The 233,387-nt window shown below is 41.7% G+C and overlaps 4 protein-coding genes across 17 annotated transcripts; all 4 read right to left on the minus strand.

The window, feature by feature from the left end:
* Positions 1–6,553: 6,553 nt before the first annotated feature.
* On the minus strand, positions 6,554–16,633 carry LOC141732307 (coagulation factor X-like). Its single transcript, XM_074561090.1, has 5 exons — positions 14,789–16,633; positions 12,085–12,216; positions 9,663–9,838; positions 8,838–8,958; positions 6,554–7,781 (listed from the first exon to the last, which is right to left on the minus strand). Exons 1-5 carry the CDS (start codon positions 14,862–14,864, stop codon positions 7,234–7,236), a joined length of 1,053 nt encoding a protein of 350 aa, XP_074417191.1. The 5' UTR covers positions 14,865–16,633; the 3' UTR covers positions 6,554–7,233.
* A 3,235-nt stretch (positions 16,634–19,868) lies between these two features.
* Positions 19,869–31,675, minus strand: F10 (coagulation factor X). 2 transcript variants are annotated; one of them, XM_074561101.1, is made up of 8 exons: positions 31,365–31,675; positions 28,682–28,842; positions 27,008–27,032; positions 24,453–24,566; positions 23,947–24,087; positions 22,957–23,207; positions 22,052–22,169; positions 19,869–21,245 (listed from the first exon to the last, which is right to left on the minus strand). In XM_074561101.1, exons 1-8 carry the CDS (start codon positions 31,432–31,434, stop codon positions 20,698–20,700), a joined length of 1,428 nt encoding a protein of 475 aa, XP_074417202.1. In that variant the 5' UTR covers positions 31,435–31,675; the 3' UTR covers positions 19,869–20,697. The 2 variants fall into 2 exon arrangements, with proteins under 2 accessions (XP_074417202.1, XP_074417211.1); XM_074561110.1 differs by having other exon boundaries at positions 28,682–28,770; positions 31,365–31,545.
* A 1,825-nt stretch (positions 31,676–33,500) lies between these two features.
* F7 (coagulation factor VII) lies at positions 33,501–51,169 on the minus strand. 2 transcript variants are annotated; one of them, XM_074561239.1, is made up of 8 exons: positions 51,047–51,169; positions 39,811–39,971; positions 39,212–39,236; positions 39,005–39,118; positions 37,996–38,136; positions 35,746–35,852; positions 35,100–35,220; positions 33,501–34,887 (listed from the first exon to the last, which is right to left on the minus strand). In XM_074561239.1, exons 1-8 carry the CDS (start codon positions 51,051–51,053, stop codon positions 34,349–34,351), a joined length of 1,215 nt encoding a protein of 404 aa, XP_074417340.1. In that variant the 5' UTR covers positions 51,054–51,169; the 3' UTR covers positions 33,501–34,348. The 2 variants fall into 2 exon arrangements, with proteins under 2 accessions (XP_074417340.1, XP_074417331.1); XM_074561230.1 differs by lacking the exon at positions 51,047–51,169 and adding an exon at positions 42,201–48,077.
* MCF2L (MCF.2 cell line derived transforming sequence like) lies at positions 48,894–220,994 on the minus strand. 12 transcript variants are annotated; one of them, XM_074561206.1, is made up of 34 exons: positions 219,879–220,994; positions 208,705–208,903; positions 120,817–120,900; positions 111,136–111,250; positions 93,026–93,116; positions 81,952–82,071; positions 81,358–81,474; positions 80,695–80,844; positions 79,861–79,985; positions 77,970–78,084; positions 76,836–76,955; positions 75,802–75,993; positions 75,393–75,584; positions 74,542–74,701; positions 74,323–74,393; positions 73,189–73,265; positions 72,087–72,153; positions 66,216–66,331; positions 65,189–65,258; positions 63,904–63,996; positions 63,669–63,761; positions 62,182–62,307; positions 61,179–61,400; positions 59,933–60,025; positions 59,319–59,397; positions 59,098–59,164; positions 57,664–57,779; positions 57,026–57,112; positions 56,144–56,203; positions 55,716–55,790; positions 52,257–52,384; positions 51,527–51,639; positions 51,297–51,400; positions 48,894–51,171 (listed from the first exon to the last, which is right to left on the minus strand). In XM_074561206.1, the coding sequence occupies exons 2-34, from the start codon at positions 208,880–208,882 to the stop codon at positions 51,077–51,079; spliced, it is 3,711 nt and encodes a 1,236-aa protein (XP_074417307.1). In that variant the 5' UTR covers positions 208,883–208,903; positions 219,879–220,994; the 3' UTR covers positions 48,894–51,076. The 12 variants fall into 12 exon arrangements, 11 of the variants coding, with proteins under 11 accessions (XP_074417307.1, XP_074417242.1, XP_074417223.1 ...); XM_074561141.1 differs by lacking the exons at positions 56,144–56,203; positions 57,026–57,112 and having other exon boundaries at positions 48,894–50,612; positions 51,047–51,171; XM_074561122.1 differs by lacking the exons at positions 56,144–56,203; positions 57,026–57,112 and having other exon boundaries at positions 219,879–220,993.
* Positions 220,995–233,387: the final 12,393 nt, after the last annotated feature.

A 233,387-nucleotide genomic window follows, 5' to 3' on the forward strand; every position in this document is an offset into this window, starting at 1 on the left:
AATATCGCCCCATGCACACACAGTACCGCAAGTCTGGCTCCCTTCGGCATGAAAAATACGCCACCACTTGATGTCAGCACAGGACTTTGCAGAACACAGCACAAAAATGCAGATCTACAGATTTTTAATTTTTTTTTTTTTTAAACAAGCTGTTTACTTATTGCAGAGCTATGTCGATTAAAGAACGCTTGTAGGTATATGATAATTATTCAAATTAGGTTAATAATAACAACACAGATCTTCAGAAGCTGTATTCTCACCAGACCTTCACTTTTCTTACCGTGTTTGTTTTAAACAAAGTGTTCCTTGACTGAGCAGCTGTGTCCTTGGGGATGGGCCACAGTATACTCAGTATGTTATGGCACTGACTTGGCTTTTTCTGTATCAATATTATTGCAACAGGCTTTACATTTTAATTTTCATATTACTATGGAAAATGGCATAAATAGAAGGTTTCAAAAGGGCAGTCCTTTCCTCACATCTTTGTTTATGAAGAGTTACTGGGATTTCTCTTTCCACTCCTTTAATTATCGCAGTGAGCACCTGGAGATGTGTTTCATTAAGGAGCCCCGCAACCTGTTTCCTGCAGCCCTGGTTAAGGATTGCCTCCTGCCTGAAGGGTCACACTTTCCAGCCTGAAGCCAGGGCATGGTGTCAGATAGGAAATCTGCAGTTCCTCGGGCTGGAGTAACTGAGTGAGTTAGTTGGTCCTGCTTTGGCAACTGCTTCCCATGGAAGTCCCCCCTGGCCAGCATTGCGGTAAGCCGGGGGAAGCTGGTTTCCAGTGATGGGCCAGTGATGGGGACGTGCCACCTCATGTTGTGTCCCCTGGCTAGCCATCAGCCCTGCTGCAGCGAGGGCAGCCGGGGGCAGCTGTTCTGAGTAAGTCTGTCACCGTCACACGCTTTTGGGAAATGCACACCTCAGCTGGCGAAAGGGGACAGCAATTATTTTCCAGAAAACGTCACCCCAGCACTAAGCAAATAATACAAGCCGATGGCTGGGCTTGCAGCCATGTTCCTCCCTGGGGGTGTCCTCCTGACGCGCAGCGTGTGGGCACTGCGGTTAGTTGTGTGTCGTGGACACTGAAGGTGGTTCAAGGTGAAGGGGACCATGGTGCGCCCACCCCATGGCAGGAGGTGCAGGCTCACAGGAGGACCTTCAGCCTCCCCCCTCCTCCACCTCACTTCTTTGTCTGTGTCAGTCCTCGACAGGGATCTGGGGGCCCTGGGATGAGGGAGAGCCCACAGCTGCTTGCTGCTGCAAGTCAGGGGGCAGGAGGAGGGATGGGGACTGGACCCGCAAGGAGCAGACCCTTACAGTGTTGTCTTGTGCCGTGAATGCCAGCCCACTCCTGTGTGCCTGTCGCCAGAGCCCAGCTCTGGGTGCGCAGGGGCAGAAGAAAGCGGGTGGCTGTGTTTTCTCTGACATGCTCAGAGATGCGTAGGTTGGTGGTTAGTGGATCAGCACTGCTCAACTCACTGGAAGTGAGGCGCTAGCAGGGACCCCTCCAAGCCCTTCTGCTCTGAGCCATGTGTGCTGCAGGTGGGCCTGGCGAGTTTCTTACCTCTGCCTCCTCCCCTGCCCCATTTTGCATCTGGCACGGTCCTCAAAACCCCACTGGCTTCCTCTGTGCTCTCTCCTGGCTCCAGCTTACTGTCGTGGTTTAACCCCAGATGGCAACCGGGACCATACAGCCGTTCACTCGCTCCACCCCCGGCCCCAGTAGGGTAGGGAGAAGAGGGAGAAAAAGGAGAAAAAAACCCAAACCTCGTGGGTTGAGATAAAGACAGTTTAATATAACAGTAACAGAAGTGAAAAATAATGGTAAAAGAACACACAAAATAAAGCGATGCAATACCAAGTGCTCTCACCGCCCAGTGATCGGTTGCCCAGCCTGTCCCGAGCACAGTCCATGGATCCCTGCCCCCCGGCCAACCCCCATTTATACACCGAGCGTGACGTCTGTGGTATGGAACATTCCCTTGGCCAGCTTGTCCTGTCTGTGCTCCCTCCCAGCTTCTGTGGGAAGCTGAAAAAGTCCTTGACTTAGTATAAGCGTTACTTAGCAACAACTGAAACAATCATCTGTGTTATCAGCATTTTTCTCATACTAAATCCAAAACACAGCAGCTACTGGGAAGAAAGTTAACTGTATCCCAGCTGAAATCTGGGCAGTTACCCAGAGCCCCAGCTGGCAGGGCAAGGAGGTAGGACCGTGAATCACTGATGTACTTGCAGCCCCGCTACAGCCTCTCCCTCCCCATAGGGAAGAGCCCTGGAGAAGCTGGAAGTAGATCACAGCAATCACTGCCAGCTCCAAGAGATGGAGAGGGCAGAGGACAGGTTTTACTGTAGCTTAAGGTAGCAATTCCTCTGTCAGAGGGCTAATATATTCATAGAATCATAGAATCATTTAGGTTGGAAAAGACCCTTGGGATCATCGAGTCCAACCATCAACTCCATTCTACAAAGTTCTCCCTTACACCATATCCCTTAACACCACATCTAAACGACTCTTGAACACATTCAGGGATGGTGACTCAACCACCTCCCTGGGCAGCCTATTCCAGTGTCTAACCACTCTTTCTGTGAAGAATTTTTTCCTAATGTCCAGCCTAATGTCCAACCTACCCTGTTGCAGCTTGAAGCCATTCCCTCTTGTTCTATCACTAATTACCTGTGAGAAGAGACCAGCACCAACCTCTCTACAGTGTCCTTTCAAGTAGTTGTAGAGAGTGATGAGGTCTCCCCTCAGCCTCCTCTTCCTCAAACTAAACAGTCCCAGCTCCTTCCATCGCTCCTCATAAGATTTATCCTCCAGGCCCTTCACCAGCTTCGTTGCCCTCCTCTGCACTCGCTCCAGCACCTCGATATCTCAATATTGTGGAGCTTTAGGTTATTCTTAGCATAGAGAATATGGAAATGGAAACAGCAGATTGAGGAACAAGGGAGAGCTTTTTCAAATTAAAGAGGAAACACTCCCTTGCAGACAGCTGTTTACGAACAAAAAAAATGGGAGTGCATCCCTCAGCCCTGACTAGACATCAGCTGGTCCAAAACAGGTGACCGTGGTCATGTGTAGTTTTGGTCAAGAGCTAGCAACGAGTGACACAAGCTAATTCCATTTACATTCCACTGTACACTCTGCTCATATGAAACACTGTTATCAGCATCCATGCTTATAAGCAGCACTGGTCTTTATGTGTACAGAAGATGATCAGAGGGCTGGAGCACTTCTCTTACAAAGACAGGCTGAGAGAGTTGGGGTTGTTCAGCCTGGAGAAGAGAAGGCTCTAGTGAGACCTTACAGCAGCCTTCCAGTACCTAAAGGGGGCCTACAGGAGAGACAGGGAGAGACTCCTTATCAGGGAGTGGAGCAATAGAATGAGAGGTAATGGTTTTAAGCTGAAAGAGGGGAGATTTAGATTAGATATTAGGAAGAAATTCTTTCCTGTGAGGGTGGTGAGGCACTGGAACAGGTTGCCCAGAGAAGCTGTGGATGCCTCATCCCTGGAAGTGTTCAAGGCCAGGCTGGATGGGGCTTTGCGCAGCCTGGTCTAGTGGGAGGTGTCCCTGCCCATGGCAGGGGGTTGGAACTAGATGGTCTTTAAGGTCCCTTCCAACTCTAACCATTCTGTGAGTCTGTGATTCTAAGCTACAAAAATGTCAGCTGAACTTTGCCCGGCCAGCAGAGAGGGTTAATCCTTGGTGGGCATAACATGGGTTATAATAACATGGGTTATATATGAACACTTGGGCTGTTGTCAGTCAGTTCTGTTCACCACTTGCAGAAAAAAAAAAAAAAGAAAAGAAGTTTTTCTTGCCAAATCCAAAGTGCATCACCATTCCTAAAAGCTGGAGGAACTTGCAGCTGTTTCAGAGTGTCAGCACTGCCCTTCTGGTGTGGTTACAAGATTGCAGGAAATCCTGGGGAAGTGGGCAGGACGAAGAATGTGACTCCGGGAAGCTTTGATTCTCTCACGTGGATGCTGCACCCACAACAAGGACTTGAGCCCAGCCACAAGGTTTGTGCAAGTCTCCTGACAGACTGGTAGCAAAAAACAAAGCCACTTTGGAATTACTCTGACATCTGCCCCATCCCTGGAAGTGTTCAAGGCCAGGCTGGATGGGGCTTTGAGCAGCCTGGTCTAGTGGGAGGTGTCCCTGCCCAGGGCAGGGGGTTGGAACTAGATGGTCTTTGAAGGTCCCTTCCAACCCAAACTCTTCTATGGTTCTGTGATCTCTCTAGATGCAAGCTTTGACATCTTCTACTTCTGTGCATACACTGCTAAAAATAGCAATTGTTGTTAACAGTTCATTTATTAAAATACATTCTTTCTTTACTTCCACCTTTGTGTTTCTTTACCTTTTTTTTCCCCCTGCTTTTAACCCCTTTTCCCTACCAAAACTGCAACCAATATAACTGTGTATGGAACAGCCAGAGGATGGCAAAGCACATGCACAGTCGATGCCATATCACTTAAGCTCCTAGATGCAGCTTCAGTGATGGATGAGGGGGTTTAGTAATGTTGTTAATTTTGCCTGAGATGAGTGGTAACCTGATCCCCTGGGAAAAATGCAGAAAAATCACTTTGGAGTCTGTGCCATTCGGATAAGAATTTCGTGATTTTTTTCTCCCATTTTCTCTGATAATGTCTTCCCATTGCTCTAACCTGGACTTCAGGATAAAAATGGTTAAGAAGGGCTCACAGAGAAACCTAAACAGAGGATTTGCAGGCAAACTCCTGGAACACAGTCTGAAGTGGGCAATGAGGAGATAAGAAAGTGTTTGGAGTTACCTGGAATTCAGACTTTTTAATGCTGCTTCCTGTTCCCCTCTCTTTCTGCCTGATTCCCTCCCCTGTGGTTGTGGGGCAGCAGCTCTGCCGCTGTGTCCAGATGTGATTTAAGGTGGTCCTGTGACCAGCCGGCCACATCCTCAGCAGCAGATTCAGCAGGAGAGAAGCCCTGACCTGACCTCAGCAGTGCCACTGCAAAGCCAGCGCCTGAGAGCTTCCACTCACAGCCCAGACAGACGTAACTGGGTGCTGGATGTGGCTCCTGCCATAAACCTGACTCCCAAGCCACGGGAGACATGGACTCTGTGGACTTGTGCAGCTGCTACACTGCTTCATTGCATTTGGAAGTCAACTTCTGCATTTATGTCAGGGAAAAAAATAATCCATCCGTATTGAAAAATGATGGCAAAAAAGCTTATTCAAGTTTCAAAGTAAGTCTTCCAGGATGGCTTGAGTTAAAACTCTATCTTCTCTATGACAACTCAAATAGCATTTAGGCAGAGCACAGATGATGATGATGTGTGCCTTGGTATGTGTCTCCGGTGAGAATCGCAATTCTCTGTGCAATTAAGCGGCTGGGATAAGTGTCCCTGCAGACGGAATTCGTTCTTATCTGGTACTGAACATCTGAGTAGGTTGACGATGGTGTTTCATGCCTGGCAATGCAAACCGGGAGATGAGGAAGGAGAAGCTCAGATGACTGATTCCTCTGAATGTACGTTGAGCTAAAGACGGCGATCAAAGCCTGTTGAAGGTTTCTGTCCTTTTGTAATCAGTTATGAATAAACTAGGAGTGCTGCAGAGCCGGGACAAGCGGTAATGCAGGGCTGCGTAGGAGGAGAGATGGATGGCAATGAGGGGATGGGTCAGCAAGTGCAAGCCCCATGCAATGGCCTCCCCATAGTCCCTGGGACACGTCTGCGCATGGCCCACAGTTCCATATATCAGGTTTGGCTCTCTCAATATATTGTTTAGGGCTGAACTATAATCAGAGGTTGCAACCGAGGTTCTTGTATGGGAAGTCAAGCAGGGGTAAATCCTTTGGAGCAGTGATGTCAGGGGGTTGCATATGCAGCCATCAGGGGCTGAACTTCTTTCTGTGGCTTGAATGCCACGACCTGTGATGTGCTGTTGCTCCAGCGTTGAGTTCATTTAGCAGTCATGAAGTTCAGGAGATGTGTCAGAGAAAAATGGGGGGAAATAATACAAATGGAACGGACTCCAGCATGATTTTTCTGATTTTTTTTTGTAGGGGAACAGGACAGTGGTCATCGCAGGACAAATTTAACCACCTTGTTCCTTTCAAACTGATCAGCACAATCCATGTTAAAAATTACACCGAAATGGTGACTTTAACACTTGCAAACCACATATTGTGAAGCCAGGGAATGAGAAAAATATTGCACATTTTATACCACAATATCATTTGTAACATCCTTCTTTTCCCTCTCTTCCAAAATGTGTACCGACACACTTTTTAAAGTACATCACAGAATACTTAATTTTTCTGTAGACACTCAAAGACCTTAATATCTAGTTCACCATTTTTATGTACCACTGAGCTGGCTGAAAAAACAAGTCTTTTTTTCCTTCTGGATTGGAATAAGGCAGACAGAGGGTGTCAGGTTCATCTGATTAGAGAGCCAGGCTTTTCTTAGTCTTGAAAGATTATTTATCCTTGTAGATACAAAAACTCTTCAGTTGTGAATAATTTAAATAATGCTTTATATAAATGACGACATACGACAATATTGTAATTTGTAGGGTATGCAACGCGTTCACTTTATTATAGCCAAAATCATGACATCAAAAACACTGGTGAAGAAAATAACAGAATACCAGTGATTTTGGTAATGATAAGCAAGCCTTTACAATTCAATGAACTTAATCTAACAAGTCATTTGATTCAGTGACATGCACAGTTTATTAGACTTGTATAGATACATGGGTGGGTTTTGCATTTTCTAGCTTTTTCTGTGTACACGTATATAAATCTAGAAAACTAGGTAGCTTTTCCAGAGGCTTTTAAAATGCTGTCCTACTCTGGTACTGTCTTACTAGTCTGGTTTGTTTCTATAACGCAGGCACTGCCACAGAAATGTTGAGTTAGTTCCAACTTGCCTTGCAAAGGCAGGGGTCTTACCAGCACAGGCAAAGCCTCCAATAGACAAATTTAGATTATCACAGCAAGAGCAGAAGTTGTTCCTAAACCATCTGAAGAAGTTTCGTTATTGTCCAAAACCAGTAAGCTCTGTTTGAAGTCCAACCCCACCTTCTGAAAACCAGGCATTAGCTCATGAAGCAATAGATGGGTTCTCTTAAGGGAAGCACAAACTATTAGAACTTTAGCATGCATGATAAAAGGAGGAAAATATTAGTTAGGGATCAGGTCTGATCGCTAAGACAATTGGGTTTATTAAATGTCAAACTGTTAAGAGTTTTCTGCCAAAACACTTCTTATCCAGGGTAGGAACTTTGACAAGTTGGTGTAAACTCCATATTTCCCTTGCCTTCCACACCCTTCTCCCCAGCTGATGATACCAGTAACAAAATAAGTGCCATCGTACTGAGTTACGTGGGGGCCTCCTCCATCTCCTTGGCAGACATCTTTTCCATCTTTGTCATATCCAGCGCAGAACATGTTTTCTGTGACCGGGTTATAAAGGGCAAGTTTGCAAGTGTCCCTGTCCACATAAGGGATTTGAAGCACTTTCATTCTTTTGACTGTCTCCGCACGTTCAAACCTCCTTCCAAAGCCACTGACAATTCCAAATGTTTGGTTCATCAGGACGTTGTTAGCAAAGTCTTCTTCTGGAAGGCATGCTGGGACAACATCCTCAGAAAATGTGATAGGTTCTTCTAATTTGAGAAGGGCTATATCGTTGTTGTAAGTTTCTGCATCAAATTCAGCATGTGCAATTATTTTTTCCACTCTGTGCATTGCTCTGCTTGGCTCTTCATTGTCTTTGTCCACCATCCCTGTGTCAGATTATTAAAGTAGTTGTTAATAAGACAATACCAACAAGTCTAAACTGCATCTCAATAAAAGAAGGGTCCAAAGTTCCTTGCACTTTGTGTAGGCATTGTACTGTACAAATAAAATAGACCAGTCCTGTATCTTGATGCTGTAGCCTTTTATACCCATTTTGGAGGGGGTTTGGAGGGCTGCCAAAATGCCAAGCAAGGAGAAAAGCAGAACTTTGCTGTCAGAATAATGGTCTCAATGAAAGCTTTGGGCTTTATTACAATATTCCCAATTGCACTCTTACAATATACAACCAAAAGCCTCAACACAGAAGAGGAGGATCTCGCCCCTGTCATGTAGAGAGCAACACAGCCAAACAGACTTAAACAGGAAATAGATATTAATTGTCTTTTAAAACTTCAACATTCTGCATACAAAAATTTATGAGTTTATATATTTAGTCTTTCTCAATTTGTATGAAGTCTCTTTGGGAATTAAACGGACAGACAATTGGAGCTTAGGCAAGCAATTTTTGCTTTACTGTTGTATGCTGATTACAATTTCTGTGACTCAGAACACAATTTTTCAGTGCCTAGAACTTGTGATAAACTACTTTGTCATAAATGACAGTAATAAATAACAAATTTCAGGTTTCAGGTATCGAACAGTCCCAGACTAGTATCTACATACTGTCAAAACAGGTATGGCTAACATCTGAATGAGGCACCTGCAATTCTTCAAGGTTTGGCCAACACAGGAAATTGCACAAAGGTGTAATGCTAGACCAATTTAACTACATCAGCTCAACCTTACTTGCCTGCATACCTTCCCAGTTTACACTTGGCTTCTGTCGTATACAACCTACACTAGGCCAAGCCAAGCTTAAAGAAACTGTTCAGTCAACAAAGGTGAACGTGTATTTCACTGTTAGTCAAGGGACAAGATGAGGCAGTGAGAAATAACAAGAAGGCAGGAAAAACTCTGGCAGAGTTCAGTGTCTTGCACAGGGAGACTAGAACACAGGTCAGTTTCTTATTTTTGTAGTAAAGGGCAAAATGAGAAGAACTCACCAACAAGAACCCATAAATCTTTATACTGGTTAACGCAATGAGCTCCAGAAAGTATAAAATACTCATTCAGAATTGTCCCCCCACAAAACCATTCACCATACTCATCTCCTAGTAGAACAGCCTGCAAAGACAGAGAAGAAAGATAAAGCACAAAAACATGAGTACAGAGAAATCCTGAGCAGCTAGCTGAGATTCAAGCGGCTTTTCTTAAAGTAGGCATTTTCGTATGTATTTTCTGTCAAAGGCAGCCTTCATTCAGAGGCAGTGAGAGTTACACTGAGGTGTAGCCACCACAGCGGGAAACTTGTCAAGACAGACCTTCTTCCTGTCTCAAAGCAGAGTTTGTGCATTCAGTTTTTTTACCAACACTTTTCGGTTGCTATTTTTTTTAAGAAATTTAGACGATATTGTAATAGCACTGTTCCTACTTGGGTCTTTTGTTTCACTTTAGTCTTGGCTACAACAGGAACTCAGGCTATTCTTCTGATGCCACAACCCGAGTAACAGGGTGGCTGGCAAGGAAGGGGCAAGGTGGCTCACCCAGCTCTACGTCCCGTATCTGCAACCCTAATCATTCCTGGCCTCCCCCTTTCAGCTTTTGGTTGATGCTGAAATGAAGGCAAAATGTCATTCATGGTAGGAGACCTGTGGAGAAACGCAGTACTCAGGAAAGTGGAACTAGCACCCTAAATGTCAACACCAGGGAAGTTTGTCTCAAATCAAGGTCCCCTTGTCAAGTGGGGATGAGTATGATGAAGAGTGAATGGCTGCCGGTCCTGGTGAGCGGGATCAGGTGTTGAACATCTCAGGACGAGGGTGTCTTACCTGCCATGGGCACACACTGGGTAAACTGCCAGCCTCCCCGGTGACCTCTGAATGGCTGCTCGGGGCCTCAGTGGTTCCCTCATCTTCAGGATGAGCATCTGGACTCACTGTGGTTCCTGTGACTTTCTCTTGACTGGATTCCTGATTTTTCTGAAGCTTACCACACGGGAACTTGACTGCAAAGACAAAACCAAAATGCTAATGCTTGATGTCTGGATGGTACTGGGATTTTGAGGCACATGTTGCATGCTGAGAGCAAGAGGTTTCTGTGCATAAGGATCTGGACCTGTTGGAACGGATCCAGAGGAGGGTCACAAAGATGATCAGAGGGCTGGAGCACCTCTCCTAAGAAGACAGGCTGAGAGAGTTGGGATTGTTCAGCCTGGAGAAGAGAAGGCTCTGGGGAGACCTTACAGCAGCCTTCCAGTACATAAAGGGGGCCTACAGGAAGGATGGGGAGGGACTCTTTATCAGGGAATGGAGCGATAGGACGAGGGGTAACAGTTTTAAACTGAAAGAGGGGAGATTTAGATTACATTAGGAAGATTAGATATTAGGAAGAAATTCTTTCCTGTGAGGGTGGTGAGACACTGGAACAGGTTGCCCAGGGAAGCTGTGGCTGCCCCATCCCTGGAAGTGTTCAAGCCAGGCTGGATGGGGCTTTGAGCAGCCTGGTCTAGTGGGAGGTGTCCCTGCCTATGGCAGGGGGTTGGAACTAGATGGTCTTTATGGTCCCTTCCAACCCCAACCATTCTATGATTCCATGATTCCGTAACAGGCTCAGCTGCTGTTACCAGCCTTCACTGTAGCTCAGAGCTATATTTCTTGCCAATTTAAGCCAATATATAGGATGTGGAGGACCATGGTCTTCCATCTCTGTGGGGGATGGTGCCTGTGCTGTCCCTGAGGCCCTGAGCCAAGTGACATGCAAGGGACAGTAACCTCCAGCAGAGCAGAAGGGCAGACAGTTGCTGTTGAAAACAATTTCTGTCACTGAAGTGCCATTCAACAGAATTTGTCTGACAGAACCCTTGGTATAAGGGACAGTTTCATGGTCAGAAAAGTAAATCTAGCTTCCAGTGCCCCTTGTGTTGTTCGGCGTCACAAGAAATTAATCAAACCTGCTGTAACATGTGTCTTGCAGCCAAAAGCAGCCTTTAGAGACAGCTGCCTATAGTGAAGGAAAATGGTTTGCAGGGAAACAGGTCACTTTAAGGGAATCAACTCTTCATGAAAATGAGAGAAAACTTGCCTAGCAGTTCAAGAAAAACTCCTTGAGAGTAGCATTTTGCAATCTACTTAGGTATGCAGGTATCCTCATCAGGGATGGATCTGCTAGATTTTTTCACGACATTAAAAAAACTTTGCGAATGCAAAAGGACCAGAGTGGTTGAAAAATGAAAATAATTTTCTCCACTTCTAAAACTTCCCCCTTTTGAGCAAGTGGGCAAATGGTTCAGCATTTTCAAAGTATTTAAAAGTTAAACATCTTCCATTATTGTCATCACTATTTTCATATACCTGCTGGTATTAAATTATTTGTAATTGTGAAACTGAGCCAAGTAGTCTATGTTACGAACTATAAACTCATGACAGCAATTTAGGATTAAATTACAAAGGACATTATAATAAATATCCTCTGACAGTCAGAAGAATAGGCTAATAATTGTTAATATTCACTTTGAATGAAGGTAAAACTGATGGATTTAAATTCAATGTCAGTAGTTATTAATGTATTTGAGTTACTATATGTTAACTGCAGAAAACCTGTTTATAGAAGAAATTAGAAAGGCAGGTTGTATTCCTTTAAAAAGGTGATATTTGAGGGGAAACAAGTGAGATGATATAAATGCAATCACATTATGCCATTACTGCTAAAATTATGAGTCCTTGTGAACTCTACATTGTAAAGAGAGAAGTTTCTTGGGTTCCTACTGGTTTGGATCTGTAGCTGTCCTACACAAGCTGGAGGCCTTGAAAACAGACAACGGTTCTCACCAATAAGAAATCTAACCCGGTCCTTTTTAACAAAATCTCCTGAAGCATGAGATCTGTTTCAACCAGTGAGAGAAATCAGAGCCCCAGTGTAACCACCGGTTTCCCATATGGCTTTGTACCTGCTGGAACATAGGTTTTGCAGTCTGCTCCGAGAATGCACCCACTTACACAGAACACTTCCATGCATTATTTTTGCCACTGCACATCGCTCACAGTTGCACAATTTGATGTTACTTAAATTATGACCTTTGGCTAAGATCTTATTAACTTTGTTGGCAACACCTCAAGCAAGTGATGCGAAAGGCATGACCAGTTAACATGATTCCTTCTGCTACAATGGCGCTGCAACACACCAGCACTTCCTAAACGGGGTGAAGATGTGATGTGCGTCCCATAGAAGGACACTGTAAGTGTGGCTTCATACCTACAGGAATGCAGGTTTTGTTGTCATTGCCCAGGGCATAGCCGGCAGCACAGGAACATACAACTCGGTCATCTTCAGCTTTGCAGAACTGCTCACAGTTCCCGTTGTTGACTTTGCACGCATTTGGCACGACTGCAAAGGAGACAAATTTATAGGTAGGTTACAAATTCATGGTCCTTTAATAAAAGCACAAGCAGCTCATAAAACCTCTCTTGCAAGCATTAGTCAACCTCCCCACCATTTGGGGAAATTCTGTACAATTCCTGCCAAAGCCCGTAGCAATAACAATTGCAACTACCATTATTTAGAAAACGGCAAGTTGTCAACATTAGGTAGGCCACTATTATTTTACATCGTATCCTGTGTTTCCCAGCGATGACTGACAACTCTTTGAGGTCAAAGGAAGAGATAATCCATACTCACCAGTACAGCCATTGTTCTAAGGCAAAGATGAACACGGGCATGGGTAAGAGGCTAACACTAGCAACAGCCAAAGAATCGGTAATAAATGAAGTACTGGGCTTTTGGTAGACCCTTGCAATATTCCTTTTCCATCTGTATATGGCTCATACTACTCACCTTAGCTCGGTCCCCGGCGCTGCAAGATCACAGGCAGAATGGGAGAGCTCTTCCTGCCACTAACAGTGTGAGAGCAAGGAGAAGTAAACAGCTGCAGTTTAACCTGTTCCTACAGGTTCACGATGAGATTCCACAGCTCACCCACGCAGCCTAATCTGTTCCTTAACTAGTCTTATAATGTCTAAAAAGTGTTTCCTAATATTGAACCTGAGTGTCCCTCAGTGTGGTGTGATGCCATTACTTCTTGTCCTAGCTGTTCGTCCTCATGAAAATGGAGATTTCTTGGTTTTATTATGTTTTATAAATTTCCAAATTTCCTTGGTTGTGTATTGTGGGACTGAGGGTGCAATTTTGTTTTTGTTTTTACTGAATTGCCTTCTATTTCTGTTGGACAACTGTTCCAGTTTCACAAGGTTGTCTTGAACTCTCATCCCAACTTATGCTAGTCCTTCCAGTCTGGAATGAGCTATAAATTCAGTAAGTAAACACTTTCTTCCATCTTACATGTTCATGTGGAAAATACCAAGTACCCAAGGTCCTGTGCGGAGCCCTGCACTCCGTATAATCTTTCAATCGATTAGCACAGTTTCTCCATCAGATGTTCACCAAACTTACAGTAGTTTCATCCAGGCCATGTTTCTCTTTCTGTTACAATAAAAGCATTATATAAAATGATGTTAGAAGCCTCCATGAACGAAGAGACCTGACACGTACTGCGTCTTTTGCAGCCACCCACCCTGTTACCCTGTCCTTGGAGGAGATTGATGTGATTTGTTCCTAACTAGTGCAACTCAGCAGTTTCTTTTCTCCTTGTTGGACACAAATAATCTGGTACCTTAAGAAATAAAGATTTTCTTGTCCATTGGGAACGGACTAACATTCTTCTTGGTCTCTCTTCCAATACCTATATACTTAGATCAGCTCTTGACTTTCACATCGTGTTTATCTTATTCTATTTATTCCTTAGCTTTTCTGGTTTTATGCCAGGATGTTTGCAATTCTTTTATACAGATCTAGATTTTTCTATACTTCCTTCTGGAGGGTTGGGTCATGAAGGCGCTCATGATTTTAATTAATCCTCCTGTCCTTCCCTGACCTTGGCATAGTTTGGACACATGCCTTAAACACTTTGTGGGTTTGTGGTTTTTTTTAGAAGCAGCCAGATCTTTCTTTTAAAAGATACATTAATTTTATTCTCTTGTTTTTCTTTACTTCCTTCATGAGCTCTGTCATTTTACAGAGCTCTTTTTTTTTACAGCTCTTTTTACAGCTACTTTTATTAAACTAATCTTTTGTCTTTGTATTGTCAGCCACCTCTGGTCTATTGATTAAAATCAAACATAGACGAGTGCACTCAAAACTGCTTTCTACATGCTTGTATGGGAAAATTTCCCTTGAAACATCCTGAAGACTCTCAGGGCACCTTCCGTCCTACTAAGTACCTTTTCCACCTCATCTCTGGGATGTCAAAATCTCCCTCTTACTTCCAGCTCTTGTAATGTTGGTGACTCAGATGTTTGCTCAGCTGTGTCCAACCAGTCCTCTGTAATCACCAAATGACTTTTACAGCAAAAGTAAACAAGAAAGCATGTCTGCAGTATGATTCACACACTTTACTCTGTAGAGAAGCATCTCAGGCTCCAACCTCAAAGACAGGTGGGACGCTTCCTCGAGTGGAGATGTGATGTTTGTGTTGAGAGTTAGACAAGCACAGTGGGCGATGGTGTGGGGTTCTCGTTCCCCTCTGCACTGTTAGACCTTGTGGAGGTCATTTTGTCACCCAATAGCTTATGAATGGATAGTAAGGATTATTTAATTATCACATCTCTTGAGGGCATGAAGAATAGCACATTGTGCTGCCAGTTTGAAAGCCCTGCGTATTGACATATTAACTCAGTATTTTACACTGACACAATTATTTCAGTCCAAAATGTTATTCCCTTAGTGATTCAGCCCTGGATATTATTGCACTGCAGCAGACAAATTGGAGCAAGGTGGGTGAGAGAGAAAAGCTACCAGGTTTTCACTCATGTCGCCCCGGTCCACAAAGCACAAATAATGGCAAATAATTACCTGTGCGGTTTAGGCAAAGCAGCACAAAGCCAAGTTAAAGCAAGGGTTCTACCTGTCTGCACCATCTGAAGGAAAAGGAGGACAAGAGGAAGAAGCCACATTGTCCCGCGATGACCTGCCATTGCCATCCTCCGAGCTCACTGTGTGTCTCCCATCGGTTTCTCTGCAGGGCTCTGGGGCAGCTGATAAATGAGAAACACTACAGTGCAAAGGTCATTAACGCATGAGAAAACAAAACCTCTAAGAGCAAAGCCTGGGCTCAACGTCACCGTGGGACAACATTAGACCAGAAAAAAGCCACTGTGCTGCAGCAGTGCCACCCTGATAGCTTGTGGGTGCCTTGTGTCGGCAAAGCCCCTCTCTCCTGCATGGGGAGCGCAGAGATGGGTTTGCCACCGAGGCTGACACCTGTGCATTTCAGACTCCTCAGGAAGAGGGGAGTCCATAAACCAGGCCAGGTTCTGCCTCAGCAGAATAACATGTGGTCACATGGTTGAACTTCATTACGCCTCCTTCACGGAAAAGATTGTCAAGCATTGGAATAGGCTGCCCAGGGAAGTGGTTGAGTCACCATATCATGATATACCATGAGGTATTTAAAAGACGTGTAGATGCAGTGCTGAGTGACATGGTTTAGTGGTGGACTTGGCAGTGCTAGGTTTAGAGTTGGACTCAATAATCTTAAAAGTCTTTTCCAACCTAAATGATTCTATGCTGCCAAAACTCAGATACCAGGCTGCCACTCGGTGATTTCCTCTGCAGCACCATGGTCTATGGCTGTTCCCTTTCCCCCTGTCTGGTGTGGGTGGCTCTACATCTTCAGGAAATACAGATGAAGCCTCCCTAAAAGAGCTTTACTAGCCAGGCAGCAGGAGCTAGAGTAAATGATCTGGCTGTTGCTCATGCTCCAAGGAAGGCAGAACAACCAGACCTTTGTGCCTCCTGAAGGTTGGACAGAAGCAGGAAAGGGGCTCAGAAGTGAGAAGTAGCTCAGGGCACTAACTCTGCAGAGCTCAGTAAGCATTTTGCAAAGATGTTGCCTCCCAGCTCTGGTAGTGCCTTAGGAAGCAAGCGTAAGCATGGAGCTAATCAGAACAAGAAAAAACAAGAGGGAAAATTCAGGCTTGTTTCTGGGTTAGGCCTATAAGGTATTGCACAAGGGTTTGGCCCCTTTTATTTCAAACCACTGTAGTTTGAAGTGCCTTAAGAAGGGTGAAATTGATGGTCATGCTCACAGGTGAAGCCTTTGAATCCAGTGGAGGTGGTGAGTAGGTAACCTCTACAGATGCTGGATGGGACCTCTGGGACACGCAGAATCCAGTCTCTGTCACAAGTGCCAGATCAGACCATACTTTCACAAATTCATCAATTTCCACCTTATTCTGGATGGATTTTTTTTTTTCCTTTTTGGCTCACACCACTCCATGGGGACAGCTGTTGGCAGGGCCTCGTGGTCTGTGCATATAGAAGACAATCCTGTCAGGTGAGTCACCTGTGTCAGGGAGCAATGAAGAGGAAGGAAAACCTTGCTTGGTATTACTGTGCTACCACAGGTCACAACTGCACGACTGTAACAGCGACCCTTTGCTTGTGTTGCTCACCTGGAAGCACAGAAAACAGGGTCTGGAAAGACCTCCAGGATCACCCAGCCCAGCTCACTGAGCCAACAAGGGATCAAGTTTACCTCTGCTATTCTTGGCATGTTGGCCAAGGCTCCAGCAAAGGCTCCTTCTGTGAAATTGGTTCCAGTTGGACACCGCACCTGCAAAAGTGTGTTCTCCTGCCGTACTGTAGTACACCATAACGAAGGCCAGCTTGTCCACCTTTGTTCCATAGGGCTGCCCCCATATGCTGCACTCCTGACAGCCACTTACCTCTCTTGCTCTGAAAGACTACCAACTTGGAGACTTCACTGCCCCCAGACAAAAATCTATTGGAGGGCTTTCCTAGTCACAGCCTTAGAAGGTTTTCCCTGAGATCTCCCTGAACCTTTCTTGCTGCAGCTGAGATGTTTTATCTTCATCACAGCCATGAAGATCTGATTAGTACCCACATCTCTGCAGCAGCCTTTTGCACACATGAAGGCTATTGCTATGCTTCTCCTCAGGCCTTCTCTGTTTTAGTCTCAAGAACCCTCACTTTTTCAAAGCCCAGTGCCTCACACACAGTCTCTTGCCCAGACACATCATCTTGGACTAGGCCTGGGCAATGTCCTACCTTTTCTACTCCTCATATTAGTTCTTTCCAAAGCCTCAAAGTGATTGCACTCTTTCTTTAATTACCATTCTTCCTTTCTTCTTGTTCTTCTCAGGACTGGCTTTTCTTTGAAGGCTGAGGAAACCTGAGCACTAGGGGGTAGTTTAGAGCTTCTCCTTCCACCATCCTTGGTAAATGTCAGCTCTTGCCTAAACCAGCAGGGCTTGCTTATCAAGAGGAGTTCTGGTATTTTAAAACCCACCAGTTTACACAGCAGCAGTGTGCTGTACCTCTTGCCTGGATTTTACAATATGTTCAAATTTTGTTGTGTGAAATTACCCCAAAACGATTAGGGTACAAAAAAAAGGGTGTTTAAATTCGTTCTTTTCTTGCAGGCCCTAGAGTTGGTTGTGGGCTTTGGTAGGAGGCCAAGATGCAAGCAGATGTTTCACTCATGTCCTCTCAGTATGGCAGGGACACTTACTGAATGAGCAACAAATATAAAGCCCTTGAGCCTCAGGCACTATAGGTGCCATGGTGCAGGATGAAAAGCTCTCTAGGGACCAGTTTCATTTGTGAAAGACATACTCTGATTGCAAAGCACAAGGACAAAGTCTCTCATACTCTTCAAAGTAATGACACTTCTCTTCTAAACACAGTCGTGTTGCATGCAAACATGGACTTTTATCACCCTCTTGCATGTTTGTCTGTTAAACCAACTCTGTGCCTGCTTTCAAGGTGCTCTCAAGGTCCTTGGCTTGACAAGGCCGAATATACACAGCAGCTAGTAAAACCCAGCTACTGCTGCCATTGCCAGAGGGAGGTCCTCCCCTCAGCCACCTCAACACCTTCTACAGTCCAGTCTGAGTTTCACTTCAGCCCTCAGGCTTCACTGAAGCAGAAGAATGCCCTTTGCACAGGCACATAAATAGGATTTGGGTAGCACCAAGGCCTGAGGTTGTCCCTTTGGAGAAGGGTGTTCCAGCCTGATGGAGCACAGGGCAGGCTACCAGTGGGACGAGGGATTAGAACAGGAATCCAGAGGACAGAAGTAGTCAGGGAATAAACATTGCTGAGCAAAAACTGAAGTAGGCCCACTGAGGGTTTATACAGGTGGGGACCATCAAGCTGGGGTAACGGACCTGCAGTCCTTCCTGCCTGCATTTACTGCTGACTGCAGCAATACCTCGCTGCTCTCCAGAGCTGTTATTTCTAGTTTTTCAACCTGGTTTGCTCACAGCACCTGCTACACAAAACTAGCCAGTACCAGCTCAAACCCTAAGAGATAATTAGCAGGCGTCTGGTGAAGTTCCGTGCACCTCAGACAACAGGGGAGCATAACAGATTGGAGGAGCCTTGGAAAGGCCATCAGGAAGGTCAGGAGCCTACAGCACATGATGTACAATAAAAAGCGGAGGGGTCTGGGTTTGTTCAGCCAGGGAGAGCTGGGGGATCTAACTGCAGTCTTCCACTGCGTCAATGGGGATTACAGTGAAGACAGGGCCAACCAGTCTATAAAGAAGATGAGGCAGCAGTGTCGTGGTTTTGGCCGGATTGGCCAGTCAGAATGACAGATGGCTCTTCCCCACCTCTCTCCGCAGAGAGGAGAGGAAGAGATAAGGAGATTTATGAGTTTAGAAAAAGAACTAAACTACTTTAATGAAAATAATAAATAAGGAAATAAGAAATAATAATAATTTTTTTTTTTAAAAGTACACAATATGTACAAAACCGTATCCAACTCCCAGGATGACGATCGCGTCACCAGCAGGCACAGGAAAAGTCCCAGACTGGAGTCAGCAACGGACAGGAGCTGAATTACAGAACTAGAGTCAGGAATGCTCGGATCGGGATCAAAGGCAGAGGAACAGACAGGGTCCTCCTCAGACGTCGGCCATTGAAGAAAGAGAGCGAGCCAGAGCAGCCTTGCCCCTTTGATCCCTCAGCTTTTATACTGGGCGTGATGCAGATGGGATGGAATACCCTGCTGGTCAGTTTTGGGTCACCTGTCCCATCCGCTCCTCCCTGCAGGTGGGACCCCTCTACGCTTCTCCGCTTCCGACCCTCTAACGGGGCAAACAGCGAAGTTAGCTGACCTTGGCTGTTATAGCAGTAGGCGTAAGCAAGGGCCTGTGTGCATACCGTTCCTTGGTATAATCAGGTCTTATCACTCTGAGAGTGAACAGTGTCTGAACAATACGCTGTTAATTTCAGACTTTAGTCAGTTAGAAGAGGCCCAGCTAAAAAGTAAAATTACAAATCAGAAAATCGGTTCCCTTTTACCTCAAACCAGGACAAGCAATCAGAGGTTGCAACAAGGAAAATTCCAATTGGACATGAGAAATTTTATCCAGGAGAGTGCTAAAGCACAGGAAGAGATTGCCCAGAGGGTAGTGAAATCTCTGCCTCTTTAAGTTTTTCCAAACAACCTGCTCTAACTTTCATGTTAGACCTGCTTTGAGCATGGGGCTGGGCCAGATTACTTCCATCTGTCCCTTCCAATGGAAATTTTGCCATGATTTCTGTAACTAGGACTGAAGCTGAGAAGGTTTAATGAATAATATATGAAAGAACACTACTCCACATATAAAAAACCATCAGAATGCGGAGCTTCTGCTTGGAAACCTTACAGCACAGATGAGATCATAGTACCTGAACAGACTATGTGTGGGAAATCATTGTTTGAGTTTGCTTCTTTCTAAAAAAAATAGTATCTTGGCATCTAACTTGCCATTTATGAACGTCTAGGCCAGTGAAAGTTAATTTTAATTAGCCCCCTCCATTCTCTACCTCCTCATCAGCCTTGACATACGGTGGGTGAAAAAATTTGTCACACATATTTGTTTAGGGCCATTCACTCTTTTTTCACTCTCAAATGAGATTTTGTCTTTATATATTTGTAAGCTGACTAGAGAGAATAAATAAATAAAAAAAAGAACAAAAAAGAAAGAATATTTTATTTCAAATGCTGGTGTACATCCATATTGCACCTTACAGAAGAAACATCTGGAACAAGTACACACGCAAGGAGCTTTCCGATCCTCAGCCATACACAATCCAGAACATGATACAGAAGACAGTGAATGTGCACATTTATTTTTTTTTCTGATGAGCAGAACAGAAGTGTTCAAGTTAAACTAAAGTGAAGTACAACCCATATAAAGCAAAACCCCATTTTAATTAGCTGCTGCGACCTAAGCAGGCAATTTTGTGGAACGTGGTTATTTAGCATCACACGTTGAATACTTATTTGCGTCTCAGCTTTTACCAAGCAAACTTCCCTGCTTCCTTCATCTTCTAAATGCATCTGCAGGTAGAAGCTGAACAGCTCTAGTAATAACAAACTCCCTACTGAGCCAGCTGGCTGCAATATGAGGATTAACTGAAGTCCTGTCCATCCCACTTTCATCATGATTAGTGGAGGCTCATATTATCTCCAGGAGCCTCTGGCAGAAGCACTTGGGCAAACAGACAGGAACCAAAATGGCAATAAAAAAATAACCAACCAACCAACCAACCAATCAAAAGACTCCACTGCGCAGCCATTTTGTTTAGGGAAAGCCCCTCACTGTACAAATTCAAAACACCACCAGCAGTCCACATATACATGCTTAAAGCCAGGAATAAAACAAAAAGAAGCAGCACCATAGCTTCAAGGAATTGGCTCTCAAAACAAGTTTAGCAGATGTGTCTAAGAAAAAGAATACAGTTTCCATTACAGAAACTGCACCTTGTTAGCTAATAGAAGGATCCAGAGCCACACCACTAAAACTTTTGTCTCATGACTGTTTTTACCCAGCGTAAGAACCTGGACAGTTTGGTATAGATACCGTATTTGCCTTTCCTTGCACATCCTTCTCCCCAGCTAACAATTCCAGTAACAAAATAAGTATCCTTATATCTGGTTACATGGGGACCTCCACTGTCTCCTTGGCAAGCATCTTTTTGCTCTGTTTCATAACCAGCACAGAACATGTTTTCTGTTACTGCAAAGTTAGTGGATTGCTTGCAAGTGTTCCTATCAACATAGGGGACTTCAAGCACTTTCAGTTTTTTGGATAGTCGGCCACCTTCAAATTCACGCCCAAAGCCACTAACCATCCCAGATCTTTGGTTCATCAGAACTTCATTAGCAAAGTCTGCTTCAGGGAGGCACGCTGCGATAACATACTCAGAAAACGTTATAGGTTCCTTCAGCTTCATTAAGGCTATGTCATTATCGTAAGTCTCAGCAATGTATTTAGAGTGAACAAATATTTTGTCCACAGTATGCATCGATTCAGACTGTTCTTTCTTTTCTCTGTCCACTTCACCTGTACAAGATTATTAAAAGGGTTGTTAATATGGACATAGTATAAGAAATTAAGAACAACCTTGATACAAGAGGGGAGTAGTATACTCATTCCTAACTCTTTGTCTAAGCCTTTACACCTTACAGGTAAACTGTAAAAATGTGTTGCAATATTTATTAGCAGCACCTGGATCAGCTCCAGTTCCCAGCTTTTGTCTGTGGAGGTTTTTGTACCAGTTTACAGAAAGGCATAAACCGATTCAGCTAAACTAATGCAACTTTGGGTGGAAGCTCTTACAGGAGCTTGAGCCTGGCTTCTATCAGGGAAGAGAAACTGGTCTGCATCAAGACAAAACGAGTGCAAATATAAAGTTATGTTGATCTAGTGTCATGCCTGAGAAGTGAGGCAGTCATAATTTGAGTTTGTTTCTTCTTCGTCTAGTCAACGTGTCACAGCTTTCCTGAGTGCTCCTGCAGAAACAAATCTGTATGCTTCAGATGTGCCAGGAATGATAAGGTTTCTGAAGAAGCACTACTCTGATGAACACAATGCTAGCCAACACTTCTAGAACATTTGTTCTTAACACTTCCAACTATCTGGCAAAGAAGAAAGGGATGCACCATTATCACCTTCCACATCAGCTGCCCCTGTTATTACAAAGCAGGATTCCCACAGTAACAGTACATTATAAAAAGCAAAGCAAAACCAAAAAAGTAACAAACCATACCAAATAAACACAAGTACATCTCACATGAGATTTAGAGCACAGGGGATTAGTCTGCAACACATGCTCAAACATCACAGGAGTAAAATAAATAACCACTTACCAACAACAACTTTGATTTCTTTAGATTGGTTCATGCAATGAGCTGCAGTAAGTATAAAATTTTCATTCAAAATAGTTCCACCGCAAAACTCTTCATTTTCCTCGTTTAACAGAACAGCCTGCAAACCAAAAAAGGGAAGTGCAGAATCAAGAAGAGCAGTTTAACTTCAGTGAACTATAAATAGGTAATTGATTTCTCAACACACTACATGTATGCTTATTACTACCACATGTACTACTCTGCGAGGGTCTCCTAATATTGCATACACATATGAGTACGCTACAGATTGGTGTGTACTGCTACAGAGTCTCAACTGGCTTTAAGTGATGTTGACGTTCGGCTTCCACGTCACCTCGCTCACGGTGCTTACTAATGCCTTTTAGGAACAAGACACTGACTGACTGACTGAGCAGGGAGAGTGCAGCCCCCAACTCACCTCATCCCTTGGACTTACCACCCCAGAGAATTCCTGTTCAAGTTCTGTTCCCATTTGATCCCTCCCTTAGTGTCCTGAACGCAGAAACTTATTTTGGCTAGTCCAAACTCAAGAGAAAAACTTAGATATGAAAGGGTATTTGTGAAGCAAATGTGTTTTATCTGACATGTTCTCAGGTGTACTACCTAAACGGACAGACAACTGGACTATAACCTGCAAAAATGGTAGGCCAGCATGACCCAAAAGCCCTCTCTGGTGACAGGTTAAGCAGCACCATCTAAAATTGTACAAGGCCTTTCATTCTGACATTTTAAGGCCGCAGTTTGCAGAACAGCATATCTAAGTGCCTAGGTACCTCCAGCGTCCTACATGGATAACATTCAGAAGGCAACCGGCTTAAATGGACAATTGCACACTTTCCCTCTGAAACACGTCGTGCTTACACGCAGAGCACAAGCACCAGATTTACCTGCCATGGACATTCGCCAAGACGACACTCATTGCCACCTACTATCCTGGTATCGACATATGGAGTCTTGCTACTTGTGCCATTGCCAGGAAGGACAGTTGGGCTTTCTGTGGTAGTAACAATGTCCTCCTCCAAACTTGTTCCATTTGTGAGAGGGCCATCTTGATCACTAGTTACATTGCTATTATCAGCAGGTAAAATAACCGACCTTTTTTTTCTTTTCACAAGAACTTTTCCACAAGGATACTTTTCTGTAAAAACAAGAATGTTACAATTAAAGATGGACAGAAACACCAGCACAAGAGGAAGCTCCTTGACAACACCATCCTACACTAAACCAGTTAATGCAACTGTCCTGTTTTCAAAACACTAGCAAAACCTTGGCAGATGCAGCAAAGGAGGAAGACAAGAGGCTCCTAAAACTTGTCCATAGGTTCAGTCTCTGGACAGTGTTTTCAAAGCATTTAAAATTTAAAACATCATCTTTAATCGTTTACATTCCTATATTAACGTACTTGCTCTTACTAGAACCATCTTAATTAGGAACTGAGTGAAGTGTTTTATTTTAGGAATAATATGGCCCATGACAGCAATTTATTATGAGTTATAAAGGATATAAAACCGACATCATGAGTATATGATTGACTTATCCCTCCCCCCAGGTTAACTGAAATCTATAGCAGAGATGTTTTTGGGAGCTGCTATTTTAGACAGAGTGTAGGTTTAAGCAAATGAGATGTAACTGCAATCACTTTTCTCCTGTCAACAGCAGAGTTTACTCAGGTAATTCTGTGAGAGGCACCTTGCAAAGCGCTCCAAATCAGCTAGATTTTGATAAGTCCATCACATCACCTCACACATGGAAAGCTTTGGAAATATAAATCAGTGTTAAATCTATGTCATGTAGAACACTGGTGGTTCAAAAGACGTTCTTTAAGTGTGAAACAGCTCTCACCACCATTGCTATTAGTTTATTACGTGACTTTGTACCTGTTGAAACACAGCGTTTGCCATCCTCTGCTAGAGTATATCCTTTTGCACAGGAACACAAGACATTCTTCTGTACACTTTTTTTGATGCTGCAGAAGTGCTCACAGTCACCATTGTTTATTTTGCAGTACTTTGGTATGACTACAAAAGAGAGAAGTTTGGAGAAAAACTGTAAATAAACACTGAATTCACAGAACATCTCGAAGTTCACCAAATTAAACTTCTCTCTTTAAACAGGATCTGTATCTCCACCTGTAAAACATCTGAAGCACATCTTAGAAACAACATGAGTGGCTAACATCAGCTTATGCCTTACAAAGCGCTCACATCCACTGCATGAAACATGCTTGCCAAGTGCAAGTGGGCCCAGTCCAACAACTCATTGCTGACTGCCATCCTAGCCTATGTTTTGCCAATAGGCAAATGTCTGTTAAGAAAGGCTTAACTCTCCACGTTTCAGGTCCCTGCGAAATTCACTGCCACAGCTCTCTAAAGCAGAAACCTACCAAATTCACAGTTCTTGCCTTGATAACCATCCAAGCACGAGCAAGTGTAGGAACCAATTCCATCTTTACATTGTCCACCATAGTGACAAGGATTTGAGCTGCACTGGTTCCCATCTACAAAAAAACAAATGAAAAAACCAAATTACTGTCAGAGCGCAAGCATTTTTCAGTGAACTCTGAAGGGGTGTTAGCTTAAAAGGAATCTTTCATCTTTCCATTTATAATGTATGTCCTGTGTGTTGCCACATTCCAGATAGAACAAGGAGTATAAATGCAATCATCCCGTATCAGCAATGATTCACATACATATCCTCAGTTTTGCAATCTGTTTTTGGTGGCTACTGTATGACAGCACATATGCGAGCCTTTTCTTGTAGGACGATAAAGCAATACTTCATGGTCAGAGTATATACATCATTTACAGCGAAGGCTGTAAATGCAGACAGGATATTTCCATGTTGCAACTGCTGACTGAAGACATTAATCTTTTGGCCTCGTGCATTTTCCTACAGTTTCCACATAATAACGACAGCCTTTATTTCCTTAAAGGTCATCTCATCCCTTGTGCATGTCTTTTGCCTGCAGCGCAGTTCATTTAAAGAAACAGACATCAGCATATTAATCCGAAGATTAAAAAAAACCAACCAAACAAAATGCTTTAAAAGCCCTGCTAAATCCGTGTGTGCAGGCCAAATTCCTGTTTTGTGCTGTTTACAGTAACAAAATTGCCCCACTGTATCCATTGAGGTAAGAGCTTGGACTTCAAAAAATCAGCTCTTACCTCATACTCCCCACATCTACGCTGGGATCTCCCACATTTGAAAGGTAGTTCTTCAGCCTTTCTTCCTTTCCACAACCTGGGCACAACTGGCTGACCTGACTCCAGGGCCCCAGCCACATGTATATATATATATATACCTCACAAACTCAAGTTACACATAGGACAGTGAGGCTGCACTGTATTTGGAGACATGTTCCACATAGCAGCTCTTTCTCCCACCCCCACAAAGGTATCTCATGCCGGCATCGATGCTCACTGCCATGGTCACTCCCATCTAGTGGCCCGCTGTACCAAATGCATTCCCCCACCGCATGACCTTGCTGGGCTCTTCTGTGCCGTTTGATAAGAAAAGCAGGATATCCGGAGAAGTGGCGCTTGCTTAATAATAATTTGTTGCTTTAGATACATGTTGTTCACATTTTTGTGTTTTACCACCTGCTCTGCCCCTGTTTGGAGCAGCTGGAAGAACAGCAACGCCCACAGAGGAGGCAAGATGCAAGAAGCTGCTCATCATAAGGATCCAGCTTGCCACCTGCATGGTGTCTCTGGCCTGTGACCTCATCTGCTGCAGCTTTATCTGTCACAGGGAATATCTGCTGGGCTTTGTGTACTGCCCCCGTGTCTCAACACCCCTTCTGTACCAACACTGGCCAAAACCAACAGCGCTCCAAATGCTGCGTCTGCACGGTCCACCACTTAAATGCTGTGGCCAACACAAAGTTATTAAACTGTATTGCACGGTCGCTTGCCAGCTTGATGTCACCTTCTATGCTGGAGTGTTGTTGATTCCTGTATTATAGAGCATTTTGTGGGATGCATTTTCTACAGAACTGTTTGACATTCAACGAGGACTTGCCAATAGATTAGCAGATACTGGCTATCAGTCTTTTCTGTTTTTTTCTAAAGGTCTGAGTTGTATTTATTAGGGTTCTAGTGTTCATAATCACTATGCAGGGACAGATTTTTAATGTATTAGTGTTTGGTAATATGTTCTCCTGAAAGTATGTGTCCAGCTTGCGTGTTAGGAGGAGTACCTAAAAAATGTTGACCAAAGACAGCTCAGCTTTGTCTTTTGGAGTCTGCAGAAAATTGAAGACAGTTGTCACAAAGAAGCTGCAGACTTTCACAATCCTCTAAGTGGGGGATGAACTCTGCAACCTACAGGCTGAAATTTCAAGCAAAGCCTACGTCAGTATTGCAGTGAACAGGAGTGGAAAATTTCAAACCATTTTCTCATGAGAATACAGAAACAGTTCTGTAGAAATTGCATCCCACAAAATGCTCTATAATACAGGAATCAACAACACTCCGGCATAGAAGGTGACATCAAACTGGCAAGCGACTGTGCAATACAGTTTAATAACTTTGTGTTGGCCACAGCATTTTAGTGCCATCCTCGTCTATGACTCTTTTGCATCTTAAATTCCTCCATCCGGGGCTGCCCTTCTGGAGGACAACTGACTGGCAGAGTCACACACCCAGTTTCTGCTTCTCACTGTCCTTTGCGTGCAAAGGCCCACTATTCTTTTTTTGAGAGGACAAAGATCATCCCAACAATTGGAGGCAGCTGAACCTTGCCTTTGAATTAAACGACTGGGTTCAAGCAACAGCAAGGCAGTAAATCAGATTCCTTCTTCAAAGGAAACACAACGTGAGGGTGTCCCACGGTGGAGAGGAAACAAGGGAGCAGGAAATGGTTACTTAAGAGGTGCATCCTTTTTAACTTTGCAATAAGGAAGCTTAATTCTCTAAACAAACACGGAGTGTTTCTTACCTACATAGATGTTCCAGAATTCCTCCTACAGGTAGGTGTGAGAAAAGGGGAATAAAAGGAGACAAAAAGAGTTAGATGAGAATTACTGAACTCTTCAGAAGACTATTAGAGCTTTCATACAGAGCATACTTGCAGCTAACAATTGTTAAAACAAATATTTAAGTTGTGTCTTGCAGCCTGCTATTACCATTTAAGAAACTAAAACCATATGATCCATCTGTAGTGCCCAGCTCTACAGAAACAAGTCTCATGCATTTTTCAGAAATATCTAAAGCTCCTTAGAGATTTCCCAATGCGACTCACTCAACATAAGGCATTTGACTTGCATAACTGTATCCTTCCATCAGTTTTGAATGAATTTACTTACACTCCTGTAGCGCCAAGTTCTCAGTCTCCTTCCCCCCCTGTGCCCCCATCAATCAGGACACCACAAATCCTGAGATTTTAAAATATTTTGTCCGATTTGTGTGCTTCTTTCCCTCTGCACTGAGGACACCAGGTATGCTGTCTGTCCAAGACAGTCCTTTCCAATGACATCTGATAACCAGGCAGAACAGGCTGTGCTGGTTCTGCTATAGATCAGCCAACCTTTATGCTCTGAAGTACCCTGGCGATGCATCCATGACTCTCCACCCAGGTCAACTCAGGGCCACCTCAAGAAACAGAATCACAGAATGGTAAGGGTTGGAAGCGACCTTCGGAGATCATCTAGTCCAAACTCCCTGCTAAAGCAGGTTCACCTAGAGCAGATTGCACAGGAATGCGTCCAGGTGGGTTTTTAATATCTCCAGAGAAGGAGACTCCCACCACCTCTCTGGGCAGCCTGTTCCAGTGCTGTGTCACCCTTGTTCTGGCCATCAAGTAATGCTAAAGTGAAATGAATCTGGCCTTAACTCCAGTTTAAGGGCTGTTCTTAACAGCCACATTGCTACAGCCGACATTCCCAGTTCTCCTCCACTACCAAGTCACTTCTAGTTTTCAAACATTGCCTTTTCTACTGACCCCAGTTGCCCCATCTCTTTAACTCTCCCTTGAGCTTGGGAACAGACTGCATTTCTGTCTAAAGTTAAGCAGCCACCAGGGTAAGGAAGGTGACACAAGAGTCACGTGTACAAACTTCATTCCATGTGGGCAATTTAACATTAAGGCATATAGCGGCTGTCCACAGTATACCTTCTGTCAACTCAGGTAGTGAAAAAGAGAGCCACAAAATGATAAGCACTGCAAAGCTGCTTCAGATAAGTTCAGCAAAATTCTCCCACGAAGTTCCATGTCAGCATTTGCCTTCTCAACCTTCCTGTGGACTCTCCACTTAAGAACTCTTGAACGTAGTCATGATACTCAGCTCTGCCACCCAGACAGGATGAACATATTTCTAACACGGGTAATATCAAATCATTTAAAGGCCAAATATCTCTCAATGGCAATTAAACAGATCAGAACCGGTAAAAGAATGCAGGCTTTAACATGGGCTGGCCTTGCAAGAGCTAAATTAAGACTGTTATTGTATGTTTCGGCCTTAGCAATTCCAACCACCGTCAAAACCACTATTTATTCTTTGTGTTAAGTGATCGAAAGCAACTTGGAAGTTCTGATGCTCAGTTGAAAAGACCTTAATACTATTTTGTAAACATGAAATATATAGATCTATGTTTCATATTAGTTCATCCTTACAGTTTTCTCCAGGTCTTCAAAGGCTTCTCTTGCTTCTTCTTTTGAGCAGCGCTCCTCATTGCATTCTCTTTCAATATTCCCTTTTTTCACTTCCTCAAAAAAAGAGTTAGCACGTTTTGGTCTTTTCAAGAACTTGTCGGCGTTTTCTTTCTCGATGAATACTAGACAATAGAGAAAATGATACAGGTGGCAGGTAACATTTGGTGGTGGTAAAGAGTCGTTAGAAATAAGTGAAGTGGAAAAAAAACCAAAAGAGACTCTCACCACTCTACTCGTAAGCAACGTTATCTGTGAGGTCAGTCCTCGCACAGACTGATAAATCTCAGGATCTCTCAGAGCAGTCTCTCTCTGAGAATCAGTGACTCCAGGACAAAGCACAGGCGCCAAAATTTTTCTCCTACTGTTTTTAGTCTTGAAAATAAAACACACAGGCTGCTGCTGAGGGCTTACATTTCTGTTGCTCCTGCGGAAGACTCCAGTCTTAATCAGAATGACTCTCCCTGAAGGCCTGAAGGCCAGGGAGACTGCATTCCTTGATTTGGTTTTAAAGCTGACAAACACGCAACACTGCCTACTCCAGGGGCTTGTGGCACAGAAACTAAATGCCACACGGACTCAAGATGCAGTAACGTATCTACTGATAGGAAAAGCTGTTTCACGGTCCAGGCCACGTATGAGTTCTACTCCCCTTCACCACCCCAAACACCATCGTACTGCCCTGGGGTCTTCCTTCCCACTTAACAACGCTTCCTAATTGCCTGTAGTAATCATAGAACCATAGAATGGTTTGGGTTGGAAGGGACCCTAAAGATCATCTAGTTCCAACCCCCCCCCGCCATGGGCAGGGACACCTCCCACTAGATCAGGTTGCTCAAAGCCCCATCCAGCCTTACCGATATGTGTGCAGGTAAACCTAAGGCAGCTGCATTCTAAGATTTAACAAAGAGCAGAAGTAAATGAATGTCAGCTTTAGGACGAAAGTACAGCCTGAGGTCAGTTTGATGGGTTGTTTTATTTTTTAAAAGCTTGGTGTCAAAGCGGCATGAGATCTTCTGCCTTCAAGATGCAGGTAACTGTTGATTTAAACTGAAGGATCAGAGGCATTAAACTCAGCTCAGCCACTTGGCTGCGTGAACAATAGCGTTACTCTCCAGTCACTTGTGCACACATTGCCGGATAGGAAAAACGGAAGCAACACAAGAGTAAATAAATTGCCAATTACCCTGTAAAAAGCATACACTCTAGGAAAGTTTGCAGAGTCTGGAAGCTGGCATTTAATTATGTTCTGAATACCTGGAATTTAAAGGGAAAACACACTTTCCAGTCACAGACTGGAGTGTGGAAGACAGTGCTGCAGATGGGACTTCAAGGCCAATGGCTCATGCTCAGTGGGCAACTTGCACATACCCTTCTGGCACATTCTTCATGCAGGTCAATTGAGCAATAAATAAACTAGCTGATCAGTAATCATAAACCTTAATATCCTCTAAGCAAACACAGAGGGCACTTCCTCTGCTTTCACTCAAATGGGTGGATCAGCGACAGGGAGCCAAATTCTGCCAGTGCTATTTATATTAGTACACAGTACTAATATACAAGTATATTAGTACTTTGTATATTAGTATATTAGTACTTATATACAAGTACTTTGGAGCCCCGCTTATTCTGAAAAGGCTCCTTGCAAGGAAGGCTTACAGAAAGTGCTTGTAGCTTGTGGCTCAGCAACTGTTAGTTCATTCACCCACTATCTTATTTGCCCTTAAATCCCTCTCTGCAGTGACAGAAAAGTGACAGGACGCAGCTGGTGGGGTCATCGCCTCTATATTCCTTTGCCTCCACATCACCCACATAAGAGGATGTTTTTGTAAACTTCAACTAGCTGATTAGTCTTCTGCGGCTGGCTGTTCTCTTTCCCAAGCTTTCCTTCAGGCTTGCCTCTTTGGAGACCTCAAGGAGCAACAGGCGCTGGTCAACTGAAGCAGGACGTTCCAGAAACGTGCAGAGGAACCTCAATTTAAAGCCCAAGCGGGCTGACTCACTGAAGGAAGAGTTAACAACTTTTGAAAAGCTACTTGCTGGTGCTGCCCTGGGCTTTGGTGTTGACCTGAGCAGCACAGAGGGCAGTGGGACGCGTTCCCCCTCCATGGCCAAATGCACCCAACCGAGCCTCAGCCAGGCTTGAGCACCGCAAGATGCCAGGCCAGCTGCCCTCAGGCTGTAAATAGCGGGGAGGGCCAGCGGTCCCGTTTTCCAAGGGGGATCGAGGAAGGGACAGCAGCCTGGGAAAGGCCGCAGGGGCCCGCAGGGGCTCGGTCACCCCCAGGTTCCCCCCTGGCAGTCCCTGCCCCCGAAGCGGGGGGCGGGGGGGCGGGGGGCGCAGGTGCAGACAAGCCCCTCGGCCGCTTTGGAGACAGAGCTCCCCGGGGAAGGCGAGCCCTGCGGTGCTCGCTCCCGTCCCACGGCCGCTTCCTAGGGGCCGCGTCTCCCCGCGCTGACAGGGTCCCCTCCCCCGGCGGGGACCGGAGGGTTGTGTTCCCCCTCACCCACCGCGGGGTCCCAAACCCCGTCCCGCCGCAGCCACCCGCCGCCTCCTCATGCCTTCCCCCCGGCAGCCCCCCCCCCCAAAGGCTGTGAGGAGAGGGATACCCCCCTCCAAAGAAAAATAAAGAAGGTGCCGCCTTACCGCCTCCTTCAGCCCGCAGCTCGCCCGCCAGCGCGGCGCAGAGCAGGAGGAGCAGCAGGCGGCCGGCCATGGTGGCGCGGAGCCCCCCCCCCCCGCCTCCCCGCTGCTGCCGGGCCGCGCCGCCGACCGACGGGACGGGACGGGACGGGACGGGACGGGACGGGATCCGAAGCCTTCACCCCCTCGGGTCGGGGAGAGACTGAAGCGGCGTTGCTTCACCCTGCCCAGAAATAGCGGAAGCGGCGGGGAAGGGGGAAACCCGCCGCGGGATGTCTCAGCCCGATGTGGGGAGTGTGTGTGTGTGTGTGTGTGTGTGATGATGAGCCTCTTATTACTTTTGTTGTTGTTTTTAAACCCAAGGAAGCCGGCTTTTTTTTTTTTTTTTTTTTTTTTAAATAGTACCTTTTATTTGAGGGGGAAGGGAAGTGATCCGTCACTTTCCGTCAGCAAAGCCCCGGCCCGGTGCTGGCAGGTGTGGGGGCCGAGCCAGGGGCAAAGCTGGGCTGGCAACCCCAAAACCTGCCATCCTCGGCGGCTCCCACCTGCCTCTCCCACATCCCGACCCTGTCACCTGCTGGCTTTTCACGCCCGCAGCCTGGTGGCCTTGGGCTGCCGGGAGCTGGCTGCCATCTCCCTTTTTTTTTTTTGCGGGGGTGTGTGTGTGTTCCCTCGGTTATGCCCACGGAGGCCTCTGCAAGCTTGTGGAGGACACGTCTTTGGTGTGGTGCTTCCAGAGCCTGCCGTCAGGTTGCCTTCATCTTCTTGGCTCGGTGAAGCAGGCTGTTATATTGATAATGTACCTAAATGCCAGCTTTGTTTTGAAAAAGTCACTCCCTGCAGTCATTAGTAGTGGTTGTTTTCTTTCAGCATTTTACCCCTTTTCTGCAAAATGATGATTTGTTCATAATGTCAATATTTACACTGGAATCTTACAGGGAAGAAATCATCCTATGGAGCGTGGAAAATCACAGAACGGTTAGAGTTGGAGGGGACCTTAAAGATCATCTAGTTTCAACCCCCTGCCATGGGCAGGGGCACCTCCCACTAGACCAGGCTGCTCAAAGCCCCATCCAGCCTGGCCTTGAACACTTCCAGGGATGGGGCATCCACAGCTTCCCTGGGCAACCTGTGCCAGTGTCTCACCACCCTCACAGGAAAGAATTTCTTCCTAATATCTAACCTAAATCTCCCCTCTTTCAGTTTAAAACCGTTACCCCTCATCCTATCACTACCCTCCCTGATAAAGAGTCCCTCCCCATCTTTTCTGTAGGCCCCTTTAGGTACTGGCAGGCTGCTATAAGGTTTCCCTGGAGCCTTGCCTTCTCCAGGCTGAACAACCCCAACTCTCTCAGCCTGTCTTCACAGGAGAGGTGCTCCAGCCCTCTGATCATCTTTGTGACCCTCCTCTGGACCCGTTCCAACAGGTCCGTGTCCTTCCTATGTTGGGGGCCCCGGAGCTGGACTCAGTACTCCAGGTGGGGTCTCACGAGAGTGGAGTAGAGGGGCAGAATCACCTCCCTTGACCTGCTGGCCATGCTTCTTTTGATACAGCCCAGGATGCAAAACCCCAAACTATTCTCGCTTGAGGGGTCTGGAGGGATGTTTTTATACTGTAAAACGTCTTGTTTCTCAGGTCTTTGTGATTTGCTGCTTTTCCCAATTCAGTTCACTACTTAATGAGGAGTGTACCATTTTTTCTGTCAGTAAAGCAGGTTATAGGATGTTCAGTATTGCATGGTATAGGTACCATACAATGTCAAAGTTTTCCCCTAATAATAAAGCATGCTCAACTGTAAACATCCTACTTGCTGACAAGCTTTTTTGATTGAGCTGATATTCAGCATGATTTGAATGAATCCAAAGTGTAAGTTTTGCACAAGACACACTGTTTTCTAATCTCCTAGTCGTTTTTATCTATGCTCTCCCTCACCTTGTCACTGTTTTCATGCTTAGATTAGAAGGTACATTTTTTAATGGTATAGTGGATGGTGTTTTCAGAGCTCCTCAGGCTCTACCATTTATGCATTAAGGCTTTAGAGAATGGTCTTTGGCCAGCGTTTTGCAGATGGTCAGACAATTATCTTATTCTGGTTTTGGATCTCAGGACAGAGAGTACAACTTAGATCACACTGGACAACAAATTAAACATTCCCTTTCATTTGCCCTCTTCTGTATCAACAAGCATAATACCAATGCAAAGATAAGATTACATCAGCGGTGTTCTTCACCGCTTATAAATGTAGGGTTAAATATTACACTTACTAGCCTTACTCCAATAATGCTTGGTGCAAGAAGACTAAAATCAAGTTTTTGTAGCAGACCTGTAAATATGGAATTTTTCCCAGCTTTCTTGTCCTGGAGATTCTCTACAGTTTCTCCCCCTCAAATCTACCTGTTGCCACTGCAACTGTTGGAGAATGCTACTTTAACATAAGCTAAAAGAAACACTTTTTCTATTTCTTCTGTTGCATCATTACATTACAGGACCCATCAGCACAGGAAGTTGTGAAAGCCAGAAGCATAAATGTGTTGAAAAGAGATTGCACGCATTTTGGGACAACAGGTTCATTCATGACCATTCAACCTAATGCAACTTCTGGCTCAGGAAGTCTGTACATCACTGATTACCAGAAGTTGAAAGGGTAGCTGGAGGAAGAATCATGGTACGCCTGACAGTAGTTCTCTCAGCATCGAGCTCTGTCCTTTAGCAGAAAATGGATGCAGAATGAGAGGGAGTCTTGAGTCCGATTTGTTACAGCCGTTCTGTGCCCACTTGACGAGACATGCAAGTTTACAAAGAATACTGATAGGGAAGTTATTTTATATATTCAAGTAGGCATTAGGCTCATTTTAAATCATTAATAGTGGTGTGGGTATCACATCTATCGCATATCTAAGATAATGAAGGAATGCTTCAATAGGGAAATGGCACAGAGGGATTGAGGGGCAACACCACAATCTGGAAATGCTCTGGTTCAACACCATTAATCCATGTGCTTCTTCAACCAGTCGATGTATTTGGATACCCTTGTGTAAACCCCATAGCTACCTTTAACAGCACAGCCCTTTCCCCAACTGACAATCCCAGTCAGAAACCAAGTGTTCTTGTACTTTGTAGCGTGAGGTCCACCACTGTCTCCCTTACAGGAGTCTTTAACGCCAGTCAGGTCTCCCGCACAGAACATATTCTCTGTAATATTTAAATCGGTCTCCTTTTCACATTCTTGTGTCTTCACACGTGGCAAATCAACTCTCATCAGAACAGAAGAGGTGGCACCTCCATCTAGTAGGCGTCCCCATCCGCTCACTGTGGAGAACTTGATGGAGGACAGTTCATACACCGCAAACCGTTTTTCAGGCAAACATATTGGCACCACGTAATCGGTGAGATTCACAGGTGTTTCCAGGCTCAGGAGGGCAATATCGTTATTGACTTGTCCATTTGTGTATCCTTCATGAACGATTATCCTGGCAACTCTACTTTCTTGCTCAGTTTTCTCATCATAATTTATTGCGTGTTCACCTGGAAAAGTTATTAATCACAGGTCATGTCAGGCAGCTCCTTGATTCCTCAGAAGTTTGTGGAGATAAGAGGGTTTCTAGTCTGACAGTTCTTAAGGACAATTCCCTTATTTTACCAAAGCCTGCACTTTTTGTCTTTTATTCTGGTTTGTCAGAATGAGAAGTTGGCACCACAACTACAGCTCAATAACATGAGGAGGGGAAGATACATACCCAGTCTCACCAGAAGCTGTTTAGGATGAGTGTAGTCCAAACAGTGAGCTGCAGTGACCACCCACTCTGGGGAAAGCAGGGTCCCGCCGCACTTCTCTTTCTGATCCTGTATTATAAGGGCCTGCCAACATCAAACAAATGTCTTTATGTCTTTACGTCTTACATCAAATGTGCACTTGACCTGAATCTCAGTAGTCAGGTTTTATACTGCTTCTGTGTCTCACTGCTGCAACTGTGTTTGAGAATATTGGAGAATACTGGTGTCTGGAGAATTTAGGAGGGGAAGTTGACAGTGACATTTTCCTCATCTTGTGGTATGGGCCTTGCCTATTATGGCCAAGAGCTTATCCCTCCAAGCTGCAGCCAAAATTCTTGCTGGTAGTAAGATTAAGGATGAAGGGGTAGGAGCTAGAGGAGGTTGTATTACGGCTCCACTCCTACGAAAGCAGGCACTCCAGAAGAAGGCTAAGATGCAGGATTGAAACAGGTGGGTCTGCTGGCTATGAGTGAACAGGGAATTTGGTTATCCAGACCTGGCACTTTTTATGGATTTTTAACAGAACAGATGTCAAACAATGAATTTAAAATAGTGGTTTCATAAGGAAAACAAAAAAAAAAAGGCAATGGAAGATTTCTGAAGACTCACTTGCCATGGACATTCACCTGGAGGACAAATTAAACCACCTACTATTCTCCCCTGTGCAGTTGTATTTTTTTTGGCCAGCACTGGTATTCTTCCACATGGGTATTTCACTGGAAAAACAAACAAACAAACAAACAAACAAACAAACAAAAACAAACAAAGGGCAACAAGTGTGATTTTATTGCACTGAAGTCACAGGAAAATGTGCAAGGTCTTCAGTGAAGTTCTGTGAGCTGAAAAACTGGTTCCTAGTCAGGGAGCATGGGTTCTCAAAAGTAATTTAAAGCAGCTCAGCAGATAGGTAGTCTTTTTGTTTGGAAACAGCCAGAAATGCTTTTACAAATGGAGTGCAGGCCCATTCGGTATCATTGATGTATATTGACCCACCACAGGAGCTTGCAAACAATATACCGGCTTAAGTTATATGTCAATACAGTAAAGTAGGCTGCAGGCTGGAGAGCAGAATTGACTCCGTCAAGCTTTGTAGTCTACATATTTTCAGCAACCCTGCTGACTTTAACTCAGTTGTACTAAGTGCACAGCATCCACGGCATGGTGAGACACAGGCTCAAGTGTGGGACGTGCAGCTTGCTATCCCTTGTTTGGGTGGACCCAAAGATCTCCTAAGAGCAGACACTATGTCTTCTGGTGTGGCTCCTGGCAGGCTGAGCCTAGTTTGCTCGGGTCCGGAGCATCCTTGATTCTTCTGGACTGCACACCTCAGTCTAAGGCCCATTTTTAGCCTGAGCAAGCACATGAAGGTTGGCCATAAGAGAATCAAATCTCGATGACTGAACCTGCGACTGAGCTGCAGTGCAAAGGAAGCCTTGGTGTTTTCAGTACATCCTTCAACGAACAGAGTTTTCCTTTCAAGAAGAAGAAGGTCTATCTTTGGGGGTTTTTGTGTGCTGTGCGGCTGTGTTGTAACTGAGCACACCATCCCTTACATCCAGCAGTCACTCTGCCATAACACAGTGAGAACAAGTGCTTTCCCTCTTTTAATTTGGGAGCCAGGGCCCTATGGTCTATGCTGAGATGAATCCGACGTCCCCAGGGACCTGTAATAGACTGAACGTGCTGATTACTTCGCCTGATGCAAAGAGAGCATCAGGCTTTTACAGGAACAAGCAAGGTATGGACTGGCTCTTTGGTGGCAGGTGGTGGAAGGTCAGCATAGACCTAACACAAACCCATATCCTCTAATGCAAGTTTGGGCATTTGAAAGGGACATTGTGAGAGATGACAGAAGGACAGTGAAGGCACTGGCAGTTACACAGTTTTGTCTCCTTGCAACACACGGACAGTGCTAGGGGTATTTTTGTCCCCAAGAAGCAAGCAGTGACAAATACATCTTCCTCTCGCAGGGGAAGACATGCTGAAAAGCCCGTGGGGAATATCAAATTCCTTGTTGTCAACTTTTAACAAAAGCAGCTTCCCCATCACGTGATATTGCAGAATCTGCTAATAAGGGATAAGCACGTTACTAGACATTGTTTCCTAATGAAATTGCTGCTGTTGTGAGCGAGGTTGTCATTATCAGTTCTCTGCATGAGTGCTCCACTGAGGTGTGTGCAGGGGGGCATTGCCCCTCAGAATTACTTCGCGTGCTCCCTGCAGTTCCGTCCATTATTTTCACATCCCCAGGCGTCTCTTTTTCCCCTCTAATAGAATAATTGAAGTAGGCATCTGCAGCAGAGTCAGGTGCCTGCTTGTGTACTGGAAAAATAATTAACTTGTGCTATCCTAGTCCCAGTTGAAATTTACCTTGTTAGATGAGTAAGAGAAATATCTAGCCGTAGTGTCTAGAGGGATACAAAAAGTGTATTGGTTCTACCACATAGAAAAAAAAAAAAGGGAAAAAAGAAAAATAACTGATTTTCTCTGGTTTTAATAGGCCTCTTCCTCTCTTGACTCCTGTGCTGAAGTAAATATGGTAATAAAATCTGTTCTTATAAATTCAGATTGGAGATCCAACAGTAAAACAGCGCTGCCCCAAAAATATTTCCCCCAAATATTTTACCTCTGGGACCAGGAAGGAGGGGTCCAAAAGGCTCCCTGCTTGCTGTGCACGCTTCCCCGACTGCTTTTCTGGAGTGTATAACTTCCAAACCTACTGCTCTGGACGCTGCCCTTGCAGAAGAGGTGGGGAGCTGGCGGGTCAGGGTTATACCTCGCACCTCCTGATGGTGAACATGTTGAAAACTTTTCTTCCAGAGCTGGCTTAGACTTAGCGTTGGGCTAGTAGCATCTTACCTTGGGGAATGCAGGACACGCCATCACTCGCTAAAGCGTAATCGTCCGCACAGAAGCACACTCGTTTTTCAGACAGCTCGTCAGTACAGTACTGTTCACAGCCACCGTTGTCGTAAATGCACTTCAGTTTGTCGGCCATCGCTAAAGTCAGAGAAAGAGTGTTTAGGTTTCCACGTGTGGATTTTGCTGCTTAACATGAATCAACTGCAGCTTGAAATGTTGACAGGGGAGCAAGGCAGCAGAGCAGATTTCTGTGATTTATGTACAGCGACTGCATGAAAAACACCTCCCATTTGGCAAAAGCGAGGCAGAGCTGGGTCTCCAGGGATTAGGGAGGAAAAGTCTATGCCTAAGAAACATACACCTAAAATTAAATCAGTCTGCGTTTACACAATATCTGAGCTGTCTGGAGGTGTTGCAATTGTGTGGTGACCATCCTGATGTACGACTGAAAAATTATAACTATTTTGTGTTTTGCCATTTGGCAGAAGGATGCTCTGGGATGACCGCTGAGACTGCCCCGTTAGAATTAATGAGTGCCTTGTCCTCGTTTGGGCTCAGCGTGTTCTGCGGGTGTAAGCGTAACAGTCGGTGTGCAGTGCCCGCTGAAATCAATGGAAAGACTTCATTAACCACTGGATCTGTCCCCTCGGGCTTTTTATGATGCATACGCAGCATAGTTCTTATCCACATACTGCACCGAGCTTCTAAGGCAAAGTAACTTCAGCACTTGGGTAAGAAAAAAAAATCCTCCTTTTCTCTCAGACGGTGCACAAAAGGCAGTTGGTGTTTTTTTCCAAAGTCATCACAGGGTAATAATTATCTTTCTGCCTTGCAGTGCCTGTCTGCCAGCTGGTTGGATCCATCACGCAACACCGCAGGCAGTGTGGACAGTAGCTGTCACGGCTAGAATGATGCAGAATGATAACGATTGCTACCATTTATCTCAATGCCTTGCATTTGAGTTAATAATGGCGTTTTTATTTTGCTAAGCTGTGCCAGAGCTGACCTTTTTCACAGCTTTTGCCCTCATATTCGGCAGGACAGCGGCAAACGTAATCCTGAAACTGGTCATCACAACTCCCGCCGTTCTGACAGGGGTTGGAGTCACACTGGTTCGGGTCTGTGGAAACATTCAGTGTCAGTCTGGCTCACGTGAAGAGCTGCAGCAGCGGGAGCATTTTCACAGCTGCTGCAACGTCCCGAACGATCGTACCGGAATAGATGTGCCAGAACTCTTTCTGGAAGAAAAAGACGTGAGATTTTAATTAAAGAAAAATTAACTTAGGTTAAGTCCTACAGTCCTTGTAGCACAGGATGGGTTACAGACAGCCACAGTGATGCCCTTTTTGCCTTTATAATTTATGACAGTTGATATCCATAAAATATTCTACATTATTTTCTACATTATTTTTATATACCGATAGAGAAGGGCACTGTGTAATACACACGCATAGGTTATTCATCAACAACCTCTGTATAGTTGAGGTGGGATTGACTGAAACAGACGTTGCGCAATACAATAATTTAATTTATTGTCAGGCTAGGAATTACTGGCGGGGGCTGGGAAGACAACTTAGAGAGCATTCACTTTCCCAGCATCGCCCAGACTGATCCTGCCTGGGGCGGCCCGTACAGAATGCCCTCCTGCAACTCACTGCTGCTGCCTGTCCCCCTACAGGTATAAGAGAAAGATACAAACAGCAGGGCACAAAGTGGTTTTTTTTGCTCTCGCAGTTTAAAGCATCAAAGCCCACCCTTGAGCAGGGGGAGTCCATCTGACAGTGAGCGCTCACCCAGCCCCGCGTTACTTACCGTCCTTTCATCATCGCGGTAAATCTCTCGTGCTTCCTCAAAGGAACACTTTTCCTCCATGCATTCTCGCTCTAGTGACCCCAGCTTTATCTCTTCGAAGAAGCTGTTGGCTCGTCTTTTCCTTTGCAAAATGCTGCTTGCCTCCTCCTGCTTTAGAAAGACTGAAAAACAGTGGCATGTTCTGTCTGTCGCACAGCTGCGCTCTCCACACAGAGAGGACAGGGGCGCAATTTCCCCTGAAAGCTTTTCTGCTTCCCAGGCTTTTTCTGAGACACTTCAGAAAAGAAATGTGAAAGAGCCTCCTTCCTCTGGCCTGCCTCCCAGGTAAAGTGGCAGCACGTGATTAGAGAGCCCAGAGCTTAAGAGAAGATGGCATGTTACAGCCATGCCTATAGGTCAGCCACTCCTAAGGTACCATCGCATGTCATACAGTAGGTCTCAACATGCACAGCAGAGTTTCTTTCACTTCTAGCAGGTGAAAAGCATGTGTTGCTTTATCTAGCACTGATGTACGTGGTGACACCTGATTTTCTTGTACTGGCTACAGTAAGTTATTCGGTGATAGGTGGACCACAGTCACCCCTTCACCTACAGTCACACCTTATCTCACACCCCTTCACTCTTTGGGCCTGCAGAAAGGACTTACCCCACCACTAGTAGACCACAATTTAAAAACCGTTGCTTTAGTATATTTCTCTTTAGTTTTCTTCCGTAAAAAAGGCTATGGTAAGGTACATGGGAAGGCTGGAAGATGCTGTTTGCATTTCCTAGTGGAGCCTGAGGGTGGCTCCTCCTAGCTGCTGCCAGCACCATAGGCCACAGCCATGGAGGAGGGCTTCTCCCTGTGCACCTCTGCTTTGGAAAGACACTGGGTACACAGGTTCAGTAGCAGACATGCTCAGAGCAGTGAGCAGTGCTCACATCGTAGAGTTACACCAACTTCCTGCTGGCAGAAGTGTGTGCTGAAAGAGGCGGATGCCATTGTCACCACCCTGACTGGCTCCTCTGCTTCAGGGTACGCGCACATCACAGAACTGTGCCCTCCTGCTATAGTCCAGGATAATGGACAAAGAGGTCCCAGTGCTGTGGTGTGCTTTCGCTCTATGTACTACACAGAACAAGTCTTCAAACGATTAATTTTGCATTTTATTTTTTTTTCCTCCATGTCAGTAGGGGATTCTGGAGCTTCATGACAACAATTTACATTTCAGTGCTTTTACCTATTTCACATGGGATTGTGGGTGGATTTGGGAATTAAGGCTGATGTATATCGCTTGCCTTTCTGCCAGGTCATTCTCCACTACGTGACCCCTGAGAGAGCGGGAGTTACCTCCTACCTGCTGGAAGGGCCCCAACGTGGTCACCGAATGATGAGACTCGTGTGTCCTCACCCACATGCACACAAACAGGAATCCTGAGAGGGTTTATTCCAGTCTGGTGAGGTGCCTCTCAACTTTTGTGTTTAGTTGGAACGTTTGCTGTGTTACATGCAAATTGGTAATTTTCCCTGTATTTCAAAGTTACTTGAAGGAATAAAACACTGTGTGGCGTGCATTGAATTTACCCCAGGGTGCTTCATAAACATTTGCCCATTGTAGGAATTTCAGCTGGGTCTTTCTGCTGTCATTTCAAAGTCAAGCTGTATGCATTTAATGTGGCTTTCTTTAAAGGCTTTTAATTAACCTTACACTGCACATACATGACATGTATTTGTGCACAAGCACAGCCTCTGACAGAGAAGCGTGCCTGGGCGTGTGGCTGGGGACATCCTCCCACTTTTATTTCGGTGTTCTCCACTTATTTACATTGGAACGCTTTCGACTTTGCTACCTATTTTTCCAGCTTTGTACACGACAATGCAGGAGACCCCAGTCAATGTCTAACTGGGAATCTGAAAGCACTGGGGTTGCTTTATTAATTTGGGAGCTGATTTTCAGACACGTACTGGAGTCACCAAAGAGCTACCACCTCACTGCCTTCTACTGCTGCCGGAACAGGGTGGATCCTCACCTCTTTAATTTCTCATCAGCTGCATGAAAGACTATTGAGTCTTTGCTTTGAAAAATACCACGCTTCAATATGAAATAACAATAAATCCAGGTTCCTTTTTTTTCATGTAGTGGGCAGGCAGCTGATGGTGTGCCTGCTCTCTGTGCAGCACGATAATAGATCCATTTAGCAGTTGAGAGGTGCTTTTTCTTGGTTGTCAAAATAAGCCTGTGGATGCCATCACTGAAAGCAAACAAGAGCCTTACAATAACTCACAGGCACAACCAGAGGCAGGGCAAACATGCAACAGTGCTCAAAACTTGCAAAGAGAATTACATCTGAGTAACAGGAGAGAGGTCCATTGCCAGGAAACATAATTACAGCCTTATCCTACGACCTACCTGCGTCCAGAGAAAGAGGAATCAGTAGCAGAAAGCAGAGGAACAAAGCCACGCACTGCCTGGAAACCATGATGAACCCCGCGAGCCAGCGTCCCGGTGGCGTATTGACATTTCAGCAGGGACTGTTTGGCCAAAGAGCTCGGCTCCAAATGCTTGGAGCCAGAGGAGGGGCCGGCGAGTCATGGAAACAGAGAAAGATCCATGGCAGCCCGGCGAGCGGAGCAGAAGGGCACACGCAAATCCTGCAATGTGCCCTTTTCACCCAAGCAGGGAGCTTGGGTTTGAAGCGCGCTCTCCTGATCTGTGCAAAGGCTGCACTGATTACAGAGGCTGCTACCCTGGGCCTTCATTTTCCATCTAACACGCCTTTTTCATGGGAAACATAAATGCCGGGAGCCTGCACCCATACAACTGGCACTAACTAACATAGCTGCGAGCGCAGAGAGCAGCGACGTGATATTCATCTCGAATCAGCAGTCGAGATACGGCCTTTCAGTGCTGTGGAGTATGGTCGAACTGCTGACATCTGTCTTCTCCCATTTCTCCGTCACCAGCTGGAACTCTGCACTTCTGAATTTGCTTGGAGACACTAATTAACCAGCAAGAAACACCCTGCACTGTTTTCCTCTGCCTTTTATTGCAAGAACCATGTGGCCTGCACAAATTGTACCAGCTGGAAGAGGCGCTGAGCTGGTCCACGTTATATTTCATTAGCGACAACAGAGGTTTGAGGGGCTAATCTGCAGACAACGTTTTATCTGGAACACAAGCAGCCCTCTGATTTAACGGAAATCAATTGATGGCAACAGACTAGAGAGCCGACAACATTCTTGGGGAAATATTTGCTTAAGATAGCAGCGAGGTAAAGAGCATGTTTGCCTATGAGCAATGAAGAGTTGCCTGAGGGCTGGAGTATTTTCCAGGCCGTTCTCCCCTTCCTGCCTGGAAAGGAAGGAGGGTCAGCTCTGCATCTGGACGCTACTGCAAAGAAGAGCAACAGCTGGATTTTTGCTTTGCTGCCAAGGCTCAGCGCAGCTCCCTGCAGAGGTCGTTCTTCGTATGCGGTACTGTTATTTAGTGGCGGTGCACACAACTGGATGTCCTGCTTTGAAACCGTGCTTTCCCAAGAGGGAACATCCAGGCACTTCGCTGGATCACAGCCTGGCTCATTCCCAGCAGCCCGGTTCCTGGGACGGTCAGGGCCGGGTGGCAGGTCCTGTCCCTGGGCAGAAGAAGGAAGCCAGTTGCTGGAATACAAACAGCTACAACAGCCCCACGCTGTCCCCATCTCTGCTTTTTGGGAAACCTCTCCACCCCTCAGAGCCTACCAACCTGATCTTCATTCCTTGTTCGCTTGCCTGAGTTGAAAATAGCAAGGGCACGTTCAACTTCACAAGACCAAAGCTAAGCTTGTTGGAGCTGCTTGAAAATGTCTCTCATTCTCTCATCTTCGTGGGGAAAGAGCTATTGTCTATTTGGATGAGTGACACAGATGGGAGCACAAGGCTCTGCCTCCCACACCTGAGGCCAGCTGGGGTCTGCACCTATCGCCCCCCCTGCCCCACTTCCTTAGGCCGGGTGTCTCCCTGCCAGCGAGGGTTGGGTGGCCACCACTCCACAGCAGCATCACAGCACCTCGGCACCATGGCACCCCTTGGCTTTCTCATCTCGTTTGCAGATCCTGTACACCCTTGAGGACTGATGCAGTATTTTCCTTCTCTTTCTTTCTTTCTTTCTTCCTTCCTTCCTCTGTTAGCATTCCTTAAGCATGAAAGATTTTGCTTTTGTTGCGTGGGAATACAGGCAGACGCTCAGTTATTATTTTTAGAGCCCAGGGAGAAGCCCAAGTGATGGGAACAACAGTCAGTTCATACGGGGACAGTCCTTCTTCCAAGAAAAATTCATGCCAGTAGGTTTCACCAGAGATAACAGGGATGATCATGCCCATGAGGAGGGTCAGTGGGGATTCATGAGTCCCAGGACTTCACTACAGCTCTTTGCTCATAAACGTCATATTCACAGATCTTGTCTCAAAGCTTTTTCCTACTAACTTCAGCCAGGACAGTTGCTCAGTTCAAGAGCTGTTTTTAAAGAAGAACTCCCCTTCATTATTGCCTTCGACCCCAGCCAGAGGAGCAAACGCCGGTTCATTAGCTTTTCTTCCCCAGAAGATCCCTAAGTCTTACTTCGTTTTTCTTCTTGTGTGGTCTTGCTGCAGTTCATGAGAACTGCCCTGGTATTCTGCTCTATAAACCTCCTTGCCAGTGCAGGCTTCAGCCTTGGCTTATGTTTGCTGAGCAATTCCAAGAGAAATAATCCGTTGTTCAATCAAAAGTAAATATATATAAATGCAAACACACACCCCTGCTGCTCATGGGTGCTACTAGAATCAGTCTGGGGACAGCTGTTCAGAAAATATGATTTAGGGTGTTTTTTAGTGTATGCTTTGGATGTGCCAAAGTTGCTTTATTTAAAAAAAAAAAAGTTAAAAAACTAAACATGAAAAATGTTAACAATGTGAAATACAAAAATCTAAAGCAGAAACATTAGCCTTGAAGACATGATGAACTGATGTCTCAGAACATACCGTTCTTCATTTTTGTTTTGTTTCCTACTGACATTTTTCAAAGAAAAACTCTTACAATTTTCCTATTTTTAGTTTCATATTTTGGGTTGAAGAGATGGGTATGGAAGCTATTGGGAACTGTGCAACTTGATCTAATGCAGCAGGTCACTGGTCATTTGAACATGAGTTTTCTGCTCAGCAAAAATTTGAAAAAAATAAATCAATGATTTCTATTTCAAAGAGGCTGTAAGAGTTCATTTGAGCCAGCTGACAAAGGTGCGTCTAGGTAAGGAAGGTTTAGGAACAAGCTGCCTCATGAATTTATGGAAAATTAAATTTAAATCTCCAATAATAACAACTTGCCATAATTCATTTAGATTAATTAAAAGCAAGCCAAGCCTGTGATAAAGTTAATAATTTCCTGTTTCTGTTGTGCTAATCTATAAATATACGAATATCATGCTGCTTAGCTTTAAAACAAATGATTTGGGTTTTAGACCTCAAAAGAGAACTATTTCTTTCCAGGATAAAATTCTTGCCTGCTTGACTGTGTTCTGTATCCCCATACAGTAATTATTTTCATAAAGAGGAAGTAGAAGATGGGGAGATAATATTTGCAGTAATTTTTTTTGTGAGCAGCTCTGAATAAAAGTGCTTAACATTTCATTTTATTTTTTTAATCTTGATGTGGGTTATTTCTTTATCTTCTTTTGCTGCCTGAGGAGAAGGATATCTGGAGATACCTAAATAATAAAGGAAGCAAGGGATGTAGAAAAGGCAGCGCAAAATAAAATTCCAATAAAGCGTGCCCCAAAGTTTGTCTGTTTAATGCCATTTATCTCAATTGGTAACGAGAGATATTAATTCTATTACAAACCTTCCCTTGACTGTGTCCCCAGACCACCACAGCTGCAACAGCACCACTGGTAAATCCATAGTATTTTACATGCAGCTGGGCACCTTGCTGGCTGGTCAATTGGTGTGGAATGAATAAATATAAAAATCTGAAAGGTGATTGATCAACTCACTTCAATTGAATTGTCAAAGATAGCATTTCAGCACCAAACTAGCTAATCTCAGCAAAAACCTTTCAGATGAAAAATGCAGAACTTGATCCTTGATTTTCTACCACCATCTTTAGGCTGCTGCTGGTACAGGCGGCGGTGGGCACAGAGGTACTTGGGAGAGGTGCAAAGATGCCCAGCAAGTATATTTTAGGACACCATCTCTTCTTGTCTTACTGCTATAGGAACTTAATGTTGTGGGCGATTTCGGCCTGTCCTCGCAGGGTCAGAGCTGCGGAGGAGCTGGCACAGCTCCTCATGGTTTACCGTTGTCCCGTCTGCAACTCGGACTCTCCTTGTGAAGGGCTGAGGGGCTCATCTTCTTGCTGCACTGCTAGGTTGGGTGAGGAAACGTTGCCACTCTGTCTTGGGGCCTGCTTTTTGTTTCTCTCGAGGCTTTGTCTAGACATAACGTTGCCCCCAGACCTTTCCAAGAAAAGGCTTGAGCTTGGGGTGAGGACACTTCACTGTGAACACCCTTTGGACCAAGCGAAATGGTTGGAACCCATTGACAGGGGCTGTGTATTTGTTTATGTATGACAAGGTATTTTGAGCTAACCACGTACAACAGTGCATGAGCAGCCAGTGGAGGGAATGGATGCCAAAACAGCCATACCAGCCCTACCCACGCTCCAGCAGAGCCCTCCAGTGCTTCACCGTCCTGGACAGCCTGTGCCCCTGCCCTGTTGCCTTTGGAGTTTCTCCCTGGCGGGAACCACGCTGACATTGCCAAGGCTGTGGCCACGGGAGCAAGCCAGGGCACCACTGCCCAGGGAAGGGAATGGTGCTTCTGTTCTGGGAGCTGATCTAACCAAAAACTGCCTGGGGAAGGGGGGCGATAACCGAGTTGCTCCCTGGAGCTGGAGGGAGCACAGGGGCAATGGTGCAGGACTTGGGGGAATGTGCTGCTGGACTGGTGGCAGCCCCACACAGCAGCTGCTGCTTTGGCATATGATATACAGCATTTTTTCAAGTCAAAACATCTTTGTGCCTTGTGCTCCTCACCCCACCAGCCCCATGTGCTCACCTCAAAAAAACAATCCATCCACTCCACGCTCTCCCTTCTGATCTCTGACTGACCATTGTGTTACAGCTGAACATACCAGCTTGACATGTCGCGGCTTGGAAATATGTGGAAAGAAATTAAAAAAAAAAGAGAAGAAATCCAGTACAATGTTGCTGGTGAGGGAGCCAGTATCCCTCTGCCTGAGCTCTGTCTCAGGAGCAGCTCCTGCTGTCTTTCAAGCAACACCAACTAAGGAGAACAGGTGCTTTGGTCCCCATAATGCTATTTGACCACACTATTGCACAGCCTCCTGCATAGAAAAGTGACAAGTTTCACAAGCCTTTACATTACTTCCCTGGATGTATTAACGGAAGAAGGGGAAATTTTATAAATAAATAGGACAAAATTTAAAGAGGGTTTCTGGAAGTCACCTGGAACAAAGTTAGTAGAGCACATCTAATACCTTTGCCAAAGGCCTTGGGTTGTCCTGCCGCAGCTGGCCTCACCCTGTCGGGGTGTTTGTAAGGGCAGGAGAAGCTATTTATCAAGTGCTTTGCTATTAAAGGTCAGAAAACTACATCGCCCTCTTAGAGTCTTTACACGGCCATTCATTTATTTCCAGCTGCTTAGGAATCTCCAAAAAAGTCTCATCTTTATCTTCCTTAACAGCTGTTAAAATAAACAGTAGTTATTGCTAATGTGGCCATCATAGCTTACATGTTACCTATTCATCTCCTTTCAAATGAAAGCCCAGAGAACCTATTTAAACATCTAAACATTTAGTTTTAATAATATGTTATCTAGAGACAGTTTACACCAAATCTTAAAGGACTACAGATTTTGGCTCTTCTATTCCTACATCCTAAGTTAAAGGGAGTTGAATTTGGGTAGCTCCCCCATACCAAGCTGCTCTGGCACTCACCCACACAAATCCAGGGAGGCAGACAATTCTGGTGACTCGTGTGGACACTCCAAACTCTACAGTGCAGTTCATAATAACCATCTAATGTATGATACAGAAGGGGAATGGGAGTCCCTGTCATTTTGAAAGAACTGATGTAAATGAGTTATGGTCCTTTGTTTTGCTCACTGACATCATCTGTGCAGAATGGAGAAAGGGTTTTGAATTCCAATTAGCAAACAGCCTCCAATTTTGAGCCAGTTATCTAGTGCTTGCAATAGGAAATAAACATCATTACAATTAAAAAAATAATCAATCATTATCAGGCTTTTATATAGAAAACTCTTTTACTTCCTAGGAAGGTAAATCTGGGCTGGAATTCTTTCATTCTTTTGCTGTAACAAGTATGATGTGGTTGTGCTTAGAAAGGCTGGACCTCCCTTTGCTCGGAACAGTAGGAATAGCTACGACAGAGGTAGCTGTTAGGACATCAAGAACAAGAGTAAACAAAAGCCATCAAACCCCAATAACAGCTTAGCTGGATTGTGTAATTGCACATGGCCACCAACTCAGCCCAAATCACTCCAGTTCAGTGTGAAATTCGCCTCCCACCATGGCATGATGGTCCTTAAAGCCATTAATCAGTGAACACGCAAACATGTTCCTCTTCAGATGCTGCAAGTGTCAATGCGGTTTCTTGTTTCTCACCCAGCTGCAGCCATTGCCAGACAGGGACTCCAACTTCTGCTAAGACCGCAGGATCAAGAGGAGTGTGCGCACAGGAGGAGGGGAATCACGGGATACACAGCTTTTTTAGGGACAACCCAACAGCAGTGTGCCGTCTTTCAAGAAAAGGGCGTGTGGGAGAAAGGGAATCAATCTCATTACCTGGCACTGTCTCTCACTTTTTATCCTCAGCCTGCAGACACGCTTGAACTCCCCAGTGCCAGGTAAGAGAGACAGGATCTCAAGGGTAAAACGGTGTTTTTCTGAGACGGTCCAGAATGAGTAGGCAAAGGATTTGAACACACGGACCCTGACAAGCAACAGCTAGATGGACCTGGTTTTCTGTTCCAAATCCTTCAGCCTATCTCTGTTTTTATATGATAGCCAGAAGAAGCTTTTAAGACTGAGACAAAATAAAACACAGAGCATGTCTATATAAAGGCATTCAGCAAGAAGCGCTGAAATTTATTCAAATTAATTACAATAGAGACCTCTGACTTTGAACTTCTAATTCACAACAGCAGTAAAAAAGGAAATGGTGAAATGGGTCGTATTAAAGTGCAATGATGTGGAGAAAACCATTGAAATAACACAAATGAGGCTGAGAAATGAAAGGACAGTCTCATCCCAGCAATGACAGCAATATATAAGTAAATTATGTTACAGATAATTTACAAAATAACTTACATAGATGAAGATAAGCTGAATCTCACGTTGCCTTTCCATTGTTAAATATCAGACTAAATATTCCCGGTCAGCACGGTATTATATGGGATAATTAAAAAAAGATCAGAGGATTTCTGCATTGGAAAAGATGCCTGAAGTAAAACCCTGATCAGCCTTTATATTGCAGTATTGCAAGAAACCTAAGTATTTATGAATTGTAAAGTGACACATTCAGCAGCATGAAGATTATAAATACATCTTTTACATTGATACATTATATCTACACACATATACATATCTACACACACATATATATACACACAAGCACATACATGCACATATATATGCACATAAATATAGGTGTGTGTATATATATATGTTTCAATTTGTCCTGACCGTGGTCAGCTGCATTTTGATTGCGTCTGGGGTAGGGATGCTTTTGCAACTAAGGAGTAAGATAATTCTTCAGAGTATTTGTCCTTTACGTTTCCTAAGCTGCAGCCTCTCAAAATCTAAAATTCTGGCATAAAGATAGACTTCAGGGCCCAGCCATCAGAGGGTCTGATGATTAACAGCAGTTCCCATTGCTTCTGAAAAATCGTGCTCTTAATGTCCACAATATTTTAAGTAATGGTACATGAATCAGTTAAAAACCTATTTTCGTATAAGTAAAAATATTTGAGATGGACAGGAACGAATACAATATTCCATACATGCACACAGTTCTAGACTGTTCATAAGGATAAGCTGCAAAGAACGTTTGACAAGGTGAAAATTTACAACATTGGCTTACAATATACCTTGAAAAATGGCAAGTTTAGCATTACCCCTTCCTTTAAAAAATTTTAAAATACTTTTCTGTAGAGAAGAGTCAGATTTATGCTAATAAAGGTCTTTTTCTCTCCCATGCTCCCCTTTCGTAGAAAAATTATGTCATCGTGGTTTTGTCTTTGAATAAATCTGCAACAAACACTACGGACTAAAAATATGTCTGGTTTCTAGCCCTGATAGGTTTGTCTGAAGGAAGGCTCTTGACCCATAGTGCAGCCACAGTCATCTCCCTTTGCCTGTAATTGCATGTTGATTGTGAGAGCTGAAGGTAACTATGCAATTACCGTTTATTTAGAAATCATTTAGTGAGTAAGAACATTTGTGTTTCATTGTGCACCTGCATAAGGAAAAAAAAGATACTACTAAATTGCCAAGGCTATGTAAACACAGTGATCTTGGTAAAGAATTTGGTTGCGAGGCCAAAATACCTCATAAAACAGCTGTTCCATTGCACACATCATTAAAAGGTCGGAAACAAGAAAATAACACTTTCTTTTGATGCTGCTGTGGTCAGTGAATTGGTCATGTCTGCACCCCAGTCTCTAGGGAGCAGAAGAATATCCTGAAGACCCAAGAGAAGAGAAAAGGCTGGACCAGACCTCCTTCCTGGTTGCTGTAAGAGTCCCGTTCACTGCACTGACGGAGGTACGTCCTTGGAGAAAGGGGATTTTTGGGAGGAGAAAATGTAAACTCGGATTTATTTTCTTCATACCTATCCTGTACAGTGATTGCTGTGTTATTAGCTTACAATAAGGATTTAGCACTGAACACATTTTGTTTGCTCACATTCAGATCCTGGCTGTTACAAAACGATACAGTTCTGGAGAAATCTGATTGTATATCAATGAGAAAATGTGTTTTATGCTAACAGCTCTGCAGCTTCAGGCTTCAGAGCAGAAGCCTCTGCAAGACTCTATTTCAAATCGTTTAACTTTTATTTACAACTTCACTTTCCACTGGGATCCTCTGGGAGAACCTGTGAAAATCACCAGTGAAAGTACTCGAAGCTGGCAACAGAGAACCGGTGGTTCTCTGTTTGAGTCCAACATCCAGAACTCTGCACAAAATGACAAACTCCAGATTTACCTTCCATGGAGGTGGGGTGAAAATGTAATGTTAGCCCTTAGTGTCCGAGAAGCTGGTGCTGCTGGCGTTGCAGCTCTCACTGCAACTTGATGATGTGCTCAAAGTGCTGGAGGCAGTGCCTGATTCTGGGAAAGAGGAAGGAAAGAAAAAACCCACAAGAAAACATGATACGGTGGTTGTTTTTCACAACTTACTTTCATAATAGGAATCTTCAGAAAGACAATCATATAATTTAAAATAAATATCCTACCGGAGCTGCTTAAAGATTGAGCTGATTTTGAATTGCCTATGAGCATCAGCAGATTGTTTGCTGGGATCCAACCTTCTCTACCAGTGCTCAGGTTCTTTACATACCTAAAAAAAATATAAACAATAAGAAGTCAGATGGCTTCATTTGATGCCTTTGAAAGTTTCGCCCTAAACATCTGCCTTCCAAACACAGTTCTGCGTATAAATATTTCCAAACACAGATCTGCGTACCAAAGTCCATCCTCCCCTTCACGAATCAGTTGAACTAGATCTCCACTTTTCACTGTAAATTCTTCAGAAACTCCTTTCTCATAATCAGTCACAACTGTATATTTACCAGGAGTCTAAATGCACACAGAGGAAAAACATAAACAAATTATTTCTATTGAGTAACTTAAGGTATGCTGCAGCTTTTGTTAGGAAGTTATAGTACTTTTCTTTCTTTCTCATGCACAGAAATGCTGAAGGCGGTGTAAATATACATACTGAGAGGTGGTAAAACTTTGCTGTTCCATTACATGCAAATTTAGTACATGAATTCTGACACCCTAAAAAAAACATTCAGTGAAATGTTTCCATTACAACAATTAATTCAAATCTCTCTAAAAAAAAAATAAATAAAATAAAAAAAGCTGGGAAACTAGCGACATGATGTACGTGTGGAAGCCTGTTGACATGGTAGCTGAGCAGGTCACTGCTTGACTGCCACACTATGGCGTAAGCAGTCACGGCCTCACTAGTCCGCAGGTACACAAAGGCACAGATGGACCTTCCCAAGGTCCAAACACAGGGCTGATTTAAGAGAAGGGGATATTTTCCATTCCCCTAGGAATTTTGCCCACCTGAGGATTTCAAGGCAGACACTTTCCTCCCGACAAGCTTCAAAAGCATTCCTATGTACTGCCACATGCAATATATCAGTAACGTTTGCTTAGCTCAATAGGAAAGCATTTCTGGTTACCAGCTTCATCTCGCCTCCTCCTCCTCCTCCTTCTTCCTCTGCATCCGATGAATTCAGCGGATCTTCAGCACTAGACCAGCCATCATTTTCTTCAGATGCATCAAGAGAATGAGATGCTTTAGCCCAACCTTGGGGAACAAACAGCCGACGGTTAATTTTGCAGCAGTGAGGCACTGACTGGGAGAAATGGTCTTCCCATTGAAAAGCTCTTAAGCGATCAACATAAACAGGACGAAAAGCGTACACAGGGAAGTTATTACAGCCACGGGGTGAAATTCACAGCTGGTAAAAGTTGGACCGTTTCCATCAGAGTAAGTGGAGTTGTGGCAACGCACATAGAGGGAAACAGATGGAAAGAATGCAAATTCCCAACTGAAAATGCTTTTTCTCCCTTATACAAAGATGAACAATGGATAGATACTCTTTTTCTTGGGAGGAGATAGAAGACAGGAACATGCACTCTATGGGAAGAGGATGAATACAGGGGGCTGTCACCCAAAGCAGCCTAACCAGCCTGCTGGAACAAGGGATGGATGCACATAACTTTGCTCAAACTGTTGAGCACTTAGAGTTGTCAAGAGATTCAACACAAGCTACAGGCGCTCTGTACTTCACCTGATGAGGCAGCTCATTATTTAAGGGTATTCAGGCACAAGGATTGCTTAATCATGCTGAATTATCTTGGTGTTAAGTCAATGCATCAAGCACCACAAGAACAATCTCCTGCCCGTCATTTATTGCCAAGTGTTCCCTTTCCTCTCTCAGGGTGAAGCATTTCATTTATTTACAAGGCTGAATCACATCCAGAGCACACAACAGCCTTTTCCAAATAAAACTACTGTAAGTTTTACTAGTGGGATTCTTTTCAGTGAGGTCAGCAGCTGCTAATAAATATGTCGAGCTTATAAAGAAGAAAAAGTCTTAATAAAAGACAAATAAATATTTGTAAGTAAGATTTTGGTTCAAGCCAAAGGGTAACAACAATGAAACTCAATGAATACAATGAAAGGAAGAACAAACCTTGCAACTTTTATGTAACTACTAAGTTGAGAAAGCACCAGCATTTTTGCTCTTCACTGCTTCCGAAGCTTTTGTCGCCTGACTGGTCATACCAGTGCATTAGGAAAAAACCTGAGCATCGTCATAGCAAACCCAGAGCAATCAAAGGATCACAGAAAGAAATCACACCCAGAGCACACCAGAGTGGGACTTTTACCTCGCCTGCGCTGCTGGATGGCCTGCACAAGGTTAGAAGTACTGGCCCATTTGGCCCTGTCCAGGGTTAAGAATGAACTTCCACCTGTCAAGAAACTGAGCGATAAATTCCCACTGTATTCCATGCAGATTTCCCTGGAAGCTCACATCTTAAAGTTGGCTCGTAGGACACAGATGAAAAACCCTTTCCGTTATTTCCAAGTTAAGAACAACGCAACAAAAGAAAACTTGGTTTCTCCTAACTGTTCCAAGCTCCCATTAGAAACAGAACCAACAAGTTGCACAAAAAAAAAAAAAAAAAAGGGAAAGTGAAATCACTGTAATTGTTCTGCCTGTAACATCACACTCACTGGCTTGCTCATCTGGAACATTTTGGGTAACAGGTCTTGTTTCTCAGCCTTTCTTTTCATATATAAGTCCGAATAAAAGCCCATCTCCTCCTGAGCTGGGAAGGGAATTTGTCACTGTAGTCATTTATATTAGCTAACTACAGGCACCAAAATTATGCACGAACATTCAACATGCATGTGTATATTCTGCACAGTGAGACTAAAACAAAGCTCCCTATGAAGGCAGAAAATGCCAAAAAATGGCAGACAGTCCTGAGAAAAGGCAAGGTTATGCAGAAATAAACTTAGATTTGATGATGCCAGGAAAACCAAGAATTCATTAACTGCTTCTCTTCAGAAACGGGCCCACAGGTTTCTTCACAGAGGTTGGATCTGTCTGCAAGATGTGATTCTGTCACCAATTCGTTTTCCTCGAGCTCACTGCAATGTAAGTGGGAGCAATGTAGCAGTGAAAGGAAACAAGTGGGGGCAATGCACTCTGCAACGGGGAGCCATGACCATCGCCTGGTGCAGCTTCATCCTGAAATGCCCGGGTCAACTGCCTGCTTATCTCTCTTTGAGTTGGGGAAGGAGAAGAGATTAAGTGTCAGAAAAGAGATCGGAAGTTGCAAGACAGAAAGGGGAGTTACTACATGTTTTAAATTCATTTACTTGTCTTAGTGGTTTCATAAAGGGAGACGCTTCTGGACAGGACAGCAAATCAGACAAGTCTGTTCCAAGGACCCAACAATTTCACTGTGAATTAGCAGTGATCAACGACACTCTACCCTGGAAAATTCCAGCATTGGTGGAAAATTGCCACAAAACACCCTTTGCTTTCTGATAGCATTTTTGGGCCCTCTGGATTTCCATGGTACCTGGAGATCTCAGAGTTTTGACTGCTACCTGCAGAAAATTAGCCTTGTAATTCCCATATCGCCACTTGTGGAGTTACTGCACTGGTCTGTCCTGGGATTACGTTGCCTGCTGCTCAAAGTGAATGGTGTTGCATAGTCTCCCCAGCACAGCAGCCGAACCAGCATTGTTTCCACAGGTGAGACAAAAACAAAGGCTGTGGAAACCTGGAGAGGAGGATGATGGTAGGGCTTGAAACAGCTTCATCTTTAGAATAATATTTTCTAAAAGAGATCACGTTGGAAAGACAGTCAGGAAGAGAGGGACTGCCTTCCTTGTACTCCCTAGTTAATTTGCCCCAGGGATTTGTACTCAAGCCTTCACCAACAGCCTCGCTGGTTAGAAAAGGGTCATTTAATTGAAATGCTTTTCTATTCTCTGCTTAGCTGTGGCTTGGGAGGACAGGAGGCAAACTGCTACAAGATGTTCAAGTTCAATCATCTGGGGTTCACAGGGTGGTAAAAATTGCATACTATCACCCTAAGGAAGATGCAACAGGACTGTGACTAAAGTAATAAACGCAGATCTAAAATGGAAATTCCACATGACAGTGATGATCCCCACTCTGACTAAAGTACTTGAGTTTTGGATTTATTTTTTTTTCCTTTTTTAAAAGTTAAACCCTCTTCACAAGGGGCACAGTGACAGGAGAATGCTAACTGGAGAACCATGTGTCTCATAGCAACTGGACACCCCTGTAAGTCCATTAAACACCCTGCTTCTGGTTATTTCTTCAGCAGAAGATCCCTTTCCCACTGCCCCCTTCTAAAAGACTAGTTAGCCATATGCTACTTTATTTGATGCCAAGGTAAAACTTCAACCAGTCATGCTATCAAAACCAGTATATACAGGAGCTGACAGACCCACTTGGAAAAACTCGGCTGATACCAATATTGCTGCACGCAACAGCACCATATCGGTATCCCCAGCGCTCTGATGTAACGTTTTACACAAAGGATGGGTGGATATTTGCGGAGTACAAGATGTGGTATCACTATACCTCTTAAACCAAAAGGAGTTGGGTCACTCACTACTTCATGTCGTTTAGCTTTTTTGTCAGGACTGGTAGGAGAAGCTGCAGGAGGATGAATAGGCAAAAAACACAGAAGAGAGATATTGAAGAACTGGAAAAGAGAGAATAGGTGGATTGCATGCTAAATACCTTTGAGTTTACACTGGAAAACAAGAGGATTTCTGTAATCGCTCTAATTTTAGTCGTCATTGGTCAATTACAGCAGGAGGAATTAATTATTTACATGTAATTATTTGAAGATAAATTGACAAATTTATTCTACAGTCATAGGTGAAAGTATATGTAAACTTTTCTAAATGAACTAGATATCAACTGAACACAATTGATTTCAATTTTAGACAAACATTACCAAATTAAGCAATCATGTTTGTATAAATCTAGTGCTACAGCAATACCTGGTCCTGTAAGAAGGATCATTGGCAATGTCTGGCTTTTAGCAGAAGACGACGGAGTTTCTGTCAAGGCAAGCATGGGATATTAGTGCTCACCTCATTAGCATTAGATACACAACCCTAGAGTCTCTCCAGAAAGAACTCAAAGGTAATCAGGTCTTAAAAAGGCATTTTGAAAAGATGCTTGGAAAAAAAAAATCATGCTTTTCAACAAGTGCCATCATCTTAATGCAATTCAGACTGTTCAGAGACAGCTGTTCAAAGCAAGAAGTGAATGTGCCAGTGAGATTACTTGGCAGAAGGAAGCAAGAAAGGTCCTATTGCCTGTTTTACCAAAAAAAAAAAACCAAACAAAAAGGTAATTTCTGGAAGCATAGGGAAATTGTCGTACCCATTCTGCTGTAGTCATCCTTCGGGAGTTCTGTTAGAAAGGATGCTAATATAGAAAAATACACTAGCAAAACCTTGATTCCTTTTTGCCAAGTAGAGGTGCATTTGGGGCAGATCCACTGAAGCCAGAAGCAGGCCAGGTGTCTGATCTGAAGACAACTTCCTTCCTCTAGATTTCTTACAAGAACAGGGCACTATAAACTCCTTCCTTGGCCTCGATAGTGAGACTGGAGGCATTGGAAACTGCACTCCTTCCCTTGCTTCTCCAAGAGCTCCACTTTTCACCGGTTGCATCCCCCCCCACACACACACTCTGAAGCCAGTTTCTCCTGGAATCTCCCTGTCAGTGACTCGGGAACCTAGCTTGAACTTAGGAGAACAAGCTAGTGCATACACTGAAAACCTGTTACACTACACATACATACAAAGTGATGCTTCAATTACAGCCTTAAACAGAAAACACTCTAGCTTTTTTTTTTTTAAAAAAAGAGTTACCTTTCTGACTTTTGAGGTTAGTAAAGCCCTGCAGCGTAAAGCGCTTTTTTGACAGTACAGAGCATTCTGAGGTAGAGCTAGTGTCATCTACAAAGGAAGAGAGAGACACAGAAGGAAAGGGGAGAAGGCCAGGAAAAGATTAAGGTGAAAAATCGTTTGCAGTCCTGCCAGGGAACCTGCACATTAGGATGAGAAAGGACAACCGAAAGTCCAGGTACAACAGCAGAGGCCAAGTGGCCAGTTGTTCTCACTATGCAGGGGCTTGTACTGACTCTGGTTCAGTAAATAATCTCCATGATGAGAACCAAAATTCAAGAGAAAAAAAAAAAAACAAAAAAAACCAAACCACAAACCAAAAATCAGGTCAACAGGTCAAAAAGTCAACAGGTAATGCCGAGAAATGTATCCAGAGCAAGAGAACCCTGAGAAGCTGGGCAGCTCTAAGAGAAGACCTACTGCAGACTCGGGCCTCATAGCACATAGTTCCCACCTCCTTTTGGCTACTCTTCATTCAAGGTGGCTTTGGGCCTGTCCAGACCACACAGTGCAATGCTACTCTGCTGGTGGATCTGCCCGTGCATCTGCAGTGCAGGCATGCTCTTCACAATTCAAGATACAACACATATGTGTAAACTCACCTTTGCCTTTCTCGGGATTCTTTGGTGCTACTGTGGTGCCATAACCTTCTAGACTTGTGAGATCAGCTTTTCTCTCTTCCATTTTTCTGGTGTTTCTGATGTGGTTCCGTGAAGGACTGTTTATTGGAAGGAAATTGAGATAATCAATCCATCTCCAGCAAATTTGAGTCTGAACAGGGGTGATGACCTTCAGTCATGGGCTGCCTTTTACATACAGATATATAGGCTGAAAACCATTTGTTAGCTACTTCCCAGATCATAGCTCCCAGGGCTGAAAAAGTCATTGGTGATTGTGCGTTTAAAGACCATGGGCACATACAAAGGAGAAAGGCTCCCCTAATTGACTGCAACCACATGTACTATGGCAGTGGGAGCGACTGAAAAGACAGTTCAGGACAACTTACTGTCACTGTCAGCTACAGGCACACGTTCTGTGCTGACAGTTTCCTCCTGAAGGTATAAGGAAAGAAAAAAAAAAAAGAAAAAGTAAGTAATAAACTCTGCCCCTCAGAAGCTCTTAACACAGGAACAGATGAGGGATGAACAAGGAACGCAGGCTGGATCTTGCAGCTGGATTCCCATCACATCTCTCATTGGGAACGGAATGGGGAAAGACATCCCACAAATACTATACATCTGGGAAGTTCTCCCTGAGTGATAAGTAGATGCATAAAACACGCAGGGCAGAGTGCTACTGATACGTATTTGAGCACACACCATGTGGGAATGACTGAAGGTACAAGCACACAGGCTTATGGGTATATACACATACGATGAAAGAAAAGAGTAACAGGTGATTAAAAAGAGGTGTCACAGAAGGGCAGAACAGCAGGTGGGAACAGAAGAATATACAGGCTGGTAGGATGAAGGACAAAAAATAGGAAGAGAAGAAGAGCTTGACTTAGAAGTTGTGACACCGGAGGAATCAACACATTGCTTAGTTAAAGAAAAAAAAAAAAAAAGGAAATCGGAGGAAAAGAACAAGAGACAGAGAAAAGACAGCGCCCTGAAAAAGACAAAAAAGGACAGTAACATGACATTGGAAAAGGAAGAAAAAAAAATCCAGGTGAAGGAAAAGAACAGAGAAGGAAGGAAAAGGCTGCTCCACATAACTCTCTTATCTGGAGTGTGAAGTATATAATTAGCTGTTCAGCAAACAGACCCATAACAACACCAGGATTTTGGCTGGTGCAGAAAATGCCTTTTCTGTGTTGTTCTCTATCAACTGACAAAGCCCATGCCACTGTCGCGCAATTTAACAGTTCTAGACGCGTATAAGCCCCAAGCTTTACAGCTTTATAGCAGGAAGAGACCTAAAAAACCCCACAAACATAAGGGCCAGTACTAAGGGATCAGAGTAACGAAGAACTGCAAACTAGATATATTAGTATATTTACAAGACAGCCAAGCTGATTTGACAACATACTTACTTACCTTGTACAAGATGATGATGGTAGAGGTAAACTCTGTGTGTGCTCTAGTGTCCTGTGCTGACTAGCTTCTGTAATGGAGGAAAGAAAAAGAACTATTAAAACTGATTTGTTTTTTGAGCTTTTTATTTCTACAGTCCTATACAGCGAAGATACACAGGGCAGGTTTTGAAGTTCAAAGACAAAAGCGATTAAAATGCGCTATATATATCCAAAATATTTTACCTCTGCATGCCTGCAGTTGACTTGTCAGCACTTTCCTTATTTCATTTACCCAAGTAGCTTTAACTTCAGGCGTTGGTGCCTACTCGAAAATAAATACAATCAGCCATCAAGCAGAGAACACTTATTACACAAAGAGTTGCATGCCAAAGCACAGCCTCGGAGGAATCCTTCAAGAAGGACAGACAGAGCTCCCTCTAGTTCTTCAGTGAACAGAAACTAGTCATGACAAATGGAACGCGCCGAGGCAGAGGCTGTACATGTGCTACAGTCAAACCTTGGCTCCCAAGCCATCCACTACTCCAGGGACAGCCATAATAATGGTGTATACAATATCCCTCATGGATATTGTAAAACATGATTCCCCAGTCCGCCCCCACCCCCGAAGACTGCAATTGAAATACACCGTTTAAGGAACTACCTTATGAATTAATCTGGTATGTTTTGGTTTGGGTTTTTTCTGTGTTTCCTCATTACTGTCTATTAGTGATATAGGAGAGGGAAAAAAAACAAGCAAAAAAAAAAATCAACAAATCTTCTTAGGGTTAGACTTCCCCCTTCTCTCTCCCTTTTTTCCTTTTTTTTCCTTTTTTTTTTTTTAGTGGCATGTTATTTACCTGTATGATGTAAACTTCTTCCCTTGCATTATACCAGATTTCAAATTTTTTTGCATCCCCTTTGACATTTTCTGTTATTCCAACTGCTGCCATCTGTAAGCAAAGAGAACAGAGGCTGACCCACCACATTGCAATTACGGTAACAGTGGAAGCAGGTGGTTACTGGTATTCTTTGGTACCCTATTTCTGAAAAGCAAAGCCACATTTGTCTTCTTGCTCAAAGAAAGGAATAACTAGTAAAGCATGATCTGCATGTTGGATGAAAGAGATTTAGTGCTTTCTGTCAGCTTAGCTACCTTGGAGGTAAGAAAGGTTTAGGTACATTAAATTGAGACTGACCCACATGATGTCTCTCTTAAAATCCAGACCACCAAACCTTACATCTATTTTATACTGCCCTGCTCTACCCAGCAGGTCGAGGGAGGTGATTTTACCCCTCTACTCCACTCTCATGAGACACCACCTGGAGAACTGTGTCTAGCTTTGGAGTCCTCAGCTCAAGATCGACACGGACCTGTTGGAACAGGTCCAGCAGAAGGCCACAAAGATGATCAGAGGGCTGGAGCACCTCTCCTATGAGGACAGGCTGAGAGAGCTGGGGTTGTTCAGCCTGGAGAAGAGAAGGCTCTGGGGAGACCTTATAGCAGCCTTCCAGTACTTAAAGGGGGCCCACAGAAAAGATGGGGAGGGACTCTTCATCAGGAGTGGAGTGATAAGACGAGGGATAACTGTTTTAGAACAGAAAGAGAGGAGATTTAGATTAGATATTGGGAAGAAATTCTTTCCTGTGAGGGTGGTGAGACACTGGAACAGGTTGCCAAGGAAGCTGTGGATGCCCCATCCCTGGAAGTGTTCACGGCCAGGCTGGATGGGGCTTTGAGCAGCCTGGTCTAGTGGGAGGTGTCCCTGCCCATGGCAGGGGGTTGAAACTAGATGATCTTTAAGGTCCCTTCCAACCCGAACCATTCTATGATTATTAGATTTTCTGTGCGATTAACACAACTGCCATTCAGCTAGACTAGGATGGTTTGGATTTTCTCAAAGGATAATTCCCCCCTACCCTGACTCTCTACCAGGCAGCAACACAAAGCGACACAGACCTGCAGCACCAGTTAGGTTTGCCTCAAAGAGTGAAGTTCCCAATGCAAAACTGTAACACAGTTTCACTGACAAAAAAAAAAATAAATAGAATATTGCATTGTTGCAGGCTAAGCCCTTGACCTTACTGGACTGCTCAGCATCTTACATTTAAGGAGTGTTTGTAGCTGTAAGAAGGTGCTTTCTCATATCCCTCTCCGTTTTCTTCTCGCTTTTTACAGAACAACACTGCTTTCTCGTGGAGGAAGAGGTGTCGCTGCATTGGCTTGAAGCGTGCCAAATCTTTCACCTTCGAGTGACCCTTTTTATGATCTGTCCAGACATTGAAGGATCCCTGCATTAAAAGCTTGCCCAGCTCGTTCAGGTTTCCCTGGAACAAAAAAAGCGATATTTCTAACTACAAAGAGATGACATCAGACTGAAACGCATACTCTGAACAGGTCTTTACAAGTTCTGTTATTCCAAGTAATCTCTCACATCAGTGTTTATGTTGGGTTTGGAAACGTAATAAAAATAAAGTCAGTACTGGATTTTTACACATAATTTTCTCTCCTGCCAACACTGTTCAGGCAGGATTTTACAGTCAAGAGTACCAGTAGCAGAGATAGAGAGATCTACACATGGAGAGGGGGAGGCACAACACATATATTTTGTTGTTTGTTTTTTTTTCCCCAAACTCTGCTCCAAAGCTGCTTACATGGTGTTTTGGGGTTGGTTTTGGTGTGTGTGGGGTTTGGTTTTGGTGTTTGTTTGGTTTTTGTTTGTTTGTTTGTTTTGTTTTTGTGGTTTTTTTTTAACTGGAAGTTTTGGGTATAGCTTTACACATAGATACAAAAACTTAGTAGCAATTCCCATTTGGCTGTAGCCTAAACCAGACTCTTCATGACGATTTTCAGTTTTTAACTTGGTGTCAGGTAGATCAAAGAAAGCAAACTTGGGTAGACAAAGCAAAATATTATTCACAGCAGGAAAACTTCAGAAGAGTATAGAGAGATCCATTTCCATTATTTTCATTGCACAATTCAGTTTAAAGGCACCTTTTGTAAAATGTTCTTCTCATTATTAGTACACAGCACAGGGTATGCTGCAAGTGTATCTAAGAAATAAATGAAAAGAAAATAAAAAAATTATGTAAAAACACTGTTACTCACATCGTAGCCTGTAATGGCTATCTGGTGCATAGAATCATTAACTGCTTTGAGAATACCCAGTATAGATGTTAATGCCTCCTGAAGATCTTCAGCACCTTCGCAGTTCTTACTGTACTTCAGCATTTCCTGAGCAGACAGGGAATGACACTGTACTTAGTTTGGGAAACAGCAATAACTGAGAACATTCACATTTTAACACTGAGTTTAAGCTTTTAAATTCAGTATTTAAAGTTTTTAACAGTACCCAGTAAAGTTTTATACCACGTGATCTAGTGGGTTAAATACTGTCTGGAACTCAGAAGACCCTAAAGTTTTATTTCTCATCTCCGCTGCTAGTTAGCCAAATCTATTTTGTTCATCTAAACATTTCATAAGCACTGCACCTAAGAATTTTACAAGACTAACTTTAAAAACATTTTTCATCATAATTGCTGAAAAAACCCAACCACCCAACAAAAAATTGTTACTTTTTATATTCATTACTTTTTAGAATTAAATGTAAAAACACAGGCAAATTTAATTTATTATTTGAATTATCACTAGGCCTGGGATGCTAGTAACAGACAAACTTACTGCACTGAGCATTGTTTACACTATTAAAAAAGGCATCCCTTCTCCAAAGGGCTTATTGGTGAAGCTGCATCTTCCAGTTTGATGCAGATAAACATAGAGGTGAGTTTGTCGAGAATCCCCCAGACTTCATGGTATGAGAATAAGCATTTACTCATGGACTGCAGGAACTAAAGATACTTTAAATTGAAAGCCTTTCAAATACTCCTCTCTTCATGCATATTTAATGTAATTAATTCTTTAAAAGCAGTTAACTTTAACTCAATTTTAACTCCAAAGTAAATTTGGTCCAAAGTAATATTTTTTTTAAACTACTGTTAAATAATATTATTGAAACTTGTGTCTATGTGGGAAATGCTTCTCAAAACAAGCCAGCTTCAAACGTGGCAAAAACTTCGGCATTCATTTTAAAATTTATAATGGTATATTGCTGTCATTTTGATCTCTCAGTATAGCATGTTTAAACGAATCACAATGGTATCCATCGTCAAAGTACCATACAGTGCTCTCGGTTAAGCACATTTCCTAGAACCGAGCAAGGCAAATTCCTATGATACACATTAGGTGACTATAACTGGCAAGTAACAAGTATTTCAGATACTCTCTTTTCTTTGTTGCAAGGGTTTCTTGGTCCTTCTGTTCCCCTAATGAACTTTTCATTCTTCTCTTCAGCAGAAATATATGGAGAAAGCAGTTACACAGGGTGTCTCTGTGTAACATTTGTCTGTCTAACTAGCAGCTTTTTTGCTGAAAGAGAAAGGAACCGAGCTGAGAGTTGACAGACTGGGATTTGTCTCCATTTCGATTTATACATCTGTCCGCTAACTTTTAGGTTTTTCTCCAGTGGATGAGAGAAGCAGCATTTAAAAAAACAAACACAGAAACCAGACTTAATGTTACGGTTTAGTAACACATACCTTTAGCAATAATTGGTATTTGGTTATTCGTTGAACGGGTTTCAGCAAGTATGAGTCCAAACTGAGCTTGTGATCGAGTTTTCTTTGACATTCCTGTAATCAGCGTTGGATTTCATCAGTACACTAATCAGTATTTCTGTTACTTGTTCTTGACATAAATGATGAAGTTTAAAAAAAAACCAAACAAACAACCTCCCCCCCCCCCCAAGTATTTTAGAGACTCAAGCAAGCATACCTGAAAGAATACAGAATCTGAAAACTGCCTCCACAAACTTTCAGAGCGAGGTTTATTTTGACAGTATTTTTCATAAATCTGGAAATCTTCCATCTGAAATTGTGGAGACAAGCAAAAAATTAATAAGTTCTTGTGACTTTAATGGACAAATATCATAAGATATTTTTCCATAATCAATAAGGCTAAGAAAAAACCCAAAACAATAACAAAAATGCAATTCCTTGAAGCATCCCAAGCAAAAAACAATTATTCAAAATGATTTATTTTGTAATGGCTACTAATTTTTTACTTAGAACATCAGAATAAGATCTTCCTATTAATGTTCGCTTCAGTTGAATGTTAAGCACCTTATGAAGCAGCATATACGATATTCACAAATGTATTTCTATTACAATATGAAAAATACTTCTGTGAATGTCCAACCATGAGTCTCTCTGTGCAACTTTTCTAAAAGTCTTTGCCCTTTTTTCTTTATACGTTTTCATTTTATTAATGTGTTTTTCACTGGGAGTTGCACTAAGGTAGACCAAGGAGTCTGTTGCCCCTTATCACTTCAGCAACTAAATAGCAGGACTTCAACACTTTGTTGAAAGCAAAGGGAAGTAAAACTGTTGAAAATGTCACAGTAACCGTAGATATAAAGGAAAGACTAGGTCGGAAATCAGCAAGCACAGAAGTACATCTGCGTCTCAGTTATAGAAAGCAGCATCTCCGTGGATGTGGCCAGTAAATAGGAGGGGGAGGCATGGCTCCTCCCAGGAGTTTTAGAGCATCAACAGGCAGCAACAACAGAAGACTGATTTCCATAAACAGATTCCTGTTTAGCCTTTGGTATACTAGGGATGAGACTCATTGTTTAATAGATCCCAGATTAAAAAGTTCAATTGTCACAAGTTTCTATTTTCATAATAAAAATGTTTTGGATTTAACTCTGTTGAGGTGTACTCTTTAAAGAAAAAAGAACAACAAAAACGAATCCAGTAAAGAAATCTAGTCAAGCAGACCTATAATTTATTGCAATGTGAAATAATGCAGTGCATGACTCCTCTTCATGTTTTCCTAACTGCCACTTTAATAAAGTGGTTTTCTTTCAACAAGGTAGTAGCTCCTTCCAACAAAATTAATTACCCCACACAATTCTCAATTAACATCTACATTCTCAATCCGTTACCTGTTCAAGACAAACAAAGGGGATATGGTGGCAATTACTACTTGAAAATCACCCTCACACGGTACAGTCTTGAAGGGGCTTATAAACGAAATCCCAGCAAAAGATAACGCATACCTGATCCAGAAAGCACCGTCCAACTAGTTCTGGGTATTCTACGTAGTTTTCTAGTTCTCTCAGGAATATTCTATGATGAAGATGATTTTATTAGAGCATGTGTTAAAAAAGCCGTAGTAAATGTTCACATTCTTGCAATTCGTTTTCTAAACTTTTGGAAACAGAGTTGCAATTCTGTACTACAAAACTAAACAAAACTCTTCTAAATCATGTACTAAAAAGGGATAGCAAATTAAAATAAACATTCTGACCAATTTCTTTCAGCGTACTGTTGCTACAACTGAAATAAAATATAAGACTGGGGAGGGGAGGGGGATTCTGTTTCTCTGCCTTATGTATTCAGCAGCAGGATTTGTACAGTTTAGTGTTTGGCTTTTCCTTTCAAATACTACCAAACACCACAAAGCAAACAAACGAACCAAATCCACCTCCTAAAACCAAAAAAACTCACCCAAAAAAATCAGTGGCAAAACTTCCAGTCAAGTTTTGCCTGAATAAGAAACAACTATTTAATATGCTTAACTTCTCTTGAAAATAATTCCCTTTTCTACCAATTTAAATATTATCCTGTGAAGAAATACCTCTAGTAACAAGGATTCAAACTTCAGAGAGAGGTCACTCATGTATAAAATTAACCAGCCACAACCAGATGTAAGAGTTGAGAATTTGTGGTTTAGAATAATAATTTACTTTCCATAGCAAATTTCACAAAAAAATAAAAGGAACGCAAACCCAAACAAACCTTGCTTTAATTAGCTTGTAACCAGATCCCAATGGCTTTCTTTAGGAAGAGAACAACGATGCAAAATTTTGCCTGTGTACTGCAAACATTTGAATAAAGTTTCACACAGTTTGCTCATCTTTTAGAGATATTTGGCTTTTCCTCTTCTATGCAATATGAATTTTGACACGCCAGGTAGCCAAGCTTGACTCAGTGAGGTTCTTTTTGCAATTTAAATCAGATTAAAAGAAAGAGTAAAGAATCCCATCCAAATGCTATTTTTAGCTCTGAATGCAAAATCCTCACCTGTTGTGAAAGTGATAAATTTCTTCCATATTCCCAAACAAGATGTCCTTCTTATTTTGGAGTTCTGGTGAAATGAGATGAGCCATTAAGGGGTTGTCCATCTCTGCAGCGTAACCCTGCAACACAGGGGAGAGGCACACTGATTGTCTGCCTTTACTTGAAGTACTTATCTCTCTCTCTCTGACAGCAGAGTCTGCCTGCAGGCTGACAGACAGCAAAGAAAGAGCTCAGTGTTAATAATGAAAAAAGGATACAAATTCTGTTTCTCCATCAGTCCGGTAAGACACACCTATAGTTTTAGAAATACACTTGAATAATTACTGCAGTTTCAGTTCAGCAAGGATGAAACGAAGTTTGTAATCATTTCCACCCAGCAAAGGCTACGCATTCCCATACTGCTTACAAATTGTAGTTCGTACTTTTTCTGTTAAGGCTTTACACATCTGAATTTAAAGCCACGATTACAGTGCACACGCAAAACTTCATGCTGGTCTTAGCTATTAGTAAGAGGGAACAAGCTGACTGTAGTTATTTCTGCGGGTAACAGAAACCATTAAGCTGCAAATTCTGTCTTAAAGACATTTTCATTAGCTTTGGTGCCAAAAGTCATAACTTTAGATTCTGACATCTTCCATTTGTCATATAAGGCCACATTCTCTTGTATGTTTATCCCGCACAGACAAGGGAAAGAGAGTACACAGGTGGCTGTAGCCCAGGACTGTTCTCCTCTGGTCCTGAGGTCACTAACCTGTGACCTCTCAGAACACTAGAAAAACCAACAGACAACGCTTTTCCCCCCTCAAAAAAACCGCAAACAAAACAACTCCAATCAATCAACCAGAAAAACAGCAAGAATGCTCTAGTATCTGTGTTGTAAGTGGATTTCTTACTGTAAGTAGATTCCCGAGTGTATCGACAGTGAAGAAAGATGATGTGACTCGCTTTAGATTTAGGTTAGATTTCTTCCTCTTGGTGTTGTTTTTTGTGTGTTTTTTTTTTTGTTTTGTTGGGGTTTTTTTGTTGTTTTTTTTTTTTTTTAAACACAATTATCATGGACAAGGCGGTCAGTGCATTAGTGACATTATGATAAGCTGCACTGAATTATAACAAACTTACAAATTAAATGAAAAGATAAGCAAAAGTGTACCTACAACTTAGATTTTCAATTTCCAAGTGATGTCCAAACTACAAAAAGTAGGAGAATTAGCTGCTAAAGTCAGCTAGCCTGAAGAATTCAAGCATTTGGATAGGACAGTGATTAGATTATTTTTTTAAATTGGAAATATTCCTTTCAACAAACCTGGGTATTTTTTCCTCAAACACCACAAAAACCCCCAATAGTATAGGCAAAGATGCTGGAGCTCATAGCTAGCTAACCAGCGGTCCCTCTCCCATATCTCTCCCCCCAAACAGGAAAATACAGAGTCTGGAAGCAGGAGCGTGGGGAATGCTGCAGCCTTAAAAAAGATAAAAATAATTTATATAAAATGGAGTTAAAAAAATTCAACAGGGAAATAAGAACTGCATCTACCATGCAGTTTAGATGCAGTGAACAGATGCATGAAGAGAAAGATTAAATTCCACTTGAAGTAAAGATGATGTTGAACATAGCAGCAAAGCCAATCTTGGCATAAAGAAAGGGTACCTAACCCAGCTGAGATGCAAACAAATCTGAGAGCTCAGTACTTTGGAATTCTGAAAAAACAAAAACATGAAATCCATACATTGGCAAAAGGCTTTTGACAAATTCTTTTTCACTTCAGGCTGATATAGTACTTATTTTAAAAATTTAATACAAAAACTCTTCATGTTTTACTACCTATGCAGTACTTGTGTTTTAAGAAAGGAGAGGGAAAGCTACTCCATGCAGCCACAGGGATCATTTAATCTTACTCTAAGAATATATAAGGCTTTGCTTAGTCTTCCATTTGAAATCTGTTCAAAAAGCATCAAAGTAAACAGAAAAGGAGTGGAATACAATACCCAAGAATAGAATAGACCATTACTTTTCCCCAGTAAAAATTACTGGATTTCACAGACTAAAGCGGGATGACCATGGTTATTAACGAAATGAAAACTATCAAGCTTGGATAAAGGCAGCTATAGCAGTTTCTCAATAATCAATCTTGGGAACTACCTTGTTTTTTTCTACTGGAATCCTTGGCAGAGAGAAAACACATGCCAATTAGATATGACTTATGACCTTAGACTTCCGAAGGGCAAATTTTGACTTGTTCAGAAGACTGCTGGACAAAATCAGGCTGCCCTGAAGGATATAGGAGCCCAGGAAGGTGGACATACTTCAAGAGAGAAGTCTTAAAGGCACAGGAGGAGGCTGTCCCCGGGTGCCGAAAAACAAGTAGGCGGGGAAGGAGACTGGACTGGCTAAATAGGGACCTTTGGCTGGACCTCAGGAACAAAAGGAGAGTCTATGACCTTTGGAAGAGGGGGCAGGTCTCTCATGAAGACTATAAGGATACAGCGAAGCTATGCAGGGAGAAAATCAGGAGAGCCAAAGCACAGCTAGAGCTCAACCTAGCTACAGCTGTTAAGGATAGCAAAAAATGTTTCTCTAAATTCATTAACAACAAAAGGAGGATTAGGGAAAATCTCCCTCCCTTACTGGATGCAGAGGGAAACATAGTCACAAAGGATGAGGAAAAGGCTGAGGTGCTCAACGCCTACTTTGCCTCAGTCTTTAGCAGTGGAACTAGCTGTTCCCTGGGCACCCAGCGTCATGAGCTAGGAGACAGGGAGGGGAAGCTGGACGAGGTCATCACAATTAAAAAGGAAGTGATCAGTGACCTGCTACACCGTTTGGATGTGCACAAGTCTATGGGACCGGATAGGTTACATCCAAGAGTGCTGAAAGAGTTGGCAGACGTGCTCGCCAAGCCACTTTCCATTATCTACCTGAAGTCATGGCTAACTGGGGAGGTCCCAATGGACTGGAGGGTAGCAAATGTAGCACCCATCTACAAAAAAGGCAGAAAGGAGAATCCAGGAAACTATAGGCCTGTCAGTCTGACCTCGGTAGCAGGGAAGGTCATGGAGCAGATCATCTTGAGTGCCATTACAAGTCATATAACGGACAAGCAGGGGATCAGGCCTCACCAGTATGGGTTTATGAAAGGCAGGTCCTGCCTGACGAACCTGATCTCCTTCTATGACAAGGTGACCAGATTATTGGATAAGGGAAAGGCTGTGGACATTGTCTACCTAGACTTTCGAAAAGCATTTGACACTGTCCCCCATAGAATTCTCATGGAAAAACTGGCAGCTCATGGCCTGGATGAGCATACGATCTGCTGGATCAAGCACTGGCTGGATGGGCGGTCCCAAAGAGTGGTGGTCAATGGAGTTAAATCCAGCTGGCGGCCGGTCACAAGTGGTGTCCCTCAGGGCTCAGTGTTGGGACCATTTCTGTTTAACATCTTTATTGATGACCTTGATAAGGACATAGAGTGTATCATCAGCAAGTTTGCAGATGACACAAAGCTAAGTGGGAGTGTTGATCTACATGAGGATAGGGAGGCTCTACAGAGAGACGTGGATAGATTGGACCGATGGGCCAATGCTAATGGAATGTGCTTCACCAAGGCCAAGTGCCGGGTCCTGCACTTGGGCCACAACAACCCCATGCATCGCTACAGGCTTGGGGCAGTGTGGCTGGAGAGCTGCCTGGCAGAAAAGGACCTGGGGCTTCTAATTGACAAGCGGCTGAACATGAGCCAGCAGTGTGCCCAGGTGGCCAAGAAAGCCAATGCCATCCTGGCTTGTATTAGAAATAGTGTGACCAGCACAAGTAGGGAGGTGATTGTCCCCCTGTACTCAGCACTGGTGAGGCCACACCTTGAGCATTGTGTCCAGTTCTGGGCACCTCAATAGGAGAGAGAAATCGAGGTGCTGGAGCGAGTGCAGAGGAGGGCAACGAAGCTGGTGAAGGGCCTGCAGAATAAATCTTATGGGGAGCGATGGAAGGAGCTGGGACTGTTTAGTTTGAGGAAGAGGAGGCTGAGGGGAGACCTCATCGCTCTCTACAACTACTTGAAAGGACACTGTAGAGAGGTTGGTGCTGGTCTCTTCTCACAGGTAATTAGTGTTGGAACAAGAGGGAATGGCTTCAAGCTGCAGTAGGGCAGGTTTAGGCTGGACATTAGGAAAAAATTCTTCACAGAAAGAGTGGTCAGACACTGGAATAGGCTGCCCAGGGAGGTGGTGGAGTCACCGTCCCTGAATGTGTTCAAGAGTCGTTTAGATGTGGTGTTAAGGGATATGGTGTAAGGGAGAACTTTGTAGAGTGGAGATGATGGTTGGACTCGATGATCCCAAGGGTCTTTTCCAACCTAAATAATTCTATGATTCTATGACATCATAGAAGGAGACACTGTCCATAAAAAGGAGTATCAGGTTATTTTACAGGAAAAATGGGAAGATTAATAGAATAGTAGAAACAAAGGAATTGGGAGAATAGTCAGAAGTATGAATTAATAACTAGAATTACTCAAAAGCTGGAAGACTGCCACTGAACCACAGGTCAGCAAGGATCTGAACCAGAATTATTGTTGGCAATCCCAATCATCCAAGTTCAAGAGATGAATCCCAAACTGCAAGGAGGCACAGAGAAGTGTGCCTGGCACAATCAGAGTACTGGACAGTCTATCACGTTGGCAGAAAACCAAGACAGCTTGGCCTAGGCAAGACAAAGGTTACACTATACTCCCTGCAAAACAAGAGTAATACCAGAGAAAAAGGAGGATTCTGCAACAACTCTCCAGTAGCAGCAGTAAGGACCAAAATTCTCCAACTATTTGAGTCTTGATTTTATAACCAGAACTGCACAGATAGCACTGCATACAAAAGCAGAGAATAAAGGTCCTTAAGGTCCACTCCAGACCTACCTTGCTTTATTACCACACATCAAAAGCGACCATCCAACTGTCATTAACACTTCCTAGCTCTTAGGCTGGACCCAGGACATAAATGCTATAGGAAGCTAAGCACAAATGAGGCAAAAGCAAGACCAGAGTTCAAAACCCTCATGCATTATTCTTACTTGAAGGTATGTCCTCAGAAATTATCACTCCCAGTCCGTAACTTCAGACAGCTCATATTTAGGAGCTTAACACTGGCATGGACACCAAGAGTACCCACTTGGCTCAATTCCAATTCATCCTGATTAAAATAATTCAGCCTCAGTTATCTGCAACATCATCATCTCCTACAGTCAAAACTGACCACAACAAAATGACACGTCCATGCCTGAAGACTTAACAAACTGGAGGAACAACACAGGATAGAAGCAACTTAGCAGTACTGCAATTTTGCCTCCACAGCTGTGGAACAAAGGGAACACCTTTGTTTCCTTTACAATTTCAAATGAAGATACTACTATTAACAAGGCACTCTGTTGCCACAGTTGTACTCAAGACATTTGGAAGATTACTTAAAGATATGCAAAGAGGGATGCAAGAAACAAATCTTCTCCTCCGATACAACATTCTCTCGGTGCAGATTCACATTCCCGTGTGACACACGACCTTCCTGGAGCTGACTGACAACTCCGGAAAGAACTTTTGCAGGAATTAACGGTCATTACAAATCTCACTGTGTTCCACCTAAATAGTTCGGCATGTCTTATTTTCTGCCCACTTGTGGTTTCTAACACAAAATCCTATTTCCATGAATATTTCTAGAAAAGTATTGCACATTCCTGCCTCTGAAAATACGATGAGAGAGAAGAGATGCAATGGTCACACTGCTTGGCAGGACAAGCAGAGGCATTACAGTGATAAGGAAAGCATAAGAGCGCACGTGAAATGGAAGAGGTAAGTAGATTCACTAAGCGCTTCAGTGAAATTGAATCTTTACCTCAAGAACGCAGAGAAGTTCTTCCACATACGCTCGTTCAGTCTCAATAAGTTCATTAATTACATGCCTGTAGACAAAGAATGACAATTAAGGCAGGCCTATTCATTCATGCAAAGTCACGAGGCAACATCAACTTTATGTTTCTACTTCAGTTCAGGCAACAAAGGAGCAGTTTCCAGGTAATGGAAAATGTGATGTTTCACAGAAATTTCTGTCAACAGTTTATAAATCCTCATTGCGAAGCACATATTTTTAAAACCTTTTAAAATTTTTGAAAATGTGTTTAAACAGGAAAAAAATCAGAACTAGCATTTTAAGTGCTGTAGTAACTGAATTGAAGCATTGTACATACAAGATCTGGTTCTGCTGTGTTCACAAGTATTACAGGTGCTGGAGTTAAAGCTGCATAGGATTATCAAATACAGACTTAAAGTTACATCGGTCATTTTAAATTAGAGGCGTTTAGGGCACACTTTAAAAATCACAACGCCGCTTTAAGTTTAGTTTCCCTAACAGTCAAGCAAGCATGCTTCCCCCCAACCCCCTCCCCTTGTGATTTCGTACGATTTAACATGTGGTTGTAACAGTGAAAAAACAGTAGAAGTATCCAGTTTATGGGCAGAAATGCAAGCTCTGCTATACACATTGCAGGTGGTAGTAAGTTATTTTTTTGAATATAAGTGATGCTTTTTAGTTTTCATATAAGAAAGTGATTTTTTGTACCAGTTATCAAAACAGGGACTAAAGAGAGTCAAATAAAAAGACAAAGTCTTCTGAAACATGAAGACCAAAATCTCTGATAGATGTACAGGAGGCTTATTGCTCAAAACTATGTCATCTCTGAAATTAAAATATGTAGTTATCTTGCCATAGCATCACCTCACTGCAACAAAGCCAGAGGCTGGTACTATATAAATTATAAATAATGCTGCAGACAGACTGAAATATCTTCCTCTGTGTACAGAGCACAGCCAATTCATTTCAAAAAGCACTGAGGCTTAACTCAGAGAAGCATGCTTGTCTTATCAAAGCTTTAGCCAAACTCAGCCTTGCTGGAACTAAATCAGAGAAAGAGCACTTTTGTTTATCAAAATATACTTACTGCCGTAACACAGCTAGGTTTTCTTCATCGTCCATTGCAGATCCTCCTCTGCTTTGATGGAGTTCAGTCATTTCACTCTAAAGAAGGAAACAAACGCAACAACAACAAAAAATTATCACAGCATCACAGATGGGGGAAAAACACTTTAAAATACAGAGCTTTGCACTCAGCTCTACTTGCATGTGTTTTCACAGGAAAGACTACTCCATTAAAACTGAAGGCAATCTGCAAGAATGCTGCAAAAAAACTCCAAGTCAACCTGAAGGTCTTGAAGCACACAAAAACATTTAGACACAGGGAGTTCTCCATGAAAGGCCAGCTTAGAAAAGACGTGGTTCGAGGCCCCTCTCCAGGAAGACAACATCAGAACATGAGCACAACCTTGGAGGCAACACTGGCCTTAATCTGTTTTCCAAGCTAAAAATGAAGTGCTGTGCTAACTTTCTGCTAACTTCCTAACTTGACACAGAAGTTCACTCTTGCAACTTCTACTGTAATGGCTGATCTTATTACGGCCTGCTGAGAAAAAAAGGAGAGGTTCTGCTTTCAATCCCACCTGGAACCAACCCTTTTCTCCAACTGTTGTCCCTACTGGTCACGTGGTCCTGCCTTCCTCCTTGCATTGTTTTTTGCTGAACCTTCGCCGAGTCGATTCAACTCTCTAACCCAGTGGGAAACTACTTGTTTCTGTTGCTGCCGTCAGGTTGCTTTCCTTGCCGGAGGCGGGGCAGGAAGACCATCCCCACTTGGGAATGGCAACCCATTAGGTCAGGTGAAGCTGTCTTGGAGCCAACGACAACTACCTCTCCACTTTCGCCAGTTCTAAGAGTAGCCAATTACTACTGGCAAATAATAAATGTTTCCTGTTCATAGATTTTATGTTTTGCTGCCCCTAACATTTTTCCTAATATAGGCAACTATTTACTTTACCTTCCCTCATACTCAGCCCAGCGACAAAGCAGCCTCTATTTTAAACCACATGACTGCTTCACCAGAGTTACTTCGATAGGGGCAATACCATCATTTTTTCAGCGGAATTACCTCAATCTTATTGAAGTTCCTGACTATTCCATTGTATTATGACTTTCTTTAACAGTATGTGCATGAAAAGCACAAGGAAAAAAAAAAAATTACCTTTCCTCTTCTGTAGTTTACCCTCCGAAGCGCACTGCTTTCTGAGTTGGATACGTATTCTCTTTGAAGACCTAAGCACGTAAACCAGAATCAAACAGCAGTTAGAACTTGAGCAGATCTGACACAGATGTTTGCGCAACCACAAATTACAGCTGCAAGTTTCTTTAAGTTTCTCAGCATAGCGCAAAAAATTAGTTAAAGGCTACTACAGTTACTCACCTGGTGAGGTACAAGGAGATTTTACAAAGGCTTCAGGTCTTGGTGCAACTGGTTGAACAGGACGTGTCTGCTTAGCTGCCAGTTTCTTAAGACTTACTTGTCTCTTTTGAAACATTTCTTCCATACTTTCTTGCTTCTGGAAAACCTTTTGCACATGCTCCTACCGTTGCCACAGAAATAAAAAAAAAAAAAAAAATCCCTGTCAAAGACCTATCAACAAGCTACACTGCCATTTACAGCACACTGATTTGAAATTGTGATTGCTTTTATACCACGTATAGAAATATTACCCTGATCTTCACTCCTAACAAGGCATAATTTACATTGAATGCACTTAAAAATTGGAACATCACTTTATAAAATATTTTGTGTGCTTGCTGTAGAAAAACCAATGGGGTTCAGGTTTCCATTAAAAAAAAAAAAATAGCGAAAAGTTTTCTTGACAGCGTCTAATGATTCTGTTACATGAAGAGATCAACCAAGAGGAAAAGGGACATATTCTCAAGTTCTAAGAAAAAAAAAAAGGCAGTTACAAAGCAGAAGTAACACAAATATCAAGGACAGGTACGTTTTTACTACATTAAAAGAAAATTTCACATACTTGGGAGAATTTTTTTTTAAAGCAATCCTACTATCTGAGAAATTAAAGTAGTTATTAAAAGGCTCTGAAGCCCTCAATGCTTATCCAAAGATATGACAGGACTAGATCCTCAGGTAGGGCAATGTGTTGGCTTTCCATTTCCCAGGTATAACTCCTAGTACTGATTATTTAGCTTTATCAATGGCATGCAAGAGAGCAATTCTACAATTAACAAATGGATGCACGGATACACATAAACGTCTTGTGGTACCTTTAGGTCCTCGTTGAGGATGGGTGCATACTCTCTGTAAATTTTATTCAACTCCTTGATTTTGTTGCCCGCACCAGTGTCCAGGAATTTCTCAATCTCCTGTAATGCTGATTCTGCACCATCCTGAGACTGACACTTATCTACCGGCTGCGAAGCCAGCAGATAAATTCCTTCATCGCACCACTTCATAGACTAAAAACAAAGAAAAGCACAGGCTGAGAATGCACTCATGTCAGCATCAAACACTAAGAGGTCTAAACCATTTCATACCTCTACTTGTAATGTATTCAGCTATTTAAGGAGAAAACTTCCAGCATACCCAGATGTTTTTACCTGCCATTATGACAATTGGTTGACTGAAGTTTTAGCAAACAAGATGGGAAACAGAACTGTTTCATACAAAATTTACCTTTTCTAGTAAGTCATGAAGTTCTAGAGATTTGTTAAGAAGATTCCTCCTCCGTTCTGTCTCAGTAGCGAAGGCATCACAGAGATGATGAAGTTCACTGCATTTTGGAATAATGGAGTCCATGGCATAATGATTGCTTTGAATAAAAGCATCACCCTCTGACGCTAACATTCTGGCTTTTGCTATAGTTTCCTAAGAAAGCAAGAATTGATTTAGGTACATCTTTCCTTGGGTCAACAACAATGAAAAATATTAAAAATTATACCATTTGTTTTACGAAGTTAAATACACATGTCGATATAGAATACATCTTTAGCTAACAGTTGCCTTGCTTAATAAATCAAAGTGTCTTCCCAGATGCCCAACAACTTCTAATGCCTCCTTCTTTATTGTATCCAGAGTACTTCAGAAACATTGAGTTTAATCATATGAGCTCTGTGAGGGAACCACTATTAGTCCTTCTATGCCTTAGTCAGCAGCAGGTTTGCATGTATGCAATTCGGAGCACAGCAGCAACCTGAACCCAAATCTGAACCCACCTCAGTCTCAAGAGCAATGACCTTACTTATAGAGCTATATTTTATTGTGAAGCACAGATCATAAGGTTTCCTTTCTACTTTTTTCACAGTGTATGTTTCTGTTCGTCATCTTTTAACGTACCGTACGTTCAATACACAGCCTTCTCATTTCTGAGATTTAATTAAATAAGTGGCTTTAACAGGAATGGAAGTGGCCCCTTGGTCACTAAGTGCAGAACTTGGCTATGTACACACTACACGCAATTCTTCCATGAACTGATCACAGCAAGTTAGTGACTGGTCACTCTGCTCTTTATTGAGGGATGCTGGAGAACTGGGACGCTCCAATGGTCGAAGACTTTATTTCAAATTCCCTCTCCATGTTACTTAAGACATTAATTCTGTCCTGTTGTCAGCTTAAGCTCTGTTCATAAGATATACTCAATAACCAAATACTGTTCCCCTCTACATACGCATTGTCATACTAGAAATTAAGAGGACTTGCAGAGTTCTTACATATGATTTTTCTTCAAAGTTGGCAAGATCTTTCAAAATGTGCTCCACATGTGAACAGCTGTTTCCTACATCTGAGAAAGCAGACAGTCTCTCGGACACAATATCCAAAGCTGCTTTGACCTGAAATGAAACATAACTATGTATCAATGAAGATGATTTTCCATATCTCTGGATACCCATCAGTTAAATAGCTGATAGACACTATTTCCAGTCAGGTGACTCACATTATGGGGTTACTGGGGCACAGAGACAAATCATTTTTTTGTCGGCCTACCTTTACCCACAATTCAAAATGAAAACAAATACAAAGAAAAGTCAGTGAAGTAATCATGTTTCCTGGTACTGGGGAAAAAAAAAAAAAAAAAAAAAAAAAAAAAAAGAGGGCAGGAAAACTCATGCTCAGGAAACATTTATGGTCTTGCTTTTACCAGATGACAATAATACAACATAAACTTTAACATAAAAAGCAAAACATGAGGGAGAGGCCCTCACCCTAACAACTGGTTGAGACACAGACACACAGAGAGAGAGACAGACAGACACTTGTAAGAGGGTTTTTGAGCATTGCTCCCATGGAGACACAGGGGCCGTGCTCTGAGATCAGCTACACCAGCGTAAAGTGACTGTAGGTGCCATCATGCATATGAGTTAAACTAACATGAGATCAGAAACTGGCTGTAAAAATTTCAGTTCAGCCTCCACCCAGTTTCTAACAGCATGGTTGCAACTTCCCACCCACAGCGTTGGAGACCGTTTTATAAAATTTCAGCCAGAAGGTTTAGGTAAGTCTTGGTTCCATAAAAGGGCCTACTGGCAAGATGAAAGGTTTGCAGCCAGCATATTAGGCTTCTGTGGTGGAGAACAGGTTTCAAAGGAGTTTTTGAAAGCTTATACACTGCTGGGCCCGTGGAAAAAAAAAAAATCATAACACTGCAGAAGAGAGGTTATTATGTCTCTATAGGCAAGTATTCAAGGTAGTAAAGATAGCAGGATGTCAAGTAAGGACATGTACAAGAAAAAGGTTGGAGAAAGCTTTCAAGAACACACAAGACCTGCGAAAACAAGAGGGAGAAGTACTTTCTTCCGAGTCATTTCTATATTACCAAATATTGACTGCCAGCAAGAAGTTCTCACCTCTCTAAAATTCTGTTCAAAATTCCGAAGGTGCAGACACTGCTCGAGTTTTTGCTGATGCTTAATCCAAAACTCATCAAAGGCAGTCTCTGTTTCATGTAATTGAGACAGAAGCCTTAAGAAAAAAAACCCAAAAGAAATACTGTAAGAACGATGGGTGCAATCTTCAAGGGACAATACAATCTTCCACAGTAAACAAAAAGCCTCCCCAAAGCAATATTTTTCCAGAAAAAATAAACTGGATATAGGAAACTTTTTTGAGCATTGCACGGAATTGTTTCCTAGAATAACATTGATGTAAAACTGAAACCCAACACAAACATTAAGTTCTGAAAATTTGGCAAGTGCTGATTTGAAGCTAGCTGCTGCACATACTGCTTCTCAGCTCTGGCCTGGGGACATGGGGCTAGCAAACAAATAAAACATGAAAATGTGTGTGGGCTAGGACCCAGAGGAACCCAAGCCTTGGGCTATAAGGAAAAATGAAGGCAAAAATTTGTACTGCTGTGACCAGCCAGCCAGCTGCCCTTACGTTTCATTCCTTGGAGCAAGGCTCATAATAAACCTGAAGGTCATTGCTCCTCCTCTTCTGAGCAGAGTTACTACTTAAATATCACAGGCAAGCGTACAGCAGTACTGCGATGAAAAGAACCTTCTTCGATTATAATTTTGGCCAATGCCTTAAGACTTTTACTTTTTGACTTATCTTCCAATATTACATTTGACAGTACGGTATCCTATGGATTTATCTTTACAGCGTGCTCTGCTGTACCTAGGTGACCCATCCAGGGAAGGCCATACATCAGAATTTTAACTAATTTTTCTCTTTAATAGCACAGAAATGAACCCTGAATTTACAAGTTAAAACCGATTAGAAAAAAGGCAGGGACACATACATTGAGTTTTTTCCAACTTCCATCAGATATTGTATCGAGTGGGAACATTTTGGATAAATCAGCAACCTCCACCCTGATTGTCCTTCGGATAGCTGATAGCAACAGCGACCAAAAAAAAGTGACTTCTGCCAAGCTTTGTGGATTGGAACGGACAGTTATTTGGCAAGAAAAGTCAGCCTGAGTGTAATAGAAACATGGAATGACAGACAAAAAAAGAATGCAGAATACTGCCTGGGGGAAATGAGCTATGCTTTCATAGCTTTGTGCAAATTTACATCTGTGCTATGGTGATATAATGTCTTCAAAATTGGCAGTAATATAAGGGGGGTGCGGAGCAAAGGAAAACATCTATTATATGCTCAAAGGAAGCATATAGGAAGTTTGTGCATACTTCAAGAGTGGTGTACTCCCCAGTAGCCCTTCAAAGGCTACTAACGACATTGATAAGGTATCAGAAACGTTAGAAGCTCCTTCAGGCAGGTTTAAAGAAAAAGAGAAACCTCCCACTTCAAATCAAAAGGACTTAACAGAAGTGGACAAGTCTACTGAAAAAAAAAGGGGATATATCACTTCTGTCTTTCCCTCCTGCTTTCCCTACAGCAGCAAAATTTGCTTGGATTGCAAAGCATCGATACTTCAAATAAGGAAAAGCTGCTCAACTACATAGTCCAAATCTGACAAGAGGGGGTGGGGGCAAAAAAAAAAAAAAAAAAAGAACAACAAAAAAACCCAAACAGCATTACTTGGTGGTACTGGAACTCAAACAGCATCCCCTATTTCCTTACATCCAGGTGACCCAGTAATGACCATCCAGAGATTACTTTGCTCAGTAAAGATCTGACAACAGAGGAGCTGTTTCTGAAGGTACCTTTTATATGTTCACATTGCAACATTTGCTTATTTGCTAAGCATGCATATGGAATTAAGTAAAAGAGCCAGGGAGGGGTCAAAAAAACCCCAGAAAAGCAGCATGTTCAGTATTTCATTCCTCTCACCTTTCTACCGTTGTTTGATTGTCTAGCTGATCTTGATTCAGTTTGTATTCAGGGTTCTCAGTAACTGGTTTTGTAATACTTCCAAGGATATCATCTCCCTGTTCTACGGCTAATCTGATATCCTCCTACAAAACAAAACAAAACAAAACCCCCCACACACTGTAGTTGTGTGTAGTTGTGTCGGTTTTGGGGTTTTTTTAAGCAGACTTCATAAGGCACCAAACTGGAAAAAGGATTTTGTTTTAATAGCAATAGAACAAGCATGGTTTGATTAAAAGCAGTATTTGACAACAAATACAGACAGTAAATGCTAGATGTCAGCCTTTTCTACGTTCATCATCTCAAGAACCCAGTGTAACCGAGTTGAATTTTCATGACAGATTGACTTCTAGTGTCTCCTTAGGCTACAAATATCTCAACAGTTTCAGATGCATGGTTCTGAAATTCTCAAATAGTTTTCATTTAAGCCAATTTGAAAGAACATTTGTCCATTGTTCAGAAGGTCATACATTTTCATATGCACGTAAATACAATCAAATTTCTTGTTGCAAACAAAACTACAAATTAAACATACCACTACTTAGAAAGAAATTTCTGTTTCCACATACAAATCAATATGCATTTGTACATAAGTAAACTTAGATGCAAGAAATGTCATTTTTGAATGCAGAAAGGATTTTTAACATCAAAGCAAAGCAAAACAAGTTCAATAAGATTCAAATGTTTTGCATTATTATTGTCTATTAACATCCTCCAGATTGTCTACTAACATTATTAGTTTTAAATTAAAACACAGTTTAACTAGAAGATGGCATCTTTACAAAAATTACATACCTTCATTTTGTCCTTCTTTTCTGTGTGTGTTGCAAGAAGGCAGCTAGTTGATTGCACATCATTTGGTAGTTCTGTTTCAGCCAGCTCAGTCCCAAAGGACTGAAGAATCTGAGCTGTTTGCTTAACCTTTTGGGCAAAACCTTCTATAGCCTTTTGGAATAAAAACCATTAATGATGTTTCATGCTCATCACATGCATATGTACAGACAGACACATACACACAAAATATAACTCGCAAAACAAACCCAAGCAGATGAATTACGAGACTGAAAAAATGGTCAAAGTATAATTTTGCAAGCAACAGATACCGTCACCATTAATTCCTTAATTGTATGTTTTTCCTAGGCTCGTATCAGGTATATCTTCCTCATATTTTTATAATCTGGAGTTATTCTACAACTTGAGCTTTTCCTTTCTCGTAGCAAAACCAATCAACTTCAACATAATAATATGCTGTAGCTCCTTCGCTCTGAGTGTTCAGAAAACCACTCCCAAATTATTACTCATATTTTTTTTCCCCTAAGATGACTAAGTACCATTGGGAATATCTTCTCACTCTGAGCAAGTGAACTTGCATCACTTGGCGCCTGCTTTATAAATGACAGGGTACAAAACAGAAGGGTTTGTTAAGCTGAAAAGTTAAAAGAAAAACTTAAGACTTACAGTGCGACGGGACAGCCATCTGTTATGGCAGTAATCCAGGGTGCCACCAAGATCTTCTGTTAATTGTGTTTTATCAATGTAACCCTGCAGTTCTGATACTGAGCCCAGCATTATGATCTGCAGCAGCAATAAAAAAAAAAAAAGCAAACGCAAACAGTGGCGAGAAGTCCCTTATTAAGGATTCTAAGCCCCATGCTTCAGCCTCATATAGAGAAATTTCAGTTCAATACAGAAGCAAGTGAGGGAACTATTTCCTTCGGGTATAGAATAAACAAACTTAACAGTTGTTTCAGTTGAAGATGATGTAAATTTAAATAATAGTAAACGAGCATGAGCATCACGCTTAACAGCGCGTATTAAAATAAAGCTTATGAATTATACAACATAAATGACCACATCGAGTTTTTTTTATCTTGATAAACCATATATGACTATTTTCTAAGAGGAACCTTTAGTTCAAGATTCAAGAACTACCTTTAAGCATGGGGGTTTTGTTCAAGTTTGGTTTGTTTTTTTTTGGTTTTTGGTCCTTGCTGGCTAGATTAAGTACTTTAACAGACCCCGATAATAAAGAGAAAAGAAAGGATTACTTACAGGTACTTTCATTTTAAACTCATCTTTGTTGAACTTGAAAGCAATGTCCGAGAGAGCTCGATGAAAAAATCCTGTTGGGCGCAGAACGAGGACTAGTTGCAGGTTTCCCGGGAAAGATGCCTGCAAAACAAGTTTAGTCTGCTATTTTCTGTGTCTCAGCTCCAGAAAATATTTTTGAACAAGCAGAAAGCTCCTGTTAAACCACAAACCAACCGTATCAAAGGCCTCCCATAATGGGGTGACCAATTATAAACCCAGCAAAACTTGCACAGAGAGCTTCATTCAGAGAGACATTTACTCGTCTTTGGGAACAGGATCTGCTCTCCTGGAATCAAATTTTTTAGGACTGGCTTGTACTGCTCTTCAGCGAAGATTACATCCTTGCCAAGGAGGCTAATGAACAAACAGCGGGGGCTCCGTACTTTTTCAGCAGCAGTACGTTCATGGTTACCTTATCTTCTCTTGAATAGAACGTGCCAAGAAAAACCTCCATTATTGTCTGAGCACCTAAAAACACGTTTCTACTTTGTTCATATATTACTTTGCCAGTTGCCTACAGAAACTATTGCCACTGAAACAGAATTTCTCAGGCGGTAGCTTCAAAACAAGCTTTAATTTTGCAGAGAGAAATAAAAATCAAATGTAATTAATTCTCAGCTGTGGTTTTTCCCTCATCATCTTCCAACTAGTAGTCCGATGGATCTTTCCCAGTTCTACAAGCGATAGTGGGAAAACAGAAGAAGCAAAGCAAAGTAGCAGCATTAAATTACTAAAAATCACCCTCAGCTGAGGCAGAGGTTTGCATACCTGGCATTTAGCCATTCATGAAATCATGCAAGTCTTCTCCCCTATTCAGTATTTCCACTGTAGGGAGGCAGTGAAGCTCACTAAAGAAATGATCATTATAATGATTAAGTATGCAATTTTCTTCATTATACTGTTGGAAATAATGTCACATTTCTAGCAAATTGAATTACTACAAAAAAAGCCAACCAAAAATAAACACTGACTGAAGGAGCTGTTATGCCATGCGCTGTTTCCATGTATAGTGAAACTCTTTGTGTCTGGAAGGTTGGAGAGTGGTTTAATACTCATTTTAATGTTTCCAAGGGCTCCAGGTATTTAGCATTGGAAATGACATACTTAAAAAAAAAGAGAAAAGTAGTCAAAAACTTTTCTGGGAGACCTCACAGATTCATTGTGGTTCCCCAGATATTCAGTGTACAACTGAGATCTCCAATTGATTGAAGAACCTTAAAAGACTTGAGCTTCACAATCTGTCTCTACTTCAGTGATGTCCAAATTTTCTAGAAAGCACAGTGATTCAGTCCTCAAGAGTGTGCCCAAGGGCTGGGAACAGGACCCAGGCAATTCTGAGTGCCCACACTAGCTCCCCACCCCATCCTTGCACTGTAATCAATCTTTCTATGTGTATTAAAAGTAGTAAGCAGAGGGAAAACTTTTTACAGAAAATTCAGAAGAAAAAGCAAGGAAAAGATGATTTTTAACCATCTCTTCTGAAGTATTCAGCCACAAATTTATTTAAGAAAATTATTTAACTCATACTAAGAAAAAGTTTTTTTTATTAAGTCTCCCGAATAATATTTTTAGAATAATAGCTATGTAATCTATTTATTTAGACATGTGTCAGTTTATTTTGTGCCTGCAGCAGCAGGGCTCGGACTCTGACAGAGCTGTTGAAGGTAAAAATTAACTTCCAAAACATGAAGTTTATCCAATAGCAATGCCATCGTTTCAGAAGAAAAAGCTCCAAGAAGAAGTATCTTTAGACTTTGAAAAAATAATAGATCTTCATGTGAGATATCTGCCCCAGTACATGACATTCACACATACTGTCTTCGACAGGGCATGGATGTTATCCATTTAGCTTTACCCAGAATACTGGGAAATGCCTGCCCTGTTAGCTTCAAGTTGAGCAGATACCTTAGAAACACACAATGGAATGAAATGACGAAGCATGAAAGACACTGAATGGTAAAAATAAATTTTAAGTTACACTTATGAGCAAAATTTCTTCATTCTAACTCTAAATTCTCACTTTTACACTTTGTGACTGTGGTCTAGATGTTCATTCCAGAGTTTTAGAGACAATATCCTGCGAGGAACCGGGGATGCTGGTGGACAACAAGCCAAACGTGAGTCAGCAGTGTGACACTGCAACAACCAAGGGAAATTGGATCCCAGGCTGCATCTGCAGGGACATGACTAGCAGAGATAGACACATGACCATCCCAATCTAATCAGCACTTGTCCAGTGGCACCTGGAGTACCGTGTTCTGTTCTGGTTCCCACAATTCAAGAAAGACGTGGACAGACTGGAGTGGTCCAAAGGAGGGCCACAAAGATGATCAATGGGCTGGAGATTGTACCCTATGAAGACAGACTGAAGGAGTTGCATCTCTTCTCCAAGGAGAAGGCTCAGGGGTACCTCATCACAGTATTCTAGCCACCACTTACAAAGGTGGCTACAAAGAAGACAGAGGTTCTCTCTTCACAAGGAGCTATGTGGAGAAGACAAGGGGCAACGGGTAAAAGTTGCATCAGGAGAGGTTTCATCTTGACATAGGAAAGAAATTATTTCACAGTGAGAACAGTCATTCGTTGGAACAACCTCCCCAGTGTCCGGGTGGAATACTCATCACTGGAGGTTTTCAACATGTGATCGGACAGGGTGCTAGATAATCTCATCAAAGCTCCCTTTCCCCATGAAGGGTTGGACCAGATGATCTTTTGAGGTCCCCCCAGCCCTCCCAGGAAGTGACTGTCCCACTCTACACTGTACTGGTGCTGCCCCACCTTGAGTACCGTGTGCAGTTTTGGGCACCTCAGTATAAGAAGGACATCAAACTATTAGAGTGTGTCCAGAGGAGGGTGACCAAGATGGTGAAAGGCCTCAAGGACAAGACTTACGAGGAGCTGCTGAGGTCACTTGGTTTGTTCAGCTTGGAGAAGAGAAGACTGAGGGATGATCTCATCGCAGTCTACAACTTCTTCAAGGGGGGCAGCAGAGGGAGAGGTGCTGATCTCCCCTCTGGTGACCAGCGATAGACATGAGGAAACAGAATGAAGCTGTGTCAGGGAAGTTCAGATTGGACATTAGGAAAAGGGTCTCCACAGAGAGGCTGGTCGGTCACTGGAACAGGTTCCCCAGGGCAGTGGTCACAGCACCAAGCCTGTCAGAGTTCAAGGAGCGTCTGGATTACGCTCTTAGCCATATGGCTTAGTTTTGGGTAGTCCTGCGAGGAACAGGGAGTTTGACTTGATAGTCCTTATGGGTCCCTTCCAACTCAAGATATTCTATGACTCTATGAACCCATGCTGTTATTGTATGATATTTAGACTATTACTGAAGCAAACAGTAGTTAGTAGCCAAATGCAATGCAACAGTAAATTTTTCTAAACTGTGTATTAACTCTTCCGAGATACAGAGTTTAACTCCATGATCAAATTAAGTAGGGTCTCTCATTAATGTTCAATTCAAAGAAAAGAGACAGAGAATACACATTACAATATTTCTCCATCTCAGTGTGTCTACCCAAAACCATGCTGTTGAAATGACTAGTCTCGTACCATCTAGAATAATTCCCACTCAAGACTTGCCAGAAGTTCTCTATCTCTCAGGAAAAGCTCAAATTCTAGATTCTCTACAACAGTGTTCTTGTCTCCACTAGACTATTTCCAACACTTCTTGTGTTTTTTTTCGGTTGGTCATCCCTAAAAAACCACAAAAAAAAAAAAAACAGTCTCAAAAAATGATGCCTCCTGTGTTTGTCGTGGCTAGGAGTGAAATTTGCAAATTGACCTTTGCGAAACAACAACAAAAAAAGGTAGGATTTCTACAGTAAACAATGCTGGACCAGTCCCAGCTATTACAGTTTCTCTGAGCTTATATCTTCACTACCCAAATATTACTATTTTCCTAACTTCTTTTCTTTCTAAAGCCCTAGTGACTTGCAGAGACAATGATATGATGGAAGAGACACTGCTTAGATGCATTTGAACTTTATCAACCAGTCAACTCACCCTGAACAAGAGAGAACAACAACAACAACAACAAAATAATCTCTGTTCCAGTCCAGCAGCATATTTGTTTGAAGCCACTGCAAGCTAAGCAGGCAGAGCAAACAATGACTTCTCAACAATGCTGTGCCAAGTGTTAAGCACAAAAATAAATATTCATGTATGCTAAGTAGCGTCATAAAATAAAGTGCCTTCAAGGACTGTTTTAGTGAAGTCACTGAACATCATTGTGACTTGAAGAAGGGTTTGTGTGCTTGAAAACTGTTTTTTCCAAAAGTGTATTTCTTTACTAGATTAATTAATATTGACTGCTCCCCCAATATCTTGTCTCAAATATTGCACTTCAACTCATTTAATGCCTATGCAAAAGAGACCAGCAGGGGAAAAAAAAAAAAAACAAAACAACCCACTGTCGTATTTTTGGTATCCTCTATAAAAATTAGGGTAGCCCTTATTCTATCCTAGCCCAACACATATATTCCTTCATCTCGCTGGCACTTATCAGTGCATCAGCACTGGCACTTGATACTTCATGACACTCCTGGAATTAGTTTTTTATCCGCTTATCTCATTCACTTCCCCATCCAGTCAGGCCAGTGCCGATTCCAAAGATACAGAAAAAGATGTAGACGTGCACGTAGTTATCAGATTTGAAATAAACCTGACCAAACCAGGAATTTATATACAGCACAGCCCTTAAATCAAAGTTTTCCAATACACTAAGATCTTTGCTGCCCTATGAGTACCCCAAACCTGAAACAGGGAAGAAATTTCACTGGCCGCACAAAACAGGAGCTACCCGAAATCCTCCAGGAAATCAGTCAATAAATACTCGGGAACAGGCGGACCTGCCTGCTTTCAGGCCTCCGCTTCTCAGGGATGGGGAGCTTTCCACTGCATACTCCAGGCTTCTGGAAAGGGGGAATCTTAAAGAGACTGAACCCAGGTGGGTTTCGGGTAAAATGTAAAATTAAGTTAGTTGCATATAATCTTAATTATCACTTTCCTTCACAGAATGTTAATGACAGAGAGGCATCAGTGCTGACTCTGAAGTTAAGTGGCTGCTAACAGGGGGAGGTAAGGAGAGGTAATGAATGAAGATGACATGATGCTGAATGGCTGGTAAGGAACCGCAAAAGCTGAGCAGGAAACAACCCCTGCCTGATGCTCAGAAAGGGCGGGTGGCAGCTTGTTTGCAGAGAAGGAAGGACAGCGTTTCCCCAAAGACAGGTACTGAGATTCTTCCTATCTTTGGTTTCCACTGCGTAACGTGGTCTTGCTACGGAGCAGAGCGATGGCTGGGGTCTACAAGCAGAAGCCAGTCACTACAGCTTTCAGCAGTGAATACCCAAAGGTGAGTTTTTGGAAAGAAAACAAATATTTTTGAGCTTTCATATGTCAGGCTTCCACCTAGGGCTTATTCAGTATACAAAGGAATTAAGTACATAGATATGTATACCTTTTAGACAGAGATGCACTTAAAATAAAGTTGCAGTCTGCTGTTCAGTCCCACAGGGCAGTTCACTCAGCTGCTCTGGTGCTCAGAAGTCTTTTATACTCCTACACAGCAAAGGAAAGCTGTGCTGATAAACAGTGAACCTACCAATTCCTTTTTTTCTGCTTCCCAAGAAAACAGCCAGCTTTTAGAAATATCTGAACGACACGAGCCATCGAAGAGCTAACACTTTACTCAGTTTTAGTAGTTCTGTCTTAAAATACTTGGAACAACACTATTTTTCATTTTGTGAAGAGCCTCAATATACCCACATTACCAAACTCTGCGGTGGTGTTTTCCCTCCTGCACTTACTAGCATGCCGTAAGCCACAGGGCACTTCTTTCCAAAATACCTCTGTACATAAAGGAGCTAATAAGTACTTCCCCCCCCCGCCCCTGAAGACTGTTTATTCTTGGCTGGAATGAAGTCTCTTACACAGGCTTCTTGACAAGAAAGAATCTTGAATTAAATCAATTCATAAAAGGACCAGTTTGAAAATCTAGTTTTAAAAACATAGAACTGTTTTGCATTAGATCTGTGTTTAATGCTTGTGATGTTATGATCCTGTTTTCAGAGTTTAAGTGACTCACTTCTCTCTTTTTACGTATTAAAGAAACATGTAATGACAAGGAAAATGGCTGACTATACGAGAATAACTGCAAAAGTACCTGCACATATAATATTCTCAAAACATCCAAAGCAATAAGACAAAACCATAGAGCATCTCAAAATAACCTTTTTAGTTTATAATTTACTGGAATCATTCATAACAATAGCTACAAAATTAATACAAATACTCTTCTAGCTTCATCATACTGTAAAATTCTTGGTCCTGTTTTGAATCCAAGCAAAAATGAGAAACACGACTAGGGGCTGAAAAAAGAGCAGTTTTTTCAAACTTAACCCATACAAACTGTTACGTATCATTACAGTTTTCAGAATGTGACACAAAGAGCTAGCTAGAAACTGGGCTAGCAGGAAATACCTATCCATAACATAAAACAGTGCCTTTCATGGAGCATCAGTTACTAAACGCATCTTTTCTCCATTAACAACTCACTAAGAAACTCAACATCTCTCTACAAACAAGGTCAGAGAACTCTATGTTGGATTACTGTAGTTCACTGTTTCTCACCTTGGATGTAAAACCAACAATAAAGCTCCAGATGGCACAAAAATGGGACTGCCTGGCTCCTGCAAGGTTTAAGGTGGTATTAGCATTCCAGTCTCTTCTTTGGCTTTTGGTCTTCTCCTGCTAGCTAAAGGTCTCGGCCCTAGTCTTCAAAGCAATTAATGGGCTAAGCCTCTGTTACAGTGAAGACAGCATTTTGATTTATGAAGAGCTAAGGAAAACAGTGCTCTGGACAATGAAGTCTAGAAGAGAAGGCATGAAACCTGCATGCAACACATCCTCAGTCAAAGGTGGCAAATCAGGAAGCAAACTTCACCAGGAGGTTGGATAAAACCCAACTCTTGTCACATTTAGAAAGGGTTGAGAAGTTTTGTGACTGGATAAAACTTTCTCGCTACCAACTGAGTGACCTCCATACCAACTGCTTCCTCAAGAGCAGTTGCCCCCATGTATGTTATTCCCTAAGCAGCAAGTTTAAAGAAGTTTATTTTCTCCAGACTTTCAATATGAGGCTGATGGATGGCTACGGTGGAACTTTTCATGATGTTGGAGTGCAGTTTTCTGTTTGTCTAGAAGGCTGAATTCACACTTCAAACTTTCCCTCAAGATGAAGGAAAACGATGATGACAGGACAACAGAGACAAAGACAATGTAATGACATAGGCTTAATTTTTTTTTTTTTTTTTTTTTTTTAAGAAAACATACTGGCACTACAAACAGAGCAGTGTGAAACCACAGAACATACTGATTAGTAACGTGCCCTGCTCCTACAACTGTGGATTGAATATTGATAGTTTGGGCGTGAAAAGAGAAAAAAAAAAGAAATAAGAGGAAAAAACAAAGAGTAATTTTTGACTGCACAGGAAGGAAAAGGGGATCAGTTTGTCTGGCGTTTGTCATTCACCCAACTTCAGTTGGGACACGATGGAGCCATTTTATGAAGCTAGGTAACTGCTCCTCCTTGCATCCTCTACCATAAGCCAAACCACTTGCTCAGCCACAGGAGCTAAAAAGTTCAGCAAGGTCTTGTGTGTCTCTGTATGTTTACCTGAAAACAGGACATTATAACAGAAATGTATAAGAATCTCAGCAGCTGACAGGGAAAAAACAATGTAATAAGACTGAACGATTTGCAACAGCTAACTTCGCTATTTTTCTTGCAATAACTCTCAGTTTTCTATGGCCTCTCTAGGAACATGACAATTTAGTGCCAAGTCTTCACACTCAACAACATAAAGCTTGGCTTTTGGCATCTCTATCAGAACTCCACGTCTCAGCCTGGCTATCCTGGTAGGCCAGATTCTTCTTAGAGACTCAACAGTAGGGATGAACTCTGTCCAATTTACAGCCATCTAAAAGCTAAGCTTTCTATATAGTCAACATTATCTCTAGGTTATCCATCCCTCCTATCACAGATACAATGAGTCACCCTCCAAACACGTGCTGTTCTTGGCTGCACTAGGCTAATAACTTCACTTTAGCTAAATCAGGGGAAAAAAATTAAAAAATCATCTTGTTTGCAGAGTCTCTTAAACCACAGAGTCTGCAGTCTTGCACTGGCTAAGGACAACCTCCCGGGCTGCTTGCCCATTGCAATTTTGGCAAGTTGAGTATAACAATAGCAAAGGCTGCATGCCTGGGCACGTGCTTGCCACAATCTCTCTGCATGACCCAGGAAAAGAGGGGCCATTTTTCATCCCAGCGCATCTGACTTTGGTTTGAGTTCTGCTGTCACTGCACCTCCTCGAGCAGCAGTCATCCTGGGTGAACAGTGCAGCTGCTGCCCTTCCACTATGTCTGCAAGAATAGGTTTACCTCACCTTCACAGCCTTGACTCCCTATAGCAACCCTAAAGTATCAGCATGAAATAAAGATTTGGCTTGTCATTGCTTATTTTCTGTCCCAGAAGAGAAAATGATCCCTAACAACAAAGAAGGAAAAACAAAGCCTAGAAAATGTTCTTAATATAGAAAGATATTCCACATTAATTTCAGCCTGAAACAAAAATTCTTTCTTTAGTTTTGTTTCAAAACATCCTTCTAACACTTACTAGTACAAACCAAACATTTGTGTGTTAAGAGCCTTGAAAATAATATAATAATTATTAAAGACATACACATTAGTATGAGTTTCAGGTTAGCAGCCACTCAGTGCTTACAAATGTATTTCCTACATTTGTTGGGATATTAGTGATGGGCACACGCTCCAGCCAGAATATTCCTGTTGGGCGGTGCTCCAGCCGCAGCAGCCTGCGCTGGCATCTCTGTTTTCACAGATCAAAAGGGTCAACCCTACGGGGCGATCAGAGAAAAATGGGGAAAGATGGCTGGGAAGATGCTGCAGGACCTAATACAAATGAACCAACAGTCAAAACCCTTTTCAAATAAGGTGAGACTCATATCCTCACACACAGTAACAGGCTTAAGCAATCAAAACCGGTGGAGATACCAGGCTTTCAGACATCAGGTTCAATCTAGACAGCCCAAATGACACCCAGATGCTTGATCACCATCAAAAGACAACTCAGACGGTTAGGAAAACCAGAGAAGGGAATTTGAGACTCTAGTTGCCCTTGAGCCATTTAAACATCTTTGTCCATCAGCAGGACACAGAGAAATCCTCCTGACTCTGGTGCAAGATATGCATTGTGTACGTCTAGCTTTGTTTTTTTAAGGAACAGGCAGCAGAAATTTATTTAGAGTTCATTTATGGCAGATATTATAGTAAAAAATGGTAGACAACAGCAAACAACAATTTTTCACTACATCTTTTTTTGGAATAGGAAGATACAATTTTCAAGTGTTCAGAGGTGACGTGATTATTGCTGAACCCTGAGAGGAAGACCGCCACATACATCCACAGACGCAATACGAAGCCAAAGTCTGAGCCAGTTCAACGAAAGAAACAAATATAATAAAAGACCATGCCTCTAACAGATTAGACTTCAGCTGGGAAGCATGACTCCTCTTTTAAATACACCTCACAAAAGGAGAAAAAAAAGAAAATTAACCCACCATCAACAGCACTGCAACCCACAGAGCTCGCTGCACTTAACACCCTTCTCCCGGGAAAGCCCTTAGGCACCAACGCCATCACTACAGTGATGGATCCCGTATCACAGGGGACAGATAACTCAGGTTCTGTATATGGCACTTCTAGGCAAAATAACACACACTGGAGGAATGTCACCATAAATGTTAATATTATGGCTATAAGCAACATGTCTGTAGTTGCCCACCACCCCCTACCACCTCAATTACAGAAATAGAAGGACCGTCACATCCTGTCTTTAAACAGGAACTACAGCACTGAATTTTGAGAGAGATTAAAAAACCCCAGAAATACAGTCCTTTTTCTTTAATCACCCCAAATTGTGCTGCTCTCAGTTTCCATTACTGGAATTTGTTCGATGCTGCATCTCAAAATTTCAGTGAGCTGCAAAAGCAAGTTTTGCTATATTTCTGTATATTTTTAATATTTTAACATTCCTAAACATACTTATTGTGGAAAAAGTTGTATTGTGGGAATATTATATCATAATATATTCATTCACAAAAAGTCACATAGTGCAAGTGATACAATACCTTTAATTAAATACCTTTTATTTTACAATAAACAAACAGTTCTTTGGTCAAAACGGGGCTACACAAAAATGACATTTACTATTTTGATTTGACTTTTATTTTACAGAGCTTAAAATTCTCAGAGATGAAAAATTAAAAGAAGAGATGCTTACAGCTCTGTTTTTCAGTACTTACTGGAAAGATTACCAACACTAACAATTCAAGCAAGGGCAACAAGAAAAAAGACAAAAAGTAAACAAACAGTATGGTAAGCACATGATAAACATGAATCTGTCATTTCTCACTTGTGTAAAAAAAAAAAGCCTCTAATAAGCTTAGTTTTCATCTTAAAAAAATATTAGTTAAAAAGGAGGCAGAAAGTAACCACACGTGCTGTTGATTGCTCATAACAAGTACCTAAGATTTCCTTGCTTACAAGCAACTTTTGTTTTAATTCGAACACCTGAATTCCTTCCACAAGTGGTAAATTAAATCCCGACCCTCATCCTCAACTCTTCCTAAAAAGGAAGCTCACTTGAGATGCAGAGGCTGCCCGTGCAAATATTAGGTTCCCACTTGGGAGAGCTGACACACACACATGCTCTCCAAGCGCCTTCTCCGGCTGACGTCCGGAGCTACAAACTGCATTAAAAGCACATCACACACGCGTGATGCTTGGTCCCAGTCACCTGGGGCACAAAAGCACTACTGGGTACTTTTTATGTCACATATTAGCTAACATTTTGTTGAAGAAACAAAGTCATTGCTGCTTGTCTACTCATAAGAGGAAGGTTCAACATGGAAAAAATCTTTCTGAGGCGTTAATTTAAAACAGTACTCACTGCTATCCGCAGTATGGAAGCTTTCACAGAGGTCCATTTGTCCTGTCTGCGATCTATGACAAGAATAAATCCAATTCCAGCATCTCGTAAACTAAGTTTGGAGGAAGAAAGAAGAAAAGAAGAGGAAGTTTAGTGAAAAATACAAATGAAACTCCTCTGGTTCTCTCACTTAAAAAAAAGCAGTTAAAAACTAGTTTAAAAAAAAAGTAGCTTGACCTTTTTGTGCAGAATCTTCATCTAAACATCTTAGATAAAGATATACTATACACCATTGGAAAGATGCAGCAGTCCCAAATATGTTCCACAGAGCCTCAAACCATAGTCAAATCATTAATTCTACTTTTTCATGAAAGAGTTTTTACATTTCTTGTACAGAGATTGTTTCAGAGGAAAATAAACCCCTTTGATTCTCCATGGTTTTGGTGCTGATATAATCCCTCCTTCACGCTGTTTTCAGTATCATTTCAGGATCAAAACAAAGTTGTTTTTCCTTTTGCATCTGCTTTTAACCTGCTGTTTGAATCGTCTTCCTCCTCGCTGATCTTTAAAACTCCTTAAAAACACAGGTCCGTCAGATCATTCCACGATACAGCTCTGCGCATCTGAAATTCTCATAACGCCTCCAGGTTGCAAACTTGTTCCCAGGTGCATTTTTACAGTCACCGAAACAAAAAATCCCTGCGGCACTTAAAGCCTTCAAGTCATAGATGAGAAAAACGAGATGAGATGCACTTCCCCGGAATGGAAACATCTGTGAGCGAGATCCCGCTCAAATCCTTGCGTACGGGTGACCTTTCTTTTTCGCCTGTGCTCAGCTGCATGTGCTACCGAGTCCCAATCAAGGGATCTGCTCCTGTTTTGTAATTCCCCATCTAAGCCAATTGTGCAATGCCAGCAGCAGCCCTCGCCAGCCAATCGCAATCAAAATGGAAACGACACGCACGTACAAGGCAGACGGAACTCGGATTTGTGTTTTGTTTGTGGGGTTTTTTTCTCCTATATTGGGTCATTTTTAATGTATGTGCTGTATTTTTAGCCCAGGTAATAATTTGCTGCAAGGCCTACTGTCTGCACTGTGTGACATTTAGAGATATGGTGCATTGATTTGTCTTCGTACCTTAAAAGACAATATGAAAAACAACACAACAGAATGTCAGGATCCCTTATTCAGGATTGCTGAATCATGAAAACACCAGCTTTACTTTATAGGATTACATTGGTAGCATAATAATAAGAGGAGGTTGAGGAGGATGAACAACACAGGTACTCACAGATATGTCATCTTAAGCTATTTTTCGAAATTACAAATTTAAACATGACTCACAGCCTATCCCCTCTCTTTTACAAATTGCAGTACCTCTCAAATTTACAGACTAAATATTTAGGTGGAAACATGAATAATCATAAAAAAAATGCAAAGGAACACCTGCATTCTTTCAAAAGCAGCTAAGCATTTATTTTAACATAGGAGAATATTAGAAGCGACCCCTCACTGCCCACATTCAGCACACGTTACTTAACTCTTGCCTCTGGGTTAGGACAACACTGATAAACAACATCTGAGCACTTGCCTTGTAAGCCTAAATAACCCTTGCAGACAAACAGGGCTTTATACTAGCAACATGCTTCCCACTACAGTAAACTTCCATGATTTACTAAAGCTTCCCCTCTTCCTTCTCTTTCTTTAGTTGAAGGGCAAGAGAGATCCAGATTGATTCTAGCATCTTCCTGTTCCCCATTTAAAGTTCTCACAATTGTATCCTTTAGTCACTGAGCAAAGTAAAATGCTAATAGCAACCACGTTCCACAATAATCAGGTAGCAAAACAAACTCCTTGGGTCACACAGCCCAAGGTGGGTGAATGGAGTGAAAAAGGTGCTACAGTTGTTCCCACGAGAGTTGATGTGGGTTTTGAAAAGTTTCAAACTCTTAGAGAGATATTTCCCCTGCTCAGTAGAAGTCCCCAGGAGTCCTGAAATTTCTGCATACTTCCTCAGTAGAAGCACAATCTCAGACCCCACAGAGTACCTAAATGTAATGTCTGCATCATATTTCAAGAAACTATTGACATTTCTGTGTAACAGGAGTAAAATTAAAGCCTCTGATGCAGCATCAATCAGATTTCTCTCCAGGAGCACAGGGGAAGACAGGCTCAACTGGGATCCCAGAGAATACCTAGATGGCAGTTCCACACAGTTAATCATCTGCCTCAATACCTTGCAATAAGCAGAGCTTAATATCATCCTCCTAGAAAAAAAAAAGGCAAGGCTTACTTAAGTGGAAGAGTTGACAAAGGAAAGCACGTCTCTATGATAGCCCAAAAGATTTCTTTAGCCAGCCTTCTTTTTCCACTGGATCAAATTGATGGATCACATACTTTGGGTGGTTGCATCATTCAGAATGTGGATCCCCTTCCACGTTCAGACATAAAAGTCAGGATTCCTCACTGCTGGCTAGAAGACACCCAGGGCAAAGCCTTGAGCACCTGACTTCAAACCATTAACACTCTGTTAACGTAGATTGCTTAAAAAAAAAAATAATTAAATGCTCTGTCCTGAACCGATCACAATGGGAAAACTATTTGTTATCTTGACAACAGTGCCTTGTTGCAAAGGGCTGGCTATTGAGTCTGGGATCCAGCTCCAGCAAGTCGTAGGCAGGAAGCAACAAACCCAGCTGAGACATTGTGTACAACGAAGTTGAGAACATTATGAAGACAACAAAGCCACGTATTCAAGAAAAGTAAATATCGGAAACAGGTCTGTGTGCCAGTGCACCCTTGCTCTACTGACCTCTCTTTGCTGCCACACACACCTGCGTACGTAGTTACAAGATAGTTTGCAAGATCCCCCCCCTCCGCTCTCTTTTAGCGCATAGGATGAGCGGTGCTCTGGTAACAAGCAGATAGTCAATTTTCCTTTGGCTTCTGATTTAACCCGTGAGTACCAGCTGCCCCTCTTTCCCCCAGCCATATTTATTACATTCTATCCAAATATTGATTTCCTCTTCCCCCAGCCTCCCCATTTGTTTGGAGTAAAGCATTTTGGCTTCTGCTCTGTCTCTCGGCAGAACCATGCTCCGATGGACACAGCCTGTCCTTCTCAGCAAGCTTTATCCCCTGCCTTGCTCCAGTTGCATTGTACTCACCAGCTTAGCCCAGGTCTCCGCACACCTCTGTATCACTCTCCAATAAACTTGTCACCACCACCCGAGCTTGTCTCTCCATTCATCCCTTCAACCATTCTCATTCCTTGCTGTCTTGTCCCAAGAACAGCTCGAAAACTCTCGGAGCTTTACTTTTTTTTTATTTTATTTTATACTGTCAGGATGAACGAACAAATTATTTCTCACCTCACCCCTTCCTGAATATCACAGTCCCCTCATCCTTCAACCCGATTCCCCCTTACCCTATATCCCACTCAGTTTTTCAGTATCTTTCCTCGGGCGGACACTTCCCTTGGCTGTGGGTCCTGCCCGGTGGGTGAGGCAGCTTGCCTGTCAACAGGTGGCACTGGCATCCCATGAGACAGTCTTCCTGCTCTCAGCCCTGGTAGCGGACCTGGCCCTTGGGAAGCTCATTCTGCAGCCACAGAAAAGCCTCTGCTCAGCCCCAGCATGAAGAGGGACGGTTTTGACAACAGACTCAAGTAGCTGCTGAGCATCAGTGACCTGGGATTTAGGCACATTTTTCTCAAGGTATTTCCTTGACACAAAGGCCATCAATCTTCTAAATGTCAAGATCGAGTCCTTGACCAAAGGATGGAGACACTTGAGCTTCTCAAACAAAAGGTTGTTTCAATGTTTGAAAAGCACGTTTGGTTTGTTCACAGACTTCTTGGGAACAACTCAGCTATTTTGGTGAAACTTTAAACCAAAAACTCAGGTGAGACCTCAAAAATGAAAAGAAAATTTGGCAGAGTTGCAAGTGACTGGAAACCAACCCTTACAGCGAGAAACAGCAGAGAACCTCAGCAGAAGCACCTGCTTATTAAGGCTTCTTGACACTTCCCTTACAACCTCTGTTTTCTTTAATACATTCACTTGTATCCGGTGTACTTTCTGAAACATAATTTATAGAAGCTTGTAATTCAAATTTAGTATTTCCTTCCTTTGTTTCCCTCCTAGCACACACACACACACCATGAGATCAGCTGTGTTCTTCTGTTTATTCACCAGCACAAAGAACAGAACGTTTTTAGAAATCCAGAGAAACCATCCCTGCTCTGCAGGAAATATGTCCAGCAAACTCACAAAGGCCACGTCTGAAAGGTAGAAAACAGGGGAAGGGGAACAGAGGCTAGAGAGGACAGGAGAAAGTGCAGCAGAGGGTCAACTTTCTGCTCAGTCCCCTCCCTCTGCCTTGGGGAGCCAGTATAACACCATTTGGAGAAGGTGAGAGGGTGAGGTTGAAGTACCTGCCCAACAGGCACTGACTACTCTGCACAGAGGGTAGAGCAGAAACTGAATTTTCCACTTAGTGACTCCTCAGCTTTAGATTATGGGGACATCTCCCTCTCATTTGCAAGACTTGTGAGCTCATGCACCTGGGGGAAAGGGTGGGAAAACTTATAGCACATAGGACTGCAGAAAGAAACTTCCCTCTGGGGTGTGTGGAAGGAATTACATAGTCATCATCTGAAAGATCCTTGCTTTTCTCCAAGGTATGGGTGGTGGCAACTGCTACACAAGTAAGTTCCTATTGCTTCCACACTGCTGTATGAAAACTGCTTGTATACATTGCTCTCTACTACAAACAAAACAAAGCAGATCTTCAGGTTCATTGCAGATACTCAGTAATATCAAACTATTGCACGTTTGAAATTCTGTGCAGCATTTTAGGGTAAATAATTCCAGTTTAATAAAAGTGAATTTCAGTCTTAAAGCCTTATTACTAAACAGTTGGCTTACATTACACTCAGGATTGTTCCATACCTTGACTACCTCTGCCTATACGTACAAACTGAGTAGAAATTCTTGCTCTCAACGGCTGAACAACTATTTTAGTAGTAGGACTTCAGTAACATTCAGTGAAGAACTACTGCACTGAGCAGAGGACCAAGGCAATGTCTGCAGCAATCTGCATTATAAGCAGCTGAAGCTGTCTTTAGATACCCAGTACCATCCCTTCTTAAAGCTTACTCACCCTCTGTAGTTCATCACTGACCACCAGTGATATGCACACACTGCTTGAAGAGATGCGGGGCCTTATGCCGCTCACAAATCCTCATCTTTTTTGGCACGCAACACGTAGGCAGGACCATGGAATTGGCCCATCCACCCATCATTGGCCACACTACTGCACCACAAAAGGGTAAACATACAAGACAAAGTGACAGATCATCTTAGGAATGGTATTGCCCATCCTGTCCATACCGCAGTTATGTTTATGCTTGGGCATGCCACAAGGGTTGTGTGGACCAGCTCTTAAAAGAAAATACATTAAAAATTAAAAACAAAATTAAATCTCAAAGAATTGTATCCAGTGCAGAAAAAGACAAGCTGGAGCTCAAACAGGTTCAGCATATACAAGGAGACAGTCCAGTAGCCTGAGCACAGGGGTAACGAACACTTTGAACACCAAGCATTCTCACTATGCCCCCAACGATAAAAGTTATTCCAGCAGCTATCACTCTTTCAAGTCAGAAGTCATCCTATATCCAGTCATCAGCAAACAAGCTAGGGTAAGCGAGAACGGCATTCTCTGTTACTTTGCTTAGGAACAGGCTATTGGAAACCAGAGACTAACTAGCGAGGTTATTGTTTCCCCAAGAGAAACTTTCCATCCTCCATTTTCAGAGGCATTTCAACTGATTTAACCTGAGCTGCTTCAAAGACCACTTCTCTACCTCTCCTGCTGCTGCTAGGAATGCCTTCTTGGGAGGTGAGGGGTAGACAAGAACTCTTTCTTAATCATAAGTGTTTCATACATTTTAAAAAAAAAAAAAAAAAAAAAGAAACCACTAATGCCTGGCAATGAATGAGAGCAGAGAAGAGCCATCTCTTTAGTAGCCTTTATATGCTTTAGAAGACAGACAGATAATATGGTGAAGAACGTGGTATTAACAGTATTAACAAATCAAGATAGAAATTTCCAGTAGAGCAACTATAAAAGAAAATAATTCAGCTAAGCCCTACGGTAATGTTTCACATTACCAGTTTCATGCTGGTTTCCCAGCAAGCAAAAAGGGCAGGAACCATCTGCCTGGCATAGCCTTGCCCCACATCTCCCCTCCTTGTGTCCCTAATGCAGGATAACCAAGACTTCTTCTGTTTGATCACCAGGTAAGTCCTGGAGGATGCAGTTTTTCCTAGATCAGAAGAATTTAAAGCAAAAAAAAAGATAAAGTTTAACTGTAACATTAAACAAAATCTAGTACCCAGGTACTAAACTGTAATTAGACCTACAGCAGCTTAATTTTCTTACAATTCTTGATTGCTCGTTATCATAAAGCAAATTTTGTTTCAAAACTGGCCAATTTATACACTTAATTCCCAAACAAATCCACCAGCTGGGTATTTTAAAAAAGAAACCAAAAAAATTATATTTTACATGTTCCCCTCATTTTAAAAGGTGTTCTACTTATTAATTTTTAAAATATCTTTGTACATGATTGGTCTTTAAGTATTTTTGATCTTACGACAGCGTCTTTCTCACTATCTGAAGCGAGACTAAGATTAAGGACTTCTTAACATTGGAAACCACAGCCCTGACGAAGAAAGCGGTCTTGTGCTTTCCTGACTAAATGATGGAAATAAGAGGATCTATCACACCCAACAAAGCTCCAGTTTGAAAGGATATCTCAGGGGTTTATAGCCCATAATACCCAGCCTCACTGTAGATGGTGCCTGATTAAATCAATTTAGAGATAGCAGGAACTGAAAAATAGTGATAAACCAGACATTATTTGATCTCTATATTGGACAATGAACTTTCTAGTTTCAATCACTAAGTGAGCCTGTAGGCTTCTAATATAATATTTCAGCTAAATGCTGCTTTGTAATGCTGCTGCTATTTCAGATCTTATGTGTTTTCTAGAAACCTGCGCTTAAATTAGTACTTAAAAGCATTCAACCTAAGAATAGTCTGGAAAATGAAAAAATGTTATAATCCTCTATATCACCAGTGTTACAAATTATATTCCAAATTTGCAATGTAAATGCACAAATCATAAATTGATTACGCACCTAAGAAAAGTTGGAAGTGTTCTGAAAGCTGGACAGTAATACCTTCCCACCAACTACACTTGCTCTAAATTAGCAAACTTTAAAATTATATTTTCTATTTTCGTGACAGAAAATTTGAGGTTTGCATTGGAATTGAGATATCAGTGGCAAAAATCTGCCAAGAAAATAAATAGAATGAAAACGTATTCCCAAAAGATGTCTGTATATACGGTATATACCAATTAAATGTCATGATCCTGTCATGACATTTAATTGGTCAGACAGAAAATAGCAGTTTGTTGCCAAGTTCTGCCACAGATGCGTATGTATGACCAAGGTTCAAAGAATATTGCACACATCTGAGAATAGAATTGCTCCTAACAAGGGTAATATTTATGAATGTAACATTTACGAAGACCCAGATGAAGTTCTTTGGCTACCTACAAACCTCCTGAGCTCCTAAAGCAAACTGGCATGACATTTCAGCTCGGAGTCAAACTGTGGGCCTGACATCTCAGTTTGGATTCTCACAACAATCACTTTCAGTTGAGGTATGTAACCGGTCTACCAGATATCAGCTCTTATTCTAGCAACCTTTATGAGGAAAAAAACCACAGGAATGATGAGTGCACTCCATTTCTGGCACACGGTACTGCATACGGGACAAAAATAGGAATGCAATGATTAACAACTGCATAATTTCAGATGGAATTAGTGGTATAGGTTACAAAAACTAAAGACAAAACTACATTTCTTCAGCTGAAAACACAGAAGAAGTCCATGCTAGCGCAGGAAGCACAGTTGGGAGGACATATCCATTGCCTCTGATCTTCTTGGAAAACCACCCATAGAGCATAGAGCCAAGGAACAGGCTCACCTCAAGCTTCCTGAAGTGCTGAATTTAAAGCCAGTGCTTGGTGGTGTGGAAGCCACTGCACTGCACCTATATCTCTGTATCCAAATCTCTGGAAGCTGGCACAAAACTTGCCATCTACTCCTTACTGTGTTTAACTAGTGAGTGCCTGTACCGCGTGCTTCAACAAAAGGCTATCGATGTAGAAGAATTTGCTCTATTTGATTATTGGACCCTCTCATAGTCAGCTCAACGAGCTTTAACTGTGGAAGGAAAAACCTAGCCAACTCAAACTAAGGTTGACCACTGTTTATGAAGAAATATAAGAAAAACAAGGAATTCCAGCAAAAGAAATTTAAAATGAGACAGTCAGAAGTGCTCCTATACAAGTGCAGCCTCTAGTGGTCCCTCCAAAATCACTGAATGCCAAGTAAAAATTATTACATACAAAGCTCCTGGCTGCATTTCACCCAACACAGCTGATGTTGTGACACTCCACAGCTGGAACATAACCTATAAGGGCAAGGAGGCACCCCTTCTCATTGATTCTTATGTTTAAGATCCGATTTTGAAAATAAAAAACTGCTCCCCACAAAAAGAGAAAAAAACACCCCAACAACTAAATCACTATCAATACAACAGCGTGCATACTATTCTATGATCTTTTTCATTCTACACTGGAATTCTGTGAATAGATGGATTTTTAAATGCACATTCAAACCACAGCATTTGTACGTTCTCTTTACTTTGGTTTTGATAGTTACTGCCTTCCCTTCAGAGAAGCCGATGAAGCTGCACAGGAAATGAAGAAAATCTGAGCTTTTGTGTTGGAGCTGAACCTGTTAATGTTTCATCATTAGACAAGATTCAGGTAAGAAATTAGATGCATTTCCCTCCACTATGCACTTTTTTTTCTTCCTTCTCCACATTCCACTCTCCTAAATCTTATCCAGTGTAGGACTGATGAAAACCTTATCTCTCCCCTTTCCTATTACGCTTACTTTTGGTCTCAGCTGTTATTAGTTCATGACCCAGGTACCTCTGAAAACACTCATACTGTATTTTAATTTTCTCAGGATTGAGGAATCATCAGATACACAGAATTGTATTTTAGGATCTCACAGCAACCAGGCAAAGAAGAATTTAGATGAATGTTGGGTTGGGAGGTGGCATAAATAAAAACCATGATAGGCGAGCGGTTACAATTTGCTCATGAGGCAGAAGAGATGAGCAGAATCGTACAATCTGGAAGAGCGACACCATGAAAATGTGTTTTGAAGCTTTGTAAGCGTAGGCAAGATAATTATACATGATGTTGTGTCAGTGACAGGGGATCTTTAGACCACATAAACAGGAGACAAAATAATGAAAGTAACTTCAAAGAGCTTTGTCTAAGGGGCTGATAAATAATTCAAAACTTTGGAAGCCTCATCCAAACTTCACAACGACCGTAGCCCAGAAAGCCACGCATGGTTACATCCAGACCTACCCCTGATCTGAAAAACCTTTAGTCACCGCAGGACTGTGACAGCAACACCTCACTGCATCTGCCCGCAAAGCAAGAACCCGCCCACAAGGAAGAGGGGCTGCTATCAGAGACGTAGTGTCGATGAGGCGAGTGACAACTCACTGTCAACCAGGAGAGATGCTCTCGAGCCTCCGCCTCAAAGGCAACCCAAAGGTCCTGCACAGCAGTAGGTCCCTTGAAATTGTGAGATAGAAATCCAAACACATTTACTTGAGGCACTTCTGTCTCAAGCACTGCTTGTGTTCCTCAGCCAAATAAGCAGCACTGGTACACAGTTTGTTTAAATCATTTATGCCAAGTTATATAGCATACACGGTCACAATTTCCCCCCCCGCTCCCGACTCAGCTTCAGAGATATGGGCATCAGTATCTGCCTCGATAGGTCCCTTACAGCGCCTCTTTATCTCCTATGCTACTCTAGATCCTCAAATCAGCCCTCTCTCCCACTTTCAAGCCAATTCCTCCTTAAAACAAGCACAACTGATTGAAGTACAGAAATGCTGGCGATATTCCATCATATATGCTGACATTCCTTCTGCTCCAAAAAGCTTGTTAGGGGGAAGCTGAGGGAATGTAGCTAGCGCTAAAAATAAGAATTGAAGCGTCCAGGCATCATCATGTGCCTGGGCCTGGATATGTGCTTGTACCACATGCACTGATTTCCTTTCTGTGGTATCCATCAGCCTTCTTCTATGGTAATTTAGCAAGCTTTACCCCAACAAGGAACCCCACAGACTAAAATCAGAACAGCTTTGATGCACTTCTGCTGGTAATGGAAATAATCATTAAAAGACAAAGTTATTGCTTAACAGATCCTCGTTTAGCATGCAAAATTAATTAAAATAAGTTTCTTTAAGGAAGAGTTTTAATTTTCTAAATGGAAAAAGCAGTGTAATTTCTTCAGGTCACTCAGACCTTTTGAGAGGACTGTTTGAAGAAAGACAACAACTTTGAGGACTCATTTAGACTTAACCAGAGATGGCTGAAGTAGGCCACATTATCCTTGAGGGACAATTAAGGATAAATACGTCAATTAAGGCAAAAGGGCTCCACATTGGTTAAGCTCGAGTAAATATGAGCAACAGAAAGCCTGCATGATCATCTCTTTAGGTCTAGTAAGTCAGACTGCGTAAAAGCATTTTTTCATCAATTCATAACTATGATATTGGAATTACACATATTTCCAGTATACTTCAACAACCACTGATGCCCCTGCACAATGTATTGGTGCAACTTTATCCACAATGCTGCATGTTGTGTTTTAGAAAGGCGAGTTCATACTTAAATAGGGTGTTAAATACTCTGAACTTAAGACTGGACTAATGAAAGCTCCTGCATGAGGTCCGGCATTTTAGTAGTTAACTTTCACAATTTTACAGTGCTCAATCAATTTACCTTGTCTCCTTCGCAGATTAAATTTACCACTGGACAGCATAGGTCATGCATACAGAGCCTATGTACTATTCAAATCCTCTACGCTTTGTCAGTATAAGTGGGATTTAAAGACTAGAAAGGTTTTGCCTGTACAGGGCTGAGCTTTAAAACAAGTTTAAGGCATTCACAAAGTGGACATCAAAACAAGCGTAAGTTGTTCCAAACCCAGCAAAACTTCAGACTTTAAGTAATGTGTTGAGCTTTGACCTAATCTTGTCAAACTAAGTATCTGACACAACAGCTTCAAACTACTACTTAACTTTAAGATGCAATGCTCTTACTTCAAATGTAAACCTTTACATTTCCTTTCTGCTTACAGAAACATATGGCTTTTACAACTGTTTGGCAGCTGTGCTCTGAGAAAGGAAGGGCACACACAGCATGACAGATTTTGCTGGAAGTCCTGGGATGTTCTCACTGATGAATTTGAAGGGCTGCCAAGGTAACAGCAGGGTACAGGTTCCACATCTTTGGCCTGGATTGTAATCCGACAAAGAGGAGAGCATGGAAATGAAGCACAGCTGACAGGAATAAACTCCGAAGCTGCAAAGCTGTTGCTCAGCGTGTCAGTGCAAACTGTCAGGGCGTCTGTTTTTTGGCACTTCTTACCCATTATGTGGTTACATTCATCCCTGACACTCTATAATAGAAGTAGTTAACTCTTAGCTAGTGGTGGGGCACTTGTTTAGTTTGCAGGTAAATGAGGAAACACGTGTGGTTACCCTCCCAGGCTGGCTCTTCACAAGGTCAGCCTGGACTCTGAGGGACTTACCAGCTCCAAGCGTAGCGTTACCCCAACACGGCTGCCCCCGCTTCTAGAACACAGTGGCGGGTTTATGCCGAGGAGACTGGCCAAGCTCTGTGCTCTCCAGTGCCCCTTGTGCTGAGAAGGTTTGTGAGCTCCAGCGACACCCATGCCGTGCTGTGCCACGTTCTTCTGGTCGCTATCTAAATCCACCCTGTCATGCTTTGCTGTGCCCACACTAGTGAAGTCTTCTCAGATCTGAACCCACTGGAAGGCCTAGCACAGATGTTTCTTTTTCATTTTTACAGTGTTATCCCAAACAGTGGGTAGCTGGTGTAGTTAACAAGGAGGGGTCTACCTGAAGCTTAGCAAACCCTAAAAACTGAGCTTTCAAACTGCTGGACATCGGCACTTTCAGAGGTCATCTTGTTCTGTTTTATTACTTGGACAGGATGGCTCCCCAGTTTCCAACACCAGACGGGAGCACAAACAACAGGATTTCTTAGAAGTCCACGTGGTGTTCAAGCATTTGTAAACCATCGGGATCTGAAAGAAGGGGACGTTCTCCTGGGCAGGAAACCGACAGGGACGGCTTTCAAAACAGGAAATTGCCGAACACGACAAGTTAACCTGAGATATGCTCCAGATCATGCAGTAGGACAGAAAGGCATTACAAAGAGAGGCTGTACAAGGCTCTTTCTGAATAGAGGGTAAGTAGAAAAGGCCTGAGTACCGTGTTTAATCAGCAGTGTTGGGACTCAAACTGGCCATCAAAACCTATTCTGAATTTTCTAATCTACGCTATCTCTTATTTCTCTTGAAAGGAACTTTGTATTTAAGACTAAGTGTTACACATTTAAAATATTAATTTCCCAGTCTATTGTGACCACAAGAATTTTAGCTTGCTTTCATTGTTCAAAGATGAACCTACATGAGCAACGAAGAAAAGCATTAGAACTATATCCTTTTGTTCTCTTGTACAGCATATTTTTTTCTGATTGCAGTAGAAACTGCTAATTAACCAGAAGCAAAACCATATGTTGAAAAATCCTGTCTTTTTTTGTTTGTTTGTATTAACCACTGCAATTATTTATTAATTTCTTTGGGATCAAGTTCTCATGCTACACCCCACATGTGGTAAATACATATTCCAAAGATGTGTACACACTTAAGTTAATAAAATATGTTTAGAGAGACAGCTGTGATGGATAGAGGTAAGTATGAATAACACTTGCCTTTGCAAGTGTTGCAAGATCGCAAATCTTAAAAGTCTATTTACTAGGATAACTAGAAAGAGGAAAAAATACTTTCAAAACAAAGGAAAAAAAGAAGAGAATACTGAATGCCCTGAGATGACTTCTTAAGGTTACAGTTGGCAGCTTTTTCAGGAACCTATTGCAAACCTAAATGGAATATTCTTCCTCCACCCTTTGTATATGTGGGATGTAAAAGGTACATCCCACAGGCGCCTCTCCTACTTTGCAATAAGAATGACGGACACTGTGTATGGAAAGTGTCCGGTTTTTTACTCAGCTAAGAGGTGAGACAGCCTTGTTCTGCGTGACCTCCTTTTCCCACCCAGCTCAGCAGCAGTCCCCAAAGGACTCACACAGTGAAGTATTAGGAGACATTCTTCTCTGCAAAAGGAGAATCAGACTAGTTACATGGACACTATAAAATACCCTCAAAGCATCTCAAATAAGGGCAAGATTTGGCTTACTGTCCTCTGCTGAAACCCAGTTGAATTTAAAGAGTTCACCTCTTACAGACACTTATCTACAGATATGACTTTATTCAGCAACTCCATCAATAAGAACTATTAATTCATGGGGATCAATATTTATATGTAAAGTATTTGTAGCAATTCAACATTTTAGTTAAAATAGTCTTCCTAGAAAGTACTGACTTCAGTACATTACATGCTGCCGTGGATTTTTCTTCTTTCATCTTGGGTACTATATATATAAAATCAAAAATCACTTGACCTAAGAAAAAAAATTTTCTAAGAGAATCCCCACCTTTTAAATAAAACTTTATCTTGTACTTCAATAATAATAAAAAAAATACTAGCTGCTAAAAGGAAAAACCTGTTTCAGAAGTATTACATGTATACCTTTACAACGTACATCTCATTACCAAAACAGCAGTTATAAAAGAACTACCTGTAACCCTCCATTGTCTATAGCACTCATCCTTAATCCATCATTTTTTCCTGATACAGCAGCAATCTTGAAGTACACATGGTACACAACTGCTGTCACACACTACGTCAACAACCTTTACTGAATATTTTGAGATTATTACAAACTATACATTAGACCTTGCATTTTATCCAGCTGTATACAGAACATGAATTTACCTTGCAATATTAACAACACCCACCTGAAAAAGATGGTTCAGCTCTCTGCTTAATTATATACAGTTGCACCAGGGTTAACTGAGTATCTTAAATTGAGATGAGGTATTCCCTTTCCACCGTCTCCTTTCTTAATGTCATCATGTATCAGGCATTTACACACCTAAGCACAAGCTTATAGCTCTGCTATTTGCACTATTCTACTCCATGGTCATCTAAGATGGTAACATGCAAATTGTAACAGTTCCATTCCTAAATGCAAGGCGCCCCATGAGGGAATTAACTCTTGAGGATTAAAGTTCACTATGAAAAAGACAAGAGAAAGTTTACACAGAAAAGGCTTCTGAAACCCAGTGTTTAGATAGTATAGAACAAGAAAATAATATGAGTGGTCAAGGACAAGTTTACCTATAAAATTAGAGGGAATAATAAAGGTAGGTTAAGACGTTTCAGTTTTTCCACTTTCAACAAAGTCCTAAGCTAGCCTTGTTTCCAAAACTACTTCTTTCACTTGGGAACAAATCTTGAAAACCTGAGGCCGCTGCTAAGATTTACTACACCAGTAAATATTTTATTGGGTGAACTCTACTGCAGAGCATAGAAAGGTCCTTTCTTATGAGGTTCTTAGTAGCGCCTCACTGTCATTCCCATGAAATATCATTTCCCTTAACGTGCGACTGCAGGCAGTCAGACAATGAGTTTTGAGTTATTCCTGCCAAGCCCTTGCTGTGATCAGGATCTTGTACAGGGCCAAGCAGCACAAGTAGTTTTCTGAGGAACTGTTGTGGCTCCAGACATGTCCATGCTCTACAGGGCTTTTCACAGAAAAGTCCATTCCCCCTCAGTCAGCCAGAACAGCTGAAAAACACAAGTTATATTATTTTATAAGCTAAATGACACTGATCTGGAGAGCAATCCATGCATAAAAGCTGAAGGCTGCATTCTTATCCTTCCTGTAAAACTGTACTCCTTAGGCCTCTTTAATAAACTTACAAAATAAATAAATAAATAACTGCCTCCACTTCCCTCAAAAGCAGTTTCCAAAGCATCCAAAGCAGTCTTTGAAATTTCAGCCCTCAAAAATTAAGTTAACAGCAAAAATTCTACCTTATGACACTTTTAACAGCACTAGAACTATCACAATTCAAAGAAAAATACTGCCCATCTTTGGGGTATAGGCAGTCAATAATTTATCATTAACAAAACAATTTTTATAAGGGCATGTATGCTGACATCCAGCTAGTGGCATTTCTGCAGTCTGTTATGCCTATAGACCTGCACAAGGGCTCATAAACACAATTTTACACAGTAAGCTCGTAACACCCCTAGCGAAGGTGTCTTTAGCCCTTTGAGATTATAGCAATTCTCAGGCACAAAAAGGTCCCAGTTCTATCACTATCTTAACAACGGCATTATTTTTACAAGGTTGAAAATGAAATGGTATCACCCTAATACCTAAAATATTGTTATATTCACAATAGTTAATACCTTACTTTTCACATCTAGCCAAGCTGGGTTTATACAGAACAGCGATCTCTTTCTAAATAATTAGAAATTAAAGAAACAAGAAAATCCTACAAGAACAGCCAGACTCAATGGCCACTTCTGCCTCAATACGCACAGAGCCGTTGTGGGAGGGCAGGGGAAACAAACTGAAAACATCTCCAGAAAATCTGCTCCCAGACTTTTAATCAGTAAAAACGTGCTCCTGCCAAAGCGATGCTCCGGGATGTGCTCAGTGCTCCCTCCCCTGCACCACATGCTGTTTGTTCTGATCAGAATTTCTCACGTAAACCCCACTCTGTGCAGAAGTTCAATGGCCACCATGAAGCGTACCACCAAGGACTTTCAAAAGGAGCAACAGATGTGAATTTAGAACATAATTATTTGTAATAACAGCATTCAAGAAAGATACTACCAAGGGAGGCTTAGCACCACACAGTTTAACCACCACAGTGACAAACAAAAAACTGAAGCTTGCTGTCAGCTTCACAGCTCCTCTCCCCGATAAACTAGGCATTAACAAGTACAACCAGGAGGACGTGTCACAGTAGTGGTGCTGCATAGAACCAGTATTCCCTCACAGGGAGTAGGTGCTACAAAATAATTCAGAGGAAAGCCCTTTGCAACAACACTACTACTTCTCTTCATGCATGTACAGTAAACAAAAGCACACATACGCATGAGGGATATTTGCCACGATTAGTTCCAAACATGAATTGAGCGTGGTCCATGCTGAGTTGCACTGAACGCTGTCAGTGAAAAGAACATGAAATACAGCTCGAGATCAACATTTAATCAGTGTTCCACAACCTGTGTTTCTATGAGTTTTCAATCTGGGAGAGCCATATAGCCCAATTTGGGAAAGACATAAAGGAGATCTCTTGATTGATACAATCATTCAGGTTTTAAGGGATCTCAGGAGGCTTCTAGTCCAACCTCCTGCCCAAAGCATGGTCAACTCTAGATTCAGGTCAAGCTGTTCAGGGCTTTGTATGGTCAGGTCAAAAAACCTCCATGGACAGACACTTCATAGCCTCTCTCGGCAGCATGTCTCAATGCTTCATTATCCTCCCAGTGACAATTTTTTTTCCCCCTTACACCCAAGTCAGAACCTCCCTGTTCCCATTCCCACCCCAGGCCTCTCCCTCCCCAGCGCCCATCTCTGTCAGGAGCCTGCTGTTCCTTCCATCAGTGGAGACAGTGGCTGTTGGGCCGCCACAGCTTTCCACCCCCCTAGCTGAGCAAGCCTGGCTCCTGTAGTCTCTTCTTCTCACATCAGCTCCAGGCCCAGCCATTGTGGGAGCCCCGCTGGACTCATGCCAGTTCATAAACCCCCACCCTATGGTAGCAAAGAGCTGGGCCCACACTGCAGATGGGGTCTGGAGAGAGCCAACCAGGGGATGGCTGCTGTCACCCGCTCCAGGCCATGCTCCTGCTGGTACAGCCCCAGGGCTGCCAGTCTTCACTGCTGCCGGAGTACCTTGCTAGCTCACGTTTAGCCTACTGCCCACCAGCGCTCCCAGGTCCCTTTTCAGAAGAGCAGCCCCACAGCCAGTTAGTTCCTTGCCTGTACTCTTGCAAGGTGCTAGTCTACCCCAATTTCAGGAGCTGGCATTTGTCATTGCCGAATTTCATGAGGTTCCTGTCAGCCCGTACCTCCTACCCATCTATGTTCCTCTGAATGGTAGTCCTTCCCTCAAGCGTACTGACTGGTCCACCAATTTCTCATCAACAAACTTGATGAGGGTGCACTCCATCTCCTCCTCCAGGCCCTTGCCAAGGATGCCAGGCAGCACAGATACATATGGTTCCCTGAGGAACTCTGTCTCCAGGTGAAGCATGAGAAATTAACCAGCACTCTGAGGTTGATGATTCAAACAGTTTCTCGCCCACCTGTCAAGTCATAACAACTCAAAGTGTATACAAGGTGCTGGGGGACACTTTGTTGAAAGTCTTGCTTAAGGTGAGGTAAAAGACACGTGCAGCTTCCCCTCATTCACACATCCAGTAATTTCATCACAGAAAAAGGTTGGTCCAGCACAATTTACTGCTGTTCGTTCCGTGCTGTACATTCGGCTGAGCCAGGAAAACAGAGCAGAAGTCGTTAGGACAAACCGCTGTATGTAACTATGGAGTATCTTTTCACACCAAGTAACATCTTGAGTAGCATCCAGGAATGAGCTTATTCTGCCAAAATTATACATGTTTTCAATTAAAGCACATAACGTTGCACTCTAAGATACAGCCAAGATAAGAAACAAGAGGACAACGTCCATCACGGAATATTCATCCATACATACTAGGAAGTAATTTTCTGATGAAATATAAATAGCACTATGTAATTCACCTAGTAACTATATTAGGCAGCAGTCACTAATCAACACTTATTGACACTGTACTATAAGCTGCATTTTCCTTTTCTTTAATTAAATACCAAGCCTGACCCTTACACTACCACGTAAGTGACTAAACGTGAAAAATCACTTTGTGGGTAAAAAGGGTTATTTTCTCCTAGACAGGTGCTCACCTTGGGATGCTCGTCAGGTAGGTCAGGACATTCTGGAACTCCTTCTCGGGGATCTCACTGAAAGCCGGATAGTCTGGAAAGGTGATAACAGGGCAACCATCTCCCCCTCTTCCACCTACAAAAGAAACAAGAAGTAGGTATGTTCACATGCAAGTCCCTTCACCTAGCCTGAAATTTCCCAGTAATTAAACGACTGTGGGGGTTTTTTGGGGTGGTGTTTTTTTTTTTGTTTTTTTTTTTTTTTTTTTTTAATTGTTTTGGTGCTGGGCTCATCAATGTGGACACTCTTTATTCTAAACAGTCCAGTGTCTTCTTCAGAGGTTAGGAACTTGTTAGACCATATTCGATTTTTTTCTGTACAAACGCCTTTGTTCATGTGAACACAGTTTTGACGCCAGATGGCAGTGTATCTTTCTTTTGATAACTGTATTTAAACATGACCAATTTGGAGAAAGACATGAACTGATTTAGGGAAAAAAAAAAAGTTAATTCAGAAATAAGTAGGTGAATCTCCATCTTGAACTGAACTCAACCTTCTTACTAGTTTGAACTCATTCCTACAACACCCCCGCGCCCCCCTTCAGCTAGCTGCTCTGCTTCCAGGACAGTCTACAAGAAGTGGCAGAACATTAAAGGAACAGGGGGAAGGTGTTTCAAATGCCATTTCTTGTTCAATTTCTCAGATTACCTACAAAAGGTAAAGCAGAGCCAAACACCTATGCTGCAGCTTGGCTGCTGATGAACTAGATACCATCTGTATCTTTTTTGGCATTATGCACCACTGGGTAGAATTTGCAAAAAAGCAACATTTTGGTTTGGTTTTTTTTTCTTTGTTTGTTTTGTTGTTTGGTTGTTTTTTTTAAAGTGCTCCACATACATTTTTATATACGAAATATATATTTTTTAAAGCAATGTTAATATTTTGTGACTTGTGCAAGAATATTTTCATAAAGATAGGCTGGGCAAAGGACTTGTTGAGCCCTAGCAACGGCAGGTATTTAACAGTTGGGGGTGGCAGGGACACATTGTTGGAAAGTTATCTTTGCTTTACAGTTCAAAAAGAGAAGAAAACCAGCCAAAAATGACTGTGGCAAAATAAGACGGATTTTTTTTCCAGCTCTGAAATCTGGCAGTTATACAGAAGTCAGCTGTAAACTGTATTAACAACGCTGTCGATCATGACAGTAACAGTGATTTGTGAAAATTACAGTGTGCTACTAGCCACTTCAAGTGCCTTTACATCTAACCTCACCAGAAAAAGAAGAGAAATATTTGAACTCAGATCCATTTGATAAAAGAAACCACCATTTCCCTCCAAAACCACATGTAATTAGAAGAGCTCAAATAGTATCCTTATGTTAATTTGTGGTGAATCTGACTTCAATCTACGTGCTTACAGGCAATACGGTGCTACCACTGTGCAGCTCTTGAAATCAAACTGCATCAGAAAGTAACATGCTCCAGGTGCACTTAAACAACAACAACAAAATGCAACTATTATGCAAATATTACAAGTTTGAAAACATAACCTTTATCCGAATACTGTAATCTTAAGTCCATGGAGTTGATTTTAGCTACATAAATAGTCAAAACACAACTACAAGCTAAGACAAATTTTGAATCTATTATTTTTTGTTCTACCCAGGCTCCAAGGACCAAAGCATTTTCCTCCCTATTAAAAACATTCTTCAAGCTTGATAATGGTTATTTCTGTTGCTCATGAGGTGTTCTGCTCTCTCTAGAATATCTATTTTTAGGCACAATTATATATTATTTGCAGTATCCCGCTTGGTTACTTGCTTTGCTCTACTTAACGTCTATAAATAGGACATATGAAACAAAACAAGAACAATACGCTTGCAGGACACGTCCTAAAAGCAGAAGCCCGAACTATGACCTCCAGGAAGTTCCCAGACCACTACCAATTGTCAAGGGCAAATACAGCCATCCTGCCTTGACACTGCCTATTAATTTTCAGTTTCTAGTACACTCATCCCTGGTTATCTTGGGTGGAGACAACTCTGTCCTGCCACGTGCTGTCAGAAGATCCTTGTTCACCGATTATCTTTTTCTCCATTATTTTCCTGCCGGGACGCTTAAACACACATATACCTTCAAATGCAGCAGCATAAGTGCTTTTCCTTATCAGGACCTCCCTGCTGAAAAGAGCTTAGGGCAGAGTGACCTGAAGTGCTATACATAATAAATTCTGTAAAATTTCAGCTTTAACATTGCTAGCCTACAGAAGTTGCTTTCCATACAGTTTTAAATACGTGGCCATCAATGGGAGACAGGTCACCCAGCAAAGCAGATGTTACTTACAAATGAGTGTTCCTCACTGCAAGCTACAAAAAGGACATGGGAAATATAACAAAGTAAAAATCCTACATTTAAATTGTGGTTGCATTAAATTGTAGTAAAAGCAGTAGGCGAGTTCTCTTTTTAAAGTGTCCTTTATTTCATAATGAACGTGATGCAACAAGGAATGAGGTTTTTTTCCGTTACTCAGAACTAATTTTTCTTGCTTCACCTCTGCAAAAGCAGCATTACGCTGTTTATTCCAAAATTACCTGTGTAAAATGGGATTTTCTTCCCTTCTCCCAGAAGTAAATGAAGCCACAGAATTTAGGGGGAGGACATAAAATGGAAATGGGAGTTTGGGAAGCTAGGCTGCAATTTGTTGTTGTTGGTTTTGTTTTCAGTGAGAGGGAAAACATGTGAGTCACAAAATGAACTTCTCTCATCCTTCTTGAAACACAGGTTTAAGGCAAAAACTTAAAGCATTTTATTAAAACCAATTCACATAATAGTCTTCCAGCATCTCAGAATTGTATACACCCAATTACGAAAAAAGGACACCAAAGCTTAGATGAACTCTATGAGTGTTACAACTCATGAGAATAATTCAATTTGTACTGAGTAACTCTTAAAATGAGCAACTGGGATTTTAATCACCATCCAAGAAAGTGGTGATTTGCTGGGCAAGTTCTGTCTACTTCTATTTCTAGGCTTAAACAGGGATGCACTAACTTATACAATTGGAAATTAATAGTTTTATGCTTTCCTAAGACAACCAAGTATCTCTTTGAGAGCACTGAAAGCATGTTCTTAGTCTAATCTTCGTATTTTAAAAAAAAAAATTCAAAATTTCTGGAAGGCTATTAAGCCCCCTTATTTTATGTTAAAAAATACAAACCCAAGTCATTCTGTGATTCTATGAAAATGTGGAAAAACACTTATTATTTATTTTTAAATATTAAACAAATGCTGCTTGGGTGACAGCTTTAGGTTTTGTTTATTGCAAAGAACAGAAGAGAACTCAGCAGTCCTTAAGCGGGTGCAATCAATACAGACACGTTTTACCTGAAATCACAGAGCAGTCTGGATTGGAAAGGACCTTTAAAGGTCACCTAGTCCAGCTTGCCTGCAATGAGCAGGGACATCTTCCACTAGATCAGGTTGCTCAGAGCCCCATCTAACCTGACCTTGAATGTTTCCAGGGATGGGGCATCTACCACCTCTATGGGCAACCTCTGCCAGTGTCTCACCACCTTCATTGTAAAAAACATCTTCCTTGTATTTAGCCTGAATCTAGCCTCTTTTAAATTAAAGCCATTACCCACCTTGTCCTATCACAACAGATCCTGCTAAAAAGTCTATTCCCATCTTTTTTATAAGCCCCCTCGAAGTATTGAAAGGCCACAATAAGGTCTCCCTGGAGTCTTCTCTTCTCCAGGCTGAACAACTCCATGACTGGGGGATGAAATGATTCCCAAGAATTTCTTGAGACCTGTCTCATAACATGCAGCTGTAAGGAATGTTCTCCAAATGAGAGGATTATTACTTTTCAGTCTAAAAATGGAAACACCATAGAAGTAAAGAGCACTGAAGTGTATGTCAGCAATTAAAAAAAAAAACCAAAACCCACACCACTTTAAATTAAGTAGATCTGCTTCCATCCTATTTCCGTGATCTTCATTAAAGCAAGACCTTGTTATTAACTCATTTATAACTGACTTTGGGAACGTATTCAACTGAAACTGCTTTAACAGGTTTAGCATCAAAGAAAACACAAGTTACCTCTCTAAAATGGAAATTTTTCAGTGGATAAATCTCTACAGTTCTAGTAAACCTCCAGTTTGGTGGAGCTCTTCTACCTAGATCTACATGCCTTAGCCTCAGGCCAGTTTTTACAATCGTGACAGCCCTCTGTTTTGGAGAAATACGCAGTTTAAAAACAGGTTGAATTGCATTAGCTCCACAGGTTAGGTAGCAAAATGACTTAACTGTGCTTAGGAAATAGCACTTCGTGTTCCTAACTTCTGTATACAATTATTTAAACCAACAGCACCAACCACTGAAATTATGTGGACCAGAGCAAGGGAGTGGAAAAATGATCCTTGGAAAACTAGCTGTGCTACTGTGAAATGGTGCTGGTAAAGTTTACCTTAAGTCTAGGTAATTTACCATTTATTCTTTATATTCTGCTACATCTAACTTTTCCCATCATAGTTGCAATCTCTTTTAGTTTTTTTTGTTGTTGTTGTGTTTTTGTTTGTTCGGGTTTTTTATTAATTAGGTAAGGTGATAGAGAAGTGCCTTACCAAGGAAACTGCAACACTATTTTACAGAAGTTCTAATCAAGAGGCATATTAGTGACTTGATAGCCAAAACCAATCCCAAATGAGAAATAATTAATATTCTTTTCAGTTTAAAACAGCATTAAGAGGGAAAATTACAAAAACTATGAATTGTGCAGCTGCCAAAACATGCGTGTGCATGCAAACACACATAGAGAAAAGTGTAATTCCCCACAATCCTGAGAGACATGCTAAGTTTTTTGGTACAGCCAGCAAAATTGGGGAGCAACAAAGGAGACTGTGCAGACTTCCAGGAAAGAAGAGCAGGAGATTATTTTGTACTATTTCCCTTGTATCCCTAGTTATTCTGTTCCTGTTTACACAAGAAAAGCTAATCTCAAAAGCACTCTGCCCAACCCCACAAAAAGGAAGCAATGTAGTTGGATATAATTAGATGATGACAGAGCAAAGAGGTAGGTCTTCTAGCCTGAATCTACAATGCAAACAAAATGGTATTTGGACTATAAGAAAAAAAATATGATCTCTATGTTCATCAGTAGGCACACACAAGTTTCAAGAGCATCATCATTAAATGGCTCAGATCTATAACTCTGTTTCAAAAGACCTAGCTCAAGTAAAATTAATCTTGCTTGCAGTCATGTAAAAAGCAAGGTCTTTGTGTGAATAGAGAAAGGCTTACTACAGATCTTGCTTTACTGTTGTGATGGTTCAGCCATCATGTTTTTATGATTCTGATAAAGGGGGCTGGAACTAGATGACCTTTAAGGTCCCTTCCAAATCTAACCATTCTATGATTCTATGAATTTCTCCCTTCTACTTGCACAATATACTTAACTGGAGCACCCTGACTATTTGAAATTACACGTAGACTTCAGTGAGGCAGTGGATGAAAGCTTCATTACATATCCTTCGTGAAGAAAAACAGAATCAAGAGGAATTTATTAAAATATTCTTTCCGTGAAATGAGAGAAGTTTTACTTGTATAACTTCACAGGCTGCATTTTGCCTAGGCTGATCAGCAGCAAGTATACTGGCTTAGAGATCGGACTGCAGGAACTAAATCTGTACCTGAATGTATTTGAACTGGAGATCTCTTAGCCAAGGATTCATTTTGTTCCTGTTTCTTTTTCTCTACTACCTTTTTTTTTTTTTCTTAAAGCTCTACAGACTGTGGGTTTAGTACAATGAATATATAACAGCAGTTAAGCCTACACCCATGCAAGACAGAACCTGCTAAGTAATACCTCTTCCACTCTCAATACACCACATATACATTGACCGTGCCATATTGGCAACAAAAATCAAGTTGATGTTTTTAACTACCTGATGCAATGTATGTAGTAATGGATCCATTCAAAAGTTCTCAAACACAGTTTTACAAACAGACTCAGCACCTCCAAAGGGAACAGTTTAACCAGTGAGGTATTTTCAGGTCGTTTCCACAGAAGAGAGCAAGAGCACAGCAAAGTTATGGAGAGTGAGGAGAAGCTTATTATTTAGTGTGATCTGAAAGGTCCCTTCCAACCTAGGCGATTTTATGATAATTTAAAGGGCCAAAGATATAAGTATTTTGAAAGCTAGTACCAATGCTAACTTCTTCTACTGCAGGAAAGACAACAATGAATCGATAGGCAAAAATGCAAGTAGCATGTATTTCCTCGAATGGAAACATTTTGTTTGAAGTTGGTCAATGCATAAAGAGGCATTCAAAGGAAAGCGAGTGGAAATAATTGGTTTAGTGCTTATGGTGGCCAAGAGTCTCATTTGCACATCACATAGCTTGTACGATTATAAGATGCATATAAACATACACACCTGTCTGTGCACTCTTCATCTACATTTATTTTAACATATCTGCATACAGCAATGGCAGATAGTTGCAAACTTGGGTATGAAAGTCACACAGCAACTTTCCGATTAAGGAAAGAGAAAAGAGAATACTTATGAAAGAAAATATAAAGTGTGAATGAAAGACTCCAAGGAATAAATTTTCCACAGACTTTTAAATGGACCTTCCAATATCCTTTGTGAGCATTTAAAAAAAAAAAAAAAAAGGCGGAATACTCTTTGCAATGCAGAAGAAAAAGTGGTTGCAGAAATACTAACTAAAGGAAGAAAAAAGTAAGACAGGTGAAACAGTGAACCATGTAGAGAGGATGTTTAATACAGCCTAGCAACAACAACAAAAGAGTAACAACAGTTCTTGCAAAGATAAGGACCTTGTTCCACAGAAAGAACAAACTCCATGGGAAAAAGTAAACAGCTGGGCGTAAGGTAAAATATTAACTTTGGTGTTTATAAACGTGTTATGTGAATGATTGGTTAAAAACCTCATCCACGGCTTGTCCCTGCACTAGATTTAAGCTGAACACACGACTCCAGTCTCACTGCTGAGCAAGAGCCGGAGCCTTCGGCATCTGTAGAAGTAGCTAGCACCTTGATCTCATTGCACTTTGCTATATTGACTGAAAAATAGGAGCATTAAAGTAAGGGGTTTTTTTTATTTTGTTTCATTTCAAGCCTAATTTGGATGTCCCTGTAGTATTTCCACTGTAATCTAGCAGAATGAGGGACACAAATTACTTTGTACCTGCAGAGGAAAAGAGACCAAGAGAAAGAAGTGACCCCAATTTAGACCGAAACACAGAAGTAGCTTGGGAATGGCTACAGCCTTTAAGCCACTGAAGCAGCCTGGGTTTCATTCACTATTCAAGCAAGCGTCCCACGAGACCTAGATACATCCTATTAGAGAAACTAAAGTGATTCTCAAGCGTATTTCACGTTGCTGTTAAAAAGCCAACACCTAAAAACTGAAATGCATCTAAGACATTATGCAATTCATCATACCTGCAAAGATGCCATCTACCAAAAGTATTCGTAATCTATGGACTTTCATTTTGATGAGTTTTATGCCATGTCCTAAGATTCTATTTCTAAGGCAACTTAGTAATAAGAAAAAAGCCCCATTCACACACACTGTGAATATCTTAAGTGGCATTGCAGCAAAGCCACTCGTAAGCACAACTGCAAGGACAAACAAATTGCACATAAATCGAGTATCAAAATATCAGCTCTGTTCCTTTGTTTGCAGAACCCATAACACCACTATTTGGTACAGCACAGAAAATTAACCATCAGTGTCCTGTAGGTGAACATAAGGATAAAAGAACTGAAGTCCAAAGAGAATGAAAATGCCTAACAGTCAGACTGCCCAAGAATAATAAAATACAACAGAGAATATAGTCAAAGCCCACAGTAATGCAGCTGGACTACTATTTCAGGCAAACAAAACAGACTTCTAATAGACATGAGGGCGAATAAATAGAAGGAAATAGAATGATGAACATGTGCTTCTACTAAGCTCCACTGCACAGCAGATATAACGAGTGCTGAAGACGCCTGTGGCTGTGCGAACTCAACAGTCTTAAGACGCGAACAATCTCCACTTGGACTCAATGAGATTTTATTCATCTACCGTAGTCACCAGTTTTCCTCCTCACTTCAGAAGGGTAAAATGTAAACCCGACTTACAGTTTCCTAGATAGGCTGATTCTTGCATAACATTATTATAAGCCATTTTCTGCCCCTGGATAAGAAGGAAGAGCTTGAAAAGTCAAAAAAATAAACTGCCAGAAAAGAACTGTAGGTAAAACACCATCATCTCAAACGGAGCATGAAGAGCCAACTTCACAAACAAAACAATTTTATTTCCAAGTGCTACCATCGCCCCATAGAAAACACAGTCACTACCACAGACCCACACTTAAGTTTATAGCTTGTGTGGCAGGAATAAATCATAATTAATGGTTAACTGTGAGTACAACAAGATTCAATGAGCTTTTGCCAAGCAAAACAGTACATTGCTTCATTCCCCGGCGTCTCTTGATCTGACACAGGGATGGATTGAAAGGAAGAGGGGACAGTCATAAAGCCCAGCTTCAGCCTAGAGAGGTAAATCTCGTTTATGCTGAAGGAAGCAGGTCAGCTCTGCAAAGCCACTGATGTCCTCCCTCTCTGTGTATTGGAGGGAGGGCAGGGCAGGGCAGTATAACTCCAGCAAGTTTGCTGTTGCACACCTGCAAGAGTTTTATAGACAAGAGGACAGGAAAACAAACACAGAAGCTTATCAGACACCTGCCACACGGCCTGATCAGTGAGTGGAGGCACTGTCTCACTCTACCCATTAGCAGCCAGCTGTGGTTCCAGCACTGAGATGGACCAAGCCCAGCAACCCAAGCCCGACACCTGCACAGCAGATAAACACAGGTCCCCATGACCTACCTGGCACAGGTTATCCAGGGGCATCAAAGACACTCTGTGCTGTGTGAACATGGCTGTGCTGCTTTTAGAGACAGCTTTATGACTAAAAGCCGGTTCCTTTGCAAAAGGCAGGTGGTGATACCAAGCCACAAACTCTGTCCAGAACTTGGTGCTACACAACACCTGACCCCTCGCACTGAGGCTGTGGGGGAACGGGGTACTGTGGCACTCGCTCAGACACTACTTGGGTCAAGTCCAAGGTGTCAGCTTGGGCTTCAGTATTGAACCTGACAGCAGAGCCAGCAGCAGCGTAGCCTGCAAGACCACAGCAATCACCAGCACATCCACACTGCACTCTCCAGCTCTCAGCGAGGGCTCAATTATCTCAGAGAGCTCTAGGTCAGTGTTTGAGCACCATCTCAGCTTCAAACACTGAGGAGGTCAAGGTAAGTACCCACATTTCCCTTAGCACTGACAACAGGAGACTACATGTTCTTGTACCGAGCTCATCAGCACTTCCTTATTTGTTTTCCCCCATTTATTTTTTTATCCTACCCTCAATTCTAGCCCATTATCCTGGATACCAGAAAATTAACTATAATATAAAATATAATAACTATAATATAAAATTCCTATTATACTTTTTTTTAAAAAAAAAAAGTCTTCTTTTCAAAAATCCTTGAGTAACAAGTCTCGGTAGTCTGTATTTTGAGTTGCTCATAAAATATGAATTTCTCCTACACAAGACCTCAAAAACTGTGAAAGCACAACAGGCCCAACCATACAGCTGAGCAATGTCTGTAGAAGGCAATAGTCTTACCTGACAGGTAAGCAAATTGTTTCTTTAACTGGTCCTGAATATCTGCAGCATAGAGGGGAACGATATCCTGATGCATGATTTCATCTGTGGAGGGGAAAAAAAAAAAAAAAAGAAATATTTGCATTGCAAAGTCATTTTATGTAAAATTTCACAGCAGACATCAAAAAAAATCATCCCTATAACACAAACACCCAGAAAACTATTCAAGTTTTGAAAAATATGTGAAACTGTCTAGTCTTTCAAGTGTCTGCCAAGGGTAAACTTTTCTTTGAACAGCATATTGATAAAAGAGTAAAGTAATGTGGATTTGCTGACACTTGGAAGCACTATGGGATGTCACTGAACCAAACACTGTAGAACTAATAGTCTTCAGGAATGATGCTAAACAGTGTTTTTTTTTTTAGATATCAAATTCAATTTTTATTAAAACCTTCTCAACTGACATGAAAAAGAGAAAATTATGATCTCTCTAGCCTGTTGTCTAGTGTTCAAATACCTCAAGGCAACCATGTTCAATAAGGTAGGCAGAACGGGCTTGAAAGGCCATCCTTATGTTGAACACACACATTCACAGCTCAACTGCTAAAAGCGTTGCTTAATCTTTTATCTCAGCCCTTACACTTTAGCTTAATGACAAACATACTGCTTTCCCAAATCTTAATTTTCTACCACAGTGTTTGAGCAGAGGCATTTCCCACAGCGTATTTCCAGAGGTCAAGCAGAAACCTTAACCTTCTCACTGACCACGATAAAGACCACATGACAGAGTCGCCGCGTTCATTAAACTATGATATCTCTCTTTTTTTTTTTTTTTTTAAACAAGGAAACAAAAAGGTTTACTCTTTTGCATGAATTATTTTACATTTTTACCCTCATTGAAAAGCAGTGAAGGGATAACCTAGCATTTTCATGATTTGGCTTTCAACATTTCTTTTAACCTGGCATTATGTAGAGAAGCTTTATTTTTAATGTATGCTGAAATGCCATTAAGATAGATAGACTCAAATCTGACACTCAGAACTGTGAACATTCAGAGGAAAAGTAAGTGAAAACCTAAAAGTGATGTAAGGTTAAGTGTCATCTGCCTTAAGGATAAGGTGATCAAACAGAAGTAGAGCTCTGGCCCTCAAGGAAGGACGTGCTATTACTGAGATCTTTCAAATGTTAGATCTTGAGGGGAGAGCCGCTCACTTTTATAAGTGATTCTCATGTGCGCAAAATTCTGAGAACTGTAATTATTTGAGAACAGCTAAAACCCCCTACTTTCAGTTACTTCTTCCAGATAAGCAACAACTTATACTGGGAAACAGAACTTCTCTGTTCTCTTTCGGCCAGTCTGGCAGAGGAAGACCCATGACCACTTTCAAGGTCACACACTGATTAGAGCTATTTTTCTGCATCCGGTGAACTGCTGCTTGATCAGAAGACCTCTGCATACCATGCTGCCAAATCCATAAGTGGATACGTTTAACTGTTGAGTCATATTTCATCCAGACCTTAAGTTATGTCATTATCCTAATGTTTTAAAGAAAAAACTGAACACAGATCTTTCAAAAGTCCTGTCTCAGATGGACAAGTAATTTCCAGAAGAGGAGACATCTCCCCCCAAGAGAAAAAGGACTTTAGATTTTATTTTTGCTGTCAGTGCTTTTTAATACAAGGAGTCCTCCTGCACCAGTGTTTAAGAAACTAAATACCCCTGATTCTAGGCAAACCAATGTCTGCAGGTAGGTGGACCCATTTACCTGAATATAACCTATTACAGGATCAACGCCTAATTTTTTGGTGGGAGATGAGAGAAAGGAAAACAATGTCATCATTTTGTAATATGCTATCCTGCCTACAGTCACAGGCAGAAATAATTTTCATTATTGCAGCATAAGCATGTAATAAAATAGGTGTGTTTTGCATATGTAAGTAAATACGTGACACACAGCACTCAAGATATTCCTAAATCAGGGAAACTCTTTATGTTTCCCAAACACATAATGGTCACTATTTCCTCATGTATCCATGTGATCAGTCCCACTGCGGTTCTGACTTCTGCCAGGTAAAGACGCAAGTCTAGATTTGATTGGCCCAATGTTCTCTGCGATAGGAACAGCAGCTTTTGCAGTCAGCACACCGGAGGAGCTGCACGCTGTGCCTCTTCACTGGTGGAGAACCTCCAGAAGCCTTCTCTGCTGCTCTCTCTTCCACCGAGGCACAGCCCCCTTCTCATCTTGCTGATCTGGTTTCACGACACTCTTCAGGAGGCAGAATATGTGTTAAACATCAGAGCAGATATTCAATAATTTGAAACAGCTGAGATAACAACTAGCAGTACAAAACAATGCAAGAAAATGCAACTGTTGGAACTGCTGAACAGTTTGCGTCCAGCAGCTTGACAGGATACACCTGAACCCAGTATTTGTGCTCACATATGTAGACAGAAATCCCTCTCCGATACCCTGTCTCCTTTCAGAAAAGATGCAATTGTAAAAACTCATGGCTCTGCATATTTTCCTTTGTATTTTGCATCCGTCTAGAAAAGAGAGTTCACCACAGCTGGTCTGGGACTGAGTCTGATTTCACTTCAGGTTTGTCCATCATTATCTGAATATGCTATTTCTTTAGCAGCATAAGGTAACAAAAGGCACACATGCTAAACAGACTGTGAGGGCACGCGCTCCTTACACTCTTAGACTTTGGGGAAAATAATTTCTTGGAAATATTCTTTAAATAGAGAACTTGCCACCTGCTACAGTCTTTAAGGGCACTTTCCATTTTAGTAAAGCTAATTAAGCGCACATTAAAATACAGAATTACTGAAAATCTGTTCATATTTTCTAAGGAATTTTTATAGGTTTGAACTCTGCTTCCGCTTACATGGATTAACATTCACACAGCCCATGAGTTTCCCTGTTCTGCCTTGACTGCTTTACATAATATTTTCAAAACAGAGACCTAAGAGTTTGGCTGGTTTACTGTACCTAACATTCACAACTGAAAAGAGATGCTTACACCAAAACATGCTAGAATATCCAGTCTTTCCTGAAGAGCTCATTTAAAGAGTTTTCCAGAGTAGTCTGCTTAAAATCAAGCTCGTGGGATTTATAATTCATCTGCTATTGTGGGTCCTAATAAACAGTAAAATAAGGTTCAGTAAAGTTATTACTGCTTTTTTTTTTATCATTTTTTAAAACTGAACACACATAATAGCTGGGAATGCACAAAGATGTTTTTTTTCTAAGCCAACAACTATAGGTTCTTTAAAAATAACACATTATCTAGCATTTAAATTATGTGTAAGACAGGACAGAATTGTCATCTTGCTAACATAGAGGAATTAGTTAAATAAGTGGATTTCATTTAAAAAAAAAAAATCCTTTCTCTTTAAAAATGTGAACCACAGTCTTGCGGACATATAACCTTCTAATTCAATTTTAAATCTTGCTTTGATAGTTCTGTCTCTATGATGGAGGAAGATGGCTTAGGGGGGCCTGACCCCGTCCCATCAAAGGCTCCTGACTGCATTTCAAATGAAGCAGGATGACAGATTTAAGCACAAGGGCACAAAGATAACTTGTGCTTGAATTACCTGGTGCCAGTAAGCCCTAAAGAAACCCGGTTCTGAGAAAACGATCAATGTCACTCAAGCCAAGGTTTTCACTTATTGGTAAAAGGCTCCTCTTTCTTTCCGATCAAAATGAAACTCATCATCATTCTGAGTTCGCCTGACATGCCGAAGCAAAACCATTTTCACAGAAGACAATGCTTGAGAGGAGTCTGAACACACGGTACCTACATCACATGGAAGGAAGTCTCCCAACACGACTCATGAGCCCTCTAGTAATGGGTTTAATACAATTCCCACTGAGCCAGCTGGAATTACACCACCCTTTGAGTACGTCTGCATGAGATCCTATGGCCATTACTTTGTACCAACTTGAAAGCCAACCTGTTTCTACACATACGGACACAATTATGCCTTTCAGCACAGATCCCAGTAGCGCACCATAAAGCACACAACAAACCATTTTTCCTCTTCCTTTTTCTTGATGAGTCCACAAGATTTTCCTGTAACTGTGTCTATGGCTTCTCTATGAAACTCATGCCTTAAGTTGAAGAAATGTATTTTTCTCAACCAGTTTTGCTTTGCTTCTCCTGTGGAACAGCCTACCCACCCAAAGAATTGAATGCCTTTTATGAAGGGGGTCTTCATGTGAAGCACCCTCCCATCTGGTAATTATAAATGCAAGATAATGACTTTCAGAACAGTCCCTTCATCTCTCTCAGCCCCAAGGCAAACCTTTCATTTCCTCATTCTTCCCTCTTCATCTTCACCTCCCAATCACCATCACTAACAGTCAGCTCCTTTGTGTACCCCCCCTAAGGAGGAAGGGCCAGAGCAGCCGAGCTGGTGAAGATAGCCCTCTTCTGCGCTAAGCTACATGAAACTAATTAGCTAGTCAAGATGGCAGGAAAGCTCTCCAGCTTTAAAATTGAATTTTAAAAATCGCTGCTGAATAGTGATGATGCCTGCAAGCTCTGTGCTAGGTGTGCTCAGGCACAACACCTGCAGACCGAGCTCCTCAGGTCCATGTGCTATTTGTAGCCACACTGGGCTGATGATGGAGTTCACGCGAGTGATCATAAACTAAGTATTAAAACCTCATCAGCCCAAAATATCTTCAGGAAGAGTTCACTTCTATTTTATTTGACTTCACTGCCATCAAAACAAGGGGCCAGGGAAAGCAAGTGATTAAACCTCTGGAATTTTCATGTAAAAGGCATCTCTGCTAAAGTGTAGGTTAGGAAGGAAATTATCACCTGGGTAAAACAGTGCTCTCGCAACTTGTTTGTTTCTGGTGAGCTAAAATATCCCAAGCAAATAGGAAATACGAATTCTTCACCTCCACCGGCATCCCAATTGCTAGCACAAATAGAAATAAAGCAACCTAGGACTCCAAACAGCTTTGTATGCCACTGAGTGTCCAAAAAATATTTTAAATGATACAGAGATGTAAGAATTTTACTTGTAAAAGCTTAACAGCCTACACGTCCCATCTCCTCCCCGAGTCAGAAAAGACAGTTTCCTTTCAAGAGTCCTGGTGCATAAAAGAGATGCTCAAGTTGAAATACTTTTTTCTTTTCAGAAAATCATACTTCCTCTTCTGGGGCATTACTAACATCAGTTCATTTTCTAGAATTGTATAGCCTATTGCCACAATATGCACAGAACAGCACAACCGTGTAGCCCATTGCTACAATAGGCTAGGTTGGAATCCCATATATTTTCAGTGTTAAATAAGGATCTAGTTGAGTCAGGACTTGGAAGCTGTACTGCCAAAGAAAAACTAAAACCTTAGGAGTGACGTTCTCTCTATTATAAGCCTGTGGACAGAGACACTTACTGTTTGAGTGGTGTTTTTAATGCCTCATGCATCAGAAGCCTTGACCATCCAGATCTTTCACAGAGTCTACAATATTTCTGCAGCACTTTTCATAACCCCTAAGTTTTGGTAATATTTAAATGATTCCATTGAAATGAGACTTGATAACTAAGCTTTAATCATACCTGAAGAACACCACAATTACTTAGAAGACACACAAAATAACCCCAAAAAGCTGCAATTCTAGAATTTAAATACATGGGTCAGGAACTTGTTCACGGGTGAAATAACAGAAAAACAGGAAGAAGTCTCTGTATTATATAGATGCCTACTGACTCACCTGCTTTACCCAGATAAATTCCTGCTTCCTGTAGTCACAATTAAAGAAAAGTCCACCTGTTTCTTCTTTGTGATCACAGAGTTGAAGATTTGGCACAGGACTATCTCAAAGCTACAAGGATGATGGTTCAATTTCAGGTAGGGAGATTAATCACTGATCCTTCTTTCAAAAAAAAAATTTTGAGGTGTACAGCAAATGCAGTGCTGCTAGGCTGGCATAAGACAAGAATAAGTGTAATAGCTCCCACTTTCTTGACTCAAATTATGAAATAACTGCTTAAAAGCACACTTTGAGAGCCAACCAAGATTTTGGTTTCTTTCAAAGTCTTCTCTAAAATTTTTGGATTTGACCACTCATGCATGTCAAAGGATGTACTTGTTTTTGTTCTCTTCCTTCTTCCACCTCCCCTTTTGCAAAAGGCAACAAAATTCTTTGTCTTAGTTTGCCTAAATGCTATCACCTCAAAGCACAAACATCAGAAGTAGTATAATGCTCTCTCTTCCGCGTATAGCCCGTGTACTCACAGGATACTACAAGTGCTAAATGCTACAGCTTCTTCCTCTTCTGCTTCATCAGTCACACCTACTTGACTCATATACTCTGTAGTCCCACAGCTTCTTAGGGATCAGCTTTAGGTTTGAATATGGTTTACAAGACTGATCAAACATTAACTAATCTGTAACTAGAAGAAAACGATATAACAATTAGGAAGTCAACCTAGGGATCAACAAGAAGACCTAGTACTTCTCTGTACTTGAAAAAAAAAAAAACCTAGAAGAAGATGAGGATGTGGGGAAGAAGATCTTGCAATTTTTGCAAGAAATCTGAAAGTGTTACCAGTTATAGCATCCAGTCTGTTTTGTCATGCTTTTGCTCCACATAGTGCGTAAGTGCACCTACTCTGTTTTGGTGAGAAAGATGTTCTTCGTGCTATTTCAAGTCATAATAATTACTCCCTTCCCAAACTGAGAAGGAAGGGGAACTTTGAATCATGCCACACAGCTGTTTTATAGCACAGATTTTTGGTAGCCACAAAGAGGACTTAGAAATCAAGGGCAGCAACACCGTCACATGTACTTACTACCTAAAAGTAAAAATTGACCCGGTGCGTATGGTGTGCTTCTACTATTGCAACAAAGATATTCCTCTCATCCTCTTTCCAGGATGTTCTGAAGAAAGCCAAGCCAGCTGGTAAACCCTTTTCTGTTCTTGCAGGGTAGTTTCAGACTGCTAGGAACCACGCTCCCAAAATAGGGTTAAAATATTGCCAAAACTGCAGCATCATTAACTCCTTAATATTGCAAATCATGCTGAGCGTATCATACAAAAATATTTCAAAAGTATTAGATGTACTTAATCACCTACATGCTGCATATTTTGCAAAAATCAAAGATTTTTTTGCCTTTTTATATGGAGAAGTATTATATACAGCCTGAGAAGCAGCATATGTTTCCCTAGCCAGCACTTAAGTGATAAGAAGGTGAGTGACCCAGATGTGTCTCAGTACTTAAGCAAGTCTCCACAGAATAACAAAAATAGTAGGTTTTGCCAACGGAATTTAATAAGATTTAATGCTCTGAGAAAATCATTATGGGAATTTTGTTTTCTAAATACTAAGGCCTTGTAAAGAAGAGGGAGTCTTACAAATATGGAAAATAGAAAGATCAACTCTGAATAGATAAACCGCGTGCGAATTATAGGACTCATCTTCAGCGTGACTTAAAAACTAATGATGCAATCACACAGCTTAAACACACATGCTAAAGTGGACATCTTTTCAGACAACCAAACCAAAGATTCCTCTCCACTGAAACCCCCTGCTTTCAACCCTCCCTCTGCAGAAAAATACATATCTTCAGCCACACCCCAAAGCTTTAACTGAAAGGTCAACACGCACAGGACCAGCTGCACGAATACTTGGCAATTCTACTAAATTGAATGCTATTTTTGTGTGATATTTTGGAAGCAAGATAAGATTTTAAACAATGCGTGATTTTACTCTTGATCTGAACATTAAAGTCACTTTTCTAGAACAGAAAGGTGGCAAAATCTCATTGCTTATTGTACACATTTATTCCAGAGAGAAAATACAGCAGTCCTAGTAATTGTGATGTTGTCACAGAATGGTTTGGGTTGAAAGGGCCCTTCAAAGATCACCTAGTGCAAGCCCCCTATCCTGGGCGAGTACATCTTGCACTAGATCAGGTTGTCCAAAGCCCCATTCAACCTGACCTTGAACAATTCCAGGGATGGGGCATCCACAACTTCTTTGGGCAACCAGTTCCAGTGTCTCACCACCCTCAGCATAAAAAAATTTCCTCCTTATATCGAATCTAAACCTACCCTCTTGCAATTTAAAACCATAGTCCCTTATGCTGTCACTGCAGGCCTTGATAAAAAGTCTTTCTTGACTTTTATCATTTCAACAATACGGAAGATGGCTAGAGTCACTTGTAACAAATTATACATTTTATGGTATTCTGACACAAGCACATTTCTCCATAGAACTGTACATCTATAAACTAATGTTTTGAAAGGGGATGTGAAGCACTTCCTGGGTGTGAGCGAGAAGGAAGAGCTAAGTGTTCACTTAAGTGGCTTATTTGGAGCTGAGTACTAGTTTTCAGCTAAGAAACATTTACTTGCAGGTGTCTGTAAACTTCCCAGTTCTTGGGACTCTGACTACAGAGGACTTACAAAGAAGAGGTTGCTGACTTCATAACCAAACTTGCTGCCCCACCTTACCACACAGATGACAGAGTTGTTAAGGAAGCAGCTCTTGAAGCTCTGTGGCTTACTGCCCAATACCATTAAAAAGATGAAACCTATCACATATCTCTCTAAAGCTCTGCTAATATTAACTGCTTTGGGTAATATGGAGGCAGGATGTGGCTCAGCATCTCCCATGGGCAGCTACAGAGTCCTTTAATGTGACGGTCAATTCTGCTGCTCACATCCAGCATGTTGCAGGCAGCGTGCTAGAGGCTGGGCAGAAGCCTCCCCTCCTTTGCTTTATAGACCCCCATTTTCACCTCTTTTAGGTCTCAAATGAAGCATCCATTCATTATCCAATCTGAGAATTTGGCACATGGTTGTAATGACTAATCAAGTTCTGGCCCTGTAAGCAAAATTGATCGAAATTGACTGTGCAAAACAGATCAGTGAAGATATAACGTCTTGGACTTATTTTGGTGTCTCATCTGCGAAAAACCATTAGATTCTGTTTCCGTAAGCGCAACAGCCTAACTGGATATTACCTCTAATTTGAGAGGTTGTTTTGCTAGACTTTTAGGTCCAGAGATTGACAGCTTTCTCTTAAAAAAATCTGCCCTTTGGGGCATACAGGGAAATACTTAAGCTTCACACACACACAAAATTCCCTATTTTGTGTGTACCAAGTACAAAGTAGAAGCGTATTAAAAAAGTAACAACTTGCTGTTTGTCAAGAGAAGCCATGGTCCATAAATCATTTCAAGTGAAATGCAAAATCCTTGCTTAGAACTTACAACCAACAAAACCCTCAAGTTTAAACTGAGACGTGAATAGATACATCACTTATTCTGAATTAGATGGCCTCCACAATTCCTCTCACCTAACTGAGCATAAGAACAGAAAACCAGACCAAGCACAGGGGAGCTGAACTACTTCTTGCTACAATTCCACAGGCTCTGTGGAATGAAGGTTCATAAAAGCCAGGGTCTTTAAAAAGCACTGTGAGTGACTGCTCTTCCATTTTCAAAGGCCTTGAGTCTTCTGCACAAAACAGAAACGCAGTAGGGCTGCATTTTTTAGAGAAAAGCCATGTAAAGGAAAAAGGTTCTGAATATTTGATACTTAGAGAAGCGTCTGAGAAACAACATCTATAAAAGCATTTAAGGAAACAGACATATAAGTCTCCCTTTACATCAAGGTAACACAGTAATGACGAGAGGCAGAACCTCTCATACATTATCCGCAGTGAAGAAGCTAAAGAGCAAACTTTGACCTTGAACTTCCCTGGTGGTGGGTATTCTCATCTGAAGTCCATTTGGCCTCACTGCTCTTTTGAGACTGAAGGCAGGTTAAAATAAACACACAAAAAGCCAAATGAACAAAAGAGAGTCACATCAGCGGTGTTAAGATGGAGATTTACTTTTAAAAACCAGACCCTAGGTCCCAGGTTTCAATAACACCACTGAAGTGCTCTGTAGAAGTTTGGAGCATTGATTTTAGTTTTTGAAAGACACTAGCATTTATTACAAAAGAGTGAATGTCTTTACTGAAGCTCTGCACAGCAAAGGGATGAGAGGAAATAGTCAGATGTTGCAGCACGGGAAATTCCAGCTGAATGCAAGGACAAAAATTCACTATGAGAAAAGCCAAGCACTGGAACAGGCTGTCCAGCAAGGCTGAGCTATCTCCACCCTCGGAGAGATACAAAACTCAGATGGACAAGTTTCCAAGAAGCCTGATTTAACTTTACAGATAATCTTGCTTGGAGTAAGAGGCTGGACTAGGTGGCCTCCAGGAGTCTCTTCCAACCTAAGTTTTCTGCAATTCTGAAGCAATTTCCAGGTGAGAAGTCCCCAAGCCCACCTCACATTTCTGGAAAGAAAAGAGAAACTTCCAAGAGAGGTGTCACTACTGTACAACAAATGAACACATACAAACTAAATTGTATACTAAATTCTATATATTGACTTTAAAAATAAATACAGAATAGGCTAAAATTTAGTTATGTTGACATGCCTGCTGTATCTCAGGCTAATAAAATCTGTCTACCACCAAACTGATATACCATGGTATACCACGGTATATCAATTTGCTGGAAAACAAAACTAAAGCAAAAAAAGAAAACTTGCTCTTCCAAAAAACAGGGAAAGAGGGAATATCCCAGTGTCATGATGAAGTAGCTTTGCTTTCTGGTTTCATGAGAACCATTCACAACCCTCTAGAAGGGTCCCACGTCAACAACGGCTTCATAGGATGCAAAACTATCACCCAGTAGCAGACCCCTTCCCACTGCAGTACTATAGCTCTGAGAAGATCATATCATACCCAGCTCAGAGGCAAACAAGCGTGGTAATGACTTGCCTTGCTTTCCTCCTTTCAGATAAAGCTTTGGCATGTTCTTAACATGGAGATGTAGCAAATTATGTCAATTCACCCCCTGCACCATTCATTCCCCAACATGTGACTCCCCTCTGCTGTGCCTGACTCCAGCAGCTGAAGGGAGTCCACCTTCATTGCACATAAGGCTGAGACAGCAATATTTTAAGGACAAGTCCCCTCAATTACAAGCACACACTGAAGACCTCTGCCAGGACTACAATTATCCTCTTTCCACATTTCTCTTACCTGCAAAGAAAACTAGGAGAACCTCTATGAGGGATCCTCCATGGGATCCTGTCTCTTGGAGACAGCCTGCTAACCTCTGGAGATTCACGGCCACAGACAGGCAGTGCCGGCTCCACACCCTGCTACTGCAACACACAAATCGCGTCAGAAACTTTTTAGTCCTGCAATGTACCTACAAGACAGGAGATGATTTTGCCCCCGTCTGGATGTTGAAAACCAGAACCAGCATTGCTCACAGCTACCTGCACAGTCTTTAAGCACAACAGAGACTTGAGTCCTGTGCCGTGCCCAAACCAATCCTCTCTTTTCAGTTTGTTCATCCTTTTCCCCATCTCCCTCCCTTCACTCCCTGACGTGGACTGACAAAGCAATTCCCTAAGAAGACATTGTTTTCCTTGGAAATCGTCACAGGGTTGAGTATAGAAATAGGAAGATGGGTATCTGAGACCTCCCCTTGGCTTTCATTTCCTTCACTCTGCCGACCGTAGACACAAACCCTCCCACCCCTATATAGTGCTCAGGAGGAAAAGGAAAGAACAGTGTTGGGGAAAGGGACAAACCCTCTGCCCACTTTCAGCACAACATCACACGAGTGATCTCTGTCACGCTGAACATGCCCACAAGAAGCAGTGGCAGCCAACAGATGAAAATCAAGCCTTGGTAGTTGCTAACAAAAGCAGCCCTGCTTACTTATTTCTCAGTAATCAAATTCAGATTAACCCCCCCTATTTTAAACTTGGCAACTTATGCAAATAGTCCTGGCGTGGCTACATATGCACCATCCTGATCTAACACAAAACGCTCCCTGGTTCTGCAGTTAAAAACAGACATCCCCTCTGTCATACAATAATCATCCGTTTCCTAAATCCACCCCTCCCCTCTCAGCACAGACAAGGATGCACATAAAGACCAAATTAATCCCTCCACCTTTTCCATCTGGTTAGCCTCACCTTTCTTAAATCTTTCATTCATTCCTCCTAAGCAGCATGCCTTTTGGTACCATCCCTAGTAGCATGGAGTACTACTGAGAAGCAGAGCACTCCGACTCACATGTTGATAATTTAATTAGTAATACTAATTAAAGATTAGTAACAAGATCCACCCTTTAGTTAGAAGAGCCACCTTCACATACCTGTTTCATTTAAATTTGACATTTCAAAAGCAACAACGTTGGAAGGTTATAGACATCAGTCCATTGACTCAGTGCTCTTTCTCCGGTCCTCCTCTGCAAGTCACGCATACCAGAAGCGGAAAACAGAACTGGAAATGTGAATTCAAGCACCAGAATAAGGAAGCAATTTTTGCTTGTCCTTATTCCACAAAACACGCTTTCAGTTTTGCAATGGACTGTAGCTGCACTATTAACAGCAAATAATATCTCCACTGTTTCATTATATCTTAACAGAAACAAGATTCCTATAGAAAGCTTTGACTGAAGGAATTTAAGAAATAATGCATTTTAGATTAACCCTCCTATACTAACAACTAGGGGATGCCAAATTGTATCCCGCAAAAGAAACTGTTTTTTCTCTACTTCAAATAGGAATCAGGAAAAATTATGTATCTGAGATTTACATAAAATGCAGTGAATTGAAAATTAAACCCCCCTGTAATTCAGAAACAGCAGGACAGCTCTTCGCAACAGCGAGTTCTCCTTGAAAGCTTTAGCGCCATAATCACTGCATGAGCGAAGCCTGAAAAAAGTACATCCCATGTAAAATGCAGGAACAGATTTAGTGGACAGGTCTGATATACTGAGAAATACCTCTGCAAATAAAAAGATACACTGCAAATTTACACAAGGACACAACACACACGCCCCCGTAACAATAAACTGTATTTATATATGAATGTACACAAAATGAGTACAACTTCTGTCATTGTACTAAAACACATCCCATTTTCCTCAGCAGGATAATGTTATCCGACAGAGTTCCCGTCTGACCTGAAATCAAGTAACTAAGCAAATTTGAAAGACTAGACACACCTGTGCTTTTCTTCAGAAGAAGCCACAATTCAGCAATATCTTTGTAGAGCAAGGAGATCAGGCTTAAGGTCATGTTGCTTCTAATCGATTTAGTGGAAAATAGTTCCGGAGACAGTGACCTATTTATCTGTGAGCCCGTCTTCAGTGCAAAATGAGAGCGCAAAATTCCATCTTTCAGTCAAAGCCAAGCCACCAGGGACACAATACCCTTCTTCAAATTACATGCAGAGCAACTGTGCCTGTCAGGAGGCTCAGAGGTCCCCCGAAAGGCTAGCTGGTTGCTGGTTACTTACCACTTCTCTTCCTGCATAAAGCGCTGGCATGTATTAGATGCAAGCTGTTTGCTTTAAATGTGTACACGTGTACTGTTCAAACATTATCAGAGTAAGAATGCATTAAAAAAACTAATCCTAAGTGTGCCTTGTCAAGAACCTCCCTTTAAGAGCCCTAGTTTTAACAAATGATGATCCAGTAAATCCATCACTGTCATCTTTTTTTACTACCCACCCCTTCTCCACACAGGGAAACTAACTGCACAAGGGACAGATCTCCTTTTCCAATGAGCCTTTCATTAAAAAGCTCCTCAGATACGCATCCATCATTTCCTACCTGTGAGGGAATTCTCACCACGTGTTTTTGGCGGAACCAAACTGGCATGTTTTCCTTGGTGGTAAACCCATCAAGCACCTGTTCCCTATGAAGGAGCCTACCTAAAGCAGCAGGAACCACCAAAAGGACATATCTTTCAACTTGCAATGTCACATTAGTACAAGATGCACAAATCTTATTCGTAAGAAAATGGGAAGTAAGGCAACAGATAATAAAATCAACTATAACCAAAATATTCCATATGATCTTTCAGACGTGAACGCTCAGTCGTCTTGCTTTACTTGACCCTTTAAAGTAATCACCCAGTGACAGACTACCTGTTAATTAATACACTTGAGATTAGTTACCAGCAATCCAGACTCGCCAATACAAAGAGTGAACCAATGTGCAGGAGTGACAGCAACAACCATATGAAAACAAACAGATTGTTTTTCCTCGCTTCATGGTGATAAAGAGCCCTTTTCCATCAAGAGAGGTCAAGGAAAGAGGCCAGTGAGGATAAAAAGCTTGGACTGATGGTTACATCTGTTCACAAAATCCCATTTACAGATGGGGCAAAGCTCAGCTTTAGCTTCAGCACTCCTGAGCCATCAACCATTCCCACGAACACCAACCCAAACAAACCCAGGTCCCACACAGACCACACCAGAGGTTATTTTCTGAAGCGCCCCCATATCTGTGTTCTCACCACTCATCCGCCATGGGGCAGGAACTGTTGATAATCCCAAACCAGTCAGCTGTATTGTACTAATTCTACCATCCATACTAGCAGCGCTATTCAGTGCGGAGCATTAAAATGCGACCTGAAGGATCTAACTGAGGTAATTTAGTTTAAGTTCTGCTATTTCATTTTGGGGCCCATCACATTTCATGCTATGTCAAAACCCAAGAGTTTCCTAAGCAATATTTGATGTTTTTAATTAAAGGTAGATTCAAAAGAAGTAACACTCCCTAGAAATGTTTTACTTAACTGTTCTGTATTTTGCAAGGACATTACTAGCACATTTGATTTTTAAGAGAGTTCAAAATTAGTGAATGAGTCTCCACACCGCTCCCACAAGTCCTGTAAATACTCAGACATGTGAAAGTTGAGACCGAGTAAGTGACCTAACCTGGATCAGGTAACAGCATTTGTTGCGACGTCAGAAACAGGATCTACATCTGGTCTCGGCTCTAAGCCCGTACTCCCTCCTTTCCAGGACCGTCACCCAACCGGCTCGGCGGAGGTGCATGCTCCTAGATCAGTATCTTGACTTGTAGTCCTCAGACAGAGATCATAATTCACAGCATTTTATTTCTAGCTGTTGTGCTACAACATGGCTCCAGGAAGAACAGTCCTAGAGCAGCTACAAATCCTACTACATATGACATGCCATATGCAAGTACACACATTGATACTCATTTCTTTCTTAATAGCACCAAGCCAGTCTCAAACATTTGCTAGCGAGAGTCCTCAGCAACATGCTTGGCTGACTGTTAATATTAACAGGAGTTTGCTAAAACCTAACTATCCCAAGTTTTACGCAATGATATAGGAATGCTCTCCAAACACGCAAAGAGAGGGTGAGGAAGCTTTATGGCCTTCCTTCAGGCATTAAAAACAACTGAAAGAGGAGATACCTTTTTGAGAAGGGTGTATCACCTTCACCCACACCCATTCAAGTTAAGACAGAGGAACCTAATATTTTGGCAAGCTGGCTACTTCCTTAAGAAAAAGAAAAAAAAACACAAAACAAAAAAACATGAATGTAAAAGAGGAAAAAGAACCACCTCCAGCACGCTGGCTGTGCTTACTCTCATTGTCAAGACAGAGGGGAAGTATAAACCCACATATTAATCACCACTGCCTGTTCCACAACCCCTTCATGTTGTATGTAACGTGGACAGCCACCTCCCAACAGGCTTCTGTCTTCAGATTTTGAAGCAGAGGAAACAGTGGAGCAAGTAATTCAGAAAACCAAGTACTTGTTTAAAAATAACCCAATTTCTGGGACTAGCGCAACAGATGCATATAATATTCATTCTCCAGGTGCCCACCTAGCGTCCTTCTAGCCTTCAAATCTCCTAAATCCACAGTTCCTGGACCACTCAGGATCTAATAATAATGATCATGGCTAAGATCACCAAACTGCTCCCGCCGTGCCGGAGGGACAGGAGCCCACACAAGGTGCCGCTGTGGAAATTGGCCTCAGCTGTCTGGCAAAACAGTGGTTCAGGCAAAGGTGATTTTTTCCTAGCAGTTCCATTCTGTACAGAGAGCTTAAAATCTCACTGGGCTAGAGACGCTACAGGCTCCTGTGAAGCACAGTATGAAACACCCTCCTGGGAAAAGGGGGCTCCTGCCAGTAACCAAATGCATTTTTATTTTAGCGCTCTATTTAGGAGCGCGTGCGTGGGGGAAATGCTTGCTCCATAGTTATAATACTTGGTCTCCTTGCTGTGTGCTTCAGAGAACAGCAGCAAGAAAGAACAAACGAGTCGAAGCCAAAACCCTTCCCTGGCCTTTGTGATCCAGTTTGAAACACAACTGGAGAGGAAAACTGTGGTACGTGGGCACGCATGTTAGCAACAAGAACATAGGGGCAAATTTAAGCTGTATTAAAACACACAGGAGCAACAACCCTCCTGAGAAAGTGTATGTTGGTAACAGGTATGTTATAAATGCAAGTAAACAATTTCAACTCCACTCATGCTCTACGCTCAGGTTAAGTTCTCCCTGCCACCTCAGCATGGGCTGTGAGCAACATACTCCAGCCCACAGAGCAGAGGAAAACACTGTGGGAGAAGCTGTTAAGGGATGGATGCAAAGCCAATTGAGGGTAAAAGGCGGCGTCATCCTCATTTCATGAAACGCAGAGAAGGAAGTTGCGACTGTGGCTTAAATATACAAGATACTGCACCTGCTTAATAAAGCACGTGCAAGTGTGCAGCACAAGGGTGGCAACGTTCGTGGTAAAGTATATTAAAGTTTGATAAGTTCAACATTATAGTATAATTATTAAACATATTTTTCCTTCAGGGGTGAGGTACTTCGCAAAAAGCACAACAATAAAACGATGTGGCACTTTGTGGGATTCAGCATGACAAAAGCTATCCTTACAGGATCATCTTTAGCATAATGTAAATGTATACTCTCTCTAAAAAAAAACCCGCAAAAGATACCTAACTCGTATACCTAACTACCTTTCCAGAGGTCCCTTCCAACCTCCATCATTCTGTCATTCTGTACCTGTAACCACAGCATTTATAATTGCGTGGAGTTTGGAAGACGTTGGACAATATGATGCATCTGCTGGCATCTAGTTTAGCATACCAGACTATTTAAAAGCCCTATTAATTTTCTCCTTCTAATCCTTCTTGATTTTTTTTTTCCCCAAAGAATGGATGCAAAAAAAAGGTCTCGTGCTTTTTAAAGTCATCAGGCATTCAAAATTGCTAATTCTTTCTGGTTTACATCAAAAGATTCCAAAGCATTGAAAATAAGTTTATATACACATTATACATCCATACACACACACATATGTGTTTGTATAAATCTATTACGTAAAGCAGCTTGTTAAATCTCCATGCAGCAACAAAACTAACCCGTTTTAAACTGCTTTGGCAGTTTTCAACTCAGATGCTAAGTCACCAAAAAAGGCCCCTGTATCACATCCAAACCTAAATTTAAGCCAACACGAGCAATCAAAACTCGTGGTCAGAGAAAAACAGTGAGAGCTCCTATTCATAAAGACAGACACTGCTTCCATGAAAATGAGCATGCTGGTAATACCAATAGCTGCTGGAGCACTTCAAAGTGAAGGATGCTGTTCAATTAATAGGATAAAGCCTGCAATCTCTTTCAAAAAGATATTGCTAGGAAGAAACATAAGGAAAGCTACTGAGGAATTACACCTTAAAAGTACTCTTGCACTGTACGACGGTAATAAATTTCAGAGCTTTGAGGATTACGCAGCCCTTACACTGGGTATCTGGAAAGTAAAACAAAAAGCAAAAGAAGACTTCAATAAATTTTAAGGAAGTGTAACACCCTATCAGGGATGGCGCACCTCTGACCTCATGACTACACTTAGAGTTTCTTTCACAAACCATGACAGAAGTCTGGCCACTGAATGCAGTTATCATACATCTGTTTCCATTTCTAATTTCAAAATTGTATCTTTTTGGTGTCCTGGGAACTGAATTTCAATCAGTTTATATTTTTCTAGTTACATGTGCTTTCTAAACAAGCTCCCACAAGTATTTGATCACAGGCCTCTCCTTCACCGTGCTGCGGGATTTACCGAGGTTCCTCACTTCAGAGAGACACAAAAACCAGACTTTTCTTCAGGTCAAATTTAATCACCCAGGAGTTAGTAGTAAAACACTTTATCCTGCAGTACTTGGTGACAGTTCCATCTGTCCACAGCTGCAAAAGCCAACAGAGAAATGTATCTGACCTTTTTAACTTCACAAGCAGCGGTACCTCCCTACAGCAGCGCCCGCAACGAGATGCGGCTACTCAGACTACACTGGGGCGAGGAAAAGAGGACTCCTGGCTCTGCACCAATATTCAAAATTCAGTAGATGGGAGACTGCAGTCCGGTAAGAACTGAAAACTGTAATTAAAGGTGGAAATCAAACTGCCACTGACATTAGACAGAAGGTAGGACTAAAATTCAGGAAAATCAACAGGATGAGATCCATTTTTATAGCAGCAGTGGGATTAAAGGAGCAAGTGAAGGAGCTAAGAAAAAGAAATAGATGAGGAGTTTAGTGGCAACAAAAATGATAACCCAACAGTGAGTAACGAGAACAGAAATGTGATGAAAGTAGCACAGGAATTGAACTCAGGAATGGAAAAGCAGGTTTATTTTGTATTCTGAAACACTATATATTAATAAAGAACATTACTGCAGAAAGCAAGAAAAACCAACGCAGACCATTACAAAGTGTTGTGCCACAATTGCAACTATATTGATAGTCAAGATCTAAAATAAAACTTTGTCAGCAATAGGAAACCTTTTTTGTGACTCAAAGTATACAGCATCATTTTTTCCCCCAGATTAACAAAATACTCAGGAAGCATAAAAACTTTCAGGTCAGAAGTTGTGGGAGAACTGGTTCCAACAAAAATATCATATGCTCCTGTAACACTGATGAACACAGATAAAGGCTGCAAAACTATTTATTACAAAGGAAGGAAAGGAAAAGAACTTTTGCAGAAATCATCATTCCCCCAAATACTGAAAGAGCAAACAGGACAGAGGGAAGAGAAACCTGCCTTTGATAGGAGATAAAATAAAGAGACAGAAAAGATTCATTCCATCAAAGCTCTAAAATAAGTTCAGGTGGTTTTGGACAAGTTTGTTAGGATATTTCAGTGCTGGAGGATAATTCACAGCTTCAAATAAAATGAAAAAATGTGGCTATTAGATCGTCTCACTTAGATGCCATTTTAGGTTGGTGAGTACAGGAAAAATCCTTCAGAATTGTCCATCAAACTTAAGTCTTACCCTGCATAAATCTGCCCCACATTATTGTGAGATTACACTTGAAAATGGTCAAACCCACAAAATAGACAGAATAAAAATGCCACCGTCTTAACAGCTTCTTACTTTTCAAGCCAGTTTTGATTTTGACTCATGATTTGGAATTTCTGTGGCCAAAGTATGCGTGCTGCAGCAAGCTGCCTGTGGCCGAGCAACTTACCAAGTCCCTACTTATGGAAAAAGTGTGAAAAAATACAAGCAAACACTTCGAGCAATCCCCAAAGCTTACCATTCTCTCTCCCCTTACAGGTTCCCAAAATAGTATTTCAATTTCTCCCATTGCCAACCCTTTCACCCTCCAGGGCTTCAACAAGCTTCAGAGTTCCCTCAAGAAAAGAGAAGACTTAACATCAGCAAAGAGTAACCAAAGCTCATTTTCCACTGATCAAAAAGAGCAGAAACACATTTAGACTAGCTTTTTCTGAAGAGGTGACCTGAAGAGCCAACCTGGAGAACTCCTTCCGGACAGAAATTCACTTCCTTCCAAGAAAGAAAATCTCACTGCAACAAGAGAACAAAATACCTTAACCCTTGTGCTTAGTAGTGCAATATTCTTGGTGAAATTTAGTCAATGGAGAAAAGAGAAAGCTCACCCTGCTCTCTGTGGAGACATACAATCACACCTGACCTTTTTACTTTGTAGACTCAGGATTTTTAAGAAAACATTAGTGGATCATTAAAAAAAAGGCAGTGATCCCTTTAATAAAACACTTCTTAAAAAAAAAAAATCTAACCCTGCAAAGAGCTGTTGTAACATCCATAAACAACTGCAGTGAAGATACACGGCAGCTGTAACTGCGTCCCGTTTCCAGTCTCCAGGAAGCAAACAGGAAACCTATACCCTTACCTGATTGAAAAAGCAGCCAGTCCCTGAGATTTTAATCTGCCTAAAGCAACAGACATCTTCCTTCTTTTCCAGTTTCCTAGGATGCTTCCTGACCCGCTCAGGATAGCCTTATGGAGGCCAAGCTTTTTAACAGCAACATTACCTTCATTTTCCACATTAAATATTGCTACTTGCCCTATTACTGTATTTACTTTTTGCCTAGGTGTGACAGCTCAGGCAGGGTTGTGGATTCAAACAACAAAACCACTCCTCTGCCAGGGGCAGTTTATTCGCATCAGCCTCTAACTTCAGAAGGCAGGATTTTTCAGCAGACCTCAAAAACCTTCACACTACTTTGAGATGTGCAGTAATAAAAATAGAGGCACCAGCCAGGCAAGAGATGTAATTATGCAAACCTTTAGCTAACAAGGAGGAAAGGCCTATAAAAACTTGGCAACCCATCACATCCACCTCCTAATTTCCACCGATTAGGACTTTGCAATTAACAGAAGGCAAAACTTGCCAAGCCCCCCTGCTTTTGTAGCTCTGGGGTAACACCTCAACCCCAAAATTCTTTTGAAACAGTTTCGTATTTCTTCTCTTTTCTGTAAGAAGCACAAAGATGTAAAGAAGGATGGAATGAAGGCCAAAGAGCAAATTCCACTTGCTCTGACACACGCAGCAGCTGAACTAATGCCCACGAATCTCAGAGGAGGGAGAGACCCCCCCAGACATGACCCCCACCCATTCTTTCTGCTCTTCCTCTTGTTGCCTTTGCAAAAAATGCATTTAGTTTCCCCCAGCTTCTGTCTTACCAAGCACGTAACCTGATTAGTTGAACATAATTTTAACTTAGCCCTTACCCTTGTAGTTTCATTAAGAGAGAAGCACAGGGCAAGTGGATCAAGGGTGAGGGCACTCTTTGTAGTTCCCTGCACTATGGTGGCAGCAAATAAGACTTCTTCAATTAAAGCCTCATCCTGCAGCCAATCTTTGAAGTATTTAACAGTGTCTTTTTAACAGGACATATTTTATGCCCTTATTCAAAAGCCTCCCTCTCCCCTTACTCAAACACAGAACACCCTGTGACTGCTGCTATTTTGATCCCCACGCTACAGCAGTTTAGCCAATACCAAAGACACATATACACCTTTTCAGGACACCAAACACATAATACTGAGGATAATGAATACAGATACCCAGTCAATTCAAGGAATCAGCAAAGAACCAAAGATACTACACAGACAGTATGCTGGAAGTGTTTTCTAACAGCTTTCAGGGTTTTTTCGTCATTAGAATTTCTTTTCCTACACTATGAACAAATTTGATGCAGCTTACATATAAGATGTATCCAAGTCCCTACTGTTAGTTGCATATAATTCCTTAGAGCAGGAAAAAAAAGCAATCCGTATCTTCTTTTTAATCTCCCTGGTTTATTAGCTAGTGAAGGAAACAGCAGCTCAGCTACAAATAAGTAAAAGCACGGAAGTATATTAGTCTCCACAAACCAACAACAAAACCTCATGACTCCACTGAGCTTATTTCATGTTTTCTTCTTCAGGCAATAAGGAAGAAGCTCTCGCTGTACCTGAGTGGAAGGAAAAGACTTGCAGCTCTATCATCAGTTTGCCCAAAAAAGCAGCATGCATCCGTCTGGCACCTCCTGGCAGCTGACGGGTATTGAGCTTCAGCCAGCCCAGCTGGGGCAGATTCGCAGGCATTTAAAGATTCACAGGTGCAGCCACCAGCAGTTAGCTGACCAAGAGCTTGTGCAAATACTGCTTTTGCAAGCAGGTCTTCAGATCAAGTGCGGTGCTACAAACCAGTAACCTAAACGCTGAGACACAGATCTCACGTGAGCCTGCTCCCATCTAGCAGCCCTTCCACTGAAGTTACCGCCTCCCATGCAACAGCAGAGATTGGGAGCTAATCAGTATCCTTCTGGTGTGCTCCACAATTTGGCAAACTGTAACCCAAAGCCTACTTTATCACATTTTCTCTGTTCTTATATTATTGTTTCATACCACACTGCCTCCCCTCGCTTGCTTAACTGTTGGTATAGTGCTCTAAAACATGCTTTTCATCTCTGAAGCACGGATGCTGTTTGCAGGTACCAACAGCCACCTGTGTTTCTTCCTTTCTAAAATAAACATGGTCACAGAGAGGAAATTGTTTTAAAAAATTTAAACTACTCAAGAGTGAACAAGCCCATTGTTTGGAGAGGAGACTTCGGGGCGGCAGTGCACTACCACGACTGTGTTGCAGAGCATCCGTAAAAATCCTGTGGAGCGCACGGGTTCGAGGTTGGCGTGTGCTGGGACAGGGGGAGAGGGGACAGAGCATTCTCATTGTTTAAATGTAAACAATAATAATAATAGGCTTTTGTAATTGAGAGAAGGAAGCAATCTAATGTGGAAAACAGTTGTTATGACTCTGTTTATGACTCCCTGTTCCTGAAAAATATGCCGGGTTACTTTGTAACACGGAAGGTGACTAAACTGAGGTGACCTGAAACTGGGCGAACGGCTGAAAACTCCTCTGATAAGATGGGCTTGGGAATACCTTTTTTCTTTTTTTCTACTGGAAGCATGCCAGAATGGAAAATACTGGGTGGAGGATCCCTAACTCTTGTGGCTGTAAGAGCTTTATCCTCAAACCCCCAGACAAATTTCAGTTATTTAGGCAGTAAACCAGATTCACTGCCAAACGGTGGCTTGGGCACCTTCAGGGAGAAAGCTGACACCTGAGTCCAAGGGGATGATCCTCAAAACAATCTCCTAACACTTCAAAACCTGAAGGTTCATTAGAAATTCTTCCAACACAGCTGAAGTTCTCTGCATGCAGTCTGATCTGTATTTAGACAGTTTAATAGAGAAAGAAATTCCAAGAGCTGGGCCAAAACCCCAAGTCCCTCTTTTGGCAAGGAAACAGGCTTTGTTAGGGACCACTAGGACTTAAGTTTTAAAGCTCTAATAATAAGGTGGGTACTATCAAACCTCCTCTAATGCTTGCAGTGAAAATGGGAGCACAAGCTGGTTTCGTACTCAACTGCGGGGGCACATCACTCGCACTCGGAGCGTGCTAACCAGACCAGGATGCCTCACAGGACAAGCAGAGCATCTCCTCGCTTAAGGATGCCATTGCAGTTTAGGGCGGCAAATCTGGCATTCCCAGAGGGATATTTTGGGGCATTGTGAAAACTGTACTCACAAAGCTGTGATACCTAGGGACCCAAAGGACCAAGCGAGGACTCCGAGGGTCCCACTTTTTGGCTGATTCACCCAACTTCCCTTTACATCATTCTGGGACTTGGAGCCTCTGTGGCTCTTATGCTGCTTAAGTAGCACTGTACAGCCAGTCACCTGCGCCAAAGCAGCTCCTCTCTCATACCGCAAAAAATATTAGTCCCTTTGACAAAGTAAATCTTAAAAGTTGCAGTCATACTCAGAAAAAAAATAGCAATCTCCCCTCGGGCTATCTTAAATACACAATTTTGTCTTGCTGCTTGAGTTAAAATATGACTAAATCCATATTTGATTTCTCTGATGCCTTTTCTGCCATAGGGCATTCTGTTGTGTCTACAAACTGTTTCATCTGCAAAACATTACAAGATTTCATCACAAGCAATATATATACTTCATTTGGTCATAGGAGGTATCTCTTCATGAAATATTAAGTTAGCACTCTATCATTATTCAGCATGTGCATCTGGAGACTGTCACATCCTATCTGATTCAAGGAAAAAAATCACATATTTCTGTAAGAAAAGCATGCTTTGCTTAATTTTACTGACATCGGAGAATTTTGCTTCTCAACTTTGAGAGCTTATTACTTTCTTATTACACAGGAAAACATTCAAAAAACTCATTAGGTTGATTTTTTTCCTTGAAGGAATCTATCCCTAAAATAACTCCTTAAATTCACATGACAACATCTGCAAAAATTATTATTACGACCTACCTTGCAGACAAATAACATAATTTTCAATAGCTGGAAGTCAGAAAAAAACAGAGAAGGAACGAAGGTCAAACGTTATCAACTAAAAGGGGAAAAGTTTACACTGAAGAAGGTAGTAGACACCACCTGAGGTCTTTAAACAATCTTTGAGAGCCACCATGGTAGATGATACAGAGACAGATATCAAAACATTATCTGTGTCCCAGATGCACAGTCCAGTTAAAATGTCGGAACACACTACTGGAGTCCTAGAGGTTTTTGTGGTTAGAGAGTTTGAAAGTGAGTTGAAGGAGAGCTGTGCAGTTTTGGGCTCCCAAGAAGGACATGTTTTGAGTTTCTGTTTCAGAAACTCATCTATGGCATGCACTAAGGTAAAGCTTCTCTAATATAAAAGGATAGAGGCAGTATCTTGAATTCTTTGTTTCACATGCTAGCTCTCTTTAAAAACAACTGACCTACTGATCCCTACCCATTTTCTCATATACACCTTTTGAATACACCAAAGACGGTGAGAATTAATAAATGTTTGGCTAAAACAGAGAAAATGCTTATTTTGAATCACGAAGGCTTAGAAATTAAAGAGTAATTCTGCTCTGCAGACTCGCTGCATGGAACAACTTGCTTGTGTTTCATGAAAGCTTATGACTCTCACTAGAAGAAGAAAAGGAGGGAAATATAGATTGCATCTTTCCTTCAAATAAAAGCCTGAAAAGCAAGTAGCTCCTTCCCCAAAACCCAAAGGACACATAGAAACAAGTTCTTCAATTAACCCTCTGACATATATTCATACAAACTATATGTCACATACTGTGGAGACTTCTAAAGTGATTTCTCAGAGAAGTAAATCAAAAGATGGACTCGCTCGGAGAATTACTCATCACTAATGCAACTAAGCAACAATGTTAAGACTGTCCATCTTAAACTCCTAATGACTTTCAGAATACAGCCCCATCCAGATTAAGGTTACTGTAGGTAATTCACAAATCACATGAGTTCTCATAATCCAGGACAACTCTAAGATAAATAAGCACCAGAATTGTACTAGTCACTTTAAAAGTACACTCTTGACTAACCACTCACATCTGAAATTATGTGGTCATTCTCTCCCAACTGCCCCACCAACTGCTACATGTTTGCTGAGCGTACAAAACTACTTACTAAAAGACAAGTGCAAGCTACTCCCACTGTGTCCTTCAACATCCTCTTCTAACTTGCTCCCTGGACTCACTTTTTTGTGGTCTCTTTACAAAAGTTCCAAAATTGACTAGAAACTTTGAAATAAGAAATAAATGTAAGTCTGATTAAAATAATTCGATGAAGATGAGACTCACTGCATGCTGATCTCACATTTTTTTCACCTGGGGATAAGAAGAAGCAGCCCCTACAGAAGATCCCCATAGGGTCCTCCAGTTAGTTCTTTAGCCTGACTCCAAAAGGAAAGAATGAACCTATTCAACAGCCCAGTCCCTCATCCCAAATTGTGTGCAAGTTGACAAACTGACTGTCAATGACACCAAAGACTGATGACAGATATTAAAAAAGAGTAAGTAAATGTGAAAATTAAGAATATCAGCAGGTCTTGTCCATTATTTTCAGAAAAAGCACTGACCAACAAGATTGAGGAAGGCTTCATGCCACACTCAAGTGCAAGAAACAGTACTGGTGTGTGAAGTTGGATTAAACGCTGACTAAAATAGAATCTCTTTGGTTTTGTTTTTTTTTTAAATCACAGAGCAAGAAATGAAACACATAACAGTTGCGTTTATCTTCGCTTCCTACTTTGGAAAAAGATGCAGTGGCTCTGAAATAAGATAAAATAAATAAATAAATAGGACAGCTAGCTTCAATCAGGAAGTGCTGGGAAACTTACAATAAACTTTGATCCTTTTAACTTAGCATGCTTTACTGTGAGGCCATGTATGTTCAACCTTTTCAGGTTAGCTTAACCTTTGAGGTTAATTTGAAGATCACGTGGCATTTTGTTAAACACTACAAGGAAGTAGTGCAGGCCATCTTATTAAGCATGACTTCAGTATAGCTAAACAGATTGCAACAACACATGAGATTGGAAATGTCTTGAAAGAACAATGAAGAAGATAAAGGGAGTAAATAAAGTTACATTCTGTCTCCGGGACTGGTTCTGCCCAGAGAGTAAATACCTTCTTGTTGACAGTTCTCCGTATGGAAAAGCAAATGCATGCTATAAGAACAGCAATTCAGTTTTACTCTAAATTACTGAAACAAAGTATCTCTGCTTATTCATCAGGGAAAGTGTCGGTTCTTTTTTTCACTATTGGATTATTTTTTCCAATCTCCTTTCCTCACAAAGGCATATATTCTTCAGTAGCCATGAAAGCAGGAAAAATACAAATTCCTACTAACTCACTGCATATTATGGCATTAGTACCATATATGCTAGTGCCTCTAATTAAATGGGCTTTTAAAATATCACTTATGGTCAGGAAGACATTTTTTCCCCATTTCAAGAGTCACAGGCACAGTCAGATTTTGTTTTCTGAGAATTCATTTTACAGGTATTGAAGTAACACAACTATTTTTGACATTTTTTTCTCTATTCACATGTGTAACCACTAACGTCACACAACAACAACCCTTAGAAAAGGTCTGTTCCTTGTAACAAGACTCATTGACAGCTTAAATCTTAGCAAACAGGGACAAAGAGAAAAATCATAGACAGAGGTTGGGGAGATGCGAGGGGCAAGAGAGCGGGCTCAAGGAGTTCAGAGTCAGTGGATCTATTGGAACAGGAGCCTAGAGGCAAGGTCTTGTATTGCCCTTAATTCTCTGTGTGTGTGTCCCTCTCTACTTGGAAAGATTCTTAAAAGGCCTTGTTTTCTTGGAGGAATCATTATCCAGAGGAATAAAAGTGGTGGCCTGTACATCAGTACCCCAGAGCCTACATATTCCTGTGTTATTATGCACACAGCTGGAGAAATAACATTCTTCCCCCAGATTGAATAAAGGACTAAAAGTTTTAAAATAGTCACTTTTATTACATTGTAATTTAGAATATTATCATTTTATGTTGTTTAAAAAGGAATTCAAATCACTTTTTAGTACAAGAAATGGGAAATAATAAGCAATTTCAGGGATCTGGAGTGGGACCACTCCAAAATCTGCTGATAACATCATCTATTTTAGATATTTCTACTTTCTATCACAGCATGCATCTTAACGTGATTGTAAAATACACCCCTCCACTCATGCATTTCCCTCACTTTTACTTTTTAACACAAAGAATAAAGATTTTAAAATTGAAAAAAAAAAAAAAGCTAAATTACAAACTTCAGAAAAAAGCAGTTTAAAAAGGAGGCTAGGGTCCTTAAGTTTTACAGGACGTCAACACAGACACCTAAGTGAAGGAAGAAAAACATTTGCCAGGTGTTGGTGAATTGGTATCTCTGAACAGTAATAACCTCTTTATAAGAAAACGTACACTGAACGCATTCCAGCAGCAGAAACTGCCCTATGAAATTGTGTGATGATGCTCTGAAACTAATTTCTGAGGGAAGAAGCAGCTCATTCTTGATGGACTTACTGCTTGGGAACTTTTCTGACAGCTGTGACTGTTTTTGTTTATGTGCTCACTCTTCACTGAGTAACTTGGCTGGGCCCAATAAATCATTTAATTTAAACACATCACAGATATTAAATGGTAGCAAGTTGGCAGTGGGGATGCCATTTGAGAGGAAAGTAAGTTCTATAAAAACCTTATATGGCAATTTAGATCCTAAAATATCTAATATTTTACTTCCTTCAGAAAAGAGGACTTAAAATAAAACCTAAACACTACCACCCACCAGTCAGACTCTTCCAACAATGTGCGTTCTGTGAACAGAGTGTATTTTAAAGAATGGATGAGCTAGCAAAATTTATAGTAGTAAGACTCCTGAAACACATGCTTTTTTGGCACATATAAAACAAGGAGTTCAAAACGCTTCCAAGAACACAGACCCAAGCCACACACCTTACCCACCCCTGACTTAGCAGACTGCACAGTCTGTTTACATTCACCAGATCTGGCAGTTATTATAAAGTTAAGCCAACTTACCCTGCGCCACAAAATCCAGCCACGAACACCATTCTGAGAAAAAATAATAGCTCTTCATTTCTGCTACAGAAATTCCTCTCTGATTCATTGTCAGAGAAAAAAAATGTCCACTTTTCCCCTCCTCTACTCAGAACAAACTACCCTGAGAAGGTAAGAACTTTCGTACTAACTGAACTTTGTTCCATAAATGCAACAGGTGGCACAAGATGACTTTACAAATATATTTTCCTCCAGTAATACCATTGTTCTTGTAATTATCTCTTAATTATAGTGTTCTCCCCTCACGTCCCCACCCTGCATATTTACAGACTGCCGATATACCCAGTGTCTGATACAGTATATCTAGGCTATAGGCTCAAGCCCTGAGCATATTTTCACTCATGTCAGGCTTTAACAAGGCAAAGCAAAACCGTTCTTCACTCAGATATTCATAACACTATCTGGAACTAGTTATATTACACTGCCAACTCATAGTTTTAGTATTTTTGGTGCAGTTTATCACCTCTTCTATGGATTCACACCCAACTCTCTTCTCCAGCTTTCTGCTGGAAAAAGTACCAGGGCACTGCCAGCAGGGCAAGTAATGGAAGTCTCAAGCATGGAAACTCCAAATCTCAAATAAATCCCTTTTCAACACATTTATCCAGCCAGCAAATGAAAGTGTGAATGCAGCAACAGTAAACACAGCCATACATGCCTGTACCTATCTAGCATGGGGACCAACAGTAATAAAGTTGTAGTGGCAGGCTTTAACACTGACCAGAAATCTCAGTGTTTACGCAGGCTCCAGGCAGGCTTTGGCTATGTTGAAGCTTTCCGTACTTAAGTATGTCTGCTATATTTATGTATTCAGTCTGATGTTTCCTGCATCCACGCATTTTGCTATCCCACCTGTAAGTTAACACCCTCTTCCCACACAAGAAACCCCAATATCCAACAGAAATACTCATACAATTCCAGGAAAAGAAGCACCACATCTCCATCCCCTCGGCTGACACGGAAGATGCACCATAAGTGCTCTTCCTCTAGACTCCTCTTCACTATTTTTAGTGGATTACCCAGGCTGAGGATTAACCAAGCTCCATCTAACACTTTCACTACAGAAGCATATTAGTATTATACATCCACATCACAGCGCTGCCTCACTGTACCTCATCACAAAACTTCTTTGGATTGGACTGGGAGGATGTGGGAGACGGACAGTCTCTTCATCCATCCATTCATTACATGCCTAGAGTGTACACACGAAAGCAAACCGCCTCAGAACTTCAGTTGCTTTCATCAGAAAACTAACCTGAATCCAGTGTGAAAAGATGCAGACTACAGGATACCTCCAAAGATACTCCTCGTCCATACCAAGCGCAGCACAGACTGAAGACGGATGTCTCTAGAGTCTCCACTTGCCAGACTTGTTTTACAGCTCTCTGTTCAAGCTGACCTACTGTTCCTGTTTGCTTAGAGAAGGAGTGAGAAGAGGGAAAATCTCAAAGCACCACACCAGGAAGCCCATCACAAAGGGCCACAGCAGGTCAGCACCATGGAAAATCTCCCTTGCTGACAGGAGAGAGGTGTCCCCGCAGAAGACCACTTGAAGCCGTGGCTTTCCAGGGCTGAAATCCTCCACAAACTCTACAACTGCCATCCCACCTGCCTGCAGTCAGAGATGCAGAAGCACGCAGAAGATGTACGGTCAGGGACAGATGCAGAAACCCTGATGCCCTTCTGTCTCACAAGAGCCTGGCCATACCAGCCCGGGCCCTGCCTGCACCCTGTCCCAAACCTCTGCATTCCAAAGAGCAAGTGTTACTAGAGACAGGGCTCAACCACGGTGAGGGGATAAAGACAACACAGCCCACCCTGGGTAAAAGACACCCGCAGAGAGCAGCGCAGTGAGGATTAGGCCAAGGAGGACAGATCCAACTGTCCACAAGCTGTAAGTAAATAAAGTCTTCTTCGTTAAAAAGAAAACAAAACAGAGATGGATTTGATGAAGCATGAAGACTCTGGAAGCCAGCCCAGCTTCCTTTATTAAGGTAAATAAAGTAATGCAAAATCAATATATGAACTAGGACATTTATTGTTCACGTAAAGACTTCTGTAGGTTTTTTTTTAACATGCAGGAAAAGGGTAAAGTGACAGTGATCAAACCTGCTCTCAGCAATTTCCAGAGATGCTAATGAAGAGAGAACAAAGCCCTGTGAGACTCGAGGCAACAGGACCGCGTGGCTTAATTTTGTCACAAGGAGAAGAGAGATGCATACATCATGGGATTCACAGAATCACAAGCACATTTACTTTGGAAATACATGCTTGCTGAAATTTAAATTTTACCCAGCGTAGCTACAGGACAGAAATGTTCCCAGGCTGCAGTACCTCTCCTCTTCCACAATCTAAACCCTTGATCCACCTTCTGTGCAACTTTTGGTCTGGAAGTGCCACTGAACGCTAACTGAGGTCTGCCAGCAGGAAGGCGGGAAAACTCTTATCAGTCCAAAAGGCTGTAAAGCGGCTTTGACCAAAACAATGGAATAATTGTTACTGGATATGTAAGGTTAACATTAGAGGCATATAATTGCTTTCCTACTGTCAACATAAAATGGGTAACAGGAAGAAAAGGAAACAGAATTTTTGCATACTTCAGGACTTCAAACAGAAAAGGCTGCAACACAATCAAAAGGAGCTTGGGAATAATAATAAAGATGGGTGGGAGAGAAGACAGACAGCTTCCTACAGAAATGTACATTTCTCTGACTATACACATCTATATACAGTGAAAGGAACCTGTAAGTAAGAGATGATTGTATAGCATACAAGATTTATACTAAGGATCTGAGTCTGAAGGAAATTAGGCTAAAATGATGAAAATGATCTGTTTTAGAATGTGCTCAATGTATTAAATTTATGTTTTTCTCCTATGCAGACAAGGCTTTGCCTATTCTTGGCATTAGCTCCAATCCATTCATGAGTGGCCAACAGACACCTGAAATGCAGAAGTAAATAAATGTTGTCAAATAATTGGTGCAAGTGGTAACTTTTATGGCTACACTTCGAAGTTGACTTCAGTTTGATTACTACCAAGTGATGGTTGAATCCCAAAGGAAGGTAAGACTGAAATTTTAGGAGGCCTTGTTTTGCTTTGCTCTGCAAGACTGCATCTCATGTGTTTAAAATACAACTAATTTTTTTTGACTTTTCTTTACTGTGATTACCAGAAATTAACATCAAACCTTCTTCTAGTTTGAGCTGAATGGATTTAATTGTTAAATCTTGATAATTTATTAGATAGCACTCCTAAAGGTATCAAACCTTGGCATCATGAATGCCCAGAACAGATAAGTCAGGAAAGGTGAAATCTTTACATTTCAGAAGTTACCAAAAACCTTACCATTTTCATTCCAAACAAAAAAGATGACAAAAGACTCAGTAAGCACAGTACAAAAGAAGGCGTGAGCAAAAGGAGCCACCAGAGAGGCATTTTTCTCTTCCTATTTTTTTTCTAGGAGTGTCAACATTACAGAAAGGAATATTGAAAGGCCTTGAAAATGTTATATTTTCCTACAAAGGTAGTTTAGCTTATGTTGATTTCAATTTCATACGGTCCAAATTAATTTTAAAAGAAATTTTAAAAAAGTCCTGTTTTTTAAAAAGCATAATAGGTCAGTGTGCATATAAAACCACAAAAAAAATAATTAATTAATGAAAAATCTGGTTTAGCTTATTTCAGCCAGGCAGGGTTAGCCTATTTCAATATAGCTTTACTAAATAAAAAGATTATATAATTATCAGTCACACTAACATATTATTACACTACATATTGATGAAACAGACTCTGAGATTGAATAAATGGCAGCGAGTCCTAAATTTAGTACATTACACTTAAAGATCAGAGGCTTCCTGATTTTTTGAGCACAGTCAAAAATAATTTTTTGTTGCAATTAGTTATATTTTTTTAAGAGTGGAGCACTCACTGGAGTTCTAAAGTATCAGAGGAGGGTTGGTATAAAGCATTAAAATCTGCGTTTGTTAGATACTATCATACACCTGGAAGTGCAAGGAAAACCAAGATAGAATGTTTTTCTCCAGTAAGTACTGGTGACAGAGTAATCGCTATCCATCAGTAATATCTAATATGCATAAAGATACATATTTTTTAACTATAACTGTTGCTGGATCCCTACATCAGTATGCTTTGAGAAAAAATACTCATTCCTGCAAGAATCATCCGAGTTGAGAAAATCTGTAACACCAATACTAGGCTACTTACGGCTCATATTCACCTCCCACACTGCTCAAATTTAAGTGCAAACATTCTATATAGATATAAATCACACTATAGGATCACCTATACATTCATCTCACCAGAGCATATTTGGCGTGGGTTATTTCGTGAGTGTCGTCTGCCATGCAGGATTTGGATGAATCTTGGTAGGACCCTAAAATGTCCTTCCCTTAAAAGGCGTCGTTGAGACATTGATGTGTATCCCTGTATCTTCACCAAGTTATTCACCAAGGGAAATAAAAAATCAGCTCTTCAGAATTACGCTCTTCTAATGCACTGAAAGATACTCTGATTTTGTTTTAAAATGTCAATAGAACATAAAATTTCTTTCTCAAATTCAAACTAGCAAAAAAGATAAAAAAGGAAGGCAGATTTAAAGAACTGGAAACGGGTACAGTTCAGCTATTTGTATTATATGTGCTCTTCCTGAGAAACCAATACCCGGTTTTACTACTAAGAAAAAAGGAAAATTGGTTGTACTTAGTGGATGGAAAATGCCAAGACAGTTTCTGCACAAAGCTGCAAGACCTTCTCAGTTCCTAGCATGCTGCACCCAGCAGACAGGACATCTTGCCACAGCTTTCAGTCTGCTTTCAGTGTGGCTAGTATGAATAAAGAAGGCACGGCTTCTCACATAAGCAGGACAGACTAGTAGATGAAACTGTCCCAAAACAAGCGTGAAACGGTCTGTTGTTCAGTGTTTCATCCAAAATAACTGTATCCAAACTGACAGCCCTTTGCTGTTTCCGATGAATAAAAGCCCTCGCAAAACGTGCACGGCGATCCAAAGCCGCTGCTCATCCCAAGTAGCTGGTACTATCGCCTCCGTCTTCACATCCTTCTCCTTAAGCGGAGGGATGTTCAGTTGTTGCAAAGAGACATCCAACAGTTTTCCTGAAGAAGGGCAAGTTGAGGGTCCTTCTTATAACTTCACAGTCTTGCTCGTAAGTTCACAACTCCGCACTCCAAGGGCAGAAATCTCACGCTAACACTTGCTGTATTTCCTACTTCTGTGTCTGAAGCACACTGTATTCCTCAGGGGACAGCAAACCAAATGAAAATTCTGTTGTCAATGTACTGTTGTCACTTAGAAACTCCTCTTTGGTTTGTTTCCCTAAGTTAGACTCTCACCATCAGTCCGTCTCCTCTTCCTCCCCCTGAATTTGCACAGAAGTGAGGACCGAGTCCCTCAAAGGCAAAGCCCGTTTCCAGGATATGTAAGCAGAGAGGTCTCACAAGAAAAACGTGAATCTTCCTGGGAGTTAACAAACAACTAATAGGAAGGAAGGGAGGGGAAATGAATCCCAGGCTTTCTTAAAACATATCAGGAAACCCTACACTGTCTGTTCCCCCTGTCTTTTTCAGTGCAGGAGAGAGGAAATTGATAATGCTGCTTTACTTGGCAGTTAACATTTTCCTCTCAGTACTGTTTAACTATGTCCTGTATGGTCACAGATCCACCACAACCCCAATATAATACCACTGAGCACATTAAAATGAATAATTAAATGTTCTGAAATATGGTGTACCAACAATTATCATTACTCTGAAAGCAAATTAAAACAGGTAACCTTTAGTTAAGTCACATTGAAGTAAATATTAACAAACTTACTACAAAATACTAGCTTGAATATACCATGCTAACAGAGGAGAATCATTACAGTTTTAGCTGGAAAATGTTTGACTTTCAACATGAAATCACAGGCACAGGCAAATGTGACAATCTTGAAACGTGACGATCCAGGAAGGTCTCAAAATAAATACAAACTGACGCATTTCATGCAAGTATCGCTTGTTTTCCAAATTCCTTACACTAAGGAGATAGGCCACTGCGTACTGCAGCCATGCTACTCATCCTGGATCAAAGACCTACCAAGCGAAAGGAAGGAAGAAAGGAAAGGAAGGAAAGGAAAGGAAGGAAGGAAAGGAAAGGAAAGGAAGGAAGGAAAGGAAAGGAAAGGAAAGGAAAGGAAAGGAAAGGAAAGGAAGGAAGGAAGGAAGGAAGGAAGGAAGGAAGGAAGGAAGGAAGGAAGGAAGGAAGGAAGGAAGGAAGGAAGGAAGGAAGGAAGGAAGGAAGGGAGGGAGGGAGGGAGGGAGGGAGGGAGGGAGGGAGGAAGGAAGGAAGGGAGGGAGGGAGGGAACAGCTTAGTGGTGGAAAACCACCATGCTACACACTGCCACTGTACTATATATTCAGGGTTCAAACAAAAGAGGAACTGAAATAAGGCACAGCATCCATATTAGACAAAATTCCACATTTTCTTGTGCTGCTTGTCGCTGGGGAGCACAAAGCAGTGGTTCTGGGAACAACAACATCTGCAGAGACAACACAGCAACCTGCTCCTTGCTGCCAAGTTTCCAAGTGGAGGCACCAAATGCGACCAGGAGACAGCTGTGGCAGATTGCCAACCATCAGGGCTTTCCTCCTGCCTGGCAGGCTATGACTTGTTGGGGGCTTTTGGAGCACACCAGCCTCATCACCAAAGGACCCAATGTGACAACTGAGTGGGACACCAATGATACTACACATCACAGAATCACAGACTGGTAGGGGTTGGAAGGGACCTCTGGGGATCATCTAGTCCAACCCCCCTGCCAGAGCAGGGTCACCTACAGCAGGTTGCACAGGAAGGTGTCAAGGCGGGTTTTGAATGTCTCCAGAAACTGGAGACTCCACCACCTCTCTGGGCAGCCTGTGCCAGTGCTCTGCCACCCTCAAAGTAAAGAAGTTCCTCCTCATGTTGAGATGGAACTTCCTATGCTCAAGTTTGTGCCTGTTACCTCTTGTCCTGTCGCTGGGCACCACTGAAAAGAGTCTGGCCCCATCCTCCTGACACCCACCCTTTAAGTATTTATAAGCGTTGATAAGATCCCCCCTCAGTTGTCTTTTTTCCAGACTGAAGAGACCCAAGTCCCTCAGCCTTTCCTCATAAGAGAGATGCTCTAGTCCCCTAATCACATCTTCTTCCAGCAGCCGAGCCACCAGGTAGAAAAGTGACTGTTTGTCCCAGCGGTGTTTTGAGCATGCGCTGACACTAGTGGCACACGATGGAAACCTCACCAACAATTTGTGCAGAGGATTATTACAATGAAGCAAAAAGACGTTCTCCTTGCTTTCTTCACATATCAAATGCACACAGAAGATTGATGACTTGAGTTGTAAAGTTATTAAGTGCACACAATCCTACTGAAAGCTAGCCATTAGCTACATGCCTGTCCGCAAAACAAGCTTTTAATCTTCTTTCAAGCACTCAAATTTGTGCCTAGAAGCAAAGAAATTAATCACAACAATGCCTATGGTGGTGCGCAATCAGAAGGAAACAGATGGTGTAATGCAGTTTCCAAACAGCAGCAGCCTCTATCTCCAGGAAAATAACCTGAATATTTTCCCTTGCCGTTGGCATTACTATAACAAAAGTTGCTATTAGAAGGATTTCTTCTCTGCTCTGTACTGCATCAGCAGACTACATAGCAGTGTAACGATGGTAACATTCTTTGAGCGTTAGTTGGCAAAACCAACTAGACTGCACCTATCTCTTCTTTCACATCATATAAACAGTAACATTCAATGGGTAACACCTCCACGATTATCTTTAAGTGACTACAAACAGCCTGATGGAACCAATAAAATCACGGCACTGAAACAGAGTATTTTTTCTCATGCTTCATTTCCAGGTCTGTTTCTGACCGCAGACATAGGGTTGCACATCGACAACAGGATCACCACACTGACTTACGTCTGTATACACTCTCTCCGATTCTTCTTTTGAGTCCGGGGTATCTCACAATATTTTAGTACAATAACTTCAAATTTTCTTGGCAATCACTAAATTAAGCTGCCATAGCTTTCATCGCTACTGGGTGTTCTCATCATTCCTTTCATCTTTTTCTTTGTATAGGAGCCTTATCTTTATGGGACATCTCAAATGCCCTACTGTGATTTTTCCTCCAAACCCTAACAATTATTTACAGGCCCTTCCCTACATCCTCACATTCAATGCAGCGCAGAAATGTTCACATTATAGGACCATGTATACCCTCCTAACTATACACTGGAAGAGGCTCTGGTAGCAGAATCAACGCTGCTCTGGAGTTTCTCCTGTGTTTCTTCCGCTCCTCAAAACAAGTTAATCTTCATATCTGCTGATATACCATGGCCACTGGTGTTGCCATTTCTCTTTAATTGTAGATCATGTTTTTCAGGGAAAAGAGTGCATCTCATGGATCAGAAAACATGGCACCCCTCATGCCTGGCACTTTGAGATCCCACCATGCACACGCCACACAGGAATCCACCTGTGAGATCTGGATCTACCACTTGTCCTGTCTTTTCCCCTGGAGTCCCTGCAGGCAGGAGATTCTGCAGAGAAACTTCAGTATCAGAAGTGCCATCATAACCCTGATAAAAACCTAGAGGACTGACTGCAAGACAGATCTCGCATGAAGAATATAAAAGGCTATGAAAATTATATGGGGAATTGCATCTAACTCACACACATGCAGAGCTCAGAAATTACTGTTTCTTGGAACAGTTTCTAAAAAAACAGATACAAGGGTACATACAAGGTAAATCTCATAGTCTTTTTAAAAAGGTGCAAGTGCCATGTGTATCTTTCAGCATCAGCACATTCACAATAACAGTGGAAATGAAATGAGGGGGAAGGAAAGTGAAATGTTGTTTAGATTTTTCCATTTAAAGCATGCTTCATCAACTATCACTGCACACATATTTATTTTGTTGAGGACAGAAGTACAAACAGAAGTACAAACAGAAAGCTAAATTGGACTCACGCTACATTATTGAACAAAATGATGGTTTTGCACACATTAAAAATATAACATACAAACTACTTCTAATCTGAAATGTAATCTGTTTTGTAGAGTTCAACACCCATATACCGTAACAAGGTAGCACTGGTTGTTGTTATGCTTAGTCCTGAACTTTCTTATAACTATACATAAACGTTGAATTATGGCACGTATTATGCTTGTGTTAATTTTTAAAATCAAGAAGAGGTTGACAAAACTTAATCCATGCCAGAGGCTAGTCACTAGGCTAAACCAGTAAAAAGTCAACTAGAGGCTGAATTTAAATGAAAAAGAAAGGGTAGCGGAGACATTAAAGACACAGAACTTCATATTTTTATATCCATAGATTCCACAAGGCTCTTGTAGAGGGAAAATGCTGAGGGAAAACCTGTCTGAAAACCCAAGAAATAAATTATTATTCCAGGAATATTCTAATATTCTTAAAATACAAGAAAAGAATGAATCTTCCTTTTTCAATGTGGATGAGATGAATATAAAGTCTAGGTACATCTTTTGCCTGTATTATTTTTATGCTTGTTAGAACAGTATTTTTCTGTTTCACTTTCAGGTTACTCTATCAGAACATTCTCTCTAACAAAAAGTTTAGAAAGGGCTCCCATAGTGTAATATAGAGAATCTGTGAACTGAAATTACATTTAACAAAATACCATGACATATAAGGAGAAGCTGGAGTGGGGAGAAATCTCAGAAATAGATATGAATGGAGATATATCCTGGCAAACGTAAAAGCTATTACAAACAAGTTCAGTATCTCCCCAAAACATAGACAGTGATATAAATTCTCAATATTTTGGTATTAAGGGTTAGGAGTTAAAAGAATTATTTGGTTTTATAAGAAATCTACACCAAAACCCCGAATTAAGTCACAAGAGTGAATTAGGTTAGTTGTCCAAGCTTAATCCTAACTGGATGTATCTGCTCAGCGACAAACCATGATTGTAATAAGCATCAGATGAATATAAGTAGATCAGGACTGAGATAAATGGACAGCTTGCATTCTATTTATACTTGCACATTATGCTGCGGAACCACAGCTGCCAGTCTTTCTTTAAAGCGATCTCTCTCAAAAAATAAAATTAAACTAAAATAAATCCTAAAATCAATACAGTGTTTCATAATTTAAAAGTACAATAAGAAACAAGAAAAAAAAATCACAAGATATAAAATTAGGGTTTCAATATTCTGGAAGTGATAATATTTAATTGTCAAGATAATGAAAAACTTGTAAAGCCTAACATCTGTCCCTCTAATTCAAGTAATCTTATATTGCATGTCTGAATTTCTTGAGGGTTAGCAATAAATCTGACCCATCTCTAAAAGAACAAGTTCCTCCACCATTAGGAACAGAAAATACTTGGAAAATAACAGTGGATCAGGCAAATAACTAGAAGAGAACGGCTCTTTATGACCAGCCAAGCAAAGTGCAGTCTAACATCTAAGACGACAGCTCTTCTAGTTTGTCCTTTAATGTAAGTCCTTTAAGTTTTGAAGGGAACCAGCAATCAATTTCAAAACTTCAGAGACATTCTGGGAAAGAGCAAGGAAACTACACTTAAAATAGTGAAGACCAGGAGGGCAGAACATGGGAAAAGCCTGATTAGCACCTGGTGTTGTTCAAAGCTGCAGGCTTTGGCTACTGTGATACTGGAGTTAATTAAGCAACCATCGCCACCAGCTCACTCATCCACTTAAATTCTGTTAGGTAAAATGACCTGGCAAATGACAATTACAGATTGGGGTTGAGCAGATTTGTCAGGGGTACAAGGCTCACCTTTTTGGTCAGAAGTGAAGGCATGTGAAGAACAGGAATCTGTTCAGATTAACAAACTCCTGTGAATTATTTCTGTCCTGTGCTTGATACAGGCCCATGCTTTGAGCCAACCACACTGGCTCAGCTCTCTGTTCAGTATCCAACTGCTGCTGCTGTGAGCGCAACCCAAGGGAGGGAGATGACCATGGCAGGCAGTGGGCCCACAGAGAGGGGATTTTTGTGGCAAAAGGAGAAAGAAAGTGATGGGGGACCCTTGACGTCACTGCACAGCTGTGCCTGCACACCACAGTTACGGCAAGGGGAAGATGCTGATGTAAAGCAGATAAAACAATGGCAGAGAAAACAAGTAACTTAAAATGGTTTATCAAATATAGCTTTATTGACAATGTCCTGTAAAGATACTACAGTTTTAGGCACATTAGCCATTCCCATCACGTGCCAGCTACATCTGTGATCAATAGTAGTAATCAAACTAAGGGGCTGAGGGTAAGCAGTTGCCTTTGTACATTAAGTTATGCTAGTGGAAGCTCTGTTCAAAAATCATCTGTGTTTAATGTTTAATATATATGCATGTATATACATATCTATATGTGTATATATATACACATATCTATATAAACACATATGTATATATATATACATATCTATATAAACACATATGACCATATAAAAATGTCATATACATGCAGTCAACATTGACTGACCTTCCAGCAAACAGCTCTGTGCAGAATCAGATGGCGAAGAGAAAGCCGAAATTTGATGTTGAAAGAACTTTTGCTGGAATTTGGGAATACTTTCATTATGCTCAAAAGAGGGTTCTTGTTCAAACGTTGCATCTTTTGACAACTGCAGCAGGTACACAGTATTTCCCCACCGGCTTGATTTCTGGCAGAAGCAGCCAGACAGGGAAAAGGGGTTTCTGTCCATCTACCCTCTGGCCAGATACCGCTGCTCTCTCCAGCTGGGTTTTCCACATTTGAGATCAGTGATCAGCTCACTAATGAAACCTGCACTTCTTTCATTTCTCTACAGGAGACAGAGCAACCTCTTGCAGCACCACTTAGGAAGATGTTTCTCAATTGTTCAGAAAGGCTGATGTTCAGGACACTGCAAAATCTATGATTAGATGGGTGAGTTTAAAGTCTTTTCCTGAAGATGATACCTTTGACAGTTACGAAGTGTGGAACATGGTATGGACTTGGATCTATGCATCTAGACAGTTCCCAGAAGGGGTGGGCTCTGGCCATGGCTTATAGTATTCTCAATAATCGAATGTGTACAGTGAGAAATGACTGCTGCGCACCTACATAAATAGATGACATTGTCTTGCTGTGCTACCACAGGCCAGAAGCACCCTTAGAGCCTTCAGTCTCTGCTACCCCATTTTCCTTCCTCTGAAAAATGTTCTCTGTTGCCACATGCTTTAGACCCAAGGGATCCTGTGCTCAGCTCTCACCTCTTCCCTGTCAGGCTTTAATTCTTTTTCATATTTCACAATCCCTCCTGTTTAGTCTCTCCATGAACAGGGTATTAATAAAGGAAAAGAGTTTTCAGTTGAGTAGCTGCTTCGAAATTCTTCTGCATGCACTGTTACACCAATTACAAATTTGTATGGCAGTAATCCACTCAGCACAAAAGAAACAGTGCTATTAATACTTCACAAAGCTGGTATGCAGCTATAAGTAATACCTTTTAGGGACCTTTTAGAAATGCTATAAAAATCCCTAGGCTGTAAGAACCTAATACGATTTTTCCTCAGGCCACTGTTAGGATACAGCACAGTAGGTTTTCTATTGCAACTTTCTGAAATGGCCATAGGGGTGCAAGAGTGATAAATCATCTAAGAGTTCGGAGAAAGAATAAGATTTTCATAAAGAATTAATGAATTGCTGAGTTCAATGATTGTTCGTGCAGGCCTCCAGAAAAACAGGATTTTCCCTGTGTACAGGTAAACACATTTAGTTGAACTAGGATGAAGGGTGCTACTGGTGGGACATTCGTCAGATTATACTAGACAGTCAAAGTTTTAGTCTGTTCAGAGTTAGTTTGCCTCATTCTGCTTATCAGCTAGTCAGTTCTAATAGACATATTTTAATTACACAGCCATAATTAAAGACATTCAAACAAATAGATCTAAACACACAGTGAGAGAGACACCAAGGGTCTTTACGCCATCTGGAACTGCAAAGGACTAGAACAAGTCCACATTTAAATTAAAAAATTTAAAAGCTCTTTGACAGCTAAGAATCAACAGAAAATTTCCATCTGAAAATGTAAAACAAATGCTGTATGATACGTAGTTACTTGGCTGTAACTCTTAGAAAGACTGAGAAACTCATTCCATCCATAGCATCGTACCAGCAAGTGCCAACACCGAATACAGCCACTATCACACAGGTACTGTCTTTGACCTGACCCCATACTGCTGCCAAAGGGAGCATTCCCGCTCCCAGTAACCTCCCCCTCTTGCTTCCCGGGTGTGGGCATTTGCATGGTGAATTATATGTGGATATGTTCCAGGTAGGACAAGCAGGACAGGGACACATGATGTGTCTCCTGGTTAAAGTCAATAACCCTGGCACAAAATGCGGTATGTGGAAAGCTGCTGAAATTACAAATACCTATTGTTTTCCAGGTTGGGCATACTGGTTAATGATTATTTCCTAAAATGAATACTGCAAGCTGTGCTTGTCTCTTCTGGATTCTTCAGCAGAGATCTTCACATTTAATAAAATAGTACTACTGATTACTGTTTATGGCTATACACTTAGAGCTCATATAAAGGCACAATGGGCAAATGCATCATTGGAGTTACAGTCTCCAAATGAACGATTACATCAAAACATGTTGAAAGACACTGAAGATTTTGTGAATTTAGTATATGAACCAGAAACTGGCAGTGATGAAATCATGGCTCCTCTTGACATAGTCTCATTGCATAAAAACACTGAAGGAAATAGCATTGTTAGTATGGAAGCTACCGAGAAAGAAAAAGCCAAAACATCACATAAAAAATTATAGCTGAGGAAAAACATTTTCCTGCATATTCTCTCATGTGAATAGAGCCTACAAAGAGTACAAAATGTAGTTCTCCACAGCTGTACAGATGTACAACCAAAGGTCAATTGCAGTCAGTAGTCCCTTCCTTCCTCTCAGAGTTCCGTCTCATTTGTTACATTTGGATTCACGGATTATTTTTTTCCAGATGATCTAAATGATGCTTGTCACTTGTCAGTTGAAGACAGTGCTGTGCCAACACTTTTTATTTATCCCCATACAATAGAAATGTTACACAGGCATGCTCTGCCGTCCATCAAGCATGTGTTTCTGAAAAGTGTGACAATTAGAATCATTACCCCATTGCTTTACTCTTCATTTCACTCTTCAACTGATTCGATCAATCCCATTTTGTCTGAGGAAGATGATGATGATGACACTGAAAGTGCAACTATTCAGAAAGCAGCAGCAACAATGCTCACACTAAAAGACTGAAAATGACCTGGTCTCAGGGATGAAGCAGTTGCGATCTTTGAGGAGAGTGATCTGCTCCAGAAAGCTGGCATCTCTTCCAGGTGACAATTCTGATCCTGCTTTCACCACTCCATTCACCAGGCCATATATACTGTCCCTGTGCATTTAAACTGTGTGTGTTTTGGTCCGTACACACATCCCACCCTCCCCACAGAAAAACCGCTTTGCCCTCCAAACAGCCTCTGTTGTTTCACCTGTGTGACTGACAACAGTTGGCAGACCAGGGTGGTCAACAATCAGCTGTGTAACTCCAAACCGAAGGATAGGCTCATCTCGGGAACCGGTCCTTTCATTTTGCAATCAAACATAAATTGGAGATTTGGTCACAGGAGTAATCTTTGCTCAGTTTTGAGATGTGCAGAGGCCGCAGCACATGGTGCCTCCATTAGTAATTCACAGGTCTGCACGGGACATTTTTAATTTTCTACCATTAAATACAGGCAGCGCATCTGGAAAGCATCACGCGTATCGACCTTCTTCCCCATCAGAAGAACATATGGGATTTTCAGATATATCCTTGGAGTCAGAAGCAGGTAGGAAAATGAAACAGAAAATGCACAGATGCTGCAGTTCATGTTAAAGATACACAATAAAGAAACATTTTGGAACATCCCAGCCACTCCGAAATCCAAATAAATCCAAATCAAACCAAAGTTGTATCAGGGAAAATGTCGTTAGTGAGTGCAGAACCTTTGCAGAACACAGGCTTAACTACAGTTTATATAGCTCCTTATTAAACCATGCATGATACCATGCAAGCTTTTCTGCATCAGACTGGAGTGGTAGAGCACTCTGCTTTGCAGATACATGCCTGGACTTTGCTGCTGTCCTGGATACTTATAAGATCTTATATTTCCCTATATACAACCATTTATTTATCTTCAAACATTTAAAACCAATCTGGGAAAACTAAATATAGTACATGGATGTGTCAAAACAAAACAAAAACAAGTAAATAACTAAAAGAAATTACTGGCTAGTATGAAAATTAACAAAATCAGATTATTTTAAGTAGTAAGACCTAGAAGCCTTCATAAAGTCACTGTGTTTTGATCTATTAAATTTCCATTTAGAGTGAACAGGAAATTTTTTGCTCAAGAAATAATCTCTGCCACAATGCCACCGAAGCGCTTGTGTGCTTTGCTGGGAAGATTTTAACCAGTGGGAAAATTTTTAACGGTGCAGGCTGCTACCAAATTCCACCAGCCAGGCAGGCAACGGGCAACATGTGCCCTGCCCATGTGTCCAAGGACACAGGAGATTCCTGGAACATCTCCATCCTGGAACTCAACTGAGCATGTCCATAATACGTAGATTGGCTTTGAGCAGGTGGTTGGACTAGATGACTCCAAATAAGTCCTTTCCAATCTAAATTATTCTATGATCGCCTTGCCCATTTAGCTCCTTTACGGTTATCCAGCTGCGTTCACTGCTTTGATTCCCACAGAGAAAAAGGGAACCATTTTTGGTGCTTAAATTATATCAGTTGTTTCCATTTCCCAGTGAATTAATAATTTAGCAGAATTTTATCTTCCTCATGTTAGAGTTATGTGAAGAAGCCAAGTGGTAAAGTAAAACATTAAATTATTTACAAGTTGTGCACACATGCAGGGAGATAAATGGTATAGCATTATATATTTAACAGTTGTTAGAAGTACAGAAGCTATAAGCATGATAGCCAAACTCCTTTGTCAACGGAGTAAAAAGCAGTCTTCAAGTATGTGTTAATTTTTTTAGACATTAAACAGCTAAAGCAAATGTATTTAAGGTAGATCTAAAATCTGTACAAACTTCAGAGCTCCCAAAGTAAGCACTTTCTGGCTGCAAATGAAGGAATGAGGCTCCATTTCCCTACTGGCAGAATTCTTCACGAAAGGCAATTAAAGCCCTGCTCCATGTTTTAGCAGGATGGAACTGAATAAATCACAAGTGTGCAGAACTTTCAAGTGCTGGCAGCTGATTAGGCTATCACAGACTAGGAGAATAAATTATAAATTCATTTGTAATGTAACAGATCCTAAATTCTCAAGTCTCCAATTACCATCTCTATTCAGTTTGCTTAAATGAAGGATTATGCCTTCTTACTTTGGTGCTTGAGAAATAAAGAACTAAGACATAATATTAAACGGCTGAATTTTTATACCTTACAACTCCAAATAACCTCTACATGTGATGAAGACAAGTACAGCAAACAGAATTCCTCATAATTCAGCCTTTCCAAATGTATTTACTGTCTTATATATGCAGCTGAACAACCTCTTTCAAATAAAATTTAACCAGAAATAGGTTTGAAAAATGGAAACAGGTTTGAAGCATCAGCCTTGGAGTATATACTATAATGTAACCGCGATACAGAACAAAATACTGCTATACTCTTTTTTTTTGCCCTGTAACTTCACATTTGTCTTGAAAACCGATTTAAAAGATATTTCTTTCTTAATGTCTGTATATTTTACACAAAGACCTTCTGTTAAAATTCATCTGGCTATCTATCCGACCCCCCCTTCCCCCAAATGCACACAGACTGACATAGTTATTAAAGGATTGGCTGAACAAGATCTCCTTTCTTTTCTGAAGGGGGCCCCTCTAACAAAGGACCTCGGAAAGTAGTCTTTATTGTTAGGCACCGGGTGATGCAATCTTTATGGCAGCGATGATTTAGGATCCACTTCCTCTATGTCCTGACAAATAGTAACATCTCTTATCTACACTGTATTAGCGTCCTCCTACCTCCTCAACTGTTTTGACAAACAGTTATGGCTTGTCATTGATTTTAATTTCAGCAGGAACCCCTTTGGGCACCTAACACAAGCTCCATCACACCCAGAAGGTAGCTTTCTATCCATAACATGTGTTAAGCCCATAACCTCTGGGTGGTGCAATGACAGCAAGAGGAAAGGGTAAAGGCACCTCCAGCCTTGGGGCTTGCCACGGCTCCCCAGAAACACCCAATCTGGCCAGGAGCTCACTCCTTTTCCTGGTGCAAGCCCCTGCCTCCTCTCACCAGCAAAAGACCACCAGGCACAGGAGGCAGAAGGATCCCCAGCAGAATAAACACGGCTGCCGGTGCAAGGTGGACATGTGCCTGTGCCAGCTCAAGGAAGGCCAGTCAGTGAGAATGCAGTGTGAGGGGAAGGGAGGCTGGACTTGGGTGACGGAAGATGTTGGGCAAAAAGAGTCATCTTTTAATGAGAGGAGACAATACAAGGAGGGCTGTGGAAGTGAAGGGACTTAGTACAGGGGAGGCTGGGGAAAGGCAGCAGGGACTGAAGGAGAGTGAGGGCAGAGGAGATACAGGCACTGGGAGAGGAGGTGTAGTGTGAGGCTGGGTGCTGCAGGTGGACCTCAGGCAGGAGACCAGAGGAGGGACCTGCTTAGGATAGAAGCTGAGGGAAACTAAAAGGCCAAGATGGGAGTTAACTTCCCAGGACTCATTTGAGGAAAGAGGAACCCTACCATGCAAGGGAAACTGCTTCTGGCTGTGCCTGAATTCCTGTGCACTTGTTGCACTGACTGGAGCAGCTGTTTTGCTGTAGTGTATTAAAGAAAACAGGCAAGCTGTTTTCTGGGATCATCCCGTTCATATTGTGTCCATGAAGAAATGCTCCTTAGCACACAGGCAGGGATAGAGAGGGAGTGAGAGCAGCGCACATGTGCAAACTAGACATCAGGATAAGAAACAACCTAATTACAGCTTATTTTGACATTACAAGTATTGGCTGTTTAGGGACACAAATTGTAATCAAGTGTGCTAAAACACAACACCTCGGTGAGTTACCTACTCTTACATGATCTTACAGACGATGATTAGTGGCCTACAGAGCAAAAAATGCAAGGCCCTGGAGGAGCAAACATTTGTCAGTCAGACAAACCCAGATGTACCTTGTTCGCTTTTCAGAGTGTATCTTATGTCTCAAATCCGTGATTTAAGGCACTTTTCCAACTGCAAGAAGAGACTTGAGAGCTTGAATATATTCTCATCAAACTGCAACACAACGAGAACTGATAACATATCCAAAGTAGGAAGTATAAAAATATTTCTCACATAAACTTTGCAAGTATTATAAATAACTAATAAAAGTTAATGACCAGTAAATGACCAAAATGTTCTCAGATAACATTTAAGATAAACGATTTAGTGCTGCAAAATAGGTTTATTATGAGTATAGACTTCTAAATGGAAACAAGTATGTTTCATATCAAGGCTAGCAAAACAGCATGCACCTGCCACGTGTTTGGGCTTTTCTTGGTCAGAACAGGATAAATGACAAACCTTAACAATATTTGTAGCTCTCAAGAGATGGCTTGGAAAAAAAAATCAAAAAGGTGTCTTCAGAAAATAAATAAATAAATAAATTACTTCTAGTTCTTCTTATCCTTGTGGTTGATCACTTGCAGATACTTAAAAGTTGTTACTAATATAATGTACTGTTACTAATATAATGTATGCTTTGTCTCTACTTTAGTTTAAGCAATAATGCTTTTCAGATTCTTTTCTCCCATTTAATTTTGGATTCAGCTATGCTAAAACTGTAAATTGTAAATGATAATATTCACTGAACCAGAAAGGAAGAGAAACTTACTGGCTCACTGAAGTAACAACAAAATGTCAAACTAAAAGTAACACTTCAGACACAATCTGTATATTCAGCTTTCAGCCTTGTACCTTCCCAGATCACCATCCTATTGCAGGTTTCTTCAGGCACAGTGCAAGGTCAAGATGCAAAGGGAAACACAGAGTCTAAGTCAATCACTGGTTGCACCTGCATCCTATTTACTCACCTTGCGAGTTAAAAATCTGGCACTTGAAGGAATTCCAGTATTGGTTTATACGTACTAGAAATCTGAATTTCACCGTAATTCCTAACTATACTGTTTTCACCTTCAAAGCCTGCTCAAAAGTATTGCTTGAAGCACCAAGTATTTGTTTAAGAGGCATGAAGAACTGCAGAAGAGTTTGGATAAGTGCTGCCATATAAAATATAACTATTGCTACCTTTTACAGCAGTGAAATTAACTTTTGTGTAAAAACAAACTGTGTACAGATATCACATCTTAAAGTGTGGCAGTCTTCAGTTACAGGCAGGGGAGGGAACGAGCAGAAATGTCACATGTTTCTAACTGACGCAACATGGAAGACTAAGAGCCTGATGTTACACCCCCTGAAATGAACCCCAAGATAACTGGTGACCTCAAAATTAATTAACTTGAACCCTGACAGAGGCATGCATCAAGAAGTCAAAAAGTCTCTACCCAGAAACTGGGTTTAATGGGCAGTGGATCCATGCGGATCTCTGCAGAAATCAAGTACCCACAGTACTGTAATAAACAGACCAAGAAGAATCTCCCTGCTTTGCCAGACAACAAACCAACAGCCATAACGTTCCACCACAAAATACCTATTTCAGGTTTGAGGTTAACCAAGACAAGTAAACTTCTAAAGAGACGACCGTACTTGACTCAGTAACCCAGGAAACAGAAATTATGGGAGATGGTCACAAAGACCAGGAGTTTCACTGTTTCTCCTCTGGAATAACTGCAGAGCACCAGTGAAGGGACAGTCCCACCCTATCGCCCACCCTATCCCTGTTCCTCCAGTGCCACAGCCACACGTTCCCACTGCTGCCCTGGTACCAGCTCAGATGATGACAGGCTGAGGCAGGGCAGCCTACAGATTTGACAGTAAGCACACTTCTCTCCCCTACACAAAAAAAGCAGTTTTCTGTTGAATCAACAAACTGAACCAGTTCAATGGTTCAGACAGTTCCCAGGTACCCATCTCTTGCCTGATGCAAGAGACACCACGGGAAGCTGAAGGCAAGGCAAAGAAAAAAAGTAGGACCAACTCTTTCTTCAACTACTTAGTTTCACCAGATGGCATGTGGTTTAAAAATGCATTTTAACTTTAGCCAAAGGTGAGTAATATCCACAGATGGCTCCCAGGATGGAGAGAGAGCAGCCCCTACCAGACGCAGCTCAGAGGAGTTGGCTTCTATACCGATGGGTGTCCAGAGGACAGCATCCTTCTCCACTCACTGTAGAAGGCAGCTCAGATCATCCTTACTAGAAAAAAATTGGCCTGTGCAAATACCTGTCTGTAGTAAAATGACATTGAAAATCATTTTCTCTATGTAGGTATCTGAATTCCTCAATTAAACAGAAGCAGGCCTAAGAGAAACCATGTGCTTATGGAAGCATCTTTTCTCTACATTGCAACCAGTCAGAGTATTTGCTAATGCTTTGGCACAGAGCTCCTTCCACACCTCTGTCATGTTATCTAGAGGTAGGCTGGGAAGGTATTGCACAATAAATGCAAACAGGTCATAAGGACAAGACTTCCAAAAGAGCAAACTTCATCTGCATAAAGCCAAATGAGACCAACATTTTCCATTTTTCCAGTATTCCAATATTCATAATCAAGTACAGCATGATACCGCACATGTACAATTCTAATATTATTTTTTCAAGAAAGTGTAAAGTTGACTTTAAGTGATTAATTGTTCTTGCCAGAGGCAACTGATAGCCAGATAAAGCAAGTGCAAATTACATGACAAGAGGCTGAAAAGAATATATAGTCTCTAACTACAAAGTGGAGCTAACTCTTCACAGGAGATAATCTTCACAACTGAACAACTTTTGAATTGGACAGTGTTGGGCAATTATTTCAGCATGCAAGCAGCTCCATTATTTCCTCAAGTATGTTATATTTTGCCTTTCAGTCATGCATCCTATGACACAGTTTTATAAAACAGAAAATCAGGTCCTTTCCATATCTTATTATGCTGTCTTTGTCAGCTGCCTTCAGAAAGAATCATGATTTATTTATTTTTCCAGCAAAGTCTAATGTCTCTAGCCTGTTTTTAGAAATGAAAGAAAGAACAAATTTAGATGATATTTTGCTTATTCAGACATACTTTACGTTATCGTTGCAGGAAAAGAAAAGATAACCTTTTTCATAGGCTTACATGATTCTGAATATGGCATCTAGAAATAAAATCCACATTGTATTTGCAGTCACAAGAATATTCAAGTTTCCTCTGCTTCAACAATACTGTTTTGTTAAATATTGCTAATCATAAATTTCCAGCAATTCTTTTTAACAGAATTTTTTTTTGCTACATGAAATAATTTTTGGCCAAAAAAGAATTTTTTTCCAATGAACGTTTCTCGGAAGTTGGTTGAAACTTTGCTTTTAGTAATAAAAAAATATTACAATCAATTCCAGTTTGAAAAAAATCACTGAAATTTCCTTTCTTCCTTTTGTCTGATAGATTTAGCAGAAAACTGCCTTCTTATTACAAACACGACTAAAGCTCTAATAAGAAAAACATTCTAATCTACATGCTGAGGGCAAACTAGGGCAAAAGGTGTTCTTGCAAAGTAGTTTGGGACCAACTATTTTCAAAAAGCTTCAAAAATTAGAACTTTATTAAAAATGGTTGTTGTTGGGTTTTGGTTTTGCTTTTTTCAACTGGCCTAATTTATCAGGTGGCAATAATGTGGTTTATTACTAGCAGTCAAACTACTGCTTCACATTAGAAACTTCTTTTTGGGGAGACTAACCATCTAACGTGTGTCAGAGTCTAACAAGCTAACGAAGTGTTGACTTAGACGGTATGAAACCACAGTTCTGCATTAAGCATTGTGGAATAGGGTATTTTACGCCATTTCAGATCAATTCCTAAAAAAAAAAAAAAAAAAAAAAAAAGGACAAAGACAAAAACTAAACCAACATTGGAGCAAAAATGCTATTTCAAAACTTACTGATAGAAGCAACTGAAGTGAAGAACAAGACTGGGGCAACTAAGTGAAAAACAAGAGCGGGTATCAGCCCCGGATATCCAGGTTTACCTACAGTCATCATCAAACAGACGCCACGCAAGCCACCTCTGGATGATGAGGGTGATTGCCGTTTCCCCGGGCTCCCACCCTAGCCATGCCCTGCCTTTATCAGGGGAGGAGATACCCAAGTATCAAGGCTTCCCTCGCCCTGCTCCCTCCCATCCCACCCCATCCCATCCCAAGGAAAGGAAACCAGCGACTGAGCTGGGCAGGAACCACGAGAGGACGGCCACCTCCTCAAGCAGAGGAAGAGACCTGCCAAGAGATACCATGGGGCACACCCCCCTTATTCTCCCAAATAAGAGCAGGTACAGCTAGAAAAACTGCTTGAAGCCCACGGAAGGTACTGTGCACCGATGAGCCTGACCTTATTTCTTGCTGGGAATGTTCCTCCCTCATCAATTCCACCATGCTTGTCTGACATTTCCTTTTTTGCCGTGTTTAATCCAGATAACAAGTTACTTGAGGCAGGGAGCTGTCGAGTATGGTACAGCTCATCTGCAAAGGGCTTGGCAGGCTGTGTGGTGCCATGCCCAGGAACAAAAATAGAGCAGAGCAGATGACCAGCCTTTAAAACAAACACAGTTTCATTTATTCCTACTTCAATAACTTAGTAATTCATTGCCTAATGTGTTACTAGCAACATACTTTAAAAATGAGGCTTTGACTCTCAAAAAAATTCCTTTCTAAAGGCATAAATAGTTCAAACTAAGCTTTTTTCCCCCTGAGTATTTTGTGAATGCAATGGTAATTTTCAAAGCCTGAGATCTCCAGTATTAATGACGTTATAAACTTAAATCTGATACTTTTGGTAACTTCTTCCTGAGTTCTTCACAACCCCAGTAAATTGCAGACGGTGCAGCTGCCTGCGGAGCCCTCCCAGCTCAATGGGACGAAGGGCTCCTGAGGGCCAGGGTGGCCCACGCACACCCAGACAGGAGGTAGGGCAGGATCTGGTGGCGGGAGAGGCTCTGCAAACCCCTGGCACAGCACTCGGCATGGCCCAAGCTCCCTGGACAGGACAGTGATGCACACACGGCAGGAACCGAGCAGAGCTGTGGGTCTTCCTCTTCTTGATATGTGTGCGAGGCTTCTGAGGCCCCACAGAGGGTAATGAACAAAAATAGCCACCATACCACTACCCCAACAGCTGATCTGCTGCCAGGAGCAGGGAGCAAAAAGAAATGAGAGTGGAGAGTGGGTGGCCACGTTGTCTTGCTTCCTTTTCTTCCATGTGTATCTTTAAACCTAAATACTGTATACTGCATTTGCTCCCATTTAATGTCATAGGGCTAACTCACTATACCAGCCATGCACTACATGTCTCCCGTGTCATGGAAACTCCTAGACTGGCTGTCAAACCTGCAAGGTTACTGGTCCTGGGCGGTGGCGATAATGAGCGAGCGGGAAGGGAAGGCTCCTCTCTCTCGTACCACTGCCTGCTCCTGCTTTCCTTCTCAGGCAGGACGCACACCAGAGAGCCACCAGCGACACCACAGCTCAGGCAATGCCCACGTGCAAAAGGTCAGCAGCTACTTGATGGGAAAGGATGGGAGAGGAACTCCTAAGGGAACAGGGGGGAACAGGAGGGGCTTCTCTGCAACGCGAGCGCCAAATGGTAACACCCAGATCCCTTCCTGCCTTGGCAGCCACACATGGGGACCGTCTCTAATACCTGTATTTCTCTTCAAACCACTGTTGGATCTCTCTAAATTCTCGCCCTCCTTAGGGGATAAAAATTTAAATCCTGCCTGTTCTCACCAGCTCAAATAAGAGTTCCCTGCAGCATCATATAAATGTCAGGCAGAGTCTTAACTGAATTCAGTCCAGAACCATTACACTAAAAGAAGCACCAGGGGGGTGAGGGGGTGTTTAAAAATAATGTCAAATAAAGCCCAGAGTAACTGTTCTGTTTCCATGTTTTACAAGGCAGGTGGTAGGATGCAGAAAAGTTTGTTCCCAATTTTCTGAAGACTGGATGGGAATTGTTAGTACTACTTCAACTTAAGATATGTGCAAAATTAACAACATAGTATTTAATGCATACCTTTACTCTCCTAATACAAAATGTATGTCAGCCCTCTGTGCCATCCAGCTTTTACCAGACCTTTTTAATTCCCTGTTAGATCTTCAAAAATGTAAACAATTGCTTTGAAAAACACCTCCACCTGCCACACTGAAATAACTCATCTTCTATCTTCATACAGCAACAGAGAGAGGCTGTTTCTATTAATATCCCTCTCCCGCTCCAGGCTCTGTGCTCTCAAAGCAATTCAGATACGCTCTTTTCAAAGGAACTGACTGTGAAACAACGATGGCACCAAAGTCAGAGGTAGATTGCAATGTCCTTGAAAGGCAAGTACAGCATGAGCTAAGGGTAAGAAACACTCAAGAGACTCAGCAGAAGGAAATGAATAAAGTATGCAGTTAGAAAGCTGGGAATGCTATGTGTTGTTTTAATTTTTTTTCTTACCTTTACTTCATATATTACTTCACAAGTGATTTGTCTGATGTGGAAAGACCTTTTTTTTCTGTAAGCTGCTGATACCGTTTCAAACACCATCAAACAACTTCAATGGCTTTGTCTTGCTCTCTCCAATGGGCTCAGATGCTCTTTACCTCTCTGTATCTTCAAATCGAACTCCAAAGCACTTCCCCCGAGTCGCTCGCAGCCTCAGCAGCCTTCGCACAGAACCCAGAAAGGAGATTTTTGATTGTGGCTGTCCTCGACAAAACCAGCTGTTCCAGGATCACAGCAAATGTCTGGGTCCTGAGCAGACTGAAGCTGTGTCATAATTAGAGCCTGGCATCTACTCAAGCATGAATTAAGTAATGATGATGAATTTTCATCACTATTGTGATTCTGTGTATGTAGGTCATATTTCATCATAACTATTAAACATAAAGCTATTGTGTTTCAGACACTGTGTTATGGGGGCCCCAGCTTCACGTCCTACTAAATGACTATCTATGAGCAAAACATCCAGAAAATCTTTTATATACCACCCTGTTTCTGCCAGCTTTCTGTTCTCATCCAAGCTGCACAACTAAACACACCTGTTCTGCTACCTTACCTCATCTTTCTCCTTCTCTTCTCTTCTTCCACTGTTGACAGTCCTCAAAGTAAGCTGGGAAAATCCCTTCCTCAAACACAAACGTGCTTTTTTTCTCTACTTTGTTTCACTGAACGTTTGTGTGGGAGCTTTTATTTTGTTCTGAAGTATTTTTACAAGAACTGCCCACTTTATATAAATGTACTTTGCCATTACAAATATGCTGAATGCCTGAGTTAAATGTGTCAAAAAAGCGAAATGCTAAGTAAAGAAAGCATCAAGCTGCCTTTGTTAAGTCCACTGGGTAATAAGAATGAAGTTACAGACTCGGCTGGAAGCTGAAAACAAAGAATTACCCGGAGTTTGGAGAGAGGAGTGCACCATATATGGCAGCAAGAGGGGACAAGACGGGTACGTTTTGCCCTGCCACACAGCAGGCTCCTGCCCGAGAGTTCAGGCACTCTCAGAGGCAGGCAGGGAATCAGAGAAACCCGCTCTTAGTTTTTGTCTCTCCCCATGAATTCACCAAATGAGTCTCTCATTCTTCCCTGCAGTAAATCCAAAAATTGAAAATGCTGAGATAATGGAAATAGGGGATAATCGATTCAATTACAGCTACTCAGTGGCAGCAGGATACAGAGCTGTAGGGAACATTAAAGTTTGGCAGGGCCTTACCACTGCAGTTACTTGGGGAGGTGTCATGCCCGTAGTAACACATGCAAGGTAAACACAGAAAGAGGAAACAAATGAGTCACGCAACACGCCGGTTCATTTAGCGTACTGCATGTGTAGGCCAAAAGCTGATGCAAGGCTGGGTTTGCAAAGCTGCTGTTAAAACACAGGCTTGTGACATGAGGTAACCTTGACCAACCCGGTAAGTAACACAGGGTAACAGGGAGTGACAACCAGCAGCCCAGGACAAAATACTGACCAAAGTAAAGCACTTTGCCCAGCCCAGAAGCCAGACACGGGACTGTTTACAGAAAAGCTGTAATTTATTGTTCAATATTTTTAATAACAAAAGTTGTAGCCTGAAGAGTCATTTTTAAAATCAGCTATGTGTATTCTCATTATTTTCTGTTTATATCAATTATCTTGTTGCTTCATATGCAAACCCACCCTCCTTCTAAATTCATCAGGCTATAGGCAGGAGCTGAAAGAAAAGGAAGATACATTTCTGTCTGAACGAGAATTGAGACTATAAAAGAACTAGGACAGTCACTTCTTGGTGCAAATTTTCTGCCTGCTACACGAAATATCGAAGACAGAAAGACTTTCAGTAAGACCAGCACTTGGTAAACGCCTCAAGCATGTGAAGGGGAACAGCACTAAAACCCCTGAAGTAACAGCACAGGTGGAAAACAAGAGCCTATCTACCGCACAGCAGCACGGTCCTCAACTCATCAAACACCTATTTCCCCAGATTGTCAAGGTTAAGGCAGCAGAGTGCTGCTGGGCAGCATTATACACCTATGTCCTCAAAACCAGGTAGTATCACGCTGCACTGTGCTTTATCAGCTTACCACAACTGGAACAGCACATTCCGCCAGGAAGCCGTCTTCCCCTGTGACCTCAAAGGGATTTAACTGCCTAAGGCCCCGTCACACCGGATCTTCCCAAGCTCAAACACCCGCAGCCTTCACATGAAGATACAAATGTTTGGGAGTGGGTATCAGAAGGCGTCTCCATTTCAGCTTATTCTCATGTTGAAACTCACAGCCAGTTCTATCTTTTATGCAACCAAGTTCAGCATCTTTCCATCATAGCACAGAGTCATTGTGCCTGACTCCCCGTTTCTCGAGGGAACCACATGGAAAGCCCAGCAGCCGGCTCCATGCCCCCGGTACACCACAACCCAAATAGCACTTCCCATCAGTCACCAAGAAATTCAAAGCATTGGTACAAAAATCCAAAAGCCACAGAAAGACCAGCAGAGACAGATCGAGGATATAACTAATATGCAAGATTGCTTTAAGTAAGGGATCTACTGTTTGAAACTGCACAGGCTGTGCAGTAAATCTCCAAGATGATGATCCTGCCTCTACCTACTCCCAGGACCACGTGCTTGCACTCACTGTTTCACAAGGCTTGAGTTTGCTGCACCCACAGCGCTGTTAAAGGCTGGACTACCAGACAGTTTGCCTCAACCACAATGCCTGCATTCCTACATGCGGTGAGCCAGGTGGCTCATGCTCAAGCTATACAGCTATGGGCATAACTGGAGAATGTAAAGTGAAGTCAAAATAGCTAACATGGTATTGCAGGCTTATCTCAAAAGACCTACAATGATTAATCCATACAAAAGCATCCAAGATCATGCTCTTTCTGTCTGAAAATAAATCATATTTGGCTGATATTTAATAGGACAAGACAAAAGAAACAATGAAAGGCTGAAACTTCCAGCTGAAATGCACTGTTGCAGACACCTGAATAACTTAAGAAGTTGTTGGGCTGGGCTGACTCAGAAACAACAAAATCGCAAGTCTCTTCCATAGCTTGCTTGATCTGCTTTGTTAAAGGAAAAGGTGAGTGATCAAACGCCTCCAGCTCCCTGGCTTTGCTTGACACGTCAGCTTAGAGCAAACACCTTGAAGACAACGCAGCCTGTGTTACGTATCACACCCCTGTCCCCACGCCGTGCTCTTCCTTTTCTGCAGAAGTTCCCTGTTATTTGATATGCACGAGGTAATCTTGCAGTTTGGCTCTCTGCGGTTCTAAGCGTGGCAGGCAGCTGTGCCAGACACTCCTGCCAAGAAAGTATTCTGAGTCACTATGATAATAAAAATGCATCAAAGTAACAGGTTTTTTTCTTCTTTAATATCACTAAGTATGTAAGTCCAGGCAGGGCTTTCCTGGCTCTGAAAGCTTGAAGTATATACATCCAAAGCCCATAGACTGAATGGGAGACTGACAATAATGCATCCTGCAATCCTCTGAAAAGCCACTCCAAATATGCCATAGTTTACTGTTTAATGCCTGTTTTGCCCAATCTCCTGTTCATCTGTAGGAAGATATCTGCACAGACTGTAGTACAGCAACTGCAATTAAAACCAGTGAAAGACTGGGGCAGATGATATGATAACAGAGGTTGTTATTGTTGACAGTCCCAAAAAGAAGTGCACATGGATATAAAGTCAAGTGGGCATTTATTCTTTTTTTATTGTAAGTAAAAAAAGAAAAAAGTCTACTGAGCTGAAACGTTTTGGGATTCGATTTTTAAGCAACAATAGTTTGGTTAAAAATAAAATTTAATCAACCTTAATGTTGATCAAAATATTTTTCCACAGATTACCAAAAAGGCAGCTCTCTCTAATAAGGACAAGACTGCTGCTAACTCTGAAACTTACTCCCACCAGGTTCACTAGATCCAGCTGTTTCAGTAGTAAAATAAAGATTTTGATTTAGGATACTAAGAAATGGATGCCACGTAGGTACATGCGGAAGCCATAACAGTACATGCTCATAGAAAACATGAGCAATCCATTCCTTATAGCTTAATTGGGTCTGTTCAACTGCAGCTCCTACACTTATTCTTGAATTTTTAAACCTCATGACAGGAAGAGCATGCCTGCTCTATTACCTTCTGGCCTGGGAAATCAGGAGCATCTTTCATAGTTAAGCTCAACATGGGAGCAGGAGAGCCAAAATGCAGGGCCAGCAAGCTCACGCCAGCCAGAGGCATCCCCCACTACCATTAAATGCTACCTGGGCGCAGTGGATGCACCAACAACCTGCTGATTTTGGAGCTCTCAGCTGGATCTCTTCAATTCCACCAGCTACATAGAAAGCTGCCAAAGCTGCCAAAAAGTAATTTAATGCCCTTCACTCTGAGACCTGCCTGCCTGCCAAATTAACACACGCACACCGAGCACTCCGCCACATGCAGAAAGATTTTTTGGGGTTCTGAAACTGGAAAATCAAGTGAACCAAGGACAGATGCTACAAGGGTAAGAAAGAGCAAGCAAGCTCTCAAAAGTAGGAATGGGGAGGACACACAGAACAGGTCCTACCAGCTGCCCACAACTTTACGACACCCCTTCAGTGTGCCTGAGGGTGTCCCCATTGCTCCTTCAGTAAGCCAGCTCTTTCCAGTGACACCACTTGGAGGTGGTATGTGAGTCCATTCCTCCTACACCTGTTCCTAATTTGTCAAGACAGGTGAGCCAGCCTTCAAAACTTCAAAAGCCTGCCTGTCAAAAAGACAAAGCCAGGGAAATGAAGTGTAAAATTTTGGCCCAAATTGTGAATATGACAGAAAATCTGGAGCTACTGAAAACTGACTAAAGCTGAAATGGCTAAGGCATGCTACTTATACTTAAAATACTAGCACTGCACACATATTTACTAAGGAACTACATATATGTTTATCTTCTTCGATTTGCAGATGTTTCTTCTTTTTGCAGAGTGCTAAAATAGTGTTTGAGGAGAGGAAACAGATGGTAGCTGTAATAGTGGCACCTTTCCAAGGTGGAAAGAAACCATGAGTGGGGCTACCCCAGGCTTAAGGCCGGGAATGTCAGATTTGTATTGCCTGTTTGCATGAATTAGACAACACCATCACTGCAAGGCTTCCAAGCTCTGTGGCAACGCAAATGGGAGTAGTGACTGACAGAAAGAGCTGGTGCTTTAACCCCGTATCTGTATCAGTCAGAGCAAATGGAGTCCCTAAGCAGAAAACCCATGGCAGACAGGAATATGAGGTCCCAGACCAGAACTGTTGATAACCTGGGCCTTCAACCTCTGAGCCACTGTCCCACGGGGAGGGAAGTTCTGCCCATAAACAGCAATTTGTGGAAGAGAGTTTAATTTAACACCCCAACAAACAGAACTGAAAAAGAGGAAGAAAAGTAGAAAAGTAAAAACTATGGCCAAATGAACAGAAATGATGCAATTATCCATCAAAAAATAAACATGGACAAAACCAGAATAAGTTTTTTTTAGTATCAATACAATTTCACAGTTTTGCTGAAAAAAACACCCACAATTCTAATGGGATTAAAACACAAACCTTAGCTAGAAATAGAGAATTTATTTAAATCACTTCTGCCTTGTTTTAAGGATTTATATGAAAACAGGGAAAGCAACAGTTTGGTCATTCAAGTCCAGGAGGCCATTCGATAGAAGCAAAGTGAGCGGGAGGACTGAGGGGCACATGTGGGAAAAAACAAAGGAAGATGCCATGGGAGCACCCTTTTTAGTTGTTGGAAGAGGGCAGAGCGCAAGGTTAATTTGAACTGTGGAGCAGGAGTCAGAGAAAGAATATGAAGAGGATTGTAAAGTTGAACTAAAATGCATGATCTTTATGATCTTTATCATCCTCACTTGGAGTAATGTGTCCAGCTCTGCAGCCCTTAGCACAGGAAAAACATGGACCTGATGAAGCGGGTCCGGAGGAGGGCCACAAATATGATCAGAGGATGGAACACCTCTCCTGTGAGGTCAGGCAGAGAGAGTTGTTTAGCCTGGAGGAGAGAAGGCTCTGGAGAGACCTTACTGCAGCCTTCTAGTACTTAAAGGGGGCTTATAAAAAAGATGGGGACAAACTTTTTAGGAGGGCCTGTTGCAATACGACAAGGGGTAATGGCTTTAAACTAAGAGAGGGAAGATTTAGACTAGATATAAGGAAGAAACTTTTTACCATGAGAGTGGTGGAACACTGGCACAGGTTGTCCAAAGAGGTGGTAGATGCCCCATCCCTGGAAACATTCAAGGTCAGGTTGGACGGGGCTCTGAGCAAGAAGAAGGCACTTGAGGGATCCTGTGAGAGAATCACACTTTCGTGAGAGAGTAAGGAGTGAGAGAGAGGTCAGTAATTTATGACGGGGGCTGGCAGTATGAGCAAATCAGAATTTAGTCAGAGCAGAGGGAGCAGAAGGATGGCTGAGGAAAGTGCTGGCGTGGTGGTGAGGGATGCGTAGCCCAGAAAGGCTGTGTCAGCGCCAGACTGACACAGGGGAATTGCTAGTGGGAGAGCAGCCAGAAGTGGAAAGGCTGTTGTGGAAAAACAGCAGAAGATAACAGACAAACCCAGATTTACCATACCTAACTTTAGACATCGGGGAGATGCTAGGTTAGGAGCTGAGCTACTCCAGGCTTCAGCACATCAAGAGAAGGACAAGTGCACCTCAGAAGGTGGAAGGACTTCCTTTCTGAATGTGGCCCCTTCTATCCTTTTAGTGCACATGGATTTTAAGGGAATTCCTCCTCTGACTTAGATGCTTAAAACTGCGTGGGATGAATCTCAGCCTGCCTGCGGTATCATTCAGAAAAACAAGCGAAGGAAGTGGAATAGTCTTTTTCCTAGGGTTCTGCAAAGGAGAAAATCCCTTGATGCCTGAAGGTGGATAGCTACACTATGGGGCAGCCAGGGGAACCTTTGCATTTCCATTACTCCTCAGCAGGGAGCTATTGAAAGGTGGGCTTGGCAAAATCCTGCACATGATTTTGGGCTGTTAAGGAAATCTCTGCTTACAAAAGGTTTCTGAGTCAAAAGACAGCTGTGAAGCCAGACAGTAGATAATTTGACCCAAGGAGAGTGTAGCACAAGAATGGGAGACAGCAACAGAGAAACAGTCTAAGCAATCTGAAAGGAACACAGAGAAAAGAAAGAAAAAAAAAGAAAAAAAAGGAAAAAGGAAAACTGAGAGTCACCTATAAATAGAACCACTGGCTGTAGAAAAGAGGTGCCTCTGGCTTGGGAATACCCACACAGGGATTACAGAGAGGAAGAAATACAAAGAGAAGGGGGAGGAGAGGAACCAGCTAAACCACAGGAACATGAAATTGGCAGTAAAGTAACAGCTGCTTTTTTGGAAAAACGTGGAAGTTTAACAAGCTAAATATCAGCACACAGTCAGAGCCTGCCGGCAAGTGTGAAAACAGCACTGAAAACTGCTGGTGGCTTACATGAAGGTCACAGTGTACCTACATCTGCACAGCTGAAAGACAGGCAGTGTCACAAGCAAACCAGGGAGCCTGCTGGCAGCCTGGAGGCTCCTTCTACTTCAATTCAGGAAGAAAAGGCTCCCATATTCCCGACTAATTCTATCACACGTTATTGAAATTTATCTTGCCTCAGAAAAGCTACAGCAATGATTTTAAGGGAGTGGAAAAAATAATGTACAAATTATTAAAATAAACTGAAAAAGACAGTATGCCCTATATTAGACTGGCATTCTTCTCATTTAAACATTCAGAAAATCAAAATAGGCAATAAAAAAAAAATCCAAGCGTTTAATAAAGACATGTTTTGAAAACAGGAAGATAATCAGGGGAAAAGTGCATAGGAAAAACAAAGGAGAAAATAGTATGTATGGTGACCTTTACTTGTAATTTAATGTTGTTCTCATCAGATTAAGTCTTGCTCTCCCCACCCCCCCCAAAAAAAAAAAATGTTACTAAGACAGTAAAATACCTACTTCCCTTACCCAGGAAAACTGATGCAGCTAATTCCACATTTGTCATTTAATCTATCTGTTCATCAGACTACAGCATCAGCCATCTTGCTAATTATCTCCTTGTAACACATGGAAATTGAAAAAGCTGAAAAAGACACCCTTAGGACACAGAGGACCAGGGAAATAGGAAGAAAAATTCCAAGTTTTGATACTGCAGTGAATAATAACTTCAACATTCTGTAGCAGCAAACCACTGGTTTGCCTCAGATGACAAGATGCAAGACTTCTGACATCTGTCAACAGACTAAAAACAAAGGGCAAAAGAAACAGTTTCAAAGGATGCAAAAACCACATCTCTTCTCATTCCAGGTAACTTTTTATTCCGAAATATGCTTACATCTCTGCGTGAGCAACAGACAGGAAAACACTCCTAGATCTAATCACAGATCACCTTATTGTACACTGCTGCTGTTCAGTTCTAGTTTGCAACACATAAGCATTTACATTTTCAAGAAAATAAGAAAATCTCTCAGAAATCATAAGACTCTCTTTCTGTTCTACAATGCTAAAACCATTTTAGTAGATCTGTTGCTCCTTTTAATCCATACAGATGTAAAACTAAATTTACCACAATTACTGCATTCAACTCTTCATTCTCACAAAAGTGCAATTTAGACCCACCCAAAATACGGGCTGTGATGCCTTACAGTTAGCCAGGCTTTTCACTCCTTCATATTAGACCCGTTCCGCTAGACAAATCTGTAATTCCCCCCACTTCTTAGCTACAGCTGAGTCTGAGATCAAAAAAGGAATCAAGACCCATTTAGAGTATTTGACTAGGCTAGCAGCTACCCAAAACTATTCAAGAGGACCTTCCAAAGCTAGCCTCATTAACATCTAAGCACTAAAAATGTTAATTAGTGTCAATATAAATAAAAGTTTATCCCGGTGGCAAAAGCTCTTAACGTTTTCTTTCCTTTTAATGCGAGCATGCATAAAGAATGCTAGTCGGATTACCAGGATTTTCTGTAAATCCTACAAAATCACTAACAGCATCCACACAACACATTATTTAAGACCAGCAGCTCCTCCTACCAGCGCACTGGGAAACCGCATTTAATCTTTGCATCAATTCTTCTGGGGCCATTTCTTCAATTTTCAGCCAGCATCTCATTCTCTGATAAAACAAAAAGAATCCACAGCAAACATGCTCCCCCTGCTCCAAGAATGAAGGGAGAAGGGGGGGAAAAAAGCCCCAAACCAGACCACTACAGCAGTGCTTCGCAGCCCTGAATTTCAATTACTCCCCACGGATTCCCCTCAGCACAAAGGGAGGCAGGAGTCCACGTTCCCTCCTGGCAGCGCCTGGGTGAGGCTGGCGCTGCTTGAAGCCGGAGCTGTGAATGTTAATGACAGCAGGACCGCTTAAAACTTCTCTCCCCTCCTCTGCGTATGGGTTTGCCCGCAGTGGAGTCCTCAAATGCCAGAATTAATGCGGAGCGTTGATTAGCCGACGTATCGCCAGTCTCTCCCAGCCTGCAGCGAGTGCTGGGAAGGAACGGCTGCGCTGAACCGACAGCAGCCAGAGCTCGCAGAAAGCCCCATCCATCCTCATGCTTACGTGAACGCTCAGCTCCTGTCTGCCTTCTCACAGTTTGCTGCGGGGTGAGTAGCTGTGGAGGAAAATGCCTTCCCGCTGACAACGCCAAGGCTATTCTGCTCTCACCAGCCCGCATGATGCCTTCACGTTCAGTTTGAAATAGTCATTTTTGAAGGCTGAGGACCTCAAATTTCCTTTAACCACCAAAATAACCACAGCCATATTCCAGACTATTTGGAGGTGCTTGATTGCTTAAATGTTGTGCCACAGGAGTTTCCACAACTTTATTTCCCTTTCCCTTAGGCAAAGGGTTTTTAGAGTTAGGATCTGCAGACCAAGGAGATGGGGTATATATATAAACAAGAGAACTGCTGCGAAGGGAACTAGGCAGTAAACTTCCATTTGCTATAGAGGGTACATCACCACTGGAAAACTTTTAGAGATATAAAAAATCCTGCAAGACTGACAGCCATACAATGCCTCTCTATACAACTGCTCTTCATAATTGACTTTCAGTGCTTTTACACAGAATGTTTTACAAGTTTCAAACTATGAGGCTTTTAACACTTTCCTTTTTCAAGATTATCCTAATGCCTCCCAAATCTCATTATTGGCATGTTTTTGCTGATGGTCAGATGAATTGTCCCAGTCCTCTCATCATCCTATTGGTTTTAGTCCTCTCATATTTTAGCCATTAAAATAAGTAAATGGTTATCTATGTCTAAAAGAAAAAGGCACGTTTTCCTGTATGCTTAAAAGGACCGCGCTGTGTTATTTAGGATAAAGATTGTTTTCTACAAATGACACACAGCAGGCAAAAAGCAGCCGTCCTTCCTAGGAAAACATGTGGACACCTATGATGACTTGTTCATAACTCTCACCGTGGCCTCTTAGGGAGGGCATGAACTAAAAAAATAGTTTTAAGAGGACCCATCAATCTATCCGGGCTTCCTCTGTCAACAAAATGAATTGAGATCATATTTAAATATTCATTTAGAAAGCATCCCACATCATTTCCACTCTAAGCATGACAGGCCTACAGCAGCTCCATGTATTATATATGACTCGAGTCATGTATTTCCATATTAATAGAAATGAAAAAAATAAGTCTTCAGTCAAGGTTTTGCATAACAAAGTATTACTGTAGAAATACAGCATGTCTAGGAACTTTATATGCAAAAAAAAAATTTGTATATATGACTGGCATTTACGATTGCATTTTTGCAAAGGAAGAATTGATCTGCAGCAAGCCCACGATAACCAGGTCAGGCTGTGGCCATTCAGGGGGTGAACCAGGAGCAAAGGAACTAGAACCCGTCCAAGTCTACAGGTACGTACAGATAGCCAAGGCTTGTTCTAAAACAAAGGCTGGGGACAGAACACCATGTCCAAAAACAGCACAAGGATGTCAGGAAGGCAATGGGACTTGTTGACTGCAGCAAGTTAAAGGCCTAAGACATTTTAGCATATGCAGTATAGTAAAGTTCACTTGTAAGATTATGCTATTTCCTGGTGCAGCAAGAAGTGCAGGAGACACATTCATTCATAAGCATCTACTGCAATAGAAGATGCTAGTTCAGTCCCAGCTTTCCTTGAGTGTCCTGCCTCAATTCAACAGCAATCTCATATTTTCCTTGGAGAATCAACAAACTGCTTAAGCCTCCCATGTATCACAAGGCCAATTTTTCTCTGGCATTTTCTCAGTGAAATAGCAAATGAAAAGCAAGATGATACAAACGTACTGATGAATTTTATGACATCAGCGAGTCAACTTGCAGGATCACATGCACAAAATAGCTATTTATACTTGTGCAAAATGAATGGAGAACTCTAATCTGCTAGTTAAAGCTCAATTACACCAACATCACCACCTTACACATACTTTCTACACCTTCAAACACATTCCAAACATGCAAGGCACAAGCAGAACAACAAAGCGAAAAGTTTCAGTTAGCTGGACTGAAAGTTAGTTTACCTAAAAGTGGAGTAGGTTTTTTTTTGTAATCATGTACTTAACAGCCTTCTCTGGAGTGATACAGTAACAAGCTTAGGTGTAGCCTCTCTGCTGAAGGAAACAGAGACACCGTATTTTCAATATACTTAACTATGGAATGTAGGATTAGGATCCCTGCTGGTTTGAAACTGGAAGCTAACCAGATCATCCATGGTCTCATGAATAATCTTGAGTCAGAGTAAAGAAACAGACCTTAAACTAATTAAAATCAACTCATAAGAAGAGGGGCCAACTGAGCATTCTTGTAAGAAAAATCAAATCAGTATCTTACTATGAGCTACCTAGGGAATCAAAACAGTTCTGAAAGTAACATCATCAGTATAGCTTGGGGATGATCTACTGCAATTTCCGCTCTCTTGAAGTTTGTACCCGATGCCCACACCTTTGCAGGTCATCAGAAGAACCATATTACGGAGTTAAATATGCCATTTCATCCCCACACCTCTCATGCTAAAATAAAATTTGAGAGTAAAAGGATTCAAGTCTAATTCTAGCACTGAGAGTCTATAAACACAAGAGGAGATGTTTTCATTTTTCAGGTAAAATGTGATTATTTTCAATATATATATTTTGTATTTACTGAAAAATTCAAGCTGCTTCTGGAATTCTGATTTTTAACTTCTGCTGATGTATCACCTCTAGCAAAAAAACTTCAGTAGTCCCAGGCAAGCCCCTGCTGCAGCAGAGGAATTTATACTGAAGTACAGCACTGTGTAAAAATACTTTTACGAAGAAATTTGAGAAGCACACATCCTTTCAGTTCTGTCTTAGATGTTTAACATGCAGTGAAAACATCTTTGTCAAATGGTCTGTACTCCTATTCCTTTCAGTGAAACTGCAAAGAAGCAAGGAGTAAATGTATTGCAGAATTTAATCAGCCTCCAGGGGTATACAGATGTTATATTTCACCTGATTTCTGCAGGTTTGTATTGATTTTCTTCTAAGCTTCTATCAGGTTTGAAAGCCACAACCACATTATTTTTTTCCTTCAGTACTCTGCTCTGGTTTTGGCTGTGGTCTCCAGCAAAGTCTGTTCAAATACAGCAACATTACATCCCTCTTATTTTCAAACAGCTCCAGCCAAAAAGCATTCACCTAGTTTTTCAAGAAATTCTAGCTATTTTGAAAATGTTCCAGAAGTAACATATAACTATCCTCGTGTGAGGAGCCAAAGCAGTAACCTTAAATCATTAACATACAATCATGTAATGAGTTTTGCCTAAGCAAAAGATACTTGCAACAATATACCTAAAGATTTCTCTGCTCAGTTTTCTTTGATCTCCCCAATATCGTTGATCAATGAGTTCCAAAATTTAATGATGTGCTGTGTGAAAAATTGGTTTTGTTTAAACTACCTTCCTGAAATTTTTCTGGGTGCCCCAGTTTGCCTTTTGTGAAGCAGTGGGGAAAAAAAAAAACCCAACCAGGAAATAAACACTCTATTCACTTCCCGAAGCCATTCATGACTATACAGACCTCCACTGTAGGTGATATTATGTCCCCTCCAATCCCCTTTTTTCCAGACAGGACGTTTCCTACATTAATTAGTTCCTATTTGTACAAAAGCAACCCTATACCTCTGACCGCCTTCGCCATGCTTCCGCGTACCCTAATTCTACTCTAACAAAGCGAACAAAACTGGACGTGGTACTCAAGAAGCAGGCGCAGCAGAGTTACAGTGACATAAGGATTTTGTTATTCTCGGTTTCCCTCTCAGCGGTGTGTAATGCTCTGTTTGCCTTTTGGACCAACACTGAGCGCCGACTGAGCTGCTGCTGCTTTCAGGGAACTACCCACGATCAGTCAAGGTCTCTTACTGAGGGTACAGCTAGCTTAGGGAGTAGTGTTGTCTTTTCTCATATGTATCACTCTGTACAATTAATTAATTTCACCTACTCTCCTGCTCAGTTACTTAACATCAATTTATCCTCCAACTGTTTGCATTCAGCACTGAATTTGACTATTTTGAATAATGTCACGTTTGCAAATTTTGTCTTTCCATGCCTCCTTTCCATTTCCAGCTCATGTGGGACTATGTTGAAGAGCTGAAGCTCCTGCAGAAATCCCCGCTTTACTCCACCAGTAACTTCCCTCCACCCACAGAAAACAGACCACCTAAAGAAACTCTTAATTTCTTGTTTTTTAATCAATTATTAATCCACAAGAGGGCTTCCATTTTAACCCATAGGAGCTTAGTTTCTCTAAGAGCCTGAGACCAGCTGCAGTAGAAGGAATACTGTTTATAAAGTAGAACCACAAGAAATTAAAGCGCATACAGGTTTCCCTGCTGCTTTGCATGGGCCCTACCACATCGTTTGCTGCAAATAGAACAGGCAGAGCATATGGATGGTTACTCCTATACAGCTGAATCCTCTGCCAAACATCCCATACTGCTTGCCTACAATACCACGTGGTCAACATCAGGCAGGCAAGTCAGCCACGCTCTCTTCTGGATGGCCCCAACATCACATGCCACAAAACTCTACAAACTGTATAAGCAATGAAGCTACAGGCATCCACGTCACCATCGCTGCCCTAAGACACTGCAGACGTAGCCAGAAAGACTTACCTAAGCTGGGCTCCTGCAGAGTGGGAAGAGACCCACTGAATGTGGTTTTCATAATCTAGGCCCTCACAGGTTCTGCAAAAAATTTCCACATACACCCACTGCACAAGAGCAATACTGATCCCCAGCCTTAAACGAAAGGGGAAAGAAAGAGGAGACAGGACAGTTGATATGAAAGATCCAAACAGAAAATGCATTTTTAACATTTCAACCTCCTCTTGGCACCAGTTCTTCCTTCATGAAGCAAAGGGATTTTTCCCTTTTATTTTTCTGAATGACTGAGTTCTCTTGGTAATCAGCCCAGTTAGGCTTTATTATGTAAAGCATCTGGGATTTGAAACTGGGATTCATAAGCAGAGATGGCAGTATTCTGGTTTTGGCAACACCTCACTCTTTCACAAGGAGAAAATTGTTCCTAGATTCACAATCTCAAGGAATACAGAGAACTTCACATTGTACAAGTCATTACCCTGCAAATACATGCAGGAAGGGGGAAAAAAAAAAAAGAACTCTTTTCTTCTTAAAAACTTGACACTCAAACACTCCTACAAGGCCAGAGCATGGGCAAGGTTCATACAGGAACGCAGACTAAAGAAGCCTTCAGAAGTACAGGAGCATTTAATACAGGAATTCCACCAAAATTATGCCTTACTTTGCTAATCTATTAATTTACCAAATGTCTACTGAGTCCTCAGTGTCAGATCAACCTCAATAATATTTTCCTTTGAGAAAGTAAGTGCCATACAGAAAAAAAAGGCCTAGCAGCAGCTCTCCATGCTCCCTCGTCTGGGGTGCCTGTTAGTCACTCACAGGGACCAGGCCAAGGTGGTACCTGGACCAAGTACTCAGCAGTAGGGGATAAGCTTCACCCTCACCTTCTTTCTACATAGGTGCTCCCCCTTCCTTTCCACTATTGCCCAGGCCCATGGCTGAGAGGTAGTATAACACGGATGAAACACAACATACTCATTTCTATTTGGCGGCCTCTTCCCCAATTCAGACCAATCTTGCTACAGTCCAGCTCCCAATACTTTTAGTCACAGAATCACAGAATTGTAGGGGTTGGAAGGGACCTCTAGAGATCACCTAGTCTACCGCCCCTGACACAGCAGGTTCACCTAAAGCAGGCTGGACAGGAACGCATCCAGGCAGGTTTTGAATATCTCCACAGAAGGAGACTCCACAGCCTCTCTGGGCAGCCTCTTCCAGTCCTCTGCCACCCTCAAAGTAAAGAAGTTCCTCCTCATGTTGAGATGTAATTTCCCATGTTCCAGTTTGTGCCCGTTGCACCTTGTCCTGTCACTGGGCACCACTGAGAAGAGCCTGGCCCCATCCTCTTGACACCCACCCTTTAGATATTTATAAGTAGTGATGAGATCCCCCCATCTTCTTTTCTCCAGGCTAAACAGACCCAAGTCTCTCAGCCTTTCCTCATGAGGGAGGTGCCCCATCCCCTTGATCATCTTTGTAGCCCTTCGCTGGAATCTCTCCAGCAGCTTCCTGTCTTTCTTGAACTGGGGAGCCTAGAACTGGACACAGTACTCCAGATCTGGCCTCACCAGGGCAGAGTCAAGGCAGAGGACGATCTCCCTGCTGGCCGTGCTCTTTTTAATGCACCCCTGGAGACCAGTGGCCTTCTTGGCCACAAGGGCACATTACCCTTGGGGCCAAGAAGTCTTCTTCCCTAAACTTCTTTCTTTCCCCTTTATCAATTGCAATCTAGCCTCTCCTTAAAAACAAAAGAAAACGAAAAACCACCAATATTAATTCTTAGCTATATTTCGGTTCTTCCAGTTTAGCTACTAACTCTTTCATAATTCATTTCTTTCATATCCTGTATCAGTTTCACACTAGACCAGCATTCCTCACACTTCTGTGAAGCTTTGTAGTTAGGCTCTTCAGCCTGAATGAACTTTAAATGATTGAACTGATCAAGGGCTTCAATACTTCCCAGCATAACAGGCAGGGTCTTCTTTTTCCCCAGCCTCCCTTGCATGCATGAAGCAAATGAATGAAATGTCATTTCCGCTGATCTTCTGTGTTCCTGAAGAGTACTAAGTTTCCCAGTAACTGCTTCATTCAGTTTTCTTCATCCTCCCCTTTTGCCACATGGGATTAAGTAATCACTGCAGAGTCAACAGCCCTCAAAGAGTTTATTTTATGCAACACCTCCAACCACCCCCGCTCGGCTGAGGGCTGCTCCAGCCCTTTATCCCTCTCCAATCTAAGGAGCTAAACTACCCACATGTGCCAGCAGCTGCACCCCTCTAAAAGCAGGCATGGCAATGAATGAACACTGCCTTTTTGCCACTACAGTGCCAAGTAAGACCCTACCTTTCTAAGTTTACTGAGATATTTTTACAGATGAAGGAAGCACTTTCTGTAGGAAGTCAGAAAGACTTAAGACAGGAGGCATACAGGTGAGCGGGGAAAGAACTTGCTGCAAACAGAAGTAATATGGAAAGAAATGAAGTATCACTGTTATCTTCTTCTTTGGGGCACTTCCACAGGTATGTATAATTGAAGGAAAGGCCTTTACAAGGAGAGGCCTTTACAAGGGAAACTACTCCAATCTCTAAGAAAATGAAACCACAGTACTTTAAACACAGAAAAAAGTTGAAATCAGGGAGCTCTTGCTTTAGGAGATCAGATTTTGAAAGGTACCACGATAACTAAATAGGTGGTAGAGTTTGGATGCAGAAATGTCAGTCATACTCTCCCCCAGAGTCAGGATTCTGTATTTAAACACAGAAACTAAATCAATCTAGAAAACACACATCTTTTGTCTTCTCTTGTCATGGTGGTTTTCTTTGCAAGGAAATACAGGGTGAGGAGTCGTAAAATTGATTTCTCACCTCAAAAAAGTCTGTCCAACATTTTGTAAAGCTGAAACATTTGAGGCCTCATAAAAAGTATTAGACTTTATATCAGTCCCTTTTTGTGTGTGTGTTCAGATTTGAAGTATTAAGAAGAGTCCAAATTTTATTACATGCCCCACTTTGTAAAAAATACTATTTCAAAAGAACTGTCTGTACACGTAAAAGTCTAGCAGGTTAAAGAGTCAGGGCTTATTTTAAACATTCTCAGGAAATCGGCCTATAACAAAATGTGATACTTAACTGTCACTTATAATTGGTAATCGGCGATCTAAGAAGTATTTAGAATAAAAAAAAATTAGAGTAGTTCCAGGACCATTCCGTTTGATTGCACAGAATAAAACTGAAGTGCTTACCCCCAAGGAACAGGCTGACAAGTTTTATCACAGACAAAGGACAGACTAGAAGGATGTCAACTTTAATTTGGAACTTTTTGTATAATGGGACGCATCTTAAAATTTGACTGCCCTTTTCCACTTGTACATCTTTTAAAATGTAGCATCCACTGGAGCTTTAGGGTGACAGAAAGCTGTTCCCTTTGCAGAAAAGGAAACAGTGCAATACTCAGGGAACTCACTGAGGACATGGGAAAATTCACTTTGTGATTGATCTGGCTGAAGTGCCCACCTCCAGCAGATATGCCCCCCTGCCCCCCAAGGCTACTTACTATTCTGCCCTGGGTGCTGGCCTCCCTGCTGGACCGCACCCCAAAAGCGCTGTTAAAGGACTTAGCTTTGTTTTGATGCAGAACAGGAATATTTAAGAAGTCTCAAAAAGAATCCAGGAATAGAAAAATCATTTCCAACAACCACAAGGGTATTTAGACTGCAGCCAAAGAGGCCAAACCTCAAGCAAGATCTCAGTCTTGCTGCAGAACACTCGCCCTCACCACGGGTCCTTCAATGGTGCCTTTATGTCTTTCACAACAGAACTTGAAAACTTCTCTGTGTATGTTTCCTTAGCAGGTCAATTCCCCCATCTATTTCATTGATTACAATCCTCAGTAAATAAAATAGCATTATTTTCTTAGTCTGGATATTTGTGTTGACGGATGCTTAATACAGGAGAGAAAGAGGAGGTCAGATCTCCACAAAAGTGTCAGGAGATTCCAGGTAGGGGAAAAAAAAAAGCCCCTGAAAAAAAGGCTTTTGCAGACAATTACAACTCTTTCATTTCTTGACAAGCAAAAATCGTTATGTCCAGTTCACAGTGATTTGGGTTTTTTTAAATTAGAATATGAAATAGTGAGCATTTTCAGATCCCATAGGTTTTTTTCCATTTAATATTCTTTACAGAAGACTCTGCTTCCCAAACCAGCCACATTAAATTGATCTTTCCAGGGAGCTGCTCTCTACAATACCTCACTAGATGAGGGAAAATGATGGCTCTTCAGTTTGTAGTTTCTCTGCCTTCATTATGGTAAAGCTGTCAGAAAGGAAAATGTCATCTAGGCTTCTTTACATTGTAAGCCACATCCAAACCACCATTTCATGCTTTCTTGAAACAGAAAGATTGAATTTCTGCTTTAATGGGCTTCTGAAAGTGTTACTGTTAGTTTTCTTGAAGGACTACAGTCCCAAATAGTTACTGCTTTTGAAAGAAAAACGTAAGCGTGCATGTATACATTTCCATGTTATTTTGATTATGTCCTGCTGTGGTTTTATCTTATTTTCCTTCCTTCACTCTTACAGCTAATTCCAATCCATAGCAAGGATTCTTTTGCCAGTGACAAGCTCAATGCAATGGTGTTTATTTTCACTTTCATTGCCTTCAAAATGCAGTAAAAGTGCTTTTTGACAAAGCATCTATTACACATAAGAGGTTGCATGGGCTTCAATTTCAAACAAATTTTTTTAAGCTTTATAACGTCTGGCTACTTTAGAAAATGTCTTTTGAATCGAGTCGATCACAACCACAATGAAAGGCTGGCTCCATAAATCCATAAAGATAAACACAGAGGGACAGGCTCACAGAGAGAGTCATCCCCAGAGCACAGTAAAACATTTCTTATTCCAACTCATGAAACACCTTTGTTTCTAACCCTCTCCAACGTCAGGTCAGCTGCACAGTTACTGGCAACTAATAACCTTCAGGATGCACCAATTGGTGTCTCAAAATATTTTCAACACTGGAATTTTCAATAGTTGCTTTGTAATCATGCTGTTCTTGCACTGTATTCTGTTGTCCATTGAGTAACATCATGTTTTATGAGACCTAAACAAAGCTGGAAATGAGATCTCCACAAAATGTCAGGTTCTGTACTCTTGCCATTTCTCAAGTTCTTCAAGTTTCTTTCTGCAAAATTCTGCTCTCAGAGTTCTTCTCTTTACGAGATCAGTTTCAATAGACTGAAAATTACTCACTCCTTCAGCTGCCAGCTCCCCCTCAGAGACTCAGCAGAATGTCAGTGCCACCCTGTCCCACACTTCTGCCACTTACTACCATCTGCTTTTACTTACCAGATGTAACTATCGCATCAAGATTGAACAGAGTTCCCTCAAAAGCTCAGTAGCTGAATGCCTACTGAAACACAATTGTACAACTTGGATGTGCTCATACAAAGGGCATATCTACAATGCTGGTTTTAGTTCAGCTCTAGTCAGATCTTATTTATGACAACACTTAAAAAAATTATTACCTAATAAAGAAATTCAGAAGTATACAACAATTTCCAAGAAAGGAAAAATGCATAAATGCGTCAGACAAAAAAAGCAGCATCTCACACTATTTCATTGTACGTGGTCATAGCATACATTTGTCATAGCATACAATGCTTCCATATAATGATTGTCAGGGTGTCAGGCCTGGAAAGGACTTCACGGAAGGAAAGAACTATGGTATCACATGCCCCCTTCCAAGACAGCAGATGCATAATGGACCAGTCTCCAATCATGTTCCTGTATACTTTGTGGCAATGCCTCGATCTCTGAAGGAGAACGTTTTGATCCTCTTCGCCGTTCCCACCTGTGTACCCATGAGGAAGAGCATTTTCAGAGATGAATACTGTCAATGCATCATCAGAGCACAGACGAGCAGCAGAGAGAACAGGGAGGGTAGAATTATGAAATGCAATTTAAAAGGTGAGATTCCAAAGGGCAGCATATATAGGAGGCCTGAGTATGCCAGATACCATGCACTGGAAGGCTTGACTTGAAACTTTAGCTATATCACACCAGCACACGCAAAAGGAAAAGTCTCTTTGCACCCTAGAGACTGATCTGCATTAGCATCCCTCCAAGAGCCATTTACCTCCTTCAAGATCTTGACCAATTCTTTAGAGAAACAGAATAAGGTATTAAGGAAATAGTCACCTTTGCATCTGTGGTTATTAGCACAGTTGGATCTGCCATTGCTAGGATCACCTGCTACAAAAATAAGTATCACTAAGTAAATTTGGCTGGAAGGCTCTACTGGGTAAAACTAAAGAAATGCCTAAAAATAAACCACCTCACAAACAATGTTTGAAATGATGTTGTCAAATCACAGAAATCAGATATTCTTTAACTATTCAAAAGGTTTCCATAACACAATGTTACTATAAAAACTATTATTCTTACTCCATCTTTCTAAATATCAGATTTCTCTTCACTGTCACATTATGTGCAAATAGGATGTCTTTTAGAGTAATCATCAGAGATGTAATAACGGCTTGCAGGCAAACAGCTCTCAAAAAGTAGTAGTTAAGCCATCTAATAACATAACTTTAATGTTACTGCTTTCACAGGATTAGGCAGCATGCGGTTCAAGGAACTGCACCGTTTGCTTTACAATAGAATGAATATTTTTGTATTAATTTTCTAGGGGTAGGGTAGGGTTCAGAAAATAGATCATGAATAACAGCTGACATACAAATAATCCTTTCACTCTACTTCTGTCCCTTTCCTTCTTTTCCCCCTGACGTTTGCAAAAGAGTATGTAAAACTGAAGACTAATTTCTCATGGAAAAGACAGTATCCGCCCGCTTTCCCCACCTCCCCAATCCCCAAATAGGCTCAGTTTGTATACACAGAGAACATGGACCATTCTAATGTAATACTAGTAACTGAGAACACCCAAAGCAAACAGTAACAAAAGAAAGTCCATGAAAACTTCGCTCCAAGTCCTTTCTAAAAAGACAACTCTTTAAAAACATATACCTCGGCAATGACAGGCAACACAGGGGGAACACAGTAAGGTCTCAGATTCAAAGGTTGTTTAATACTCATGAATAAAATTACAAATGCAAAGGGCCTAGTGACTGAACTTGTATATAATTTCATGTGAACAGCTGCCTCCTTTTAAAGGGGAAAAGGAGTTTATGAAACATTTTAAAGCCTATTTTAGCAAGCAATCCCACCATGGAATCACTGCCAGATGTCTCTCTAATATTTGACAAGCTACAGCCAATGTTTTGTCAACATGTGTTAAAAGTGTTTTTCTATACAGCCTAGTCTTCTCAGTACTATATGTTACTTTTCCAATATACACAGGAAACCATTTTACTAACAGAAGGACAGTCACAAATGTGACTACTATCTCATGTAGCTGTGACCCAGGTACACACGTGAAGCTATGTTAAACATACCTGCTGATAAACAATCTAATCCTTATGTAATACTTGCTTAACAGAACTTCTCTTTCTTAAAGTACAATAACGCAAGAAAGCTTTAAATTAATTCTACCTGATATAATTACACGACCACACTGTTGCACAGATTTGTTTTTTGGCTTCAACAGTTGAAGCTAATCATAAGCATCACTAAAATCTTCTAACACAACATATGAAATCATACTCCTTTCACAGCCAGAAGCTGTGATACTAATCCATGAGAACACATACATGTATTCCATATTGAATTAATTAAACTACAAATAAAACCAGTGTCCTGCCAAAATCCTATTACGAGACAAATGTACCAGCAATTCATTTCAGCAGCTCTCTGATCTCCAACTCCAAAAAACAGCTAAGACTGCAACAATATGCAAACAATAGCACTGAGCTTTAAAAGGCAAGGCTTTAAAAATAAGTGTTCAGAAAACTAGATGCTGTCTATAAGTAAATATGTATATTCACATACAGAGTCCATGTTTAGGCTTGTAAATACCAACCTTTCTGTCGTTCTGTCCAAAATCCAAAGCATGTTGCACATCTCCTTTGATCAGGTGTTTTATGCCAGAACAGCATAAGCAACACAGCATTTGAGAAACAAAGGTAGTAAAAACGTCGAAGTGTACATGTTAAACTCTTCTCAAATGCAGTAAAATTGATGGGCTCAGTGCAGTGCATTTAGCTTTTGCAGTGAATTTGTTTCCAAGGAAACCAATAGCTGCAGATGTTTTCCCATATAACAGGGGAAAAAAAATTCAGCAGTGAGATTACTTGTTTACTCAATATTTTATTCACACATTTTTTCTGATCAATAACAAACTATTCCTCAAACTCTGTTAGAAGACCAGACTGCATTAAAAAATAATTTTAAAAAGCTTCTCCTACACATAACAGGTGCTGCTAAAGGAAACATGCCACTTTAAGTGTTTTCCTCTTTATCCTCTTTCAGTCTCCTCCCCCAAAGTGACCTGCCTCCCCTGCTTTGTCTCCATCAATAAAAGCAGGGAAAACCCACCCTGTATCGTGGGTTTTCATCCTAAAAAAGGTGCTCCAACAACTTGGCAAGGCCCCAGCTTCCAAGGAACAATGCTGACTTGGAGAGGCTACAGGAATGCCTATTCTTACCATATGGCACAGCTTTGCAAAATTGTATCATGCTATAGAGATATCACCATGACTGACATGATTTATGCTTCCTAGGAAGAGAGTACAAAATATAAATATTTAGTAAAACCATAATGGAGATGCAAGGTAGAAAATCTACTTTCCTTGTAGTTCTTCCACAGGGCATTAAACCTGTAGCTCAAAGTTACAGACACAATGCTTACTTCTCGTTTATGCTGCAGATCCTCAAGCTGATATGTATAAATGAAAACATTACAGGCACGGCATTTTTTTTTTTTAAACTAGACCTCTTTTCTCTGGATCAGATACCATAATATTTACCTTATCTTATGAGCTCCGAAAGCTTTTTTTCCCCCCCCCCCTTGTCCTCTTTCAGTGTTATTGATTCAACAGCAACATCTACTGGCCATGGAAGGGCAAGATTCAATTTCTTAAAAGAGATTAAAGGGCCAGGCACAGTAGCAGAAAATTCTTACAGCATCTATCTCTAGATACTTTTGTGTCCCAGTAACTGCGAAACCAGAACTGAAAGGAACAAATTTTTAAAATATGCCTTTGCTCTCTACTCACCCCTCCAAAAGGAAAACAAACCCAAAAAAAAAGATGGATAAAAAATAGCAGTGAATTCTGGTTGCCATTTGGAGACAACATATTTATATTACACCTTCTAGTAATATTAGATACACTGGGCTAACAGAACCAGTTGACAGGAAATCTGCCAGTAAAATAGTCAATTTCTAAATTCATGCAATGAGTTTTTATTATACATCTTTTTGCTCTTTAAATCTGTTTTCCCTCTTTGTTAAACAATTACACAGATTTTAAAAAACAAAACAAAACACAACCACAAAAAAACCAAACAGCAGTGACTAATAATAAGCCAGTTCAGACCAATCAGAAGTTCTTCAAAACTTCATGGAGAATAAGATGATCACATGTGGACCTATTAAATGGTAAGAAGCATCCCAAAAGACTTTGGGTAATGACACCCAGCATTTGCCTTCCATAGTGGAATCTACTGGGCTCTAAATTCCCTAAGCAGAGCACAAAAAGAACTAAGGCCTTGTGAGAGGGACACAGGACAATCCACATTTCCAGCACACTCTGTCTAAGCAAGCCAAAGAATATGACAGAGGGGCAGCTCAGCTTCATCCTTCTTTCTGCAGAGACTGGGCTGGGGTTTCATCTGCCTGCTGAAAGGCACGCATCATGACCAGGGTTCACAATCACAGCCCTTGCCTGGCTTTTGACATCCACACAATTCCTTCTTTTAAAATGCAATCAGATGAGAACAAGATCCCTACTCCAAGCACTGATTACGCATCACATATCTAGGGATTATTTATTAGATGTATAAACGCTACTGGAATCAGCAAAGCTCAAGACTCCCATTTTACAAGTCAGGGCCTCACTCAGTTAGCAGGGAACCAACCCTTGCTACCACCCCCTCTGCTCTAGTGAATCTTGAGTCCTTCAAGACACTGTGTTCACGCCGGAAGAGCCTGGCGGCCAGTCAGCTGGATGTCCACCCAGTCCTCTAGGCTGAAGAGGAAACCTAAGAGTGCTCTCTTTCCCGGCAAGAGCTCCAACCACCTCACTATGACGTATGTTGGGAAACCCAACACCTCTGTATCCAGCATGTATAAAGCTGACCATCCTACCTTCTGCGAAGCTCAGCAAGGTGTATATCGGGCACAAGTAGCAGCTCAAGAGCATGGCACATGCCAAACTGCAGATAGCCTTCTCAACAAGGCAGCAGCTATGGGCAAAGTCAAGGGGACCCTTCAACCCCAGGTAGCTCAATCCTCACCAGAAAAAACTACTGAAGAAATTACAAAGACAATGAGGGACACCCTCTTGAACTTAAATACCTAAACGCTACCTAAGTCCCCCAAACATTGTGACTGTTCTCTCCCATGCACTGCTGGTGAGCCTCTTCCTTTGCAGCACAGTGAACAAGAACAGTAGCCCTGCTAGAGCCCCACCAGTTAGTAAAACTGGAAAGTAACCCAGCTGCTCCCTTTGGGACCAGTCCTGGCTGCACACATCTATGCCACTGAGGTATCTTCTAGAATCTCATTTATAGCCCTCCTATGTAAATATGTTTTGCAACAGTGAAGAGGGAGGGCGCAGAGTATTTCTGTGGAATGAAATATGCCAGGGTAAACGAAACACCACAAGATACTACTGCAGAGAGCTGGAATTATACAAAAGCATATTACAGCACACAGATGGAACAGCAAATTTCTATATATAGTATAGTTCTTGAACATTTATGTTCTAAAATGAGAGGTGTTTCTCAAAGTAAGCAGAAATAGGGAGGGGGAAAAAACAGCTTCCGTAATATGTGCAATGGGGCATTTCTGCTGTATTTTTTTCCCCCCATTCCTGTGACTGCAAGCCCTACCTATGTGGAAAAAGAAAATTCCATGATTTCTCCTGGAAAAAAAGAAAATCTCTTCTCAGCACAGAGTGCTAGTGAAGAGGACTTCAAGCAGCATTAAGAGAACCGATTCCAGTTTAGGCTTAACAGCCTTGTTCCAATTGGATTTTTTGGCAAGTCCTTTCTGCATTACGGAGGTCTCCAATACCTTCTGCACACACACACAGCGTCATGCATGTATCCACACACCTTACTGGAAATAGCAGCTGCTGGCAAGACCACCTGTTTTTCAAGGACCTGCTCCCAACGTCCTAGAAACCTCATCAGAAGTAACATCGATATGGTTTCCCTGGAACCTTCACCTTTTGGACAGGTCTCCTTGTCAGCAGTTAATCCAGGCAGCTTATTTTTCACTGCTGCTTTCCCAGAAGAAACCAAGTCAATCCATCATTTTCAGCATAGTTGTTCTGCCCCAAGATGGTTCTTGGATGCAAGTCATGTGTGCTGCAGGGCTATCACAGAGCTTTCGCCCCCTCCACACACTTAGTAATTAGTAGAAGTACATTTCCCCAGGTAAGCCTTTGCAAAACAGGTCACACAAATTTGACAGCAGTAAGCTTAAACCGACAGACTCCGGATGCAATATGAAATTTGCTTCCCTCCTCCTCGCTACATAAAAAATTGTTTAGTAATGGTCAATGGAAAATAGATTAATCTGTTCAATAATTAGTTTGGATGACATTTTAGGACTACAAGCAATAATCTAGTTATATGCAACAAATAATTTTAAAGAATCACAATTTTTCTAATGTACCTTATGATCAACAAATAGGCTTAGGCAGATCTAATAAGCTGAGAAAATAAAACTGCTCACTAAGGAACTTAAATTGCATGTCCAAATTAAATAAACTCTCTTTAGCCTCTAGCAATTAAAACAAACACAGTATATATAGCAGGAGGAAACGGTTTTTCATTTGACAGCTGGCCATTTAACCAATTCTAGTTAACTCTAAAACAGCACAATTTCCAACAGCAAAAAAACCCACCCCTATCAGTATGAGGCCAGTCTGCAGTTTGTACCTGTGAATAATGAACAAAAGGTGTTCCTAGAGAGCTATTTTCCATGGTAGGAAGATTTTTATGCACCTTACTTGTGGACATAAACAGCTGTTGTAGCTATAATAAAATGAAAAAAAAAACGGCTTGAAAACAAAAAACCCTTTAATTTATTTCATAGTCTTCCATCATCATTATCTATCAAAACACTCTCCTCCTACGTAGTCCTGGTTTGACTTTTTAAACACTCAAAGAGTGTGCATTAACCCCAGCAAATCTGTGCATTTGCATGAAACAGCCCTGAGTAACTCCTCAGTGCCAGAGGCAACAACTGAACCCAACATCTAATCTGGGTATTGGCTAGAACAGAGGCAAAGCAATTAATTCCCATCTGGAAGTCAGCAAGTCAGTCTAACCCACCACGTTTTACCCTACAGATGCGTAGATGACATTGAAATGATATCACAGAATCGCCTAGGTTGGAAGGGACCTTTCAGATCATCCAGTCCAACCATCAACTTAACTGACAAAAACCATCACTGAACTATATCTCTAAGCACTATGTTTACCCTTCTTTTAAATACCTTCAGGGATGGTGACTCAACCTCTTCTCTGGGCAGCCTGTTGCAATGCTTGAAAACCCTTTCAGTGTAAAACTTTTTCTGAATATCCAGTCTAAACCTCCCCTGGCCCAACTTGAGGCCATTTCCTCTTCTCCTATTGCCTGTTACCTGGGAGAAGAGACCAACCCCCACCTCTCTACAACCTCCTTCAGGTAGCTGTAGAGAGCAATAAGGTCTCCCTTCAGCCTCCTTTTCTCCAGGCTAAACAACCCCAGTTCCCTCAGCCGCTCCTCATAAGACTTAGTCTCCAGACCCCTTATCAGCTTCATTGCCCTTCTCGACCCACTCCAGCACCTCAGTGTCTTCTTTGTGGTGAGGGGCCCAAAACTGGACACAGTACTCAAGATGGGGCCTCACCAGTGCTGAGTATAGGGGGATGATCACTTCCCTACCTAGTCCTACTAACCACACTGTTCCTGATACAGATCAGGATGCTGTTGGCCTTCTTGGCCACCTGGGCACACTGCTGGCTCATATTCAGATGGCAGCCGACCAACACCCCCAGGTCCTTTTCTGCCAGGCAGCTCTCCAGCCACTCCTCCCCAAGCTTGTAGCATTGCATGGGGTTGTGGTGATCCAAGTGCAGGACCTGGCACTTGGCCTTGTTGAACCTCATACTGTTGGCCTCGACCCATTGATCCAGCCTGTCCAGATCCCTCTGCAACGCCTTTCTACCCTCATGCAGGTCGACACTCCCACCCAACTTGGTGTTGTCTGCAAGCTTACTGAGGGTGCACTCAATCCCCTTGTCCACATCATTGATAAAGATATTAAACAGAACCAGCCCCAATACTGAGCCCTGGGAACACCACTTGTGACTGGCCACCAACTGGATTTAACTCTATTCACCACCACTCTCTGGGCCCAGCCTTCCAGCCAGTTTTTAACCCAGTGAAGAGTACTCCCATCCAAGCCATGGGCAGACAGTCTCTTGAGGAGGATGCTGTGGGATCCAGGAGGATCCTGTGGGAAACCTTGTAGCTCAGATGGTTGCTTTTGCACCTACGCAAGACCTAATGCTTACATTCACAACTTCTCCATCTTCATGGCCTTAGGAGTAAGTGCCAAATCCAGTAAGCGATCTGCTGTTACAGAAGCAGAGGAGGCAACAAGCAAGGAAGAACTCTAAACTTGCCATGCAACTTCTCTTCATTACACCAGGGTGGGGTGCACATCCAAGGCATAAGATGCATTACCCTGTCAGAAGAATACATCGCTTTCTATAATACAGTTTGGTTTTTCCTGTTTAGATATTATAATCAAGCAGATTTACAAAGATATCCACTGCCTACAGATACAGAAAGATGGGATTTACAGAATGCCTAAACGGGTTAGACATGTGACCTCCTCTGAATTTCAATTACACCGCTGCTTAGGCTCTTTTCCAATTTCTTTGGAGCCACCTGAGGCACAAAGGTACTCATGTCAGGGACTAAACAGAATTGACACAGCTTTCCTACTTTAGTTTCAGCAAGCATCTAATGTTTCATCCTGCATGGAGAATATCTGAAAAGTGAAGCATGATCTAAATCAAAAGAGAAAGATTCATTACATTCAGAGGCATCACAAAAACTATTAATTTTCCTTAATAAATGAAAACATTAACAACTGAATGTTATTGCTTTCTCTTATGATTAAATGGTGACATATTTCAAGTATGTTATAAATAAAAGGACATCTATAACTACATAATATTAAAATATATAAACCCAAGAAAGTTGTGTTAGCTTTTACTAGCTTGATGTTGCTAGAGAATAATTTCATACCTCCCTATGCAACATAAAAATGCCACTATTTGAGGAAACACCAAGTTTTAGTTTACATGCGCCACATCTTATCGTGAAAGTGTTCTGAACACCATGCAGAACAAAGCAGGTACAGCTTCCCCTTAACTGAATCTTAAAAAGTCCTTGCTTCTTTGTACAGATTATTGGTGTTTGCCTCTCCCTTGGCGAGGAGCTCTCTGCACAGAACAGGCAGCAAAATGAAGGCAGACAGTCAGGCTGGCAGAGCTCCAGCTATACCTCCCAGGTTCCATGTGATCTCACAGCTAACAAGGAACCCCAGCCAAACTCTTTCTGAAAAGCAAAAGACTCTCTAGGAAATAGGAGAATAGAAAGGGAAAAATAAAAATGCTGTGGCTGGGCTGCTTATTACAACAGAAAACAGGGAAAAAGTAGAAGGAAGCGCAGCAAAGGTATTTCCAATATACTTGATACACCATTAAAAGCTGCGATGGATCAGTATAAACCATATATATAAACCAGTATAAACCACAAACCAGTGCACACAATACTCAGAACATCTCCCTAAAATCTTTCCCAGTTGGGTTCAGGGAATTTTGGAGGAAAATTAAAAATGCTTTCATGCCTTCACTATAGCTGCAGATGGTACCATAGGTTCTTCAACTTTATCTGAGTGGTGTGGCCAAAAAAAAAAAAGACTAGCAGCAACTAATAAACACTAAGAGTAATTTCAGGCAGCATTGTTTCCAGAAAATGTCTTTTTTTTTTTTTTAAGCTTCATTCTTTCTCTGTTATCATATGAAATACCCACATAGGCAGGAAGGCAAATAGCAGTTGAACTGAAAATTCATCAAGTGTGGCACTGAATTACAGACATATATATATATGCAGACATATATACTCACACATGCTCTGAATTTTATTGCTGACATTACTGAAATACCTCTCCATAGCTCATTTTCAGCTGGTAATGCCTCTTTACACTAATGGAGCTTTTCTGCTCCAGCTTCTTGCTGAAGTGCTACTAGCTGAACAAGAAGTTATTTTTATATATTCCATATTTGCTGTAATTCCCAGGAAAGAAGGAATTAGAGTAAGATGTTTAATATTAATTTCATTTAAGAGGCTGGTTAACCTGCAAAGCTTAAAAGTCTTAAGATGAAAATCCTGACAAGACTCCTACTGATTTTAATGAAGCTGGGATTTCATTGCTCTGTTACTTGAAGCAGCAACATAATACAGATGAGGTTTACCATGCAAAAGTTCTCCTTTCCCTGTTGTTAGGTAGATTATTCCAATTAACTTTAAACACGTCCCATTTTGAGGAGTTAAACTCATAAGATTTTGCCAAATTCCTGCAGTTGAAATTCAGTTTTAATAAAAAGCAGCTCTTTTAATTAACATATAAAAATGTTGGCTCATAAACACATGCTGAGACTGATACCAGTCCTACAGCAGCCAGTAAAGGAACAGGTCTGTAAAGACATTTATCTATAAAATTGAGTTCCACTGTAAGCAAATAGCCTCAAACACTGAGAAATGCTAACTGTGCACACGTAGTATCTGCTGTATCTTACTTGGACATGCAGTTCACATCAATCAAATTACTAGTACAAAACAAAAACCTCAGCATGGATATACTTAAAAGCTCCCACAGTAAAATCCAGCCTGTCCTTTGAGGACAACCCACTGCCACCAAGCAGAAAAACAGAGAAGTGTACAGCAAAACAAATACTTTTCTCTGCCAACAGTTACGCCGATCCCAGTTCTATGTTCATAAAGAAAATAAATCTCAATTCCCCTCCCTCCTTGAGCATTATGACAGATACCACCAGGGACAACAATAGCTACCAGCTCTGTGCTGGACCACGTATCACTAAGTGGCTTGTGTATTACAGCTTAAGGACTCCAGCTCTAGGCGGCTTTGTTTTTAAAGGCAAAAAAGGTCATGGGCTATTTAGCATCTGCACAGCCAGGCTGAGAAGTCTATTATGCCACCTTCATTCCACAGAAATGGTACCAATGTTAATCAGATGGCAGCATGCTGTTCTCACTCTTTTAGCTACCAATAAAAGCTGCTTCTAAGAAATCATTTTAAGTTTCATATTTTTTAATTCAGATTTTTAAAAGGTTGTATTTGTAGATATCAAGGAATAGAATGGACTTGATCCACAGAGCATTAAGTGACTTTTCAGAAAAACAATATCTAATTTTACACAGCATAATTATTATAATAATGAACACCTACAGTGTTTCCCTTGTACATTACTACTGAAATCTTATATTTATACAGTTGTGACTAGTGGAAGCAAGGGGCTAATAAGTATAACTGAATTTATACTCTGGGTTCAGAATATAACTGGAGTTACCAGGATGTACAAGTGTTTAAGAGACAGTGTGACATTGGGTTTTTCCACCCCTGAGGCAGGTGATGAGTCATCAGTGGTCTTGATAATGTAACCTGACCACACTGTTCCAGACAGCGATGTTGTAGCAGGTATATATCAGTCAAAGCTGTCAGCTTCAGTAATTCCATTGAGCAGTGCCTAAAAGGTGTTTATGTATGGAAAATAACACAATTTAACATTTTGATATGATACTAAGCATGTTTCTTTCCAAGAGCACATGAACGTAACAGATGAGCATTTCAAGTGCCTGTGAGTGCAACAGCTGACGGTGTGTTTTGCTGCACTATTACAAGTGTTAGAATTGGCACTTCCCAGTCACTCACCTGTCTTTTCAGCTGCCCTGTAATTTCTCATGCAAAAGTTATAACAATCATGTAAAATGATAAAAAGACCCTATTTTATAATGGTTTAAAAATTTTTTTCACTCATGAAGTATGTCTTCTCAGGTAAGTTTGGACCAGGGAGACTTCAGACTTCAGTCAGAGGTCACCTGTATCCTTGGATTCCTCACAACCTGGGCAGAGTCACGACAGTCCCCTTACTTTTGTAAAAGCTTTGATTGTAGCACCCTCATGGCTGTTTACTACAACATCAGCAAATACAGTTCCCAAGACATCATACTAGCAAATCTTAATGCCACAGGAGGTTTCCTCTGCTTCCCTATTGCTTTAGCATCATGGCAGAAGGGTAAAAAACCCCTTTGTGAAAAGGCTATATGTCAAACAGATCTGAACTGAAGGAATTAAAACCAAACAAAGAAAAGGTGTCAACCACTTGACTGGGACCATCCCCAGCGCAGAAAAGCACCATTCAAAAAAAACCAACACCCTGTTGTAATATAAGCAGGCCTCCAAGCACAGCACTCCTGAAGTCCAACCCCAACCACCAAACGGAACAACATAACAAGCACTGAGAAATTATAGAAATACTGGATTTTTAATTTTTTATTTATTTCTTTTTAAAGAGTCATGACTGTCTGGCCCACCTACATCCTTTCCATTTTCCAGCCTCTTCTGAAGACAAGAAGGGGAAGGATGTATTACACACAGAATCTGAAATGAGGCTAGAGCACAGACAAGTTGGTGGGACATTATCATGCTTCCATCTTGATTGCGCTCTGCCTCAAGCTCAATTTTGCACATTTCTTCATCTATCGCTTTCAAGCTAGGCTTATAAACCTTCTAAGATGGAACATGTTCTCTCTGTGTGTAAACTCACAGACACAATGAAGACCTGATCTTAATTATAACTTCTAGGAAAATGTTGCAGTAAAAATACTGCTATTAATATAGTATCAATAGTATAGCAGATGAGTTCCTGGGGTGGGGGAGAGAACAAAGGCGTTAAAACTTCAGCAACAGCAACATATGGTTTAACTAAGAGCAGCAAGATGCTCTCCATCCTACAGTATTATTAGCTTGCATGAGAGACTAAGACCCCCCATATTTGCTTACAGAACCCGAAAATAGAGAAGGGAAAAGACTCTGACAACATTGCTGGAGTTTATTTTCTGCAGCAGCATTTCTCTTACTGCCTTTTCCCACCAGAAGACTATAAGGCTTAGCTTCACAGAGCAAGGCACTACGGCTTTCTTTACCAACCACAAAAATACTTGCTTCTTTTCCTGAAATGAGTATTTAAACAAGCATTAGAACTAGAGCAAAACAACTTTCATTCGACCACATACGCAGCATACAAATTGCCCTTTTTAAATATTCACCATGTTATGTCGCTGTAGTTCTTTTCAGAGCAGATTCTTTTTAGCAGTCCCTTGATAAAGTCAGAAAATACTAACATGCAGATTGCATCAAGAGCAATAATTTGTTAAAAATCAAAACCCAATAAAATGTCCACAAATATAATGATTCATTCAACCCCCAATACTAGTAATAGTATTACTTGTGACACAGAAAGAGCTTTCATACTGAATTTAGTTTTAAAGTTTAATAACTTTACCAGAAAATTATCTGCAACTAAGTTTCTTATTCCTAGCTCTGGAAAATCTCCTTTCCCAGTCTATATAGTGTTCTCTTCTTCAAACTGAAAGAAAACAAATATTTTATTTATTTTTTTAAGAACTATGTCCCACTTTTTCCAGGCCTAAAGAGTATTATCAAGTGCTTTTCAGTTTTGATTAACAGCTTGCAATTCAGTTGTCAAGCCATGCATGGATGTAACTCTCAATGAAAAATCTGCTACATCTCAGGCCAGCAAACTTAGTCCAGAACTTCACTCACTAAACCTCGTATTTCTTTTACATGGACTTCAGCGACAGGACAGCAGCCACAGCAAAAAGGTGAAATTAGCATAGCCGAGTATGTGCAGGTTATTATAGACAGTCCCATGCCTATGAAGTATGCATATACACTCACTTCCTGGTCCATCTTCACTGCTTTCATTCTGCTCTGTGCAGTTTACTAAACTGCCTTTGTAGATTAACCAGTCAACTGTTGATTCACTGTTACATCAACAGAGAATACACACCCATCCACCCCTTAGTTTGAACCTAACACAGCTCTCCCCTGAGTTTCTGGAGAGTAGGAGTAGCAGTTTCCCATTTAAAATCCTCCAGATGACACATGACAGAACTACCTTTCCTCTGACTTCATACTCCAGGCCTGACTTCCCAGGACACGTTTGTTTCTTCTTCCACCACAGAAGCACTGTACTAAAAAAAATTTCTTGAAGTCTCTTAGCCTAGCTTAAAGCACTGAGATGGAATCAAGTACACCTAGCTCACCTCCAGCAGTGGTTTATTTCACTAGAGATTTCATTAAGAACAAGCTAGAGACTGCGCAAGCTCTTTAAGTAGCCTGTTCAACAATCCCCACAGTATATCTAAATCTTCTGTGCATAAATCAAGTTTGCATTTTCTTATTCTATTACATATGGACCACAAGAAAATTAAAACAAGCAGATGTCCACCTTCTTCCACATACAAAGATCTCCACTAGAAAGTCAGAATATGCATGCTCTTCCTTCTCTTTTCTCTTGTAGTCTAGATACAGACTCCTTATTTCCATAAAAGCACAAAAGTCATATTTTGTAACCCTCTGACCAATACTGACACCCTCTGCAATTTCTGCAAGCTTTTTTGCTCTGGTGTTTGGTTTTTGGATTTGTTTTGTTGGGGCTTTTTTGGTTTGGTTGGTTGGGGGTTTTTTTTTGTATCTTTCCTTGTTGCCCTCAAAAGAAATCTCATATTCTGGCTGAGACCTCAACAGAACACAAATAAAATGATTACTCTAATAACTACCTCCTGTTAAGCCAGAGCAGAATATGAATCATTCTGTAGTAGCACTAACATCATTAGCTCATCCAGGCTGAAAGAATGAGCTTTTTTTCCTTTTATGACAAAGGAGTCATATCGTGCCTTGTAATTGTATATTAAATGCAAAACTGCATTTTAGTGAATTTCATCTTTCCGGTTCTGGATCATCTTTCCAGCTTAGAGAGGTTTGCATGAATATGTGTAGATTTTTTTTAATTACCTAGGAGGCTTTTTAAAGGCTTGTTTAACAAAATGAAATGAAGATGTGTTAATGAAGACCAACTGCTATCAGATGCAACTGCTAATCAAATTATAGAATTATAGTCCATCTGCACTAGTACCAAGGCAAAGGTCACATAGTTCATATATGAACGCAACAACCTCCTGCATGAGTAAATATAAGATCAGATGGTACAGGAAAAAATGTATTCTTAATCCCTGTAACCATTAACTAGCACTCACTACAGTTTTCTGCTTATGGACCATGGCAACAAAAGCAATGTGATAAGGTGCAGAGGTATTTTGTATTTGCTTCTCAGCAGTTTCTCTAAAGTACGATTTTAAAACTGTAGGAAGGTAGGTCAGGTTTCTTCGGGATGACTATTTTTTGCTAATCAATTAATTTATGGAATTATTTTAATTTCTTATAACAAGCATCAGGCCTCCCGAGTAAAGGTCTTCATTCTTCACTAGCCTGCTACTAAACGCTTATTTTTGTGGTGACATCACCCTCCTCCAAGTGAATACTCACCTACTCCTCTATTTGGGCTCTCTGCCCTACTCTTATTACTAGTGATGAGACACCATTGCTAAAATTCTTAAAGCCTTCAGTCCTCCTCTTAATACGGTTTGGCAGCTAGCTGGACAATTTTCAAAATACATTATATTTTTCTCACCTGCTGTGCTTTCTGGCACCTCCTGCTTATCTTGCACAAGCTGCATGATATCTGACACCACAACCTGATGGTTTGTATCTTCTTCTTTCTCTTCATTAGACTGGTTGGCTGTTGCAAAACAGTTGCAGTTTCCAGTTTCTTTGCACGGGATCAACCTCCAATACCAGTAGTCAGACATGAAAATGCTGTAAATTGATTTCTGAAATTTAAACACAAACAGAAAATCATTTTCTGCAAGAAGAAAGAAAAAAAACCCTAGGTATTTGAAAGAAACGTTAAGACTGACAGTTACATACAGATTGTCGTATCTTTGATTTTATTTAAAGAAAAAATATGCAGTTTATAACAGGCACTTATGGTATCTTATGCAGTTCATAATAGCCATCCACTGTATTGTACCCAAAATAAAAACTTCAGGAGTCCCCGCAGTTTCTCAAAATGCTTATATCATAGGTCGGGGAGCTAATCACAAAAAAAAAACCCAAACAACATACAAATATCAAATGACATATGATCTTAATAACTACTGCATAAAGGAAAAAATATCAGTGTCACTCTGCATTTTCAGCAGAAAAAGCCAATATTTATGTTAAAAATACCTTTTGAAACCCAGTTTAACTAGGTGGAAGAACATCCTGGAACACGGACTGTCAAAAAGTGAAATAATGTGAGAATAAACAATAAAAAGAAAGAATAAGATACTATGATTCCCATGATATGAGGAGGCTGCAATTACGGTTCAAAATTTTCATAAACAGATTAACTGGAAATGTGGCAGGAAGAAGAGATGCTTTGGTTTCTGACACAGCACCAAGGTACTTCAGGGCTGCTCTCTTCTTGAGCAAAAGAAAGGGGCTACAGTTCCTTAGCCTAGATAGAGTTAATTGCCAGGCTTATTTGTGCTTACAGGTACCAGAGCGAGCACGTTCTTAAACACCTGCAGGTTTCTCAATTTACATATACAAATGCCAGAGAACTACAGTGTTTTTGCTCTTTCACATAAACAAAAATCACCCTTATTGAAGGGTGTAATTCTCAGAATTACAACTAAATCATTATTAACTGTAAAATACTTGCTCCACATGAGAAAACAGCTTGAGCTTTCCAAATACTTACAGTTCTTCAGGAAATTGCACCACATCCAGAGACAGGTTTGTTCCTGCTCTCCTCCAGAGGGCATATGTGCAACAAAAGGATGGCCCAAAACCTGCAAGCCAAGGGACCTGAACAAGCTTTTCCACATCTATCTGGGAAATGCCAAGCCCGAGCAGGAAAATACATGTTTCTCCAGGTAAATTTAATGCTTTTTGGATAAGATGCGCGACCTCTGTTTGTCGTACAAGCATCTCTAAATCTGAGTGCTTCTAGCGTATCTCTGTTTCTAGCTACTGATGAGCTGAGTAAAAGCATCACTCCAGACCACGGATATTAACAATGATACATGTAGGGATCTCTACATTACATTTAAAGGTGGCAGTTTTATAGGCCTGAAGAAAGTATAAAAGGATTATCAGTTTAAAATGAAACAGCTAAAAAAAAGAGCCGCACATTATTTAGTGCCAGATCTCCCAGGAATCACCCATGAACAATAAAGTTCTCTCTCTGTCACTTATTACATTACTTCAACAGAACAGATAAAACACTCTTCTTCAAATACTACTGCAAGGTGCATCTACTTCCAAGTTTAGAGACAGTAATTTTGTTTTATTTTAGCCAATATACTGCCAGTTTCCTCATTTCTTCCTTTGTCTGTTTCCAGTCTTCTAGGCTTTGCAACATTTGTTGAGGATGGGAAATGCAAATCGCTCAACTCTTTCCATAGTTGCCGAACCCAATGGGTTCAGTGTACACATCCTTCTTGTCACACAGGTAGCGGCAAACAGTCACAGCTGTAGTAAAGCACACGCTGCTTGTAAATAATGTATGTAGTACACAGTACGTACTTTTAAGCTGCATCTGCCTCTGCAACTGTCTGACGTGCCACATGCAACGATGAGCACAAGCATGCACATGCAGGTACCTAAGTAGCACGTGCACAGGAGTTTTAAGGAAAGAAGCATTTCATAGCCCTTCAATGTTTTTTTCAGTTCTGTGGGAGCAGGGGAAGTTCTTTCAATTACCCTTACACTTAAGACATTAAATTAATAGATTTTACTTCTTCAAGCCACTTAAAGTTTAAAATTTTCCTGTCCAGAACTTCTCCTTTTTAGCCCAAGAATTGGGACAGAGACAGGGAAGTCTCATCTGAAGGAGACAAAAATCTCAGAAACTTACAGGAGTTTTCCCCCTGCTCCTGTGCAAGGTGAACTGAAAAGCAGCTGGATCTATGCTTCAGTAGTCAGCAAATTACTCTAGGCATACATTTTTAATTTATTGCCTTTCCTTAAGGAATGGAAACTCATGAAGATAACGTGATATAATTATATCCAAACATGCAGTTAGAGACACACATTTATGACCTTAATCCTACTTTAATTAATTAGTTTTCTGACCCACTCATAATCTTTATTATGATTTTAAGAGCAGCAATGTGAACTTAGTTCTTAAGCCAACAGCTCAGGGACTCAGAGGGCAAAGAAGTTGGTGAAAAAAATATGGGAGGGCTGCGACGTAATCACTACATATGTTTTCCATACTTTTATGAAGAGAGGCAGCTTGCAGAGACATTCATAAAATTGACTTGAGCAAGATTGCCTATAAAAAGGAAAACATATCAAAAAAAGGAGGGGAAAAAAACCACACAAAATCCAACTGATTCTTTTGCCTTAAGAGCTAATGTAAAATACTCCAAATAGTCATAGAATCATAGAATTGTTGAGGTTGGAAGGGACCTTTAAGATCATCGAGTCCAACCTTTAACCTACCCTGACAAGAGCCAGTTCTAAACCATGTCCCTCAGTGCCCCATCTACCCTTTTTTTAAACACCTCCAGAGATGGTGAATCCACCACCTCCCTGGGCAGCCTATTCCAATGTTTAATAACCCTTTCAGTGAAAAAATGTCTCCTAATATCTAATCTAAACCTCCCCTGACGTAACTTGAACCCGTTTCCCCTCGTCCTATCACCTGTCACCAGGGAGAAGAGGTCAGCCCCCATCTCTCTACAACCTCCTTTCAGGTAGTTGTAGAGGGTGATAAGGTCTCCCCTCAGCCTCCTCTTTTCCAGGCTAAACAACCCCAGCTCCCTCAGTCGTTCTTCATAAGGTTTGTCCTCCAGGCCCCTCACCAGCTTTGTAGCCCTTCTCTGGACACGCTCCAACACCTCAATGTCCCTCTTGTAGCGAGGGGCCCAAAACTGAACGCAGTACTCGAGGTGGGGCCTCACCAGTGCCAAGTACAGGGGGATGATCACTTCCCTAGTCCGGCTCACCACACTATTCCTGATACAGGCTAGGATGCTGTTGGCCTTCTTGGCCACCTGGGCACACTGCTGGCTCATATTCAGCCGGCTGTCAACCAACACTCCCAAGTCCTTTTCTGTCGAGCTGCTTTCAAGCCACTCTGCCCCAATCCTGTAGCGCTGCATGGGGTTGTTGTGACCCAAGTGCAGGACCTGGCACTTGGCCTTGTTGAACCTCATACCATTGGTCTCAGCCCATCGGTCCAGCCTGTCCAGATCCCTCTGCAGAGCCAACCTACCCTCAAGCAGATCAACACGCCCGCCCAGTTTAGTGTCATCTGCGAACTTACTGAGGGTGCATTCAATCCCTTCATCCAGATCATTGATAAAGATATTAAAGAGAACCGGCCCCAGCACCGAACCCTGGGGGACACCACTTATGACCGGACACCAACTGGATTTAACTCCATTTACCACCACTCTCTGGGCACGGCCACCCAGCCAGTTTTTTACCCAGCGAAGAGTACACCTGTCCAGGCCATGAGCAGCCAGTTTCTCCAGGAGAATGCTGTGGGAAACAGTGTCAAAAGCTTTGCAAAAATCCAAGTAGATAACATCCACAGCTTTTCCCTCATCCACTAAGTGGGTCACCTTATCATAGAAGGATATTAGATAGAAGGAAATAGTCATAGCATCCCTGACGGATATATGTCCACCTGGATCACTGCAATGATACTGCAGATGCAAGTAATTTTTCTCATTATTTCAAAACATCCAAAGATAAAGTAATGCCCTCAACCAGCATAAAAACTAGGCTGAGGTACCAAGAAAAAGTCCCAAGAATGAAACTTACATTTGACACTTACAGGGCTAAACAACTGCTCCTGAATCTCAGCTTTGCGTACTAAAACCAATGCTGCTTGTGAGTTTGGGTTTTCCCGTTTTGTTTTAAACCAGATTGCAGACATCAAAGTTGGTGAAATACCCAAGGAAAAGCAAGGCCAGAATTTGGATCCAACTGTCAGGGCCTGAAGGCATTGGTAGACTTCACTGGCCCTGATCAGCCTCGGCCAAGACCTCTACCCACAGGCCCAAGAGCTGCACGTAAATTAAGCCCGAGGCCTTCAGTCCCTACTTAAGCTATGCCATTGGCATGCCTGGCTACAGCCCTGTCACCTGGGGAGGCCTACATCGCAGCCCTGCTTTGAGTCCTGGCTCTGGATTCTTTCACTCCTGACTGGACTCCCTGGAGGGACCAGGTTCATTGCTCACCAGGTGAGGGAAGGCTGGTACAGCCTGCTACCGGTGCCCAGATCTGGTGTTCAGACCCTGTGAGCAGTGCCCTGGTCGGTGAGTCTGTGCTGGGGCCACCCTCGGCTCCTACTTTGGGCCCCTCTTGTGCAGCAGTCCTGCTCTTGCTGCTCTCTGACACCAATTATTAAGGTACATTTTATGCAAACTCAAATAAAGACCTGCTTCTCAGCTCAGTGAAGTTTATCAAAATATAATACTAATGGGGATGCAGCATAGCACACAGGAACACATGGGGCTTGGCAGAGTACACAGAACCATCGAATAGTTTGGGTTGGAAGGGACCCTAAAGGCCACCTAGTTCCAACCCCCTGCCATGGGCAGGGACACCTCCCCCTAGACCAGGCTGCTCAAAGCCCCATCCAGCCTGGACTTGAACACTTCCAGGGATGGGGCATCCACAACCTCCCTGGCAACCTGTTCCAGTACCTCACCACCCCCACAGTAAAGACATCTGAAAAATGTGATGGTTACTTACCACTGTATGAAAACAGGCACAGATATGTTACAGCTTTGGCATGTGCTCTACGTTGGGAAGAGAGAAAGTCTCCAAGAACACGGTAGGTACAGCACATCACTGTGAATCCACAATTCCCGTGTAAAAGCTCTGTTCTGCCACCGTGATCCCAGTCACTCCCAGGGGGAACATCGGGTAGGGGTCACCATCCCCCCATTTACTGCAAATAGTTGCCAGCTATTCTAATATCAGTTAGGTATGCAGCACGGTCTGACAGTACGCTAAATGGATGAGGTCTCAGCTTTGAAACTATAAATACATATGGGGCCAAGAACGTGTTAATATGCAATATTAAGAAGTAATATGTAATAATATGTAGCACTCCATACCACTTCTTAATTGAGGTGCAAACGCTTTCTGAACTATTGCTTATGAAATTCAGACAAAAGAGCAGTTTTTGAAAGCAGTCCTATTTCAATCACTCTGCACACACACTTCACTGAATTTACTTCAGTTTCCAACCCAAAATCCCCCTTTAATTCAAGAATAGCACTGCAAAGGGAGTAGTTAATAATTATCTTCAAATGTAACCAGATTACGCAAGACATCCAGTTATCTCAGAAACTTAAATCCATATTCTGCAATCACTTCACCATGGCAGTTAAACCTGACTCCTAGGGTCCCCATTGCTCCAAGGTGATATACTATTACTGGATCTCTGTTGCTGCTACACGATACAGTTTTTTTCAGCTATTTCCCTGGTTATTTAGGCAGGGCATTATCTCTAGTCAGGTGTAACACAAACATTTAAACATATCTCACTTCTAAGACCATTTGTCCAATATTTTCAGATTGTCCTGCGAATTGTCTCACTCAGCATTTGATCACTGCAGCACTTCACCATGCTTTCATCATTGCTCCATTTAAGTCATTAGGGGAAAAAATATATTTATGTGGGGAAAACTGGTCTTAATTTAGCACCTACTGATATTTCACACCCTTATTTTCCATAAACATGATGACATTTTATTCCAATGCTTTTAAAGAAAAACTGTTTAATATGTTATCCAGCCTGAACAAGCAGGCTTAAACATAGCAATTCACCAGGCTCGGAACATCCATATCAATAGAGGTAGCGGAGTCCAGCTGATTAAGTAACAGCTCACTTGTGTACCTCACACATCTCTGCAGGAGAATCGGACTGAAATGGAAACAAATGTCTGTATAGTACTAATGAACGTTTCTTTATTTTACAATGGATTAAAATACACTGAATGGTATTTAAACCCATCAATATCGTTCTGATGAGAATCTTATTTTAAGCGCATGTATCTGGGCTGCAGCATTCTTTATAATTTTCATGCTTTGCAATACTGGCCAGCCATTCTTCCCATTGCACAATACATGTTTTGCACTTTCCCAGTGTAAGACACACATGCATTATAGCCCAGGTTCCTCACACCTAAATTCAGACATTAAACTGAAAGGTCTAAGTTAAGAACCTACTTGACCCATGTGCCTTCAGCATTCACTAGAGTAAGAGAGATGCACATCTCCTGATCCCATCGACCCCTCACATTGACTTGAGACAGCCCAAGGCAATTGTGGATGAACCTGAGTTTGTATGATGAAAAGTCCCGCTTTTGTATACAATACCAATAGAGTGCCACAAAGAATGAGTCATGTAATAAAAACCATAAAGCGTTTTAGGATTTTAGTAATGCCTATTAAACTACTCACGTTCTGCCTATGGAGATATTGTATTTCTACTCTTGCCCCTCCCCCAGTCCTTTCAGATTTTGTTCAGATAGATGGGGGGAAAAAGCAGCAGTAACAAAGCCCCAGACATTCTCATCTCTCTCTAGGGCACGCAGAATACCCAAAATCAATTTAAAGACTAAATTTTTTTCTCATTTGGAGCTTTACTGTGATCAACATTTAACTTGAGTACTAAGTAGTCCTTGAAGATAAATGTTCTCATTTTTTATTTAAAAGCCTTCCACAAAGCATTAGAAATCATCAACAGACTTATGTAGGAAATACTAATCTCAAAGAAATTGCAAGACTATTTAGCAAGAGCTAAACTGAGGCCTCTTCAAAGGAAGGAAAAAAACCCAAATGTACTTCATGAGAGAAATGCTTTTTTATTTATTCTACTTTTCATCTTACAGGGAGGAGACACTGCTCTTTTGAGGAACACAAGTTTAAATGAAGCCCCTCAGCTGTCTTCCGTCTTCCTTTTGGGGCAGACACACAAGAAAAGTTTATCTTTTGTTAATTAAACCATACTTTAAGACATCTAGCAAAAAGAATAAAAAGGTAAACGTACACACATCACAGAGGTTAGCTGAGTTCTCCCAAGACAGCAGCAACCTCCCCTACTGCCTGCCTACACCACTCTGCACATAGGCACAGGAACAGCTTCAAGTACACAGCCAAATTCTCTCTCCCTTTTGAGAACTACCAGCCCGGTGCACACCAAGCTGCCCACAGACCGTCAGAGCAGAGCACAAAGGCAAGGGAACAGCTTCTTGCAGGTATGAAATGAGGTATGAACAAAGCCAGAAGTTCCTCCTCCCCATCAACCAGCTGCAAGCATCCTAACCTGAGCTGCATCTCAAGTCCTTCAGAAATCTGGACCTTACACACCCACTATTTCTACTTTGGATCCACCACAGGAAAAAACAGAGGTCCTATACTTTAATGTGGTATTGGATTTGTAAAGTGGCTTGCTGTCCATTTTGTACAAAATTCATGTCTAACACTGGGTGAAAGACCTTCTCTATTTTCAGTGGAATATAACTAAAGAAAATCCAAGTATGAGGAGTGTTAACGTAAATGTGAGAAAAGCAGCACATTATAGAATTCTAGTTGCCTAGATATCATTATTAGAAAAAGCATAATTTCCTTAGTCTTTAAAACTCCCACCAAACCACCTACATTCCTGAAAACTGAGCTTTTGGAATTAGGTATCTAAATTTCTTCTCCTCCTGCCCCCTCACACTCCCCACACACACACCAAAGTTTTCTTTCACACTTATTTCTTCTTCCATCCATGAGAAACCAAATAACCATACTGGCCTGAACACGGACTCCTCTAAAATGGCATGGAGAGCAGTTTACACCTCTTTAAAACTGTTCACAGTCTGTATCTGTTTCCACTCAGATCACGCAGGTTTCAGAGATTTTTCCTCAAGACCCCAGAGAATGACAAGCCAGGTTTCATTTTTAAATTAAGCCTTAAACACAAGAGAAGTTGATGGTGCTACGCAGCATTCTGCAGAGAATGAGGTGGTGATGTGCTTGACCCCCTTATTTTAAGTGGCTGACAAATCTTCCCGTATTCAAGTTGTTCTCACGATAAACCCAAACTCCCATCTCACCAATGCATTATTCTTGCTCGTGCAAAGCCTTGACAAACACAAGATACTGCCACCAGCACGAAGACACTATGCAAATACCATTTGTTTAACTCAGAAGTACCTGTGGCCAAGCATGCAAATCCTAACTCCTAGACTAATTCAGTTCAAAGAGGCAAAATCTATGCTACATACATGGCATGTTCTGTCTATTTTTAATTTATTTATCATGGAAAAAAGCATTAGAATATTAGCAGTTTCTCTTGAAATCAGAACTTGGAATTGTCAAAGACCTTTCTCTGGAGAAAGCTCCTAGGACAGCATCTTTGTTCAGTGACCATATAGCAGGAGTACGTGCTTTCCTCAGCTTAGGAGACTCAGGTCTCTGAGAAATCACTTGGGTCACTTCGTCCTACCAACTTGCTGACAAACATATAATAGGTGTCCAGTTTCAAAGGGCTCAGAGAACATCTACTCCACAAGTCCCTTCTCCTCCTCCTCTCCCCCCCCCCCTCCCCTGACCCCAGCTTGTTGCAGATCAAAAGCATCTTGCAATAACCCATAAAAAAAACCTCAAGACTTGTAGCTTGAGCGTTCAGCTTTTTACAATTTTACACACATGGGGGGGAAAAAAGGCACAGCTGAGGTTTCCTAAGGCTCAAGAAACCTTCCCTACTGCCTGTGGGAGAGAGCACTGCCTACATCCTGTGCCTGCAGAATGTGCCGAACAGAAGTGCAAGGTAAAGGAGATCCTTTAGGAAAGAAGAGCTAAGTCCTCTTCTGATCTATTTGGGATTTAATTTTCTGTTAAGTAACCATGCTGAATACTTCCTAATGAAGTTGTTATAGATTTACCCAGCAGAGTAATTTTGTTAGCAACAGCAATTGATAGCAACTTCCATCTTGAAAGGAACACTGTATTTAAAATTTCAAGTAGATATAAGTTTTAAGATGATTAAACCCAGTATCTATTTTGAAGCTCCTGCAAAGCCTCAACAGGGCACACAGGTGGCTGCCTTCAAGACTGATTTTACAGACACCTTTGTCATTAAAAAAAGCCTTTCCATGCAACTTCTGTAATTACTTTTGTATAGCCCAGTCCTGAATCAGTGAAGCGTATAACTTCTGGAAGCCATCTGAAACACAAGCATTTCAAAGTTCAACAGAAAAAAATAATGCGGATGCAGCCCAGGCCTCCCTACAGAAAGGGTAATAATAGAAAAGAGAGTTGTGGGGTAGCAGCCAGGCCCAAAACACAAGAAATGGCACACAACATCAACAAGTATGAAAATAATGCTCAATTCTCTGCCCTACAACTGTGCCTTTATCAGGTCTGTGCTCTAGCACCTTCTTGAATTAGGGTCCAAATCAAATGTTTTCCTCTGCCTTCCTACTTAAATGACAAGATGTGTACTTTTGTTTATAATTGTACTCTTAATTTTCAATGTGTTAACCAAACTTGCACTATGTAAGTACATTTAATAAACACAGACCCCATTACTGAACATTATTTTGAATGTTCTACCCTCCATGCCAGAAAGGCTGTATGCGTACTAATAAACCCCAAAAAGCATTTGAAGACTGTCATAAAAAGGCAACCTGTAGGGGACCTTTCAGAAAATAAATTTGGTTTCTTTTTATTTGCTTTCTGAGCCTTTACTACTCATTTTCTCAGTCATTCTGAAATCACTAAATCGGACTGGCTTTAAAAATGAAATAAAGGGTTTACAAGAGCAAATTTACTGTCAAGTCTATCAAGATGAAGTTGTACATTCTTTTTCAAGGTTTTCAGCTAAAAATATCGTGAAACAAATATTCCTTTTCTGGCTTTTAGGTTGCAAACACTTAAGCCTCCTTCCTTTTGTAGCTACAAAGAGAGAAGTAAAAAAAAACAAAAAAAAAAACAAAAAAAAACCCCCAAAACCCAAACAAAAACCCAACAAATCTACAGACAACATTGCTGGCTGATTTATTTTAATAGTCCAGTCCCAGTGAAATACAAAAAGTAAATAAACACCACAAGCGGCAAAAACCATCCTATTTTACAGCCCGTGTGATTAACCACTGCAGGTTAACACCAGCCGACAAAACCCCGCATCTGAACGGCCGTCTTCATACCAGGGGACCGCTTTGTTTCTCTAATTCCGGGATGCTTCATTAATCTACTACAAAACCAATAAACCCAAGCCCTGCTCGGACCCCCAGGGCGCAGGGCAGGCTGCGGCGGGGCAGCCCCAGCCATCCGCTCCCCTCTCAGGGAGGGGAGAGCATCCCGTGGAGCCCCCCGCATTTGTTTATTCTCTCGTTTTCAGGCAGGTTACCGTGCTTGCCTTTGTTTCGCCTCCTCCCCTAGCGCCACCGAAACTGAAGGAGGCAAAAAAGAGAGAGAGAGAGACAGACAGACAGACGCACGCACAACAAAACCCCCACCGGGGAATCCCGGTGGCCGAGAGCGAAGTCCCACCGCCGGAGCCCGCTGAGGGGAGCCCGGCGGCACCGGGCGCGCCCCCACACTCACGCCCCTCACCCGGCCTGGCCCGGCCCGGCTGCCCTCCTCCCCGCCCCCGCCCCGGGGCTGCCCCCAACCCCCTGCCCGCGGGGGAGCGCTGCCCCCAGCAAGATGGTGGCGCTCCCCCGGGGGCGAGCGGAGGTCGGGCGGGCTTGTGCGGTGCTGCCCGCGGGCCACGAGGCGCCCGCCTCCACTCACCTCCTTCGGCGCCCTGCCCGCGGGACCAGGTGGCCGCTGCCGCCGGCGCTCAACAGCTCGCCCGGGCGAGTGGGACCAGCGCCTCCCCCCCGGGGCCGGCGGGATGGCTGGCAGCGCGGGGGAGGCGCCGCGGGGCCCCGCCTGCAGCCTGGGGAAGGAGGGGGGGAAGCGGAGAAGGGCTGCCTTTTGTCAGGGTCCCGCTCCTCTCCCCGCCACCGGCACCCCCCCTACCCGCTGCGTGCTCCCGGGGGAGGCGGCCGGAGGCCCTTTGTGTGGTGGGGTGGGGAAAGGGAGCGGAGCGGAGCGCTCCTCCCTGCCCCGGGCCCGCCGGCACCGCTTCCCTCGAGCACCTGTAACGCCTCGCCTCGCCTAGCCGCCACCCGGGCAGAAACCCGGGCCGTGAAAGGGCGGGAGCGGGGCGACCTGCGAGGGGCTCCCGCTTCACCGCGCCCCTCAGTGATGCCGTTGGGACCCCGCTGAGGCGCGGCCGGCGGCAACGCCTGGGTTCGCGCCACGCCCAGCCGGACCGTTAACGGCTTTTTTTGGGGGAGTTTAGCTGTGAGGGCTGGATTGACGCCTGTCCTTTATGGACACCGACGGGTAGGTTCTGGGGCCGGGATCCCCGTGGGCGGCTCTGCAGCGGCTGCTTCAACTGGCCGGTGGCCACACAAGGCGTGTGAGGCACCGCCGCCCGGCAGCCATGAGGCCCGGTGACGAGGGGCAGGTGTTCCCCGTTTGGGAAGAAGCCTGGGAGTTAGGGTCTTCACGTGCCTTTTTTTTTTTTTTTTTTCCTAGGAAAAGCGGTTATTTCCAGGAAAGCGGTTACAACCCGTAGGAGCGTTGCCTCATCTGTTGGGGAAAATATGGCAACTCAACGTAATGGCGCAGAGGTGCGACCTGGATGAGCAACGGGGGAAGTTTTGCAGCCATGGTTCTGACGTTTTCCTCGTATGTCAGTGTTTGGCTCCTGGTGTTTTATTTTGCTTCCACCTGAATGTGTATCTAAAGAAAGCAGCAGGTTTTGTGTGTATGTTTTCATCGGACAATTGAACAGCAGGAGGAGAATTAGACAATTTTCCCATTATGGAAAAAAAAAAACCCCAAACAAACAACAAACCAACCAACAATGGGTATTTGCTTTCTTATTTGGGTATCGCTGAACGGTAAAAACTTTGCCTATAAGCAAAACAGTGCACTGCGTGTGCTTTCGTGTGCCGGATATATAAACACGTGGAAAAGGGGTGCTGAAGAGAAGGTGTGTGCTTTAGGGGAAGCACCCAAGATGTGTGCATGACTCTGACTGCACAGACTTTCCCCATCCCTTCTCCTCTCAGGGTGGTCATCAGTCTTTCATGCTACTCTCTACATCCCTGCTGCGACAGTGGTGGTTTACATTCATGATAACCAAACTGCAGGTTTCAGGAACTAAATTTTTCAGGAAGGGTATTCCACGACTGAGGACAAAGGGGGGTTACCATGTATTTCTTGCACTTTCTTGAGTGAGAGGCATCTGATTTTTAGAAAAGTATCAGATGACAGAGGTACGCTGTGTACGCTTGTCTTCTTAATAACCTGAAACGCTCTTTCTTAAAGCCCGGTGACCCAAGGTAGTGTCAGCATATGGCTTACAGAAACAAGGTTTCAATATCTAGTGGCTTCTTACAGCAGCTTAACCCAAAATGCAGGTCAAGCAGACCTGAGATGCGAGTAGGTAATCAAGTCACCTTAGCAGCAGCCATGTTCTCTTCTTCATGAGATACCCTGTGCTGCAATCTGCGATGGGAAAGAGTGACTTTGCGACACTGCACTGCAAAACTGTCGACTCTGCAGAGAGAAAGTGCAGATTCAGTTAATTTACTATTTTTTCTTAAATTTTTTTTCTGTGCCTCACAAGAACATTTTCGGTGTTGGTTAAAAAGATCTGATTGGTTGTCCAGGGAAAAGGGCCAATTAATGATGACATGAAAGAGCAGAGTGGACACTTTAATTTGGAGATAACTGTCAAAAATAGCTTTGAAAGAAGAGTCTGTGAAGCACAAGGGAGGCATCAATAAAATGTAGAATTTAGATTTCAGTTCTGGCTTATGTTGCAGGCGCTTTTTGATCTCTATCCCTATAGCCAACCCTGTAGCAGTAAACTAAACGGGGCTAGGGTTCAGCCTCAAACTGTGGCACGTGGTCATTGTCCGTACTGTTTCCTTGGTGGTGGTGTCCCCAGTGTGGTTCTGTCCTATCAGACTAGCAGTCTCTGAAGCACTTCCCAGCGCAGCTCATGGGTCGGTGCGGGCCAGGGGCCATTCCCAGCAGACTTTCTCATGCAGCTGACCTATTTCGGGAGATAAGAGAGTTTAGTAGTGCCTATGCAAGCCGTGTTGTGCCAGCTGGTTCCCGTGCCAAAGGACAGTTCCTGACCTGCTTTATTTGCTAAAAACATGAGGGTTTTGACTTTTGCGATCCCCACTGTGTTCTGTGTCAAACCAGAACCTCAGGCACTGGCTGGTGTCAAGTAATGAGAAGTCAGACAAGATGATCTAAGCGTTTTTTGATTGAGCGTGTTTTCTGCAGAAATCTTTGCTCAAAATAAGATACAGTTGCATTGGCTAGTAGTATCAGAATTTATAGAAGAAATTTATTTCATTACAAATAGCCTCTTTTGTTTCCTTACAAATGTTATTTCTTCTGCATTAAATAAAATATATTCATGAAAATAACATTGGCTTTGATAAGAATGCTATATTATACAGAAAATACTCTTTTGTTCCGGCTATGCCAAGAAGCTGGGGTGAACTTCAGCAGGGAAGCAGTTAAGTTTCAAGCAAATGTCAAGAACAGATGCTATTTAGGACTTCTGAAGAAATTAATAAAGAAAGTAAGCCACTAGAGCAAATGTGTGCTTTCACATTACAACAGCTGAAGGTAAAGGTGTGTTGGAATGAGGTTGAGATATCTTAAGACATCCATCTTAAATAGGAGGAGTAGGGTGGAATTCCTAGGAATTGTAAACCAACAAAGTATTATGGCCCTGGCAAAAATTGTAACATGGAGCAACTCCTTCAAATGCATGTATGTTGTATTTCTGGTGCCCTGTCAGTGTGAAAGTGCTGTAAATAAATATGAGGGTAGTTTTGCTGTTTGTTTTTTTATTATTATTATTAAACTTTTCAGCTCAAACAAACCTGGGATGAGAAAGCCCAGAAGGATCTAACAAATTCTGAGGCGCTAGATGTGCTTATCTATTGTAGAAGGTGTCCCTGCCTGTAGCAGGGGGATTGGAACTAGACAATCTTTAAGGTCCCTTCCAACTCAAACCATTGTATGATTCTATTGCACGGGCATTGCAGACTATGAATGGACAAACTCTGCAAGGTGTTTGATACTCATTGGCGTAGCTGTGCTTTGGGAGTCACGTTGGGAAGCCAGGCAACAGTATTTTCAGTGAAGGGCCTTTAGTTCATGAGGTAACTTCTCCTGGTCTAGTGCCCATTGCCAAATTTGTCTAGAAGAACACTCTAGAATAGACTTTAAATTGTAAGGAGACAGAAGGGATGTACGAAGGTACCTAAATAGGGAATTGTTGCTGTGTCATCTGGTGTGATTCTATGTGCACGTATTTCAAGCAAGAGCAGAACTAACTACGGTGCCATAGGAAGAAGTTATCTTACTGTGAGCTGTACCTGCTTCTGACTGTTACAAAGTCTGGAGGGGCTACAAAATGACAACAGGTTGGCTTTCAAGGAGAGATTACCAAATATGAGACCTTTCTTTATTGAGCAGCTGGTCTAAGTCATGTCTTGTACAGAATCAGAAACTGTCTGTAAATTCATAGTAATTTACTGAGGAAAAAATATGTGGAAAATTAAGCCTCAAAGCTGTTATTTGGAGAAGTTCTCTGGGGTATGTTACATAGATTTTTGAAACAAGATGAGAATAAAATAGTAATGATTGTCCACAGGGAAGATGAAATAGAAATTATTTTTTTTTAATATACTGACAATGATTCTCTTTTTTATAATTGTGGCAGTAAATAGTGAATGATGTAAACCAATTTTTATTAAAATAAAGGCATTCTGAAAAAAAATCAGAGCAATAGAGATATGTGCAATAAAGCACTGGGCTGAATGGTTTATTAGTGGCAAGTATAACGGAAATGTGATAAACTTGGAAAAGGAAGAGCCCAGACTTTAGAGAATCCCGTTGACAGGCTGCACAATTCCATGTTTTTGCAAGACGTGAAGCAAAATGTTACCAGAAAACCTAGCCTGTCTTCTTATTGCACCATGAACATTAACAAACATGACTCATAGGCTCAGGGGACACTGTGCAATCATATGCTGCTTTCTGGTGGTGTGAAGTACCTCCAGAAATTTTTCCTCCTCTGGTATGAAATATTTACCTTAATACAAATTCTAGGAACTCACTAAAAATAACAGCAGTCTCTCCATAAATAATAGAAAGGCTCTTGTTTTCAGGGTTATTCCATGGCTGAAAATCGAAGCTGAGTGTGCTGGAAATACCAGCGTAGCCCATAGTAGCCCTTTTAGTCTATAGTAAGTTAGATTTTATCAAAAGGGTGCTGCTGAAGATTCAGCTTGTTATGGCTGGATGATCCTTTCGTGCCCACCAGAGTTCTTGGTGAAAGGCAGCATGATTGCCATAACAAATGGGATTGCGCCAAAAGGAACTGGTATGGGAAGGAATCAAATGGCCAAGACGCTCAAATACGTGCATTGAACAGGAAGAAAGTTAATTAGCTACGAGGAAAAAGAAATGTGCGCACTAACTGCTCTTTGATGCCCTTCCTGAACTCATTTTGATCAAAATGCAGTGTACAGGCTTGGGCTTTAAAAACGAGATGGTAGAATGGGAGATTTCTTAAGTGTTGTCACAACCTGTGTGAGGACACATGGGGTTCTGGAGATGAAGCCATTCATTGTAAGTCTTCTGCCATTTATTGCCATGATTCCCTGAGCTAGTCACTGGAACAAAAGTGAAGATACACTCCAGTCTTGCAAGGTATAAGAGGAGAGAATAAACTAGGAAGAAAATTATCTCCAGGGGGTCAGCTGATAAAGGGGAATCCTTTGGTGGGACCTTCCTATTGGAAGGTAGGAGGAAATCTGTAGCAATAGGACCAGGGACTAAGGAAAACCGCAGGTAATGTGGAGGAACATTCATTTATATAGCTCTAAAAGGGCAGGTTAAAAACTCCGAACTGTTCTGAAATCCAGAAAGGGCTTTTCTGTGCTTTCTTATTCTAATGCAACTAATGCTGTGTAGAAAGGGCTAACAGCATGAAGCAGGCAATTGTTCATGCAGCTGATGCTTGCCGTGGCTACCCCGCATGGCAGGGCTTTCAGAAAGGGCCTGGAAGAGCTGGGCATGGCTTCCTCCGAGCGATGCAATCGCAAAGGCCTGGCAGAAGGCAGTCTCCTACAGGCATTGGGAAATCTACAGGGCAAGCATCTCCCTGTACGTTGATTTAGCAACTATGTGAGATTTCTAGCAAATTCACGCTGGAAGTGGCCGTGGAAAATCTGTCCTGTTGTTTTCCTCTGTGGCTGGCGCAGAATCAGACTCTTCCACCTTCTGGTGCCTGTGAAGCATATGTGATGTGTGGAGCATGTGATTCTCTTTCCTCTCCTCCCTTCCTTCCTTTCAGGGTTATAAGAGCCAGGCCAGGCCTCTTGTTAGTGGTCCCACAGCCGTTAAAGGTGCTGGGAGGACTGGGAGATATGCCTGTAACTGTGAGCGTGGAATACACCTAAATGGAAGGAGGAAGAATCCCTGGCTAGAGACCTGGGGCTCTAAAGATGCTTAGGTCCTACAAAACCCCACAGCTTCAGGCTGCAAGGTCCAGACCTTGTCAGCTAAATAAGATTAGCCCTAATCTGTGTATTGGGGACATGGCCACAAGCAACAACAATGGTGGGAAGATGAAGCTGTAAGTCCATCCTGCTAATGGTTTGTGCAAGAGCCCCAAATTCTACCTTTGCTATTCACATTTCAAATTTTGCATGTCTCTGTGTCTACGTTGTCATAGTGACAGAAGGCACGGAGAATATTTTGTCTGTTTTTTTCTTGGACGTGGATGCAAAACATCCTTTGCCACGTACATTTTCTTTCCCTCCTAGTTGATTTTTTTTCTTGGCTTTCCGAAGAGTTTAAAGAAGAGCTGAAATCGTGAATGGAGTTCACTGTGCTTATATTCAGTACGGTTAGACAACAAATACCTTTTTGATGTCTAACAAACAAATAGAATACATAATAAAGGACTTGGGCTGAATGTCATGATTAAAAATGTGTTGTTGGTACTATTTGTTGTTCTTATTCTTCATGTGTCATCCAACAGAGAATCTTCTGCTGGCTGTAATGGGACCTTAGACACCCGCATTGTACACACACAGCTGTCAGTGCCTGAACCTGAACCTCACACTTGGCTTCTTGGATCAGATTTTGATGTTGAGTTGTTCAACTACTCAGCTCCCACTTAATTCCTGCCTCAGTTTATGCAGAGAAGAGGCAGAGAGGGAGAAGAGAGTGGAAAAGTTGCTGGGATTAGAAGCACGGTGTGCTTTGGGCTGCAGCATGTAAGGAAGGGATTTCCAAGTCACAACATGCTGGCGTCTTGTTCTGCAGGAAACACAAACTGCAGATCAGAGTTTTGGACTGTGCACTATGAAACAGATGAATACTGCACCATTGTAATGGTGAAGACTAATAGTCAAAGAAAGAGAGTGTTTGGGACTGGACAAAACCATGGACTTTCTGGAAAAAAATTAGTAAGGAAGAGCACATTAGTTTTGACTGCATCCAGTGTGGTGGTAGAGAATAAATGGATTTGAAATCCTATTAGAAGAGAAGAGCGGTGTAACGTGGCAGTAAGATGAAATGTCTGTGAAACAGTAACGTAAAAGATGCGTTGCAGGCAAATGTTCAAAATGGACAGTCATCAGATTGACAGGTCAATCCGTGTGGGAAGATGTCTGAACTCTACTATGTATCAGTGAAATTTATTTTTATGCTTCTATAATAGTTTCCTAACTCCCAAGCCAACATAATTTGGTATAGCATCCATAGTGTCCGCACATAGATGGTAAGACCAACAAGAGTATCAGGGGTTCTAGAGTATAGTGCCTGGCAGCTGCAGTCTGGGCTTTTTGCACAACATCCACTTTGCTCCTTAAATCAGTAGGATTCCAAACACAATGTCTTGGCTCAATACCTGGATATAAAATGAATGATGATAAATGAGGATTGTTAAGTGCGCACCTCTGGGAAAAGTCAGGGGAATGTAAATCTTCATAAACCGAAGCGGTTAAAAAGTTAATAGGGTGGTTGGGTATTAACCTTATGAAAAACATGAGTGCCTTCTAGAAACCAATTATTTACTGTTTTAAAATAGCAACAGCTCTTAAACAATGGGTAAGGGTGGAGACTTCTCGGATGAGCAGATTAGTTGCCAGTGAAATTAAGATAATCTCTCCACTTTCTGTATTTCAGTGTTCATACACATTTGGAAGTAAGGAGTTGGCAGATGGTTCTCATGAACTACATCTGGAAATACAAGATGCCAAAATTGAGTGCACGAGTATTACTGGTAAGATTCATGGCCTCAGGGTAGTGGCATGTTGCCCAAAGTTAGTTGAAGGATATAATCATGAGTGATGCAGAACCAGATCAGTATGAGGGAAACATATATTTCAGATACGGATAAGAATTTCCTTGGGGGAAGGGGAGAGCATTAGAATTTAAACAGCCATTCCCTTTCTGCGTTAAAATCTGCCTTAAAATCTTTGGGTATATATGAAAATGGACCTTTTCTCTTGTCCTACAGGTGCTACCACTCTTAAAAAAAAAAATTCTCCCTGGAGACCCTCAAACACGTGAGTGTTCACGTAATGTGTTGCTTAAGCCAAAATTGTAGGATACAGGTAGTTTATGATAACCTCAGTGGGTTAAAAATTCCTTTTTTCCAATACCTTCAAATCACAACTTTTTATAAGAAAATAAAATTGAACAAGACCCATGAGCCCATGTATCCTTTTGGAGCAACTAGCATAAATGGACTCAAGAGGGAGAGGGTTAATTTCCAAAACACGTACTATTCTAGTAGAGAAAAGGATTTTGAGTCTTAATTTGCTTAGAGAGACCTGGAAAAAGCAACAGAGCTGTGTGCAGGAGGAAGATAAGAGAGAGATTATCTCCAACGTGACATTCACACTGGGGGGATGGGGGTTTGGGGTTGTGTGCGTTGTGGTGTTTGGATGGGAGTGACCAAGACAGTAACCGTTGTGGTGGTGACCATATTGCTGCAGGTCTGCTGGTTTGCCTGCTGAATGCTCCTCTGAGACAGCATGAAAAAGAGAGATCAGGACTATGCTTTGCTCAAACATGGAAGAAATGGTTCTTTTCTTTCAGAACGAAGCATGGAGGGCTAAAACAGACTTCTGGGTGAAAGGGAGGTACCCCAACATGTCAGATATTAGAAAAGAGACAAGAAAAGGGAGATGTAAGTACATCTATCCCATTTGTTACTTACAGGGAGAACAAGTGTTGAGCAGCTATTGAAGTTTGAAACCCTCGTCAAACTCTTAGAATGGACAATTCTAAGCTACATACAGCTTTTTTTTCTTGGCACGTGCACGTTTTTTCACTTAACCAAATGTGTGTGCCCATCTAACTGTGTACGTTCACTCTTTTTTAAGTTCCTCCTGCTGGCTGGTGGAGGCAGTTGCTATTCTCCAAATTCTCTCAAATTCTTCATTATCTCCCCATCAGCACATCAGACTGGATGGTGCAGCACTGGTGTGGCTTCCCCTCAATACTGTGTGCAGTTTTTGGCCCCGCAATATCAGAAGGATGTGAAAACATTAGAATGTGTCCAAAGGAGGGCAACAAAGATGGTGAGAGGGCTTGAGGGCATGACTTCCACGTGTACTTGGTTTGTTCAGCTTAGAAAAAAGGAGCCTGAGGGCTAACCTCATTGCTGTCTACAGCTGCTTTATGAGAGGAGAGGGAGGTGGTGATCTCTTCCCTCTGGTGATAGGACACGAGAGAATCAGGGGAAGTTCAGATTGCACATTAGAAAAGAGTTCTTAATGGAGAGGGTAGTCAAGCACTGGAACAAGCTCCACAGGGAAGCAGTCATGGCCCCGAGCTTCTTAGCATTCGAGAAGCATGTGGAGAATACTCTTAGGTTTAACTTTTAGGTTGCCCTGACTGGAGTCAGGAGTTGGACTTGATCCCCGTGGGTCCCTTCCAACTCAGGATATTCTATGAGTAGCTCATGTTTTATGTGAGAGAGACTGGGAGTCACCTTTTGTTTAGTGTTACGACAAGGAAAGGAGATCAGAGACCTCAAAAAGAATAAAAAAACCTCAATAGTCTTGAAATGGCTGTAGTGGGACTTAACTAAAGTTAGGTCAGCACTGGTGCTATGATTTACAGAATCTTTTTAATTGCTGCATAGTAAAAGTTTTTGCTGCAATATCAGGAATTGAACTTTTCTGTGCAGGTGGCCGCAAAAGACTGTAAATTGTGTAAATTACAAACATGTCAACTAAATAATCAGCATTAGGAGCAAAACGTCATTTGAAGAAAAATGTTCTCCAAAGGTTTACCTTATGGTTGTCAGAATATTTTAGCTGCTAAGTAAAAGTTCCTGGTATGATGTGTAACTAGAGGACCAAGATAATTTTAAGATAATGAGCAATGTGTCAGGGCAGGAGGTAAAGTTGATCAGCTTTACTCTCATTTTACTGTAAAGCAGTAACGCTGTGGATTTTTGTTTCCTTGTTTTGCTCTTTTCAGAATGGAGAATAGAAGTAACTGAATAGAATGCTTGTTTAGAAAAACAAAATCTCTTCTTTCTAGGCTGGGAAGAAATATGTAAAGTGCATTCTAAATGAAGTCCCAGAATTATGTCCAACAGCTGTAAGTGTTTGCAGTGAGTATTTCCAATATACACAGACCAGTACTGCTCAGCAGTAAGATCATCTTGGACTCGGGCCTGTTAATGGTAGAAACGTTGCTCTGGACGCGCCCTACAATGGATGCAGGTTCACTTTCTGAGCAGCTGCTCTAACAAACACCTGGTGAGGCCAGAGGCTGTCAGACAGCCGGGCATTTCCCACGAGGGTGCAGAAGTCCAGGGCCTCCAAGGAAGGTGGATTCCAAGTCGTCTACTCTGGGACTTACCTGAGAGGACAGAGAGAAGCCTGACTCATGCTGTAGTACAATCAGCTTTTTTTCCATCTGGACCAGTTCCTTTCAGCACAACGATGCACAGACACTGGTTTTGGACTAAAGTAGTACATAATTTGGATGTTTTAAGAGTCGACACTTAAAAGCCAAGTGAATCCCAAATGTTACCGAGTTGTACCACTGCATCAGTGTTAAGCTTTGTGGTCGTATGCCCAAAATCCCTTAGGAGGTAAGGTATTTCTTTCTGGGCTATAATTTTATCAGAATAAAAGGGAACACACTACCTCTTCATTGGTGGGAATGAACAATTAGACTTCAACCTAATTAATATTAACAACTTTCACTAGCTGTGCAGTTTATAATCACCTTAGAAACCAGCTGCTCAGCACTTCCTAGAATGATACCCTTCTAGGCTAGCTACGTGGTTGGAAGTATTTTCTGAAATAAAAGTCGGCATACCACTTGGTCATCTTGAACTTTGGTCTTGGACCAGGATTTGTTTTCCTTCTTTTCTGAAACTTGGTGTTTATCAGATTGCCAGATCTAGCTTTCAAGTTTGGTTAATGTTTCAGTGCGAAGTATCTTTACAAAATGTGTTTAAAATCTCAAGGTAAGTGTTGATGTCCTTTTTGACATTAACATTGGTTTCCTTGTTAGGAACAAGAAGCACCTTAGTTTTTCCCCACATTAAATAAGGAGACTGGATGTTAACAGTTCTTCCTGATGCAATCCGAATAGGGAGCCCCTGCACCTAGCAGGACACTGCATCATATGTATTTTTAAAAACTTAATGCACCCTTCTTAATGGAAAATAATCATGAAAACAACAACAAACCTTTGGTGGTTTTAAATTGAATGCTACTCCTATTTGTCTCCTTTAAATGGAAAATAAACACTTAAATAATTAAGAGTCGCTGCTTTTAATTTACTGCAGGCTCACCAGTTAAAAAAGAACCGATCACACCCTGTAATTTTCCAATGACCAAATCCAAACCTAGATGGGGGACATGAGGCATCTGATAAACTGGTCTGTATAATAAAATGAGTTAATGGCTATATTTGCTTTTTTCCCCCCTGTCCTGTCACTTCACAGTGTAAGTGAAGCCTTTGAGTAACTAGGATTTTTGCTTTAGCATTTGAATGAAATTAAAATGACAAGACCTGTAAGTATGTGTAATGGAAACATGCAACAACAAAGCCTTATTAGAATGGCCAAATAGTATTTTTAAATTCCTCTTCAGTATCAGCTGAGGAAATGGGAATACACAGAAAACAAACCCCAAAACCTTCAGCCTGTCTCCAGCCTATCTCACTTTGTATTAAAATACCCTTCAGGAAAAGATCTATACAGCAGTATTGCATATATTGCAGAAAAAATATGTAGTCTCATTGTAGAATGTAAACAACAGCTTTCAATTAATTCTACAATTAGTTACAATTTAGTAACTTACTAAAAGAGCATAATTTAAAGAGCTAAAGGAAAACATAAGGTACTCAATTTAGAATACTGTTGAGAAACCACTCTCTATCCTTGTTTCCTTTAAATAAGTAAACATCTTTTTACATGCAAAATAAAAAGCTGTCTGCTTATGAGGTAATTTGTTCCTCTTGCTACCGTGTTCCTCCTGAAATCCAGATGCATCATCACATTGTTTTTTTCAAAACCAGTTTCAATTTAATATTTCTATCCAATTGCAATTTATGCATTTTTTTTCATTGCATGAATAAAAGGAAAACAATCTTCCATATTTACCTTTTCCCCTCAAACTACCTCCTCCGGCAGCTCATTCAGTAGAAACACAAGATTTCTTGCGTACAAAAGGGAGATGGGTACAATACACTTGTATTGTTTGGATAAATATTTCATATAAACACAAAAGCATTACTCTGAAATCTTTATGATGGGAAGTGCAAACCCAATATACGAACAAGGTGCCTAAGCATCCTGCGCAGCCCCAGAGTGGAAGAGGAAGGCACCTGACCTACTGCTCTGACTTGCTTTGTGGAGACTGTCCGGGATACCTCCAGTCTGACGGCGTCCGCGTACCGTGCACTCGGTAATGGTTTTGAAATGACAGAAAGTCCCATAGTAGTGTACCATCAAATGAAAGAAAATGATGGCATTTCTCGGCACTCAGCCTCTTTCGTAAGAGTCTGTGAACACCGCTGCTAACTTAGATAGTAAAGCGCGTTGGTTTGGCCTTTAATTCAGTTTCTTCAAATTGCCAACATTGCAAAAGAAAGGAGAAACAGCTCTGGGTACCCCACACAGCAGAACCGTAAGGAAATACGGATCTTCTCGTGTGCACCTTACGAGTTTGGTTTGGAAAGAACTTTAGCACTTATCCAATCTGCGCAGGAGGAACAAAACTCTCCTGGACTGTTACCAATTTCTATTAGCTTTGCAACAAACCCCACGCACCGCTCATGTTCCAGCTTTCTCTGAATTTCCCTTTTTCTTAGCTTGCTTTTTTAGCTGGCTACGTACACCATCGGAAAAGAAATGTGACTACAAGCATATTCAATGACGGAATCAAACAGTCATTCCATTTTCTGTTATCTACTTACATTTTATTACAGATTAATATGAAACCATCTCATATTCATACCGGAATTATTTTAATTACTCGTGAGCAAACTTAAACCGGTCTTGAATGTTTATATTTATTGCAAGCAGATTCATGTCTCCTGCTTATATATTCTACATTAAGGATCCAAAATGTGACTGAATATAAACAAGTTGTATTTGGTTATCTACAGAAATAAAAGTTAAAAATAGCACTGAAAAGAAACTTTGCAGTAATGTATTCACACACTGACTCTTCAAATCAAATAAATGAAGTGGTATAGGATAATCTAAACATCAGATTTGAAGGCTGATTTATTTTCAAATAAATGCACCTATAATTGTACAATTAAAAGTAAGTGTCAGTATTTGGTGCTGATGACTACAGACATCCTTAATGTGTAATGCACAGATAACTACCCCCCCAGCCCCCGTACAGCAACTTTCGCAGATTCTACTTTACATTAGGTCATGAAAAGCCATTTAAAATGCGATGTGTACGTAGCACAGAATTTATGTCAGAGACAACGCAGATTCAAATTCTGTGAATTTTCATAAGGTAGAAAATTAAAGCTAGAGAAACTGATTTTTTGATTATTCTGCAAAGTAGAATCACGTACTTTTTCACTTTCATAATACTTTCACAAATTTCCATTAAAGCTTTTTTAACAGAGACAGTAGCATGAGCACAATGATCCCACTGGCTTCCAAAAGAAAAGCAGTGCAGTCGCTCAGTTAAG

Source organism: Larus michahellis, chromosome 1, assembly GCF_964199755.1.
Source record: "Larus michahellis chromosome 1, bLarMic1.1, whole genome shotgun sequence".
Lineage (NCBI taxonomy): Eukaryota > Metazoa > Chordata > Aves > Charadriiformes > Laridae > Larus > Larus michahellis.

Bases quoted from the DNA above. Each gene is read 5' to 3' on its own strand.
- LOC141732307 (XM_074561090.1), bottom strand. From the start codon at position 14,864: ATGGCAATGGCAGGTCATCGCGGGACAATGTGGCTTCTTCCTCTTGTC. The intron at 9,839-12,084 runs GTATGAAGCCAC...TTGTCTTTGCAG, and splicing joins CAAAACCTGCATTCCTGTAG to TCAAGTTCCCGTGTGGTAAG. The intron at 8,959-9,662 runs GTAAGACACCCT...CTGTCTTTGCAG, and splicing joins CCAGTGTGTGCCCATGGCAG to GCTGTTCTACTAGGAGATGA.
- F10 (XM_074561101.1), bottom strand. From the start codon at position 31,434: ATGGCCGGCCGCCTGCTGCTCCTCCTGCTCTGCGCCGCGCTGGCGGGC. The intron at 24,088-24,452 runs GTAGGTTTCTGC...TCTCTTTTGTAG, and splicing joins AGGCAAGAACTGTGAATTTG to TCATACCAAAGTACTGCAAA. The intron at 22,170-22,956 runs GTAAATCTGGTG...TTTGGTTTGCAG, and splicing joins TTGGCGAATGTCCATGGCAG to GCTGTTCTGTTAAACGAGGA.
- F7 (XM_074561230.1), bottom strand. From the start codon at position 42,270: ATGGTTTCCAGGCAGTGCGTGGCTTTGTTCCTCTGCTTTCTGCTACTG. The intron at 39,972-42,200 runs GTAGGTCGTAGG...ACTGTTTTTCAG, and splicing joins TCCTCTTTCTCTGGACGCAG to TCTTTCTAAAGCAGGAGGAG. The intron at 38,137-39,004 runs GTCAGCTCTGGC...CTCTGACTTTAG, and splicing joins GGGCAAAAGCTGTGAAAAAG to CGATGGCCGACAAACTGAAG.
- MCF2L (XM_074561206.1), bottom strand. From the start codon at position 208,882: ATGTCTGACTACTGGTATTGGAGGTTGATCCCGTGCAAAGAAACTGGA. The intron at 80,845-81,357 runs GTAAGTCTTAAG...TTATTCCAAAAG, and splicing joins GATGGCTGTCCCGTCGCACT to GCTATAGAAGGTTTTGCCCA. The intron at 55,791-56,143 runs GTATTGCTGTAG...ATCCTCCTGCAG, and splicing joins GATCCTTCTTACAGGACCAG to CTTCTCCTACCAGTCCTGAC.